Source organism: Zalophus californianus, chromosome 1 (assembly GCF_009762305.2).
Source record: "Zalophus californianus isolate mZalCal1 chromosome 1, mZalCal1.pri.v2, whole genome shotgun sequence".
NCBI lineage: Eukaryota > Metazoa > Chordata > Mammalia > Carnivora > Otariidae > Zalophus > Zalophus californianus.
In genome coordinates, this window is record NC_045595.1 from 144318797 (window position 1) to 144523826 (window position 205030).

The 205030-nt window shown below is 50.2% G+C and overlaps 1 protein-coding gene and 2 long non-coding RNA genes across 5 annotated transcripts; all 3 read right to left on the minus strand.

Moving 5' to 3' along the window:
* Positions 1 to 37427: 37427 nt before the first annotated feature.
* On the minus strand, positions 37428 to 201120 carry XXYLT1 (xyloside xylosyltransferase 1). Of its 3 annotated transcripts, none has more exons than XR_003518638.2 (5): positions 200528 to 201120; positions 171008 to 171155; positions 104934 to 105066; positions 37744 to 39085; positions 37428 to 37618 (listed from the first exon to the last, which is right to left on the minus strand). XR_003518638.2 is itself a non-coding variant. In XM_027587301.2 (5 exons), exons 2-5 carry the CDS (start codon positions 176916 to 176918, stop codon positions 38689 to 38691), a joined length of 720 nt encoding a protein of 239 aa, XP_027443102.2. In that variant the 5' UTR covers positions 176919 to 176955; positions 177837 to 177853; the 3' UTR covers positions 37428 to 38688. The 3 variants fall into 3 exon arrangements, 2 of the variants coding, with proteins under 2 accessions (XP_027443102.2, XP_027443101.2); XM_027587301.2 differs by lacking the exon at positions 200528 to 201120 and adding exons at positions 176877 to 176955; positions 177837 to 177853 and having other exon boundaries at positions 37428 to 39085; XM_027587300.2 differs by having other exon boundaries at positions 37428 to 39085.
* On the minus strand, positions 59028 to 62410 carry LOC113918663. Its single transcript, XR_003518639.2, has 3 exons — positions 62070 to 62410; positions 61713 to 61825; positions 59028 to 59264 (listed from the first exon to the last, which is right to left on the minus strand). It is a non-coding gene; the product is annotated as an uncharacterized LOC113918663 (long non-coding RNA).
* LOC113918664 lies at positions 116628 to 127406 on the minus strand. The gene is made up of 4 exons (XR_003518640.1): positions 127372 to 127406; positions 126099 to 126171; positions 121129 to 121417; positions 116628 to 117174 (listed from the first exon to the last, which is right to left on the minus strand). It is a non-coding gene; the product is annotated as an uncharacterized LOC113918664 (long non-coding RNA).
* Positions 201121 to 205030: the final 3910 nt, after the last annotated feature.

A 205030-nucleotide genomic window follows, 5' to 3' on the forward strand; every position in this document is an offset into this window, starting at 1 on the left:
TGATAGGAAATGGTGCGGTGTTGAACTGGCCCAGTATCTGACTTCAGATATTTAAACCAGCAAAGAAGAGTACTTAAGAAAATATACGGAGAACACACGGTTTGCTGTGCTAAATGGAAATCGTTCCTCGCTCCAGGGTTCCTTCAGCATCTTCAGAGAGAGGGGAGGCTTCAAAAGAAACAGCTAATCCTCCAGGAGGCGAGAACTCAGGTTAAGATAAGATCTCTAGCAGGAAATGAATGGGGTTTTTCATAAATGCGCTTTTCGCTCAGAGCGCTGCTTAGAAGGTACGGAGCCCAGGCAGCCAGGCCTGTGTGATGGCCCCAGTTATTGGTTACCGCGGGCCTCCCTCGGGGCCCAGGCTCGTCTCCTGATGGCATCTCACGCCCAGGGCCGCTGTGATCTCACCGGGTTTTCTGTGTTGTCGTGTCCTCGCCGCGCCGCCCGGGGCTCCCAGAGAGGCTGCCTGAGTACAGATGTCACACCTGCTGTTTCTGAGGTTGACCGCCAAGGCCCAAGGAAGCCCCTTCTGACCAGGCCAGACCCTGCCGGCTTCTCTCCCCAAAACCTCACTGCACCCGAGGCTTCACCTGAAACTCGCTCCTAACCAGAAGCTGGAGGGCTAGAGGGGCCACGGGCACCACCCAGCAACCCTGTCCACCGTACCCTCTGTCACCCATTCTCTCCTCAATATTGCCAAGAGTCATCCAGACTCTGAACGGCTGCAGAGGTGGGTGCTCATGCCTCATGAGGGAACTCGGTCAGTCCTCAGGCAGCTCCTACAGTTGGATCTGGCTTTGCAACGTTAGAGGCCAAGACGTGTCCTCTCCTTCCCACTCATGGCTCACGCTTCTACCTCCCGCAGCCACGTGGGAATCCAAACCCTTCTATCCAACAACTCTTCCAGGGCCCTGGCTACACGATGCCTTTTCTCTCCATAATTCTCACCCCCAAATGCCTCCAATTCTTCTCGAATCATTCAGCCATCTGTTCCCATCAAGTGGACCTCAGGAGCTGGCCTGTTCTTCCTTTGTGTGGACGTGGCTGCCCCCGCCGCCCCCACCTCCAATGCCCACGTCTTTCTCCCCATAAACCTCGTATAAGAGTAAGCACACTGTAGACGCTGATGATGCGGATGCCCAGCACTCAGAAACCTCTGCCAAAAGCCACGTTAAGTACGGCTCACATTCTTCTGAGGCTCTTCAAATGATTTTGAGATCAATAATTAGCTTCAGGATCCATCGAGTGCTATGAAGGCCTCATAGCAAATGCAAACCAAACACGGACCACTCTTGGGCTCCACAACCCATGGTAGGTAAATGAGCCCATAGCAGATGTCCTCTTGGACCCGAGTCTCAGCAGGGAACCCCAGACATCAACCGTTAATGACCTGAGGCCTATTTTCTGATGGTGGCTTAGATGGTGAGGGATGTTCAAAATTGCTTCGAGTTGAGTCTTTTTTGTGAGTGCACTTTCACAGGAATATGAAACAGCTCCAGCAAGCTTCATAACGACAGTCCGGCAGGAGGCCTCAGCCCCACAGCTGAGCTTCCCTTCACCCCTCCCAGACCTCTGCGAATCTTTTTCGGTATCCTGGGGTTCTTTGGAACACAGTGTGAGAACCACCACTCCCCTCTCGCTCAGTAACTTGGATTTGTGGGACCAACAAAGTAGCCAAACAATCCCTAACTCACAACTCTTGAAGCTACTAGAAGAGAGGACAACTCGGACTCAGAGAGCCCTGGCGTCGGTCATAACCGTAGGCATCATCTGGATGGACTCTCTCACTGGACAGGGAAGGAAGGAGATAATAAACCCGGACAGGAGAAGGAGCCCATGCGAGGTGCCCAGCAGGTGGTAGTGGAGCCGACAACACCCCAGGGCAGAGGAGGAGGAGGTCTCCTCATTGAATGAGAGGTGGGAAGGTCCTCCTGAAGCCACACTGAGGCCCCGGGAACGTGGCCACCAGAGACCCGCGCTGTCCCTCGTGGGGCTCCCTGGGGCTCCGTTGCCCCACTGGTGCCCCTCACAGCCAATTGCCACCCTCCGTGGTGCTCTGCCCGGGCTGCCCTTGGACCACGGCCTCCCTGCCTCTTCCCTCGGCCAGGTTATTCTGTCTCCATCTCTTCGGCATCCTGCTCTCCGTAAGTTCATCTGCTCCATCTTGAAGAGCCTGAACGGCCCAGTATCTCTCAAATAACAGATACAGCTTGTCTATTTCATGTAAGTTGTCTCATGTATTGGCATATATTTGTTCCTAACACCCTCTTATCATCCTTGAAATGTCTGCAGTGGCCATGGTGATGGCGCCTTTCTCATCCCTGACGCGGCCACTTGAGCCTTTTCATGTTCTCTTTAGCAGTCTTGCTGGTGGTTTGTCTACTTTATTGATTTTTGCAAAGATCACTCTATTTCATTAATTTATGCTCATATCATTTTTCCCTTCTGTTTTCTTTACGTTTACTCTTGTATTTTTGCTGATTTCTTGAGTTGGAGGCTTACCTCCCTCATTTACAGGCTACTTTTTTTTTTTAAACAACAGCTTTATTAAGACATAATTCACATATCATGTTAGTTCACCCATTTATTTTTTTTAAAGATTATTTATTTATTTTTGAGAGAGAGAGAGAGCATGAGCAGGGGGAGGGGCAGAGGGAGAGAGAGAAGCAGGCTCCCCGTCGAGCAGGGAGCCTGATGCGGGGTGTGATCCCAGGACCCTGGGATCATGACCTGAGCCAAAGGCAGATGCTTAATGACTGAGCCACCCAGGAGCCCCTTAATTCACCCATTTGAAATCTATAATTCAATGGCTTTACAGTCCACTTTGGAACATTTTATCACCCCCAAAGGAAACTTATACCCATTCTCCTAACATGCCTCCTGGCCCCCCACCCTCAGCCTCAGGTGACCACACATGTCCCTTCTGTCTCTATGGACTTACCTCATCAGCACATCTTATATAAATGCAATTACACAATACATGGTCTTTGGTGATGGGCTCCTTTTATGCAGCATAATGGTTGTGAGGTTTATCCATGTTGTGGTATGGATTCTACTTCATTTCTTTCCACTGCCCAGTAATATTCCACTGTAAGGACAGAACGCATTTGTTTATCCATTCATCAGTTGATGGACACTTAGGTGGTTTCCACTTTTTGATTACTATAAATGATGCTGCTATGAACATTCATGTACAAGTTTTCATGTGGCCATACCTCTTCATGGCTTTGGGGTGCATACCTAGACATGGCATGGCCTTGCATGATCATATATGGTAACTCTATGGTGAACATCTTGAGGAATTGCCACACTGTTTTCCAAAGTGACTGTACAATTTTATGTTCCTGCCAGCAGTGTGTGAGGGCTTCGATTTCTCCACGTTGTCATCAACATTGCTAATACCTGTTTGATTGTAGCCGTCTTAGTGGGTGTGCCGTGGTGTCTCATGGTGGCTCTGATTTGTATTTCCCCGATGGTCAGCGATGTGGAGCCATCACCATGTGCCATTTCCTGTGCTCATGGGCTATGTGTGTATCTTCTTTGGAGAAACGTCTGTTCGAGCCTTTTGTCCATTTTTTTAAAATTGGGTTCTTTTTCTTTTTATTATTGAGTTGTAATAGTTCTTTATATGTCCTATGTATAAGTCCCTTATCTGACAGAAGATTTGCAAAAATTTTCTCCCATTCTGTGGGTTGTCTTTTTACTTTCTTTACTTTTTAAGATTCATTTTATTTTACTTGAGAGAGAGAGAGCGGGGAGAGGGGCAGAGGAGAGAATCTTCAAGCAGACTCCTGCTGAGCACAGAGCCCAACAGTGGGGCTCGATCTCATGACCCTGATATCATGACCTGAGCTGAAACCAAGAGTCGGACACTCAACCAACTGAGCCACCCAGGCGCCCGCATGCAAGCTACTTTTAAAATATATTGTGTAAGGTTGTCCATTTCCCACTAAGGACCATTTTAGCTGTATCCCATTATGTAATATGTAAAGAATTATGATTCAATTGTAAATATTTAATAATTTTAATATTATTTCTTCCTTGATCCATGGATTATTTACAAGTCAGTTCTTAAATACCCAAAGAAAATTGGTGTACTGATTACATATATTGATTTTTCGTTTTATGATATTGTGGTCCGAGAGTGAGGACTATAGACATTAAATCTTATTGGATTTATTGGATCTGCTTCTGGCCTTGTTCAGTTAACATTATAGCCTAGATATCTTTCCAGAGCAGTACCTAGACAGCTTCTCCATGTTTTTTGCAGCTGCATAGCAGTCCTCTGGGTAGACACACGGCAGTCTACTTAACCAGTCCTCTAAAGAAGGACCTGGATTGTTCCCAGAATTTTGGTATTACAAATAAACTGCCACAAATAACCGTATCCAAATGTCATTCTGAGTGTGTGCAAGTTCTTTATTTTAGACACACTTGCATTCTATATCTGACTTTCCATCATCCCGGCTTCCTGGCACTCCAATCATTTTGTTTACTATGTCTTCGGACTCCTGTGCACAGTGGGTATTTTCCTCATCTTCAGGGTGTCTTGTGTATTCCACGAAACCTAGATTATGGACTAGCCCATCTAGAGTATTGCTGTATTTACTTTTCCAGGCAAATCAAAAGCATCGGCAGTCTGGGACCCGTTTTTTGGCATGGGACTCCCCTAGATTTCTGGGTAGTATAAACTCAAACTTAAATCTATGTGAGACACAGGCCCTGAGTTTTTATTTCCCAGGGGAGGATTTTCCCTCTGAGCCCATGCAGAGACAGACATGATTTCTTGTTCTCTGGCTGAGCCAGTAGACAGGTTTTTTTCCTGATCTCTACTTTCCCTGAGGGCGTAGCCCTCCAAGAATGCCAACTGCAAGCGGGGGTCTCATTCTAACTGCCTCCCCTCTGTGGCCCAAGGTCTCATTCCCTGTCCCCACAGGGTCATGAGAACCTGGGCCCTCGGTGACTGAAACTGACGACACGGTGCCCACCAGGCCCGCCTTGACCTCCGCCATTCCCACAACCGCCCGCACCTCCGTTCCTGGGGCTGGTGTGGGCGTTTCTCTGCCCCACTGTAGCTCTGGGGGCTGGTGATTTTCCTTTCTTGCTGGCACACGTGGATATTCATTTACAATAATTTTTGTTGTACTTTATCCAGGTGCTTGTGGCAGAAGAAGTGTTTATCCATCATTTTCCTACAGTCCAGTTTCTCCCTGGACCTTACAGAGATGCCCGTCAACACTGCGGACCACCCACGTACCGCGGTACCTGTCTGGCAAACACAAGCCAGCTCTTTCTTTGAACTGCGGTGGGCTGGTGGAGAATCTTACAGATTCTAGAGCCTTCAAGGGCTCAGTGCTGCTTGCTGTTGCAGTGCCTTTGCTCCAGCTAGGATTCTGGCACAATCCTTTCATCCTTCCGTTGTGCTGCCATGATTCTCTCCTATTCTCGTTAAAGAATCATATGGATTATCGATTTGTTTTTTATTATGTTCAGTTAGCCAACATATAGTACATCATTAGTTTTTGATATGGTGTTCAGCGATTCATTAGATGCGTATAACACCCAGTGCTCATGACCACACGTGCCCTCCTTAACGCCCATCACCCTGGTACCCCATCCCCCCAACCCCCTCCCTTCTGTAACCCTCAGTTTGTTTCCCGGAGTCCAGAGTCTCTCATGGTTCGTCCCCCTCTCTGATTTCTACCCAGTTTTCTCTACCTTCCCTTATGATCCTCTGCACTGTTTCTTATATTCCACATATGAGTGAAACCATATGATAATTGACTTTCTCTGCTTGACTTATTTTACTTAGCAAAATCCCCGGCAGTTCCATCCATGTCGATGCAAATGGTGGGTAGTCATCCTTTCTGATGGCTGAGTAATATTCCATTGTATATATGAACCACATCTTCTTTATCCATTCATCTGTTGAAGGGCATCTTGGCTCCTTCCACAGTTTGGCTATGGTGGACATTGCTGCTATGAACATTGGGGTGCAGGTGCCCCTTCTTCTCACTACGTGGGTATCTTTGGGTAGATTATGGATTTTTAATCAAAACCACTTAATACCCATTTTTGAAATAGTTAAGGATGGTGTCGATAAATAAATTCCCCTTTTAATCCCCATATTTTCAGATGGAATATGAAATTAAGAGTTTAACCAACATAACTTTAGGCTGCACTGATGGGAAAACTTTAACCAAAAGTGAAGGGCTTTTTCTGCCTCCCCACACAAGCAGTGAGTGATTGGTTTTTTATTAACATTTCTGCCTTTTTGTTCTTTATCATTAGGCACTCTGAAGCTATTTTTCAATGTCACTTTATTATTTATAAACAGGGTGACAATGTGCATTCCCTTTGATCTTAGAACATTTTCCCTCTACATCTCCCCTGACATGTAGAATTTATGTAATGTTGATCTTCCCCTAATCTACTGACACTGACTTGAGGGAGGCCCAAGCAATATTTCTTATGCCAAAGAGTAGCATAAAGCCTCACTCCCTATGGAAATACTTCAGGTCTTTGGGCAGATGATTTATGTCGCAAGATTCTACAAACAGACTAGGAGACAGGAGACCTCCTGGGACGAACATCTCCAGACTGGGACAGGAGGTCCTATTGACAAACTGATGTCTCCCAGTTCTCCTGAAAATGTATCTACTGCTGGTCATCGAATGGGCGGTTTTGGTGATGGAAGTGGTTGGCAGGAGTCAATGGACTAGAATAGAACTGTAAAATGGTTAGTGGTTTTGTGACTTATATGATGAGCCTTGCTCAAAAAGTTACCCCTTGATCTAGGCTGGGAACATAAAGCTCCGTCCCAATATGAGGCCAGCATCCTGATACTGGAAGAGTCTTTGTTTCTTCTATATTATCCCAGGACATATAGAGTAACCATTGCTCAGATAGGGGTCCCATCATCTGTCCGAGATTTGTCAGACCCTTGGAGCTAGAGTCAGTGAGGACATCTCCTCTGTCACCTGCTGCCTCCTTTGCAAATTTGCTTCCGAGATTTAAGAACAAAATAAAATTCTCTAAAGAGAACAAAACTTTAATAACCCAGAGTCAGCAGGGGAAATGCTGAGTTTAGGAACAGAAAATTCAAAAAGTCACCCACAAACAAAAAGAATATGTGTTAAATTGAGATGCCATTTCCAGCTGTTCCATCATTCCTGCTCAAGAGAGATGAATACCGTGCTAACTTATCAGTCAGCACGATGGTGCATCTGCTCCACCATAATTATCCGATACTTAGGAGAATTGACCTGGAAGGCGAGTGCGGGAGTCGCGTAAGCCATTCTGAGTGCACAGCATTTTTAATTCCATTCCCTTGGGGAAGCTGAAAGACAGGCCACTATAATTTGCATAGGCTGGAAGTAATTTGATTTTGTTAAGTTTCTTACAATACATAGGATGACAGAAGCAGAAAATCTCAAGGTTGGACGAGAACTTAAAGGTTGTTTAGCCCATCCAATTCAGAGATCTTGTTCACGGTACCCCTACCAATCGGGTACACAAGCTCTGTTTCAAGAGCAGCAGTGATGGGGAGCTTAAGGGACCATCCCTTCCCCACTATGAGGAGACAGATTTCCCAGGGAGGGTCACCATTTTCCAAAAACCAACTTTTCTACAAATTCATTCTAAGCCATTGTAGCAGGTCCCTCCACTCCCTCACCACCCCGTGATTCACCTCCTGGGAGCTCCCCAAACCTGTCCCTTTGTCTCAAATCCCATCCTTCCACTTCTTCCCATCTCTTGCCAGGCACCCTCACTCCTGCGTTTACTGAGGAAATCAAGACCAGCAGACAAAACCATTAGCCCCCCTTCTTTCCAATTCTCTCTCACTGTTAATGGGTTTCCTTCTCCCTGTGCTCAAGGAAGAAGTTCTCTCTCCTCTTGTCCCAAGGCAATCTTTCCTCTCATTGTGCTCAGGGTGGGCTTTATGGTGAGAATATATGTATCTCAGCCTTTTCTACCCATTTTGATGTGGCTATTTTCTCATTCACCTGATACGTTAAGGGTTCCTCAGCTGGTTTCTGGATTAGTTTCGGAAGGAGTTGCTCCATCCATAGCTGTAGATTCGGTGTGTCCATGCAGACGGTGAGCTCAGGAGCCTCCTACATCACCATCTTGGACCAGAACCAGTAAGCCTTCCCCTCTTGCTGGAAACCATACCCCCGCTGTTCTGTGTTAGATCTGAATGATCAGGCAGCGCCTCTCTTTCCCATAGCTCCAACTTCTCCACCTCTTCTGAATCATTCTCCTCGGCCAATAAATATGTTCGGGCCTTTCCTACACTTAAAAATAGGCTCTCTTCACCCTGCTGCCTCTTTCGTTTCTCTTGACTCCTCCCCCTTGTATTAGTAGGAGTTAGAATAGGCTAGGTTATGCTGCTGTAACAGACAGCCCCCAATCCAACACAACAAAGATTTGGTTTATTTTTCCTCACCCAAGCCAAGTCCACTACAGGTCATTGTGACTTTCTAGAGCAACTGTCTTCTAAGAAGGGACCCAGCAAAGCAGGCTGCTTTAATCTTGTGTCTCCCCCTTCTCAACACAAGACCTCCTCCACTTGCTGCAGCAGGAGAAGGGATACATGGCAACAGAAAATATTCCTCGTATGTGCCAGGAAGGACAAAAATCACTGGAAATAGAAAGTCACTAGACGGCTTTTACCATACCTTCACCAACTTAATTAAATACAGATTCAGCGTCTGCCATGTCCACTTCCTTGCTTTCCTGAAGCTTCACCCCTGAAAATGGTGTCTGCCCCACTCCCTACAAAAAGTGTTCGCTCTCCCAGCGACCACGGGTGGGACCTTAGGATCTTGGCCTTTCCTGCTTGGGCTGCAGGAGCTCAACCACCACAGCACTCACTTCATTTGGGCTATGCTTTAATGTTCTCTTCTGGAGTTTTGTTCACAGTCACTATAAGAAACAACTAGAAGTGATTTTCCGCATTTGCTATGAAATTTTTATTGACAAATTAGTCTAGCATATGCCCCTATTTTCCTTATGTAAATCCTAGGTGAAAAATAATTTTCAAATTTGGTGTCAGCAAAAGTACCATCTTTCCATCTTTCCTGAGAAAATATGTTCATATCTTTTATAAAATGTTCCATGTTTTGCTATTTATCCTGGCTGCCAAGAAGCTCAGAACGAAACCATTTTATTTATTTATTTTAAAGAGAGAGAGAGAGAGAGAGCACGAGCAGGGGGGAGAGGCAGAGGGAGAGGGAGAAGCAGGCTTCCTGCTGAGCAGGGAGCCCGACGCGGGGCTCGATCCCAGGACCCTGGGATCATGACCTGAGCCGAAGGCAGACGCTTAGCTGACTGAGCCACCCAGGCGCCCCCCATATGATCCATTTTAATATTAATACTTATAAAGACATCCAAATCAGGCAGGAAGAACTAACACTGTCTGTGTTTGCAGGTCACATGATCTTTAATATAGAGAATCCTAAAGACTTCACCAAAAGACTGTTAGAACTGATCAATGAATTCAGTAAAATTTCAGGATCCAAAATCAACATACAGAACATTTCTGTACACTAATAATGAAACATTTGAAAAGGAAAGAAAACAACCCCTCACAATAGCATCGAAAACAATAAAATACTTAAGAATAAATTGAACCAAGGAGGAGAAAGATCTGTACCTGAAAACTGCAAGACCCTGGTGAAAGAAACTGAGGGCACGAACAAATAGAAAGATCTCCTATTTTATGGATCAAAAGAATTAATATTGCTAAAATGTCCATATTACTCAAAGCCACCTATAGGTACAAAGCAATCCCTATCAAAATTCCAATGGCATTTTTTCACAGAAGTAGAAAACACAGTCTTAAAATTTGTGGAATCACAAAAGATCCCAACAGCCAAAGCAATCCTGAGAAAGAACAAAGCTGGAGGCATCACACTTCCTGATTTCAAACTATACTATAAAACTATAAAACAGTATGGTACCGGGGGCACCTGGGTGGCTCAGTCTGTTAAGCAGCTGACTCTCGATTTCGGTTCAGGTTATGATCTCAGGGTCATGAGACTGAGCCTCACGTCGGGCTCCACACCTAGCGCGGAGCCTGCTTAAGATTCTCTTTGTTTCTGTCCCACTGCCCTTCCCCCCTCCTAAAAAATAAAAATTAAAAAAAGCCAGCATGGTACTGGCCTAAAAATAGACACAAACACCAGTGGAACAGAATAGAGAGACCAGAAATAAACCCCTGCCTCTATAGTCAACTAATATTTGACAAAGGAGCCACGAACATGCAATGGGGAAAGGGTAGTCTCTGGAATAAATGGTGCTGGGCAACTGGATAATCACATGCAGAAGAATGAAGCTGGACCCCTATCTTACACCACTCGCAAACATGAACTCCTAATGCATTAAAGACCTAAACACAAGAGCTCGAAATGGTAAAACTCTCCAAAGAAAACGTAGGGGAAGCTTCCTCGATACTGGTGTTAGCAATGATTTTTTTTGGCTATGACACCAAAAGAACAAGCAAAAAATGCAAAAATCGGCAAGTGGGACTACAGCAAACTAAAAAGCTTCCATACAGCAAAGGAAACCATCAACAAAATGAAAAGGTAACCTGTGGAATGGGAAAAAAAAATTTGCAAATCATGTATCTGACAAGGGGTTATTATCCAAAATATATAAAGAACTCATACAACTTAATGGGCAATAAACAATCTGATTAATAAGTGGGCAGAGGATCTGAACAGAAATTTTTCCAAAGAAACATACGCATGGCCAACAGGTACATGGGAAGAAATCACAGTGTATTAACCCTTCGGAAGCATCCAGCTGGGGAAGTGTATTAGTTTGCTGGAACTACTGTAACCAAATACCCCAGACTACCAGGTTGGTGGGGGGGGGGGGGGCGAGGGGCAAGCTTAAACAACAGAAATGTACTGTCTCACAGTTTTAGAGGCTGGAATTCAAAGGTGTGTGCAGGTTTGGTTCCTTCTGAAGCCTCTCTCCCTGGCTTGCCGAGGTCCACCTTCTTGCTGTGTCATCACGTGGGCTTCCTCTGTGCACGCGAATCTCTGGTGTCTCTCGGTGTCCAAATGCCCTGTTCTCGTACGGACACCAATCACGTTGTGGTAGGATTCACCCTAACGACCTCATTTTAACTTAATCATTTCTCTAAAGGTCCTATCTCCAAATATAGTCACAGCGTCAGGTACTGGGGGTTGGGGCTTCAACATATGATTTTTGGGGGACACAATTCAGCCCATAACAGAGAGGGTGAGCCTCTCCCTTTCTCCTCTTTACTGCATCTACTCCTCCTCCCCATCTTGTTAACTGTGGCCCCTGGCCTCCCCAGGGTAGGCGCTCTGAGCAAGCGGAGGTGGGGAGAGTGGGAAAGTTCTCACTCACCTGCTTCTGTGGGCCTTTTCTTTGCTGCTTCTCAGAGGCCACCCCCACCGCAGTTCCCTTGACTGGGTGAGTACATCACCTCCGGGCTCACCAGTGTCCTTCCTCTTCAGGCACAAGGAATCTGCGAGACCTCCACTCCTTCCTGCTAGAGTCTGTTCCCTCCACACATACCTGCCCTTGACTATTGAGAAGAGCATGCTTCTGGAATACAAACTCAAGGTGGTGGCAGCAGGACTGGGGCTCGGACAGGAGCCAGGCACAGACAGAATCCAGGTGCAAGGGAGAGCCGAGCACAGATGGTGGTGGGTGCGGGTATAGACGGGACTGGGCCAGGTACATCTGAGAGCAGGTGGTCGGAGATACAGAAGATCGGTAGTTAAAGGTGGTAGGTATGCCGCCGTGACATTGAAGACTGCTCAGGCATCAGTAGGACAGAGTCTCTTTGCAGAGAATTTCTCTTCCCTTCCAACCAGGAGGCACGAGCGTCGAGCCCACAAACCTAATGACAACAGCTAACATTTAACGAGTGCATTCTAGGTGCCAGGCACCGTGTGAAGCACTTTATATGCACACACTAACTCACTGACTCTCCCAACTCCGTGGCGTATATTCTCTCATTACCCCATCTGACAGATGAGGGAGCTAAAGCAGAGAGGCATTATGTAATATGCCCTAGGTCACACAGGGAGGAAGCCTTGGAGCTGGAGTTAAATAAACCCAGCAGTTTGCTTCCAGAGCCCATGCCATCAACTACCCGGACTATCCTCCCTCCCAAAGGACAAGCTGTTTGAAGGAGATAGTCGCTCACCCCTGCAGCTCGGCCGCCGTACGCAAGAGGAGACAGTGGGCAGGAGAGCATGGTGGGAGCCAGGCACTGCAGCCCCCAGCTTCAGTCCCGGGAGCCGTGGAATGGGATTTGGCCCTTCTCCTCTTCTGTTCCCGGTGACGGTTCAGTGAGTGGCTGCGAGAGACTGTCCTTTACATGCTGCTTTCCTTACACACCCAGCCCAGACTAGGTGCCCACAGACCTTCGTTCAACTGAAACTTGACTGTAATTGGCCAACAGTGTGCAAAACCTTGGCCAAGTCACCCTCCTCTCTAGACAATGTCTTGACTGAGCAAACATAATACAACATAGGCTTCATTGCTCAGTGTTCTTTCTCCCTTTCCGTCCACTCCAGAGTTCTCAGCCCTGGCTGTTTATTAAAGCCATTGGAGGGACTCTTAAAAATACCCATGTCTGGGCCCTCAAATCAATGAAATCAGGATGGGGGTGGGGTGTTGGGTGATTCTCATGCACAGTGCGGCTGAGAAGCACAACCCCAATCTCCCCGTTACATTCGTGCTCAAAGCCACATGCCAAGATCATTTATTCTCTCCTCCAGCAAGGGAAATCAGAGGTACTTTGCCACGAATGATTTTAGAGGCGCTTGCTTTTCCCCAGGCCACTTTTCCCCAGACCAGCCCTAGCTGGGATGTTCGGGGTGGGCAGGCAGACCCTCAGGCCCCTGAGTGCTCTGGCGGGCTGAGGGGGCGGCGTGGCACAAACTCGGGAACTTCCCTGGCCATCTGGCCCATTCAGCTCCTGCACACCCACGTCAGCTGAGCGAGGCCCACGGCCTTGCGGAGGAACTAGAGTAAACCCCTCATCCGTCAAGTGCTTCAAAATGAGGAACGTTCCTCCAGAAACGGTGGGAGTTACAAGGAACCACAATCTCAGTTCTGGGCTCTCTGCCACCCAGAGACAAGTTGCCCTCGCACAGACCACTGCTTGTCAAGGGCAAGGTCAGAGGTGACGTAACAGGAAGCGCCCTACGCCTGCAGACCAAGAGAATGGGACGCGAAGGCCAAGGCTGCCCTACCCTCGCTCCTTGCAGCCGTGGCTGGGCCTCCCCTCTCTCTGGCCTTGTTCTCCCAATCTCTACAATGAGCATATTGGATCCATGAGCCCCGAGACCCCCCCCAGCTCAAAAGTGCTGGGATTTCTGCCTTCCCATGGGAATACACTCATTCTGGAACAACCAGCAAGCTTCATGGGCAGTTCTTACTCTTGAGAAACTTACCCTGTGAACATGGAGAGAAATGTTCTCTGGAGAATGAGCTCTGTGTAGCATCTTCCATTGCCAGACGCGTGACCCTGAAGGCAAGGGTGCGGCTCCACAGAGGCCTTGCCCAGTGTGATGAGTTCTGGGCCCCGGCTGGAAGGGAAGGTTCTGGGATTCTAGCTCGACCAACTGTTCCTACCCAGAAACCTCATGAGCACAGATGTGGCAAAATGCCACCCCCAACATTTTAAACTATAACACTCAAAAACACACAACACTTGACAGATTCTTTTTCAATTGAGCAAGAATTAAAATATAATCAGAATAATTATCCAAAATACATAGGACTTTTTTGTTTTCAGAAGAGTTGTAGAGTTAGTACGGAGTTCCCCTACACCCTTCACCCAGTTTCCCAAGTGTTCACGTTGTCCATAACTGGGGTACATGCCTCAAAACTCCCTTAATGTTGGCACAGACTAGCAGAGCTTAGTGTTGGCACACACTATTGACTAATTTGTAGGCTTTATTTGGATTTCACTAATGTCCTTTTTCTATGCCAGCATCCAGTCTAGGAGACCACCTCATTATGGCTCCTTGGTGTCCTACCATCTGGGACAGCTTTTCAGTGCCTGCTAATCTGAATCAGAGCTTCTCGGCCCTGACGGTCCACTAGAATCACCTGGAAGGCTTTGAAGGGCATCAAGGCCAGAGCCATGCACCAATTATATCAGAATTGCTGGGCACGGACAGAATTAGCATCATTTTTTTCTAAAGCTCCAGGTCACTCTGATATTCAGCCAGCCAGAGTTAAGATATACTGCTCTTAAAATATCAGAATTCCTACTCGTCATGCCAAAGTTCTTCCTGGTATGGGCAAATGACTCCTTCTAAATTAATTTTTAATGACACATGAATATTTAAATACATTTCTTACATAGTGCTTACTAGTGCTTTATAACTATTTAATCAAATCAGAACATTACAGATAAAGGTTAAGTCCCTTTTAATTACCCTCCATTATGTTCTCTTCCCTTCTCTAGAGACACAGACACTCACCCTTATGACTTTGGCTTGTACATTATAGATTTGTTTCTATGATTTGTCATGGAAATGTTAGGAAATGAAATGGTGTTGTGTGTTTCTATTCCTGATGGGATCATATATGTAACGTTCTGTAGTGTGTGTTTTCACTTGCTATTATTTATCTCTAAGTTTTGGCTCTTGCAATCTCCACTACCACAAGCACCCTGAGGTGCGGGAGTGGTAGGTGGTAGAGTGCTGGGTGCAGGGTAGCATCTCTGTAAATAAACATGGCGCCATCTGGTCTCCTGCCGGGATCTATGTGAGAGGAAGAATGTCTAGGAGTGGAAGTTCGAGCCCTCAAAGGGAGTGGAGGTTGTATGTTTTTTGTTGTTGTTGATATTATCTTATTCTCATCCTAACCGGCTTTCCTGGTTGATTCTCAATTTCTTCTGCTGGGAGCAGTGTACGAGAGTGCCAATTTTCCCTGCATCTTTGCCAACACTAGATTTATTAAACTTCTTAATGTTTGCCAACAAAGAGGTGACAAATGTTGTATCGTTTGTTTAATTGGCATTCAACTATTTTTTAAAAACTGTTTTATAAATAAATAAAAATATTTTTAAAATATCAAATAGAATTGGTTTAATAAAGTTAAATAAAGTTGAAAGAGACCTCAGTGATCATATAATTCAACCCCTTTGTTTAAAGAATCTTTTTATTGTGTATAAATAATACATGGACACACTATTGTGGTAAAAATTGAAAATTAATTCTAATACGTTGAATTAAAAAAGTCCTGTTTTGTGTCCTCTCTGACCCCCCTACTAATAGGTAAACTGATGTTAATGGTGGGTATTTCATGACGGTTCATTCACTGCGTAAGTACATGCATATGTAAATGCCTATAAAATAAATTGGGTGGTGATGGCATTTTACATAAAAGGGATAAAGCTCTCTGTATTTTTTTATAATTATAATTTTCTTTTAACAACATGTCTTAGAAATCTTTCCATATCATACACAGAAAACAACTCCATTTTTAACAGCTGCCTAATATTCTGTTGTGTGGGATGTATTTGTTATTTATTGCCATGTAACAAGTTAGCCTCGAAATTTAGCAACGAACACTTATCATCTCACACTGTTTCTGAGATCAAGAATCCGGAAACAGCTCATCCTAGTGACTCTGGATCCAAGGCTCTCAGGAGTTTGTGGTTGCACTTGAGGCTGGGGCTGTAATGAATGGAAGACTTGACCAGGGTTAGAAGACCGGCGTCGAAGGTTGTACACTTACAGGGCTGTTGGCAAGAGGACTCAGTTCTTCTCTTCATGGGGCTCTCTGCAAGGCTGCTCACAACAAGGTAGCCTCGCCAGTGATGAGCAAGAGAGAACCCAAGAGGGAAGCTTCTGCTTTTTTATAACCTGAGCTGAAGAGTGGCATGCCATTACTTCTGCCATGTGCTATGGACTATTGGTCGCACAGACCAACCCTGGTTCACTGCGGGAAAGGACGACCCCTGGGGGAATGCCAGGAGGTGGGGTTCATTGCTGGCCACCTTGGAGGCTGACGGTCACATGGTGACCACGGGTGGTCCTCATGTCTTATAATCTCATGAAGCCCTACCATGATGTTCAAGGCCTCGGGCACGCTTCTTGATGCACATGCACTTCTCTCCTGGCCCTAGAAGGAGAATTGCTGCAATTCCTTCATTTTCCAATGGGGACACCGAAACTGGAGAAAAGTGACTTCTCCAAGGTCACACTGCTAATCACCTGCAAGCTTCAGATTACAACTTCAGTCACCTGCCTTCTAGTCCATTCCTTCTCCAGAGCTATTCTGTGGGCAAGGTAAATATGGGGCTGAGATTTCAACTAGTAACCTGAGATAAAGCCTGGCGGATAATTGCCGACCGCCAGTTCCCAGAATACCAACAAAATATATAATGGCTCATCTTGCTTTATAATTGCTCAGTATATATCGCTGTGCTCAAAGGCTAGATCAGCCAATGTGTGAATGCCTAGCCGGCCTTGGTTAAAAAGAAGCTGGTGGAAACAAGGAATCATTTCCCTGCCATAATTAGCAGAAACACTGGAGTCAGACAGACCTGTGTTTGAATCCTGGATCTAGTTCTGTGACTGTGGGTGAGCCACGTAATTCCTCTGACCCTGTGTCTTCATCTGTAAAATCGGAACGTGCAGAGTACCCACTGGACAGGTTGTTCTGAGGATCACACATAATGACATATGTGATGCGCTAGCCCAGGCTCTGGCCTACTCCATAAATGGGGCTGCTATTCTCTGTTTTCTTCCTGGCTGACCCACTTCAGTTATCCATCAAGCGTCCTGAATGAATGAACTTCATTTTCTAAAAATATATGGTACCTGCAGAGCCCACTGTATCCCATCTCCCCGCTCCTGATGCTCCGTTGTTTAGAGTGACCATTATTTTGTGACCTGTGTTTTCTCTTGCAAACTGTCCAGATTTTTGACAAACGGGGCAAGGTGTGGACATGAAGTCCGGATGGAGCCCACTGAGGGCTGCCCCTCTAGCCAGCATACAGCGCTCTTCCTGCCCCGTGTGTGAGTGTTAGAGGTACATGCCATTGTCCCAACAGGCACAGCCTGGGCTCCCTCACATCTGTGACTAGCGCCAGCACAGTGCCTGGCACTTTAGAAGTGTCTGGAATGAATGAATGAGTGAATGAATGAATGACAAGAGATCAATTCAACCAAATCAAGTGCAGTGAGGTTCATCACCAAGGCCATCAGAAAATCGCCGAGATTCTGATTTGAACTGTAAAAGGACTGGAGGATGTGGAATACCTTTGCATCCTCAGCCGTCCAACAGAAGGAAGGATGGGGTCGAGGGAGGGGTGAGTGTGGAGTTTGTTTTCTATGTGGTGAGGGTAAGGAGCCCTTGGCCCACGCAGAGTAGACACTAGCTACCAGGCAGAGTTTGAGGGAGAGAGACCCATGACTGTTGACCAGCTGCTGAGCAAGTGGGCTTCTGACCACAGGCTGCTGGATTTCCCTGAGCTTCAGCAGAGCATCTCTGGGACCTCGACTGTTCTTGGCAATCTGAAGGCCACACAAAGTTTCTGGCCAGAGCCAGAGAGGGACAGAAATGTAAAGGGGAAGTGACAGATGTCCCACGTAAGTGATTCCCCAAAGCCAAAGCCCGCAGGGGACAAGTACCCTCTCCCTTTCAGGATTCTGAAGGGTGAAAAGACATTCCCACAGGGAATGATGAGTTTGGTTCCCCCCCGAATACTGCCTCCTCAGTCCCGAGGAAAACCCGACCCATGGAGGGAGGCTGGCTCACTGGCCCATTTCCTCCTCTGCTTGGGCCAGGCCCATCAGCTGCTCTTGCTGGTCCGGAGGGAGGGCCCCCCCTGGAGGGTGAGAAGGGCAGTGTTGGGGCCCAGCACGGCTGAGATGCCACTCGCAGCAAGGCTCCATCTCAGGCACACCAGGCACCAACCATGACAAGCAAAGGCATGGCTAGGCTGACGCTTACATAGTACATTCTCATTCCAAACCCCTTCGCTGTTCTTCCTCAGGAAGCTTCCTGTTGGAAGATAACTGTTCTGTTTGTGATCAAACAGATTTATATTTATTTACTTTCCTTTCCTCCCAAGCTTGAGCCAGCCCGGACAGGTCAAAGAGCAGGATTCCAAGCAGCCAAGATGGTCTCTGGAGAAGTCTGGAATTTCCCTGTAGACACAGTGTGGCCGAAAAGAAGCAGGGTCACTGGGGAGCCTGGACAGGGGTTGCCAGCACCCCCGGACCCCTTAGCAAGTGGGGCGCCTCTCAGGGTGGGCAGGGGCCTCCAGCTGCTTTGGGAACCTGACCATCCATTCCCGAATCTCTGTTTTCAAAAAGCCTGAGGGTCTTACGTCCCCGGAGCATGAACCAATCCTAGAGACACTTACAACCCAAATCCACTTTCCTTGAAAACGGTGCCCAGGCTGGAGTAAGGAAAGGCGATCCTGTGCAGGATCAGTGGGTGCTTTCACTATGCTGCAACTGGGCCTTTAGAACTGACTACAGGTCTCTCATGTGACTTCTCACAGACGTTCTACGAAGTTCCTGACAAGCCGTTATCAGATGCTGCCAGGACACAGGGGCTTCCACAGAAATGCATGTGCTGGCAACTGAAGACCACTCCAAACTCAAGCTCACAAAATAACTTATTTTGCCAGTTTAGTTGTAAAACTTCCTAAAAACACTGCACTCAGCTTATAAGCAGCAAATAAATTGCACATCACTTGATACCCCAGGGAACACGAGACGTGGACTGTGACAGTCGCCTTCAGGCCCGCTAGGGACAGTGGGGCAGGTTTCCCTACGCTAACAGCCCCTGAGGGTCGTGCTTTCCAGTCCTTGCTGCCATTAGCTTTTTATAGTTTTGCGACCTGCCCCTTTGTCAAACTGTCACCATGTCACCCCACAGCCATTTCTCCACTGCTTCCAGGAGAGAAGCAGGAATGTGGGACATGGGTGAGCAGCTGAGGGCGCCGGGAAGAAGGTGAGGGGCTGTGATTCTGCCTCTTGTCCTCCACCCTAGTACGTGTGACTTCTCTACCACTCACCCCGGCTCCTCATCTGAAACTCAGGAAATTAGAAAAGAAAATTCTGCAAGGCTCTCAGGCTTTGTAACTCCCATGAAATGCTCTAGAGCGATCCCAAACTCAGCACAACTCAAAAGGTGACACTGTGCTTATCTGTTTAGCTGCCTTCCTCCAGTTGGAAAATCACACACCGAAGGGCAGGGACTGTGTTGGATGCACGTTCCAGGGCCTGGCAGGTAGCTGGCCTGCGGTCCCATGAGTGTGGACACACAATGGACTGAGCACTCGAGACCTGATTCTCTCCAGTTGTGAACCTCCCCTCTGTCTCCGCAGCTGGGATGCAAGTTCCCTGGGAGTGAGTGATAGATCTTTTCTTCATGGGATCTCCAAGCAGGGCTGATGGTTAGTCGGGAGGCACTGGTATGCCCAGGCCAGTAGTTAAAGTGTTGAAATACTTCTGTGCAGTTGCTGCCTGGGCCCCGGAGACCCCCCACCCCCAGATTCCCAGCATCTCCTCCAGGGCCCCCACGCCGCCATCTGGCTGCTAACAGGTGATGCCTGGCAGGGCAGGGCCTCCGTGGCTCTGCTCCAGCTCCAGCCTTTGGATTGCTCGTTACATCTCCAAATGATGGACCAGCCTGACGCAGATGATGCGGACACAGCAGACGCCTGGTAAGTGCTCTTACTGGAGAATTGCTATATGTGGGTGCTGGTCTCGTAGCGGACAGACGGAGGGAGCTCACAGCCAGGAAGTGGGCGGTGTCTGCTGCCTGACCTTGAGAAGACACGAGTATAGGATCCCCAGCTGGACAGGCCTCTATATCGCCAGGTGAAGGAAAATACCGATTTGCTGTCCTTGTTGCCCCCATCGCTGTCCATCCATCCATCCCTCTGTCCATCCATCCACTGTTTGGGTACCACACTCCGGGGATATCAGCTCCAGTAAGGCCAGAGAGGTCTTGCAGTACAAGGAGGCGTGCCGGAGGATGGGCAGGGGAAGGGAGAGGAGGAAGGGGGCAGACTTGGTGCTGGGGTGTGGGCAGCTGAGTCCCTGCCCTCTGACTGACTAGCCAGGGGGCCACGCCTCCCGGAGCCTGTATTTCCTCTTCTGCACAAGGGAGAGTTAAAACCTGCTTTCCAGCTTCTTGTGAGGACGGGTGAGTCTAACACAGAGTCTGACCCAGTACCCACAGGTGGGGCATGCCCTCCTGATGGAATCTTACTCTAACAAATCAGGACCTGGAAAAGGATCGAACAACACACAAGTATGTTCAGTTTGTGAAGATGCACCAAGCTATACACAAGTATACTATTCTGTCTGTAAAGTATATGTCGGTAAAAAACAAAACCGCCAAGGCATCGGGAGAAAAAAGTTGAGATGCTCAAAAAACATGGCTGAGCTACATCTAAGATTTTAGTCCTAGAGAAAGTTCCTCAGATAGGTCCTTTTCAGCTCTGAATTTCTTGCTTTCGGCATGTGAGTGTGAGGGTATAAAAACAGTCCTGGATAGACTTTTCTCCCTGAAGCAAGTGTTTAACGGGTACGTTTCAGCAACAGCAGAGCTGGGAAAACCCAGTCTTGTGAGGATGAGCAGAGCGATGGTAATGAGGGGAGCCAGGGTGTGGCGGAGCGAACACGGAGTCAGACGGGTGGGTTACACCCGATGGGGGCCTGGGAGGGAAGGAGGGAAGGGGAGGGTGGGAGGTCCTCCGCACGCACTCGGAGGTGGGCCCCGGCTAAGTGGATCTAACGATTGATTGTTTTACTTCTGATCCAGGAAGTGCCACGATACTGACCTTGAAGGTTCGGACACGTGTGTTTGGGCCACAGTGAAGTGGACAGCTGCGATCCCAGCCACAGTGGAGTTTCTAGTGTTTCAGTGGGGCAGGGCGGGCGGCGTGGGGAGCCGGTTTCCAGGCCTTTATAGTTTACAAGGACAAGGACGGGGGCCTGGAGGACTTTCTGTTTCACAACTGCTTCTCCCCTTCAGAATGTTTGTGTTCTTCCCATCCTGGCCAGGCTTCAGACGGGGCTCCGGGGCTGGCGGGTGGCGCTGCAGGGAGTCCCCGCGTTCACCAAAGACAGCTTGTTCCTGTGAGCTTATCTGCAACTCGTTGTGTGTGTCCCACGCAAACAATGGCCTACACAGCGCTGAGAGTGTCTCGCGGGCCCACCAAGTCTGTGAAGTCCGTCTGTCTCCCTGGGGAGGTCCTAACAGCTCTAGCGACATAGCACCATGTTGCCGGGAGCAAACACTCTGGGTCTTTACTTCTCGTTCAGTGGGCGGGGGGAGGTGGGCTGGCCTGTCAGCCAGGCTTCCTGCAGCATCTACCCGCGGAGTTGCTGCTCTGGGCCGGGTGCTCACTTGGAGACCCCCTACCTCAAGAGTCTCAGTCCTGAGCAGCACTGAGGACAGGTGCCAAATACCTACACCCAAGACCAAAGTGGCCCCATTAGGAGAGGGTGTGCTGAGTCAAAGGGGACTCCAAGGGAGGGGTGGCATGCGACACGTGGGGTGGAAGCAGGGCACTGAATAAAGAGGGCACGGTGGGGGGAACAGGGAGGATGGGCTGGGCTTGGAGAGGCGGGGTGGGGAGGGTCTTCCGGGCCAAGGCCCAGCGTAAGCAAAGGTGTTATGGGGGGCAAGGCAGATACAGGGCCAGGGCAAGGCCTGAGCTGTGTGAGGAGACCGCTGTAGGAAGCCGAGCAGCGCGGGCACAGGGGGATGAATGCCAGGAGGCTCACAGGACACTCCATGTTCCCGAAGCCCAGACAGGCCGGGGATGGCAGCGGGTGGAATCCCTTCCAGACACACTTCTCTTTGCAGCTCCTCCCCAGGCTTCCTTCTCTCTGCGGGGGAGCGGCCCAGAGCCGGGCCAGGCCGCCTCTGTGTCTGCGGGGAAATCGGAGGGGGGCCAGGAGATAGCAAGACTCCGTCCCCGCCTCCGGGGAGAGGAAGACTGAGTCCGCAGCAGCACCTCACGCTGCCCTCCCGCCTGGGGCCTCCAAGAAGCCTCGGTGAGAGAGGGCTCCCCGCCCCCCCGGCCCCCCCCCCCCCCCGGCCTCGGCAAAATCTTCAGAGCCATGGGTTCACCCCACTGACAGCAGCACGCCACGGCACGCTACAGCCCTCCGCTCCCTGCAGAGCTGAGCCCTCCGGCCTGATGCGCTTCCCCGGGGCAGTCAGAATCCAGAGCAGCCAGCCAACCCCCCCGCAGGCTCATTCCTCTGGGTACCAGACAGGAGGGACGGAAAGGGGTCTCCTTAAAGCAAAAAGGAATGAGAGCTGGAGACCACTCAGCTGTGGCAGCCGTGGCCTGTTGGTCCCATTATCTGGCCCCCTCTGTTCCATGGGCCACTCAGAATAGAAACTACATTTCAGAGCATTTCTTGCAGTAGATACGGCCATGTGACTAATGTCTAGTCAATAGGTGAGTGTCACTTCAAAGACATTTTCTTAAAGGGAATGGATGTGCCTGCCTTTCTCCTTCCCTTTTCCTCCCGCCCGGTGGCTAGAATGTGGATATAATGGCTGGAACTGGAGCAGCCATGTTGGACTATGAGGTAATCCTGGGATTGAAGCTATATAGAAAAGCAACAAGACAGAAGGATATCACGGCTCTTTGACCCCATGAAGATGCTCTGCTGGCCCTAGGCCACCTACCTCTCGATATTTTTGTGAAAAGAAGTAGTCTTGTGTTTTGTTGAGGCCATTTGCTATACTGAATCTCTCTGGTACTAACAGTCAAACTTATTACTAAATATTACACCATTTTTCAAGGTGTAAATCCAACCTCCCCCAAGAAACGTGCCCAGAACTCCACAGTCAGAACCAACCTCTCCTTCTCCTGTACCATTGTCCTAACGTCAGTCATTATGAATAGGAAAGCACAGTCACTGTCCTTTCACATGTATGAATTTATTCATTCCCTGTGTTCCGTGCACCAACCCTAGGTAGGTGTTATTGTCAGCAGGCCGCAGGCGGCTCAGAGGGGTAAGCGGTTTTCTGGTTGGGCAACACTCTTCAGTTGAAATAGGAATTATTAGTGCCTGTGTCCCCCTTCCCTCCCCTCCTGCCCTCCCTGGAGCTCCTCTGTGGCCCAGCAGGGGCTGATTCAATTCTGATTTCCTCCAGGGTGGAGGGCCCCACCCACAGCAGGCTCTCCGAAAATTTGTACCGAATTGATTTGCTGTAAATTCAGCAAGTTCTCTTCCATCCGAAGATATTGATTTCTTCTTAACAGCAATTCTCGGTTTGACATTCTCCAAGAAAGGGATGAAAACTACAAGGAAAGCAAAGAGCTTGGTCCTTCCGGGTGCATCCATGGCCTGCAGAAGCCAGGTGGCAAAGACTTGGCAGAGGGGCCTGCCCCATTCCCCAACCCCCCCCCCCCCCCACCCCCCCCACCCCCCCCCCTCCCCGCCCAGGGCTGAGCTTCTGCAACAGAGTTGCGGCTGGGAGAGCAAAGTGTCAGGAGGGACCTCTGAAGCCACGGGCTTGGAGAGGATCCTACCCAGCTCCCCACCTGGGGTGGGGGACATGAGGAGCCCCAGAACAGCAAAGAAAGGAGCCGTTCCCAGAGCCAGACTGTTTTTGCAAGTATGACTTCATAAAAGCTCACAGCGTTCCCCCAGGTTGGGCAGCAGGCAATTTCATCTTTCAATGGGGATAAAGAGCTGAGGAAGGAGAACGAAAATGAAAACTTGCTGCCCCGCCACGAGGGAGAACCGCTGCCCCAGATCTGCAATGGCCCTACACAGGGCCGGACCCAGGATTCTACTTCCTAATGGAACTAGCTGCGCCCATCCCCCATGTCCAGCAACCGCTCTGCACGGGGTTCAAAGGCCATCAAGTCCAGCCCACCCAACAACACTTTGAGGGCCAGGGCAGGCCTTGCCCCTTTCAACAGATGACGAACTGGAAACCCAGCGGGGAAGTGACTTGCCCAGGGTCACACAGCCCCAAAGCTAGAGGCCAGACGTCCCTCTCACTGCCTACACTTTCTTCAGGGGACCTTGCACGTGGATCTGGACAGAGCCGTCAACTTCCTCTGCTCACCAGCCTGCAAAACCCTGGTGCTACCTCCTGCTGGACCCAAAAAAACAGGGGACAGGAGAGGGTGGTGCTGGACTGAGCCCAGCCAGCTCTGCCCCTGTGAATGGGAGCCTGGGCCCCACAAATCACCCCAGGCCCATGAAGTGCTACAGCCCGGAGAGTCTGGTAGAAAGTGAGAATACTGAGGCCCACTGAAGCGATGGGACTCGCCCAAAGTCACACAGCGAGGACAGTGGGAAACTCAGGGGTACAGTTGCTTCTTCATGTTGGCAATGGAGGAGGGGCATTATCTGTACCAGACACCCCATTCCAGGCACAGATGTAAGCTGGGAATTTGGGCCCCTCTTCTGGCACGCTCCCGTTGACAAGGGGCCACTTAGGAGACCGGCTTCCCTGGGGAGACAGTACTATGCTCCCTACTCGGCTACTCCCCCGCCCTCCCCCGGAAAGTCCTAGCCATCTCCTCAAGACCCTACCCAGATGCCACTTCCCCCAAGGGGCTGCCACTCAGCCTCCGTCCCCCACGCTCCTCCACTACCTGGAACACCCTGTCCGCGCCTTGCATGGCCCTTGTTTGTATCACATAGAATCACTGACCCAGGTCTGAGCCCTCTGGCTCTTGGGTGCTCCCCAGGGCATGACCCCCAACGACCCCCATGCCTGGGTCCCCAGGTTCCTTGGGTCGATCGAGGGAAGTCACAGTGGCTCCCTGGTGGAATGAGGTGAGCCAGGGCCGTGGGACACCGGGCCAGACTCTGCTCAGTGCCCGTGGTCACGTGCTCTGGGCTTGGGCAGCAGGCCCTCAGAAGGCAGTCTTGAAGGCCGGAGGAATGGGGAGGGCAGGCCAGCCTCCCCGCGGTGCTCGAGGCCAGGCCATTCCCTGAGAGGTTTGCCAGACCGAGGGAAAGGGTCCATGAAACAACCCCCGGGTCAGCGTTCCAGCAACCGTAGCTGCAGCCCCTCCCTTTTTTAAATTTTATGTATTTGAGAGACAGAGTCCGTGTGCACGATGCGGGGAGGGGCAGAGGGAGAAGCAGACTCCCACTAAGCAGGGAGCCCAAGGACATGGGCTTGATGAGGGGCTTGATCCCAGGGTCCCGAGATCATGAACTGAGCCAAAGGCGGACGCTCAACCGACTGAGCCACCCAGGCGCCCCTGGCTGCAGCCCAGTGGGGAAGGCTTCAGATGCCCTAGGAAAGGCCCTTCCACCCCATTCTTCCAAGGAGAGGTGCCAGCCAGATCCCATTACCCCCACATCGGCCTTCCTGAGCTGCCCTGGAATTTGTCCCAGGGTGGTGGGCTTGGCCCCAGTGGCCATCACCTTGTCTGGTCACAATGAGTAGTGTCCAGGCACTGAGCAGTGGAATGCCCTCCCCAAAACCTAGGGCCCCTCTGGGCTCCCACCTGTCCACTACTCTTGATAGATACATGTGTGTAATTTAAACAAAGAGTACAATGAAGCCAACCACAATGAGTAATGTTAAAACTAATGAGGGCCATACGTCAAAAGGAGCATTTTCCCTCTTGTGTCTTCAAGGAGTCACTGTCCATGTGAGGGCCAGAGGGCTGGCCACTCAGCAATCCGGGAACTGGAGAGCCAACCTGGGGCGGGCACCTCCCCCCACCCTCCCCCTCAGCCCTTCTCTGCCCTCCCAGATGGTTCCAAATGCAAGTTTTAAAGGCTGTGAAAATGCTTGAAATGCTGGGCCACGCCACCTAGATTAAAGAGGTTGTTGATTGGGGCGCCTGGGTGGCTCAGTTGTTAAGCGTCTGCCTTCGGCTCAGGTCGTGATCCCAGGGTCCTGGGGTCAAGCCCCGCATCTGGCTCCCTGCTCTGCGGGGGGCCTGCTTCTCCCTCTCCCACTCCCCCTGCTTCTGTTTCCTCTCTCGCTGTGTCTCTCTCTCTCAAATAAACAAATAATTTTAAAAAAAGAGGTTGTTGATTAAATTTTATATTATCTTCAACCCACAACTTCCTCAAAGGTGGCTCCCAAGACCACAGCATCTAAATGCCTTTGAACATGAACTTTACTCCTTAGGTTTCCCCTCCACGGTGTTTCAGCAGGATTTCTGCAACAGCATCCTTACCACTCGGCCCTCCCCAGCCCGGCCCCCACTTTGGAAGCACCACCCCTGCCACCAGAGAGACCTTTCTGAAATTCTAGTGGGGCCTTCACTCCTCACCAGACCCTCCCGTGGCTCTCCTGGCCTCCAGAGCAGACTCCCAGCCCCCATTACACACCAGGATGAGCTGGGAACTTTAACAACACATCCTTGCTTGAGCCCCACCCAGACCAAATCAATCAGAATTTGAGGGAAGGACACTGGTCCTCTTTTTAAAAGCCCCTAGGTAATTCAAACATGCAACCTGGGTCTAGAGCCACTGGTCTCAGGGGTAAAGTAGAGGGAAAGCTCCTCCACAGTTGAATGCCAGCTAACAAATCCAGAAGGCATTAGAGTAGTCGATCACCATTTGCCACCGGTGATAGATCTGACACCAGCCCAGCAAGTCAACGGAGGCTACAAGCACCGGGGGAGAGGCCGTGCGGGAACAGGACACTTGCACAGTCCCAAGGATCTCCCCACACATTAATTATTATTTACAAAGGGGAAAGGACACCTTTCCATTAGAGCGAGTTGGCTGATTCACCTTAACCAAGTTATTAAAGTCAGCACCACCAACGGTGGGACCCGCTCGTCTTGCCTCCAGACGTGATATGAAGGTAAGGACACGACACCAGCTATGTTCGCGTGGATCTAACTGGAAGAATCCAGACTGTGAGCCTTCTACAAAACAGCGGGCCCGGGAGGTGGTGAGTTCAAGGAGCAGGGCCTCGCACAGGCACCCAGGACCGCGGCGTAAGCCCTGGGAGCGTGCAGAAGTCACAGGGTGTGGGCCAGGGGAGGCAGGGCAGCTGACCTCAGAGTTCTTCCGGAATGCCCTGGCTCCCTCAAAAAGGGTGTCTTAGGGACGCCTGGGTGGCTCAGTTGGTTAAGCATCTCCCTTCGGCTCAGGTCATGATCCCAGGGTGCTGGGATTGAGCCCCGCGTTGGGCTCCCTGATGGGTGGGGAGTCGGCTTCTCCCTCTCCCTCTGCCTGCTGCTCCCCCTGCTTGTGTTCTCTCTCTCTCTCTCTCTCTCTCTGGCAAATAAATAAAAAAAAAAAAAAATCTTTTTTTTTTTTTTTTTTTTAAAAAAGGTGTCTTAGAGGCCTCCAAGAGTGAGTGGTTAGGCTGTGGGGTTCTGGGTCTGGGCCAGCCTGCCCTCAGGGACAGGCGTGGACCCCAAGGCTGCGGGATGAACTTGAGCAGCCAACCCAACGCACGCCAAAGCTCCACACATGTCCTCCAACCCACTTGCCCACCCCAGCTGTTGGCTAGCCGAGGAAGATGAAACTGACCTAGAAGCTTTCTAAGGTGGCCCTTTGTTCCCATCCCCATGTGCCTTCCCCGCAAAATTCTGACATCCGGGATTTGGGAAGAGGAAAATCTGATGCACTCACATTCAGGTCAACCAGCATTGGGCCTTCGCAAGCTTTGTGTTTTGCTCACATTCTTTTGGTCTCCTCAGATCTCTTTCTTATGCTGCCTTTATAATTATTCCCTGCATGGAAACACTATAGGGGCTAGATAGGTACTTTCCTTACATAGGAGAGGGTATGCTCAGACCCCACATCCCAGCTGAGGACAGAGTGCAAGGGAGAAGAAGGAGACCAATTTAACGGAGTCCTGTGGAGACGTGGAAGCAGGTGCCTGCACCAGCACCCAGCAAGCCTGACCTCCCTCGCTGGTGGGCTGGGTGGCTCGGGACTAGGGCGGAGGGATGGAGATGCAGGGCCTGGACCGCACTCAGGAGGTGGAGCGGCCTGTTCTGGACAGGGAGCACTGGACTTGGAGTCAGGAAGCCAGTCCTGCCTGTCTCAGTTTCCGGCTTTCAGATCCTGAACGGATCATTTCTGTCCGCTGCTTTCTCTGTTGGTGAGGCAAGAAGCTTGGGCCAGCCAGGTAAAATATAGAATAGAATAGAATAGAATAGAATAGAATACTTATATTTTATTGGTTATTTTTATTATATATTTTATTACATATTTTATTTTATTATATATATTCTATATAATCATATGATTTATATCACATATTATTTATAAGTTATATCATATATGATAATAATCGTATTATTTATAATATGTATGATTGCAGATAGTATATGTAACATACATTATTATATGATATATGATATTATATTGGTGCTCTCTGGCTTTAAATTCTGTGTTTTTTATTCTATGTCAGTTTCTTCTGAGCCCCTTGGCCCCGCCCGGCTTCTGGTCTTGGGGAACAACTCAAGCAGGGAGGCCCCCACTCACCACATGAAACCTAACTGGCCATCTTGCTCTCCCGGGGGAGGCTGGCCCCCTGGGAGGGAAACACAACTCCAAAAGCCCTGACAGGTCATGCAGGACTTTCCTTTCTGGGTGGGTGCGGAGAGGACCACACATGACCCGGAAAGCCGCCTCAAGGCCCTTCTCCCCCACCTACTTCCCCAAGGCTCCCAAGGGGCAGGGGCCTTGCCTCCCAGTCTGTCCCCGCCTCCCGCAGTCCCCTGTGCCCCTCCCAACAGACCCCCTCCCCAACTTGCTCGCTCTGCCCCTCTGGCCGCTAGGTCTTTATTTAGCCTTGTGGCTGTCCATCTTTCTTACCTAAGTTGTGTTCCTGGGTTTCCTCTGCCCCGTGAGCCGGACAGGACTAGCTCCGCTGCCCCTAGAAAGCAGGGAAAGAGGCAGGCCGGGGACCTCAGTACTTGTGCCCGCTCACGGGTGCTCAAGCCAGCAAGGGGCAGGCTCCGGCAGCAGTGACAGCAGCTGACAGCGTGCACCTGCTCCGCCCCACCTCCTCCTGCCACCCCCCCACGCCCCCACCCCCGCCCAGCCTCCTCTGGCCCCTTCGAAAGGGAGGAGCCTAGGGTTATCCGGGCTTGGTCATTTCAGCCCTGACTGCCCGGAGCTAGGCAGCGGGCAGCAGGCCTGGGTTCTGGACCGTCCTGGCTTCTCACTCACTGTGTGACCCGGACAGGTCCTTTCCCAGAGGCCTGCATTCTTCCCATCCGCAGAATGTGAGGGCGTTAGGCCAGAATGGTCATTCTCTGAATGGGGTCGCAGGAGTAGTCTCAGCAGCACCCGGGAGCTCCTTAGAAATGCAGCTTCTCAGGCCCCTCCTTGGATCCACTGAATCAGAAACACCAGGGGTTGGGTTTCCAGCAATCTGTTTTAACACATCCTCCAGGTGATCCGTGTTTGAAAACCACCGCCCTAGCGGACATTTGTGGTGGGCACCATGAGGAGCTGCCCGTACCCCCTTCAGAGAGGGACTGCGTCCCATTCCTGCTGCAGGGAGCACCCGCAGAAGACCACCCTCCACTCTCAGCCCTCGTAGGGCTGGCCTGGGCTGAAGAAAACTGCCTGGGGGAAGGTCTCGCCTCCTTCCAGGGGCGTCCCACAGTAGGTGGGTGATCAACTTAGGGGTATAAATGTCTGGCCCCTCCCCCCAGAGCAGGACACCGCCCGCCCCCCCCCCCCCGCCCGCTCCAGATGCCCCCTGGAGTCAGCTGAGGCCTCAACTTCTTCCTTCATGCAAGCCTGCCTCCTTCCCTTCCCTCCCACAGGTATTGGTCCCAAGAGCTCCCCGGTACATGTGCGCCCTGCATGCTGACCTTCATCTCGGTGTCCGCTTCCCAGAGAACCCAACCAGCAACAGCCCCAAAGGGCTCTGACACTGAGCCACCTCCAGCGGCAGCATCTCCATCACCAGCATCCCATGCGCTGCACTCACCATGCGCAGAGCCTGGCGCTGAGAACTCTGAGCGCCTCATTCTGCTCAGTTCCCAAAGCCCAGGCCTCCCTACCCTCCTGGGAGACGCGTGGTGGGGAGGAAAGGGCAGAGGCCTCAGCATCGGACACCGTGGGCCACAGCTCTCCTCTGCCAACTACTGGCTATGCGCCTTTGAGTGAGTACTCTAACATCTCTAAGCCTCATATTCCTGATCTATTAAATGGGTGCAATATACCCTCCTTTCGGGGTTTTGCGTTAGGTTTAAATACCATGATATATGTAAAACACACCTGGAACAGAGTAGGCCCACGATGTCTGTCCCTCCTGTTCAGTGCACCCTATGGCCAGTGGCTTGGAAATGAACATGAAATGCCTACACTGACTCCTGGAATTGAATGGACCCGCGATGCAAAAGGTTCTTATCCACCCTTGAAGATACTCCAAAACAGCAATTCTTTAAAAAAAATTCTGTAGTGAAATAAACTTGGGCTGTCCAAGAATAAAAAGAAAACACAGTTCTCTCCTGCAGGACTGCTCAGAGGAGCATGATACGCTGAGGAGCACTGTGAGTCTTCAAGAAGGGGACCCAGTGTGAGAATAGGGTTTTCCAAACATTTGCCCAAGAAACCTTTTGACTTCTGACCACAAACTCCTTTTTCTTCTTTTTAAATAGCCAGTGACAGTCTCAGGTTCTGAGAGATGCTGATCTAAGTTCATTCTGTCACTTTACAGATGGCCAGTTGAAGCCCAGAGTGATAGATTAACATACTCAGGGGCACTCAGAAACAGAGCTGGGGTCTTCACCATTTCAAGGAGCCCTGAAAATGGCGGGAGGCGTTTCAAGACAGCTGCTTGAGCAAGATGGGGGCGGATACTAGTGAGCGCAAGGTGCCCCGCCGTCTTCTCCCGTGGCCCCAGTTTACACCACACCCCGCTGCACCCACAGCTCACACCTCTCTCATCTCGGAGCTCCTGGCAGGTCTGGTCCATTCATAACCTGTCGCACCAGTGTCTGCCCGAGTTTCCTACCAGCAACTTCTGTATGATCTCAGCTGTGTCCCTAGCTCCTCCCTCAGCCCAGCTGCCTGCAAAGGTCCCACAAGAAGGGCAAGTGAGTCTGTGGGGGAGCAGGGCTACCAGCCTGTGGCGCTGGGGGCCGGGGGTGGTCAAGAAAGGGCCAGGGGACAGCTTGACACCACGGCCGCTTACGGGCACGAAGAGAATAGAAGGCACCCTCTTCCGTCTGCACGGAATGCTGTGCTTGTGCTAGCAATAATCACGGGGGCACGTCCGGCGTCTCCAAGCAAGCTGTTTGTTTTCCAGCTCAGGCAAGACTGAACGGACATTTGGCAGAGGCCTGAGTCCGGCCTTCTGCATGCTGTTCTGCTGGTCCACCACCGGGAACACAAGTCTTTGGGCCCCGTCAGAAAGGGGGGGGGCTTCCAACCATACAGCCAATTACCCCGCCGGCTAGCCGGGCACCTGTCCATCCATCTGTCCATCCAAAAGAAATATGCTGCCTTTGCTAGTCCCTCTTCCTTCCTGGCCACACCTGGTGCTCCACCTGGGAACTGACCAGCTCATGGGGCAAGCCACGAATCGAGTCCCTGCCACAGGGTATGTTTTCACTAAGCCACTTTATGCCACCTCTGGGGCCCCCTCCCAGTCCCTCTCCCTTCCTGGCGCCACCGCTTGCCTGTGGGATGTCCAGTGTGACCTCCGGTGGCACTTCCGACAGGACTCGGAGATGAACACTGGGAACGGGAGGAGAGGGGGAGGGATGGGCGTGGAAGGGTGTTCAGGTGATCCTGGTCCCTCAGTTATCCATAGAGGAGTCTCCCTCCTGGAAGTAGGCAGATCCTCTAGAATCCACACATGAAGACACTCAGGTCTAGAGAATAAATAGTTCCCCGTGGGGTTAGTTGTGGAGAAAGGGGAGGGAGATGGGCTTGGGAATCCAGAAGCTCAGGGTTGTCAGGGACTTGTAGGTCAGCCATCTCAGCTCCGATCTGCTGTTGGGCTTGTATCTCGTGTCCTCTCACAAGAGGTTGTGCAGCCTCTGCTGGCATACTTCCTGCAACAGGGAGCTCACTACCTTTCTAAACAGTTCTTTCCCACTCCTTCTGTGGCTCAGGGTCGCCCGCCCAGGTCCCAGTAAGCCAGGCCATTAGAACATCTGAGGGCATCCCCCCAACCAGATACTGGGAGTTTTATGCAAACCAAATGTCACAGGGACTATCGAGTCCCTGGAATTCATTAAGCTTGATGAAAGGAGGAACGTGAACACCAGATATTCATTAAATGGGGACAGAGACGGAGCTTCCTTCCATGGGTGTTTAGTTCTGGGTCTCCACCATTTCCCCCAAATCGGCCCTGATGCTAAGTCCTCCCAGCTTCCCAGTGTTCTCCCATCCCTCCCTCCTTTGGCCCTTACTGGGATCTGTAAGGTGGGCAATCCTGGGCACATCTCCACCCTTCCATCTTGCTCCCCAAACCCACCGGTGCCATTTTTCTTTTCTGTGGAGGTGTGGCATGGTTTTCATGTAGTCATGCACTCAAACAACAGAGATTCGACGGGCACCCACAATGTGTCAGGCACTGTGCCAGGTGCTGGGACCACAAGGAGGCCCGAGACCCGCCTTCAGAGAGTGCGGAGACTGTAGGCAGAACCGGATGACTGAAGAGGCAGTAGGATTACAGCAGCCTCTATGCAACAAAGCCCTGGGCCCCGTGTGACCCAGTCTCAGCCTTCTGTGGCGTCCAGTGAAACATACCCCAGTCGTCAGGACTAAATAAGAGAGCAAGGGCAATCTGTATTTGTGTTACTTGAGAAAGAGCAAAGGTGATCCCATTCACAAACCCCGCCACATCACGCTCTCTGCAAAATCCCCTCACACCTGAACATGACAGCCCTTGTGCTCCGAGGCCCTCTCTCACAACTCTTCTAGACACAGGCCTAGCACTTCTCTTTCCTCTCCCCTTGTCTTCCAGCCCCCCAGCCCCTGGCCAAGGGGTCCCTGCCTCCCTCGCGGGCCAGGCCTGAGTCAGAGGCCCCAGAAGCTAACCCGCATGGAGGAGCACAGGAAGCTTGGGTGTGGTGTCAGACGGCAGGACATGCCCCCGGAAGGACATGCCCCCAGCAGGACTCGAGCTGACCACGAAGCTTCTGGCAACACCGGGTGGCACTGGGGACTGGGGACGGGCTGAGGTGCAAGGGAGGTAGGGTGTCTAGGGCCTTGGGAGTACTTTCCTATGGCTTATCTCATCTACTGCTCACAGCCGTCCTGGGGGGGCGGCAAGGCCAGGAGCTGGCTGAACTCTTCCCAGTTCACAGACATGCACTCACGGCTAAGGTCAATGTGATAGCACTCACGGAGAGCAGCCCTGACTCAGGCCACACGTTTTGGAGGACTCCGATGTGATCACGGGACCACGTGTGTGTCCATGCACGGAGACGTGAACGTGAGCACAGTCATGCAGAGAAAGTGAGGGCTCACACGGGGGAGAACGGGGAGGGTGCTCTGGGCACCACTTAGGCAGAAATGTGGGATCCAGCAGCGTTCTTCTTGGATATACCACATTCGGCAGCTTTACCAGGTCTGTGATTAGGACAAAGTTGCCTGCAGCAGGATCATTGGTGTGGGGGTGGGGAGGAGGGCAGAGGTGAGCGGGAGGTGCTGTGGGGTTCCGGCAATGCCGGCGAGGGTGGCCAAGCCGGTGAGGGCACACCGCAGAGCAGTGGGCAGCAGTGGGGTGTGCGCAGTAAGGGGGGGTGAAGCTTAGAAACTTGATGCTGAATGAAAAAGAAAAAGCAAGAGAATAGACTGAGTTGTTCAAATTAAAACACATGTCCACAAAACAATAACACCACCTTGCCCGAACACAGAAGACACTCAGGAAGCACATTAGAATGACTGTTCGGGGCTGGGGGTGGGGTATGGTGATATATGGGAATAAATGAAACAAGAGGCCTCCCAGCGAGCAGTGGTGGCAATGGGTCACGTACTGGGGCGTCATGGACTCACCTTCTGCGCCTGAGGTTAGAAATGCTGGCAAGAATGGCATGGCAGGGAAGGCGGCTGGGACGTACTGAGAACTTCCAGCTTCGCTCACGGTCCACGCTGAGCAGCAGACCAGCCCAGGCCCCCCAGGGAACACGGCTCTCCGCATAGGCCCCACCTGAGTGGGTGCTGGGGGGCAGGCAGAGGAGGTGACACAGTCTGTGCCCTCAAGAAGCCCACAGGTCAGCACGGAAACTGGTGGAGACTCTCAAGCTGGGCCTGGGGCTTCTCGGCGTGTTCTGGAGGCTGGCCAGAGCCAAGGAGGAAGAAGGAAGAGGGTTGAGTGGGAGCATCTTGCTTTTTCCACGGACACCCCGGTCCCTGCTGTCTACAAGGCCCTGTCGGGGAGGTCAGACCACTGGCCGCACACCAGGCTCCATGCTCCTGCTCAGGCCTGTGCGGCAGGGAGTGGGGTTCGGGGGAGGGCTGCAACAAATCCTACCTGTCAGGGAAGGGGGACTGCAGAGGGGGGCAGCTGGTGCTCTGGGCGTGGAAAGGCCCCTCGGGCTCTGAGAATGCAAGGTGCTCGGTGAGGCTGCCGAATGTCCGTCCACTCGATGTGCCCTGCGGGGCAGCTCCACCAGGCCTCCCCAGCTGGGGGCTCCAGACTCAGTGCTGCCCAGGCTGAGACCCGTGGGGCATGGGTCCGTCTACAAAGCGGCTCTGCCTGGGAGGCTCTTTGGAAGACAGTCGCACAAGCCAAACCTAAGACAAGGCTTCAGCTGTCATTGCTATCGGGGACCACACGCAGAGGGGCTGGGGCTCGTGGATGGCACTGAGTCTCCCTGGATTGAAATTTCTCCCATAGTTTGTCTGCATCCCTCCGGTTGCCTGTTCAGACTGGGGGGAAAGTGTGCTAACCGTACCTCGTGAGCGAGTCTCCATTTGAATGGTCATAAATTCCAAGCTGGTGACTGACGAGTGGAGGTGTGGAGGTCTTGCGTTGGACTTAGACTCCCTGCCACACACACGCGTGAACATAGATGGATGCATACAAGTGTGGGTGCCGGGGGCAGGGGCGCTGCTTGGAGCTAGTCCAACCCCCGATGCCCTTGTTTTTACAGAGCCAGACACTGAGCCCAGAGAGGGAAGGGTTTATCCCAGGACCCCTGACCTCCTGGACATACCCAGGCCTCTCCAGGGTGAGTGGCTCACAAAAAAATCAGACCACCTACAAGCAAGCGTCTGGTCATCCATTGGGCTGAGGGAGGTACCACCAACCCATTTAATGTGCCCCAAATGGCTGTTGTTTATTATTTAAAAATAATATTTTAAGTAGTAACTCTAAGAATCCCCTTGCATCTCTGTATTATTTCCCTGCTTACCAAGCCCTTACACATCTCCTTCTTCCTACAACAGTCCTTTGACGGAGCTCTCATTACCAGTGTCTCAAAGTGGAGAAAGAGGTAGCCTTGGTTGTCCAAGATTGCCCAGGTGGTGAGGGCTCACCATGGATTCAAAGGCAGTCCTCTCTTAGGTGTGAGGTTCTCTCTACCACACCATTGCTTGGAAATCTCTGCTTGCCCTGCCAAACTCCACTTGCAGCCAAACCTCTGGGCTTTGCATGTGGAGATCAGCCAGAAAGTCTTAGAATGAAGCGAGGTTTGCCCTTAGTCAAAGCAGGTGCTGTGAGGCACAGTGAACTTGCTCCCTTGGCCCACAAACTGCTGCTGTGCTCTGGCTGGAGGCCCACTGACCCAGCACACCGCTCTGGGGCCAGAGGAGATGTTATGGGGAGGGATGCGTAGTTAGGCTTTGACACACATACAAGAATAAATCTCTCCGCCAAGCCTGCAAGCTTTCCAAAGGCCATTATCATTTGTGTACACACACAAGATGATAGAAACGAAAGCAGAGGCTAGAGATGCTATTATTAGGTCACTTTTATTCAGAGAACTAGGGCATCCATAGGGAAAGTTGAAAACCCAGAGCCTACTCAGCCGAGGTTATGTTTTCTTACAGGTGATGGTAACCGTGGTCAACATGAGCTGTAGAGTAGCCAGGACGATACTTGCCTGTAACTGGGGGGGTGGGGGGGGATTGGAGGGGAGAGGCAGATGGCGGTGGCTACAATTTTATAGCATTTATGATTACAAAAGTAATTAATATTCAGAAATATCGAAATAAATACATATGAAGATAGAAAGCACCTTAATCCTTCCTAGTACCTAGAAATGTTCTTTTCCGACTTCTGTTCCACTCATTCCTATAGGCTTATGCAATGCAGTGAAAGTTTTCATGAGGCAAAGGAAACACAGCACAATTAGTCATGTTTGCACTGCATCGATTATAACAGGATTCCAATGAGGAACCAGCGTCTAAGAGCTGTCCAGGAGTTGTACCCATTGGCTTTGCTGGGCCGGCTGGATTTCCTGTTGAGTGGCATCTTGCTGTTCACCAAGGCGACTGGTGACAGAGGCGGGGAAGCTCCTGAGGAGGTGATCTCAACGGTAAAGGAGGAGATGTGGTTTGGCTTTTGCCCATTTTGATCAACAAGTTCATTGTTCTTTCTTTGCACTAACAAAGGACTCTCGTAGCTACAGAAACCCTTGAATCATTGAAATTAATGTCGGAAAAATACCTTTGTTATTATGAGTCTAAAATTCTCTAGCATTTTACCCACTTTTTCACATTGAAAAAAAATTGTTTTTAGTGTGGTGTTTGAAACATATGGTTTTTTAGGATTTGAACTAATTAAATACAGTGGAACAGGCTCTCTTTTTACATATACGCATACACACAAATATGTAATTTTACAAAAATAAAGTGAGGATCATACTGTACATATAATGTTATATTTTGCCTTCTTTACTTAACAGCACATTGTAAGCATTTCCCAAGGCATTGAATATTCTTGAAAAACACGATTTTAATGCCTAAACTATTTTATTATATGGATGTAACATAATTTACCCACCCCCCTAGTCAACATTTTAAGTTGATCCCAGTTGTTTTCTATTTAAAACAACTGGTGTGATAATGACTCTCTATCCACATCTCTAGTTATTTTCTTACAATAAACTTGAAAATTGGAATCACCTTCATGAGGTTTTCGTGAGCATTATCGGTTGTGCATAAATCCCCCAAAACAATGCTCGGTGCACAGCAGGTGTTCAGCAACTAGCAGCTATAAATAGGAAATCAAGTACCTAGGAGAACAGGCCAATTCTGCCGGAGCAGAGGCAGGAGAGAGACGTGCTCCGTTTGGTCAGGGGATGATGTAACCGGACAGTTTGGAGTAAGGAGGGAAGGGGCTGTTCTTGCTTCCAGGAGATGATTCTCTAGTGACCCCGATACGACCCGGCTGCCCTCCCCATCCCCATGGCCAGGGAGCACGCTAAGCTCCGTCATGTGGACGTTTGCGGCGGGGGGGGCTCTGAATAACACTGACTGCACTCTTGATTCAGAACCTCCAGGTAGCCGTAAACTGTGATCAGAGAAGAAACAACATAATCATTGTGTTCTCAAAGCTTGTTTATTAGCTATTCTCACTCATGGTGAAGAGAAATAAGAAAGTGAATGAAATGGAAATCAAAGGAGATGAAAATCCAACCACAGTTCTCCCCCGAGGACCTCTGCTGAACTAGACAAAATGCACCGTCAGGGGCTTCGTGTCTGCATCTTACAAGGGAACTCATTCAGAGAAGAACCTAATTTCTTAGAAGGAACAGGGTCTAATATGATGCAGTAAGAAAAATCACAGGATGATGTTTTAAACAGAGACTGAATGCCTATCAGTCTATGAGCGACCCCCCTTCGGAGCCACCCGAAGAACCTAATTTCTTAGAAGGAACAGGGTCTAATATGATGCAGTAAGAAAAATCACAGGATGATGTTTTAAACAGAGACTGAATGCCTATCAGTCTATGAGCGACCCCCCTTCGGAGCCACCCGGTTATGTGCAGAAACTGAGGGGCTCCTCTTTGGAATGCATCTACTCCATCCAGACGACTCTATCTCCTGTCCCTGGGGGTGGCCGAGCTCTGTTCTTTGATGGAGGATCTGACTTCCGAGCACCGTCTGGTCACCTGAAGCCGGCTGGGATGAAGGAGAGATAATGAGGTTCTGGGATGCGGCTGGGAGCGGGAAGCTGGGGAAGCTACAGTAATGAGGCCGGGTTTCTCAGGTGGGCCGCGGCTGGCCCTGCAGGCCCTCCCCGAGCCGGTGGTGACCTTCACACCCCGACCGGGCAATGTGGGCGTGGTGGGAACAAGCACACAGCCTCCTACGGTGCACGTGCGGAAGGTGGGCATTCACTGGATGCTTCAACTTGGCGCTGGCTGTGAAAACCCTGGCTCGCTCGTTCGGCGCTCCCTGGGAGCCCTAGCAGTACTGTTTGTTCCTTCTGGCAAAAGGGAAGCTTGTCAATTTAAAATAAATTTGTATTTGGTCTAAGAAATGCCAGTACTTGAAAGGACTTCCATTGTTTGGGGGCTGAGGGCACGAAGGGCCATTGTCTTTCCTTTCTTCTCTTTAGGCGCCTGTGTCCGAGCCCCCTGGAAGATGTCTGTGTGTTGGCCCTCCACCATGCCCGGCCCCCCGCAGAGAAACGGCCCCGAGCACCAGCAACGCATAGGCCAGTCCTCCCTGGGCGGGACAGCGGCAGCACCTCGTCCGGGAGCACATCCCCACGGAGGTTCGGACGCCAGCCTGGGGCCGGTAACAGGGGTGCCCCTTGGGCTCCCCCGGACACCCAAGGGCATGGCAGATGGGGATGGACCTAGGCGTCCGGGATGGGGGTGTTGCAGTTCCCATGGTAGATCTTGACGTGGCCCTCACACCGGAAGTAAGCCTCAAAGACGTCACTGTAGCCGTGGTCCCTCCACCAGGTGCAAAGCTGCCGGTTCCAGGTGCAGTCCAGCACGTGGAAGAGCTCGGGGTGCTCCATGCCGATCATGGTGAAGAAGTCCTGGTCCCCGAGGTGGCCGCGGAAGCGGTACTTGTCGGCCAGCCGCTGCACATGGGCCGGCTCCAGCAGGCGGCTGTAGAGGGCCGACTGGCGCATGGCCTCCAGGTTCAGCAGCATCACTCCGCTGTTGAAGCCGGGCAGCCCCTCGGGGGGAGGGTTCCCAACCCGCGTCTTGGGGTTCTCGTGGCGGAACTGCCAGAATGTGTGCCTGGGAAGGGGAAAGAGAGCAGATTTCACTGGGTTTGTGCGGGTAAAACCGTCTGCCGGCCCTATTTTCCTGGGTCTTCACAAACAGCCTGGAGAGAGATGCCATTTTCACTCCAGTTTTACTGCTCTGAGAACTGGGAGGTTCTTAGGTTCAGAATCGGCACCACACCACCAGAAAGTGGCACAACTGCACTCAGACCCAGGCCTCCTGACTCCAAGCCTCACGGTCTTCCCATCGCCTCTGCTCCTTCAGGAATGCAACATTGCTAACGTTTGTATAGGACTCAGCAAGCAGTGGGCACTGCACAAAATCAGCTTATTTCCTACCCTCCACAGCCTATGAGACGGGTGCTCTCTGGGATGGTCTGTCACTTCCCAGCAGAGTAGAATGATGCACAGAGAGGTTCTACAGCTTGCCTGAGGTCACACAGCTAATGAGTATGCAGCTGCAGAACCAGGGACTAAACCCAGGCATCTGGCTCCAGAGTCTTTTTTTTTTAAGATTTTATTTATTAATTTGAGAGAGAGAGAATGAGAGACAGAGAGCACGAGAGGGAAGAGGGTCAGAGGGAGAAGCAGACTCCCCGCTGAGCAGGGAGCCCGATGCGGGACTCCATCCCGGGACTCCAGGATCATGACCCGAGCTGAAGGCAGTTGCTTAACCAACTGAGCCACCCAGGCGCCCCAGAGTCTACTTTTTAAGATGGCAACAATCCTGGTAGAACTTTCTATCCCCTTGTCTTTGTGATCTTTTTCTTTTTTTTTTTTTTTAAAGATTTTATTTATTTATTTGACAGAGAGAGAGCAAGCAGGCAGAGGGAGAGGGAGAGGGAGAAGCAGGCTCCCCGCTGAGCGGGGAGCCCGACATGGGGCTCGATCCCAGGACCCTGGGATCATGACCTGAGCCGAAGGCAGATGCTTAACCAACTGAGCCACCCAGGCGCTCCTCTCTTTGTGATCTTGAAAAGGAGAGGAGAGAGGTGGGGGAAGTACTTCTGAGCAGTAATCTGGTAAAGCGGTAGAAAGCTACATGCAGGCTAAAATAAACTGGGTTTCTGCTTTAGAACAAGCTTCATTTATTAAGGCCCAAGCCTCGCACTTCTGAAAGGCTGGACAGGGGTTGGAGGCCTGAAACACAGCTCAGGGCCCACACGTGTGGGTTAGAGTGAAAAGCAGCTGGGGAACAGCCAGGTAGAATTATGGCTATTTTAGAGGGAACGTCTCCTCAGTCTTCTCTCAAGGCAGATATGGAAATCTGATCTAGGTCTACAGTTCATGGGGTGTTAGCGCCAGAAGGACCCTTCCAGGTCTTCTATCCAAATGCTTCCATTTGGAGAAGGGGAGACAGATCCAGAAACCTCCTTGTGGGTGACATGGTCAGAGCGCCAGCCACTCTGTTCTCCAACCTCCTTAAGCTCCTGTGCAAGTTCCCGTGCACGCTGCCGGGGTGGGCAGCGGCAGGACGCAGAGGGGGGGCCTGGGCTCCATGTCGCCAGAGGAGCCTGCAGCCTGCAGGACGGCAGGGAGATGGCAGGCCCTTTGTTGTGGGCAAGGGGCAGGAGCGTAGTCCACATTACACCACATCCCACCTATTTTTACCAGCTCTGCCCCTTCCCTCGACAGTCCTCGGGATGGGGGATGCATCGGGGCAAGCCAAGTCTGCCCCCAGCCTGCAAGTGCCACCCCCTGAGCCTCCCAGAGGTCACTCCCCCAACCAGTCACAGGGCAGGATCTGTGTGGTGAAGCAGCCGGTGCAGGGGAAAGAAGAGCAGACCCCACGGCAGCCACAGAGATCCATTTCCCAGTTCCCACACACTGCTCTGTGTCTGGGAATCAGAGAGACCTTCCTTGAGGTCTCGTGTATCACAAAGGGCACCAAGAGTCTGATCCTGGTAAGGGGAAAAGCATTCCCTCTGGACATTCTGACAAGCGGAATAACAGGTCTATTGTTTGAATTGTGCTGTAATTGGACTGTGAGTGGAACAAGCTCTGGCGCCTGCTTGGTGATAACAACCTTGGCAAAAATAAGCTTCCAGAGCACACGGAGATGCTGGAGCCCTTCTAACCACAAAAGCCTGCGGTGATGGGATCACAGGGGCACTGGAATGTGCTCTGGCAACTTGGTCCATTTTGCCATATTTCTTCCAAATGGTTACCTTCGGGTCCAGGTTGCAAGCCACTAACATTCTACCCAATGAATCTGGGCCACCACAGCATGGGAGAGGAGGAGCCCTCCAACCAGGAGGAGGGGAGCTTTACCGCCAAGGCAAGGATTCAGCCTTCAGGGAGAGAGGAGAAGCATTCACCAGGGAGGGGAGGCGTGGGAGAGGAGACATCTGGAGTAGACAGGCAGGACTGGGCCTGTGGAGGCCCTGGACACCTCGAGGCCATCATCCTCCTTCCGTTCTTCCCCCAGGTCTCGTCTCTCCCCTTCCCAGAGGACCAGGGGAGGGCGAACAGAGCACAGGCTGGTGGTCAAGTCCGCCCTCCCCGATCTGTGAGGCCTCTCCAGAACCTCAGCACCTCGCATGGCGCCCACACGGCGGGGCCTTCAGAACATGAAATTACTTGACAAGGAATGATGGAAAGGTCGGTGTGGCTCAGGCTACGTAGCCTTCGGTATCGTCTGGAACCAGGGCGGGCAGGAAAATGTCAGGACACAAAGCTGCAGCTGCAGATGGAAAGCAAGCCGCTGCACCGAGCACTCGAGCCCCCAGGGCCACATTTCTCCGGTGTGGTGAGGGACCACGAGAGGGTGCTCAGGGCTTTTCAAAGGGCTCAGTACAGTCTCTACTCTTGAGCAAGCTAGGGAGTGGAAAGGTCATCCACAGCCCTGCAGTACTCCACGGAGCTTCCCCTTCTCTACCAGACTGACCTGCTACCGAACTTGCTGGGCTCAGGACAGCAGGGCCAGAGGCAGAGAGAGAAAAACGAGCATCCTTCCAGGTGGAGCCCATAACGCAGGTGGCTCTTTGGGAAGCTCATGCCTAGCCCTGCCGGTGCTATCAGCACAGAGAGGCATTTTATAACAAAGCCAGAGAGAACCAGGTCTGGGACATCAGCACATTATGATTTGTAAGGAGAAGCGAAGGAGGGACAGGAAATTGGAAACGCAAGCTGCCCAGGATGTCTGCTGAAGCAGAAAAACAGCCTGAAAGTGAACCAGTGATTCCCTAAGTACAAAATTATTTCCAGGGTGCCCTTGTTTAAAGCATGCCTACTGCTTCAGAATGAACCCAGACAGACAGAGCAGCCACTTGGACGGAGGTGGGTTTTCCTGGCTTCCGTGTTAGCTGGTTTGTGTGGAGGAACCACACCGGCCTTGGGGTGGAGAGGACACAGAGATGTGGAGGGACTGGAGCTCGCGAGCACGGGCGTGGTGGTCCGGCCGGTTCCTTAGCTGCCGCAGCACAGCGAGGACAGCAAAGCCCTCTTCCGTCCCCCACCTCGGCTCCTGGGCAGCGCGGGGACGTCACGGCCCGCATTCTCACAGGTACGGACTAGAGATCCCGGGTGCGTCAGGGGCAGGCCCGACTCGAACTCGAGGGCTCTGGTCTCTAAAGTCCCTTTCATCTGAGCCTCAGATTCCATGGGCTAAGGTTCCCGGGAGCAGCACTTGGATTTCAATCTAATTGCTGAAGCTGGCTGACACTGCCAAGGCCACGGCCTCTGGGGACCTGGCTGGCAGGTGAGGCAGAAGCTGCTGGTGCCTCGCTGGGAGGGGGTCAGACCCAAGAGCCTCTCTGAGGGGGGTCAGAGAGGGCCCCAGACCCTCGCCTTCCTCACAGGGCCTGGGGCTGATGAATATATATTCACAGGGCACTGCCAGTGGTATGTGCTGAGGTTGCAGGAGCCTCTGTATGAATGCAGGTATCTGGTTCCGAGTCCTGGAGCTTCCAGAAGTTTCTCAGATTAAGCTCCAAGCCCACAGTCCACCAAGTTGCCCTGACTCATCCTGGACTTGGGCCTCTGCAGAAGCTTGTCTCCATCCTCCACTGTCACCCGGAGACACACATTAGAGGGGACAGGATTTCTTCTTCAGAAATAACTTCAAATGTGAAAAAAGCCCTCATGGAGGCAGTCCACTGTAAATACTGAGTCTTTCCACAAATCAACGAGGCTTGTTGGGAAAATACAAATTAAGAAGCTTCAAGTACATTCTTCCAGGTATGGGCAATGAATTTCCTAAATTTGTTCTATTGAGTATGCCCTAACTAATACTCATTAAAAAAAAACTATTAAAAACGAGTACACTAGTTTTCATGAAGAAAACCCATCTTTACGGAAAGAGGTATTTGAAATCATTTTGAAAAGCAAAGTCATTTCCTCCCTTCAAGTCTTTCCCGGATGATCATTGCCAAGGTCACTCCAACAAGTCTCTCAACTAGAGAGCCTGGCCAGAGAACCTGGGAAAGAACGTGTGTTGTCATGAATAACCCTTACTCCTCCCACCACCCCAATCCACAGACCCTCCTGCCCCCCTATCTTTCCATGATTTTCTCCTGGGCTGGTCTTTCTTGGATCCTAAGACACACAGCTTTCCACTTTCACTTCCGAGAGGGTTGAGAAGAAAGATGGGAACACAACAATGAGCCTGGCCAATCCGAATCAGGCTCACTAAGAAGGTTCTAGAAGCCCGTGCTGACTGAAGCTGAGTTCAAGCTGCTGGTTTTCAGGCAAAGAGGGCTCCATTTTCTGAGGTTCCAAAGGACAGTGTCATGTGTGGCACTTCTCCTCCCTGTGGCTTACCCCTCAAGTGTGCATCAGAGTCAAGTGCAAAGTCACCAATGAGCAAGCAAGGCTGGGCCTCTTCCCAGAGGAAGCATGCCGTCTGGATGCTGTCTAATCAGTGGAGGCTGGAATCAGGAAATACTCCCTTTATGCCCATGCTTGTTCCCAGGACCAATTAGCTCTTGTTTGACTTGGAAGGGACCCTGTTTTCTAGTCCTTTGAGAGGAAAGGCCAGGAGTGAAGAGCAATGCTCAGTAGCCCAGTGTTCTGTCCACCCCAGGGCCTGCGAAGTGACCAGGGGACAGTTCTGGGTGATGTGGGGCTGATTTCGGAGGAAGGACAGTGTCTCTCGTTCCTGCCTTGAGCTGAAGTCCTGGGAGATGGGCACAGACTCTCCAGTTCTTTAGGGGAACCATGGCCCTGGGTATCAACCTGGAGACGACATAGACTGCTGACACTGTGAGGCTTTAAACGGCCATTTCCGGGGCGCCTGGGTGGCTCAGTCGTTAAGCGTCTGCCTTGGGGCTCCCTGCTCGGCAGGACGCCTGCTTCTCCCTCTCCCAGTCCCCCTGCTTGTGTTCCCTCTTGCTATATCTCTGTCAAATAAATAAATAAAATACTTAAAAAATAATAATAAATGGCCATTTCCCTAGGGCGTTCCTCACTGTCAGGAGTCACAGCTGCCCCTCAGCAGGATCTCTTGCTAGCAAGTCAGGTCTCTAGCTCTGCTGGACAGAAACGTTCCCGAAGTCACATAGGCTAGTGGTGGCAGGACCAGGATGAGAGGGGTCCCTCCTGGAACCACAGGCTACCAGAACCTAAAGACTCAGGATGATTCTTAGTTCACCTGCCTATTTTACAAATGAGGACACTGAGGCTCGGAAATTGCTCTGCCTGGAGTCACACCACTGAAAAGGCAACCCCCCCAATCCCAGGCTGATGATTTTGCTTTCCCACAAATGCTCTGCTCAGAGAAGGCGACTGCTCTCTCCCACCACTCAACAAGCCCTGTGGCAGGTGAGACTGTGCCACTTAGTGCCAAGCTTTCAGAAGGCAGAGAGTTCACGCTTTCCCATCTGGCAGGGACTAGCTCCTCCAGGCTTAACATGTCTGCACCTGGAAGGGGAGCTGGGCCCCCAAGTGGCCGACGGGGCTTTTGCTGGGGGCAGCAGGTGGAAGGCGTGTGCTTGCCCTTGTTTGCAGGATCTCAAAAGAAACATGTGCTTGCTTTCAAACACCAGCCCTGTTTGCAGGCCAGCAACTGAGTTTCCAACCACAATATGCCCAGAACTGAGAGAGGACAACATGTCACGGTTGAGGCAGGGGGCACGTGGGCAGAGCTGGGGGTGTTGGAACCAGGTGGCCTGGCAGGAGAGCAGAGGACTTCTGGGGGTACTGAGACCCAAAAGAGACTCCCCAGGGATGAGGGGCGGGGGAGGCACACTGCGGGGGAGGCACACTGCAGGGATTTCCTCAAGGCCCTCCTCCAGAAGGAACCAGAAACACCAGGGTCCCCCATTCACCCCTCCCTGCACCAGAAGCTGCCAAGTTTCCTACTTTGCAAACTGGCATCTCTGTACTGCCCGCCCCAGTCTGAGAGAATGTGGGCTCATGGAAGTAAGATGAGCTGAGGAAGGTCTGGGGGTGAAGAGGAGGGAGAAAGGGGTTAACATCTGCTGAGTCTGTGTTTTCTGAATACCTTGTTGGAGCCTTTAGCTGGAGGAGGGGCGGGGGGGGGTCACAACAGGGCACTGGGGTAGCTTTTATTACAAATTTTCTAGAGAGCTGACCTGGACACTGGGCTCTTCATTCTTACGTGCTAGACCACTGAGCTCTCTACGTCTGCTGGGGCATCACAGACTAGGTGGGCTTGAACAACATAAATTTTTCTTCCTCTGCTCTGAAGGCTGCAAGTCTGAGATCAAGGTGTCGGCAGGGTTGGTTCCTTCTGAGGGCTAAGGAAGAACCTGTTCTGTGTCTCTCTCCAACCTCTGGGGGTTGGTTGGCAACCTTTGGCTTCCTTTTAGTAGCATCATCCCACATCTGCCTTCATCTTCACATAGCATTCTCCCTGTTTGTGTGTCTGTGTCCAAATCTCCACCCCGCTTTTTAAAACGTTTTATTTATTTATTTATTTATTTGAGAGAGAGAGAGAGAGAGAGAGAGAGAGCATAGGAGAAGTAGGCTCCCCGGTGAGCAGGGAGCCCGATGCAGGGCTCGATCCCAGGACCCTGGGATCATGACCCGAGTCGAAGGCAGACACTTAACAAATTGAGCCACACAGGCGCCCTCAAATCTCCCCTTTTTAAGATACTAGTCATACTGGGCTAGGGGGCCTACCTACTCCAGTGTGACCTCATCTTAACTCATTACATCTGTGACAAACCTATTTCCAAATAAGGTCACAGTCTGAGGCACTGGGAATTAGGACTTCAGCATCTGAAGGGGGCGGGGGGAGGCACACAGTTGGCCCATAACACTCTCTAACGAAGACGGAGGAAAATAGCACACAGCTTACCTTCACCTGTGTTCTCACTGTCCAGACTGCGAGGGCACCTGTGGAGGCTAGAGCTGCCCTCAGCAAATTCCCTGACCCCTGCCACCCCCAGTGGGCTGAGACAGACAGTCATGACAGGCTGGGTCGCATCTGTCTAGGAGGGTCACAAAAGGAGGGTAGGTGTCTGTAGCGGGACACGCAGGCTACTGAGCAAAGCAGAGGGATTCAGAAATGTGGGTGTAGGGATGGGGGTGGGGGGGTAAGAAGTGATGCAACACCGGTCAGCCTGCAGAATGATGCCCAAAAATCCACCCTGTGGTATCTCCTAGTTCTTAGTGAGACATGTAGGAGCACGAGACAGCACTCGGAGTTGAGAGAGTAATCAGTCAGCGGTCACCCAAATATTGCATGGAGCACCTATCAGACTCAACTGATACAATGGCAAGTAGAACATTCCTGCCCTCAAGAAACTGGTGGTCGAGCAAGGGGAGGAGACCCTGACACGAGCACACCAACAGTGTCCGTCGTGCGAGGAAGGGGTCTGCTTCTGGACTCAGGAGGCCAGGGGTAAGGGCAAGCTGTACAAGCCCCCGGGCCTCTCAGGGCCTTGGTTTGCCCAGCGCTAACATGGGCCTGGGGGTGAGACACCCACAGAGCTATGATGGGACTCCAGGAGCACATGGGTGCACAAACCCTGCCGAGCGCCAGGCCCATGAGGGGTGGCCCTAACTGGCACAGGAGGGCAGAGCCCCACCGTGCCCGGGCTCCTCTCATGGTGTAGTACCTCCTCTCTGTAGTACCTCAGAGAACAGCCATCATCCACCTAGCCAGCCAGAAAACCATCTGGAGGCTTCTGTTTCGACATGGCTTCCTGCTCAATGAAGTCTGGAATAAAGGTGACCAGCGCTGTCTGGCTCATTCCCAAAGCCGCACCAGCTATGACCGACCATCTCTGGAAAACCCGGCACAGCAGTGGATCAGGGAGGGTGGACATCCCTGCCAGGAAGGCCTCTGACCTGCTACAAGATGGCCCGACCAATTCTGAGCCTGGCGGCCCTCCAAACACCCACAGTCCTCCTTTCCCCCGGAGACCTCTGGAAGGACAGCTGCTCGGTGTGAGGCCTCCCATGGCATGGCACAGCCAGGGCCCCGAGTCTTCCCATTTCCCTGTGCCCACAGGAGGGTGGGACGCCCTTCTCTGAGTTGCCAGTCCTCTTCTCACGTCTCCGCCCCCCCCGCCGCCGCTGCCCATGCCCAGGGGACATCTCCACCCGCCCTCCCACACCTGCTGCCCCAGAGCTGTGAACACAGGTGGGTGGGCTGGGGCACTTGCGGTCACTCAATCTGACAAACAGCTCCCGAGCATGCTGTGCCTGAACTGGGCTAGGCCCTGGAGGGCTGCGTGGGAAGGGCCTGGGGAGGGACAAGGGACAGATGATGGAGGAAGAGGCACTGGAGGCTTCAAGCAGGCAGATGGAGCTCTGAGGGGCTTCATGCCTGGGGTGCGACAGGGACGGTGGACACCAACAGCCAGGGCAAGGCTGGGAGGATAAAAAGGGGAGTGGCCCGTTCAGTCTTGAACAGATGTCAGCGGGAACAGTGATGGGGGAGAGCCCTGCAGGTGCTTAGGGACAGGTGGCAGGCAGCGGCACAAAGCAAGCATGACAGAACTCTGGGGAGTTCTAACATTTAGGGGATGGAAGAAGAGGAGCCGGGAAATGCACTCTCGACAATTTCAGTGACAGTAATGATGACCTCATCATGGCTTCATGGTTCTTCAAACCCCACCTGAGCTACCTACCCACTCGGCTCTCCCTCTGTGAACCCTGCCATCAGAAGGCGCTCTGCTCCAGTGATGGGGAACTGGGATAGGTCCCCTCTGACTGCATCGTCCCGTGCGTCCCCCCGCAGAGCCTGCTTGCTGGCCCCTGGGGAGCCTCTGGGGGTCCACCGCTCCCTATTCTCTAGATAGTCTGCCCTGGATCTTCCTGGCTCCGCACCCACTCTAAACTGCCCCCATTACCTCGCTGCATATGAGAATATGGACAGTATTGACAGCTGCAAAGGAAGGGAACTTAGAAATGCTACAGGAGACTACAGACCTCTGACAGAGGTGAGTGACAGAGACTAAGGAGCTGGGCACTTAGCACGGGGTAAGATGTGGATAGGGGGGGTATCTGTATGCCCAGGGAAAGGAATGTGTATGCCAGACTAAAGAGGTAAGAAATACAGGGTGAGTGGCAGGGTGGGTACTTTGAGGAATGATCATCATGATGATGGCTAATACTTAGTGAGCATTTACTATGTGTCAGACCCTGTTTTAAGTCCTAATTTAATGTTTATTAACAAACAAATGAGGTAAGTAGTATTCTCTCCATGTTACAGATGAGCAAAGTATGGTAGGGGGATACGAACCATTTGCCCATGGTCACAGGAGCCAGGCCGAAGAGTTTACCAAGAAGAGGGAAATCTCAGGACACATCTGAGACTAGAGAAAGGACATAATGAGAAGATACAGGTTCTGAAGTGGGAATCAGGGACACTGAGAAAGGTCATTGAGGGTGAAGTCTAAGTCTTGGGAAGGTTAGGAGGTAAAGTCATTTATGGAGACAGAGGGACTTGGGTACCAAAAAGGGTTTGAGAAAGAGAAATGGTTTCCAAGGGCAGTGAGGAGTCAATAAAAGATGGAAAAAGGATTTTCCTGAGTATGGAAGTCTGAGTGGAGTCAGGAACCCTGGCATTGATAACCAGAATGTGTTATTCATCTTTATGACTTGAGGCCTAGTGTGGGCATTTGGTTCACAGCAGGCCTTGAGAACTCTTAAGTTTCAAAAGGATGAATGGTTGGATGGATTAAAGAATGGAATGAACAAAGGAACAAGATACTGTAAAATCAGATGGTAGAATTTAAAAGAGGAGAATGGTGAATGAAGGTGGTGGAACAATAGTTTAGAAAGGCAGTTGGGGGAGAATGTACCCTGGGCCCTGTGAACTACAGCCACAGGGGTCTTTCTTTACTGAGGGTAGCCAGGTCTCTGTTGGGGAAGAAAAAAATTTCCTCTATCCTTCAAAGGTTCTTCCACCTGGTCTTAGAATTAAAGTGACATCAAACAGATTAACAGGAGAAAATAAAAATTAATTTTGTACAAACAGGAACCCTACATACATGAGAAGTTCAAAGACAGAAAGGTAAAGTGAGGTAGATATGCCGTCCTGAGCTAAGGAATGGAATAGGGCCGGGGCATCAAAGGGGAGGAGGGCAATTCACAGGGCAATAAAAAGAAGAGCAGATGTTTAGTAATTAGATGTTTGCCCTGCCATATTGATGGATCATTTAGATAAAATTTATCTCTAGTAGTAACTCCTACTCTGGGAAAGACTCTCAATTTAGATTCTTCTAGGTAGTTAAGAGAGGAGCAAAAGTTTCTCTTGAGCCTGTAGGTGTCCACTGCCTTCAGCCCCAAATAGTCCACATATCAAAGTGACACATTTGGAGGAGACTTGTTTTGAAAGCTTGCATTTCTCTCAGGGTGAGGACAGAGAAAGTGACGTAGAAATGTCAGCCCCATGAGCCAAGGAATGCATATCTGTGATGAGGTGCCACTGTGACAAAGATTATCAATGAAGGGACCCAGATGGTAACCTGACCCAGGGGTGCCCACAGCCCTCTGGACAATGCCCTTCCTGGCAATGGCCCTGGAAGATGCCAGGCCTCCAAATACAAGGCTTGTACATCACTGCTAGGGAGAAGCTCAAATCTGGTAGAAGCCCTAAGACCTAACCAAGAGACTGTAGGGTGTGCAGCCAGCAGGCTGGGCTGCCAAATACCCACATGTAGTTGGCCTGGCATGGGTGGCCAGGCCCCAGCTTAGCTCCATAATCCTGCCCTTTCCCCGAACTGAGGCTGAGGGAGGGACTTTCATCAGGGTGAAGACAAAGCCAGAGAGAGTTACCTTCAGAATCGGCTCACTGCCCCCAGTAAGCCCACAGCACTAGGCGACACAGAAAAGAAGTGCCCAGGACACATGCTGGGGTGCTTTCCAAGACAGTGAGCAAAATTCAGTCGTGTGCAGTAAGGGCGATGGGGAAGAGCAGGTGTAGAATTTACTCCTGTGTCCAGAATTAAGCTCAATCGATCCAGCCCAGCACCCTTCACCCTCACAGAAGGGCGTGTTCCACCCCGGGAGCTGGGTGTTGGGGAGACTATGTGGGCATAGCTGACCCAGGTACAAAGGCAATCGAGCTGCAGCAAAATGTGGTATTTCTCAAGCCCAGAAAAAAAATCTGTGAGCCTTCCCACTTCATTTAAGCCACCTCTACCTTTGCTTGTCCTTGCTCACTGTCCTATACTACATTTGTGGCAGGGGTCTTGGTCAAGGGTAAAAACAGTGATTGGCACATTGGCAACTGACAAATGCTGAGGCTCTCCCACTTGTCAAGCACAAGCAAGGACACAGGAGCCCGTTCTGGGCAGCGGGGCTTCTCAGACTTCACTGTGTGAGGGACTCGCCGGGGATCTCGTTAAAATGCAGATTCTCATTCAGAGGCTGCATTTCTGGCAAGCTCTCAGGTAATTCTGATGCTGCTGGCTCAAGGGTCATACACTCAGAAGGAAAAAAAATGGTATTTTTATAAAGAGATGAAAACCAGGATAGTAGCAATGATGTCATTTTATCTTGCAAACGGCCATAAAGTAGGTACATATAGAGCCACTTACAAATTTCATACAGATTTTATGCTAATACCTTCCTGTACCTTCTCACTTTATCACAGCTCTGGGAAGGGGGAGCAGGGCGGGCGGGGGACCACTAGGGAAATGTTTCCTGGAAGCAGCGTGCTTATGGCACCAGGAGGGAGGGCCCAGCTCTGCCACCTTCTATCCCAGGGATTAGCCATTAGTCTGGAGTGGAAGGGGAGGCAGGGCAGGGCAGCAGGAATACATTAGTTTTCCACCATCTTGGAAAAAGTACTGGTACGTCATGGGGTTAAGAATGCAGGTTCTGGGAGCAGACGGTCCAGATTCAAATCCTGGTCCTCTGCTTACTGGCCCAGAGAAGGCACTACAACGCTCTGTGCCCCAGGGTTCCTGTACGGAACTAGGGTGGTTGGAAGGGGTTTTTGAGGAACACACGAGATGATGGAAGCCGTGGACGCACACACTTGCTGAGAAGCAATGTGGGTTCTCTGCGGCGAACATAGGCCTGCTTCCCCCACGCTGTCACAGGGCTCCGCAACCACCAGTAGGGTGACCGTGAGCAAGTCACCTCCCCTCCCGAGGCCTCAGTTCCTGCATCTGTTAAGCGGATTAATCAGCCCCAGGCTCCTTTCCTGTTTTGAAAGCCTATGGTTTTATGCCCAGAATGATCATCAAACTCCAATAATTAATCTTTCTCTAAATGTAGCACCGGTGTGTGAGTACAATGTGGATTTTTTTTCGTGTTACCTGCTTTTGTTTCTAAAACCCATTTCCATGTATCAACAAAGCCCCACGATTTGTGTATGCTGACAAGCTGGCAGAGTCCAGGACTGATGTGCAAGAAAGACCGCTCGGCTAGAAGCAGGCTCGGTGTTACGTGCTTGCCCAGAGCCTCCCCCTCGGCTCTGGTAATCATGCAGCATGGTGAGCACTGAGCATGCGCTCAGCACAGAAAAGAGGCACACAGAGAGCTGGCTGGCCTGGCCACCTTCCTCCACCCCAGGCAGCCCTGAGGTGGTGCCCCATCCTCCTCTGCCTTCTCCGCTACTGGGACCCCTACCACTCCACGTCGCCCCAAGATGTAGAAAGACTGTTCTTGACTTTTTAAGCCTCTTCTCAGCCGAGGGCAATGCATTAGAGACCATCTGTATAAACAGAGTACAGCTGAGCAAAACATGCCTGGCCTCTAGCCCACCCGGACACCCAACTTGCCCCTGGCCTGCCCGGCGCCCCCACAGCTAGCCGCCCTTCATGCCCCTGAAGCCTCACCACTGGGCACGCCACTGCACGGTCTTCACTTTTCTTTTTTAAAGAAGGAAATTTACAGAACAATTTGTCCTTAGATCACAAACGTGCTAGGCTGGATCAAGGAGCAACATTAGGAGGGGTTTATCAGAACTGTCTGATTCAGAAAATAAGCAATTCTTCAAAGGTGGCCTGGAGTCTCAGCTGCTCCCCCGTGCCTCAGTCGCCGGAACTGAGGGCCCTTCTGGTCTCTCAGCAGGCCCGCAGGGGCGTCTCGGCAGTTCCAGGCAATGAGCACTGAGGAGAACCCAGGGGTTGAAGCGAGCCAGTCTGCGCGTATGAGGGTGGTGGCTGGCTGGGAGGAGAGGCAGGAGCTGCTGCAGGGCCCCAGGGGGGCGTGGTGGTGGTGTCGTGGAGGGTGGGGGGAGCTATTTGTCAGTGGCAGGCGTGTGACTGCACCTGAGGATGGACAGAAACGGGGGATGGAGGAGCCCTCCGCCTGGGTTTCTGTCCTGAGCACTCTGGGTGCAGCATAAACGGCACGGCCTATTTCCATCATTATCACTGACTTCTACACAGTGACACGGGCTGGGTCACGCCCCCATCTCCCACCTCTCCCAGAGAGACCTTCCTGGCTCAGATCTGCTGTGGCTCTGTTTTGTTTTGTTTTTTTTTTAAGATTTTATTTATTTTGACAGAGAGACACAGCGAGAGAGGGAACACAAGCAGGGAGAGTGGGAGAGGGAGAAGCAGGAGCCCCATTGAGCAGGGAGCCCGATGCGGAGCTCGATCCCACGACCCCGGGATCATGACCCGAGCTGAAGGCAGACGCTCTGGTTCTTGACATCATGTCATCTGTAATGGCCTCAGCACCGGCACCATGGGGCTCACTCTTGTCTCTGCGCCTTTCTCCAAACACAGGACCAGGCTAGGAAGATGAGGAAGGGGACAGCCGCGAGATGCTGGCCGGCGTGACCCGTTCACAAGCCCCCTTCTTTCCAGATGACTTGGAGCAAATGTGCCTTTCGCCGGCTCCTTCGAGACGGTAGCCAACCTCACCCTCACCCAGGGCAGGTGAGCTCTTCTCTGCCTCCCTGCCACATTGTGCTGATTTCCTAGGGAGATTTTTTTCCCCCCTTCAAACTGAAAGTGATACTCTTAGCCCCTTCGTGGGCCCCTTTCTGCTTAAGTCTCTTCTCCATGCCTTCCAGACGGTTCCCCAGAATCTCTGCAGTGCCTGTGGTGCTCCTCATAAAGGATTAAAGAATCAGAATTACACCCTCATCCCCAACACACCTAGCACTCTCTCCAGGTGTCCCCACGGGCATGCCTCGGGCTGCCTAGACTTCTGTGACTTCTCAGCTCTCTCTGGAGTACTGGGGCCTGGGCTTAACCAGAACAGCCAACTAGGATTTGAGAGAATGTGAAGAGTGGAATTTTTAAGAACCAGATCAAAAGTGGCATTAAAATTAGATGCTAGTCCAAGCCACTACCTGAGGAAACTAATTAGGATCCTCTGAAAATAACAGCAGTTCTGCTAGACACTACTCCTGGAGCCATATTTCTTCTGGAATATTCTCTGGCTGGTCAGGGGGCAGCCTTTCTTCCTCAAGTGTTCCCCGCCACCTTCTCTCTGCCTTTGTTCCCACGGCAGTTCAGGCTGCCAGGCTGCCAGACTGCCGACTGAGGAGGACGCATCCTGACCTGACCCACATCCAAACTAATTAGGTGCTTATCTTCACCCATCCACACCCCGACAAGGCACCCATCCCACAAATCCTCGTACCACCAACGTGGGGCTGAGCTGCTCTGCTCTCTGCCCCATGTGGAACCTGCAAGGCTGGCTTACTGGGGAGGCTACAAGTTTCTGACCTGGTCTCAGCCTGAGGAAAAGCAAGAAGAAACCTCAGCTGTGGACACACCCTGGGTAGGAGGCAAAGGAGGTAAGACATGACCCTGCCCAGGAGAGCCAGGCCAGGCCCCATGACAGCCGAGTGTCACCAGCTGGCTTCACCAGCCTGTCAGCAGTTGGTGTAAACCCACATCCACGCCCCTAGGCAGGCTGGCGTCCCCTGCACTCCCATCCTGTGGAGGCCTCGTCCCTCACTGCCTCTTGCCTGAGACCAACAGACACCTGCCCACACGTACACAGACCCAGGGTGGCCCAACCACGCCTCCTGGCCACTCACTCTGTCCAGACACAAATGCACAGGGCTGCTGACACAGGATACGACTACCTAGCTTGACCCGCCCCCCCCCCCCACACACACCTCCTTCAGAGCCAGACTCCTGGGACCTTGGGAACCTCCCCAAATTAAGCTCTTCAAGCTTCATGCCCTCCTCCTCAGAAGGGCATCCCAGAGGCCTGTGCCTCAGTGAGCACACTCTGAGATGACCACCCCTCCCACAGCCCCAGTCTCTGGATATGTGGGGGGACTTGAGCCCTGTGCAGGTATCAAGTCTTCCCATCCTCATGAGGTCTGCCCTCCCACACGGGTGGGAACTTCGCGGCTGCATCGTGACTCTCTGTACAGATAGGGAAGGTATTTGCTGAAGCCATTCTGACTAGAAGGTGCTGCTTCTCTTCCAGGAGCCCCCAGGGTAGGTCGGCTCAAACCTGCCTCGAAGGAGGTCTTCTCAGCCACCCCCCCTCTTTTCCACTCCCCCCATCAGGCTTCTCTCACACAGGAACTGGGCAATGGGTGGCCGAGTTTCTCTAACTTTCTTGTGCACACCAAACTTAGGTCTGGGATTCAACAGGCGAGGGAGTTGCCTTCTGCACTTCTGACAAGCTCCCAGGCAATGCTGAGGCCGTGCTCCACCAGCCACATTTTGGGTAGTGAGAAGGCAGAGGAAAGAGCAAGGGGTTTTGAGTCAGTCAAACTGCATCCTGGCACCAGCTCCACCGGAACCAGCCAACACACCTCCAGAGGGATACCCCAGGAGAGGGAACTTGCTAGAGAAGTCAGTGAAGTAACTTATGAACACTCTGGCGCACAGAGGTGGGGGATGATGAGAGTTCTCCTTCCTCTCCTTGTGTGTCTAATACTGGGTCTGGCACATAACCTGTGCCCTGCATGATGGGGGCGAGGGGGTGCGAGGGCCTGAAAGCCTGTCTCTTAGACCGAGGGTCTCTACGTCTAGCTCTGAGTGCTTGTGTGCGTGATGCTGGGGAAAGGGGCAGTTCGGGCCGTGCTGATGGACAGTTCCTCAAGTGACCTGGCATCTGGATGTCTGTGCACGAGCAGGGGCGGCTGCTAACACATGAGAGGGCCACAGTGAAGCAAAGAGCAGTCAGCCTGGAGCCCTGTGCTCCCCACTCAGTGGGTCTGATGCCCACTGCAGGCCAGCGGCTCAACGGGAGAAAGGTGGGTGCTTTCAGAAGCTGCATGAACCAGTCTGGAATGGAAATGGAAAAGGACCATTTATCAAAACCCTTCCTCTCTCATCCCTCAAGCAGCTTCAGAGAGGGTCTTGCTTGTTTCCAGGGAAAGGCTAGGGACTCAGAGAACTTAGCCCAATATGTGATATATAGCAGTGTTGCTTCTAGGGTCTAAAGCAAAGACAAAAGAAAAAATTAGACCAATGGCTAATCCATCTTCAACAAGCAAGTCTGAATCCTGCCTCCCCCGCACCCCCATACATAAAAACAAGCCCCTTTGATGTTACTCAGAAAATTATGGTGTTTCAACCTACTGTAAGGGGTACCTGCTGAGCCTGGGACCACCTAGGGGAGACTGGGGGACTCCTCTGGCATGGTCCCAGGCCACATCCAGTGTGCCAAAGGAAAAACTGTGGCCGCGGCGTACTGTATAATTAACATGGAATGTTCCAAGGGAGCCGAAGACATGTGGCACAGAGGTCAGGCTCTCAAGCAACACTTGCTTTCTGTTTAAGAGGCACAGTTTTCTCCTCTCTTTCTCCCTTCGCAAGAGACTGAAATAAAAAAACTCTGAGAAAGAAACCTGTTCAGCTTCACACATACAAGGCAGACCCTGATGCAGGTATACACAGATTCACATGTGGGGAACCTGGACAGGCTGTGTTCTGCCTCCATCACCAGCCAGGCCTCAGGACCACAGAGAAACACCTTTTGCATACACCACTGAAGAAGCATCCACCCATCCAGCCCAGCAAGGCTGTTGGGGGCCTGCACTGTCAGTCTGGACACAGTCCAGTTGCTGAAAGGAAATCTGTTATAACAAACTAGTTCCTAAGCCCCCTTCCCTGTGCAATTTATCGAAGATAGAACCATCCGCTGAAGAATTAAATGCAGTAACTATAGTTGAAATCTTGTTCAGTATAGGGGTTCTTAAGAAAAAATTATTTTTAAGGTGTAGTTTGGTAATATTGGGGGTCTGTTTCTTTTTTTTTTTAAAGATTTTATTTATTTATTTGACAGAGAAAGACACAGCGAGAGAGGGAACACAAGCAGAGGGAGTGGGAGAGGGAGAAGCAGGCTTCCCGCGGAGCAGGGAGCCCGATGCGGGGCCCGATCCCACGACCCTGGGATCATGACCTGAGCTGAAGGCAGATGCTTAACAACTGAGCCACCCAGGCGCCCCTGGGGGTCTGTTTCTTGCTGAACAGAAATGGAAGAAGGAAGAGAAAAAGTCTTCCTATCTATACTTAAAAAAAAAAAAAAAGACAACAGGCTAAATAAAGTACAGTAAGTAATTTGGGGGGAATATGGCATTTCCACCTCCTACAAAAAGCCTTCTGAGATCTTGCACTTGGAAGTCCCCACTGCCCTTGCTCCTGCTGCTTCCTACATACAGCGGGCTATCACTCCTTGCAACAAGGGGTCCAGCCATGTCTGTCTGCTTCCCTCTCCCACCAGCCTGCAGACCTCTGCAGGACAGGTGGACAGGGCTGGTTTCCTATTCATCTCTGAATCTCCTGCCTACACACTGGCATGGAGTCTTGTCTCAGAGAGTGTGACCTCTATGGGATGGAAGTCAGTTACAGCCTAGCATTTTGACTGCCAACATAACAAGACAGCTTGATTTAGCTAGGACAGGCAGGTGCCCAGAGTCTTCTACCCTGACAACTGGGGTGACACCATGCTCCTCACTGCCTACTGAATTAACTCCAACTCCTCAGCACAACACGTGAGACCCCCCCCACCCGCCAGGATTTGGCCCCTGCCCCCATCCAACATTCTCTCCTCCCGAGCACCCTTCCCTCATCCTCCATCCAGACCAAAGTAGCTGGAGTGTCTGCACGGGACACCTGCTGAGGCCCCCACGCTACTGCTCTTCTATGCGGTGTCCTTCTCCCGCCTCAGCCACCAGACTTCCCTTCATTACAATCCAGCTCAGAGGCCACATGCTCTGTGAAGCTCCCTCCTCCAGGCCTTGGAGGCGGTTGTGCTGTTTGCAATCATCCTGTGTACCTCTCGGTCCTATTAAGCTAGGAGTTCTTAGAGGAGGGGGACCACGTCTTTCCATATCCGAATCCCTGCTGCCTAGTCCAGTGCTGGTACCAAGCAGGGACTCAGTGCACATGAACTGAAGTCACGTCTAGACAGGGAGACCCGCACCACCAAACAGAGAAGATAAAACGTGCCTTTTCCATGATAGCTAGGTGCCACATGTAGCCAAATAGCCCCTAGGTGCCTGCCAGTGTCTGCGAGGGCTGCTGGAAGCAGCCTCGGCCATACCCAGCCTTGGCGGGGTGGTCCAAAACACCTCACAGCACACGGTAATGAGGCTACCGCCACTAAGTACCACACTGTTTTCAGAGCCTGCCAGGACACTTGCCAATACCGTGCCACCCTTTTAGAGCTGGGATGTATGTGCTCCACCCGACTGAACATAATCTACTGAATTAATTCCTAGCACAGACAGGAACACTGTACCTCCACTACTTCCCTAAAGCCACTCAAATGACACTAGGAAAGGACAGAATCTCACTGGCAGGTTAGTACTTTCTTTTTTTCCCCCGGGGGAGGGGGGAGAGAGGTGGGGGGGCGGAATCTTAAATAGCCCCCACACCCAGCGTGGAGCCCAACAAGGGGCTAGATCTCATGACCCTGAGATCAGGGCCTGAGCTGAAATCAAGAGTCGGATGCTTAAGTGACTGAACGACCCAGGGGCCACAGCAGGTTAGTACTTACATTCTCAGGGCAATGCCATGGTAAAAGTGGTTAAAAAAAAAAAAAAGTTTGCAAAACCACTCCCTTCCCACTTACTTATTTTTCTAGAAATGTATGCAACTTTTATCTGCTTTAAGTAAATATTTTAAAAAATATTAATTAGCCCCAGGGATATTCCTTTTGTATACTATACATTTCAGAGAAATTTGGATAAAACATGGTGGTTATATATGTATCTCTAATTAACATATTTTCTGAATGAAAATGAGAACACCCGGCCCTTTGTTAGGATGAAATGTATGAAATTGAGATTTGTAAGAAAATACATCTGGCAGTTCTGACTCTATAATTTTTCCAAAGTGAGGTTAGAAATAATGTTTTCTGATTTTGCCGAAGTTTTAGCTTTCTAAGGAACGAAAAAGGCATGGCTCCATTCACAGCCAGTACCTGGTTGGGGAGACAGGCTAACACTGGTGACCATCAGTGTTGTGGACAGTAGACGGAAGATGTAGCCGGAACCCTACATGGAAACAGGGATTTTCGAGGACAGAGCCTGGGATTCGGGGCCACAAGCCTGGGCCTAGTTTCTTGATGCTGGCCACCGGGTGGTTTGGTCGCCAAGGAAAAGAAGAGCGCAGGCACGCGGCCCCACCCAGCAGCTGTGTTCATCATTTCTGGAATTGTTAGAGGCTGTGTGGGCTGAAGTCATACTTGCTCAGGGCCCAGAAAGAACCGATCCAGGTGAGGCAAGAAAGGAGTTAAATTTAAAAGGGGAAATGTTCTTTGCCTTTTAAAGGCTGTTGACATTCACTGTCTCAGTGCCTTTACCTAGACTCCGATAAATGAGGGGAGAGGCGTTGCTCTGAGACTTCGGAAATCCTATCAAGTGACCAATCCCAGCGGCATCCTTTGACCTTGAGGAATAAAAGAGAGCCCCTGTTATATCTCAGAAGAAAACAGGAGGAGGTCATGCTTCTCCTTGCCGAGCGGGGCCACAGAGGCTGACAGCACCTAACGTTCCTGCCGGACCGTGTGCTCTCACCGGCCTCCTGACAGGATGCTGGGGTTCGACGCTTGAGCAGCTCACCGCTCCAAGTCTGTTGCTTGGAATTCTGAGCACATTTTCCTATAAAAACGATCTAATGACGTCTGGGCTCCCTTTTACACATTCAACACGAATGGACCTAGGGTTTAGAAGGGGACCCAGAGTGAGAGGAGGAGGGGCGCTCATGCCTGCAAAGCGGACTGGCCAGAGCAGGGATGCTGGGGGCCCGTCCTGTGAGGACAGCGGCGAGGGGTCCTCCCACGTGGGCATGTGCCCACATGTGTGCGCCCGTGTGGGTGTTTTCCGGGAGGACAGGTGCATGAGAGGAAACACATACAGAAGCACAGGGAAGTGACTAAAAGACAAGGGAAGTACTAGGCAGAGGGGATGGTTCTGTCCCAACAGCTCCTCCTCTGAAGTCCCCTCTTCTCACCAAATGAGTCCTCTCTCTAGAAATGAGTCACTTCTCAGGTGGGAGCAAAGGCAAGCTGTTGCCTTGAGGCCAGGAGAGGGGGAGGGGAGCCAGCAACAGCCTCCTGTCCTTCGCTGCAAAAGGACATTTGTGACTCAGCTGCTCAAGTTATGACTGAAGAACATTATGCACGGCCACGTGTTTGCCGAGCAGGATCAAAGCCTCAAGTGGCCAGGTGGCTAGGCAGTGATGGGAATGAGCAAAGCTGGCAGGGGGAGGCCCAGGTCACGCAGACCCTGAGAGCCAGAACAGGCTGTCACTGCCCCTGCTCCGCGGGGGCCATGGGCCTTGCAGAGAAGGCAGCCCAACACTGTCCCAACCTCTGCGTTGTAAAGAAAAGCTATGCAGTATCCTGGTTTTAAATGCTGGCAACGAATACACATTAAACAACAACAACAACAACAAAAAACGCTACAGGGAAAAGAAACCACTCTTCCACCTTGTCTGTTGGGCTCCCGTTTGCAGCCCCTTTCCCGGAGTCCTATAGTCAGAATAAGAACTGTTTGGTTCTTTGGCCTCCAAATCTAGCTACAGGCCAGAATCACTTCGGGTACATGCTTAATATGCACATTTGGAGGCCCCACCCTAGAGCCACTGACTCAGAATCCCCGTGGGAGAAGACCTGCATTTGGAGAGGCTCCCTGGGTGATCATGATTGGCTGCACTGACATCTAGGAACCACGGGCTAGTCTGTATTTCTACTTTCCTTGTATTCACAAGTATAACCATACTCACTTTCGTCGCATGCCTCTAGTTCATAATGATGAAATAAGATTACAAGAATGAGACCATAAAAAGATATCAATCAGGGCTTCTAACCTGCCCCCCCACCCGCCGCCCCAGGGAAAGGGCAGAGGCCAGTGTGGAGGGACTTGGGACACAGCTGGTGCCAAGTGTCTTATCTGAAAGATTTATAAAACTTTAATATTCTACTCTGTAATATAGCCATACGTGTTTTAACATACCAATTTCCCCACTGCTACATCTTTGAGTGAATGACTCTTCAGGAAGATGCAGTAGGTTATTCTTGTGATTTGGAATACCCCAAGGACTCCCCAAGTACAAGTGTCCCTAGGATATTTACCAAAGCTTGGGAAGCACAGACTTATATCTAGATACCGTATTATTTCATTTGATCTAAGCCTAATGGCAAAGTGCCACATAAAGTCCACAGGAGGAAGGCTCATATGCAAAATTATATAGCGGACTTCTATTTAAATTTCTGTTCTTTAAAAAAAAAAGGCATTGTGTGTGTGTCAGAAATGTGTTGGGTGGGGAAGAGAAATATGACATAATCACAAGAAACCATCCCTTTAACACGTACCTTTAAAAAGTTAATGGCTTGAGAGTGGTTTGTTTATATTTTTCATAAAAAGTAGTCAAAGGATATTAAGCACTTAAATTGCTGTAAAGGCCCTGCTTTCCTAGGCAGTGAGGGCCACATTTGGAGGGTTTGCTCATCGCGCTGCTTTGTGGTGGGAGCAGCTCAGACACCTCCGGAAACCGCAGTCCATCCCTGGAAGCTCCAGCTAAGTAAGTATGCCTCCATGTCCACACCCAGGCCTCAGAGCAAGGACTGGGAGACCGTCACCTGGGGGCACGGGGGATCCGCGAGTGCCACGTGCCCTCTGCTCAGAGCCCCTGGGTGCAAAGCTGCAGCTGAGCCCCTGCAGATCAGATCATTCCGCCACCGTCAGAGAAGTTGTGAGGAAACCAAGATAACTGCAGCCTCGCTAGGCTTAGCTTTTCCTTTCTTTGTGACATCCACAACTGTCACCAGCATTTGAAATCAAAACACTTCTCTTATCCTAATACCATTACCTCTTAATAAGCTGAAAGCCTTACCTTTTCCTGAAGTAATTACATTTAGTAAGTGTGAGACTGTCTGATTAATTTCAGGCAGCATTTCACTGATGTGTAGCATTTAACTATTTATTTGAAGCCATAGGTGCTGATTCCTGTAGAAAAGGAAGCTTGCATTAGATGTGGGCTCCTTATATCAAGTGTTCAACTTGCTGTCATTAATAAAGTGATAATCAATAAAATTATATTATCACTGTGAGAAAAATAAAATCTCCTTGTAGAAGCCAAATATACATTCATTCCATCATTCACTAATGTTAAAGATAGAGAAATGCTCTTGCTTTACTCTGCACCCCCACCCGCAAGAAGGTTCTGGCCCCAGCTTGGCTCCACACACACCCTCTCTTAAGGGAAGAGCCTCTTCCTCTCTCGGATCCTCAAAATGGTGTCTAAATCTCATTAGGTGGAATGTTCCAGAGCTCAGTGATTCTAAACGGTCGAGGGGGAGGAGCCCAGAGAAGGCTCTCCCACCTGCAAGCAGCCCTGGATGTGACCCAGGTGAGACCCCTGCTGGCGAGGTGTGAAACTGCACCCACGCAGGAGGATAGGAGGGTCGGCCAGCACAGGAAGGGTCTAAGGTCCTCTCAGCAAAGAACCTCAGAGTGTGGCCATCCAACAGGTGCCAAGCCCTCTTTCTATTCTTCCACCACTGTCTTCCCACTGCCACCTCCACTGCAGGTTATAACGTACTACCCCCGCAACAGACAGGCTGGGCAGCCCCCATCCTGAGAGGGGAGATAAACCATCAGCACTCCTGCCCCCCAGGCCACAGCTCAATTCTCCAAAGCATTCCCTAGAGGGAGGGGAGGGAAGGAGAGAGGAAGAAGACACTTGGAGCCCTGGACATCTGGCCAGGGATCCCACAGACGACAGATAAACTGCTCCCGGCACTAATAAAATCAGAGGCTCCTTAGAGTCTTTTTCTGTTGCTAACAGGATTAGAAAATAAAAATAAATCCCAAACACACAGAGGCACCCCCCCACCTTTGCCTTGAGCAGAGAGAGCATTTGTTTTGTTTTGCCTAGAATGACCTTGCATTTACAACTTCAGTTCAACAGGACTAAAAGCTGCCTCCAAACTCCTTTCAAAAAGAAAAGGGGGTCCAGGGGCACCTGGGTGGCTCAGTCGTTAAGCATCTGCCTTCGGCTCAGGTCGTGATCCCAGGGTCCTGGGATCGAGCCCCACAATCGGGCTCCCTGCTCAGCGGGAAGCCTGCTTCTCCCTCTCCCACAACCCCTGCTTGTGTTCCCTCTCTTGCTGTGTCTCTCTCTGTCAAATAAATAAATAAAATCTTAAAAAAAAAAAAAAAAAGAAAGAAAAGGGGGTCCACAAAGTGCCAGGGGGCAAAATTAACCACAGCAATCAGCATTCTCTCCAACCATTAACCCCTTCTCAGAGTCTCCCGTCTCAAGCAAACGATCAAGATTTATTAGCATTTAACCCTCTAGGCCCCCGGAGGCAGGAAAGAGGAAATGTGAGCAAAGAGAAACTGCTTCCCAGCCACAGCTGCTGGGAGGGAGGGACCCTGCCTTCACAGCCAGCTGCCTGCCGGAGACAATCCTACATGGGTCACACGCTGTAACGGCACTCACCTCTCACACAGCCCAACCATGGGACACTGGAGGTGAGGTGGAAACGCCCCTACCCAGCTCACATCTGGTTTCAGCAGGCCTCCCCACACCACTCCCCACATAGGGATCCAGCCCCCTAGGAGGTGATATGCATGGGCCACCTGCACACTCCCCCAAGTCCGAGTTCTGGGCAGGGCCAACCACTTTATTTTGCTTTTCCATCCATTCTTGTTTTTTTTCTTTAACTATAACTACATATTAAAACCAACGAAATACAAACACTAATTAGAAATGCAAAGCACTACATTTACAAAAATAGCAAGATATAAAAGGAATCCTAAGAACTAAGTATACTGGAATCTTTCTCAAGAACCTTCAGCTGTTCTCAAACTGCTGTCTTGCTTTACTTAATTGAGACTTAGTAAAATACCTCTCCTTAAAAAAATCAATTTCTTGTTCAAAGTAAAAAGGCTGAAAAATTTTACAAACCATAAAGAAAATAATGCTTTAATATAATTTAATCTCTCTCTCTCTCTCTCTCTCTCACACACACACACACACACACACACACACACGAAGCTGGAACTCAGATATGTCTGCCAAGAAAGCCAACTGGAGGACTGTCCTCTACAACATGCTACTGTTCAAGTCACTTCCCAGGGTTTACTGATAATAATAGTTAAGGCAGCTCTCATCTTGGGAGCTAAGTATCACGCTCACAGCTTTACCTGTATTTTCTTTAGTTCTCACAACCACCCCGAAGGTACTATCATTATGTCTAATACATCACTAAGGTAGCAAAGTCTCAAGGAAGTAACTAAAAAATGGCAGAGTCTGGATTTTAAATTACCCTAGGCCATCTGCCCCTAAAATTCATACTCTCTGCATTACAACAGATCCTTTTCATTTTTTACAGATCTCCATTCTTCAACAGGAGCACAGTTTTCAAAAGGAAGGCCTGTGCATGGTGCTTCTACACAAGAGGCCAACACCCTGGCAGCCCCCTTCATTACTACTACAGAGTTCCCGTTCACCTGACCGCCTCAAGGCGCACGCTGTGAGAAGCTGCCAATAACCAGGCCAGGCTCTCCTGAGCCACAGGGTGTGGGTGGGTGGGGGTGAGCATAAGTCCGCAGACTGGGTGGCTTCAACAACAGAAACGCATTGTCCCACAGGCCTGGGGGCTGGGAGTCTGACATCAAGGTGCCGGTGGGGTTGATTCTTCTGGGGGCTATGAAGGAGAATCCCTTGCATGTCTCTTGCCTAGCTTCTGGAATTCTGCTGGCCATCTCTGGTGTCCCTTAGCCTGTGGAAGCAAAGCCTGCCCTCTGCCATCGCATGGCGTTCTTCCTGTGTGTGTGTGTGTGTGTGTGTGTGTCCAAATTCCCCTCTTTATAAGGACACCAGTCATATTGGATTAGGGTGCACCCCAATGACCTCACTTCACTAATTATATCTGTAATGGCCCCATTTCTAAGTAAGGTCACATTCTCAGGTACTGGTGGTTAGGACTTCAATATATGAATTTGTAGGGAACATAATTCAACCCAAAGTAGTGGCTGAGAGAGAGAAGGGGTGGGGGAGTGGGGGAGAGGATGAAGGGGAAGGGGGGGGTAAAGGAGGAAGAGATGGGGACGACAGGAGGGCAGGCTGGGCTCCTTGTGGGTGGGCTATATGTGCTCCGTCCGGGTAGGACAGTTCTCCAGGAGCAGGTGTGGGTGGCGCCCAGTGAGTCTTATGAAGGGGCATCTGTCACTGTGAACACCTGTAAGCAGTAGGTAAGGGACATGCTCGTCATGACCAAGTTTAAATACCACTGTGCGTCTCTGGGCCCCCCACTACCACTGGTAGGGATGCTTGAATCCTACAGGTTCATACAATAGAATTCTGGGGCCTTCAGGCTGGCAAGTCTGTCAGACGGCCTTCTAATATATGCTGTCCTCAAAGAGCCCCTGTTACAACAGAGCAGAATTTTTGAAAATATAAACTCAGCTTAAAGACTTAAAATAGAGGTAAGGTATCCCTATTCCACACTTCCTGGGGGGAAAATATGTAAATATAAGACATCATTTGCTTGCGCCAGTGGTGGAAGCTCGCTTCAAAGAGACCCTGCATGCTATATATGCAAAATGTACATTAAGATGGGCTGTAAATGCCTTAGGAACTCATTTCTTCTACAGTTTACTTGGCATTACTGTCACTGCATAAATACATTTGCTGTTAGGCAAATGATGTGGGTGCTAATATCAATCAACTAAATCGGCACACCACATCGGCGCAAGTGAGAAAAAGATGGTTATAGTTATTCTTAAAACCAACAAGACCACTTCTAACCCGGAAGATAATCCATGGGGACACAGACCTCGGCTGGGAGGGAGACCTGCACAGCATCCACAGGTCCAATGGGCAGAAAGCAGAGAAGGCCAGAAGAAAGCGAAAGAAAAGTGCTCTGGGAATCAGGGCAAGAGGGAGCTCCTGCAGCTGGTGGGCAAGGGATGCTAGAAGGAAGGCATGACTGAGCTGGCCATGAAAGACAGGATTTCTCAAGGTGGAGATGGGTGCAGAGAAGGCCCCAGGTGGCAGAGACAGCACCAGCAAAGAAGGTGAAAGCTTGGCACAGCCTCAGGGCACCATGAGCGTCCAGTTCAGCTGGAGTCGACGGAGCCAGACACAGAGGCCCTGAATGCCAGGTCCCAGGGATTAAAATTCAGAATACAGTCCAAGATTCAATTAAGTAATCAGGATGATGATCTGCTGTAGAACCATCTCTGCACTCTGCTCCATAACGGTGACAATTCACCATCTTGCACAAACTGTGCCCCTTTCCGACTGGTCTCCAGGAAAGCTGCAGGGGACGGCAACCTTCTCTCTACTCACTGTTGGTTCAGAAGTCACAGTCACCCTGCACCCAGATGCCCTGAATACAGCAGCCCCATTTGTTGCCCCAAAACTGAGAGCCCAGGGACAACAGCCTGGAGAGCTGGGAGATGCTGAGAGTCACAAGTGTCCGAACTCCTGCCCACATTTCATCTCTTCTTCTTGCACTCCATGTCTATGAAAATGGTCCTGAGCACCTCCTCTCTGAAAGGTACTGAGCCACGCTGAGAGGACTCTGTCCTGGGCACCCAGAAGAGGTGCGGGCCCAGGGCCTGTGACAAGCCTGGAGTTCCCTATCACCCCTATTACAAATCAGTGTGTGCCTCATAGGCACCGAACACCTGGCCAGGTCAGCAGCCACGAGCCAGTCCCACCAACCTGCCCGACAGCCTTCCACGCCCCCCAAAACTGAGAGGCCTACCATGGGCCACTGGAGACCCAAATCACTGTCATTTCCCTAACACCTGAAAACACATTCCCCCCTAAAGCCCACAGGCAGTCTTATTACACAACCGTGTCATGAGCAAGAAAAAGTTCCTGCTGTTAATAGTGCTGGGATTATTTCTGGAGGTTCCCCTACATATGTCTAACCATGAAGACCAAGACTGGCCATGGAGTCCTAATGACCCCAAACAAACACCATCTAATGTTGAGGCCGGCACGACTTAGCACAGTCATGGTCCCTGCATCCCCTATCAAGCTTGCCCCTCTGGAATCAGGTAAAACTAAGTAAACGTACCAATATAAAGCTTGTGGAGCATTCAGGAAGGGAGCAGTGTCTTAGGCGCTTACAAACGCAGAGAGACGCGAAGGAACACTGGCGGGCTCCTTGCTGGCACGGTGCAGCCACATCTGGGGGGCAGAAGAAGCTGTTCCAGAGAGGGGGCTGCCCCCTGAAGAAGGCGCCAGGCCCCAGTCTAGGGAGACGCCAAGGGCCGGCTTCTTGGGCGGGGCGGAGCCTGCATTTTGCCAGGCAGGTGGACCTGGGGTAGAAAGAGGAATGCGGGGGCGCCTGGGTGGCTCAGTCGTTAAGCGTCTGCCTTCGGCTCAGGTCGGAATCCCAGGGTCCTGGGATCGAGCCCCGCATCGGGCTCCCTGCTCGGCGGGAAGCCTGCTTCTCCCTCTCCCACTCCCCCTGCTTGTGTTCCCTCTCTCGCTGTGTCTCTGTCAAATAAATAAATAAAGTCTTTAAAAAAGAAAAAAAAAAAGAGGGAATGCGGCCTCTGTCACTGTTGGTTCAGAAGTCACAGTCACCCTGCACCCAGATGTCCTGCGGCAGCTCCCTGGGTCCCAGCAAGCAGGGCAGTGCCAGCAGCTTCTTGTCCAGCTCCGTAAGTCCTGGACCTCCACTTAGGGTGTCCACCCTTCAGCTTCCTGGAGATTCTAGAAGCAGCTGTGGACTGGCAGCCGCTGCTCCCGTAAGATCTAGGAGTCACTCAAAAGGCCCAGCCTAGAACCTGGCCCTTCGGCCCCTCCAACAATGCTGTAAGCACCTAGTCCCAACATTCAATCCCTTCTGCTTAAAAGACCTGGAGTGGTTTCTGTTTTCTGCACTGGCCCCTCGTTGATAAACTGACAAACCGAGCAAGCTCGAACACCATAGGGACCATAGTAGAAGTGCTCCTAGGAGCACTGCTCTTTAAAGGAGCACCACACAATTCACTGCATCAGGTAGGGACTGGTGAGTCCCCAGGGCAGCTCTGCACGTGTCACCGTAGAGCTGAGGCGGAGGGGAGGGGGCCGGGGGGCATGTCTGAGTGGCAGAGAGGTTGAGGTGGGATGGTGGAAGGTGCATCCCAGCGGATGAGTACCAGGACCAGGGTGACTAGGAGTGCCTCCTCAGAGGGCGAGAGGGTCGCATGGGGCCAGTCTGGTGGAAAACTGGAGAAGTCAGGTAGTGGCCAGGCTCAGGAGAGAAAGGTTGAAACCAGGTGACAGCTGTGGGGACAAGGAGCTGTGGCACGGGAGGTGGCGGGGAGCTGAGAGTCACCACAGCTGAAGCATCCGTGTAAAGCCACGAAGGGAGCTGGGGGGAGCTGGAAGAAGTGGCTTGCTGCTGTGGGCTTGGTGGGACTGGAAGGCTCCGGGAGAACCGGCTGGATCTGGGGATACCGACCGTTCTTAAACTGAGGTGTCCCTGTCACCACGGGAGGAGGTGCAGTTTTCTGTTAGGTGAGCTGCACCCAAAGACCTCGGGATCGAGCGACAAGAACTCGCTACTGGGGCGGCTGGGTGGCTCAGTCGTTAAGCGTCTGTCTTCGGCTCAGGTCATGATCCCAGACTCCTGGGATCAAGCCCCGCATCGGGCTCCCTGCTGGGCGGGAAGCCTGCTTCTCCCTCTGCCTGCCCCTCCCCCTGCTTGTGCTCTGTCTCTGTCTCTCTCTCACACACAAATAAATAAAATCTTAAAAAAAAAAATACCTTAGCTGCAATGAGCTGTCTGATCTACACTGGACTGGGTCTACTGACGCACCTGAAAACTTCACAACGGCAGCACCATTTCTAGGCAAGTGCTACTGACATATTTTTCCCTCCGGTTCAAATCAGAGTGCCTAAGGCCAGTGCTTCTCATACTTTAGTGTGCAAACGAATCATCTGGGGGTCTCCTTAAAATGCAGGTTCTGGTTTAGTAAGTCTGGGGTGGGGTGGAAGGTCCTGCAGACCATGCTATGAGTCACCGGGCTTTCAGCTTCACAGACATCGGTCGAGATCTGAACTACTTACAGATGCGGTCCTAAGGTGCCACTCTGCCAAGTGTCTGCTCCCCGGTTCACAGACGCAGATTTCACATCAGGCAAGAGGTTAAGTCACTTGCCCGGGGCCAACAAGGGAGAAGTAGCAGCTAACCCACAGGCCAGCCTGTCAGCTCTCACCGGCTTACAGCTTCGTTTTCTGCTTTCCCCTCACCCCTACCCTGGGATCCCTGTGGGAACAGGACTTAATAGCTCATTTCCATGGACTCTCAAAATGGTGCCCGGGCAAGGGAGGGGAGGGAAGGGGAAGAGAGGGAAAGAAAGGGAACAGAAAACCAACGGTCCCCAGGACCAGGTGCAGTCGGTTATGGAAACACACCCTTGCTTGCTGGCTGACCCAGACAAGAGTCCTGGTGGGCCCATCCCCTGGCGGCCTGGAAGAAAAACAGGCAAAGGATATAAACAGGCAATTCATGGAAAAGCAATGCAAATGGCAGATAATCCTATGAGAGGATACCTGGACTCAACAGGAGTCAGAGCAACGATGAGCCACTACTGTCTACCCATCAGATGTACTAGCACTAATGAGGGAGTTACTGCTGTGGGGGTGAGGGAATGGGTACTCTGACCAACTACTCATGGAAATGAGAAATGTTGTACTTCTGGGGGAAAACGATCTGGAAACGTCTATCAAAAAATGTAAATACCATGCCCTTCAGCACAGCACTCTGACTCTTGGGAATCTGTCCCTAGGAAATAAATGTGGTAGTTCACAAGGAGGCTTACAGAGGTTTATGGAGCTAGTTATTTATAAGTAAAAAAAAAACTGAGACCAAGTGAATGCCCATCAATATAAGAACGGGTGAATAAAATATGGACCATCCCTTCCATGGAATAAAAAGGATGAATAGGAGGCATACCAGTTGACTTGGAGGGATTTCTCTAGAAGTACTGATGAACAAGAATAGCAGTATGCAGTAAATGTGACTAATATCCCCTTTTTAGAAAACCATGACTTTTTTTAAAACGCTTGTACACATATTTATGTTTCTGTGTGTTGTATAACTGTATAATTTTTACAAGCATAAAGTATAGAAGGATTCCAAGCTATTCCAACGAGTTATTTAGTGTGGGGCTCAGACAGGGAAGCGAGGGAAACAAAGACAACAAAACGCACACACACCCCCGAACACACGCACGCACGCACACATGCACACACCCGTCCCTGTGTTGATGAATGATGACTGACGAGAGGGTCACAGTCTAGGGAGTCCTTCTCTCTTCCAGTCCCCACTTCCCACTCACATGGCTGCTGGAAGGGAAGCCTGCTGCTCTGCCAGACGTTTTAGCAAACGTCTCCCTCTGCCTGCAAGGTATGAATCTGGAAGTCTGATGTCAGACCTTCTCTCCTCTATCGAGGATCCACCCGAATTGCCACCAGTTGTGACAGCCAAGCTGCACTCAAGCTCAGCTCTTCTCTACAGAAATCACGGATGGGCCTGTTGTGCTACCATCATCATCACTGCCCAGAGAAACTAAGGCTAAGACCAAACGCCTGGGTCCCACGTGGGGAGGGATCTGTCCCTGATCCCCTTCATCCTTTGGGGTGTCTCCCCTGGGCCCCGTTCCAGACTGGCTCAGTCCTTGTGGGCAGCTGTCTCTACAGGACACTGGGGAGGGTGCAACCACAGTCCAACAATATAAAGGGAGGTGGTCATTTCATTCCCCCACTCAGGACTAGAGATGCCGTTCCCCGGACCTGATGTCACAGCCTGCCCATCAGAGGAATGCAACTTTCCAGAGAAAATTCACTCGCTAAGGACAACATATTCTATTTTCTGAAAACTACACTTGTGAGTTCCTTTTTTTTATACCCTGCTGAATTTCAGCCCCTTAAAACTTCTACTGTCTGGGAGAAGTCCTACCGCCTGGAGTCCCAAGGAACAAGTGTATTTCCTCTCTCACAGGAGGACAGTGATAATGCTCCCCTCCCCTCCGCCATGTGTCTTCTCTTATCTTAACTAAACATCCCCATTTCCTTTGACTGGTGCTGAGCATACATCTCAGGAATTTCCTGATGGCAGGTCAAGTTGTCACTCGCCCAGTGCAACACGAGGATTTTGATAGGATATTTGGGGTCTTTGCCCCCAAATGTCCAAGCCCTTCAAAGGAACAAGTCTGCACCATCTCTATCAGAAGAAACCTGAAGGAGACATGGGCAGGATGGGGAGGAAGGCAGTTCCAAAGCCCTTCCCTGTTTCCTCAAAAGCCCCGCTCTCACGAACGTGAAAGCAGCCCACCGCCGGTGTTCTGACACAGAGGACTATGCCTCAGCTTGCCCAGTTCCAGATGCTCGCCTGGCCACGACTTACCCAAGGAGGGCTGCACAGGTTAAAGATGTGGGAGAGATGCAACTGAGCCATGTGTCCTCAAGGAGGCCCATGAACACCTTGGCTCCCCTTGCAATGGTCACTGAAGGGCAGTGGGCTGTGGTGGGGGGCACTGGGCCCCCAGGGTGCAATTCAGAATGAATCAATTCAGAATTAGAGAGACTTGGGCCTGGAGGGTTAGAGCCCCAGTCCTGGAAATAGCTTTCAGGGACAAAGACAACAGCAGGTCCACAATGTTTGAGAATTTCCACAGCTGAGGTAGCATGCTTTCAAATGTAGTGCCTCGAAGGAAGAATCCTAGCAGGGTTCTAAGGGTGCGACGTTCACAGAGGCTCCATCAGTTGTTAGCTGACCAACATCGGGCAGGTCATCTCCCTGCTTCAAACCTCAGTTTGGTCTCTGAGGACGTAGAGATAACAACTATATCATGAAACAGAAATAAAGGTCCGATAAGGGATGTTACCATGTACACAACAGATTACCGCGTAAATGTGACTTTACTATTCCTGCTGAGGGTAGGCAGTTGAAGGTGGATCTGGAAACAGAGTTACGTAGCTAGTAACGAGGATGAAATTACTCGCTATCACTGGCTGATATCCCTGAGCCACTTTTCCGGACCGGGATGGAAAGAATGGACTAGAAACCGAGTGAGAAGGAACGGTTATTACCAGTGTAAGTACGCCGGGCACAGAGGAGGGGCCTGAGGCTGGGGAGCGGGCTCCAGCGACATTCACATTCCAGAACAATCAGCTGGATGCTCCCAAAGGAGAGGAGGCCTCAGAGGGGCCAGGGCCGTTTCATCCCCGCTCCCCGGAACAATGCTGAGTCTCCTGAATGCCTCTTTGTTCCATACAGCACAAAAAATCACAAACATTTTTTAACTACCCTGTGTTTTTCTAGCTGTTTTGTTCTTTTCTCAAAGGTCCTAAGATCACAGAAAGGCTTCCAAGAACAATAGCTGGTAAGCCTGCTCTGTGCAGTTGAAACAACAAGGCTGAAGGCGGGAAGGCTGCGAGAAGGGTCAGGGGCTCTGTCCCTGTGCCCACCCCCCGGGACGGGAAGTCCCCGCTGCGCCCGCAGGATTCCTGCGGGATGACTGGGGCACTGGCTGCGTTTCTCCAGGATCAGATTCCAGTCCACGCTCACATGGTCTCTCTTTTCTCTCCGAAAATGAAGAGCTTAGCTTTCTCCCCCCGGCTTCTGTCTAACGCCTGCACCAACGCCTCAGGGAGGGGATGATCTGTTCCGAGAAGGGCCTCACCCCTCCCACTCTGGTGCTGTAGCTGTCCCATCATCCCAGGGTGCTTTCCCTCCAAACACCACTGTTGCTCAGATGCCCCCGCAAGGGCTGCAGGGAGGGCAAGCTTGGGAACGAGCCTGAGACCATGTGTGGAACCCTAGCTCCCCCACTTCCTGGCTCTGAGGCCGGCCTCCAGTGAGCGTGCAACCCATCTGTGCCTCAGTGTTCTCATCTGGAAAATGGGGGTGATACTAATAATGACTTTATGGGATCGTGGTGATCGTTAAATAACATTCCACACAGAATCCTTCGCACGGTGCCTGGCCCAGGGTGCACCCCAACAGGCGTTACCATCAGCAGTACCAAGATAAGCCCACACATCTGTGCGCTGCTATTAGTACCATTAGCATCCCTATTCCATCCCTTCAGCATTCTCCCAGAGGAGTCGGGGTCCATGAAAAGCATTTAGTCATTGCTAAAGCCAGGGCAAGCCCTTGCTTTCATCATTCTAATTTCATTTGGGATTTCCATTCTCAACGGCTCAGTTACTGAGCACCTACTGTGTGGGGTCCCAGAGGGGAAGACAAGGTAAGACCTGTGCCAGCTCTCAAGGTGCTCACAGTACTGGAAGAATGTAGAGAAGGGGGCTGAAGCCCTGGGCTGGCACAGCTCCTCACGCCATGTCCCTTCTCTAGCCCGTTTTCCAGAGTCAGGGTCTCAGGACTTGCTTCCCAGAACCCTCCCCCCTCCCCCCATGCCCCGCCCCGGGTCCTGGGCAGCACTCCCCTGTGCTGTGGCGCACAGGAAGGGTTGTGTGTGTTGCAAGGGGACGGCCAAGGCTGAAGTTGGCCTACTGCTGCCTCCTCCCTTGAAGCACCCCTGTGCCCCGAACACCCGACCACCAAGGCACCCTCGGCTCAGCCAGCACCCGAGACGCCCTGGGTGTCTCCAGCTACCAAGCCAACACATGTCTGTTTTTCCACCTGAGGGTGTGGACAACCCTCCACTCAGGCCAGCCTGGGCCCTGTCTGGCTGCATCTCCCTCAGCCTCGGGGCAGAAACATGGCCAAGCACTACCCCAGCTTGAAATTAAAAAAAGAAAGGTTAGGAGAAAAGAGGCTCCCTCTAGTGCAAGGAGGAGGCAGAGAAAGCGTGGGTCTCTGCGTCCAGAATAGATGGAGCAATATTCAGGAACCCCTGTCTTTCTTTCCCCATCTCTGCTCCTTTACCTCCTCTGGGCCCTCACGGCCCCACCCCTGCCCCAAGATTCCGTCGAATGCAGCTGCTCTGGGCATTTGGTCCTTGGCTGAAGAGCCCCTGAAGGCTCCTTGGCTGCACAGCCCCACCTGACTTTTCAGGGACAAAGACAACGAAGTGCCCTACGCCCGGGGAACCCCATAGCCAGACCCAACAGAGCCTACTTCAAGGTGTGAAGGGCTAGTTCCCAAGGCCCCATTCCCCCGAGCAGCCAGGCTTGGTTCCAATGGATTCCGATCTGTCCAAGGGGAGAGGGGACTGAAGAGGGGACAGCCAGCCCTAATCACCACAAATCAGCAGGGGGGCGGCCCCAGTCTTTTACTTTTACCTTAGGGATGGTGCACAACAAACACACCTCATAGGTGTCACTGTCAGGACAGACGTGCTACCCTTGGCGTCACAGAGCCACACAGGGAAAAGAACCTCTGATGTCCCAACATCACGGTGCCTGGAACGGTTTGCAGCCCTCCCAGGAAGACGCTGTGCTCTCTGGGCTCAGAGAGCATTGTGACGGGCTGGAAAGGACGTGGGGCTGTGAGCCAGGAGGCCTGGGTACTGGCCCGGCTCTGCCTCGAACCAGCTGGGTGACCTTGAAAGAGTCACTTTTCTCTGGTCTCATTTTCCTACGATGAAAAATGATGGAGTTGGATGAGATGAATTCTATGTTCCCAGGCAGCTGTGACATTCTATAATTCTACTAAATGGGAATGAGAATCAGATCTAATCAGCTAGAACTAATTCAACCAATATTTTTAGGCACCTCTAACTTGCAGGAAAAAAAAAATCCTATATTTTTTTCTGAATGGCTGGGGACGCTACAGAGCGACCTTGGAGAGGAAAGAGTGGAGGGGGCCCACCCACCCCACACAAAAGAGAAGTGCTCGTTCACCCCGGCCCAAGGTGTTGGCAGCCACTCCCCAGCCTCACTGTTGGCAAGCCCACCACCTCCGAGCTGATAGAATTAGAGCGGAATTAACCTGTATCAATCTTCCCTCTTCCAACTGATGAAGCTTTGGGGATTCTAGGAAAGCACTGGAGGTACCACTGCCTGAGTCATTAACATCTGTAACATATCCAAGAACTTTCCCTGGAACATCTCTGGAGGCAGAAGACAAGTGAGCCCCAAGAGCTGGAAGGCCGGGGTCTGAAGAAGCTCGTTGACTGAATTATTAATAGGACTCTGAATACGGCTCAAGTTTCCCATGACAGATGGTTTTGCGAGCTGATAGTTCTGAGGCCAATTAAGAATGATTGTGGATTCTGAGGCAGTGGCACCACCAGTGGGTGTCTTAAAATGTCTCCGGAACCCACGGCAGGAAATTCAGTCAGCCATCTCCCTGGACGCTGGCATGATAATCACAAAGGAGGAAGGAGAGCTGAATGCTGCAGGGTCCAGGGCCATTGCCCCACACTGGCTTCAGTCCCCCAGCCCAGAGCATCACCACAGCCCCAGTACACAGCGCCAGAGCAGAAGGGGACTTCAGGGGCCTCTGAATCTCGGGAAAATAGGTGCCATGTGAGAAAAGGGATCTAGGTTCAACAAAGCTAGGCCAGATTGTGTACTTGAGGACTTCTGAGGGTCTTTAATGGGCTCTGGGAATCTAGAAGAGGAAAGTAAAATTTATGTATTTATATAAAATATTCCCTTTCCCAAACCTATTCCATCATGAAATCTTTTTCTCCAGTACATGTCCTGGGATTGGTATTCTATGGAACTCACCTTAAGAAGTGGGGGATGGACATTAAGGAGGGCATGTGAGGTACTGAGCACTGGGTAGTATATAAGACTGATAAATCACTGACCTCTACCTCTGAAACCAATAATACATTATACATCAATTAATTGAATTTAAATAAATAAAAAAGAAGAAGTGTGGCCCTAGACCACAGCCCTTGTTTTACAGATGAAGAGACAGAGGGCCAGAGCGGTCCCACAGTGAGCCAAAGCCCAGGCAGAGTCCCTCATGCTACCTGGTAATGTTCCAGGTGCTTTAGGACTAACTCCAGGGCTTTCTCCAGGAACTGACAAGATAGCTGGGGACTGAAATGCTTCTGGGAAAGCAATGAGTATGCATCCAGAACCTAGGACCCACCTGGAGAGAAATGGTTTGCAATACCAGCAGAAGAGAGCCCCGAGACCTTCTTGTTTAGCACAGAATAATACTTTTTTCCTGATAATAATTTGCTTAATGTTTCTTTTCTTTTTTTTTTAAGATTTTATTTATTTATTTGACAGAGAGAGAGAGAGAGAGAGCACAAGCAGGGGGAGGGGAAGGCAGAGGGAAAGGGAGAAGCAGGCTTCCCGCTGAGCAGGGAGCCTACATGGGGCTAAATCCCAGGATGCTGGGATCATGACCTGAGCTGAAGGCAGATGCTTAACCAACAGAGCCACCCAGGCGCCCTTGCTTAATGTTTCTATGTCTCCCCTGCTATACTGTGAACTCCATGGAGTGGGGACCACATCTGTTTTGTTCATGAATGCCTCCTCAGCCCCTGGCACAGGGCCTGGCAAACAGACAACTCTTGGCAACTATTTGCTGACTGATAGACTAAAGAGCACATGCCTTAATATCTACTTCCAAGAATCCAAGACACCTTCAAAATGAGCCCTCTTGTTTCCAGATTCAAGAGCCCCATGGAGAAAGAGACACAAACCATTCGTCAGCACTGTGGGGCTGCCCCTGGTGCTTGGGGATGTGGTCAGCCAGGCTCCAGGGGCCACAGCTCCCACTAGAGCCAACTGAAGTATGGAAGGGTTGGCTCCAGAAAGCCTGGAGTCCAAGCCAGCACTGGAACCACTTTTTCTGGAAGAAAGCCACATCTGCATTTCCTATCCATGATGTTGAGTGAGCAAGGCAGCCCTGGGTTATCTGGCGTATGCAGCAGAGAGTAAATGCAGTAGGGACAAATGGTGTCCCAGCTTCTTTTAGGCCACCCGGGATCCAGTCATTTATTCCATATTAACTAAGGAGTTACTCACGAGAGAAAAAAAAAAAAGAAAGACCTGGTCTCTGCCCGCAAGAAGCTAAGAGCCTAGGATGAGACAAAAGATGGGTGTAGAAGTAACCACATAACAAGGAACATGGTGATATCAGAGATACACAGACAAACCCTTCCCTGAGAATAAGACAAGAGCTTGATTCTGATAGAAAGTTGCAGTGGTACTATATCCGAGGCCTGAAAAATGATGCTTTTGGCTTCCTTTCCTCCAAAACTCTGACTAGAACAGTCCCAAAAAGGTGAGGGATGAGGCGAAGGGGCCTGGGCTCCCTTCACTCCCATCTCCTTCCCCGGGGCTCAGAAGTGAGTGAGTCAAGAAGCAGCCCATGGAACAGGAGGGTCTTCAGCAAGAGTGCCCACAGAAGGGGGGTGGGCCGGAGCACTCCAGCTGGGGTGGAGCAGGGGGCGAGGGGCAGAGCCCAGGGTGAGCAGCAGAGGGCTGGAACTGCCATCCTCTCAGCCACCTAATTCAAACCCCTTGGGGTGGGCATGATCCCCAGGCAGGATCCCAGTGCATTCAATCTCTGGGTAGTGCCAGATGGCCCCCAGGCTTCCAAATGCAAATCATTCCAACCAAGTGAAGAAACCACATTGCTCTGCAACCGAAATCTTGCGTGAAATAAGCTGACGAGTCGACATCAGAATCTGTGGCCGGGAGCGGTCACACCAAAAGTCCCCGATGGTGCCCATCTGGTGCGGGGGCCGAGCCCCCACGTGAGGAAAACTCCAGGAGTCCCAGCAGCTTCTGTCCACACACATAGGTCAGACCACAGCATCCCTAACTGGGAAAACCAGAAAACAGAGGGCAGATGTGGGCAAGACAGGCAGAGAGCCTAGACCATGAGTGTTTTCCTTCAGTCCCTGCCCTAAGAGTGTCTTCTCAGAAGTGACGGCGAAAATAGGAGAGTTGCTGGCTTCTGCTTGGTAGGATGCCTGCAAATGGAAGTGGGAATACGGGGGAATCACTGGGGCCCCTTAGGCGAGACCAAGTGTGCCCTTGATGATGACACTGAGCACCCCTGAATAGGAGAGCCTGGGGAAAATCGGTTTAAAGGGGCCAGGGGGACAAGGGACACCGTGACACTGGTTTTCAAGAACCAAGTACACTTTCTTGGCCAATTTGCACCCTAGGCTAGACACAAAGGAGAAGGGCCTTTTCTAAAACAAAGCGCTCCTAAACCAGGGGCACGTCCATGGTCCCGGCCCACTCTGAGACAGGGGCAGTGTCAGAAGCACGGTTCTCTGTGGTTTGGTGTCTGCCTGTATCCTGACCAAAGTCTGTGGGGTGTGGGGTGGGGGGGGGTGGTTTGGAGCAGAGCCTGAGACAAGAGCTTGGGTGCAGACAAGTTTGTGAGGTGATCCTAAAAAGCAGGAGAAGGGAAAAAGAGACAGAAAAGAAGGAGAAGCCAACGTGATGGTGTATCCTCAGGATTGCAGCTGTCGGCATGGGAGCTCGCTCCAGCCAGGACCCAGACAGGTGTGCACAAGCCTCCTGGAACTGCCCTCCGAATGGGGCACTCATCCCCAGCTCCCAGTCCCCACCGGTGAGGGCTGCATGGGGCGCTCACATCCTTTCCCACTTTTGGGCTGGCCACCAGGATGCCCGTGGTTGTGAGGGGGTCCCTGGGGCGAGACAGCTCTACCAGGACTTCACCTGACTCAGGCACCATGGGCTTCTGCTACAAAATATATCATGCACTTGCTTTGCCATATATATTTTCTTTCTTGGCCTCAAAGAAGCTAACTGCTGAGATGAATCTTCAAAGCATTTAAAATATGTGACTTTTTACTTGCTCTTCCTACATCTTTCAAATCTTTTTTTTTTTAACGTTGCTTAGCTCTCCTTTATTAGATGCCACCTTAAAAATGTTTGCAAGTTGAGGTGCCTAGATGGCTCAGTCGGTTAAGCATCTGATCTTGGTTTCAGCTCAGGCCCTGATCTCAGGGTCATGAGATTGGGCCCGAGTCAGGCTCCACACTCAGCATGGGGTCTGCTTGGAATTCTTTCCCTCCGCTCCTCCTCTGCTCACTCTCTTAAAAAAAAAAAAAATCTTTGCAAGTAGATGGGGGCTAAGGTACAAATAAATCAATAAAAGTATGTGAATTAAAATTCGGACTCAAGCAACCTTTAGCAAGTTCATGACCACCCTCGAGACCACTGAGAAAGACTGCAGGGAGTACCACAAAACCACATCTTGGAATTACTGCTCTCTAGTCAGCAAATGAAACATACCGATGGTGACCAACAGCCCCACACACACACACACACACACACACACACACACACACACACACACACACACACACACACACACACACACACACACACACACACACACACACACACACACACACACACACACACACACACACACACTCCATAAGGTTATTTTTAAATTTCGTTTTATCACAGACCTTCCCTCAGCAAGCTGATGCTGTTTTTCAAATGAGTTGTGTTTTACTCCTGGTTCTTGGTAAGTGAGGTCGAGAAAACTACTCACCCTTGTGCAGCCTGAGGCAGGGTAAGGCCTGCATGAAAGGCTCCCGGAGCCGGGCCCACGGAAGCCCCACCAGCAACACAGCAAAGGGATCGGGTGTGTGTTCACCCACCCACCCCCTCGGCACCGGGCTAGCCTGTGGCCGCAGACCACACCTGTGCCTCGAAGAACATGTGGTCCAGTGGGCACTAAGAGAGCAGGTCAGAAGTCATCTCCTCAATGGGAAATGAGATCAGCCGTTCCCCTCTTCATTCACTCCCTCAGTGAACATTCACGGAGACTGTGTGCCAAGCGTTGTGTCGAGTGCTGGAGGCATAAAGGTGATGAAGACACAATCCCCAGTCTCTAGGAAGGAGCTGGTGGATTTGGACTAGACCTTCCAACTCCGACATTCCTCAGTTCTGTGACAGTCTTGGCAAAGACCCCAAGGGACAGAGCGACCTCCAGGGAAGAAAGCATGCAGGGACAGAATGTCCATTCTTGAGAAAGAGGTGAGACAGGGAAAGAGGCCACCCTACAGCGTCCCTCCGCCTTCACTCGATCTGATGCCCACACTGCCCTCCCTGGAGAAAAAAAGTCCAACAACGCCATGCTGCCCCTGCCGCAGGGAGGGCTCGGCCTCTCAGAAGCCCTCACTCTGCTCTGGTCACCCAGTGGAAAAACACTGTAAATCTGGTGGCAGGTGATTTGATTTTCCTGTTTGGCTGTGATACAATTATGATGCCATAAAGCAGAGGAGCCAAAAATCCTCACCGAGAAGCAGGGAGAATCCTTTCAGCTTCATAGGTACTGTTCTACAACTGAGGTCAGCAACCAAGACCAGGGTCCACGCCACAGAAAGTTCTCCGTGTGGATTTTCGGAACTAGGCTAAGAAATTAAATGAAGAGGGCCTCAGATGTAAATGTGGGGAAAATGTGAAGTACCCTGGATGGGCATCACCTTCTAGAAGAGCCTTTGCTTTAGGAAAAGGCTTCTCCGACACAACTCCCCAGTAAATCCAAATGTTCAGAGATTAGTGCTTGAAAGAGAGGCCTTGGAAAGGCAGGCATGACCGCAAAACCCACATCCAAGCTCCTGGAATTCTCTAACAGTGAAGAGATAATCAGAAATGAATTCTGAAGCATCTCTGAAGTGATTATGAAAATCATCAAAAGTGGGGGATCGTGCAAATGTGTCATCTTCCACCATGAAGAACGACAGAGTATCAGAGCTGGAAGGGAGCTTGAAGATCAGTAAACCCACCCCCGCATACAGACAGCCAGTGAACCTGGAGCTGAGATGCAGGAGCCCAGGGCCTGCAAGAACCTGGAAGCTGGGACAGGACCAGTGAAGCCAGAATGTGTTTGGCTACCCCGCCGGCTGGTGGCGGATCCAGGAACACCTGTCACTTTCTAGCATGTGGTCCAGGACTCATCGCTCAGGGTGGCTCCCCTCAGGAGGCAAAAGGCCAACCAGCACCTCCTAGCTCACAAATAGGCATCACCACCCACCAGGATGTCCCAGCCAGAAGCCCACGTGGCATCTCTGACCTGTAGCACCCTCACCTTCCTACCACTCCCCCCGCCCCCCCCCCCCCCGGCCCTTAAATCTTATCCCCACCCCAGGCATTCATGTCTTCACTCCTCTGCAACCTGATCTCCATCATTCAGCCAACTTGACCTTCTGAAAGGGAAAGTGAAACCAGGCCTCCCCACCCACTACCAGATAAAATCCAGATGCTCTGTGTGGTTTATGAGGTGTTCCATGTCTGATTCTTATCCTGCCCACCTTGGCACCCTGGACTGAACTCTCACAGTGCCCTCAAAGCACCTTGGATGCTGCCCATGCAGCTCTTATTACCTAAAATGTCCTTTCCTCCTGGTCGGTCAACCAACCCCTACTTGTCTTCAGATAAGTGACCTCTTCCTGAAGCCTTCCCTGATTACCCCTAGTTGAGGTCAGGGCCTCTCTACGTGTTAGCCAAGCACCCCCCCCCCCACCTGCCGTCATAATACAGGTCCATTACTTGCTCACTTGAATGTCTTCCCCACTGCACCATAAGCTGCTTGACAGTGGAGACTTTTAATTCTGTCTCTTCAGAATCTAAAACACTGGTATGCAACGTATGTTTGCTGTGAAAGAATGAATGACTGACTGAATGAATGAAAGCAACTACCAACACTAAAAGATGAGTAGAGCTGTCATGTCCCAGTGGCCAAAGAAATCCAAATGCAAGCTGACTCATTTTAATTCTCTTGGAAAGTAAAAGGGCAGCTAAATCATAAAAATGAAATAAAATTCTTCATCCTTAAAAAAAATGACTTTATACAGATCTGTCAGTACTAACGCTTCTTCCATTCGGGAGAAAATACTGTGTGGGGGCAAGGTGGTATGCTAGCCCTGTCTGCCGGTAGCCTTAAAAGATGTCTCCTTCCATGAAAAACAGGCTTTAGCACATACACTGAAGTCTCTGCTTACATTGCAGCAATAGAACTTCTCATGCCTTATTTTTTTGTTACAGCTTTATCGACATATAATTCATCATACAGTTCACCTATTCAGTGGTTTTTAGTATATTCACAGAGTTATGCAACTATCACCACCATCAATTTTAGAACGTTTTCATCATCTCAAAAAGAAACCCTGTGCCCTTCAGCCATCAGCACCTACAAACCTTCCAAACCATTCCAAAGCAACCATTTGGGCCTATTCTGGACATTTCATATAAATGGAAGCATAGACTATGTGGTCTTTTGTGACTGGCTTCTTTCACTTAGAATAATGTTTTCAGCTTCCTCCATGTTGTAGCGTGTGTCAGGACTTTGCTCCTTTTTATGGCCAAAAAATATTCCGATATATGAATATACCACATTTTGACTATCCCTTCGTCGGTTGATAGATGTCAGTTGATAGACATGTGGGTTGTTTCCAGCTTTGGGCCGCTACAACGAATACTGCTATGAACATTCGTGTACAGGTTTTTGGATGGGCATATATCTGCAGGTCTTCTGGGTGTCTACCTACACATAGAATGGTTGCGCTATATGGTAACTCTGTGTTTAACTTTTTGAGGAACAGCCAGACTGTTTTCCAAAGGGATCGCACCATTTCGTGTTCGCCCCAGCAGTGTGTGAGGGCTCCAACTTCTCCACGTGCTCGCCACCACCGTGATAACCCCAGTGGGTGTGGTAGTGGTATCATACCGCATTTCCCTGATGATTAAGGAGGTTGAGCATCTTTTCATGTGCTTTTTGGCCATTTGTATATCTCTCCTGCCTCCTTGCCAGCCTCAGCAAATATTCAGTATGATGCACTCAACTCCTAGGAATTCTGGATAGATCTCCGGGTCCCTCTCTGAGGACTGCTGGGTACAGCTCCAACATTCCCACCAACAAGTAGGACTCACCCACTAGCACCTTTAGAGAGGACTCCGGAGCTGACTCTTAAGTGACAATGATTCTATTCAACATACAGGGAGTGTGCAGCCTGTTGTCTCCAAGCAACTGCTAGGTAGAGAGGGGCTGGAAGTGAAAGGTATACAGATGAGTGACAATGGACCTTGCCTGCCTTCAAGGACTTGGCAATCAAGCTGTGGAGACACCAGAGCAAGAGTAAATAAATGCTTTAACAGAGCATAAGCAAAGAGCTTCATGAACAAAGGGAAAGGGAGCTGTGACTCCAGCTTAGGGGTGGAATGTGGTTCCTTCCATGGGAGGGCTCATGGAAGTAACTATGCTTGAGCTCAGCTTAGAAAACAAGGAGGATTTCAACAGCAGGAGTTGGGGAAGGGCATGCCAAGCTAAGGAATCAGCATGCACAAAGCTTTGGAGCCAGGAAGAGGGAAATGGAGGCAAAAGGCCATCTGGGGCACCGAACTCAAGGCCAGCGCCTCTGAGAATCTGAACAAAAGCACCACTGCCCGTGACAGCTCATTGTACATACAGTTTCAGGGTGTGGGGAGAGGGGGGAGTGGAGGGAAATGGGTCTAAAAGATCAGGTTGAAGCTAGATCAAAGGGGGCCTTCACACCACACTAAGTGTAGCTTTGTCTCCCAAGCTACAAGGAAGGAAGGCGGGCGGGGCCCCAGGGCTGCGGGATCCCCAAGGGGGTCTGCACAGCTTGAGACCTGCAAATACAAGAGCACAGCCAGGCCTACAAGTTCTGTAAGTAGCAACATCTGGGTGCCGCCCTTCAGGTATGCCACCCGGCCCCCTCCCCTGCAGCCGACCCTCAGAAATGGACACGGTAAGTGTTCTCCCGTATGCGGACCTGTTCCATCAGCCCATCCTTCTCCACAGCAGGGAGAAGCAGCCTCTCTATGTCACGAGCAACCTAATTACCAAAGATACAGCCTTCACATCGCTCAATCACCCTAGAATCAGAATCCAGACCAGCTGGAGAAGGTCTCTTTCACCCCTCCTTCCCCAACCCCCCATTTCCAAACACAGGCTTCGCCCATGAAATGGACACATGGGCCCCCACCTGCAGGGCATGGGCTCTGACTTGCTGTCTGTGAGCAGGTCCATTTCTCAGTCCCAGTCCCGCATTTCACCAGCACCTTGCAGGCAAGGGCAGGCTTTGGCTTCGTGGCCAGATGTCCCAGAGCAAACTCAGACATACAGCACTTGGCTAACGACAGCATGGCTATTTTTGCAACTCCAGCAAAATGCACAAATCAGCAATCACAAAGAAGGGCTTCAAATGTGCTGCAGCAAGAAAATGCATCTTCAAGAAAGCTCTACTCCGTTTGCAAGAAGACACTTTTCCCCACTCTCTTTCCTCCACTTTGGCCACAAGCCAACAGTGCAGCAACAGGTCAAACTGAGAAATGAGAACCTCTTTCCGAGAAGACTGTTCTCTGAGCACAGGGTGGGTAGGGCCGGGGTGGCAGAGCCGGAGATAGACGGCAAAACTCTTTGGTAAGTGTTGACCAATGGCCCCGACATATGCAAGCTGTTTTCACCACAAAGGATGCAGCCCTGCAGTACAGTAAAGAGAATGCTGGATTATGCTTGAGGCCTAGCTCCTCCATTTTCTAGTTTTGTGATGTGGGGCAAATTTGGTAATAAGGGCAGGGGACAGGGCAGCGCAGTGATCAGGAGCAGTGCCTAGATTTGAACTCAGGGTCCACAATTACAGGTGGGGACACACCATGCATGAGTTTTTGCCTTTCTGTGTCTGTTTTCTCACCTGTAAAGGGGCATAGAACAGAATTCGCTTCCTGGAGCCAGAACAATGAAACACCCAGCCTTCCCGAGGCACCACGTCAGAATGGCAGGGCCAAGGAGTGATGCCGCACTTCGCCGGGGCTTGCTGACTTGGAGATTCGCAGCCGGCTCCCGCCATCCAGGAGTTGCACGCTTCAAGTCTGATAATAAAAATCATCTTCCAGAAATGTACATTTCTGTACATACGAAGCCCTTTGAGGTTTCCTCAGATCTTAAAACACCTCTGTGAGACACACAGTATGATTCGCATTTTAGCACTGAAGAAACTGCAGGAAGTCTATAATTCAGTTTGCTGAATTCCATGGATAATTCTCTATCAAGCTGTTTATTCTGATGAACGGGATTTTCTAGTTAAATAAGGACAAGAAGAAGCCACTTTCTATAGACCAAATCTTCCGCTTGAGTTCTAGAGAAACAGAATCTGACAGCACTGTACCCGAAGAGACGTGCTTGGAGTGGAGGTGGTGGGCCACTGTGTAGACCAGTGCAGTCTGGGAGCCTGATGGAAAGACGACGAGCTGGATCGAGGAGCATGAAATGCGAAGGAAGAGGCAGCTAAAGGTCCTGCTGAACAGACAGGTGGCTGCCGGGCTGTGAAGCTCTGAGGAAGAGTGGAAAATTAATGTTTCCTGAATGACACTAGAGTCCCGGCAGCTACATCTGCAGGTGGACAGCTTTGTCAGCTCTGTGGAAGGAAAAGAAGGGTAGGACCTTTCTCCCGAAGGAGGAAGAAGAAAAAAACGTTGGTGCATCCAACAGGTGTTCACGAGTTAGGCAGGAAATGTAGGCACGTGTGTGACTAAAGGCCTTCTGCAGAAATCGTCCCAGGAGCCACAGCATGTACCGGACTCGGAAAGAATGTGCCTGCATCAAGCAAATTCGATTTTCAGCCTCATGTGATAATGCTCCATATCTGAATCACCTCGGCCAGGAAAAGCAACCACGGGCAGACGATGTGGTATTTAACGGGCTCTCAGAGGGGTGCCTGGGTGGCTCAGTCGTTAAGCATCTGCCTTCGGCTCAGGTCATGATCCCAGGGTTCTGGGATCAAGCCCCCCATCGGGCTCCCTGCTCACTGGGGAGCCTGCTTCTCCCTCTCCCACCTCCCCCTGCTTGTGTTCCCTCTCTTGCTGTGTCCCTGTCAAATAAATAAAATCTTTAAAAAAAAAATAATAAAGGGCTCTCAGATGCATATTCTTGGTGGAAAGGTGACCAGGAGACATGGTATATTTTGGCACAACCTTGTCACGTATTTTTTGGACAGTCACACATGGCATCCTTGCCATCCGCTGTCCCAGGCACTTGACAAATTCTGACTTACTCAGTCCTCACAAACCCCACCCCCACGAGGAAGCGTCTGTTTACAGATCATGCCAGGACCCCATAAGATCAGGCAGCCAGCTCAAGGTAATGCCGCGGACCCCAGCCTGGGAGTGCGAACTGCCCACGAGCACTGCATCACCCTCGGCCCCATTCTGAGAGACAGGAAGGAAGTGACCCAGCTTCCCCCAGCCGAGAGGCTGGGCCCTTCCTCTTGGCCAGTGCTAGGACCCCTGCTCCCCAGAACCTCCTAGCAGACCCAGCTCGGGGGGGCCGGGCCCTGAGAGCCATTACAGAAAACAGCTCTACTCCAGAACTCCATGCACAGAAAGCTCCAGTTGTTCAAAACCCCCGGCGATCAAGCCAGGCATACACCAGAGACATCTAGGGTTTCGGTTCATTTTTATTCTAATACAAAATTTAATTTTTAGGTGAGCCGGTGTATTCTCCAAGCCGCCATAGAGAAATCCACCCAAGGCTGTGATAAATGCCCCATGGCCATGAATTCCAACTGTCAGGAAGCTCTGGGCAGCAGAGGCCCCTAGAGCTAACAGATGTGAAAATGCACTGCCCACACTTGGTGCGAAACCCAGAAGGTACAGGCCCCCCTCCAGATTGGCGGGAAGAAGAAAAGGCAGCTCTTTGGTGCACCATGGTTTGGAAAAGACCGATAGAACTTCTGCATCCCTGTGGGGAGCTGCTAACACCCATCTTATGCTAGTTCTGTGGTCTGGGACGGCCAAGCCAGCCCATCAGCCAGGAGCAGTGACACAGCCACGGAAAACATCCTATTTTTCCTTCAAATGGAGATGGGGAGAAGACAAGCGAGGAGGGAAGGCCGGGGCAAGTGGTCTGTGTGGCCACAACCTGGCCAGTCGCTGCTTTCAAGGATCTGCCAGGCGGCTCCCAACAAACTCAGATTTCTTCCAGATACTGGCCGTCTCAAAGCTTTCCTCTTCTGTCCCTTTCTTCTTCTCATAGCCCCAGACAACCCTGAGAACTGTGCTGATCCCGGTACCCTGAACAAGAGCATGACCCTCGCTGATCATTACGTTATACTTCTGAGCCGGGTGCACAGAGCAAGGCCAAAGACCGGGCCCCACTGAGTCTGCACAGTGTGTCCCTGCAGTGGACAAAGCCCTCGGGAGGCTGGGTGGGACACAGGGAAAGCTATGAACGGGGACCCTGGCTTCCCAGGTAAGAAATGTGTGTCTGCCCAGCCTTGTTCCAGAGAGGACTTCTCCCTGCCTCTTGGTGCCTGCACCGAAGAGGGAAGGCCGTCCACCCACAGTTCCTACTTGCTGATGTTCAGAAGTGAATGCCCGTCCTTGGGGCAAGGAGACAGGGTGTGTATGAGGGAAGGGCTATTAACCCACACAAACGAGGACTCAAGGGAAACGAGAGCCTCTGCAAATCTGAGTATCTGATGGACCTTTGTGGGGAAGAGTTACATACACATGTTTCGTGTGGTCCCAGAGTACAAATGTGGGGAAAATGAGTAGGAACCACGGGGAAGCAGATTGTTTAAATTTGATATACAGAAAAACGTTCCAATGAACTTGTCCAAAAATAAAATAATGGACTACTTTGGAAGTAGCAAGTTCCCCACTGCAGGAAGTAATCAAGCAGAGATCTGGTAAGTCAGAGATGCTATGGGGAAATTCAGGCGTGAGAAAAGATGGCCCCAGATGTCTCTCCTACCCCTGAGATTCTGCAGTTATTTTAACAGAATCTGTAACTATCTGTTAAAGTTAGGAAAGACATTTCAATCCATCCTTCTCACTTTATAAAGGAGGAAACCAAGGCTGACCGAGAGAATGGGACCTGACTAAAGCCAGCCAGGTCTGCCTCTCCATCTCTGCATCAAACAAACATTCAGCAGGATGAACACTTGTCCAGCATTTCGATGAGAGGACAGAGGCAAAGTGCAGATGGTTTCCATTTCCAAGAGCTGATAACACATTCAGCACCTCCACAGTCTCCCTGGGGATCCCAGACTGGCTCTGAACCCAGGCCCCAGGCTCAGCACCAGGAGGCCAAGACTCATGGGAAAGACACTTGAGTAGAAATAGGCTGCTTTTTCAATAAATAGTAGAATGGGATTTCTGTAAGTTAAGGGGTAGGTACTGAAACTCATCAGACTCAAAGAAACCCACAGTACATCTTTCCCATCATCTTAGTGGGATGATGGGTGGATGGATGGATGGAAGGCAGGCAGGCAGGAAGGCATTACTTTTAACACTTCCAAAACCATGAGAGAAATTTTAACCCAAGTCAGGCTGCAGACCTATCAAAAAAAAAAAAAAAAAAAAAAAAAAAAAAGGCAGCCCATGTTCTTTAATAACTAAAACCATTTCCTCTCTGATGTCAAAGCCCTGAGGAGTCTGCCTGGACACAATTTACACTGAAACCCACACAACCGAGGTTCCCCAAAGATCAAAACCCCCAAGAAACTGTGAGAACAGACTTGTTCATGACACACTCATCATAGCATCACCAGGGAGGTCATTGTGCTGCGAGGAAAAAGTGATCAAACCGTTTTGCTGGAGGGCCCTGCACATGCTGGAGCAGAAATCCAGCTGTTGCCAAATGTGACTGTGGACTAGAAGGTGGGAGGCAGTCTGTAAGGGGTTCAAACACCGAGGCACGAACTTGAGTGATCTTAAATGTTTTCATGGAAAGACTGGGATTGTCTTCAACATGGAAGTCTATTCAATGAATCCCCCAAAAAGCAGTGGGGACTCGGTGACCCAGGCTGTGAGGTGGCTGGGTATAAGGCTGCAGAACCTCTCCATCCTGGCTGTTGCATAGCTCGGGAACTATAAAGGCGGAAGCCAGGAACCATCCCCCAAGGATCTCAGGTGCTTAGAGGACAAGCAGGGCACTAGGGCTGGGGACCCAAGTCCTAGAAATGACCAAGTGACCCTGCGCAAATCTAACCTACCCAAGTGCAGTCTCTTCTGCAAAATGGGAATAACACTACCTGCCTTCCTCTGTTGCTGAGTTCGAACGAGGAGGAAATGTAAAACCACCTGGTAACAGTTGAGCACGGTTCAAGCCTAGGGGAATGCAGCACTGTTCTAACCACTGGCAGGAGCGAAGGCGCTGCAGTGGGAAAGCTCATGGCCCACAGCCTGCAGGGCACGCCTGAGCTCCCCCGTTATCAGCCATTCAGCCATTAGTACGTCCGTCAACGGGTGTGGAGACTGCACGTGCAGCCAAGAAAGGACCAAATGGAGGCCCAAGAAAGCCAATATCTTATTCTTTGCCTTTGGAATGGAAGTGGCATGGGATGGTAAGATTTTAATCACAAGAGTCTGGATCCAGAAGATCATTTCTCCAAATGAGAAAGGACCCTAGGGAGCAACTGTCTAGAAGGAGGTGGTTAGATTTCAACTTGGTCAAGTCACGTGAGGCTGTCCATAAGCTGAGGCTCAGCTGCGGGCAGCCCCGGGTCATCACATACAACGATCGCATGGCGCAGGGCCCGGGTGCTGCAGAGAAAGCACTCTCACCGGCCGGCCTGGAGAAGCCAGGGTGCAGAAGGGGCCCTGAAGTGACGAGAGGAAGTGGAGAGAGAGAAAGTGGGGTGTGACACTTCCAGGGCATGCCGTGGAGTGACATGCAGGGACAGGCACATTACAAGGAGAAGCCTGAAATGCTTTAGGACTGGTGCTTCAAAAATCCTTGACCCCGGATCGGCATACACAGTTTGCAGTTTGCAATCTACAGAGCACAGGTGGCTATCCTCACAGCTGGCTCCAATCGGGCCGTTTTCCGCCCCGCTGCCACTGGGCTTTCCACATGGGTCTTCTGCACCATGGAACAGAAAAGCAAAGTCATGTTTTTCATCATGGCCAAGGGCACACACTGGTCCGTAAACCATGAAGAGGAAAGGGCCAGTGGCAGCTTCTTAAAGGCAGGATGTGGCCCTCTTCCTGCACAGAACACTCCCTTTCCAAGTCAGGACCATTCCTTCCGGCTTCTGAAGCTGGCCCCCCGAACACACACACACACACACACACACACACACACACACACACACACTCTCTCTCTCTCTCTTTCTCTCTCTAGCAACCTCTCTGTGTTCTAGGAACATTTTCCACTACTGACCAGGACCCAGGGAAGGTCTGGGTTGTGCAGGACAGGAAGAAAAGGGAGAGGGCAGATAACACTCATGGAGCCCCTCTGTGCCTGGCGTTGTGCAATGTGTCTAGGACAGGATTTCATTCCTATTTATTGAGCACCCACAAGGATTTAGGCCAGTGGTTCTCAAAGAGGCAAAGAGAGGAGGCACAAACTCCAGCTTCAGAATCACCAGGCAAGGTTTTTCAAATGCATCTTTTCTGCCTGCAGTGTGACATGTGAATTACATATCTCAAATAGGCCATGAAGGGGGAGGCAGAAATCACTTTATAACCAATATGCTGGAGGCACCCCCATGCCACAGATGAGCAAACTGAAGCTTTAAATATGTTATGCAAAGTAGTAAGGCTAGGAAGAAGTGGAACCAGGAGTCCCCCCACCTCTGACTTCAAGCTCAGACAATTTCCCAACATTCTAGTCTATCACCAGAGTGCAATAAGAGCATGTATATTTCCAGAAAAGTAAATGATTTGGCTTTATCCCTATGGCTACAGGTCAGTTCCCCCTACTTCCTCCTGACCCTTCATGCCATTATTTAAAAACAACCAAGACTTAAAATCCCACGATGTTCTTAGAGAACCAGAGCTGGATGGTGGCTGGAGGAAGGGCTCCAGTTCAAGGCCCCCAGGCTGGACTTGTGGGGCTGGGAGGGAAAAGACAATGTTTTATTAGACAAAAGCCCTGTCCCCAAAGAGCGCAGGACCCTGCGGAGGGAGACACGCGTACCTAGGAAGCACCTGTCCTCTTAAGTCATGACCTGCTGAATGATCTCAGAGCAGTCAGTGCTGAGGAGCCGGGGGTCCGGGTAGGACCAAGGAGGCCCTCAGGGGGCTTTCAAAAAATGGTGACCTGAAGGACAAGGAAGGCAAACAGAAGGGCAGGATGGAGGGAGAGCATATCCAAAGGCCACACGTGTAAGCAAGGCACCTACTAGCCTACTAGCATCGGGTAGGTGCTCAAAACAGTTTGAGAGTTTGTGAAGTCACAGCAGTTAATTTGGCGACAGGGATGGGGTAGGCTGTCCGTTGGCTGCAGAACACATCACTGAGAGTCATCCAAGAGACTGCCCATCATGAAACGAAACTGAAAGCCAAGTGGACAGTCTGGCTGAAGAGCTTCTGAGAGGCAGAAATGGTGTGGCGCACAGAGAGGGAAACAGGGCCCTCAGGGTCAGAATGAGCCGCAAGGAGGGAGCAAGGTCTGGAGGTAGCTCTGAGTTAAGCAAGTGCGGCCACACCTTTATAGGGGCTTTTATAGGGTGCTCCGACCCTCAGCTGCAGGTGCGGCCGGCTCTCCAGGCCGTGTACTCTAGACAGCAGGGCCTGGGACTTGTCCACTGAGATGGGCCTAGAGCAGACCCTCAATAAGTACCTGTGGAATTCTTCACGGCTGAGCTGTTAAGTCACCAAGTTAGCCTGGATAAGCCCGGATGCGCTACGATGAGGGGAAAAGGGCCACCTCCCCCAAAGGCACCCTGAACTGAGGCCCAGCTTACGTGGATGGCCTACGGTCTTCTCCATCTTGCTAATTCCAAGGCCGGGCCACAGGGGCAAATCTGCGGTGGGGCCTGAGTTTCCATTCCCCTCCCAGAGGTGGGCCGTGCCGCCTTCGCCTACAGCCCCTGCTGATCTCTCCCGGACGGGGCCCCTGGCAGCTTCTGGAGATTCTGCTCCAGACGTATGGACAAGCCCATCCGGGAGGCACAGGTGACATTTGCTGAGCCCTACACCATGTGGGGAGGAGAGCCCTCCCTGCAAAAGGTATGTTTAGGCCCTCTGGCCTTTCCCGTCACGGGCTGACGGGGCGCAGCCCTAGTGAGGCTCTGACGCGCAGCTAATACGCACAAAGGGCAGCTCTAGGGAATTTTTGAGACTAGCCAAAAATCAATGGTGAAAACAAAGCATTTACACTTTTTGAAAGGCTGTTGCCTCACCTCCGCCTCTTTCCCTTGACTCCTTCTGCACAAAATTATGGCCAAATCCCAGGGAAAAGCTCTCAAAAGTAGCAAATCAGTCTCTACGCGGTGTTAGCTCCACCCCTCAGGGAAAGCCTAATCTGCCCATTCAACACAGGGCCAAATTGCAGCTCGTGGGCTCACAGGGACTACCAGGAGATGTGGGGGGCAGGCATGGTAAGATGCATTTATAGACACAGGGTGCTTTTACTCTTCACCTTGAACATCCAGGCAAAGGCCAAATGCCAGCCCAAGCATGATTCAACACCCTCTTCTTGGTTCTAGCAGGTGACAGGTCCAAATACATTGCCCACGTCAGCAGCATCTCTGACCCCAGGTGCCTGGGCCTTCACGGCTGCTCTGCCCTGCACCACGTCCTTCCCTGCTCTACCAGCTCGAGTGCAGGGTGAGGACATGTCCTCGGGCAGTCTAGGACAGGGCTGGTTCAACTTGTCCTAGTGTAATTATCAATAGCGTCCCCTTTTCCACACTTGAAGTGTTATAGTTTAACAATAATTTCACGGTGAAATTAAACGTTCACACCACCCATGCTGTCCTTCCTCCCAGGGCTGTTTCTCATGATGTTTATCTTTACTAGTGTCAGGCAGATCTAGAAAGTGGGATCTTAAGCGGCAGGGCCTAACGAAGACTGCACGCATCTCCCTTCCTACCCTCCTTCTCTCCTTTCCTTTCAATGTTATCCCCAGTTTTGTTCCAGAAGGAATTTCTCTTAGCTAGCAAAGATGCCAAAATGCATCCTCTAACGAGCCATGAGCTTGATACAGGCATGCCACAAGTTTGGCTCTAAGTTTTCTACTAGGCAACTGAAGAAAAGGACATCTAACTAGTTGTACAGAAGGAGACACCAATTAACTGTCCAGGAGAAATACAAGTATTTGTGGCTCGAAGAGCAGGGAGAAGACTCTCCAGATGGGCCATCAAAGAAGCCACTCTGCATGTCATTAATGATGTCATACTACCGCACCAAAGCGGGCAGCAAGGTTTGGGGCTGGGGTCTCCGTGGGTCTGGCGCTAGCCTAGCTTGTTCACGAGGCAGCACTGAACAGACAGTAGGTGAGATGAGGCAGCGAGCACGTGGCAGCCACGTGGCTCCCTGGCCTCTCCTGTCCCCTTCCCTCCTCCCTTTGGTTTCTCTCCCTCCCTTCCTCCCTCCCTCCAATCTCCCAAAAGCATCTTCAGACATGAGAGTAGTTTAAAGATGTTTTAATACACAGTACAGTTAAAGTAGTTGCCAATTCTGATAAATGGTAAGTCTGGGAATCTTTTTATTTTCTTCCAAAATTGTATTTCTGGACAAGAATTATGCTTGGCCTTGACACTTTACTATTAGGTAAATCTGAGGCTAGTTAGAAAAACATTTGATGGAATTTTTTTCTAAAGATTTTATTTGAGAGAGAGAGCGAGCATGAGAGAGCATGAACGGTGGGAAGGGGCAGAAGGAGAAGCAGACTAGCCGCTGCGCGGGTAGCCCGACGTGGGACTCAGTCCCAGGACTCCTGAGATCATGATCTGAGCTGAAGGCAGACGCTCAACCGACTGAGCCACCCAGGTGCCCCCATTTGATGGAATTTTAAATTACCAATCAAAATCAACTACTTCAAGTGATAGTGGAAAATATTTGAGAAAAACAAAGTTTAAACCCCCAAACTGTGGCCATCAGAATCCAAGGACCAGACAACCAGTCTTCAGAAGGTCCAGGCCAAACTGGTAGAAGTGTTTCATCAATTTTTGCCTCAGTGAACGTTTAAACCTGAAGTCTCAACCTGGCAGTTCTTGGGCTGGATCTGGTGCACCACTGTTTTGCTTGGCTAGCAGACTGTTTGCTTAATTGTCAATACTTAAAGATCGGAATCTTTCACATTAACACAGATTTCTGACTTCTCTCGGGGAAAAAAAAAAATCAGAAGACTTGGCAGCACTGGGCCCATATTCATGCAAAACAAATGAGAACACCAGAAACACCAGTCAAGATCCAGGACACAGATGGGGTTTCAATCAATTCTCTCCTTCCTTGTCTTTCACAATCCATTTCTAAATCTTCAAAAACTTGTATTACTTCCTGGAGGCTTTTACCTGAAATTAAACTGTGATAGCCTGTATCCTGAGTTTCTGAATCACAGATGGCCTTTCTTGTGTCTGTTACAATATGCTACACTCACTGGATGATCCCCTTTTGAGACCCTACCCAATACCCTCTCATTTTACAATTTCATATAAAACCACCACTCACCTCCATATGGTCTTGAATATGATACGACATGAAGACCGGAGAGTGGGGCTCCTCTGGTCTGGTCTGTGCAGGTGACTGGTGGGCACCTGGATGTGCAGCTAATCACAGGCAACCCAGATATTGCATTTGGTCCACAAATCCCTCCCCAGGTTCTGGCTGGCCATCTCAGTCTCCCAGGGACTCAGAGGCCTCAAAGACAGTCTCTCCTCTGTTTATACAAAAGTATATTGCTTGCTCATCTGTAGGATGCCTTTGACCTTGGACAGCAGCTGAAAGAATGTGAGGTGAGGAGAGTGGGGGCCTGAATGACCAAGATCACACCAGAGTCTACCAAAACCCTGATGACATCCTGGCAGGAAGGAACAGGCAGAAAAAATGGAGATGCTTCTCTTCTGCTCTCGTTCTTCCTTCTAAAAAATGATTCATCGTTATGTCCTAGCCTTCCTTAGACACTATGTCCCAGACTCCCTGAAAGCTGAATACCAATGAACTACAAGTTACATGAAGAACATGAAAATCTCGTTTGCTGCCAAGCCAGGTAGAATGCTAGAATTCTATTGCCTTCTTTACAGTTCCAAATTCATGAGTCTTGGGTCAAACAAGATAAAATGGTCCTAGAGTCAGGGAAAGGGTTTCCCTTGCTTCTACCCTGTGCAGGTAGTAGGCTTCATTTTATTAAGGGTGGCAGTGTTTCCTTACAGGGAACCAAGTGGAGCCAGAGAAGCAGTCAAATGCACTGGTACCTCACACCACACAGACTGACAGTAATGAGGCCCCGTGAGTATCTCTGGGACTTCACATTTCTGGAAGCCCATCAGGACTGGCAGCCTCATAATGAGTGCTCATCGACAGCAGCAAGGACATACCAAATGTTCACGCAAATTATTCTACAGAAAGCAATTCTGGTTCCTAAAAAGGTTCCTCTTTTACACGTAATGATAGAAAATTCTCGAGGACAGAGACACTTGGGAAGGCTGGGTCCCTGGAGCAAAGTGTTCCTATGGGCAGCTCCTGGGGGTCAGTTCTGCCACCTGTAAGCAGATCCTAGGGGTTCTCTATGATCAACAGTAACCGGCTCATTTAAAGAAGTCACTCAATGCAGGAGGAGGAGGTAAGGTGTATATTTCAAACCCAAGTCCAGTTTGAAAGCTTGCTATTTCTGCAGTGGCTAATTCTGCAGCTAACCTGGAGGCAGAGGGCCTGGAGGCTGAATATCCATTCCACTTAGGTCAGAAAGGCGGCTGAGCTGTGCGCCTGCAGTAGCCAGGGAGCCGTCCTGTAATTCCCCTCACCTGGAGCCAGCCTTGCCCAACTGTCCTTTCCATACACTGCCTGTCACAGAAAGTCCCTCTTTACACACGCCACTGTGATTCAACTATGTTCTTTTGCTTCCCGCCCCAGGAAGATGCTTAAAGATGAGTCTTTTTTTGCTGCCTGACTGCAAATGAGGATCTCTCAATGAGAGATTTATTTGGCAGAAGAAACAAGTTCTCGTAATGCAAACAAGGACAGTCCTCCCATTATCCTTCGCTGGGCCTCGGTTAGGAGCACCTGCCTGGGCCCACCTCCCAGTGGAATGATGTGGGGAGGTGGTCCCATCAATTAGTCTGCAAGCTTCTCAAGGGCGGGGTCTAGTTTCTCTCTATTGCTTAGCCAGACCCTCAGCAAAAGCCTACTGAGTGAGTTTTCTTGTTGTGCACAGAGCTAGGTCCATCCTAGGAGGCTCCTGGAGGCTGTACCTGCACAGCAATCCCACCACCCCTTCCAAAAAGCCTTTCAGAAGAAAAGACAGAGGGCACCTGGGTGGCTCAGTTGGTTAAGCAACTGCCTTCAGCTCAGGTCATGATCCTGGAGTCCCGGGATCGAGTCCAGCAGCAGGCTCCCTGCTCAGCAGGGAGTCTGCTTCTCTCTCTGAAACTCCCCCCTCTCATGCTCTCTCTCTCAAACAAGTACATAAAATCTTAAAAAAAAAAAACAACAACGGAAGAAGAGAGACAGAAATGTCACACACACAGCTTGGAATTCTGAAGGCAGAATATTAAGCTGAGAAGGATTTACGCCATGCTGTGACATGCATGGTTCCCACAGGAAAGCATCTTTGTGGCTCGTCAGAGGAAAACCTCTAAGTAACAGTACTGACTTGCCAATTGGGGCCTTCACTGAATCTTACCTGCCCCACCTCCTTCACACTGTAATCGCTCTGAAAGCAGGGACATGTCTTCTACCTCATAATTCCTCCAAGTACCTAATCTTGTAGTTCACGCACCCGATGAGCCCAATGAAAATCGAGAATAACAATGTTTCCCGTGTACTGTCTTTAAAAAGAAAAATGTGGAAGCAGTTTGTGTAAGAACAGCAGTGGTGGGACTGTGGACCCTTACCTAACAGCCGGCCAACACACTGCTGAGGAGTCAGGCTCTATCTGACTAAATCGGAGCTCCTTCGTGTATTCAGCAGGCATCTACTGTGTGCCTGGTGCTCGGTCTGCACACCCTGAAAAGAACATGCAACCTGGTCCCACCCTGTCCGCTCATTCATTTCCTCACTCGTTCTTTCGGGAACCATCTGCGTTGGGTACCCCGTGATGGGTCTCATCGCCCCATCACTGGGTGGCCCAGCACTGCTAACCTGCCCAAAGACAAAACACCTGACCTGAGCTGTGTCTGCAGAGCAGGGAAGCCCCACCCGTGTTCAACCAGGACCCCATCTGAGCTGGAGCAGCCAGTCTTCGGCAGCCTCTCTGTGGCCCGTGGCCCTCAGCGGGCGCTGGATGTCCACAGCGCACCCAGGGGGCACAGCCGGCGGATGGGCAACAATTCTATTAATAATCATGTTACATTACGGACCGCAATTCCACTGCAGGGTTTCTGTATACATCTTTTCCCTTTTAAAACACATTTTCCCAATGGTGTGATTAAAAACCAACTGCCTCATAGTAGGTATTATTAGGTCTACCACCTGGCAGGTATTTCCCTCCCCACCCCCTTTTTTTTTTTTAAAGATTTTATTTATTTATCTGACAGAGAGAGACACAGCGAGAGAGGGAACACAAGCAGGGGGAGTGGGAGAGGGAGAAGCAGGCTTCCCAAGGAGCAGGGAGCCTGATGTGGGACTCTATCCCAGGTCCCTGGGATCATGACCTGAGCTGAAGGCAGACGCTTAAGGACTGAGCCACCCAGGCGCCCCTCCCTCCCTTTGTGTTAGGAATTCTGTAGGGCCTCCATCACAGCCTTCGGATCCCTGGGGCTATGCAAAACAGGCCGGCCTTCCGCAGCCCAGGGAGTGAAGAAATACTCAGCTTCTTTCTCAGTCACTACAGTAAAAGGTGGCAGCCTTTTTTCTCTGTTACTCAGATTTAACTCTAATAGAAACTGACAGGTTCAATCTTGGTTAATTAAAAAAAAAAACCATGAGAACAAGAGCCAAGAAATTCATTTTCGGGCGTCAGAGGGGAAAAAAGAGAAGCTACTACCTGAAATGATGGTGGTGGTAGGGCTCTCTTATAAAGCAGAGCTTCATGCCCAGTGAACAGTGGACCTGAATTTCTATCAGCGGAAACCTTTCCAGACGTGACTGTTAGAGTAACATCCTGATATGAGACAATCAGGAGAGAGATGGAAAACGCCGGCTGGCTAGATATTAGAGCTGTGTCTATCCATTTTCCTCCCTCATACAAATTGATTTCAGACCAGGGAACTTGAAGACAAAATGATGCTATGAGTTCACACAAACCTCCTCAGCTCCTGACCTGGCAACAGCAAACAGGATGCTTTAAAAAAAAAAAAATAAATAATAGATTAAAAATGACACTTACAGATGCAATGGTATACTGAGGGATTTGCTTCAAAATAACAGAGATGGCTGGGAATGGGGGAGATGAGAGGTTGGGGACAGAGATGAAACCAGACCAGCTGAGGGCTGTTAATCAATGAAGCTCCATGAACACTGTAACATCGAAGCATCCAGCAGACTACATGATTCTGTCTGCTTTTGTATATGTTAAAAGTTTTCCTAAGTAAAAATAATAATAATAATTCTATTGGGAGACTAGCAAGGTTTAATATAGAAATACTGAGTTAGGTATAAGGATAGCCAAGACATACTGGTAAGTCGGGACGCCTGGGTGGCTCAGTTGGTTAAGCGACTGCCTTCGGCTCAGGTCATGATCCTGGAGTCCCGGGATCGATTCCCACATCGAGTCCCGCAGCGGGCTCCCTGCTCGGCGGGGAGTCTGCTTCTCCCTCTGACCCTCCCCCCTCTCATGTGCACTCTCTCTCACTCATTCTCTCTCTCTCAAATAAAATCTTAAAAAAAAAGACATACTGGTAAGTGAACAAAAAAAAGAGGCAGAAGGGTATATAAAGTATGAGTCCATTTATACACACACACACACAGGTAAATTTGTAGAAAATTTCTGGAAAAATAATCTTCATATACTTCTTAGATTTTTAATGAAAATACATTACTTTTATATAATGATTCTTTTTTTTTTTTTTAATTCAAGGAGTACAGCAGGGGAAAGGAGATAGGAGGGTTAAAAAATGAGATGAACATCTCCATGGAGCAGAACCAGAACACAAACCTCATTGATGATCAGGGCTAGAACCACAGGCTGGAGTCCAGAAGCAGGTGGTGTGGCCAGCAGCTCACCCTCTGCAGGGCACTGAACTACCCCGGTGGGAGGGGGCGGGGGTAGGGGGAGGAGGCTGCCAGGATCACAGTGGGAACAGGGACTGGGGTGCCCGTCCCCCTTCCTCCCTGTTCTGCTACAACCGCGCTGTCATCTATGTGCATAGCTCCCCCTCTCTGAGCTCTTGGTTTCCCCCGGAGGCATACTAAAAGTTCCCTCCTTTATTATGGACTAGTTGATTTCTCCTTGTAACACTGTCTGTTTCTGTTTTGCAAATAGCCTATATTGCTTAGGGCATACAGTAAAAATATAAAAACCTGCCTGCACAGGTATGAAATCCGTGGTACTGATTTCCTCAGGGGAGGGAGGGCAGGAGGGGCACACAGCACCAACACCCCAGCTGCAAGTGCAGGAAATAAAAGTATCAGCCTTTTTGTCTTCCATAAAGGAAGGATGGCTTATGTGGCAGGGAATTCCTCAAACACAGACAGGGAGTTCAGATGCTGAGAAGCCAAAATATTAGCACTAATTATGCTAAGTTAATCAGTTGTTCCAATTTTACATATAAGGAAACTGAAGCTCAGAAGTTAGGGGACTTTCCTTGGGTCACAGAAGTAGTTAAGTGGCGGAGCTGGGACTGGATAAAACTCCCACTAGGGAGTGCTATCCTCTGCCAGGCACTATACACACACTGATTTAATCCTCCAATCAACTCCACCATATACACTACTATGCAGTGCTATAATCTCCATTTCTTAGCTAAAGGAACTCAAGCTCAGAGAGGTCAAGAGACTTGCCCAAGGTCACACAGCTATGAGTGGCACAGGTGGGGTCATTTCACATCCTCCTCTCCTACCTCTGTGCTAAATCCTCACTTCCTCCCCAGCTCCCCTGAGAGCCCTTCACCAGTCCTAGGAATGGGAGAAGGCAGCCTGCAGATAAGCTGGACATTTCCATTCCAAGCATCTGGAAAGAGGCTAGGCTGGCACAAATACTATCAATAAAAACCACGTGACCTAGAAAGGTGAAAGAGTAGACACTATTAAAATACTTAACACAAAAGCAAATTCCTGCCTTGTGGTGTGTTATCAGCAGCTGACAGGATTAGCCTGCTGCTTCCACCTCATGGTGGGTTTGGGCTCAAACCAGCACACAGCTGGCCTGTGGAGCCAACAGAGAATGAACCGGAAGCCTGTGGACCCCACCAACAAAGCTCCCATTCAGGAGCTCCTCAGGTGGCCAGCTCCAAGACAGAAAGACCATAACCAAAGGCTGTGATCCCAGCTCTTCCACACACACACACACACATTCTCACACATGCATTCTGTCTCTCTCTCTCATACACACACTCATTCTCTCACACACACATTCTCTATCATACACACACTCTCTGTCTCACACACACACATATTCTCTCTGTCTCTCTCACAAACACATTATCATACACATTCTCTCTCACACAGGCATTCTCTCTCTCTCATACACACACACTCTGTCTCACACACACACACATTTTGTCAGTCTCTTTCTCACACATATACACATTCTCTATCATACACATTCTCTCTCACACACACATTCTGTCTCTCATACACACTCATTCCAGGCTCAGCAGGAACCCTGTGGCCCAAAGCTAAGCCACTGCCAGACCTCCTACCTCCAGTGATCTCCCCAAAGGACCCAAATCACAAGCAGGACTCTAATTCCTGCAGAGTGGTGACCCCAGGCCTAGTGCCTCACAGAAACTTTGAGAGCTGCCTCCTGCCATCCCCTCACTCGCTCACCCTGTTTTCCTGACAAGTTCCCACTTTATAAGGCTCTGTTCCCGCCTCCCCGAGGACTTTGTAGAAAAGCCAGATCATCCCCTTCTGTTAAAAAGAGGTTTTAATTCTTGGGTAGGGGTAGAGCTACCAGATTTAGCAAACAAACAAAAAACAGGGCACCCAGTTAACTTAAATTTCATATAAACAGCAAATAATTGTTTTGTATAGGTATGTCCCATGCAATATTTGGAGCACACACACACAAAACAATTATTTGTTGTTTTTCTGAAATCCAACTTAAGTGAATGTTGTGTATTTTAACTGGTAACCCTGTATGGTTGGGGTGGGGTAGAGTAGAGGTATCTAGTAGAACAAATCATCTTGAAAGAAAACACAAAAAAGAGTTGTGAGGATTTAGGGAGGAAAGTGAGCAAGTGCCCTTTACTGAGCATCTCTTTCACACCGGAAGCTTTCATGCACGTTGTTCATTTGAGTTTTCCGGTAATTCTGTGCTTCAGATATACTTATCCCCACTTACAGATTAAAAAACAAGACAAAACAAAACAGAAGGTCAGAGAATCAAGTGACTTGCAAAACATCATACGGGTAATTCATGAAAGGCAGGACTACAATCCATAGCTTCTGAGTACAACTCAAATGCAATTTCTTCTGCATCAAGCTGCTCTGCCTGCTGATACATATCTATAATGTTATAGGGCTGTACATAAAGAGGGCCCAACCATTTTCTTTGCTTTTCCAATACATTCATGAGGAAGCAAATTCAAAATGGTATCCTGGACTAACACATATGTGTAAAATAAAGTACTCTATTTACAGAGACCATTCTGCTTACAGAGAAAGCACTAGATCCTTCTCTCCTTTTGGTCACGTACCCCAACTAAACACATCATCTATGAGGACCTACCTGTCCAGTGGTCTAGTTCCTTGACAAAGAGGCAGAGAAAGGGTCAAGACAGGACCGTTCCACCCAAAATGACCATGGCTCCCCAATTTTCAGATGAGAAAGGTCACAGGACATTTGACTCAACAGAATCTTAACAGGGAGCCTACAGAAAAAGGTACCTCTATCACTACCCTAGCATCCTACAATCCATCATTTCCCAGAAAGCACAGTGGGTTTAGTGTTCATTTGGGGTGGGGGTGGAATTATGGCGGGGAGAATTGTAAAAAAACAAACAAACAAAAAACCCAAAAAAGACTATTTGTCAAATGAATAGTGAGAAATACTTTTCCCTCCACCCTTCTCCAAGCTCCTAATGTTCTTCGTGGCACACAATAGAGGGGAAACAACCATAAAAATGACTTAATATGTGCCCTTTTGAAGTACAGTAACTGTCAGGCAAGGGACTATAAAAATAACACAGTTGAGGAGATTCAAATTTATTTCTGCTTAGTGAATTTCCAGATCAAAATGTGCTCAGTTAATCAGTCAGGTTTTGCTTTTGTGCTGTTGTTTTGTTTCTAAATTTTCCTTTTCATAGATGCTAGCAGATTTTGCTTATGATAAAAACCTTGCCCACCTCACACTCCACCACTTAGGGAGTGAGACCATGCGGTTGTGGGAACTCCCACTGGTTCCTTGTTCCTGGCGGAGGGCGCAGGAAGTGACTGCACAGGAGTGGACAGATGCTGGCCTGGGGATACCCCACCAGTGGTGATGGCCAGGTTCAAGGCAGTGGGGCTGGGGCTGCCTGCTCATGAGAAGGGCCCGGCTCTGGCCGTCCTTGTGTGGACGCTGCTTACTCGCTACCCTTCCACTCCCCCACTTCTTCTCCTACCCCGTCCCCACAAACACACCCAGGTGCAGGCTCCAAAGGCACAGACAACCAACAGTTTTTCTTTTGGGCCACTGGAGTCTCCAGTTTTCCAGCGGAAGACAGCAAAAAACCCCACACTCCATTCCCCCTCTGACCCAGCCAGCACCAAACCATTCCCAGCCCCAGCACGAGGCTGCAAATATTCAGAGGCAATTACCCAGAGCCAGTAGGGCACACATTAGTGCAGGGCCGTCATTTGCAGACTTAATTATTAGAGGCTTTATAAACATTTCAGCTGGGGGGGGGTGGGGGGATTGGGAGCGGAAAGGGGGAGCACATAACGGGGTTTTCGTTTCTGATGGTGAGTGTGCCAGCCCTACAAACAGGCCAGGTTGGGACTCTGCCGGTAGCCGCAGAGGCCTCATTTTTCTCATTGTACATAATGATCATTACAGACTCTGAAGGTGAGAAAAATTCAATTTCACCTTGGATCTAAAATCTTTCAGAGATTTCTTTTGAGAAGTCTAGATAATTAAACTGATTTACGTTTCACTGTTAATAAAATCCTAGATGTACAAAAACATAAATTCTGGTGGATACTATTTAAATGGGATCACGTTTCCATTTCTATTACATAAGAAGACTCCAGAGCAGGGCTTGAAGGCACCACTGCTCCGGCTGCATTTAATCACGAGCCTGCGAGCATCCTGGGGACCCTGGCCCTTAGGGAGCAGTGAGGGGCCCCCGCTGCAGACCAGCGGCCTCAGGACAGAGGAAAGACGATGAGGAGCCGGTGAGGGTCAGGAAACTGGGATCACAGTGCCGGGGGAGGGGGAGGGAGGTCCTGCAGCACAGCGGCTCCCATTCTCAGATGGAGGAACCCAGGCCCCAAGCATAGGGACTAGCACGTAGGACTTTGGACTCTCAGTCCAGTGCTCCTTCCATTGCCTCTAGGTGTTAAATCGAGATCCACCTTGTATAAAGGTGAGGGAATGAGGTGAGGAGGCTGCTCTGAGTTGAAGTGGCAAGTGTTGACCCAAACCCTCGGCTCCTGTTCCCCCTGCAGAGTGCGAGACTCTGCTGTGTGACTGGGAGACAGGCTGGGAGAGGATGACATCAGGGCAAACAGCCCACAAGGCCCAGGAGTTATCAGCCCATTCAGAAGCCTCGCAGGAATTTCCTGTTATGTGATCTGCGTCTTGCAAATAGTCACAAGCAAGCAAGCTGTCACTCTTCCCCGCTCTTTTAGGGGAAACGCGGGCTCTTGGGTCACTAGCAGCCTGTGCCCCGCAGCTTTCCAAAGACGACCTGGCTCTGAGGATGTCCACAGGGAGCCGGCGGGAGGGTCTGCTGGGACAACGAAGAGTGCGCCAGCCCTGCGGATGGTGAAATCCCAGCTCTAGGACAACGAAGAGCGCGCCAGCCCCGCGGATGGTGAAATCCCAGCTCTAGGACAACGAAGAGCGCGCCAGCCCCGCGGATGGTGAAATCCCAGCTCTAGGACAACGAAGAGCGCGCCAGCCCCGCGGATGGTGAAATCCCAGCTCTAGGCAGCTCGGTTCTGGGTGAGCTCTGGCACTACCCGGAGGAGGATCAGTCAGCAACATGGAAGCCCCTGGACCCAGAGCCATGGCTCTAGTTTTCAACAAACACTGTAGGTGCCTCTGCTCTTCCTTTCCTTTGTTTCCACCATAAGACAGACAGCACACACACGAGAGTGCAGAGGGCTAACAACACACTGAGGTACTCCGGGGGCACTCTGCACCCAGGTTGTCCTCCCCGCCAGGCCCCCAGCCCTCCAGAGGGAACACCGGGCCGGCTTGGGGGATCATCTTTGCCTTGGTTTTCCTTATAATTTTTGCCACATGGTGGGCATCCCTCCAGATTACAGTTAACTTTGCCCAGCAGTGCATGTGGCTACTACCACTTGCACATTTTGGGTTTTGTATAGTACTCAGTTGGATGAATACATTTTATTTGTCCCTTCTGCTAGCTATGGACATTTAAGTCATTCTCAGTTTCTGGCTACTGCATACAATGCTGCAGGGAACATTCTTGAACATGTGTCCTGGTTCTCAGATGCTGGGGTTTCTCTACGACGCACACTTGACAATGAAGTGCACGGCATCACGCAGAATGTGTTCTTCACGGCGATGAGGTAACCCCAACCAGTGCCCCAAAGCTGTGCTGCCTTCCCCTCCTTACGAGACACTGATAAACCCGTTCTGCTTAGACAGAGGAGGGGTCACTGGTGACTCAGAGGCCAAGAAAGCCTAGTTCATCGTCAGACAAGGCAATTCAAGCTATATCCTGATACCTCCTCTGTAAGGCAAAGCCCAAGATTTTAAAATCCTGAGCTTAACCAGAACCAAGCAACTAAAACAGCTCAGCTTTCTACGAGAAAAATGTTACAAACTCCCCCAAAACAATGAGGCAGCATCTACAGCTTTGGGGCAGACCCACCTGCCCACACTATTAACTATATGCAATAAGCACCAATGTGTCTCTAAGAGATTCAAGGGCAGATTAAGAGATTTAAGAGTGTCTACCGATAAAGCAGGACAGGGGAAAGAGAGGAGGGACGGAGGGGGTCCTGGACGCCACACCCCCTACGGCCGCCCCATACCGGTACACTGGCTGCATCTCTCTCGCTATGCCAATGATGGCGTCCGGCAGGAAACTGTCAAACTCCTCAAACAATTCCCGGATGTTGGTCTTATACTTCAGGTCTAGGTCCAGCTGAATTATCCGCAGGATCTCTGGAGGAAAAAGAAAGAAAACAATAAGACACAGACACACATCCTGGGAGGCTCAGCCACGGACAGAAAATGAGTGGAGGGTACAGAAACAGGTATCAGGTCATTCTTGCAGTCACCAAATGATGCAAAGTTATCGCTGGAAACAAAGGCCCTTCATTCACCAGCAACCCACTCTGCACCAAAGTCTTCATAAACAACTGCCCCCCCCCCCCGCCCCACCCTTCCACTCGCAGGCATGCATTTTTGTTTAGAACGAGGTGACCATATGCTCTGCTTCAGGCCCACTGTCCTGGCGTAATTTTCAACAGCACACCACTTCATTCTCAAAAGGAACCAGTTTGGACGACATGTTATGTGGACACCCTACTGAAAATCAAAGCATACAGGTCTTTCTCCGTGGGGCACAGGTGGTAAATGAGCCACAGGAGAGAGGGCTGGAAACCCGCCCTTATTAGCACGTTCTCAAACCTCGATGTGTGTCGAGTTCGGATGCCGACAGAACAGCTGAAAGACCTCGGACACTGTTAGGTTTTTATTCCACTGTCTGAGAGACAAAATGAGCTATAATTAGACAAACCGAGTCTCACAATTACCTGGCACATAAGTGCTGGTTGCTTCCGCTGCCTCCAGATGACTCAGGGCGAGGAGGGAGGAGGGAGGAGGGAGGAGGGAGGAGGGGGGGGCCCCCGGCTCCATTCTCTCCTCCTCTGCACCCCCACCCCGCCCAAGCCTGAGTCAGCTCCTATGTGGCAGTGGCAGCAGGGGACCAGACCCAGCTGCCCGGGGCCCCTGCCCTGCCCCCACCAGGACTGACACACAGGTGACTGAAACCAAGAAGGGAGGAACTAAGTGCATGACATGGGAGGGGCTGCAGGGGCTCCAAGGAGGGGCTGCTCAGGGGTCAAATGATGCGGGAGAGAAAGTGCTCTGCACTAAGGAGGAGGCCCAAGGTGGGAAGCGGGACATGCAAGTGCAAGTTCCAGTTTTGCTGCTGCTTGACGCTGTGACCCTGGGAAAATGACTTCTCTAAACCTTAGCTGTCCCATTTGTTAAAGTGGGGGTGATACGATGGGCCCCATGAGCCTGTGATGCCAGGAAGATGAGAGGACAGATGGGAAACACCTTGTATTCAGGCTGCAGAGCACTGCAGGAATCTAGGGTTTGGAGAGTAGGGAATTCACCGACGCCTGAGGCAGTCAAGGGAGACTTCATGAAGGAGGGAGGCGTGGGCTGGGTCTTGACATCTGGGCAGGGGTGGACAGCTGAGGCACAGCGACACCCACCGACACCCAACATCAGGCTCTCCCCGGGGCGCGACGGCTGTCTGAGGACAGGCTGTCCAGGGAAGCCCTCTGAAGACAGGGACCCTATCTTTGGCATCTCGGCATCCACCCACTCATACTGCAGGCCTCGGCCGTCGGTAAACACTCAGGAATGTTTGTGGAATTCAACAGGCATTCTCTAAATTCGTTTATGAAGAAATCACAGCTTATGATTCCAGAAAAACTGATTCGTTTGTTCTTGTTCTCTTTTCCTTTGTGGCACAGAAAAAGAACATTAGTTGACTTCCGACATGAGTGTTTTGAAAAAAAAAAAAAAAAAGTTAGTTACACTAGGTGAGAACCCAGCAGCCCAGGCCAGAGGGAAGTGAGGGGCTTCTCTGGCCCTGCAGGAAGGGGGTGCAGGAAAACGGGCTCACCTAGCCATGTGGACACGGCTGTCACCTGGCTTCACACTGCCCACCCCCACACGCCAGTGAGTAAAACTGCTGCTCGCCCTCCTGCACTAAGAACAGCAATGCCAACCATCCCAACCAAGAAGCCAGGAAAGGTGATGACTCGGGAGTCCGGGGGTCAGGAAGCCATTGTGGTGCCTTTGCTATCTCCCAGAAAGCTGCCCTCCACCAGGAGTGGAGAGTAGGGACAAGCCACAGGGCAGAGCCTCAGGGTACCTGATGCTCTCAGAAGTGGCCCTGGGGAACAGAGAGAAGGAACCCGATGTGACCTTAGAGAAGAACACCATGTCCCAGGAGAGAATGTCTAGGAGTGAGAGTTATAGCCATCAAGAAGTCATGGTGGGGAGGCCCCACAGCACCCCCCCCCAGCCATTTTTTTCTTTCTGGCCGCCTCCTGTGCCCCAAGCTCCCACATCCAGGGTCTCAGGTGGCTCCTTCACATAATAGAGCAGAGTACTAATGAGACAGGGACAGGAGGGCATCATCATCATCATCCCAAGGAGAGAAAGCACATCATCTATCACAGGTTCTGTCGACGAAGGGGATGGAGGGGGACAAAGGCATTTGGCCAAGAGATGGGGAGGCCTCGAGGATGTATGGTGGTACTTCTGTGGTATTGACAGGGCTACGGAAGAAGGGGAAATGTCATCCTCAGGGGGTATTTCAATGACACCAACGACAGCCACAGGGAAGCACCCTTTCTGTGAGTGGTTTTGAAGTACCCAACATTGCATAGGCACAAGCTTATTTCTCCTAACCACCCAATAGATTGAGTTATTCCTACATCCCAATGAAGAAACAGGTTTAGAAAAGTTCAAAACTATAGCCCGAGGTCCTACAACAAATAAGTGCTAGAGCTGGGATCTGAACCTTGGTTAGTTCACGTGAAAGCCCAGCACGCCCTTTCCAGCAGACCCTGATTCTCCTCTGATCAGAGAGAAGCTCCTGGGAGGTAGGTCTGGCACCCCTGCCACCGGCACGGGGGCCCACACAAGTGCCAAGGGCCTTGACAGACAAAAAGCAGAGCAACAAGCTGGCCAGATGTGGAATTTGAGGGAAGTCCTCTACAGGCAAGCAGTTTCGCTGCAGCTAAGGGAACTCCCAGCGGCGGGGACGGCAGTTAGTCAGCTGGCCACCTTCCTCGAAAGCCTACCATGTGTGCCATGTGTACTCCCCTGGGCTTTCAAGGTCACATACACCCTACCTACTCTACGAGGAACAGCCCGAATGCCTCCTTCCCTGCCCCACCCGGACAGGCCCTGGTCAAGGTCATGGCACTGACACCTTGTGTACTGGCCTCACCACCTTGGCCAGAGAGAGTGCTTCTTGAGGGCGGGGAATGGGCTGGGAGGGCAGAGCTCAGAGACATGAGTGGTCTCCTGAACAGACCCAGCTCCTTCATTTGGGCAGAGCCCTGGCCTTGTCTTAAAAAGCCCGTCAATAAATCTGAGCACCTTCCCTGCTCTCTAGGAACTGGCTGGGAGTGAACCTGGAAAAGGTCACATGCAGCCCTAAGACACAGGAATTCGAGATGCTTTTAGAGTTTTAAAACTCCTCATTCATAAAGTACCTTATTTTGCTAAAGGTGCTGATACTTCTTTCAAGAGGGACCTCACCGAATGAGGTGAACTGGCTAGGAAGGAACGGACTGCTTCCCACCAACATGAAAGGACTGGCCCAGTTACTACCTTTCAGGCTGAGGCCGGAGGACACTCCCTTCTATTCTGAGAGCTGACAGCCCTCCGTGCAACCTGTGGTGTCGGGCGGGCATCTGTCCAGACGGTTATTCTTTATGTAATTATGAAGTAAGATGCCAAGTTGCAAATGTCACTGCTGGAAAGAGAAAGATGCTTACCAGGAAGGCTGGAATTGATTACGGTAAGATTCTCTGAAAGGTCCCCGCTCCTCTGGCCCCTGGTCCCTGCTGTTGTCCTCTCTCTGTGGGAACTACATGGCAGGGGTGGGGGCATTATGCTGAAAGGCTCTTCTGACGATGAGGTCAGATTGGTACACGGCAGTGACAGCCACAGTGATGGCCCACAGGGGATGCTCGTTGGAGGACAGCTGTAATGACAGCACTTAGGACCACTGAGCTTTAAGGAATAAATGAGTGAGAGAATTGACTCCAAAGCAAAGAGATGAAATCTATAAAGCATGGGGAAGAATGTCTCAGAAAAAGGACTAGGCATCTATAAAACTCAAAAACAACGGCCAGCATCCAGCTGGTTGAATGTCTACCATGTCAGAATCCCATGAGAAAATGATTAAAAAAAAAAACAAAAACAAAAACAAAGAGGACAGAGTAATCTAGGATAACAGAGCTGAAGGAAGAGCCAATCTATCCATTATACAGATGGGGAAACTGAGGGCCAAAGAAGAAGTGGGCCTTGTCAGGGGTCACACTGGTGAGCTAAGTGGCAAAGCTGATCCCAGAACTCAGGTCTTCTGATTGCCTAGCTAATGCTCTCATGTCAGTCGGCGCCCCCCTTCCACTGCCCACTCCCAATATGGGCCATAAACTCCTCAAGAGCAGGAAACATTGTGGCCAAAAGAATACGGCCCAAAGGGCTGCACACAAGACTTGCCAGGCACCCGATACAACCAGCTCATGGAGGATCTGCAAATCACACCATGAAAACAAAACCTGAAGATGAACAGCAGTAGTGAAAGAAAGATGAGATCTCCGTGATCCACATACTGGATAGCCAGCTTTTGGGAAGCTGCTCTCCATATTCTCCCATCAACATCAGGCAGGGATTGTTAGAAAACACACAAAACCAACAAATCCTTGCATTTCTCTAGGAACACACCTTGAGCTATACTACATTCAAAGGGAGGCAGGAGCCAGACTTTACAGCCAGGAGCCACCCATGGAGACACAAGCTCAGTGCCTGGTGTGAGGATGACAACAACCAGTAGTAAAACACTGTCCCCCCCCTTCAGCCCCCCAACCACCACCCAGCCAACTTCTCTTCTGGCTGGACCTGTTCATTCCTGGAAACATGGTGCTGCAACGTCCAATTAGCTGGATGAGGGGCCTTCCAACCAGCCCCGCAAGCTCACAAATCTTGCTATGTATGTGTTTAATCACAAAAACAAGAAGCGAAGTGTGTCATTTTCTCAGGTAGAAGGGAGCTTGCCCATGTGTTAGGAAGAGTCCTGTGTGGGCATCGGGGTATTTGAGGGATGCTGCTGGGCATCGTCCTCCGATGAGCGCAGTGCTGGCACTGGCTGGCCAGGCCCCTTGGGAGATGACAGAACACACAGGGGCTCCCAGCAGCGTCACCTCACGGGTCAGCACTCAGAGCTTTAAACACTGCTTCCCATGCGGGACAGTAGCTTGGCTGAGCCGGGCCGTTTCAGGAAATGGAAGAATTGTTGCATCCTGGGTACAGGAGGTGGTTTGGGGGCGGACTGATAAATGTCTGACCATAAGACGGGAGCCACTGATGTATGTCAACCCAAAGTGAGAAAAGATGCTAAGGATCTAGGTCTGAGACCTATTTCCTCTTGAACTTCGACTCCAGGGGGTAAAGTAAAAAAATCTTCTTGAGAGGCCACATCTGCTCACCTCGCCCTGTCATGCTCTGGTTTCAGGCTAACAAAATGGTGACCCTTGTTGAAAAGGAAACACAAGACTGCAAGTGCTGGCTAAAGATGCAGCTTTCAGGACCTAGAGACCCCATTACCATCTATGACTACCCTGGCCCTGGACAGCACTGGGGAAGTTCCTGACTGTCGAGGTGAGTGTTCTCAGGGTTCAGGAGGCCCAGCCCGGATGCTGCTGCCTGAGGCCCCGAGCACCAGCCTGTCTGGGCCCTGGGGGCCGTTCCTCTATACCAGTGCATCACAGAAGGCAACATGCACGGCCTCAGAACCAGCTGGGAACTTCCCAAGTCAACATTCCCCTGTGGAAAGGCTCAAGCTCATCATCAGCCTCCAATTAAACCAGTCACAAGGCATGTCATCTGACCATGGATGGAATTACGATCCAGAGTGAGTAATTAATGATCGCCAAAAACAAACAAAAGGGGGAAAGAAGCTTCCTCTCCTCCCCCCTCCTTTCTCCTACCCTAGGAACCACTCCTGGGAGACGCATCTTCACATGCACAAAACAACACGCAACAAAAGAGACCAGGAAATTAGGAAAAGACAGACATGCTTGGGTAAGCCCTGGGCCTACCCTCATGGACAACAAACGGGCCTTCTCTGAGGAGCAGGTCAACCATGCAAGCGCCTTCTTGCCCTGTCTTGAAAGAGCGTCAGAGCTTCCCAGAGATAAATATTTATAATACATCAAAGGGCTTTCAGCTCAGAACACCAGGCCTAGCTTTCCATTAACCAGGACAGCGTTCAGGGAGAAGGGGACACTGTGACAACCTGGGCTCTGTGAGGTGTCATGAGGCTGAGACTCTGGAAGCAGCTGCTCGGGAAGGAAGCTTGATTTCTCACCGTCTGCCTGGAAATACTGCAGCAATCAGCCTCTGGGGCTTCTTCATTGCTGTTGGGCAGGACTTCTGGCTTGCAGGAGCCAAAGGGCAACCGAAAGGGATGGAGACCTCCTCTAACAGTAGGAGGCCCATGGCCCGGGAGAAGCTGTTTTGAGGCCTGAGGGACAGGCCCAGTGCTGATGCACCACGCCAGCCACCCTGGACGGGCTTCTCCTGCTGCGGGGTCTCGGGCTGTCATGGTAGACCTGCCACCACAGTGCACCGACCCCAGCTGTATCTCTGAGGCCGTCTGCACTTGGAATGGGTTGTGGTGGTTCTCCTATCCAACCGAGAACTTGGGTCGCTTCCCAGCTGGGCTTTTCCCTGTGCCCCCAAAGCCCCCTCCTCCACTGCCTGCACCATGTAAGGCCCAGCTGCCGGAAGCTGGCTACCTCTGAGGGAAGCTGCCACCAAGGAACACAGTGGAACACGCCAAGGGTCCGAGGCCCCGGGCACCGACTCCTGGGGCTCCTCCAGCCTGGTCAGCCAAACGGTCCCTCCCCAGGAGCAGAGAGAGGGTGTCTGTGTGCCAGGCCCAAGACGGGGGCTTTCCACTTGCTGACTCGGCTCATGAACTTGCACTACACCTCTGTCGGGTAGGTGTTAGTACCTCCTGTGTTCGGGTGAGAAACTCAAGCCTCGGAGAGTGTGGTCAACTTGTCTAAGGCAACCTAGTGAGGAAATGTCAGAGTTGAGATCACAGACTTCCTCACTGGATAGTGTGTTTGATCCATCACACACAGGTTTCGGAGAAAAGCCTTCAGACATCCCCGAGTCCCTTTTAAAGTCCCCCTATCTTTAAACACAAGAAATGCTGTCACATCAAGGGTGAAAACATCAGACAGCTCTAGGCCACCCTGGCATGGTGACTGGGACTTCTGTGGGCAGAGAAGGGACTCCCACTTCCCACAACCACCCCCCTCAAAACCCCTACCCTCAGTGAGCTGGAAAACTCCTGGGGTTCCCTTTCACTGAGCAGAGACCAATGGAGAAATTTCAGGAAAAAGGGGTTTCATGCCACAAAAGTTCAACGGAAGTTTTCAGTGACCACAGCAGACCTGTATAACATATATTATGATATTCAGGTAAGCATCCAAATACTCCGAGATTGTCATGATTATTTCTGCGTGACAAATGAGGAGATGAGGAAGTATGGTAATCAAGATCACACAGCTGGGAAGCGGCAGAGCTGGGGCTCACATCGAACACGTGGGGCTCTTAAAGCCCACGCTCGCTCTTCACCCCCACGCTACCCTACCCTCCGGCCCCCGGATGGCCATGTGCACAGCAGGCTCGGTTCTGCCAGTGCTGCTCAGCCAGGGCGCCCCGGACTCTCCCGGGGCTGCTCTGTTTTCCACATCAGCAGCCGGCTCTGAGCGAGGAGGGAAGGGAGGAAATGGAGTTCCTAAGAGTGATTTATACAACCTGTTGAGCAGTGCTGGTAAAAGGTTTGGGAGCCAAGAGGTTGAAATTAATGGCCACAGGCAGTTTTATGTATTAGCTATACAACAAATTCTTTCTTTCGGCCCTCCTCCTCCCCTCTCAAAATTAAGCACGGAAAACTGACTGTGAGCTATGGGCCGGCGGTCACATTTTTTATAACCATCAGCTTGTTTTGTGGACAAAAGAAAACAAATTATTATGAAAAGACACAGTTGTTGCTCCAGCAACAGTGTGACATGCGTCTCCTCCCTCACTCCTCGAGCCTTCGGTGACTAGGTATATAAATCATATCCTTTAGGATAGGACAGAAGTGATTTCCAACTTGGCTGAAAAACTTTAGGGATGTATATAATATACGACAACACGTACAACACCTGGTCTCCATTTTCCTCTCACTTCTATTGCCAGTATGAAATTATAGCTCAGGCACTTCTTTATGAATTTCAGTCTGCAGAGGAAACTGGATTTTAGATCTGGAAAGCAGAATATCCCCCCTTCTTTCATTTCTATGGCATAGATGTCCGTGACCCCTGCTGGCCTCTCCACAGCTTATAGCTCTCTGGGGTCTGCTAGAGATTTTATTTTTTATCTGCAAAAGCTTAAGCCCTGCTTCCTATTTGGGGCACGACCACATTCTCACTTTGTTCACCAACCCTGAGACTGACGCCTGGTCTCTGCTCTTCACCAGCAGGCTTTTTTCATAGACCTCTGGGATGGCAGCTGTAGCAAGCCATCCTCTTTGGGCAGAATTAACAGGTGTTTTCTGAAAATAGTGATCCGGTTACCATGGGTCTGCCCAAACGGTCACAGATCAACTTTCCAAATGGCTCACTCAGGTTCTTTGAATTGGAATTGTGGGGGCTCCTGTTTCTAATCTCTGCCCTCTCTTTTACCTCCCCCAACCACTCTCTCCCTCTTTCCCTGCATTTGAGCCCAGGCCACATTTGCAGATTCACTGTAAAATTAGGAAAACTAACCAAGCAGCTCCTCATCCCCATGGTCTGCTCTGCCACATACTTGTGCCCCTGGCCCAGCCAGCTTGTCAGGGCCCGTCCACCGCAGCCCTGCCCGGTAGGCTTTCTCAAATGACAGTGGCAACGACAGGACTGATTGCTTGTATTTTTACAGCACCTAAAAATGTTCAAAGTGCATTCCCAACTCACAAAACTCTTTGCTATGCTTCAGCTCATTTAAACCTTACAACAACCCCCAGGGGCAGGTGCATCCGTATGGGTCGGGTCCAGCTACTGTAACAGAAGATGTCCAGTAACAATGGTTTGAATAACACATAAGGCCAAAGCTAAGTCATCCAGGGATTGTCGGGCTGCTTCATAAAGCTATCAAAGGTCCTGGCCCCTTCTACCTTTCCATTCTGTTATCCTAGGTCTGGTTTCCATTCTCAAGGTCTCTGAATGGTGCAAGACAGCTACCTGGGCTCCAGTCAACCAGGCTGCATTCCAGACAACAAGGAGGAAGAAAGGGAAAAGTCCCCTCCCCTTGCCCCCTGCAATAAGGCAGACCCTTTCAACAACCTTCTGGAAGTGCCTAATTTAGTCACATGGCCACACCTAGCAGCAAGGGAAGGGAAGCTAGGACATTAATGCTTTTACTGGGCATAATGCTGTTCCCAAATAAATGGGATTTGCTTATAAAGGAAAAAGGAGAGAACGGACAGAGAGCAGCGACTAGCAGTCCTTCGACAGCTGGCACGTAATTCCCCCCACTCTACAGATAAAGAAACAGAGGCCCAAAGGAGTTAAGTCTGCTGAGGTCACACAGTCATTAATGGCAAAAGAGGAACCAGGTGCATGTCATCTGACCCATGTCCGCATGCCTCTTCCTTGTCCACAAAGTCCCCTCCCTGCAGTGGAGCCGATGGTGTGCGCCCGCCCGCACTCCTGCCTGCTCACCTTCCAGACCTCTGCTCAGCCCTCACCCGCTCCTCGCTGGCCTACCACTGAGACTGCACCCGCTGGCCCCGGGCTGCCACCCTGAAGGACTCCTGTCCTCCACCACCGGCCTCACACTTCCCCTCCAGCCCGGCTCTCCACCCAGCGTCCCAACGTGTCTCTTGGAATCCAGACACGGTCACTAGATAGGTGAACCATGCCAGAGCTAGCCAGACCCTACAGAGCCGGGCAGACCCTCCAAGCAGGATCGTAATCCCCAAATGGTCTCTGTAATGCCATGGGAGTTCTGTGAGCACCATACCTCACACAGGGGCACCCATGCCACCTCTTAACACTGTTTTTGGTGACAGGTCTCTTGTGTGGCCAGCACATTGTTCCATCCTGGCGCTGAATGCACACTCCGTGCACACTGCCTGGTCGTGCGCTAGGCCAGGACACTGACCCAAGGGTCCCTGATGACAACAGCTATGCAAGCACGGACAGTTTGGCTGGCACCTTGGCCATCTTTCATGTCACTAAGAAAAACTGTATTTTGGCAGTTCTTCCTGGTATGAACGGTGAATCCTTTACTCTTTCCTGCGGCTGAACTTCCTGAGTCCGTTCCACTCCAGAGACTCATCCCTCCCTTGGTGGGGTCCTACAGCCCACCACTACCCTCAGAGGCCCAGGTCGCCTCCTGCCCCCTCTCTAGCTGTGCATAGCAGAAGGACCTGCAACCATGACAGGGGCGCACACTACTGAGAAGTTTGCACAAGGAGGGAAGTGCAATCCGGCGGCGAACTGCCAAATTTCCCCCAAGGAGAAGCAGCCCACCTTCGGGGATGTGAGCAGGTTCTCCCGGGACCTGTGGGGCAGCTGGGGAGAGAGTGGCCCTACATCATTCCTTGTGCCCAGAAATCCACAGCACGACAACTTTCACAGAGAAAAACCAGTTTCTCCATATTGGGAACCCAGAAATACCTTTCTGAGATTTATATGTGAAGACCTACCCATTCCCTTACCTTCTGCATCAGGAGAAAAAAATATGGTTCAGGTTCTCCCGGGACCTGTGGGGCAGCTGGGGAGAGAGTGGCCCTACATCATTCCTTGTGCCCAGAAATCCACAGCACGACAACTTTCACAGAGAAAAACCAGTTTCTCCATATTGGGAACCCAGAAATACCTTTCTGAGATTTATATGTGAAGACCTACCCATTCCCTTACCTTCTGCATCAGGAGAAAAAAATATGGTTCTTATCTTTTCAGGAGCAGCACCTGTGGCCCCATGACAGTTTGCAGACTGACTTGACCAATGGTCAAATAGCACTTCAGGCTTCCTGTCTCCTGAGCCAGGCCACTTGCCAAAATGTCATGTTATTTTATTGATTCTATGCTACAGTTAAAAAAAAAAGTGAACTATCTATCATCACCTATAAAATGAGGTTCCAAAGGCCAGATACTGAGCTAGGTATTTTTATGTGTTTTACCTCATTTAATCCTTACATGTTGGGTTTATTGTCCTCATTTTATGGGTTCTTCCACCAAGACAGTCTGCGTTTCAATGCTTTCATCCCTGTTTACCAAGGTTAAGGGAACCCCACAGGAGCCCGAGTCTGCTGGGTACTAAGAATTACCCAAGAACAGGAAGAGGTCACAAGACTCCATTCTAACTTCCATTTAAAAGCCCAATCTGCCTTCCTACGGAGCGGGGCACTCAATAAACCCTCTAACTTGTTCCCATCCCAGACTCTACAATAGAAAAAATTCTGTCTACCGAACTGTACCTAAGCACTAATTAATTCATTTCCCTGTTTTAATTAAATTTTAATTTCATTTAATTAACTAGTTTCTTTTTAATTAAGTAAAATTAATTTGCTTCCATTTTTAATTAAGGACATAAAATTTAATGCCAAACTGATATAATTGTAGATGATAGCAAAAAAAAAAAACAAAAAAGAGAGAGAGAGAATTTAGGCTCTAAAATATTTCAGTATGTGTTGCTTGGGAAACAAGGCCACTCTCCTAATGACAGTACAATCACCAAGCCCAGGAAATTAACATTAATACATCACTGCCATTTAATCTATGGCCCCATTCAAAATTTGCCAATTGTCCAAAAACAAACACAAAAACAAAATTTATGGTTCAGGATGACATACAGTGGTCCGGTCTCTTCTGCCTGAAGTAGTTCTGCAGTCTTTCCTCATCTTCCACGGCTGGGTACAGTTTGAGGAGTACAGGCCAATCGTTTTGTAAAATCTCCCTCGATGTGCATTTGTCTAATGTTTCCTCACAATTAGATTCAGGTTATGCAACTTTGTTCAAGAACAGCACAGAAGCAAGACTGTCTTCTTCTTGCTCGATCACATCAGGGGGCACAGCATGTCAATCTGTCCCATTATTGATGCTGTTAATTTTGATCATTGTGAAGTTACCATTTGTTCTCTATAACAACAGCATTATGGGGGGAAACATTTCCAGACTATGCAAATATCCTCTTCCTGAACAAGTTTGTGCCTGCTCTGGTCCAGCATCCATTGACTCTTCTCATCTAAATAAAGGATTACTATAATGGTTACCATCAACTGGTGACTTTCCAATGCCTTCATTCCCTCTGTGTTTATTAACTGGTATTCTACCGTAAAGAAGAACTTTCTGGCATCCCCACTTACGGCAGGTCGTACCAAGCAAATTCGTCCCTGACTGGAAGGTCCCGGTGCCACCCACCGCAGGGGTCCTAGACAAGGAGGGAACGTCAGGGTTGCTGTCATTGGGACTTTTAGGTCCATCCTCCAAGCACTTCCCACCTGGCTGGGAGACAATGACCCTCTTGAAAAACCTCCAGCAGCACCACACCCTGGTGCATTCTCATAAAAATAAAATAATTGAAGAGAAACAAGTATCACAGTTTCAGAAGGCAACACCACCCCACCCTGGCTTTCCTCTGTTTTGTAAAACAAACAATGCATGGGCTTGACCTTATTTAATGAAATGTGACTTCAGGAACTTTAGGCAAGTGTGAGTAGACGGGGCATGGGGGTAGAGGGCTGACTCTGCCCCTACTTCCAGCCTTGAGTAAGCCACCTCTCATCCGGGCATCAGTTCTCCCAGTCTGTAGAGACAGGAGGCTTAGGACAGATGCCCTCCAAGACACTTCCCGGCCCTGCCACCCGTGATTCTGAACGGAGGTGGCCATTTCCCCTCACTCATAACCCAGCAGCTTGTTCTCAGAAAAACACAAGATATATAGATTAGGCACAGGAGATGGGCCTTGCTCTGTTGACCTCAGCCGTGCCAAGCCAAAGCAAGTCATAAAGTCCCCACTGTGTGCCAAGTACTAGGACAGTGTGGAAGAGGTTCAGAAAGGAAGGACATTGTTCCTAGCCTCAAAAACTGCAAATTAGGGGCGCCTGGGTGGCCCAGTCGTTAAGCATCTGCCTTCGGCTCAGGTCATGATCCTGGAGTCCCGGGATCGAGTCCCGCATCGGGCTCCCTGCTCGGCAGGGAGTCTGTTTCTCCCTCTGACCCTCTTCCCTCTCGTGCTCTCTATCTCTCATTCTCTCTCTCTCAAATAAATAAATAAAATCTTTAAAAAAAAAAAACCCACACACACAAAAACTTAAAAAAAAAAACAAAACTGCAAATTACATTCTCTGCTGCCGCCACTGCCACTGCTGGTTCCAACATTCAGTATGACCATTTTTCATGGTGATAAATATTACATATGAAATTCACATTGGTTTAATACCTACTATGCGCCGCACACTAGAATGCTTTTAAATCTCCCAGTTTCCATTTAACAAATGTAGAGAAGTAAGGTTTATAGTAGTCAAAGAACTCGCCCAAGGTCATACAGCTAGTGAGTAATGGAGCGGGAATGCACACGTCAGGTGTAGGTGGTTCTAGGGTCTGAGTCCCTTTAAACAGGTTTACTTCAAAGTCCGCCCACACCCATGCCAGTTTATCTGTTGCTGGTAACAAACCACCCCAAAGTTAGCATCTTCAGTGCATGCTTATCCCTCATGGTTCTGTGGGTCAACTACGCTTACTGGGTGGTTCTCACAGCGGGGGGTGAGGGGGATCTCTCTTGTGGGAACGGTACAAACAGGGGTGGAGGCTGCCGTCGGCCAAAAGGCTGGGCCAGGCTGGACGTCCCTATTACTCACGCTGCTAGCAGTTGCCACTGGTTGTTGGCAAAGAGTGCTCCGCTGGGCTGTCCACCAGAGCACGGTCTTGGGGGCTCTCCCAGAGGTGTTGGCTTTGCCCGGCATGGCAGCTGGATTCCAAGAGGGAGCTTGCCGAGAGCAAGTGTTCCGAGAGACCCAGGCAGACAGTGTGTGGCTCCTGGTGACTAAGCCTTCCAAGGCCTGCTGCATCACTTCCACAGTATCTTAATAATCAAAAACGAGTCACAGGGCCGGCCCAAATTCAAGCAGGGGGACTACATGAAGCTGTGAGCACTGGGAGCCGTGGCTGATGAGATAGGTCATCTTTGGAGCCCAGCTACACAGAGCCTCGCCCTATAGTGACATTACAGATTATCTACATTTCTTCTTTATGGTCGTCTAAATTATTACCATATGTATGTATTCTTTTGTAATCACTGAAACAAATTAATATTCTAAAACATGTTATAATACATACTATATGATTATCAGTATGTTAAATATATACAAAGTTTTATGTATTTATGTGTGTATACACACACACTATGAGACTGGGAGAAAATGTACATTTTTTAAAAATACTTCTCATCTTCTCAAAACGGACATGTACTGCTTTTAAATTAAAAACATTTTTAAAGGGATTAACTACTTCCTAGAAAATATCCATTTTCTGGCAACATGTATCAGATTTAAGGCATCTGCCATGACCTCAAGATTTTTTTTAGGATTCCTTCTCAAGGTGGCTAGAGTTACCCATTTTTATAATAATTTTCCTAGGATCAAGTCCATCTAGAGATTTCTGCCTTCCTCCTACTTCACCACAAGTAGCTTTCTGGATTTCCAAAGGTATTTCTTTTTTATTTTATTTTTATTTTTTTTTAAGATTTTATTTATTTATCTGACAGAGAGAGATCCAGCGAGAGAGGGAACACAAGCAGGGGGAGTGGGAGAGGGAGAAGCAGGCTTCCCAAGGAGCAGGGAGCCCGATGCGGGGCTCGATCCCAGGACCCTGGGATCATGACCCGAGCTGAAGGCAGACGCTTAACAACTGAGCCACCCAGGCGCCCCGGTATTTCTTTTTTAAAAAGAAAAAGCCAACAAGAAGCTGGGAGTTACTCTCATCTGATTTTTTTTCCTGCCATTTATGTAAGTGTATTTCTGCTACATTTTCCACACCTCCTCTTGCCAACTACATCTTGGAAATCCAAGGCCAATGGTTGGGTGCTTTGGGTATCTCAGCAGCTTAGAAAACCCTCAAGTCTACTGTGATGAGTCTTTCTTTCAGAGGCCAATTTGCATTCTCAGAACTCCAGGACAGAGGGAATCCAGAAAAGAAAGAGCAGCCGTGAGATACACGAGGCATGGGAAGCTCAGTCAACTCTCTGCAGTAAAGGGGTTAGCCTGAGGCGGAGCAAGCCTCTCCAGTCAGGTAAATGACGGTGAGAACCTCACCATGGAAAATGGGGGCTGAAGGTAATATAGCTGCCACTGTCCCAAAACAGAGAGCGCCACTGAACCCCACCCCAAAGGCAGGCCAGGGGCCTCCCTCTGAGTCATGGTACCAGAGGGCAGTGGTAAGCCTGGACGGGGCACTTCTGGAATTGGGTGTGGAGAAAGCAGGGAACTGGGGCAGGCGGTGTCAGGAGGGGGACTGAGTTCTCCCGGCAGCCCCACCTTCCCAAAGGCAGGCAGGCTGTGCTCAGCCCTGCCCTGGGGTCCTGCTACCAAGCCCACCAGCAGTAGTGGCTCTAGGAGCCTAAGAGGCTGATCTGTTGAGTCATTTGGCACTATTTTTACCCAGTCACTTTCCAACCGTAAACCCACATTTCAAATTTCATTGTTTGGGGTGGATTAAGAAATTCAACTTGGCCTTTCTTGTGGTTTAACTTCCTGCATGCCTGTATAAAGGAAAAACTTGAGAATTCCTATGGAAACATGACATTTTACTGGCAGGATGGTGTCCGGATTTTTGGTGTCTCGACTGTTGTCCTAACCTACAGTGCTCTGATTCAGCAAGGAGGGCTTGATTTGCCCTGTTCTCTGCTCTACTAAGGCAGAGAGTGTCCCACATGGCAGTGTATGGTCTGGCTAATGGAAGACTAGGTCAGAGCAAATTTGTTTATGAATATGCCAGTCCATTATTAAGAGTTGATGCTGCCTCTGTGCAATTCATATAACAGTTAATTGTGACATGCTTAGTCATTAGTGAGCAATACCCAGGTACGGAGTTTGGTAACTGTCGGTGACAGCAGAGTTGAACAAGCTGAAAACAATTCCCAAATGATTTCAATTATAAAGCCGGGCATGACCCTGTGGTCATAGGAACACCAAACACATACCAAAAGAGAAAGGAATGTTCCTTTTCTGTGGAAGCCAGGATGAGTCCTGTTTTCTTTTTAAAACACTTTCACCTCCACTCCTATCTTAAGTTCAGTTGCGATGCCTGGTTAACTTTAATGCCTTTGATATAAATGGTCTCTAAAACTTCAAGGTCTTCCTGACTGCCCAAAACACTTCTAGCTCAGGCAGAGCTATGATCTTCTGTTCAAGGATGGAGCCCCCTTTCCAAAAGGAAAATCCAGAACGGCACCAAATTTATCTTCTGCGTCTCATGAGAGGCTTGACATGCTATAGAAAAAGCAAAAAGTCAGTTGTTGCTAGAAATACACCACTTGGGAGCAGACACGCCCCCAGAGGCTGACAGTGTGAGCACAGCCCTGCTTTCCCTCCCAGACCAGGGGCAGCACGGAGCCAGGCCCTCTGAGCGCTCAGCCCACCAAGCCTGCACATGCCAGCAACGCACTGTACAGTTCTGAGACTCGGGATGCTTTTCCTGCTCATGATGGATAACTTCGCATTCTTTTGATCATCCAACAAATATTTATTAGCCCCCTGCTATGTGCCTGGTGTTCCAACCACTGCAGATGGAGCAGGGAAGACAGCTCAGGGCCCTGCTTTCATGTCAGTCCCAGTCTAGATGAGACGACCACACAGCAGTGAATGCTGTGGGGAGAAGCAAGCTGAGGAAGGGGGTGCAACATGATATGGTGAGGGGCAAGTGAAGTCGGGGAGACAGAGAAGGCCTTTTGCGCAAGCAGCATTTGAGCTGAGATCCGAACGATGGGAAAAGAGAAAAGCCAAGATCCAGGGGAAGAGAGAGCAGAGGGAGTCACTGGTGAAAAACCAGGGCTGGCCTTTAGCACATCTGCACGAAAAGGAGGGGGAGGGGTGTGAAAGTTGTGGCCAGAGCGTGCGGTGGGCAGGCATCAGACCCACCAGGGGACTCTAGCAGGACAGAAGGGTGGCCTGACCGGGCAGCCTCTCCCCTCTGCAGACCTGGCACTTCTCTGTGCCTCTGTCCCCGGCCAGGGGTCCTGGCCTTGGACGTGACGTGCCCCTTGGGCACCCCAGCTCTTGGGGCTGCTCTCAGCAGTGAGGATGCTCGGCTTGAGAGCTGTAACAGAGCTCCCCCATCTAGGGAACTGCTTCTGTCACCTAGTTTCTAGGGGGCTGGGGTCCAAAGACAGAGGATGCAACTGTGGCTCCTCAAGGAAGGCCATACGAGGAAGGCACAGGGACCCGGGCACACTCCCTGTCCCCAAGTCCTCCCTGTCCTTACGGGCCGGTTCTGGTCCTGGCCTCGGCTCTCCTTCGTGCTATCGCCACAACAGTTCCTTTCCTCCCACCAGCTGGGCTGGGAAAGTCACACAAACCAGAGCCTAATGAGGGTGGAAAACGGCACTGTGGGGCCCTCCTCCGCCACCCCCACCCCACCCACATATCAGTACATGGGAGCAATCAGGTTAAGTGATCGTCAAGAGCAGGGAGACCAGAAAAGTGGCCATAAAAGCCCACAGCCCCGCAGTCACCTGTAAAGAAGTCCGGTGTGGGGTGGGGGTGGGGGTTAATTCATTCAATTTTCATTCAATTATTAGTTGAATAAACATATGATATCTGGCTCTCTGATTAGGCAAAGCAAAACAAGTTCTCTGCCCTGGAACGGCTCACAGACTAGTGATAGAGATGAAGTAACAGCAACAATCAGCACCCAAAGACACCTGCGCTCAGGGTCTGGGGCGTGGTGGGGCGGAGGGAGGCAGTGCTGTGGGTGCAGCGAGAAGGCACACTGGGGGAGACGTGTTACTCACTTGGGCCTTGTCCTGGCCAGCTCAGGCTGCCATAACAAAATATCACACGCTGGGTAGCTTACACGAGAGACACTGATTTTCTCACAGTCCAAGAGGCCAGAAGTCCACAACCTCGGTGCTGACAAATTCACTTTCCGCTGAGGGGGTCTCTTCCTGCCTTGCAGACAGCCACCTTTTCCCTGTGTCCTCACCGGCCTTTCCTCTGTGCTCATTCAGAGAGAGCCACACTCTGGCCACTCTCCCTCTTCAATAAGGACACCAATCCCATCTGACCAGGGCCCCACCCTTATGACCTCATTTAACCCTAATATCCTCCCAAAGGCCCATCTCCAAATACCACCACCTTGGGAGTTGGGCTTCCACATCTGAATTTGGGGGGCATACAATTCAGTCCACAACAGGCTTTGAAGCACTGATAGGCACCAGAGTTTTTCTCTGTGGGAACTGGAATTCCAGGAGAGGCTGGCGTCAGCAAAGGCAGGGCCATGCGAGCTTGGAAGCCTTGCTGGGAGAGTAGAAAGCCAGCCAGCTTGGTTCGGGTAAAGGACTTGTGAAGGGCACAGGGAAGGTGAGGCTGCTGAAGAGGTGGTTTGGGGGCAAGGGATGGCAGGGAGCCAGGAGCGTGCTGAAAAGAAGACTGACAGGGCCCGGCCTGTGTACTGCAAAGCCCTCCCAGGCTGTGTGGAGTGGCCAGACTGAGAAGGGGGACAGTTAATGGGCTGCTGTAACAGTCAGGACAAGAGAGGGAGAGGCTCTGAATTAAAACCATCGTTCAGACTGGTGTGAGGCTGCAGACAGAGGAGCTCAAGCTTTTCTGGGACTGGCTGACTAGAGCCCAAGCCTGGGGGGTGGGAAACAAAGCTGAGGTCCCCCTGCCCGGGGCTGCTTGGCCCACCCCCCTCTATGGGTACCAAGAATCTGCCTAAGTCCCACGGACACCAACACTCCATGTTCTCCCACCACCCAGTGAGGAGGCACTGGCCCAGCACAGCGTGGCCCTGCCCTGCTGCGAGCTGGGGCCACACACAAAGGGTGGGGGCCTCAACAAGAGTATTCACAGATAAAAGGGGGGGGGCTCTCTCCAGTGGCTCTGAAGTCAACTGCTCCTGAACAGCCTCCCTGAAGGCTACTTTGCTCCTTCTGACTCCCGGGCCAGAGAAACCGAACAAAGAACAGAACCAATGCTTACCAAACCACACAGTAACCCACCCTCCACAGGGCCCCAAGGAAGGGCAGCTCCTTCCGCCCGTCTTTGATGGGAAGGCAAGAGGAGCTTCTAGGTGTTCTGGAGCTGGACACATGCCAGTGACCCAACAGGCAGCATTCCTGATTCCTCATCAGTGGTTCTGGTGAGGCCAAGAAGCCAGTGTGGCTCACGGGGTCCCTGTCACAGTTGCCAGCCTCACTGTGGCCCCTGGGCCCACTTCCTCATCTGTAGAACAAGGGGCGAGGCCTCGGGGTTCCTCAGGCCCCTTCCAGTTCTAACCCTACAACCACCGACACAGTACCTACACCCGGGAGGCAGCTGACTCTAGTGGTGCCTGATGCCAAACGACACTGAGTTTTCTAAGACTTGGCCAAAAAAAAAAAACACTTCTCAAGGCACACTCAATATATGCCTAAAAAACTGGCATGACACTCTATTTTTATTAACTGAATCCTATCTTCTCAGTGATGAAAAGCATCATTTCAAAGCTCTTTCATTTTCCTTTCTGATTTTCAAACGGCCAGTGAGCTTCCTATTTCCCCAAAGTTCCTTCCTCCGACCATCCCCACTGCACCAGGCAAGCAACTTGGGGTAAAATACGACCTCCACGGAATCATATTTAAAGGCATCTCTTTGGAAAAGTGAGCTTCCATTTACAAAGCAGGCACTGCTCTGCTCCCTACCAAGCACCTGCTCCTTCCAGAGAGTCCCTCCTGTTGCCTATCAGAGGCCATCACCCCTTTTCCCTGAAGGACAGTCACCAGCTGTCACTCCTGGGATGCCTCCCACAGGTGATGAGACCACAGAAGTGGTGTCAGCAGGAACACTATGGGGCAGAGCCTTTGGCTCCCTCACTTTACAGGGGGTACAGTCACTGAACCAGCGGCTGGACAGGAAGTCCATGCCACAAGGAGGACGCGAGGCCATGCAGGCACTTCTCTGGTGACTGCCTCGTTTTAATGAAGCCTATGGGTCATCCCATGTCAGTGTCCTATAAACCAAGTCTCATGGCAGCCAGGAAATGCAGTCTCGTTATCGGATGTCAAGAAAACCTCACAGTCCCCACCCCATTTTCTCTCAAGTCACCAGACCCTCAAAAGATGCACCTTTCAGGGTGCCTGGGTCGCTCAGTCAGTTGAGTGTCTGAGTTCGGCTCAGGTCATGATCTCAGGGTCATGGGATCGAGCCCCGCCCAATGGGGAGTTCAGCCAGGAATCTGCTTGAGATTCTCTCTCTCCCTCTCCCTCTGCCCCTCCCCCCATGCATGCTCCTCTCTGTCTCCCTAAAATAAATATATATTAAAAAAAAAAAAGATGCACATTTCACTTCCCTCCCCAGGGGCTGAGGATAGGGTCCTAGGATCAGGACCCTACAGACCAAGCCCAAGGATTTGCTTATACTCTCTTGCTCTAGGTGCCCCATTCTTTTTCTTCTTAGGACTTTTCACTATTTGTAATTACATATTTATTTGTTTATTTACTTATTGCTGGCCTCTCCCATGAGACTGTAGGCTCCATGAGGGCTTATTAGTACCCAGTACCACGCCTGGCACATCCCACAACTACTGTTTTTTAAAGTAGGAAATACAAGACTCTCCCAGAACCAGATTCACTGTGAGGAAGCTATTCATTTAAGGAGCTGAGTGTCTCATGGGGGTGACTAGAAAAACAGCTATTCCAAAGAGCAATCAGGGCTGTGTTCTCAGGGCCACAGAGGCAAACAGAAAACTCTGCAGGGGAGAGGGGGTCAGGCGAGGACACCCAGGAGGTGATCCTCAACCCAAGTACTTAGAAGACAAGTGGCAGGACCTTACAAGCAAAAAGAGGGCCCACAGGTCAACAGAGCACAAAGCAAAGCCAACCAAAGGGAAAGGTGGCCACCTGGACCACTGGAGCAGGCTCCTAGAGGTCCGGCCAGGCCAGTGTTGCTGGGTATAGGGGTTGTGGCAACTTACCCACCAGAATGTCAGTATTTCAAATTTTTACGACCAGAGTAGCCATACAGTCTGCATGGACTGAGCATCAGCCCTGTAGATAGGAAAAGAGAGCAGAGCCATCGAGAGATAGGTGTGAGAGCTGGTGAGACCATCTGACAATCCCAGGGGAAATGAGGGAGGACGGGAAATGTAAGAGCAGTTCTTTGTTTCTGGCTCAGGCAACCTATGATCTGCCAAGATAAGGAAACGGCAAACTTAGAAGATAATCAGTTCTATGATACGTGTTGACTTTGACGTATCTGTGGGACATTCAGATGAAGATCTCTAGAACCAGTCCTAAAGGGAACTTTCTAAAAGCAGGTGTCAGGCAGACACAGGCATAAGGACGCTGCTAGTGCACACCCAGACCCTGTTCTCCTGGCTCCCTGCAGTCACATGGCCAACTAACCCGTTCCCGGATAATGGACCATGAGCAGGAGGGATGAGGGTAACTTCTGGACTGGAACAGTGGGAATCCACTGTACAGTCCCATCCCCTCTTCCCCTGTGAACTGTGAGTACCAGGTGGTGTGGCTGCAGGATGGAAGAGCCTAGACCCCTGGGTTATTGCTTGAAAGAAAGCTGCCCTAAAGGACTATATGCCCAGAGTGAAATTTGCTTGGAGGGGAAAAAAAACATAGGTATTAAAGCACTGATATTTCAGGGCCTGTTTGTTACTGCGGCCCAGTCCAGCCTCACCTTACTAATGCAAATGATGTCAGCATATAGTATAAGTCAAGGCACAGATAAGGTGAGCATGCAGAATCTTTTACCGGCTCACACACCTCAAAGATAGGACATAATTTTAACAATGGGATCACACTCCAGTAATGACCTGTAAGGATGAAGGGCACTCTTGCCCCACCCTGGGGTGCATATCACAATCTCAGGTAGAGTAGGGCTACAAAGAATGTTGAAATCCCCTCCAGGTAATTCTGGTATCTTTGGGCTCATACTCCACCCCCATGATCTGAGAATAACTGGGATGAAATGTGGAGAAGCGGATCTTGAAGATGAATCTGGGTTCTGTTACTCAGTCTCAAACACAGCAATTCACGCTTGTGAACCATCAGTGTGTGCCACCTCTGACACTCTGGGATTACTCGATTAGTTTATCTTGCCCCTCCCTCGGCTCCTCCAGTACCCCGCATTTGGACACATCCTGATGTCAGAGAGGCGAGGGAAGTGGAGTAGAGCAGGACATTAGTTTGTATCACACCGCAGCTTATGTGCACTGACTCCCTTATGCTTACCTAGGGACTCTGAACAGTCAAAAGGCAGAAGTGTGCAGCTGGAATTGACAATGTGAGTTAAGTCAGTAAGAAGACGCCAAAGTCACTGTTCCCATAGCAACACTCCTTACCTCATAGAACACATGCCCACAGTGTCTGCTGAAAGTGTGATGTTAGATGCAGGGCGTGGCCACTCAGAACCAAGGGGCAGGAATGCCCAAACCCCTGCCTGGGAACGGATTCCCCGGGCCTGCGGACACAGCTGACGTCCCCTCTGCCGCACGTCTGGGGCCACTGCCACCCCTCTCTCTGGACCCTCACATTAGCGCATCCAGCTCGGGGCTCTGGTCCTTCCTCAGGCTGCAGGGGGTGTCTTCCTACCGAACTCGTCATGCTCAGACACTTTGCTGGTGATCCATGCAGACTTGCTCCCTCCCTCACACTGTTTATTACATAATCCTACTGTGGGCGCATGGGGTTCCATTAGTTGTTTCTGCGTCTGTACCGCTCACCGGGCAGTCTTACCCTCCTTCTAGCCCCAGCCCTGGGAGCCGGATCTGAGGACGGGCCTCAACAGCAAGCTGAACTCGAATGAGTGAACGCGGAACTCTCGCTTCAGACTTGCTCTGTTAACTACGTCCACCGAGGGTGTGTCAGGAGAAACTGAAACTCACCGACCAGCATGCTGAGGTCACGCAGCAGAGGCACAACAGCAGCGTGCTTCCGCTTTCTGTCATTTCACTGCCAACAACTTTCAAGACCCGTGCCTCCCTCTTCTCTTCTGTCCTGAAAACCTCGGCAAGCTGCTAAGAAAGCCTGGGTGCTCCCTTCTTGGGTGCCAGCAGGAAGTTCAAGCCACCGAACCCCGGCCTGTACAAACCCTCACCCCAACCCCAGCCCCCACCACCACAAGAACCCCAGGTCGGTCTCCCTTCCCTGCTCTCACTGGTCATTTCCAGACCAGTTTAGGAAGCCTGCCCTGCCCACCCCAGGAAGTCTCATTATGTGGTCTAACACCACATTGGGCGGGGGGGGGGGGGGGGGGGGCAGGAATTTTCTGTAACCGCAAGCACTGCATCTCCAGCAGGATGCAGCCATCAACTACGAACTGACATGCAGCTACATCAACAGAGGTGTAGTGCCTCATACGCGGAGGTGAGAACATCGCCTTACTCTGCACTCCGCTCTGCACCTGTCCCGCTCTCACGACACCCGCCTCTGAAGTACTCTCCTATTCAGATCTGAGCCCCATACTTTCAGAGGCACAGAGACCAGCAGCAGCATGCCCAGAAGCAGGCATCTGGATCGTGGGCAGTCTGGAAGTTTCCTGTGGGGGACACACGAGGAAACTGGAGCTGTTTCCCCTGACTCAAAGCTGCCTTTGAATTCCTGAAAGAAAGGAACTAGGCTTCTTCACTGAAGTTAAGAGTTGGTACAAGCATCAGCAGATAAAAGCAGGTTTTGGACAATGTAAGAAAGAAGTTTCTGAAATCCAAACATGTCCAAAGATGAAAGAGGCTGCTTCTGGTGGTGGCAGTTCCCCGCCACAGGGAGTCCAAGTGGCATGCACCCCATCATCTCACTCTCCGGGGATGCCACAGAGGAGACTCGAGAACTGATAGAGGAATTGTGCCTTCGAGTTTTTCCCAACCCTGAAATTCTCCCACCCAATTCAACAACTCCCTTATCTCCACTAAAAACTGCGGTGTTCAATAGTCTGACCAGAAAAGGATATGGAAGGTTCAAGGACGGGTTTGCCATCAAGTCCTAGTTCAACTGAACCTGAATCCCAGCCAAAAAATCAGGGAGCTGAAGAGATCCGTGTGTGTGCACGTGTACGCGGGCACGTGTGAAGAGTTGGGGGCATGTGGGGGACAGAGGTGAGACAGAAACCCCAGAAGGGGCACCGTTAGGTTACACATTCATAATCAATCCCAAGAAACAGAAACAAACTCGTCTGACTCACCCAGAGGAAAGCAGTTGTTAACTGGGGACTCCATTTCATCCTTCCTGTGAGGGAAACATTTAAAGGTGATTTCCCAAATCTCACTGAGAGTAGTAAAGATGTGGCACAAATTGAAAAGCAAGCCAGTTACCAACTGATTTCCTCAGTGTGGCTTCTGCCTGGGAAGTCCTGTGTCTGCACCTCCATGCTGTGTCACTGGGATATGCACCTCTGAGAACCCCTCCTCTGCGCTCCCACACTGCACCCCATCCCCCCTCTCCTTCCTGTTTTTTCTGCCCCACACACAGAACAGGACTCCACGCTGCAGACAGAGCAGGACTCGGTAAAACGGAGTGATGAAGCCACTGGCGAGGGACAGGAATCTCTGAGCTGCATCAAGGAGCGACCTGGGGCTCCGGGGCTTCCTGGGAGAGCGCTTTTGACCTTTGCAGAGCGAGGCGAGGGGAGCAGAAGTGCAAGGAGGGCAGGTGGCCACGCAGCACCTGGGAGGGGCTGACCATGAAAGCCATACATTCATTTTTTTTTTTTTTTTTTTAAGATTTTATTTATTCATTTGAGAGACAGACAGAGAGAGCACAAGCAGGGGGAGAGGCAGAAGGAGAGGGAGAAGCAGACTCCTGGCTGAGCTGGAAGCCCAGCACGGGACTCGATCCCAGGACCCTGGGATCATGACCTGAGCCAAAGGCAGATGCTTAAACAACTGAGCCACCCAGGCGTCCAAGGCCACACATTCATTTCTAAGTCCAGATCCCCAGATCTGTACACTAAGGCCAGGGGGTGGGAGTGGAACAGAAAGTCCCTTAGTAACCATAGAGGACACTTCCACCCCGCAGACCTGGCTGGGCAGGGCCAAGAAGGACGGAGTCTCAAAGGTTTGCAGATGATTTATCCCTCTGGCCTGCCTGGTCCCCAAGACTGATTTCCTTTGGCTACAGCCTCCCCGATTTCCAAGCTGTTTCCGGCTGCTTTTCTCATCTCATTATGCCCTTTTGAACAGTTTCCTGTTCCTTTTTCTTTCTAGGGGGGCTGCTCCTCTTCCTGGCTCTGTAGCCCTTGGAAATAAGCAAACAAACAGATAAAAGTCAGCCTCTGGGACCAGCCCCCACAGCCCCTCCTGGCCCCAGGGCTCCATTGGCCCCGTCTGGCCAAGGGGGACCAGGCAGCAGCCACCGCCAACGTGATTGGGCCCACATGCGCACTGCGCCACACACACCGACAGTGGGCTGGAGGGGCGTCCACAGCTCCCTCAGCCTATGCACATCCGCTCACCAGGAGTAGCAGAGAAACAGGATTTCTCCTTAGGAGCAACTCCAAGAACCCTATCACCATCACAAGACTTTGGTCATAAGAGGTTTCCAAAGATGAAGGTGGTAGATCGTTAGCTGGCAAGAAAAAAAAAAAAAAGTGACCTGGTTCATCCCTGCTTGGCTAAGGAGAGTTGACCACAAACCAAAATATAAAATGCTCCATTGATTGCAAAGAATTCAGTTTGGACAAAAGACAAGCAGGTGGAGAGTATAGCGGGAAGTGAAAGACATGGTTAAGCTGAGGTAGAGGCTTCCCCAGCGGACCATGGGCAGTGAACAGAGCCTGGCCATGGGCCAGGAGATTAGAACTTAGAGCCCATTTTCCTCCATGAAAAGAGAAATAAAGGTGTTAGCGTATTTCAGAAGGCAACGCTTGAGAAAGCATGGCTTCCTCCCCTGATGACGAGAGCTAAGTAAATCACGCTGCTCACCCTTTCTGCACCGGCTGCGGGCTGAGAAGCTCTTTCTGCAACTAGGCACGTCTTTCCAGCTGTTTCTGAGGTCTGTGCTTTCATTTGCTATATATTCAGCCATGGTCCTCAGTCTCTATTTGTTTTTATTTTTTTAGCTTTGTGTTATTTTAGCAAACACCTCCAAGACTCTGAGGAATAAGGGACTGAGTCGAAGAAGTCATTACTAGCAACAATACTGGTGCATGAACACTGTGCGAATACTTACCGTGTACCAGCTATCATTTTAAGCTACTTCTGTATATAACTCATTTGGTTGTCACAGCAACCCTGGAGACAGGTGTTTTATTATCCTCACTTCACCAAGTGGGGCACTTGGAGCCTGGAGTAGTAAGTGCCCACAGGTGTTATCTGGCAGAGCTAGGGTCTAAGCCACTGTGTTCTTCTCCATAGGCCATACCCTTCCCCACTGCAGTGTGCATGGGAAGAGGCAGGGAAGATCGATGAATTACCTAATTAACTCACAGACTAAGCTCTCTGGCTAAATTCTGAAGTTAGCTCCAAATGAGCTGTAGTGTTTTTCTTGACAGCCCTGGTCCTCCAAGATCTCCAGTGACATATGCTATGACAAACACACTTTCTATGTCAAGAGGCGCCCCACTTCTCCAGTCCAATTCCAAACCAACAGGACCCAAAACTGCTACTGGCAGAGTTCCTGCCTTGTGCCAAACACCGTGAAGGGCACCCTGACCCATTAACCCAAATCCTCTGATTCCTAGTCATCAGCTTTCCGAATACCATGCCAGCCCTCAACCAGGGGTGTGCTCATGAGCGAGTCACCTAACCTCTTTGTGCTGATTTTTCACAAAACTCTGGTAGCCACGTTCTTACCTCATGCGGTGGCTGTGCAGATTAAGGGTCAGGACTCACAAAGCACTTAGATTCGTGGCTGGCATCTAGTACGCACTCAGTTAATACCAGCCATTGCTGTTGCTGCCACTCTCACCAGACAGGGACATGAGGCAAACTGTTCGCTGTGGCAGTACCAGTAGCTTCGCCCATACAGGGGACCGCAGGTAGCATCTCCATTCTAAAGGTTTTATGTCTCAAATCACTCTCCAGATAAACCGATTAGCCCTACACTCAAGTGGGCAGGCCTCCTACCACAAAATGACGCTCACGGGATAAGCAGGGTGTGTTACTCCCACTGCCAAAAGCTTGTAAACAGTTCTTGCAGAGAAAACATCCTGCTTGGTTTGCATTCTCCTTCGGCCTCCTGGAAGCCTAAGCAATGAGCCAAGGTCTGCTTTCACCATCAAGAGGTGAAGATCTTAACACAAAAAGTCATTGGTGGAAGGAAGGAAATTAAGCGCGCACGCACACACACACACACACACACACACACACACACACACAAGACCTTACATTTTTCATCCCTTTATGTGAAATTTATTTTTTCTCCCAACAGGAACAACTACCTCCCCATAAAAGGTCAGAATTTAAACTGTTAGGTCGGGGCTACCAAAACAATTCCCTAAACCCAGAAAGATTTACTGAGAACCTTCTAAAGCACCCGGTGCTAAAGCATGTACCAAGGACAAAAGAATTTCAAAATCCAGAGAATAGAAAAAAATGAACTATATTTCTAAAGCGTGTATCATGTTTTCATGTACTTCATCTCCTTTATTTTCTATAAAACCCTGTGAGTACACATTAGTATCCTCATTTTACAAATCAAGAAACTGAGGCTCAAGCATGACAAATCAATGAAGTTCACACAACCAGTTTGTGACAAACCCGGGATGAGACGTTCAGGCTTGGGAATTCTAATCATCACTGTTCCCACTGAACTCTTGGGACTCAGGCTAGGACCGACTGATCTGCTCTTGGGCTCTCAGAGAAATTGGCTTCCATCTGCTGTAGCCACTGGAGGAAGGTCAAGTCATTACCAGGAATCCAGAGGACTCAAGTCCCTCCAGACTGGGGTCAAGGCTCTGCCACAGTTGTGAACAAGATGGAAGTAAAATTACGACAGGGCCCAGAACCCAACTGCTACTCACCTTGGTCCCCAGGGAAGGGGTGATTTAGAACTGACTCAGACCCCACCTCTCAACACCCCAAGGTTTGAAGGGAACTAGTGTGAGGGTTGAATGGCCAGAAAAATCTTGAAGTACTGTGACTTCCCAGGGTCAAAGAGCTCTGTAAGGCATCTGTTTTGGGGAAAGGAGCAGTGTCCTAAATTCTGGAATGAAAATCTGCTGGAAGGCAGGCTGAGTTATCTTCTAGAAAGAGGGAGACAGAGAAAACCAAAGATAAAAATGAATGGCCTAATTTGTACAACACTTCCTGACATATATAAATTCATTTTATCTCCATAACAGCCCTATGACGTCCACCAACAACAGTCAGACCAAGATAGACAGACGAGCCCTGCACCAAAGCCACCTGTGTAGATCCCTGCCTATGTTCTTCCATTAACAGTGAGTTGGTTCAGTGCCAGGAACAATGGACAAGCATGGTCATTGCTTCATTTTTACAATGACAGACTACACAGGTTTTCAAACACCTTCCAAAACATGCTAAGTGTGGAACGAAGAATGGTCTTTAGCACAATGTGTGGAGCCCTCCATACTTCTATTGATTTCCTTCTGGATTTCAAACTGTCAAACACCACTGGATCATAGCAAGGGGACTAACAGAATGGTATCCATCTTCCCTGCCTTTGCCTTTAAACTGAAACATGATTAAAATCCCAACTCCCCTCACTGGCTATCACCATACCCTCAGACCACTTTAAGAAATGGCCTCCTCAGGGCACCTGGGTGGCTGAGTCAGTTGAGCGCCCCACTCTTTGTTTCGGTTCAGGTCATGATCTCAGGGTTGTGAGATGGAGCCCTGCGTGGGGCTACCTGCTCAGTAGGAGTCTGCTTAAAGATTCTCTCCCTCTGGCTCTCCCCCACCTTCAAATAAATAAATAAACCTTAAAAAAATGGCCTCCTAATTCTGGAAGTTAGGAAAATCTCCAAAGTGATTCAGAAGAACCCCTATCCTCCACCCCCAGGAAACCTGATGAGTCTGTCTGATCCAGGTCTACTTAATCAGAAGTTAGATCACTCTATTTTCAGGTCCCACTGGACAATCAACACAACCCCCTCCCCCCTCCCACGCAGCTGGTAAAACTCCCAGCATTCAAATTAGCATAGACTCTGTGGGTTGAGAAAATATTCTGGGAAATCACTAATCCTGAAGGAAGCACCCACACTTCAGTTAAGGAAAAATTCTAAAGTTCCTCCTTCATGTCAAATCATTCTTATCTCTACCAATAAAATGGACTACATTAAAAAAGAAGAGTTTTCTAGTGTCTTCATCCTTTCAGTTTCAGTTTCCCCAGTGCTGGCACTTTTATGCGGGTCACTTTCTAGACCGTACAAATCAGAAGTTGTAGCAAGGAGGGCTTGGCATCCTTGATGTCTACTCTTTTGCAGACCAATGACAGCATCACAAATGACTTCACTCCGGTTAAACAAGAAAGGTGGGCAGGAAGGAAAGAAAAGAAAAAAAGGTGAAAAGGAAAGAAAGGAGGAGGTGCACTGGAGTATTGGGAAGAAAGTTCTGTTCTGTCAGACAGAGAACAATCAGGGTTTTGGAATGGTCAGTGTCTTTGAACTTAGAATAAAGAATGGAAAAAGCAGCTCGGTTGGAGAACATTCCATCATGATCATCTGATTAGCGGAACACGAAACACTGAGCACATCTGCAGTGAAAGAGGAGAGGAATAAGGATGCCAAAGGGACACTCCCCAGAACCAACACCACAAAGACAGAAAGACTAGAGCAGAAAACAAGTCACTGGTATCTTCTGGTCCTGCTTCCGGAGCAAAGCCATAGTCTGGACAGGTTTTTGATCCATGTTTGTTTTTTCACTTCAATCTCTGAAGTCACTGAATGACCATGGGTAATAAGGTCAATTTGTGCTGATTTATAACATCAGCTTTCTCACTTTAGAGCTGTGGCCCAAGTTATATGAGCCCCCAATCTGAGGTCCTATGGTTTCTGCAACTGGACTGACCTGGCCGAAGGTGGCAAATCAGCTCACCCTCTGGGTGCTGAGGGACCCAATAGGGTTATGGCTTCACTTTCTTCTTTCAGGTCCTTCCTGAATATTAAAATAAGCCCTGACTCTTATTCCTCTGAGAGGGGGTTCACACACCCATCTCTACACCTGGACACCCACCTCTCCTTCCACAACAAGCCCTGACACCCGCCCTCCCCTCCCCGGATCTTTCCCCAACCACTTTCACTCAGGTTTGTAACCTCTTGACTTCCCACTGAAGGCCTTCTCTTTCCTTAACATTCCAGCTCTGAAGACTCTCAACCAGAGCTTCCCCACCCCACTGTCCACACCTGCCATGGTGGTTAAACCTTCCCTCTCACTTAACAATTCCAAACCACTTCTTTCCTAGAGTCCTCAGGCTGCCTTCTGGTACATACTAGGTTTCCCTGGTACTTGAAAGCCACCGCAGAGCTGCTCCCCAGACTCTGTCAATCTCCTCTTCAAAACCTTCCAAAGTTGGCTCCCCACCACAACTCCACAAACAGAACTTTTTGATGGGCTTTGATGCGCTCCGTGGGGATCCTCAAGTCCAGGCCACACTCTTGGGTCCATCCCACAAAAGAATGCATGAAGAAGCACTTAAGCCACTAGATGAAAATGCAAACCACGTTACTCCCTTGCTTCAAACTCCATCAGCAGTTGCAAATCCCACTGTCCTCAGGAGAAGATTCCCCAGGCCTCAGCACAGCTCTCGATCCTGCCTGGCCTGGCCTGGCCCTGCCGACCCTGGACCCCCAGCAACACAGCACCTGTAGTCCCCTGCACTGCCCTTATCATGACTGTAATTAATTAACCACTTGTTCAATAATCTGATTAATATCTGTCTTCACTATACATTCCATGAGGGCTGAAACCACATCTGTTTTCCTAACCCCACATTCCCAGCTCATGGGGGCAGGGTTTGATGAGCAGTTGGAATTCAATAAATCTTTGCTGAATGAATGAGGGAATGAAGTGCTGGTGACAGCTTCTCTGTCCACCTGCGTCCTGTTAATGGCAATGTAGGCTGAAGCTTTGCTCCTGATCCCCCAACTTTCTCTTCTGTGTTCCTTCATTAGATCTCGGCCTCCAAAGCCATTAGCCCCCTTCAAGTTTTTCAGGAAATTTGAAACTCTCCATGTAGCACTATGAGGAACCATAAGAACACAGTCAATCAATCAGAGAGACAATCTCCCCCTAATATCTTGTTCTAACGTTTATTGGAATGACTTAACCAAGTACTGCAACATATAGAAGGAAAAAGAAATGGGATTCTGCCTCTGGAAACCATTCCTCTAAGCTCCTTTGATTTTAATTGCTTTGCGTGCAAATGGAAGAGTCCCAGTTGACTGAAACTTTTTTCATTTGCAGCCAGAGTGAATGATGCAGGCTGCATTCCAGTGAACATGCTCTTAATATTATAGGAAGACTTGGGGCTAGGGACATGCCTAGACATGATTAACAAAGCTGTGCACTTGCAAATTAGATGAATGCCAGGAAATATTTAAAACTTTCCTTTCTTACCAAACACTTCAAAGACATGTCCTTATTTATTGTCAACCTTTTACCCCCAATTTAAAACAAAAACAAAGATAAATCCTTTCTGTCTGAGAAAGGCTCTACTAAAGAAAGTCACTGTGATATGAAATGCATCTCAAGGACAGGAGTTCAACTAATGCCTTAAGTTTCCCTAGCTCTAAATACAAGAGTAAATATCTGAATCTAGGAAAGGTCTGATCCCAGAGATACCACTTCTAGATAGGAAGAAAATCTAAGGGACTGAAATGAATTAGTTTACCTCCCAAAGGTATAGTCCATAGGAATAGTCTCTAGCCAGCAAATCACACATGTAGGACTTGACCTTTACTCCTTGGGGAAGGAAATCCAGGAAGCAAGGCTGAAACAATCCGAGCTGGCTGGAGAAGACTGGAGCAGCAGCAGCTGCAGGGCTTGTATATTCCAGCAAAAGCTACATCTGGTCCGCAAACTGCTTCTGCAGTTTCCTCTCATTTCCCGAGCTGGGCAGACAGTGACGGAAGGTATGCTGGCCCCGGGGAGCTCTCCAGAAACCTAAACTCCTGTAAAGGCCCGGTGAGGTGAGCTGTGCCAGGTATTTTCCACACCAAGGGCGGAAGGTGTCTCCTGGGTGCACATGGTCTCCCCCACTTTAGATCCTCGGGAATCTGAAATGCTGATCACCAGCACTAGGGGCCCATCCAGCTCAAAGTTCAACAGCTAAAACTCCTTGCTCCCATTTCTGTCCACTGAGCCCTATCTCAGAATCATAGAATCTTGGGGTCGAAGGGGCAAAATTTCTTTCAATCCTCACTCCGGTGGTTGATTTTCCTCTGCAAACAAGCTTGTGTAAACATCAAGCATGACTCAAACATTTTGTGATTTAACTTGACAGAGACATCTCATAACCAGGAGGTGCTATTCTACTATGCTGCATCAGACTGGCCTGAGTTCAAGCTCTGCTCTAGCTTTCAGATGTGAGATCCTGAGTCACGTCTTCTCCCTGAGCCTCACTTTCCTCACACAATAATAGTAAACAATAATGATGCTTCCATGCATTGAACACTTGCTACGTACCAGTCACTATGCAGAGTACTTTACACTGATTTGATAATTCAAGCCTCCCAAGAACCTTATGAGTTGGGTACTATGTTATCCCCATTTTATATAAGAAAACCGAGATCTAGAACATATGTGACATGCCCCCTAAGCTACACAGACACAGGGCAACCTCTAGGGATCCAGTCTTAAAAATAAAAAAATAAGTAATACTGAACAAATACATTAGTGGCCACATACTGGAGGTGAGACATTTCACAGATTTATCCCAGGCAACTTACTAAACAAAGAAATAAACAAAATAGAAACAGCAGCCACAATGAGGAAAATATCAGAAACCAGAGTCGCTGCAATATATTAATCAACACATTCAGTTTCCAACAAAAAATTATGAGACATGCAAAGAAAGTATGACCCATATTCAAGGAATATAGCAATTAATAGAAACTATTTTTGAATGTACCCAGATGATGGATTTGGCAAACAAAACTTCAAAGCAGATATTATAAATATCTCCAAAGAACTAGGAAAAAAAAACATGTAAAAAGAACTTAAAAATATGATAACAATGAATCAACAAATATTTTCAATATGGTTAAAAAAATTTTTTTAAGAACCAAATTAAAATTCTGGAATTAAAGAGTTCAAAAACTAAAATGAAAAGCTACTAGAGGGGCTAATGGAATATTCAAGATGGTGAAAGAAAAATTCTGTGAACTTGTATAATGAAGGGGGGGAAATCGGAGGGGGAGATGACCCATGAGAGACTATGGACTCTGAGAAATAAACTGAGGGTTCTAGAGGGGACGGGGGTGGGGGGATGGGTTAGCCCGGTGATGGGTATTAAAGAGAGCACGTACTGAATGGAGCACTGGGTGTTATACGGAAACAATGAATCATGGAACATTAGATCAAAAACTAATGATGTATGGTGATTAACATAACATAATAAAATTAAAAAATGTAAAAATAAATAAATAAATAAAAGCTTTGGAGAAGAAAAAATAAAGACCTAATTATTTTACTGATTTGGGGGGAAAAAAAGAAAAATACAAAGTATCCAATCTGAAGAATAGACAGAAAAAAATGCATAAAAATGAACAGAGTCTCAGAGACCTGTAGGACATCATCAAACATACCATATATGTGCAATGAGTGTCCCAGAAGAAGTGGGCAAGGAAATGTAGAAGCAAAAAGTATTTATAGAAATAATGACTAAAAATTTCCTGAACTTGATTAAAAAAAAAACAAACTATACATTCAAGAAGCTCAACAAACTCTAAGTAGGGGAAATACAAAGAAATCTACACCTAGAGAAAGCATAATTGAACTCTTGGAAGACAAAGAGAAAATCTTGAAGGCAACACGAGAAAAACAACTCATCATATACAAGAGAGCCTCAATATGCTAGTTCACAAAACAAATCTCCAAAAAAAAAAAATCTCAATAAATTTAGAAGGTCTGAAATCATATCAAGTACATTCTGTGTTTAAAAGCAGAAATTAGGGGCACCTGGGTGGCTCAGTCAGTTAAGCATCCCACTTTTTTTTTTTTAAAGATTGCATTTATTTATTTGACAGAGACAGGGACAGCGAGAGAGGGAACACAAGCAGCGGGAGTGGGAGAGGGAGAAGCAGGCTTCCCGCTGGGGAGGGAGCCCGATCCCAGGACCCCGGGGGATCATGACCTGAGCCACCCAGGCGCCCTAAGCATCCGACTCTTGACCTCAGCTCAGGTGTTGATCTCAGGGTTATGAGTTCAAGCCCCATGGGCTCCACACTGGAGCTGGAGCCTACTTAAAAAATAAAAATAAGGGACACCTGGGTGGCTCAGGTCATGATCCTGGATCATAGGAGCAAGTCCCGCATCGCATCGGGCTCCTTGCTCAGCAGGGGAGCCTGCTTCTCCCTCTGCCTGTTCTACCTGCTCTGCCTGCTGCTCCCCTTGTTTGGGCTCTCTCTCTCTCTCTCTCTGACAAATAAATAAAATCTTAAGAAACAAAACAAAAATAAATAAATAAATCAGTAAAACAAATTATATATAAAATATTAATTAAACAGAAAGAAACTTAGGAAATCTCCAAACATTTAGAAATTAAACTGCATACTTTTAAATAACTTTTAAATAACCCACTGGTCAAAAAGAAATGACAAGGGAAATTAGAAAATATTTTGAACTCAATGAAACATAGTATACCAAAATAAGTAGGATACAGCTCAAGCAATACTTAGAGGAAGATATATAGCTTTAAATGCCTATATCAGAAAGGAAGGCTCTCAAACAAATAACCTAATCTTCATCTTAAGAAACTAGAAATAGAAAAACAAAAACCAAAGCAATCAGAAAGAAATAAAGATTAGAACAGAAATAAATTAGAGAAAACAGAAAAACACTTGAGAAAACAAAAAAACAAAAAGTTGATTTTTTGAAAAGATCGGCCACACTGACAAATCTTTAGCTAGATTGATGAGAGAGAGAGAGAGAGACAGAGACACAAATTACAAAATGACAAGTAAAAGAAGAGACACCGTTAACAACCCCACAGAACAACTTTATGCCACTAAATTACACAACTTGGATAAAATAGAAAATAAATGTATAAAAAACATAAGTTACCAAGACTGACCCAAGAAGAAATAGATAATCTGAATAGATCTATAACAAGAAACTGAATTCATAATTTAAAATGTTCCCACAAAGAAAAGCAGAGGCCCAGATGATTTCACAAGTGAATCCTATCAAATATTTGAAGGAGAAATAATACAGGACACCTGGGTGGCACCCAGGTCAGTTAAGCACCCAACTCTTTTTTTTTTTATTTTTTTATTGTTATGTTAATCACCATATATTACATCACTTGTTTTTGATGTAGTGTTCCATGATTCATTGTTTGTTCGTAACACCCAGTGCTCCATGCAGAATGTGCCCTCTTTAATACCCATCACCAGGCTAACCCATCCCCCTACCCTCCTCCCCTCTAGAACCCTCAGTTTGTTTTTCAGAGTCCATCATCTCTCATGGTTCGTCTCCCCCTCTGACTTACTCGCCTTCATTCTTCCTCTCCTGCTATCTTCTTCTTTTTCTTTTTTCTTAAAATATGTTGCATTATTTGTTTCAGAAGTACAGATCTGTGATTCAACAGTCTTGCACAATTCACAGCGCTCACCATAGCACATACCCTCCCCAATGTCTATCACCCAGCCACCCCATCCCTCCCACCCCCAACCACTCCAGTAACACTCAGTTTGTTCCTGAGGTTAAGAATTCCTCATATCAGTTAGGTAATATGATACATGTCTTTCTCTGATTGACTTATTTCACTAAGCATAACACCCTCCAGTTCCATCCACGTCGTTGCAAATGGCAAGATCTCATTCCTTTTGATGGCTGCATAATATTCCATTGTGTATATATACCACATCTTCTTTATCCATTCATCTGTCGATGGACATCTTGGCTCTTTCCACAGTTTGGCTATTGTGGACATTGCTGCTATAAACATTGGGGTGCACGTACCCCTTCGGGTCCCTACATTTGTATCTTTGGGGTAAATACCCAGTAGAAGCACCCAACTCTTGATTTCAGCTCAGATTATGATCTCAGGGTCGTGAGACTGAGCCACAAACACACCCCTCCTCCGGCTCTGTGCTCAGCGTGGAGTCTACTTTTCTTTTTCTCTCTCCCTCTGCCCGTCCCTCTTCTGGTGCACTCCCTGTGTCTCTCAAATAAATAAAATCTTTAAAAATAAAATTAAATAAATAAATAAGAAATAATACCAATCTTTTACAAATTTTTCAGAAAATAGAAAGGAACACTACACAATTCATTGTATGAGACCAAAAATATCACAAGAAAAGCAAATTTTAATTCTTAATAAAATAATAAACCCTATCTACCAACATATAAAAAGATTATATAAGACAGCCAAGTGGGGATTTATTCCAGGAATGCAGGGTTGGTATACCATCCAAAATTAAATAATGTAATACACCATATTAATAAAGGACAAAAACCACTGATCACCTCAATAGACATGATAAAAACTCTCAATAAACTAGGAAAATAGGGAAATTTTCTTCAACCTGATATAGGGCATCAATCAGTTTTCCTAAAAGCTGTAGTCAACCACCATTATGTAAATGGTGAGAGACTGCTTCATCTTCCCAAGATTGGGAACAGGTTTGATCACCTCTTTTGGACACTATATTGTACTTATAGCTAGAACCTAGACCTAGTGTAGTAAGGCAAAAATATTAATCATCATCATCATCTAATGAAAAGCATCCAGATTGGAAAGGAAGAATTAAAACTGTCTTTATTCACAGATACATGAACCTGTATGTTAAAAATCCCAAGGAATCGGGGCGCCTGGGTGGCTCAGTTGGTTAAGCGACTGCCTTCGGCTCAGGTCAGGTCATGATCCTGGAGTCCCGGGATCGGGTCCCACATTGGGCTCCCTGCTCAGCAGGGAGTCTGCTTCTCCCTCTGACCCTCTTCCCTCTCGTGCTCTCTATCTCTCATTCTCTCTCTAATAAATAAATAAAATCTTTAAAAAAAAATCCCAAGGAATCCACACAGAAAAACTATTAGAACTGATCACCTCCAGCTACCTCTAAATACATTTGGAGATTAGAATTTCAACATAAAAGGGGCGCCTGGGTGGCTCAGTCAGTTAAGCGTCTGCCTTCGGCTCAGGTCATGATCCCAGGGTTCTGGGATCGAGTCCCACATCAGGCTCCCTGCTGAGCGGGGAGCCTGCTTCTCCCTCTCCTCCCCACTCGCTCGTGCTCTCTCTAGCTATCTCTGTCTCAAATAAATAAAAAATCTTAAAAAAAAGAATTTCAACATAAGAATTTTGGACAGACACAAACATTCGGTTCATCGCACCTAAGAATCTACCCAAGAAATATGAAAATATGTTCACACAAAAACATACACATGAGGGGCGCCTGGGTGGCTCAGTCATTAAGCGTCTGCCTTTGGCTCAGGTCATGATCCCGGGGCCCTGGGATCGAGCCCCTCATCGGGCTCCCTGCTCTGGGGAAGCCTGCTTCTCCCTCTCCCACTCCCCCTGCTTGTGTTCCCTCTCTCGCTGCGTCTCTGTCAAATAAATGAATAAAATCTTTAAAAAAAAATACACATGAATGCTCATAACAGCATTATTCATAATAACCCCAAACTGGAAACAATAAAAATATCTATCAACTTGTGAATACATGAACAAAATGTGGTATATATCTATACAATGGAATACTACTTAACAATTAAAAGGAATGAACATGCTACAACATGAATAAACCTCAAAAAGATTATGCTAAGTGGAAAAATCCAAATGCAAAAGATTACATATTGTATGAATCAATTCATATGAAATTTTCAGAAAAATTAATAGAGAAAGAAAGCAGGTCAGGGATTGCCTATGGCTAAGGGTTGGAGCACGGATTAACTGCAACCAAGCACAAGGATCACTTCCTGGAGTAATGGAAAGGTTCTAGAACTGGACTGTGGTGATAACTGCATAACCCTAAATCATTTTTTTAATTTACCAAATTTACCAAAATCATTAAATTGTGCATTTTTTTTAAAGATTTTATTTATTTGACAGACAGAGAGACAGCAAGATAGGGAACACAAGCAGGGGGAGTGGGAGAGGGAGAAGCAGCCTCCCGCCGATCAGGGAGCCCGATGCGGGGCTCAATCCCAGGACCCCAGGATCAGGACCTGAGCTGAAGGCAGACGCTTAATGACTGAGCCACCCAGGCGCCCTTAAATTATGCATTTATAATGGGTAAATTTTATGATATGTAAATTGTATCTCATCAAAGCCGTTTGGGGAAAAAAGACAATGTGTGTAAAAATTATTTTTAAATCATAAAATACAGCAGCTGCTAGTACATGGGTTGTTGATGTTGTTAAATGCTATGGTCCTGGGCCTTTCCCATTGGGAACCCTCCATTGATAAACTTTGCTTATTCTCATAAATGTTCTCTTAAGTGAATTTCTATAAATCACTTAGAATAGTGCCTGTGTTTTTTTTTTTAAAGATTTTATTTATTTATTTGAGAGAGAGAGAATGAGAGACAGAGAGCACGAGAGGGAAGAGGGTCAGAGGGAGAAGCAGACTCCCCGCTGAGCAGGGAGCCCGATGCGGGACTCGATCCCGGGACTCCAGGATCATGACCTGAGCCGAAGGCAGTCGCTCAACCAACTGAGCCACCCAGGCGCTCGCCTGTGTCTTAATAAATATTATGTATTAACTATTGTCATCATTATTATTATTAATGTGACAGGCATGCCTTTGAAGTGCTCTGAGAAGGTAGTCCTGGGCCCTGCAGGGGTGGCCATTATGGCTCCTTCTCCAGAGGCTCTCAGCCAGCCAGAATTGTTTCTATACAGAGTCCCACTGAGAAGTGGCCCTGCATTTCTTCCACTGGATAGAGCCTCTTTCAGCTTAAAAAAAGAAAAAGACCATCTTTGTCTCTTTTGTTCCTTTGTTCTTGGAACCATCCAGATGCTTGGGGGAAAGGTCACTCCTAGTATATGGTAAATGAAAGAGATTCAAGAATGACAAGGCTTTTGTGTCTTGGGTCTCCAGACTCTTGAAGTGTCCGCCTTCTCTCACCCCACCATCCGCACTCACACCGCTCTCCAGAACAGCTCTGAGGGGCAGGGTAGTGCTATACTGGAAACCCTGTCTTCCTCGCACTGCAGATGGCACCCCTCCTAGCAGGGTCAACCCCCCTGGTAGGCAGATTTCAGCACCCCAGCTTCAGCTCAGTCTTGAAGGGTATCGAGGCTACTTCAGCAGGCCAGGTCTTGTCACAACCTCCGAGCTACAGTCCCCTTTCCTCCTCACTGAGCTGACCAGTGTGTGGCTAGGATAAGCCTCAATTTTTCTACCTGGGACTACTGTTCCCTCCAATCTGAGGCCACAGCCCACTTTATCCTCTTCAGGAAGCTGAACCCCATTCTCTGGACAAGGGGCTTAGCCAGTAAGGACCCTAATTCCTGGCCTCTCAAACCACCCAGGAGGCTGACACACCCTCTAGAGCAGCGTTAACGGAACTTTCTACAATGGTGGAAATGTTCCATATCTGCACCATTCGACGCAATAGCTAATCACATTTGGCTACTGAACACTTGAAATATGCTTACTGTGACCAAGGAATTGAATTTTTAACTTTAGTTACTTTTAATTAATTTAAATTTAAATGGCCATATGTGACCACTGGGTATTGATTGTATCAGACAACACAGCTCAGGGAGCCACTGGTGGCCGGGGTGGGAGCTCCCTGACCTCCTGTCACTCACCTAGTCCCATTCTGCCACTGCACACAAGGGCCCTGGCTTCCTCTCCAACCATCCCAGTACTACCACCAGACCAGCAACCCTGACTCTACCAGTACTCCGCCCCCCCAGCGGCAACAGGTACGCTCGCAGAAGTCTGAGGACTGCTCCTGCAATCTTTCTGCAACACATCTCAGGGGAAAAAACACAAAGGGAGAGACCACAGAGATAAGCCAGGCTGTAAACATGCAAACATCTATACAAACGTGAAGGATGGACGAGGCCTCTGCTTTCTCTTTTTAAATCTGAATAAACAACTAGCTTGGAATTCAGTCATAATTTCACCACCATAGTATGAGTTAGGGCCCAAACTATGTAAAACAAAATTTAAGAGTCACATCAGACAGGAAAAGGAGGATCATTATAAAATGCTTTGCAGGAACTAAAATACCAAAGTAATGAGGAACATCTGATGAGATAAAACTAAGGTGGCTATAATTTCAAGTCATTAATTGTCACTTCATGGAAATTTTTTTTTTAAAGAAGTAGCCCACTTGAAGATAGGCAGAGGAGCTAGCAGAAGGAAAATCCTTTGTTTGGGGGCTGGTATGTCCTTTTAAAAAGCCAGGGTTGGTCAATTATCTTACAGCATAACCACCTTGGATTGAAAAAAATCAATATGCATCCAGGCAATTACTTTCTGCACCTCCTGCTACTGAATTAGCGAGTTTTCACGACTCAGTTAGCTCTTAACTTAAAATAGTAGCCAGTCTCTATTTTTAATTGGGATATTATTTATAATAAAATGCAGTGTTACTTCAAATTGTTTTAGAGAATCTCCAAAGAACAGATTGAGAGTCAAATACAAATGGCATAATATTAAAATGTTTTAATTCTTTGGTCCAGTAATCTTACAGTGATCATTATCCCTGGGAAGTACGATTTGAAAGGAAAAACTGTGTACCTAAAGATGTTCACAAGCATCATAATCTAAAATGGCAAAAATTAGAACAATCTACACAAATTAAATGTTCTACAAAGAAGGAAGCGATTATATATCCACTCTATTCAGGTTCACACTTGTCATTGCTCCAGAGAAGCTGCTCGTCAAGGTGACCGACGACACTTCCACGTTGCTAAATCCAGCCTTCATTGTACTTACCTATCATCAGCATTTGACACAGATGATCACTCTCCCTCTTGAGAAGTGTTATATGTACTTGGCCTCACTTACTCCCCTAACCTAATCAAGAGCTTATAGAAAAGCAAACTCAGAGTCCTCCCCCAAGGGCCCTGCAGACACAAGACTCAGGGGCAGCTTAGACTAGTCCCACCCACCCATTACCTGCCACTCAAGTCGGGGAGAGAAGCCAACTCAAGTGGGACTCAGCTCATGTGCTTACCACAGACTCACGCTCAGCTTTCCCCATCCACAAAACCAGACTAGCCAAAGTGTGACTAATTCATAATGGCAGGAAATCCAATAAACATTCAACGGGGACCTGGAGAATCAAATATATGTATGTCAGGTTCACCCAACTGTGTCTGGCCTGGATTATGAAAACTAGTTGCATTTCCTGACGGTGGAGCAATTGAGGAAAACATCCCAGAGGTACACTTGGGAAGGGAGGGATGCAAACGAAGGAGGCAGTATTTGGCACAGGTGATTCACAACGAGGATGAGGAACTCAAAGGAGGAAGCAGGCTCAAAGAGAAGAGTCATACAACGTGAAACTTCTGTTCCCACCCACCCTGAGTTTTAGAACCGAGTCAATTAGGAGCAAGCCACCCAGGTGTTTCATCCTGGAAAAGCCAAGGGCCTGATGAAGGAGTTCTAGGCCACACTGACTCCACGGTAAGAAAAGGTTATCAAGTATAGAGTCAAGGGCTAGGCTGTAAGGTTATCCAGAGAGCTAAGCTGTAAGGTTATCCCAACTGAAGCCATACTAAAAAGCACAGTAACAGCAAGCACTTAAGTAACACTTGTTACGTGCCTCGGATCATCCAAGCACATTACATATATTAATTAACTCAATTAACTTTCACAAGCAGATACTATTAGTTTCAGTTACTAAGTGGCAGGGCTGCACTCAAACCGAGGCAGTGCTGTTCCAGTGCTCTCAATCGTTAGGCAATACAGAACAAAATCTTCAAACACCAACTCCCCAGTCATCAGAGACAAGTTACATGGTGTTCGCAAGGCCACAGCATTGATAGCCAGTTCAGGAAGTGACTCTTCATTACGGGAAACAAAATATCCCCTCCCGTCTCTACTGCGCGCACTGATCACTACAGAAATCCAGACAAAAGCTGCAGAGTCCTCAGATGGAAGTACAAAAACCAATTATCGAGTTAATGAGTAAATATTGGTAGGCATTTTCCAAGCACTGGAAAAAACAAATCTCTATAAAAAATCAACTGATATGGGCTTGCTGCTGCTTGTAAATAAATTTTGATCAACTGCATCATCAGGGACTGAAATTAATCTGCAAAGTGAATGAAGAGCTGGGATACGTGGCTGCTTCTGGGCTGGGAGTAATGTGGGACAGGAACAAGCAGGGTCCACAGAAGAGGCCTCATCAGCAGGACCCAGAAGAGGAATCCAGATCAAAGAAGCACAGTCTGTTCTCTCAACCACCTGCTCAGGGCTCCCATCACTCCCCTGGAACTCTGTATACCTACAGACAGAACTAATCATTTCCAACAAATCGTTAGGAATTTATCCAACAAAATCCTACATGTGCTAAAAATCATTTATGAACAAGAAAGTAACTGTAGTAATTGTTTTTAATTACAAAATTTAAAAATAATCTAAAGGTACATCAACAAGAGACTAGTTAAATTAAATACTGTACAATGAAATACTCTGTAGCTTTAAAAAAAAAAAATGAGTCACCCCTAGCCACACTAATTTAAAACTACCCCGACATATTGTTAAGTGAAACAAAAAATAAATAAGGTGCAGAACTTTCCCACGGAGCTGAGAACTTAGTAGCGGGGGATGAGGGTAAGAAGACATATTTTCTCTGTATATCCTTTGTATTTCTGAATTTTGTACCATTTGGAGGTGATTGCAAATAAGACAACAAAAGCCAAAAAATAAGTCTTTTTTTTCTTAAGATTTTATTTATTTATTTGACAGAGAGAGACACAGCGAGAGAGGGAACACAAGCAGGGGAGCGGGAGAGGGAGAAGCAGGCTTCCCGCAGAGCAGGGAGCCCAATGCGGGCTCGATCCCAGGACCCTGGGATCATGACCTGAGCCGAAGGCAGACGCACAATGACTAAGCCACCCGGGTGCCCCCCCAAAAATAAGTCTTAATGAGCTTCATCAATGTGGTAAATCTATACACATTGACAGCTAAATGTCTATCACAATGTTAAGTGGGGAGAAAAAGCAAATGTAGAGTTGAATCCCATTTATATTAAAATAATTTTTGTTGTGTGCTGGCATATGTGTGCTCATAAATGCATAGAAAAAGGCCTAAAATGAAACACCAATCTATTTACAGTGCTCCCCTTAAGAGGGGAGTAGAATCAGGGTAGGAAAGAAGGAATGAAGGAATTTGTGCATTGATTACCATTAAAAATCTGCATTTTTAAGATTTTTCCAATTGACCACCCATAACTTTTTTCATTACTGTGTTCCTTATTTCTAAAAATGGTATTTGGTTGTTTTTCAAGTATGCAAGGTCACTTTTTACAGTTTCCTGCAGGTACTTTCAGGCTTGTCTTTTGTTTCTTTCAACATGGTTAGCGTACATTTTTTATGCTAGTGTCTGATAAGTCCAACACCTGAAGTCTTTGAGAGTCTACTTTTGCTGTCTCTTGTTTTTGCTTGTTCTCACTCATTGCACCTTGTTTTCTTTGTGCTTGGTTATTTTTGGCTGTGCACTGTTCATTGTCCTTGAAAGTTACTTGTGAGAACATTCAACTAAGTTCCCACGAGGTTTGTGGATCACCTGCATCCCCTAATCCCGGTAAAGAGCATGGGCCCTGAGTTGGGCAGTCTAAGTTCGGGTTCAGCTCCCCAATCAGGGCTGTGCCTTGGGCAATCTACCTGATCCGTCTAGACCCCATTTTCCTCACCTTTAAGGTATGGAATTGTACCTCCCTCGGGGCTTACAGGAGATAAGATAGTACGTACAATAAGGCACTCGGCACATGTCTGGCATAAGGTATAACTTCTCCAAATCATGGAAGTTACTATTACAATAACATTTTAGAATAAGGATGTGACCAAAGGAGATGGCAGCGAGAATATGGGAAGAGGGAGGGTGAGTGACAGAGAATAACTGGGAACGGGGTCTCTCCCTAAGTAGCTTATAAGCTCTGTAGGGACCAGAGCACTTCTCACAGGTGACTTAATCTGTGGTGGGTATTAATAAAAGTGTTACAGAACAGGAGAAATGAGTTAAAGGGACCATGTGATAAAGGACGTGTCGCCCAGGCCCTCAGAGCCTCCATGCTTACTGCCCTGATCGTGACTGCCCACAGAAAGGCTATTACTCAGTCACAGGGGCCCAACTTTGCCACCAGAGAAAGAGCCTGGCTCCTTGGAATTCACCGGTGCCCCACCCCAAAGAGTGGAGACGTATCAGGGACAATGAGGCAGACACAGCTAGCTGGGCCCATGCAGAACAACCGGAGAGGTACCTCTAACTGCCCTCTGGCTGCAGTTCTTGCTCAGGTATGTGTCTTGCGTTAACATGAATGCTTAGGCCAGGCCCCCGGCACTCCTGGACCTTCACCGACCCATGCTTTGTTAACCGAGTGGCTTGTAGCCACCCCTGCACCTCATTGAAAACCCTTTTGGGGTCCACGTATCCTTCACAAGAGCAGCAGACATAATCCCAACCCCAGGCCTGTGATTAAGAGCAATGCAAAAGGGGAGCGTGCGGACACTAGAGGCAAATCTCACAAAATAAAAATCTCATTTTCTGAAACATGAAGAATAGTGATCTAGCATTTAAGGCAGGTGCAAACAGCCTCACATCCATTCTCTCTGCTGTGTCAGTGTTTCTCCAACACGATTCCTCTGCACAGTGTTTGGGTTTTGTTCCCTTTAAGTCTATTACTCATTCCCCCCAGCCCTCCTCTGAAGTACGCTAGGACTGTCATTCTTGATGCTGACGAGGCTGGGAGGCCAGGTAACTGCCATGTTTCTTGTCTGAGGTCACCAGTGAACCTGGGGACATTTAGTCAGGTCAGTCCCTGGAACAGAGGCTGCCACCAACATCGGGGACATCAGTCAACAGCTCAGCAAGGGAGAGGGAAGGATGGCGACAGCTGAGGGAATTACTGTCATGTTAGACACAGCACAGGGGAGGAGACAAGGAAAGTGCTTTTTAAAAGCCTCACATTTTTATTTCTTTTTTTTTTTCAAGATTTTATTTATTTATTTGACAGAGCGAGAGAGGGGGAGGGCGAGCATAAGCAGGCAGAGTGGCAGACAGTGGGAGAGGGAGAAGCAGGCTCCGCTTCAGCGGGGAGCCCGATGCAGGACTCGATCCCAGGATCCTGGGATCATGACCTGAGCCGAAGGCAGATGTTTAACCATCTAAGCCACCCAGACGCCCCTAAAAGCCTCACATTTTTCTTTCTAATAGAACTTGGAATTTGCTGCACACAGTGAATGTTCTAGAAAATTGTCGTCATCTTAAGCAAACATGGTATGGACCCGTGGCTAAAGAGCCAGCACACACACGCACACTCCCATATCACACGCCCTGGCATCTCTCTGTTCTGCTCAGCAGGACTGAGACGGCTGGCCAGGACAAGGAAGAACAAGCAGGTCCTGGTAGCCAGGGCGGGTCGTGCCAGAACCTGGCTGGTGGTGGGCAGGGACTAGGGTCTCCTGGGTAGCTCATAACCTGATGATCTCATTCCTACCCGCCTCCCCCCCCCCCACTGTCTTTTACAAGCCCAGCTGAACTAGCTTGACTTGCAGCTACTGGGTGACCCAGCTGCCCTGTGTCATCCAGCCAGGCTGGAAACACAGAGGAAGACAGTGAGTCAACATCTGTAGGACTTCCTGAAGGTGCTCTGGGGCCACCTTCAGGTACCCCCACAGGAGAGAAGCACTCAGAGTCCCAACCAGGGCAGTTTCTAAAGCAGCTTCACATGAATCATCTCAATCATGCAGGATAACCTCAGCACAAGCTTTTATCCTCAGTTCACCAGGAAATAGAGGCAAAGGGAAAGAGGACCCATGGATTTTAAAAGAGACTCCGGAAACATTCACACATAGCCAATGGGCACGTAAAATGGTACAGCCACTCTGGAAACGTTGGGCAATTTCTTATAAAACTGAACGTGGTGGGGCGCCTGGGTGGCTCAATCATTAAGCATCTGCCTTCGGCTCAGGTCATAATCCCAGGGTCCTGGGATCGAGCCCCACATCGGGCTCCCCGCTTGGTGGGGAGCCTGCTTCTCCCTCAGCCTGCTGCTCCCCCTTCTTTGTGCTCTCTCTCGCTCTCTCAAATAAATAAATAAAATCTTAAAAAAAAAAAAAACCGAATGTGGAACTGTAAGACCCAGCTACTGTACTTTCAGGCATTTACTACAGAAAAATAAAAATTTATGGTCACACAAAAACTGGTAGCCAAATGTCATAGCAGCTTTAATCACAATAACCAAAACCTAGAAACAACCTGGATGTCCTTAAATGAGCGAATGATGAAACTGTGGTATATCCAGACCATGAAATACTACTCAGCAATAAAAAGGAATGGATTATTGATACATGCAACAACTTGAATGAATCTCCAGAGAATTATGTCGAGTGAAAAAAGGCCAGTCCCAAAAGGTCGCATACTTTGATTCCATTTATATAACATTCTTGAAACAACTAAAGTATAGAAGTGGAAAACAGATCGGCGGTTGCCAAGGGGTGGCGGGGATGTGGCTAAAAAAGGGCCACATGAGAGATCCTTGTGATAGAATGTTCTGTATCTTCACTATATCAATGTTGATATCCCAGTTGCCACACCGTATTATAGTTTTGCAAGATGGCACCTTTAGGAAAAAATGGGTAAAGGATCTCTCTATATTTCTTACAATTACATGTTAATCCATGTCAGAATTAAAGTTTAGGGGCACCTGGGTGGCTCAGTCAGTTAAGCACCTGCCTTTGCTCAGGTCATGATCCTGGGGTCCTGGGATCAAGTCCCACATTGGGTTCCCTGCTGAGCAGGGAGTCTACTCCCTCTCTCTCAAATAAATAAATAAAATCTTTTTTAAAAATTAAAGTTTAGGGCACCTACGTGGCTCAGTCGGTTAAGCATCTGCCTTCAGTTCAGGTCATGATCCCAGGGTCCCGGGATCAGGTTCCCTGCTCAGCAGGGAGTATGTTTCTCCCTCTGCCCCACAACCCTGCTCATGCTTGCTCACTTGCTCTCTCACAAAAAAAATAAATAAAATCTTTAAAATTAAAAAAAAATAAAGTTTAATTTACAAAAAGAGAGAGAGAAGGACTTAAGAGACATATAGCCCTTGCCTGGATCCTGATTTGAACAAACCAATAAAAACACATTTCTAAGAAAATTGAAGAATGTGAATACTGCTTGGATAGGAGATGAGGGTAAGGAATTACCATTAATTTTACTCAATATGGCAAAGATACTGTGTTAATGGTAAGAGTACTTATCTGTCCAAGATACTTATCAAAGTATTTGAGAATAAAATATCATAAGCAGATAACTACTGAGCTGGGTGATGGATACACAGGAGTTCATTATGCTTGTCTCTCTACTTGTATATATATCTGGTGGAAGACTAATTTTTAAAAAGTCCCAGGGCTCCTGGGTGGTGCAGTTTGGTTAAGCATCCGACTCTTGATTTCAGCTCAGGTCGTGATCTCAGGATCGTGAGATCGAGGCCTGGAACAGGCTCCACACTCAGTGCAGAGTCAGATTAAGATTCTCTCTCTCCTCTCCCTCTCCCACTTATACTCTCTTTCTCTAAAATAAATGAATAACTCTTAAAAAAAAAAAAAAAGTCCCAGAGAGGATACTCAGTACCTTGCTTAAGGCCACAACACAGGTAGGAGAAATGGGACTTTAACCCAGGCCTTCAGGCTCATTTAGCAGAGGCTGAGCCAGCCTCTTTCTGGAAAGGCCGTTGAGGGCAGGGCCCACAGCTGAGCTGGTGAGAGGCTGGCACATAGACTTTCAGATAGCACAGGTCTCAGGAGCCCCTGGAGGGCCAGGCCTGTGGCGCCCAAGTTGCTGTTCTCTAACCAGTGTATGAGATGCTAAGCGGCCTCGCCCACAGGTGACAGCGCCATGATGGAGGCCACCAGGGCCTAGGAGACCCAGCCTTCGTCAGAGACGCCACATGTCAGGCTGAGCGGGAGGCTCGAGGAAACAGCAAATCCTGCCCTTCTTCAGCTGAAGATATGGGGGTTCTCAGAGGCCATACAAAATGAGAACGCCAGATCTGTTCCACTCTACGGAAAAAAGGCAGGCCTCGGTCAAATACCACACCCTACTCAAAGCCTTCCCCAAGTTCCCTAGCCAGAGGTACACCTCCTTTGCACTCCCACAGTTCTGTGCTCACAGGCGCTGGTCATCAGTTAGCTCTTGTTGCATAACAAGTTAACTCCAAACTTAGCAGCTGAATACAACAAACATTTATTATTTCCCAGTTCCGGAGACACGGCTTAGCCAGATGCTGCTGGCTCACAGGCTGCGATCACCTGACAGTTCATTCATGGGGCTGCTGGTAGGCCTTGGGTCCTCCTGACTGTTGGCCAGAGGTGCCAATTCCTTCCCATGCAGGCCTCTCCACAGGGCAGCTCCTAACCTGGCAGCTGGCTTCCTCCAGAGCATGGGCTCAGAGAGAGAAAAAAGGTATCCAAGTTGGAAGCCATGGCTCTTATGACATAATCTCAGAGTTGTTACGCCACCACTTTGCCATACTCTGTTCACTGGAAGCAAGTCAATAAGCCCCGCCCATGCTCAAGTGAAGGGCATGAAAACCAGGAGGTGGGGACCACTGGGAGCCATCTTAGAGACTGCCTACAACAGCCTCCACGATGGAAGATAGTTGTAGGACAGGAATTTCTCATTCTTCCACTAGAAAATGAAGTCATGAGAGCAAAACCCACACTGGATCTACGGCTTTTCTCCTCCCTCCAATGAGAGGTATCAGTGACTGCTCTGTATCTCGGGGCACAATCCCATGCCGGCCCACCTCCCACACCTTGCCGAAGAGGCAGGCCCAGACGGCCGGGTTTGGTGCCCCGTGGTCCCACCTGCTGTGGTACCCAGCTGAATGGATCGACGGCAACCAAAACATCAACAATTTAGGGCCTCTGGACTGGCCAGAAGAGTCTCCTGCAGGATCTGAAATGGAAAATACCAAGACATGCTGCCTGATATGGGGAAGTCAGAACAAACCAAAGCCCCATGCAAGCTTCAGTTCTGTGTGAACAGAAAAAAGCACATTTTTAAAAAGCAGGTGGAGAAAAAAAAATGGAGAAGTGCAGACAGAAACAAAGATACCATTAGAGAGAGGGAAAGAGAAAGAATCACCAAAACTGACAGGTCCCCGGGGCTGCCCAGGTTTCGAGCCTCTCGCTCCCAGCCCTCCCATAATAATCCCTTTCCTTGTGTGGACTGGAAAGAGCCTCACTTTCTCCTAAGGGAAGGAGACAGGAAAGAAGAGGAGGGATGGAGGAAGAGTAAGGAAGGAGGGCATCTAGAAGTTACAGCCAGTCAGGACCAGAAGGCTTGCCAGAGGGAGGTCACTTGAGGTGAGCCACCCCAGTCAGAAGCTTGCTGCTGTCCCAGGCACTGTGAGCTCCCCAAGCTTCACAGCTCTGTGACTAATGACTCTAACGGACAAGACTTATTACGTGATAGATGATGCTTTAAAAAAAAAAATCAATATTGTATCTGACTACCCCAGTTCAACGCAGAAGGGAAACCATGAACCACTGCATCCCACAGGCCCACTCACCTCGCAGGGAGCAGTTATGTCCCAGAGCCTCAGATGTGAGTGAGATTAGGGCAGGAACCGGGCAAGCCTGGTTAAGGAGTCAGTCCTGAAGCAAGGCAGGAAGCTGGTACGAGGGAGAGAAGTGGACAAGCAGAGGCTGAAGGTATGGAGGCCTGTGATAGCCCCCCTGGAGACGAACAGCTCCTGAAACAGCCTTCTGTCCTCAGAACACCACAGCCTCTGGGCTGAGTCTAGTCACTTGGCGGAATCACTTGGCTGCTGAGAGTCTGTATCCACACCTGATGGGAATCATCCTCAGCCACCACCCTCAAAGCCTTTCAGATTTTATAAAAAGTTACGGTTTCTATCACGTCACATGCCTGACTTAGGACTCTCACATGGGGTTTTCACACCCCCAAAGGACCAGGCGGAAGCCACCCTGCTGACACTCTGCATGCTTGCAGAGCCTGCCCTCTGGGGGCCCTGTGATCAGGTGTTTGGAGGAGGCCTTCCAGGCCAAAGGCAGCACTGAGTGAGCCCAGGAGGTCGGAAAGCAGAGTGTGCATTTGACCAAGAACAATGTAAGGCAGCCACTTTGGCTGGAGCACAGGATGGATGTGCAGAGCAGCAAGAAATGATGCCGAAGGGGAGAAACAGGCCAGACGAGAGGAGTAAGACACCAATCCCTGCAGCTCTCCCTCTGGAGGCTCACACATAGCCAGGAACCTTCCCCAAAGGATCTCCAGAAGCCTGGAGAAGTGGGTGGAGAAGAAAGGAAGAGCAGGCCCAAGACTCCATCCAAGATGGTTAACCAACAAGGCCCTGGTCATCAGCAGGTATGGGCGTGGCTTGAGTCGAGAGATGGAGTACTCTCCCGCCAGGGGGCCCTGCACAAAGGTAGGACAAAGAGAAGAGGCACACCTCATGCCAACCCCAGAGGTGCTCGTCCAGCACACTGGACTGAGGGATTTGGGATCTCACACCACTGAAGAGGCCTCTGCCCAGGCTGAGACCCAGGCTGCCCAGCACGCCCCTCGCTCAGAAAACTGATTTCCTGCTGTGGCAGATGATGCCTTTTTCCTCCCCAACCCTCAACTCCTCAGCTTTCAAGGCTGGCACAAACCTGCCTCATCCTCCTCGATGAGGCTTGCCCTCTGAATTCTGACGGGACTGGTGGTATCTGATCTATTCTCCATGCAAAAAACCCCACACAATCTCCCTTAACCCAAGGCCCAGGGCCGCAGACCCTGACCCCTGGCTCTGTGAATGTCCTCCCGCGTGGGCTCTCCCCCAAACCAGAAGGTGAGTTCCACAAGGGCAAGGCAGCAGCACCCACCCCAGTGCCCTGCTGTGGTGGGGGAACAGCCAACCCTTCACAGGTGACGAGATGCCTAAAGTAAAAGCTCCTGATAACAATAAACACTGGCTCGTGCCTTTGCCTGGTAGCCAAGAATTTCAAAGAGGATCTTGAAAAGATTTTAAAAAGACAGAATCTAATAAAGGAGACTAAAATGGAAGATATTACCATTCAAAATCAGCTTGGCAACTATTTTCATCAGCTTACAACGAGCTTCTGGCATCAGTAGAAAGTGGTCTACATCACATTACTATTTTTAGCACTTTATGACAGATCTGCTCGGCTGTCCCTCTTCAGAATAAGGGTACTCAAATGCCTCAAATTTGCTCCATGGAAGCTGCCAGAGAATAGTTTTTACTAAAATCACTGGACACATGTTTATAACCTTTGTTCAGTATTTGCTCAGATGTTTTCACTCAGGCAAGTTCCTGGATATCTGTTTCTCCTTTTGCTTTCTTCCACGCAAGAACTCCTGATATACCAGGAAATCAGCATCTGCTGTGTCTCCTCAAGGCTCTGGGGACCCATCAAGAAACGGTTGTCCAGAAAGTTCAAGCTCTTAGTGGTGACTAACCCACAAGAAACAACGACGTTCTATGCAATTTATTGGAAGCTGCTGGATTTCATCCCCAAGTGGTCTGAAATGGGCTTAAGTAAAAACTCTAAGGCTCTGGCATACTGAGGTCACCCACAAAACAGACTCGTTCAAGATACAAGCCCGAGAAAAATTCACTCATTTAATTCACTTGACAAATATTTATGGAATGCCTATGTGCCTGACATTTTCTAGGCACTGGGCAACAGTGACCAAAATGTGTAAAAATGTCCTGCCCTCGTGGAGCCTACATTTGGGTGGAGGAAAGAGATAATCAAAAGAAAAAGTAGGGGCGCCTGGGTGGCTCAGTCGTTGGGCATCTGCCTTCGGCTCAGGTCATGATCCCAGGGTCCTGGGATCGAGCCCCGCATCAGGCTCCCTGCTCGGCGGGAAGCCTGCTTCTCCCTCTCCCACTCCCCTGCTTGTGTTCCCTCTCTCACTGTGTCTCTCCGTCAAATAAATAAAATCTTAAAAAAAAAAAAAAGTAAACTACGTTCTCTAGCAGATAGTGATAAGGGCTATGAAGAAAAATAAAGCAGGACATGGGCACTCTAGAGGAAAGCAGTGTAATTTTACACGGGATGGTCAGGGATGCCTCCCTGATGAGGTGGCATGTGGACAAAGATCTGAAGGAGGCAAGGGAGCAGGCCCTGGGGATGTCCAGAGGGAGGGCGGTCCAGGCAGAAGCTGGCGCAGCTGCAGGCAAGTGAACAAAGTAGAGCTTGATGTTTGCTGAGCTGACCTCACAGCTTTCGGGGGGCCCTCAGGCCCAGCGGGCGTCACAAGCAACAGACAGACATGGAGCCAAAGTCTATGAGCCTGGGACAGACAGCCCCCAGGTAATACTCCCACCGAAAGCCCCTGGAACAATGATAAAATGGCCAGATTACAGTCCATGGCCCGAGGTGGCCAGTTTGCATGCTGGATCTTTATCCAATCCCTCAGTCTTTAGGTGAGGACCTACCATCTGGGTGGGAAAGAGCCTTGCCCATGGGCTTACATGGGAGAGGTGGTGACTCAGTTAGAACTTCTAGTCAGCTATACCTGGTGTTGCCTTTTGGGGCCACACAGAACAGGCCTGCTTCCTCTCTCCAGGATAGCCCTTCAGAAAATGGCAAGTCTTCTCTGGTGTGGAGGCCCGGTTCCTTCAAGGGTTGGTTTCAAGATCCCTCAGCCGCCCTCTGGGTCACCTCCTCTGAAACACTCCAGTTTGTCAATGCCATGAGGGTGCCCCGCTTGCAGAGGGGCACCAGACCTAAATCTCCCTCCTTCTAAACAACTCTGTCCCCGGGGTCTCCTTAATCCTTCGGAGTCTGAGGCATACATCGGGTATGACACTTAGGGAGGGAGTCATGGTCTAAGCAACGAAGCAGTGACTAATTAAAATGCCATACGCGATGACACGTCCCATTGGCCGTGCTGCAGGGAAACGAGGGAACACTGACAGGATGGGCCTCTCCCTGCAGGCTGAGGCTTCAGGCGCCTGCCCCAGCAGAGAGAGCCACACAGATGTTTCATTATTACCCTTATTTGAGGGCAGCACTTCCGAAAGTGAGTTCTGTGAAACTGCCCTGTCTCAGAACGTGAATGGGTATTCCTCAAAAGGTGTTCGGTAGTAAGTTGTATTTGAGCAATGCTGCGTTGAAGCAAGCTACACTTTTTTTTACTTCAGTACTTAGAGATTTGGGGTTTGCTGACACGCACCTCCAAGAGGAAAAGCTCGGACACTGTATGTGCTGAGGCATTATGACGCTTCACGCACAGTCTCCACCAGCCTTTGTCACAACCCTACCATGTATGCACAATCATTATCCCCATCCTCTAAACAAAGCATCAGCACCTCAAACAAGTTACTGCCTGGACTAGGTGTCCTTCTGGCCCGAGAACTCAGAGATAGCCCAGGGACCCCTACTCCTGAGGAGGTTTCTGAGACATGGATAGACAGGAGTAACAGCACATCGGGGAGTCAAGGACTGCTTTATTATTAGCTGGGTGTGACGGAGAATTCTCTGGCAAGCCAGGCTTGGAGAATATGGCTGAGGCCCAAAGTCTCAGTAGGACCTCGCTCTCCCACTGAAGGAAGCATGAGGGGGTCTCCCCAACCCATCCTGCTGAGGTAGCCCTGTCTCATCTCACTTCTCCTGCCTCAAGAGTGGGAAGAAAACTCCACAGAGAAAGAAAGACTCCACTCATATATGTGACCTTTTACACAGGGACCATGTCCACTAGTAAAAAGGGTCCTGGAATCAGATTCTGTTTTGCCCTCCTCTGGGGAGGAATCAGGGAGCTCTCCCTCTCCCCTACATCCAAACACTAGGATAGCAAGGGGCAGAGCAAGAACTCACTCCCAGAGTGGCTGACCCTGTGTCTACACTAAACCGCCTCATCTGTCTTCAGGCCACTTTACCCCTGAAGTAAGCAGAGGCCACAGAACTAACTGTGGGTACGGGCATGTGCTGGCCAGCACTTTTCAGATTAAGGATTTCAGAGACTGAAAAACCATTTAAAACAGTATCAATGAGTTTAGGGGTCCTTGTTTCCGCTTTCTCCTGATATTGAGGCTGATGGGGGTAGGCGTAGAAAAGAGGCCAAAATCCTCTCTCTTCTTCCTCCTCCAAACCCAGGTTCTAACATGCATAAACCTCCCGTACAGGACCCTCCCCATTAGATGCATGTCTGCCTCGATGATGGATAACTAGACATTGATTAGAGATTTCCGATTTGGTTTTGAACTGAACAAAATTATGAAGTTCCACAAGCCAGCCTTCTCTACTTTAGAAACTGCCGTGTAAGAAGAGTACAGAGCATTAAAGACCTCCCATGGTAGTAAGTAAAAATACAAAGAGTACAGAACAAAGAAATCCGAACTGATATGGCTTTTACTACATTTGCCAGATATCATAAGAAAAAACAATGCAATTTTAAAGGGTTTTCTCTGAAGTTTGTACACGACCTCAGCATTTCAAAGTATGAATGAATGAATCAATGAACAAATGGAGAGCTGCCAGCCTGGATGTCCCCATTCTGGCTTGGTCCCAGCCTGCAGGCTTTTTGGCCCTGCATCCATTCTTTCTCACACGGGCCTGCGAACCGGGCAAGCTGCACCTGCACACGAATTACCCGAGTTCCACACCAGCCTTTCCTGTCCAGTGCCACTGGTCCAAAGTGGACCCAAGACTGTCCTCCAAAGAGTCCAGTTGTCTGCTCCAGCCTCAGGACCACAAGGGCCAGCAAAAGACTGCTGAAATAAGGACCCTCGGGATGATGGCACCCACAATGCCAGGAGGTCGGAGTCACCCCTGATTCCAAACCAGCCAGCTTTGTCATTCTTTTCTACGACAGCAAGCGTCGCTGGGCTTCATGAAGGTGACTCTGGGGCAGAGGAGGCTCAGGCCCCAAAATCTTACATATTCAGGGAACTTGCAACACCTTGCCTTGCCTGGTCTTCCTGCACACATAGGTCTCCTTGGGAAACATGAGCAGGATGGGGCTACAGTGGTAATAATAATGTGCTAGGACTAACGTGCAGATTTCAGGTGCACCAATTCTGGGAAATAGTGGAAAAGGCCTTCCGGGGGGGTGGGGGTTGGGGGTGGGGGGAGCGAGAGGAAACGTTTTCAGCTGCATCACTCCATTTCCAGCTCACAGTAACCCAGAGAGGAAGGCAGGTCAGACCTGGCACTCCTCACCTGGGAGACAAGAGGTGATACGCCTTGCCAGGATCATGCAGAAAATGTCCATATCCCATACAGAAGCTCTTTCCAGAAGGCAAAAGTGTGTGGTCTAAGAGCCTGAGAGTAACTCCAGCTTCACACCCTTGGTGCTGTGTTTGGAGGCACGCCTCCTCATTGCCACCAAACAGCCAACAACTACTAGGCACTCGCCATGGGCCAGGCCCAGTGCTAAGGGCTATCACAGGGACCGTCCCGGCAGTCCTCTGAAGCAAGTCCTGTACCCTCCCCATTTTACAGGTGGGGAAACGGAAATCCAGAGAGGTGGCAAGCTAAGTGTTCTAAGCCCGCTACATATACTAATCTGCGGAACGCTCATAACCACCCCATGAGAGGTGAACTGTTATCTCCATTGTATAGAGAAGAAAACCATAGACATCGACAGGTTCAGTAACTTGGCCAGAGTCACACAACAGGCCAGGGATGGTGCTGCTGGGAACACAGGCACAGTGGCTCCTGGCCCATGTTTCCCACCGTCCCACATGGCCTCTTTCAAGTAACTTCCCCTGGTAGCGAATCCAGTGAGTCACAGAGCAGCAATCTGCACCCAGTTCAGTCTGACCCTGAGCCTGAACTCCTTTTCTCTGTGACGTACTGACTCCCCTTTCAGCCTGCTTCAGACCTGCCCGGCTCAGTGTTCCCTGCAAACACTGGGCTGGCCTGGAAGTTGAGGAAAGCTCGGACGTGATCGTCTCTTGACCAACACAGTAGAATGGGGCCTCCCCTCTGGAATGGTGAAGCAGTCTTTCCAAGTCTCTGGGCTCCCATAGACCATGGCTGGCACTGTGAGGAGGCCAACGTCGCCAGCATGGAATGGGGCCCACGCAATGGACACATACCTTTGAAAAGTGGCCATCCATAGTCTTTAAGCATGGGCAGAGGCAAATGAGAGTGACTTTCCAGTGGAGAAATCTAACAAGTACTAGCTTGGCAAAGGAGATCAAGGAACATCAATAGTAATAAATCACATATTCTTGATATGCTGCAATGTGTCATTGATACAATGGGGTGAAAATGGCACTTTACCACTGTGCTCTTCTTCCCAAGAAGTCATAACTCCAGTCTAATGATGAGAAAAACATCAGACAAATCCCAACTGAGGGACACTCTATAAAATATCCGACTAGTGCTCCTCAAAACCGTCAAGGTCATCAAAAACAATAAGGCAAGCTGTAGAAAATTCCACTGCCAAGGGACATCTAAGGAGACATGACAACTGAATGTAATATGGGATCCTGGACGGGATCCTGGAACAGGAAAGGACATTAGGTTAAAACGAAGGCAAACTGAATAAAGCATGGGCTTTAGTTAGTAATAATGTATCAATATTGGTTTATTAATTATAACAAATGTACCATAATAAGGTAATATGTTAATAATGAGGAACACTGAGTGTGGAGTACATTCTGTACTTTCTTCATAAATTTTTTCTATAAATCTAAAACTTCTGTAAAAAACCCAACACTTGGATAAACCAGTGAGACCAATGGAGAGAAGATGCAAAGGCCCAAAGTGCCAAGGGCCAAAGGGGACTCTATGAACTCAGAGTGAAGACACGCACACACATGCACACACACGTGCAAATATCTGGAAGGGTGGACACCAAACAGAAAACTATGGAACACACAGAAAGCAAACACACACCACCTACAAGGCCAGCACGCTCCTGCTCTGTGTCCAGAGGAGCATGTGCCCCAGGGACGCTCGGAGGACACCTGGCTGGAGAGGACAGAGCAGCTGAGGGAGACCGATACCTGCTTCGATGAGCTGGGGAAACTGAGGCTGGGAGAGACGTGGCGTGGGACAACATAGGTCCTAATCTTTTAGTCACTAGGTGACTTTGCTGGAATGACCTCCCTTCTCCAGGCTCCATGTTGTCCATCTGTAAAACAGGCCTGCTCAATTCCTGCTTCAGCACAGAACTGTGAGGGGGCTGGACAGATAGATAACGGATCTGCTCAACCACCTTCGACAATCCCTGCTCCCCACAACTCAGTGTTCCCGTCCCTGCAGGACGCACAGTCACACAGCACGGGGACAACGGGACGCCCTGCTCCACTTCTGACAGGACAACTGGCCGGACCACCTCTTTGGGCAGCGCAGCCCATCCCGCACCATCCTCTCCGCCTAATTAGGCACTGGGTTTCTCCTGCTGGCCAGTGGGGGGCACTGATGATCTGGACAGGGGGGTCCCTCGATGGCTCGATGGCTGAGCCTGGGAACCACAGCCTTAGGAGCATCTGACCCGCAGAAACACCTGTGTGAAGTCATAAGCATCACCGTCATCGTCGTCAACATATCCCTGTTCAATATTTTCCCACACTGACCTCTCCTCACAATAATAGCCTGGAAGCAAGGAAGAAAGAGTCCAGTTACCCCCAGTTCACGGATGAGGAAAGCCAGGCTGGAGAGGGCTATGGTGTGGGCCAGCTGAGCTCTAATGCCCCCACCACGTGCACCAGCCCCCTCACAGCGGAGCCGAAAGCTCTGCTGTCCCGCTCCAGAACTGTCTGCCTCCTCACCTTGACGCAGCTTGGCCTCACCTGAGGCGGAACTGAGTATTCTCTGCTCACCCCAAAGCCCCAGGCACAGGGGTTAGGTACCCCCCAAAGCCCCAGGCACAGGATTAAGTCCCCCCAAAGTCCCAGGCACAGGGTTAGGTTCCCCCCAAAGCCCCAGGCACAGGGCTAGGTCCCCCTCAAGCCCCAGACACAGGGCTAGGTCCCCTCAAGCCCCAGGCACAGGGGTTAGGTACCCCCTCAAGCCCCAGGCACAGGGTTAGGTCCCCCTCAAGCCCCAGGCACAGGGTTAGGTTCCCCCCCACCAAAGCCCCAGGCACAGGGCTACATCCCCCTCAAGCCCCAGGCACAGGGTTAGGTCCCCCCCAAAGCCCCAGGCACAGGGCTAGGTCTCCCCCAAAGCCCCAGGCACAGGGCTAGGTCTCCCCCAGGCACAGGGCTAGGTCTCCCCAAAGCCCCAGGCACAGGGCTAGGTACCCCCCCAAGCCCCAGGCACAGGGCTACATACCCCCCAAAATGCCAGCACAAGGCTAGGGGCAGAGCTGGCCCTCAACTTTTGGTTGACTGACTCACAGGCAAACAGAAGCTTCCACAAATGCAAACCCTCCCACGCCATCTCAGAGGCTGGGTCTGGATGGTAAGCCTGGAAACATGAGCAACAGAGCTGGACCAGCCTCTAGCCCAAGCCAGGGAAGTATAGGGGTGCCCTCATGCACACAGGAGTTGGTAGAGTGGACTGTGGACAGCACTGGCTGGGAGTCAGGGAGCCCAGGTCCTGTCCTTGCTCAGGCAGGCACTGTGATCCTGGAAAGTCTCTCCCCATCTCTATGCCTCCGTTCCCTTATCTGAAAAATGGGGTCAGAGTGTCTGCTGTGCCCCTACAGGTGGACACGAGCATCCTTTCTAAAGATGAGAGGTTGCAACTGATGGGTGCTTTGTCCCTAGACAGGCGGAGACACTCTCTCCTCATCTCAAATGCCCCCTCCTCAGGGTGGCCTGAACAGAGCCAGGCAGAGCGACCAGTCCCCACACCCCACCGATGACCCCACCCGACCCTCCGAGGCGCACAGAGAAGTCTAGACATGGGTGCTGCCGGCACAACTCATGGCCAGCACCCACACGAATCCTGACCCTGGAGGTGCCAATCCCCACCACAGGCTGAGTCAGGAGAGGCTTCGCTCCTCAACCCGCAGGGAGGCAAACCAAAACAAAGATGACACAGACCCAAGTGAGCAGCTCCCCCACGCTCCACCAGGGCCCAAGGTATATAAACCACCTATGTCATACGGAGCTGGTTTTGTGCAAAACTCATCAGTTAATCAATCAACTGGAATTTTTTATGTCCCCCTCACCCCAACAGAAACCAGAGTAAAAAGGGTCAAGTGCCCAGGCTAGTCTATCGAAGCCGAGGGGAGGCACGGTATGGCTAAAGCCTAGCTCTATGGCCCAGGTCTGGGTTCCAGGGCCCAGGGACAAGAACAGGGGGTCTAGGAGAAAAAGAGAGTTTCTGTGACCCTTCCAGGGTTCAGACCTCACCAAGGCCTGAATCGGGTAGTTAGCCTCCCTCCTCCCAACTTCCTTCTGCCTGGACTCAGGGGTTTGTCAACATAAGCCTGAGCCTATCTCCAAAAGGCTGAGGAGTGCACTAGGCTCCAAAATACCCTTTTTTCTTTCCTTCCACCCTTGCCTCAACCTTATTTATTTATCCAACAAATCTATTTTTCATCTCATTCCACTGGAGCATCTATCTCAATTCAGTGTTCAGAGTAAAGCAATTAGATGGCGCTAATTCACACTAAAGTGCAAAGGACTACCAGTCAAGTGGTACTGTGACAGGAATATCTGCATGATTTTGCAGGAGTTTACAACCTCCTAACTGGAGGTCCAAATGGAAGACTGTCTGTTCCTCCTACTCTCATAATACTACTTCCTCTTGTTCTGGACCCACTGAGCTGCTAAAAGCTGCAAGTTAGGTCCTAACTGTCCTAACAGCAGCCAGTGCAATGCCAGTGACAACCTCTGTGGCCCCTGGGCTCTCGTGCAAAGGCTGGGGATGCCTGTCAGGGCTCAGCTTCCGCATGTGTACATATGCTTGGTACACACAGGTACACGTGCACACACACACCTACATGGGTGCACTCCAGACTAGCTGCTGCTTGAGGCTGGGGAGTCCGCCCGTGGGTCTCTTACAGCCCACCCATAACGCCCAGCCCAGCCAACACTCAGTAAGGGTAGGCAGCTGGACCCCACTATCTCCCACAGTGATCCACTCCCATCTCAGACACATCAGCCTTCCAAAAGCACAAGTCTGGTCAGGTTCCTCCATGTCAGAAATGCCCACAGAAGTTCTGTCTCCTGTGGACACGGGCCAGCCCCTCAGCCTGGGATCCAAGCCTCCATGGCACATGCCAACCTCCTTCGCCCATCTTCTTTCCCACTACTTTCCAAAGTGGGCTCTGATATGGTCATCAAAACAGGCAGTGTGTCCTTTCCCAAATACACACCGTAACTTCCCAACTGCCTCAACTGCTCACTACCCATTTCAAATAATGACCCTTCGCCCACCCTTCAAAGCCTACCTCAAGTACCACCTCCTCCATGAATGCCCTCGTCCTTTGTGCCAAATGCCTGGAGTCATCCTCTTGTGAGACTCTCAGCATTGTGGTGGCTCTCCATTGTGGTTTTCTTTCTTTTTTTCAAAGATTTTATTTATTTGAGAGAAAGAGAAAATGAGCAGTGGGGAGGGGTAGAGGGGGGGAGGGGGGGAGGAGGGGGAGAGAGAGAGGGAGGGGGAGGGAGGGAGGGAGGGAGGGAGAGAGAGAGAGAGAGAGAATGAGCGGTGGGGACGGGCAGAGGGAGAGGGAGAAGCAGACTCGCTGCTGAGCAGGGAGCCCGATGCGGGGCTCGATCCCAGGACCTGGGATCATCACCTGAGCCGAAAGCAGACACTTAAACTATCTGAGCCACCCAGGCGCCCCTCTCCCCTTGCGGTTTTCTTGATGTCCCACCCTGACTGCTGGACCTTGCCACCCACGCCTCTGCCATGAGCCCGCAAAGCAGCAAGGTGACAAACATCTCTGAGACGGAGGAGTGGCCAGGCCCCACACCATGCACACACTAGACCCTTGGCAAAGGGTTGACCCCAGGACAGGAGAACCTTCCAAGAGAGACTCGTGGGGCGTCTGGGGCAGCCTTACCACTGCTGACTGTCTGGGCAACCGTCCTCCCTGTGCAGGGGAGAATGCCACAACCACGGACCGGGCATCATGGCTCAGCCTCAGTGACACCTGTTTTTATGGCCCTGTTGCTAAGCTGGAGCCAACAGCTCCTTGGAGCCGCGTGACACAGAAGAGGGAAGTCGGCAGTCCCTGAGGGGCTGCTCTTCACTCCCTCCAACTCCAGTGGGGCAAAAATGTTTTCTTTTCCATTGCATAAAGATGCTTCCAAAGGTGACAAACCTAACACCACTTGGAGGAGGAGATAAAAGCCCTATGAGTGTGAGTGGGGAGCACAGTGGCTGCATGTCAGTGGCAGGACAGGCCAGCCAGCCACACCTGACCCCGCCAGCATGCAACCGGAAGGAAAACAGGCTCTGACCAAATCAGAGCCAGCACGTTTTGCGGGCAGGGCCCCTCAGTCCTCACTCTGCCAAGACGGTCTAGGTGGTACTGCTCCAAGGGGGACAATCAGAGTAAAAACACACGAGGTTGACCATCCCCCACCAAGCCCCGCCGGGCCCTCTCCACAGGGCTGCAGTGAGGAGCCAAGACAAGGAGAAGAGGAAACCAGGTTTTGCAAGCTTTGAGGGGCTACATGGGTGTGAGAGGCTGGCGCGGCAGGTCTGGCCATCCGGATGAGCATGGGACAGGTCACCAGAACCCAGGGCCGGGAGGCCCAGCATGCCCTATGACTCAGAGCAGTGCCCTGACCTCAGCTCCTTGCTTTCTGTCCTGTCGAGGGAGACAGGAACCGTGCAGACCCTCGTATGGGGCTGGCTGCCTGAGGTCCCCCTGAGAGGTCAGACAGCAGTGAGCAGAGAAAATTGTGCAGACCCTCGCATGTGCACGCTGGTGACACTGGGGGCAGGGGGTGGCGACACAGGATGGCTTTTGTAAGGGTCACCTCTGGCCCAGTGACTCCAGCCATGGGGAGTTATCATAAGGAAATAATCCTAATTAGAGAAAATTATCTTTATGTATGTGGATATTAATCACAGTATAATTTATGATTGTAAACACACACACACACAACACACACACACACACACACACACACAAAGTGCCAGGTAGCTGAGAAACAGGGAAATGATAAGTGAACTGAGGTTCATCTGCTCAATGGAACCATTCAAAAATTTTTTCAAAGACGAGGATCACACAGAAAATGGTGATGAGTCCCATTAATGGAATATGTCATGACACAGCTTTACTTGCACCATTTCTTTCAACCTTTGAGCTTAAATGTTCAAGCTCATATTCTGATATGCACAGAAAGACCGAGGATGTTTTAAATCTATGACATAACTCCGACTTCGCCTAAGTTTTTAAAAAGCTGCATGCTGGGAAAATATTAGAAGATAATGAAGGAATTCGTGTTTATGTAGTAGTAGAAGGGTAACTTTTTTCTATTTTAATGTAGTTTTCAGATATTCTTTTATTCTTATATATACTTTTAAAATAGAATAAGTAAATAGAGTGTCAGGGTGGCTCAGTCGGTTAAGCGTCTGCCTTCGGCTCAGGTCATGATCCCAGGGTCCTGGGATCGAGCCCCACATCAGGCTCCCTGCTCAGCGGAGAGCCTGCTTCTCCCTCTTCCTCTGCCCCTGCCTGTGTTCTCTCTCGCTCTTGCGCACGCTTGCTCTCCCTCTCACTCTCAAATAAATAAAATCTTAAAATAAAATAAGATAGAATAAGTAAACATATTTTCAGGGTAGTTCAGGTACGGAAGGGTGGCCCCGCTGCTCCGGGAGGGAGGGCGAGCACAGGCGGCCACACAGAGAACTAACTGGGATGCCTGGGGCAAGCACCAGACAGGACCTCCCGGGGCGTAGCTCAGCAGAACCTGAGCTGTTCTGACCCAGCCTTCCTGGGTGGGACCAAGGACTTGTGACCCACCCCACTCCCTTCTCCACTTTCCCAGAGGAAGTAGAACTCTGTGAAAGAAACAAATAACCAAAATAGCAAAAATATACCAATTACACAAGAACAAAACCATCAACAAAGCACAAAACAACAGTAGTTTCTATGATTAAAAAAAAAAAAAAAAGGAATACCAAAAAAGCCAGCAATAAAGAGCCAGGACAAACTCAAGGCAGCACTAAGCGTGCTTGAAAACAAAGCATCCTTCCAAAAATCGCAGGATGTGCCGAAGGCTCTGGCCAAGTGCCGGGCGGCAGCTAGACTGCTCAGCAGAGACGCCCAGACTCCGCAGGAACTCCAGGACTGCTCGTTTCGTTTTAGGACTATTAGATTTTAGTAACTCCTAGTAACTCTCTTCATAGGAAGTGGACTTTGGGCTGACGTAAAAGTGAATCTCCGGCTAACACTATCGTTTGCCTGAAGAACCCAAGAAAGGGATTCGGTGTTTGGGCACCTCCGCTCCTTCCCCACCGATCACGGGCCCCTCGGGGGCATGAACCCACACTTGGAGGGACACCGACATCTGATCTACTGCAAACACAGCAAAAGCCTCGTCCCTGCAGACGCTGCCCCCAGACAAGGCCCAGGCTTCGGGGGCAGGGCAAAAGTCAGAGAGCAGAGGGGCGGCAGTCTGGGGGCTCCCTAAGTCCCGTCATCTGCTGGCCCTCCCCGGCACTGTGAGGCACAGCTAGCTTCTGTGCCTTCACCATCCCCAAGGAGCTGTACTGCCCCTCGCTCTGGGCACCCCGAAGCCTGGCCTGGCCCAGAGTTTAGCACATGCTGGGTGGTGACCTACCAGCTGCTGAGGGAGGGGCGAGGAAAGGGAGGGGAGGAAAGGGAAAGTCGGCCATGCCTCCTCCCAGATCTCCTGCTGGCCCTCGCCAGTCCTTCCCTCACAGCATTTTGCCGAGCCAATCACGCATGCAGGACCACAGCACCGACCAGGCCCTGGAGGCCCCCTCTCGTCAAGATGTTTCAAATTAGTTTAATCATGGCATCCTCTGAGCAGACAGAATCCTGCTCCCAAGCTTCATCTATGCAGCAATCAGGATGGACTGCTGGGCAGGGGGCAGGGGTAGGAGAGAGGAGCAGGATAAGGTAGAACCCCTCGTCCCTCAGCTCCCCGGGACCGCAGAAACCCACAGGGGGATTCCTGTAGGCCTGGACTCTTCCAAATACAAGCCAAAATAGCTCACTAGATGGGCTCCTTTCATTTTCTAGGTGGGGAAACTGAGGCCTAGAGAGGCAAAGTGGCTCAGCAAAGGCACGCAAGTGGCTGGTGGCAGGGCTGGGTCTAGCACCATGTCTGTCTCCCCTCTAGAATTCAGAACAGCGGGAACACCTTCCTTACATCTGCATCCCCCACAGCACCAGCATCGGTCGTACCCAGAGGAACCACTCACGGCACACTGGGAGGCGACAGAGGAGATGCCGTTTAGAGAAGCAGGCCTCCAAGTCAGACCGACTGGGCCCAAATCCCAGCCCTGACACTTAAATGGCTGTCTAACCCTGGCCAAGTCCACTCCTCAGTTCCCCAGCTATGGTGGTGCAGGGCTGGGGGGAGGACTCGGTGAGCTCACAGAGCTGCACTGGCTACTGGGGAAGAATCACAAATGCTAGCTCTTCCCCGACACCCTCCTCTCTCCTTCTGATCCCTCCCTGCTCAGCAAATCTCCCTGGGCCTTGCCTTCCAGCAAGAGAACATTCAGACGCCTCTGTGGTACAGGGACTTGCCTTGTGGAGACAGTCACAGCCACGGTGGGCAGGTTCAAATTTCCTGGGGCGTCCCAGGGACACCACACTGCCAAGGGGAACCCAGCTTCAATTCCCGGCTTACAGGCCCCTTCCGACACCAGTGGCTCCTGACCCCTCCTTCACCTCTGCTCCGCTGGGCTGGAACAGCAGGTACCACCACAAAAAGGCCTAGCTGTCCCCTGGGCGATCAGGTTCTGCCCGGTCTGGCTGTTGAAACCCCAACAGTCACAGTTCAAGTCGTAGCTACCCCAAGACCCCGGAACTCCCCCCTGCACCCCTAAGAGGCTCAGGTCATGGTTCACCATGGCCAGAAAACTGGCGGGCATATCCAGAGCTCCAGAATCAATCAAGGACCACCGGGAGGAAGAGAAGCCAGCAGCCTGGCACACCCCACTAACAAGAACCCTCCAAGGGCTCTAACCCAAGGGTGACCAGACCTGCTGGCACTGCCGCACGAGCCCAACCTACCACAGACGAGACAATCAATCTCTTCTGCCCCGGAGGGGCCAAAGCCCAGAAAAGCCTCTGATTGATTGTGTGTCAAAGTTTCAGAAAACTGAGTTAGAATTTTCACTTCTCATATGTGGACTGGATATTTTAAAGTCAGATAAGTACAGGAACAAACTAGAGAGAAGAGGGTCACAGATTTGGATGGAGGATCCTCTAGCCCAACCTGCCACTTTACAGATGAGCAAACTGAGTCCCGCGGCGGGTAGGGAACGTGTGCAGGCGCTGAGTCAGGCCCAGAGCCCAGATGCCTTGCTTGAGTCTGGAGATACCACACTGCACAACTTCCACTGTCCTCGTGAGTGGGGCCCAGCAGCTGTGCACCCCAGGGCCCTGCCCTTGAGTCTCTGTGCAGAAAGCTGTGACACAAAGGGCATGGCTGGCCCCCTCACCCTCTCCCTCGTGTCTCAGTGGAGCTCTTCTCTCTGATTCAGGGCACTGGCAGCTTTGAACCAGGGCTACTGGCGCGCGTCCAGGTTACCTTTGGGCATAATCTGATGCATGGCGACCGAGAGGAAGAAGATGGAGTCGCTGTAGTAGGTCCCTGAGCCAGCACTGAAGTGCTTCTGCATGGCCTCCACCACCGGGAAGAGCTTGTCCGTCAGCACGCCAACATCATGGAAGACAACCTGCACAGGACACGAGGAAACCGCAGGAATGAGCAGACCCGCTCGAGACAGCCAGCACACACGCTGCCCTTCCAGGGGCCACGAGCAGGGCGGCCCAGGTGAGAGTTACGAAAATGAGGAACCACAGGGAGCCAGCAAAGGCTTGGCCGTGAGGACAGGGACACCACGTGTGAGAGTTGTGTAGGCATGCATGTCGGGGGAGCGCAGTGGAAGAGGAATGGGAGCCCTCCCCAGTCTGCTTTCTGCTTCCGAACCCCAAGCTGGGCCACTCGGAAACGGGAAGCCACGTGAAAACGTCTGGTCCTGAGATTTGGGACCCTCCTCGAGTCTGGGCAGCTGGTGGCAGCCCTGGCATCGCCATGCCCAGCAACCGCTCCATGTGTCTGATGCCCCACCTCCCCGTCCAACAGCGTGGACAGGGAGGGGACCCCCAGAAGACAGCCCCGGAAAATGCCGAGTGCCACAGTCAACTTGTCCATCAATTCAACCAGCATTTCCTAAGGGCCCCAGACACTCTGGAGGTGCGGTGAGAGCTAGACGGAATAATCAGGCACCACTTCCTGCAAAACACTTGGGATCTAGAAAGGTCAGCAGCTACTGAACAGAGCTCTGCAAGTTATGAAACACTTTCACGCACCCCGATGCCCGTGACAACCTAGGACTTAGTGAGGCAGACGTCACTATTATAGCTCTATTATGATTACAGATTTATTATCATTACAAATGAGAACGCAGATGCTCAAAGAGGTTACGCCTGCCCAAGGTCACAAAGCTACTAAGTGGCAGGGCCAGCACTTGAACTCTGGTCTCTGGATTCCAAGTCCCTCGCTCTTCCAGCTATAAATGCATCCTCTTTCTTAACAGCAACCACATCGGCATAAGCAGCAAACAGAATAGATAAGAGTACTAACAGGACCCTAAAGAGTTGGTTTTCCTTGGCTGACGTTATTCCAGATTATAAATTCATCCCACATGCAGCTACCAAATTACCATGCACTCTGCTCACATAAGTCTTGCATGTTTTCTCTGTTGCTCCGTGTGCCCCCCCCGCCCCCAACATCTAGAACACTCCACTGCACACCAGAGGCACTCAGTAAATACAGCCCAGGCCAGAAGCCTGATGTTCCTCCGCCTCCAGCCTCAGCCCTCGCTAGAGGTCTGCTGATGACCCCTCCGACCTCCCTTTTACCCTGGCAGCTCACAGGGAAAACCTCACCCTGCCAGGCTGCCACATATTGCTCAGCCACCACCATATGGACTCCAGGACACCAAGAGTGAGGGGAGAGGCCCCGCGACTCCCCTGACTGGCTTGTTTACCTGGTCAGGGGCTCTGCCAGGGGAGAAAAGACTGGTGAGGGCAGGGCCCCGAGGTTCTCAAGCAGGCGGGTGCCACCCCCGTCATCTACGATTGCCCTTCCTCGACCCGTCTCAGCTCATTCCCCGCCCGGCCTGCACCTCCAGAACCTTCAGGCATCAGGTCATTAGAAGAACCACCTTTCCCGGCCCAGCAGTGGGGGTCCACCGCCCTGTCCGCTTCTCCCGACTTTAGGTTCTACTTTTGGCAGAAACCTGTTTTTGTCTTCACTCACTTAAGCGTTTGCTTTTCTCTTTACTTGTGTTTCCGAAACACCATTACACTTAGATAAACTTTTATACTGTGTTAGCGTCATTGTTCTTGTAACTCTTTGTCTTCTTCAAATGTATTCACATTTCTCTCCTAATGAGCTATTTTCCTTTATCCTTTTCCTGACTCATTTTTTGATGTTTTCTTTTTCATGACTTCTCAACCAGTTCTGCTATTCCCCAGTCCAGATGCCCAATTATGCCTTTTACCTCCTACACCTCCCTTGCTCCCCTCACCCCACCCTGGTGACTTCCTTCCTGGCTGCGTGAGCACCACAAACCCTAGGTCTCCCACCTCCTGCCCTGTCCCCTCCAAACCAGCCCCTGTTGTGCCTCTCGAATAACCAAATACCCAACTTCCCTTCTCCCTCTCCTTGACTTCTAAACCTCCAATGGCTCACTGCACCGGTCACAGTCCAAACTCCCCAGCAAGGCTCCAGACACCCGGCCCTAGTGACTGCCTATCCCTCGCGCCCTCCCTCCTCTGGGGAGTGAGCAGAACTGAACCAGGCTGCCCCCACCCTGTCCTAGATCCTCGTATATTTGTACCTGCTCTTTGCACCATGGGGAACCCCTCCCAGCCCCCATGTGTCTGGTAAACTCCTATCCAGTCTCCCAACCTGGCTCAGACACCGGCGGCCCTGGCCTTGGCTCAGCGTCCCACAATTCATCACATCCTCCTCGGCACCCTCCATCACCCGGATGGAGGCTCCGCTTCCCTGTCTGACTTCTCTACAAGCCTCTGGCGTTCACTGAGGCCAGACGCCATGGCTTCTCTGTGCCCCGTGCCCAGCCCCCGGCCACAGGACAGGCCACCACAGAGGTTTGTGGTACCAAATGAACTTACTAGCTTAGTAACGAAGTTACTAAACCAACCAGAGCCTAAAATACAGAAATGATAACACCTACCTCCTATGGTGGCTTTTAGGACCACCTGGGACAAGTAGAGAAAGCACCTAGTTCAGGGGCTGCCACGCTGCGATTATTCCTAAGTATTAGCATTCTGCCCCCAGCCCCATCCTCAGTCCCCTGAATGCCCTCACAAGCCAGCTTTTCCCTCTGAGCCTCATTACCCCTCCAAACCATGGCTGGAAGTAGGAATTTGACAAGAAGCTAGAAGCTGACAGGAGGGTTCTCTCAGAAATGGAAGCCTCTGTATTCATTAAAAAGGAAGACAGAGAATGGATACGTGCAACCAAACACACACACGTACACGCTCAGCACAGAGCCTACCGAAGCCGAGCTGAGGGAGACAGCTTTCAGCAGCCAGCTTATTCCCTTACCCGGGCCCCCAGCTCACCCCAAAGCTTCACGGGAGACAATTACACCCTATCAGCATTAATAGATTTATGAGGACAAACTGTACTCAGTACATTGTTTCAAATGCTGCACACTGAAGCACCCGCTCCAATGAATATTTCATTTAATAAATCTACTTAAAGATAAATTAATATGTTCCATGGACACACAGCAAGAAGCAAACCACAGGCACGCCAAGTGTGAAACACAACACCCAGGCCTCCCAATGTCTAAAACCAGTTTGCAAACTGTGACCTTCCAAGGGCAGAGTCGGAGTCAGGCACACTAGGAAGCCCCCAGCCCAGGGTCTGGTGCCCGGCAGGGGGCGGTGAGGCAAGAGAGATGGAAGGTGCAAAGTGAGGGGGAGGGGGTGTGGGTTAGAGAAAAGGTCACCCCTCCCACCATTCCTCCCCCCTTTTAAATCCCCAACCTCAAGGGCTGCGGGAAGAATTACCATATAACCTAGAAAACCAGGAGGAATATAAAGTGACTCCCATATCGATGGCAACTGGCCAATGAGAAGACCTAAAACAATGGTTTGGTTTGCACCAACTTGACTATACAATTTTGGGAGACTTAGATTAAAAAGTCAAATCACTATTTGTAACTTCTATAAATTTATTTATATATAAATACTTAAAATTAAAATCCTATTAAAGTACTATTTTTTCCCACACCGGCTCACAAAATGATTTCTTTTTGAACCTCTCCTGTGCATGCTCCACATTAGTGCCTTTATCAACCTGAGGTGAGACATCCAGAGCCGTTTTCCGGGACACATCATCCTTGCCATCCATTTAAGATACAGCTTCTTGTGAATTTGTGTAGGATGGTGTCATTGGAAATGGTATCCCAACCCATGAGAATCCACATTCATAGCATCAAGCCATTACTTTTTTTGTCAGCCTATAATTACATATTTGTAGCCACTTACTATCTTCCTTTTATTAGTGATCTTTAAAGGCTCACTTATATCAATATTCTACACTTGTAATTATGAAATTAAAACCCCAGGAAGGATGACTAAATCTGTGTTAAATTTCTTCGCCTCCTTTTATTTTTAATTAATTCTGTCAAGTGACTTCTAGAAGCACTTAAATTCAGTAATGACTGAGGTTGTTCCAGGCTAAGGTGTTCTCAAGCTGTACTTTGTGGTTCAAATAAAACATGTAGTTGAGAGAGCACTGAGTACAAGAGACTCAGGAAAGACTCAACTCTTTTGGAGTTGGGCAAATTGGGGAGGCGGGGAGAAGGGAAGCTTGCCTCCCATCCACCATGCACAGCACATTCTGGACACTTCCAATACGAGGAGACCCAAGCAACCAGAACAGCACAGTCTAGTGCCAGGGAGGGGGAGAGGTCTTTGCCAGCCTGGCCCTGGGCTCGCGGGCACAGACAGGCCTGAAGAGCCAGGCCACAGCTCCCCTCAGCACTCACTGAGGACATAAAGCAACGCCAAGTCTTAGCTCAACTTAGTGGAGAAAACTCATTGATCACTTGGCATGCCCCACAGGGAGTCAGGTCACACCATGATCCGGGCGCCAAGAAACCAGGTGACAGGGGCTGGCTCTGCACACAGATGTCAGGTTCCCAGGAAACACCAAGGCAAGGTCTGCTTGAAGAACAGCGACTCCTCCAGCCACGGACACAGTGGCACAGGATGGCAACATCGCGTCCCCATGCTCAGCTGGAGACTGTCCCCAGAACTGCTGCTGGAGAGAAGAACGATAGCACAAAGCTAACATTCCTGGTGCACCTGCCACAGGCTGGAATCTATGTACTGCAGGAATGGCCAACGGGGTGTCCACTTGCCCCAAGGGGCGGCCTGGAGCACCGGGTAGGAAGGCTTCTGCAGCTGCATCTGGACTCAAGCCACCATCAGTACCAGTGTCCACCAGTGGGTGCGCAAACTCGACCCCCAGTGCTGTGGGTGCCCTGTTTCGGTCCCTCCCTAATGTGACTTTCATCACTTCTGCAAGATGTCCTAGATGTAATTCAATCTTGCCAGGCAGAAGCACAAACAGCTGAAGAGGAAAAAGGAAGCCTGCCCGTCTAATTCCCAAAGAATTTCCAACATCCAAGCTCATGACCCACTTTACTAACAGCTCAAAAGCTAAAGGCGTCCTCACTACAAGGTGTCCAGTTGCTACAATACATCTTGTCTGGTTCCCTCCCCACTCTCCTCTCCACCTCACACTTACTGCACTATCAGAAGTTTCCAGATAACCAGATCTGCAGTTAACGTTCTGGGACTCCTACAAGATTCCCAATGTTTCGGCAGATTCCATTTCTCCCACACCTCGATCTGGCCCGGGTAGGGAGGACAGGTAAGACAGACCCAGCAGCTATGGAGAGGGCCCGCCGCTCGGGGGGTGCCTGAGGGCCGAACCACGTCAACCAGCAAGCTGCAGCCTCGCTGTCAGGAGGGGAGCCGGGATCTGAGCCCTCCAACTCCAGAGCGCAGAGGCTGTCGCTGGGGGGGTCCTACAAAAATGCAGACTCCTAGGTCCTCGCCCCAGACATCATGAGCCAGTTTGCAGGCAGGCTCAGGAATCTTCGTTCAGAAACCAGCCGTAGGTGAGTCTACTGCAGGTGGTCCTCAGACCCTCAGAGAAGTGCCCTCCCGGACTTGGTGCCAGTCAGACGGCCTCAGGGTGCTGGCTGGGCTCAGCTCTGGCAATCACACTGCAGGAAAGCTGTGGGCAAGCTCCCACAGCATGTCCAAAGGAGAAGACCAAGGTGGCAAAAGGTCCAGAGCCCTTCCCCTGAGAAGCAGCTGGAGGGTCTGTGGGTACGTACCCCGGTGGGGATGTGCCAGATCTTTCTCTCCCGTTCCTCCATCTCTCCCCATGCATGTTTTCACATTTTATTTTCTTGCCTGTAATGGAGAGAGGATAAATAGCAAAGGAATACCCCTACCCCCTTTCAAACCTCGATTCTCTGTTGACTAGGAGCCCCTAACAGAGGAATCGAGCAGAGACCCCGAGTTAGAACAGGCCACCATGACGGCAGGAGAGAAGAACCCAGACTGAGGAACTGGACACGGTGCCCTGTGTGCCCAGTGTGCCTGCACCAACGTCTCTTAGCCCTCACCCCGTGTTGCGCTCCCCACCTCCAGCAGGTAAAAAGATGAAGACCTGATGAGCATATAGCAACATAAAGAGGCTGTGTACATGACAAGAGCGGACTTGTCATGTTGTGACCTACAAGACACGCCAAGTGTCTTGTAGGTGCTCTGCTCCGTAGACCTCCAAACACCCGGGCCCTCCCAGGGAATTTCCAGGATGACCCCGAGGAACTACGGCAAACCACCCGGACAGAGCCACATCCTCGAAAGGCAAAGAAGGATCTGAGAAAAGACGAAAACATGGAGAAGAGTGGAGACAGACAGAGGAAGTGGCCCAGATGCTCCTCCGAGGCTGACTACGAATGAACCATAAGGCGACTCCAAGAGAAAATTGGGAGGAGGGGGATGGAAAGGTCAGCGCTCTCTTCTGGACTCTGGAAGTGTTCATGACCAGCTAACAGTGACGTCAGACTGTGGCTGCATGGCCTTCCAGATATCCTTGCCACAGCTGAGCGGCGCATTAAGCAGAAATCCGTAATTTCTACAGCACGGTGCAGCTAACCGCCCAGCTCCGTGGCCCGTTTCACCAGGCCACTCACCCGCCGCCTGCTGCCCTGGTCTCCAGGTCCCAGATCCCTCCTCTCAACCCTGAGCAGTCATTCTTAAAAACAAATGCCTCGGTCACTCCTCACCTTTTCCAGCACTCACTAAAGAACACATTTAGTGAGTTCTTTAAAACAATCCTTACATAGCAGTTACAATCATTCCTTAATTCGCTTCTTTTACAAATGATGAGGTTTGGTTTTTTTACATGTAATGCCAAACTTGCTGACAGTCCAGGCCAATTTTCCACAATATAATGTTTTCCACCTCAAAAGATAAGAGAAGGCATGAGACGGAAGGAGAGCAGTGGAAGGATGGAAGAGCTATTAGGTCAGAGAGAGAACGACAGACTGTCTGGGGAAACCTCAGGAGGAGCTGTCTGGTCTCTCTACTCACCAGGAAGTCCACTGACTATAGATCTGGCAGGTCTTCTTGACCAGGTTCCCTGATCTGTTAAAATCCCCCATGACCTTCATCAAGATAAAAAGCTTTTGCACAGCAAAAGAAACAGTCCACAAAACCAAAAGACAACCGACAGAATGGGAGAAAATATTTGCAAATGACATATCAGATAAAGGGCTAGTATCCAAAATCTATAAAGAACTTATCAAATTCAACAGCCAAAGAACAAATAATCCAATCAAGAAGTGGGCAGAAGACATGAACAGACATTTTTCCAAAGAAGACATCCAAATGGCCAACAGACACATGAAAAAGTAGTCAAGATCACTCGGCATCAGGGAAATCCAAATCACAAAACCTCAATGAGGTACCACCTCACACCCGTCAGAATGGCCAAAATTAACCAGTCAGGAAACGACAGATGTTGGCGGGGATGCGGAGAAAGGGGAACCCTCCTACGCTGTTGGTGGGAATGCAAGCTGGTGCAGCCCCTCTGGAAAACAGTCTGGAGGTTCCTCAAACAGTTGAAAATAGAGCTACCACACGACCCAGCAATTGCACTACTGGGTTTTTAACCCCAGAGATACAAATGTAGGGATCCGAAGGGGTACGTGCACCCCAATGTTTATAGCAGCAACGTCCACAATAGCCAAACTGTGGAAAGAGCCAAGATGTCCATCGACAGATGAATGGATAAAGAAGATGTGGTATATATACACAGTGGAATATTATGCAGCCATCAAAAGGAATGAGATCTTGCCATTTGCAACGACGTGGATGGAACTGGAGGGTGTTATGCTGAGTGAAGTAAGTCAATCAGAGAAAGACATGTATCATATGACCTCACTAATATGAGGAATTCTTAATCTCAGGAAACAAACCGAGGGCTGCTGGAGTGGTGGGGGGTGGGAGGGATGGGGTGGCTGGGTGACAGACATTGGGGAGGGTACGTGCTATGGTGAGCACTGTGAATTGTGCAAGACTGTTGAATCACAGATCTGTACCTCTGAAACAAATAATGCAATATATGTTGAGAAAAAAAAAAAGAAGAAGAAGATAGCAGGAGGGGGAAGAATGAAGGGGAGTAAATTGGAGGGGGAGACGAACCATTAGAGACGATGGACTCTGAAAAACAAACTGAGGGTTCTAGAGGGGAGGGGGGTGGGGGGATGGGTTAGCCTGGGGATGGGTATTAGGGAGGGCACGTTCTGCGTGAAGCACTGGGTGTTATGCACAAACAATGAATCATGGAACACTACATCAAAAACTAATGATGTAATGTATGGTAATTAACATAACAAAAAATTTAAAGGAAAAAAAAAAATCCCCCATGACCTCCCAAAGAACACTGCAGTTTCACCAGGAGTGACACCCAAAGGAATGCAGTTGGCAGATTCCAGCTTCAACCTGGCAGGCAGGAAGTGGCCCCAGGTGGGGGGCCTGCCCCACGCTCCCTACCCCCTCTACCCCTCCCCCCCCAGGTCCCCACTCCCCTGCTGGCTCTCTGGGACTGGACACAGCTAGAACCCAAGCAGGGATCCAGGGTACCCTCCGAGCTCAGACCAGACTCCAGGACGGCCTCCACCATTTGCCGGCTCTCCTAAGTTCCATGAAACCCCTCGTCCAGTGCTCCCCAAGATGTGGCACACACCCACGGCGGGGCGGGGTGGGGGAGGGCAGAGTACAGAAGAAAATTCTAAGAGGCACACAAACCAGCCACTTTAATACTTATGGACTGATTTTGATATGTAAAATACGAGAAAATTAGCAAAACCACTTCAGAACTATGATTGCGCAGGCAGTACCTAAGGAGAGGCTAAGGAAAAAGATTTAAAGAAGAGTCGGTTTAAAATACACATTAAGTAGATAATGCCACAGGCAGTTATGGGATTTGCGCAAAAACCGTGAAGGAAACATTCAAATGACCTGACTCGGGAGACACCGTTCATGTCCATCACCGCTTTTGGGGGGTGAGATGATGTGTTTAAAATGCCAAGCACAGCACTGACAGCCAGGCGGTGTCCGCGGCGTGAGGGCTGGCCTCCCCCGAGGTCAGCCCCAGCAGGCGTCAGGACCGGATCTCCAGCAAGCCCTCCCGTAACCTCAAGCCACGAGTCCCCCTGGCACGGCAGGACACCACACCGCTTTACCCCACCAGCCAGGCGCGGGCATCTGCGCATCATAAGCACCACAGGGAAGTGAGACGTGTGGTGGGCAGCCACGTGGACAAACATGAGCTCATTTAACCCTCGCCATGACTGTGCCCTTCATAAAGGGGACGTCGCCTGTCCAAGGTGGCCCGCTGGATGGCCAAGGCCCAGATCTGAGCCCAGGCCCTTCTGATTCTAGAATGCAAGCAACCTGCCAGTCCCTAGGGACTGCCCCCCCGCCCCACCTTTCTTCCTCTTTTATTCCCTCACCGAAGGCAGAGCCCCACTGTCTGGGGACTGACATGTTTCCAGCCCTCCGGAGGCCACAAGTCTGGGTGTGAATGAAGTCTGGTGTAGAAAGCCTCGTCATGCTCTTAACCCAATAAGCACCCTTCTCCTGCAGGGTCCCGAATCCCGCACTCCTCCCCAGCCCACAGCTTCCTCTCTCCCCTTGGCCAGGACGCTGGCCTCCTAAACAGGCCTCCCCCCTTCATTCTGTCCTCCACACAGCGGCCAGAGTGGCCCTTCTCCACTCAAAACCCAGCCACAGCCCCTCCCGTCATCAGTCAAAGCCAGAGTCCTCACGGGCACTGGGGCTGTGCCGGGGTCTGCGGTCCTCCTGTAGGGCCTCCCCCGCCACGCCCCCACCGCCACATGCAAGGCCTTGCTGCTCCCCGCACACGCCAGGCAACCTCCCACACAGGCCTGCACTGTTCCCCATGGTTGCACGGCCAACTCCACTCCTCAGGCCTCTGCTCAAAAGCCACCTCCTTAGTGACAGGGTCCCGGCCCTCTCAACTAGCAATCACAACTGCCCCACACTCCCGAGGCCTCTTACCCTGCTAACATACTGTGTAACTTACTCACCTCCTAGGACGCTGCACAACTTCCTCATTTGCTTGTCATGGAACAACAAAGAGATGAAATGAAACCTAGCCTTTTTGAGCCCCTACTTCACGGTGTCCCAGGAAGCAAAGCAAACAAATGTTATTAGCTCATTTAATCCTCTTCCTGCCAGAACATAAGCTCCAAAAAGGCAAGATACTTGACCTGTTCTGCCCCCTTTGTTCATTGATACACCCAGCACGTATCAATGTCCTGGGGTACTGCTGAAACCTATTAGACACACAGGTAAGTATGGCTCAGTCTACACGGACCTTAAAAATGCTCATTGCAAAGAAAGTAGTGCTCCTTTGTTCTGGCTTTCCTAAGTGTCCCCCAAGGACTAGCCACAGCCTTTGGCTTCCCCTCTGTTGGCATTACTCTGCTTTGGCCCTAAGCCCCTGGGATCTGAGGATCTTCCCTCAAACTGTGAGAACACAGACCACTTCACCGAGGAGATGGATTCATAGCACAGGGAAGAAACTGGTCATCAGGGAGCACCAGACCACTGTCACCCTGCAAGGCAGCCAGCCCCCCCAAGCCCCACTCAGACCTAAGAGCTGCCCAAGGCTCAGGCCTAGCAGCCCGTGGCTAGGAACGTGGATTTTGCTAATTGTACAAATGGATAGGAGAGACAATGTGGAGCTAAGAGCTCACACAGGTCACTGATCCAACCCTCTCATTTCAGACGGGGGAAACTGAGGCCCCAGTGAGGGGGAAGGGGCTCTCCCCAGGTTACACGGCAAATCACTGCCCCAAAAAGCCAGGCCTTGTGCCTTCTCAGACAGCTCTGCAGCGGTGGAGGTGAGACTCAGGGAAAGGCCAGTCCACCTCTACCTGGAGGCACCCTCCTCTCTGCTCTCAGCTACAGATATTCTGAAATGCTGGGGAAGGCTGGTCCAAGTCTCCACATGACCAGAAAGCTTGGGGTGGTGCAAAGGAACCCTCAGGTTTGCCCTGAAAGTTTCCCTCCTATCCTATTTATTCCCCAAGCGGGCCTCAGGTTTCCACCTCCTGATGCAAAGGCAAAAGGACCCGCCCCAAGAAAAGGGAGCCTGCACACCAAGTGCTTGGGAGGACGGAGAGTGGGCGGCAGGAGCACCGCACCGGACAAGAGCTCACAGTGCCTCAGAAGGACGCACAGGCTCCTGGGCCAGGAAATGCCTGTTCAGGTGTGCACTCTGGAGGAACCCAAGCACATATGTGTACCCAGACACACACCGGATGCTCACTGCGGCAACGTCTGGGTGACAGAAAGGGAACAACCCAGCCACCTCTATTGGGAAAATGGATAAACAGGTGTACACTTAATGAATCCTACACAGCAATTAAAATGAGCAAATAAGACCCACATATATCATCTTGGATACGTCCCAAAACCATATGCTGAATGAAAAAAAGAAGTATCAAAAGACTATATATTTAAGGACAGTATTTTTATGACTGTTTAAAGGGCACACGGGTGGCCTCAGTGGGTTAAGTGTCTGACTCTTGGTTTCAGCTCAGGGGCGTGGGATTAAGCCCCACGTCGGGCTCCATGCTCAGCGCAGAGTCTGCTTGAGATTCTCTCTCTCCCTCTCCCTCTGCCGCTCCCCCTGCTCATGAGCAGATGCTCTGTCTCTCTAAAATAAATAAAATCTTTACTATAACTGATTAAAATATAGAAAGCAATAAAAATACACATATCCATTTTTGTGGGCACATATGTATGTGATAAAAGTACAAAAACACAAATTCCACAAAGCTCACCCCCTTCTGATGTGTGATAACGAACACCTCGGGAGGGGTAGGATGGAGAAGAAGTAGGAGTGGGCTTGAAGCTAGATCCATAGTATCTTGTTTCTTTAAAAAAAGAATCTGAAGCAAATACAGCAAAACGTTAGCACCTATTGAACCTATATAATAATAGCATAATCTATTACGTTTTCTCTGGATTTTTCCATATTTAGGTGTGTCCTAACTTAAATTTTTAACATATAAGAAATAAAATACTGGGGCACCTGGGTGGCTCAGTCGGTTAAGCGTCCGCCTTCAGCTCAGGTCAGGATCCCAGGGTCCTGGGATCCAGCCGGCCTCGGGCTCCCTGCTCAGCGGGGAGTCTGCTTCTCCTTTTGCCTCCGCCCCTCCCCCCTGCTTGTGCTCTCCCTCTCAAATAAATAACTCTCTTAAAAAATAAATACAGTAAAATACCAAAAAAATAGAATACTAAGAAGAGACAAAGCTGGGTTGTACAATGTAAATTAGCTATAAAACTCTGTAACAGAAAGCCAAGAGGGCAGGCACTGAGGAGTGTTACTGCTGGGTCGTGATTTTCAGATATAATTTATGGGCATAGGCCCACTTCCAACTGTGACATGTTCCTTCTGAAGAGTCAAGGAAGAGCTCAGAGAACGATTCAAAAGAAGGAAAACACACACACACAGATGTTCTCTGTGGCTTATTTAGAGGGTGAAAAATCAGAAACTCCCAGGACAGCTTACAAAAGAAAAATGATAGTAACTGACAATACAACCGTACAAACAATAAGCACGAGACAAGACAGAAAGATGGGGAAACGTCCTCGAGCTGCAACCCCACATACGGGTCTCGCAGGAAGCACGCAACCAAGTGCCCTGGCTACACCCAAAACATGCCTGCGGTGGGCAAGACTCAAAGGCAACATGCAAGAGTGCGGACGGCTCCTTAGGACTGGACGCACAGCTCCACCCTACCCCAGCGGCAGGGGTGGGTGGGCTCTCCGGGGCTCCGCTCCCTGCTCCCCCCACTGCCCAGGGACTAGGCGGATTCCTCCGAATGCGATGCGTTCACGGGGCACTGAGAATCCCCTTCCATATTTCCAGGCGAGAACAAACCCCTCAAAGATTTCCAGAAATCCATTCCAGATGTGGCACATGTCACAGAAAAGGGCTCGGGGGTCAGCAGCTCCAGAAACCAAGAGGTTAAGTGCAGGGTCCTATTTCATCTCCCAGAGCTAGCTGCTTGAGACAGAGCTTTTGCTTTAAGTAAAGAGAAATGCTCTCGTTCTGCGTTTGTTCTCACAGTCTAGCAGCCCTCTGAGCAAGCCGGATTAGTACATAACTTCCGTTGCGCACATTTCCGATCAAAGCAAAAGCCGCTCCGTGAGTCTGAAGAACAGACAAGTAAGTGGAATCAACCTCCATAAACATCTTACGTCCTCTGCAAATCCTGCTCACCAACCTCAATTAACTCTCTAGCTGTTTGCTCTGCACCGATGAAGGGAGTCACTAGCTGAGTTGAGTCTTAAACTGGAACACTTAGAAATGATGCTCTCAGCCAAGTCCCAGCGGTGCCTGCCATCAGCGCACACCACACAGACTCCATGGGGGACGGCGAGGTGACCAGTGGACCCTGAGGACCCTGAGGCTGGGCACTGTGTGGCTGTGCTCCCAGAGGGCAGCCACCTGCCCCAGCCATCGGCCGGCCCCCGAGTGGGCAATCAGGGACCCGAGATTCTGGCTATGACGCAGACGTCAGCAGTGGCTGACCGAGGCTTGCCAGTTGGCCAGTGCCCTGTCCCCAGGGACCCAGGACCAACGGTTACTCTGACCTTATCTGGGTTAAACTCTACTACTCTGACCACAGGTTAAATTTACCTTAGAGCAGGTAGTCAGCAGCTAAAATAATGACCAGAGGGCACAGGCCCACTTCCCTACTGGGGTATTTCCAAGTCACTGCCTCCTTCCCAGGAGCCATTCTCCTGAGCTGAAAGCTTGTTCCTTTTCCGCTGGGAGGAAAAAGGGGACCACAGGGCCTAACCCCACTGGGCTCAGCCACCATCTCGCAGTTACCTGGCATGCACACGGGATATAATAAAGTGTGGGGGCCAGGGGATCTCTGTGCCAAACTTGCCCTTTTATAAGACGAACCTGAGCATCCATACAGCCAACCTGAGGCTGGCTACCTGTAGCAGGATCTGACCTGTGACATTGGATGAGCAGGTGCAGACCAGCAGGGCAGGCCCGTGAGATGGTATTGAGATGGTATTCTAGGGGAGGACCCGGGCAGGGTCCGGCTGCTGGAGGGCAGGACACACACCTGGACAGCATTCATGAGGAATAGGGTAGCCATGCCCAAGGTCCAGAGCAAACATCTGGTATGTGTTGGGCACAAGCAGGACTTTTAGGAACATTAATTCATTTAATTTCATCCCCACAACAATGTTTTGAGGCGGGGTGATATTACCGTGCCCCTTCCACAGATAAGGAAGGAGTTCGGAGAAGGCAAACAACTACCACTGCCTCCTCAAGGGATGAGGCAGAGTTGCCTCCTGACCCAGACCCATCCATAGTCAGTACCATACTCGCTCAAGAAACACATGCCCACCCCTACACTAGGCTGCACCAGGAGGGAGATCACACATAGACTGTACCCTTGAGCCCCCCATCCCGTTTGGCAGCTTCGCCAACACTGCAGACAGAGCTGGGGATCACAGAGGCTTCAGAAAACCGATAAAGGCACCAGGTCTTCAGAGAGAGGGGGCTCTCCAGCTAGGGTGGAGCCCCCCCACCCCCCGCCAATCTCCTATCCTGCCATTCAGTAAAGGTCTAGAAAGGTAGGGTGCTTGAGCGGCCCCTTCAAGGTAAGCTGGGCGGCAAAGCAGCAGAAATTGAAGTATCCTGAGCACCTACTGTGTGTGTGTGTGTCGTGGAGCTCAGCTCACATAATGGAGAGCCCTGCCACCCTGAGATCCTTTTACTAGATCCCGCTGGACTGCGGTTGATGGGGTGCAGACCCAGGCAGGGGACAGCAGTGGGATTCCTTCTACCACCACCGGGACGCTGGGGCCTGCCCCGGAGGAGGCCGGGTCCCCTCCACTGTGGAGAAGCTGCTCAGCGGGTGTGATGCAAAGCCATTCAGGGTAAACAAAACGAAGGCGTGTGCAGGGCAGTCACAGGTGGATGAGGCTGAGAACAAAGCCAGAAGACAAACAAGCATACGAGACCAACACAATCCAGAACTGGCTTCGGAAACACACAAAAGGGAAAGCAGGCAGGGAGACAGCAGGGGCAGGAGACACGGCTCCCAGACCCCTTTGTCCACTGCCCAGCTGAGTGGCTTTGAGCAAGTCGCTTGGCCTCTCTAGGCCCCAGTTTCCTCACAGGTAAGATGAAGGGACAGGACTACACAACCTCCCCGGTTCTCTCCGGCGCTGACCTCCTCTGGCTTGCTGCCAAACCGGGAAGGCGGAGTTCCGAACAGCACAGGCCGCAGAGACCCACACACCAACAGAGGCTCCCAGCTGGTTCTACGGAGCAGAACCTGGAGGAGTGAGACCTGCCCCATGCCGGCTCTGAGGTTCCCCTGCTCTTCGCAAGCCGCCTAGCAGGTCCTTGACCTGTTGACAAGGGAAACAGATATGCGTGTAAGGCCCCAGCGAGCAGCAAGCATGGGGGGCACCGTGCTCTCGGGGATCCCAGCGCTCACAGAGCCCTCCCCATGTGCAGAGACTAGAATGACCCAGACCTCACAGGCATGAGGGCAGAGTGCTTAGGAGTCAGAAAGACTGCTCTGTCACTTTGTGGCCGGATGACTCTGAGCAAGCTACTAACCCTGCTCTGGGCTCAGAATCCTCATCTGTGAAACCTCTTCCCAGGAGAGATTATGCCCTGCCTCACAGGGCTGGTCACTCTGAGGATTAAATCAGAGAGCGGGGACAGAATGTAGCATGGTGCCTGTCACTTACATGGTGGCAACGGCTGCTATCACCAATGACAAGGTCAATGGTAAACGTCTGAGAGAACTCGCGTGACTCCACGTCCCAAGCCAGGGGCAGAGGTCGCAGTTGAATCAATATCTCCCAGAAAGGGAGGGGCGAGTCAGCAAGGAGGACCTGGCCAGAGCCATTCCAGGAACTACCCCAGGAAGAGGTGAACCATGGCTTCAAGCCCCCCCCACACGCCCCTGCCAATCTCCTATCCTGCCATTCAGTAAAGGTCTAGAAAGGACTTGTCCTCTACACTTCCTAGCACCCAGTTTCCACATGCCAGTAAGAGAGTCGTGCAATATTTATTCAGGGCTGAAATGTCCCTACCCATCTTACAGATGAGAAACTGAGGCTCAAGACACTGAAAGGCCTTGTCAGTGGAAGCCAGGGTCAGAGAGAGCCCCAGAACCTAGGAACATGATACCTGGGCAGGACTCTGCCCACCATACCTCAGCTCAAATTGAGTGCCAGCCCCAGGCACTGCCTACCAGCTGGGGGCTCTGGGCAGATCAAGTGGCCACAGCAGCCCTATCCGTATAAGACAGAAAACACAGGCCAAGCCCCTTCCACCTCCCCTAGACCAACATCAGTAGCTTTTCTTAGTAATACAAGGGGGAGAGCTCTGAAACCCAAAAGGATTCTCCAAAACACACCTGAATCTTCCCAGCTGGTCTCAGGTGGGATGACTTCCTGTCTGGAGAACCTACATTAAAAAGCACAAGAAAGTCTTCTCTAAATCGAGAGGCCCTGGGGCGCCTGGGGTGGCTCAGTCGTTGGGCGTCTGCCTTCGGCTCAGATCATGATCTCAGGGTCCTGGAATCGAGCCCCACATCGGGCTCCCTGCTCAGCAGGAAGCCTGCTTCTCCCTCTCCCTCTGCTACTCCCCCTGCTTGTGTTCCTGCTCTCAATATCTCTAACAAATAAATAAAATCTTTAAAAAAAAAAAAAAAGAAGCCTCCATCAAGGGGCCGAGGACTCCACATGGCGGCCAGCCACATCCTACGTGTCAGAGCATGCTCCCGGCATGTCGGAGAGGAACACGGAGGCCCGGCAGCCCGCTCACTTCCCGAAGGCCCCGGGAGACAGCCTCATGGCGGGCATGTATAGTGCACGGCCCACGTGCACTCAGAACACCTCCTCCAGTTCAACAAACTTGTGCCAAGTCTTGCTCTACCCAGGGCGCTGGGCTACATTATGTCCTGGAAACAGAGTGAAAGACGACACAGCCCAGCCCTCCAGGAGCTGGCAGAGGGGCCAACTGCAGCACAGCGGCAGCTCAGAGGAGAAGGGCTAACCCGGAGATGGGCAGGCGATGGACAGGGATAGCATCCTCCGGAACTTGAAGAGTAAAAAGTGATGCCAACAAAGAAGGGAGGGACGGGTGTTCCAGGAGAGGAAGCGACAGAGCAAAGTCCCAGGGGCATGAATGGCTGGGAGCGCACCCAAAGTCCAGGCAGCGCAGTAAGGCAGAGTGCTGACACAGTCTGGCCAGCGCGGGCTCCGAGCCTCCCTCCGACTCTTCTGGAGTCCTGACTGCCCAGGCTATGTCTGACTGCTGCCAACCAGCCAGAGAGCCATGCACTCACTCAGCCAGATGGTGCCCTCTCCTTCTGGTCATGACTCTCCTGCCACGTACAGGAGACAAAGCCAGTCTGTTGCCCCAGCTGCCTCAGTTCCCCCCTCTGTAAGATTGGGAAGGTCACCTCCCCACCAATTTACAACGCCTGCACCTCCCCAAAGCTCTCTGAGTGCCACAGACAGACCCGCCATCCTCACAAAGCCGGGCTCAGGCACACCTGGAATCCCCTGCCCTGGGTCTTCCTGCCCCCACCGCCCCCCACAGCAGGTGGCCTGGGACACCCTGAGCAAAGCTTGCACGACGTCTCATCTTGTACAGGTTTTTCGAACAATGACTAATCCACTCGTCCATCTGCCAAAGCCTATGAAGCCCCTCAGACTCCCACACTGACCAGGATTCAAGGAACCTGACCATGGGGGGCAGGTTTCACAGAACCTGCATCCAGGACAGCCATGATAATCTGGCAACAGCAAGGCCCCTCACAGCGCTCAGTGATGTATGAGCCATAGGGGGTGAGGCCCAAGACCCTGCGAAGAGGGATGGGTGGGAACAAGGGATATGAGCAAGCTCTGGGGATATGTGGGTCTCCCCAGTAGCCTGGCTTTTAAAAATCATTTACAGTTTATACTTCACAGAATTCTCAAAAACTTTATGAACAATTACTGTGTGCAATCATACCAAGAAAACAAATCAAACACCACTAAAAGATAAACCTGAAAAATAAACAAGTTTGAACTGGAATCTCCTAGAAATTTCTAGAATTGGAACTTTGAGAAAGGAGCCTTCAGAGAGAAGACTCCATTCCCCAGAAGACACAGCAGGATCATCCATGTTGCCTACATGAAGACTATAAAGCACAGACTCCAGCTTCACCACCCTAATGGGAAACAACAGCACCCACTCCAAAACAAAGGCCAAATCAAGTGGCATTCGCTGAGCCTCTGCCCAAAACCAGATATGTGCTCGGCACACTGGGGAAGGGAGAGATGAAGACTGGGGCCTCACCCTCCTCGTGCATTGTTAAGAGGGGTTAGGGAGTTGGAAGGGAGGGTCAGAGGAGAGAACATTGTAGTTTGGGGAACCGAGGAAGACTCAAAATAACATGAGGACACCCTGTGCTACAGTCTAAATGTTTAGCTACACCCCCAACACCCCCCAAATTCAGATGTTGAAATCCTAATGCCCAGTGTGGGGGTATTTAGAGGTGATGCCTATGGGAGGTGAATAGGTCACCGGGGGGGGAGCCCTCATGAATGGGATTAGTGTTCTTATAAAAGAGACACCAGGTGAGGGCACAGCAGGAAGTTGGCAGTCCACAAGCCAGAAAAGGGCCTTTGTTGGCACCCTGGTCTTGGACTTCCAGCCTCCACAGCTGTGGGAAATCAGTATCTATTGTTCACAAGCCACCCCGTCTGTGGTAGTTTGTTACAGCAGCCCCAACAGAAGAAGGCATCATGAAATAAACCTGGGCAGAACGCAGTTTTGCAAGCTCGTTGCACTGCCGGCCAATTCAATCAGTAAGCACTGTGCTTTCTCAAATGCTGAGGAAAGAGTCCCTCCTCCCAACACACTACTCAGGTACCATTAGGAGAAGCCACCATTTATTAGCCAGTCACCTGCCACAGGTCAGGCCCCAAGCTGCCTCATTGTATCTCCTAGCCACCCGTGAGGTCACGGGTGAGGGGAAGGAGGCCAGGGGATTATCTCCAGGGTCACGCGGCTCCCAAATGCCCCAGACGGCATCTGCGCCTGGGGCTCCGGCTCCAAGCCCGGTGCTCCCACCCTGCCGGCCGGTACAGACGCCACTGGCGGCAGAAGGGGGTGGTGAGCTCCAGTGAGGAGAGGGAGGGGGCCACAGGGGGGCAGTGTGCCCCGGGCCGGCCCTCCCAGAGCAGGGCAACAAAGACCAGCCTCCGGGACACTTGGTCCCACCAGTGGGAGGATCACTTCCTTGGAGCTGCTCAACAGGCATCACCCCCGATTAATAAAACAAATGGTTTTAATTTAAAGCACATTAAGTTAACAGCAGGCTCTGTGCCCTTGACAGGGCCTGGCTCCGCTCCTCAGAATAGGCACCTACAACAGGGGTGGGTGCGCAGCGTTGCCAACAGTTAAAAAGCCCTGCTCCACGCAGTCCAGCAACACGGCCACAGTGACGGGCCGGCCAGGAGGGGGGCACTGCACCCCTACCCACCAAGCCTGCCTCACGGAGACACGGGCCACTCCCCCGAATTTCCACCTCGCGCGGGGAGACCTACGGCTCTGTCCCTACAGGACCTCCTGGCGGGGGACAGGGGCCGCTCTGCCTTCACGCAGCTCTAGTCACATTTCCCCCTTTTTAAGCGGCAGGCCGCCTCCCTTCTCCCGGAGGCCCGCACGTGCTGGGTGTGATGCGGGTTCCCGGTGGATGCACCCTGGGAAGCTGGGGGGCTGTGGGCAGGGCCCGACTGGGGGTCCCTTGGCGGGAACAAGGGCGGGCCAGAGGCTCGGGATACAGGATGAGCAGACACCCCCTCTCCCCCATCCACAGGTCCCTCGGACTGTGCGGCCAGGAAGCACTGATGTCTTCTCCATCCGGATGCAACCGTCCAGCTTCTGTTTTATCCACCTTTTCAAAGGGCCTCATCAAAGCCGGTTTACACCCGGCACAGGAAGGAAATGACCGCCCACAATCGCCACGCAGACTCCCTTTCATTTCAATCTTCCTCTCTAAAACCCGGGAAGGGGGAGGGGCGGGGAACGCTCGTGGAGAACGAACAAAAACAGCTCGGCTGGAGCCCCAGGCTTCGGTGGTGGGAGAGCGGCGCGGGCGGGCTCTGGCGCCCGGCTCCAGCTGAGCAAACGCGGGGCGGCGGCGCCCTCCAGTGGCCGCGCGGAGCGCCGCACTCCTCGGCCCCGGGAGGAGACCCCGCCCAGGGAGCAGGAGAGCAGCCCTCCCCCTCACTGGGTCTCAGGGACAAGGCGGTGACAGGCTGGAGAGGCTGGTTGGCCCAGTGTGGGCTGCACTCCTAAGCTACTCCACCTGCGGAACCCCTGGCCTGGAGACCGGCGCACTGATTCCAGCCCCGGGGCGCCCCCCAGCGCAAACCCCCAAGCAGTGGACACACCACATGTGTTCCCTCCAGTACTGACGCCCTGGTCCCACTCTGGCACAAGGCTGCTGGAAAGCGAGCCCCCCAACAACCAGCAGGGCTTCAGGCTTCCCTGCTCAGCCAGAAAGATCAGTGGGGACACAGTGCCCTGAGGCCCAGTTGGGATGGGTGAACACAGGCCCAAACATAGGCCCTGCAGGGGGGGTTAAGGTGAGCTGGCCCTCAATTCACTCTCCCAAAAGGGAGTACAGACTGCTGATAACACTGACGCCCAAAACGAAGAGCCTGGGCTGATTCTAACCCCAGCTCTGTGTGGCACTAAGTAAGTCACTGCCCCCTCCACCCAGGTCTGTCAGCTCACTGGGAGGATGCTGCACCCATAGGTTCAGAATTTCCTTCCAGCTCCAAAGCTTGGTGATTCTGCAGTGTTCTGGGAAGGCGAGGGAGACAGACGCTGCCCTTGCAGCACGCACAGTCTTTGTTCAGAATGATGTAATTAATTATTTGGGGCCACTGGGCAGGGGGATGATATAGATTGCGAGGTGGGCTACAGCCCAGCCCTCACTGGCTCCCACTCTCATGGGTGTCCCCTCCTCCCTAAAGCATGATACAGCCCAGCCCCATGACTTAGTCTGGGAGCTCAAGTAAGTCTCCTGATCTGTCAGCCTTGGGGGCTCCTTCACCCGTCACAGTGATGCTCAAATGAGATGTTAGTAAAAGCCCTTTTATAAACTCTATAAAGTGCTGAACAAATGTTACTATTATTCTCCTAATCAATTCTTCATATGAGTAACATCGCCTCATTGATTTTAGAAATAACATTACTATATACATCCGAAATTTCTAAACTATATTCTTCAGAATACAAGTGTTTCCAGAGATGCTATATAACATCTTTCTGGGTGGGGCAGGGAGTGTCAAGGTACCTGGGTTTTCTTGTAAAATGCATTTTGGTAAACACATAAGAAAAATATCAAAAACATGTGTACAGTTGTCCTTATCAATATGTAATCATCTTGCCATTAGTCACTGGGGAAATGCTCATCAAAACCACAATGAGATGCTACTTCACACCCACAAGAATGGTTATGATCAAAAAGACAACAGCAAGTGCTGGTGGGGATGTGGAGACCCTGGAACCCTCATACGCTGCTGGTGGGAATGCACGATGGCGCAGCCGCTTTGCAAAACAGTCTAGCATTTCCTCAAAGGTTCACATATGGCCTAGCCATTCCGTGCCTGGGTATATACCCACGAGATGTGAACACATATACCCACACCCACACAGAAACTCATAAACAAATGTTCACAGCAGAATTATTCACAATAGCCAACAAGTGGAAACCACCCAAATGTCCATCAAATAATGAATGGATAAATGTGGCAGGTCCATACAACAGAATATCATGCAGCCATTAAAAAGGATGAAGTAGGATCCATGCCAAGCAAAGGAAGCCAGATACAAAAGGTCACATACTGAATGAGGCCACTTTTATGAAATGTTCAGAACAGGCAAATTTATGGAGATAGAAAGCAGTTTGTGGTTGCCAGGGCTAGGGAAAAGGGGAGTGGGGAGTGACTGCTAACGTGTATGGGATTTCTTTTGGGGGTGATGAAAATGTTTTGGAATTAGTGGTCATGGCTAAACAATCTTGTGACTTTTAAAAACCACTGAGCTGTTTATTTTAAAGGGTTGTATTTTATGGCATGTAAATTCTAGTTCAGTTTTTTTAATTGCAAAAAAAGAAAAATGTGATTATCTTTTTAAAATAATCAATGGGAACAGAAAACAGAAAACTGTGAGGAATTCCCGATGTCCAGCTTGAACATTACATCTGCGCCCTGAGGCCCTCACAGCATTTACCAACCACCCATATATCAGTGTGATTCAGCTCTAGGATGGTCCCCGACCTATGTTATGGGCTTTGCCTTATAGTTATAACACATTATCTGTGGTATTATCTATGGAATTATCCAGAGTGTATCATATGGGATACAATAACCATATAAAGCTATTCCCTACAGATCAATGACTCAAGTTTTTCCTGAGAAACACACAACAGCTGTTTCACGAACATACTATAATTTAAAAGAGCTCCACTGGCAAATGGGTTTAGTAACGCAGCACTGTTCTCTAAATTCTTAGCAAGAAATGTCAGCCTATCTTTCCAAAGAGCCTCTCATTGCAGGAGGCATTTCTCAGATCCCCTCTTCCGGATTTATATGCAAGGTACCTGCTGCTCTGACGGGCTGGAGAAGCTGCCTTTGAGAGAGAGAGAGAGAGAGAGAGAGAGAGAGAGAGTGTGTGTCTCCCTCCCTACCCCCCCCCCCCGCCCCCCGCTTGCCATGAGCGTCATCGGTGCTACAGCCCGCATGGCGCTCTTTGCACTTCTGCCAAGCCCCAACCATGAGCTGAGGTTCTCATCTTTTCAAAGCCACTCAGTTTTGCTCGTGCCGAAGCTCTGGAAACGTCCCGGTGTGCCCAGAGCTTCCACATCCGTCAGCCACCTCCGTCCTCAGCACACGCTCCTCCTGGAATCCAACAACTGCCTTACGTGTGGCAAGCACGCGGCTTCCTTCTCATTCCTAACCTGTCATCTGGGGACTGAGCAACCCAGCCTCAGGCTCTGAGGAAGATGGGGTTCGACGGAAAAGGGGCAGATCACTGAGAACTGCAGGATTTCCTGGGTTTAGCTAACACAGCCCCCCATCAGTCAGTCAACTGTGAACACTGAGAGCCTCGAATGTGCCCGGAACTGTACTAAGAATAGGATGGTGGGGGGGGGGGAAGAGGGAGCACCTCTGTTTCCACTGCCTTCTACATGGGGGGCTCTCCCCTAGACCGGCATTCCTGGCCTCTTGCTCCCCACCATGCACCCTAACACCTCCCTTAGGGTAGGAGGAGAAACTGAGCTGATGGGTGAGTTTGGAAGGCATGCCTGCCCTCGCCCCTTCCTCTACTTCTACTTCGCCCTTCATCCTCTCCTCTCCCTTCCCCTTCTCTCTCCCCTCCTCCCCTCTCCTCTGCCCCCTTCTGGAATTACCTGGGGAGAGCCTGCCCACCCCTGCAGGGAGGCCAGTGGCTGTCCAGGGCTGTCTGTCCCTCCAGAAGTCTGTCTGATTCCTGTGTTTCAGGTTAGCAGGCTGCCTGTCCCTAGTCTATCATTTCCAACTTAGGCCAGAAACAGGAATGGCATTTATGGGGTTCCTGCCGACCTCAGCAGATGAAGAAGGGAAATGATGTCCTGCCCTCATGGAGATAATGTTCTAGCAGGGAGAGGAAGACTGCAAATAAATAAAAGGATGGTTATTTTCTCAAGCATGCCGAGCACACTCCCACCTGCAGCCTTCCCACACGCAGCTCTAGCTAGAGCTCTCTCTCTTCTAGATGTCCAAAACTCCATACGCTCTCTTCCCTCCATCCCTGCTCAAATGTCACCTCATCAGTGGGGCCTTCACCGACCACCTCGACCCACCAACGGCCCCTCCCTGGACACATACACTTCTTATGTCCTTACCCTGCTTTGCCTGCTCTAAACTTCTCACAATCTGACTTGCTCTCTCTGTACTTGTTTATCTGTTTAAAGTCTCTCTCATCCCCCACAACCCTAGACTGTAAGCTCCGCGAGAGCAGAAAACTGGTTCCGTTCCCGCTATTCACGGGCACAGAGTAAGCGCTCGTCTGTTGAACAAATGAAGGAAGAAACAAATGAATATGTGCTACAAATAGGCTGATGGGAGAGAGGATGAGGGCCCAGGTGGGGGCTGCTTTAGAAAAGGGTTTCAGGGAAGGCCTTTCGAAGTGGCTACCATTTGAGTGATCACACAACGAGAGCATGAGAAACACACACACCGGGCACCCCTGGGGTGGGGGAACCCCGCCAGGCCTCTGCGGGGAGGGCTGGCCACCCCAAATAGGAGGGAGGAGAGAACCACACATAGGTCATGTCAGTTGAGCGATGCCAGGTGCTCCGGGGCCTGCTCACTGTGTTGATTTCCCCAGAAGTCAGTGCGGTGGGGTCATGCTGTGAGCCTGGATCCATGAGCCACTCGGCAGCACTGAGCTGAGCATGCTACAGAACGGTAGCATCAAATCCTCACTGCTACATGGGGGGGGGGGGGGAGGGGTCTGATTCTCATTTACAGACGAGGCTTCAGAGGCCCTGAACGGCGAGGTGGAGGACCCATGGTTACCCAGCTAGTAACTGGCCAACCGCACTCGAAACTCAGAGCTGTCTCACTCCCTCAGGCCATCTCATGCCCAACCCACCCACCACATTTTTGCAGCAAGACAGGATGAACATGAGTGTGACGCTCAGCAGTGTGGGTCTCTGGATGGCAGGGGCTGTGCCTGACCCACGTCTGTGTCCCCTGTAGCTGCGAATCCAGGGCCCCACATACAGCAGGTGCTTGGTCAGGCCCGGGGTGGCCTCCTAAGGGGTGGGGCAGGGCTAGCTGGTCGTCTACCCCAAAACTTGCTCTCCTCTCCTTCCTGATTAACAGAACTCCTATTTTTAGCAGAGGACTCCTTTTTTTGATTCTTCCTCCACCCCGCTACAACACAGACATGATGGCTAAAGCTGTACCAGCCAGCCCGGCCCACGAGGACAAGGGCTGCTCCCTAGGGAGGGCGACACGGGCCACTGCAAGGAGCCTAGCAACCTCATGACTTCGGGAAGCCCCCATGCCACCAGGAATGCCTACCTCTGGACTTCCATTTGGATGAGAAATAAAGCTCAGTCTTGCATAAGCCACCACAATTTGGGGTTTCCATGGCATATTCTATCAAACCTGATAGAGCAAGGAAGGCTGGTGAAAAAGCTAAGTCTCGACGTAAGTTTTAGAAGTGTAGGATTCCTCTTGACAAACAGAATGAGGCAACAGATGGCTCAGAAGCAGAGCAAGCAAAACCCCTTAGAGGGGACAGCTTGGGATGACAAGTGAGCTGGAGTCAGGAGGTCCTGAGTGGAAGTGGTATCATAAAAACAGCATTTCTGCAAGACGAATGTAGCAGCCTTTCCCAGGCCAGCAGAACCAGGAAAGCCTGGAGGACAGAGAGCAGTGCAGCCAAATGCTTCCTGAATGCCCACTGTTTGCCAGGCACTGCACTCCCAGCGAAGGCTACACAGACAGGATGGCTGAACTGGGTCTGAAAGGTCGGCAGGAGAGCCCCCGGCGCTCCTGTGTCCCCTTAGGGCAGTGAACTCCCCCGCCTGCCTCTGCAGCTCCATACAAATTCAGTTTCCCAGGTCCCACAGGCGGGGGCGGGGCCCAAGATTCTGAACTTTTAATAAGCGTACCCGCATGATTCTGATGCAGTCAGACCATGGACCTATTTATACAGGCTGGCAGCTAACCTGATGCATGGAACACAGCAGGTTTGAATGCTTATTAAATACGTGAAGAAATAGACTTCCATACTGTTAAGAGACAAACCAGTATCAAAAGATTTTCAATAATAATGGAAACAAGATTTTTCTGGTGAAGTGAATGGTTTTTTAGCTAATATTTAAATAGCCAAAATATAATCTGAGGTCACTAATAATGTTCTGTGATCTACTTCTGCAACCCGTTCAGCTAAAAGGTATTTCAGTTTCACTTGAAAATGGCCTTACAAGAGACCTCTGGGTGTGAGCACAGTTCCCACGCCGGCTCACCGGAGCTCTGCTCTGCAGCTTACAGACGTGGTGGAGCCCAAGGACCCACACTGAGGGAGGAGGCTGTCTCCAGACAGGTGGCTGGGCAAGGAGCTGCCTTCCTCGCCCCAAGCTGTCCTCACACACTTCAAGGCAACTCTTCTCCTGGGAGTCAACTGTCCTTATTACCTGACCTTCCAAGACAGAAGTGCTCTTTAAAGAAGAAACATGGTATATGATGATTTCACTCATATGTGGAATTTAAGAAACAAAACAGATGAACATAGGAGAAGGGAAAGAACAGTAAAATAAGATAAAAATAGAAGGGGAGGCAAATCATAGGAGACTTAACTATAGAGAACAAACTGAGGGTTGCTGGAGGGGAGGTGGGTGGGGCATGGGGTAATTGGGGAATGAGCAACACTGGGTGTTATATGTAATGAATCCCCAAATCCTACTCCTGAAACCAATACTACACTATATGTTAACTAACTTGAATTTAAATAAAATATCAGAAGAAAAACAAAGAAGAAACAGGGTAGAAAGGGAAAAACACTGACCTAGGACATGGGTCTAGTCCTAGCCAGGTCAGTAACTCCCCAAGTGGCCTTGGGCAAGTCTCTTCACCCATTGTGCTATATGCTCTTGAAGGTCCCTTCCAGCCCTGATGCAACCAGGATGAGAATTTCTACAGTTTCCTTCTTCCTAATTAATACTGAAAGATTAATTTTTCGTATATAAAATGCACTCCCGTATGAAAGGCATGATGTTCAGTGCTGGGGATACAACATTTAAGAGAAGACAGGGTCCATGCCCTTTGTCTACCTTGTCTTGAAAGGTAGACAAATATTTCATTCAATAATTATATAATTACAACAGTGATAAATGTTACTTGGTGCTATGGGAGTGTGTAATGGGCTCTCAGGAAAGGTTTGCCAAGGAAACAACACTGACACTGAGACCTGAGAGCAGAGCTAAGGATGGGGGTTGGGGTAAGGAGCCACTCCAGGCAGAGGGAGAAGCATGTGTGAAGTGATGCCAGAAGAAGCATTCCTTTCAGGAATATTCCAAACCTGAGGGAGAATCAAATGACCAATAAAATGAAGCCAACCTTTTAGGGCCATATATTTAAAGAAAAAAAGAGCACCTTTTATTCAAAAACAGAGAACAGACTCAAAATCTGACCTCGAAACGAACAGGAACGATTTTATGCCGAAACTGATAAACTCTTCTCTGACCACAGCCATCCAGCTCCAAAGCCCCCAGACCCTCATTTGCCACGCCTCAGCACAGATGCTGTCAATGTCCTCAGGTCGTCCACAGCTGCTTCCGGGCCTGGGTGACCTCTGGCTATCCGACCGAGCACAGCAGAGGGAGGGAGCATGAAACACAGACACCACGATGGGGACCTGGCCCTGAGGCCAAGATAGCTGGTGCTGACTATGTGCCGGGCATCACGCACCGGCATGAGAGGTAAGACCCGCTATGTTCGTAGCACCAGGGGGCACCAGGGAGGAGGAGGGAGAGGAAGACGTGCCTTTCAGATGGGGTTTCCCTGGAAGGCTCCAAAGAGGGGACGGAATCTGCAGATGGCCAAGACCTGGAGATGGAGAGAGAAAGAGTATCCTGACAGCAGCTAGAAAGCCCTGAGCACACAAGAAGTTGTGGCTGAAGCTTGAGAGAAAGGGATGGGTAGAGATCTGGCCCAAGTTGCTACCTCTGACTCCATGAAGGGAAAAAACGACAATGCTGGTCTTCAGGGTAGAGATCCAGTCAAATCCCAGCTCTGCCCAGAATGGCCCTTTGATCAAGGGCCCTTGGTTTTCTCCCTTGGACCAGTACAGTTTCTCAAGCATTAGAGTCCTAGGGATCACCCAGGACAGGCTGCCAGGTCTCACCCTGAGATTCCAGTTAGGTAAACTGGGATGGGCCCCAGGCTGAAAAACCCCAGGTCAGACAGTGGGTCAAGGACCTGGATTCTTGGCCTCCTATAGCATGAAGTCCAGGCCCCGGGGCCCTTCCCTGACTATGGTGTGTGCTCCAGACAGGCTTACTTGTTCTGGGCAGGGGACAGATCTTGTGTGCTATGGGGAGAAGCGGGAATGGAAAGCGGTGGAAGGCTGGGCATGGACTATCCCCAAGTCTAGGGACATTCCAGGGAAGGTGAAAGCTAAGTAAAGAGTGGCCAAGGGCCCAGGAGGGAAGGAAGGACATCCTAGGCAGAGAGTACATCTTGTGTAAAGGCACATTCAGCACAATCAAGATCTAAGGTGCACATAGGAGGACAAGAAGCAAGGCTGGAGAGGAGGGCCAGGCCCACAACACAGCCCTCCTAGAAGTTGGGACTTGAGCTGACACAGATCCCTGAACTCTGCAGGATCCTGGCAGCAGCTCCCCTTGTCACTCACTGGGCACAAACACATGGGACATTACTCTTATCTCACTACCCCTTCCCCCACCATCAGTCTCCATCCTTTAAGATCACCTACTAATCCTATCCAAAAATCAGACCTTGGATCCCCTCTGTGCAACTATTAGGTCAAAATGAGGCTAGCAACTTGACTGAAACAATTAACACTAAGCCAGGAACCTAACCTCTGACAAGCAGAGCCAAGAGATCACGGGAGATGATGGAGAGAGATAGGAGCTGAGCTGCCACGGAGGCAGGTTGGTCCAGCCTGGGACAAGGTGTCTAGCTCTGCTGTGCTCTCCCCAGATCTTATCTGTACCTCTTAGAGCTTTCCCTTCCTCCCTCGGAGGAACCGGTGGCTTCTCTAAATGGGTTCATGACCCTTGAGAGTGGGGAAGAAGTCACAGAAAGGGGATGAGGTGGTTCACACTGTCTGGGTTTGGGCTTAGCCAGTTCTGACTGAAATATGAGAGATGTCACTGCAACTTCGATTCACGCGACCTAAGACCCTGTCCAGCAGACCCTGAACAGAACGACTACTGCCCTCAAACGATCTGTTCCAACCTCAAAAGTCAAAGACTGGGGAGTATAAAAAGCACGGACTGCGAAGGCAGTGCTGGATCCTGCAAGGCCAGCAGAGAGGGGGCGAGCCAATTCTCGGGGGAGAGGGGTGGGCAACGGGTCAGGGTAGTCAGTCGACACCCGGCAGCACTCCTGCACCCGCTGAGTGCTTCTGCCTCCTGGACACGCCCCCCCCCACCCCCCACCCCGGACGCTGCCTCCAGCATAGGGCGAAGGCAGGTTTCGGGCAAAGCTGGGGCAATGTTGGAGGGAGGGGGGCGGGGAGCGACAAACGTATGGGGTGGGCCATCCGCCGGGAACCCCCAGCCGCAGTCCCGCTCACCTTGCACTTGAAGCCGGCGGCTGGCGGCAAAAGCTCTCGCAGCAGGGCCTTGGCCACCTCGCGGCTGGCCTCCTCGCTCACGAAGTGCAGGTTAAGCACCTCGTGCGCCTCGAACTTAGCGAGGCGCAGCAGGGAGCTGAGCGCGACGCGGGCCTTGGCCTGCAGCGCGGCGTTGTGTTCCGCCTTGGTGAACATCATCAGCAGGTGATAGTCCACCGGCCCGGGCCCGCCGCCCTCCAGGCTCTTGGCCTTTGCGCCCGGGGCCGGCGCCACGGAACCCCGCGCCACCTCTGGCACTGGCGGCGAGGGCACGGCGGGGACCCCGGCGCGGGCCTCCTTCAGCCTCTTGGTGGCGCTGGAGAAGGTCTCCCGGCCCGAGCCGAGGTAGTAGAAAGCACAGACGGCCAGCGCCGCGGCCAGCAGCAGCGCGCAGTAGTGGGAGCGCACAGCGCCCAGGCGCGCCATGGCCCGAGCACATGAGGGCCCGCCTCGCCGACCCATGCACCACGGACCCGCGGACAGAGTAGCCGAGGAGCGGCAGCGGAGACCAGCGCCCTGGCAGCCACTTAGTAGCCCAGGCGGCGGGCAGCGGCCATGGCGGGGGCGGGGCCGCGCTGCCCGGAGCCAATCCGCGGGCGCTGATGCGCGGAGAGGCTGGGCCAGGGCTGCCCGGCAGCCGCTGGGTCCTAGATTTAGAGGGATTCGAGACGGGAAGTAGCCAGCGGCGGGTGAGGAGGACTCAGACTTCGAGAAAGCCAGCGCGGCCGTAAGGTCTGTCAAAACTGGCCGTCCTAAATGCCCAGCCCCAGACGCTAGAAATCGAAGCTGAGCCTTGAAAGGTATAGAGGCGCCCCAACGCAGGATCTTCGGTTAGCAAAAACACTAAACTGGACGCACAAAACGGGAAAAATGTTATCTCTATACCTTTCTCCCCCAAATGTTTGGAAGCTTGAAGTCCTCTCCCCGCCGACTCCCTTCACACCTGGGAGAACTAGCTGAGGCTAGGGAATTTAAACTAACAAGCTCCTTCCTCATTAACGGTAAATGAAGGTGGAAATGGCCTTGCCCAGCCCACTGGCACCTGAGGCCACGTAAAGGATGTGGCCAGCAGGGGGACCCCGCTGCCCACGACTTTGGGATAGTTTCCAGAGCCCCAGGGGAGTAACGCCCGGAGATTCTTTTCTTTTTTTTAACAGACTAAAACTTTAAAAGAGCCTTAACATGTACCAAGTCGTTTTCAAAATTTTAACTGAGGCACACTGAGGTAACTTGCCCAAGGTCACACAGTTGCGGTTTTGACTTTAGACAGCTGGACACTTGACAACTACATAAAAACTCATTAACTTCAGTCTACGGACTGATGATAATACTATAGCTTTTAAATATGATCTGCATACATGTACAAATGATCTGCATGCTTGAAGGACGCGGAGGTGAAAATGCATGGGCAAATGCACATACGAGTTATCACTCAGCAGTTTATTGTGCCATGCCCTTATTGGTCAAAGTGACTGGTACCCAGAACCACAATTCATCTCATTTTTAACTCTTTTCAATTGGACTAACAAGTTTTCTGAAAAAACATTGGACCTCTGAAGTGGGCTGAGCAACAAGATCAATACATACTAATTACCTTGGGGGGATGAGGGTAACCCAATAGCTCAATTAACTCACTTGACAGGCTCTTACTTTAATTCACTTAATCCTCACAACCCTAAGAAGTAGAGTTATTATTTGCACTTAACAATTGAGGAAACAGATTTAGAGCAGTATATTGCCCAAACCTAGTTGGCTAGTAATACAGCGAGATCTCAACCCAAGTCTTCCTGCTTCCAATGCCCAAGCTTTTAGCCAAGATTCGCATTGAAAGCAGTATTTTGAGCCCTGAGTTGTGTGTATTTAACCACAACCTTCAGCAGACACTGGTTACAAGAGCAAGCTCTCCCAAGTTAATCTAGCACTACAAATTATTAGACTTCAGACAGGTTCCTTAATCTGAGCTGCAATTACACCCATTTGGAAAACAGGGCTAATCCTAGTACATAAGCCTCATAGGATTATACGACAATACATAAAAAGCAGTTAGAACTGTGCCTAACACTTAGCAAATAATATAAACTATGCTAGAAACACCAAATTCTATAAGGCTAAATATCCAACAAGTACCAAATTATAGCAACCATAGCTTTTCTAGGGTAATTACAAATATCAAACTACAAATCTCCATTAAGACTTTATTATATGCTCCACAGAATCCCCACCGCAGTGTGCTACAGCTATATTATTACATTCTAATTGTTGTTCACTAATAAGAGAAAAATAATTCTGGAATTGTGCCCTTCATCTTCACCATCAATAAGGTGGTTTTTCCTTCTACCACTTATTCTAGAATTTATTCCATTATTTTATTTTTCAGACCTTTACAAGATCACTACTCCTGGCATTTATGGATAAAAAATGAATTAACAAGATAATTTTAAATTTTACATAGAAAGGAAAATACTCGAGACTCTCTCCATGTTTTCTTCATTCCCAATTCTTTGACCATTAAGATAAATTAATGTCGCAGCTTCCTGAAATATACCGCTCGCTGGAAACTGAAATAGGAGTTGAATGAAGGTGGCTAGTCATTTACTCAATAGATAACATAGTGACAACTGCATATCAAGCACAGTAGGTGCCTGAGGATTACAGCAGTGGAAAAAAAAAAAAAACAAATCTCTGCCCTCATACAGCTTATATTCTAGCAGGGGAAATAGACAAGAAAAGGTATGTAGTATGTCAGATGGTGACAGGTTTCCTCAGCTCAAAATAGAGATAGCTGGGTGTATAATAACATGGCTAAATAGACAAAGAACTTTGGTAAGCACAATAACTCTTTCAGTTCTAACTTTGGTCAATTTCTCAGACTTCTGACCAGGGATTAGAGGTAATTGGCTTTTCCATCTGTAATGTTGGATAATCAGATTTTTATCATATTGACTAATACCCAATATTGTCAAGGACAGAGAGAGACACTTTCCTCTACAGCAGATGGAGGGAGGATACTTTTCTGGAGGGCATTCTGGCAATACTAAAATCTTTCTGGCCCCTCAGAGAACTCTCAATTCTCTCCTATCCTGATGAATGTTCTCCCCAAGGCAGTGGTTCTCAGATTTTGGTTGGCATTGGAAGCACCTGGGGAGCTTGGTAAAAACAGAGAATCAGGTTCATCTTCAATGAGCCTGGGCCTCAATAGTGAATCTTTTACAGACCAAAGTTCCTAAAGCACTGCCTTAGATCTTCACACAGCCAATCTCTCCTTCTGCGTCAAACCTTGACTTAGATGTCACTGCCCTGATGAGTGGCCTCTGAACACCAAGCCATCCAGTGTCCAGGCACTATCCTCCAACAATCCCATGAGGGCCACCTATAAACTATTCAGTCCCATCTTTCTCCACTGCAAGAAGGCAAGATCTCACGAAAAATAGGAAGTACATCTTTTTTCTTTTTTACCATAATATCCCCAATACCTGACTCATTGAAATGAGCCTCAAACATATATCCACCCATTGTGCATCAGTATTTTTACTTCTAGGAATTCATCCTGAGGAAATAATTAAGAATGTATGCAACTGTTTAGCCATAAGGATAAAGCAGAGCTAGTTTTACGATGGCAAGAATTTCGAATCAAACGTTCACCAATAAAGTGGTTAAACAAAAATAATGATGCTGTCATTAAAAGTGATGTATTCACAAACTGCAAGTGGAAACATTTCCAAATAAATGGAGGAAGAACTTAGAGCGACTCAAGAGACCTATTAGCCAACTGCAATGAATGGAACTTCTATGAATTCTAATTTGAAGAATCTATTTTTAAAAAGCACATTTGATATAATCAGGACAATCTGAATACTGAATAGTTTCTCCTTCTTGCAATGGAGAAAGATGGGAAATGAGATATTGTGATTGTTTTTCTTTTAGGGATACATACTGAAAGATTTGTTAGTGAAATGTCTGAGATTTGATACAAAATAAAATCTGGGAAAGAGAAAAAAATGGGTGGGAGTATTGACAAAACAATGTTAGCCATGAGCTACCAGCTATTGAAATTATTCTATTTTATGTTTGAAATTTTCCATAATAAAGACTTTTTAAAATCCTCCCCAAAGTGATGTACACTGAAGGACTTAGAAATCTGTTCCCCATTTATTAAGTGAAAGAAACAGATAACAAAACAGTATGATCCCATTGTATATCAACCAAAATACACACACCCAAAGTTCTAGAAAGATATATACCAAGAGTAAGTTTCCCCCTCAATACTATTCGACAAAATTTCCTACAATGATGGACATGTTCTTCAATCTGTCCTGTTCAAATAGTAGTCACTAGGCACATGTGGCTGAGCTCTTAAAATGTAGCAGTGTGACAGAATTCAACTTTTAATTTTGTCTAATTTTAATTAATTTCAATAGCTACATGTGGCTAGTAGAGACCATATTGGGAGCACAGGCAGATGAT

Coding starts and splice junctions, on each gene's coding strand:
- XXYLT1 (XM_027587300.2), bottom strand. CDS start 201,028: ATGGGTCGGCGAGGCGGGCCCTCATGTGCTCGGGCCATGGCGCGCCTG. Junction 171,156..200,527: donor CCGCCGGCTTCAAGTGCAAG/GTGAGCGGGACT, acceptor TGTCCTGTGCAG/GTTGTCTTCCATGATGTTGG. Junction 105,067..171,007: donor GCATCAGATTATGCCCAAAG/GTAACCTGGACG, acceptor TTTTTCCTCCAG/AGATCCTGCGGATAATTCAG.